The 273,543-nt window shown below is 45.2% G+C and overlaps 20 protein-coding genes across 24 annotated transcripts; 14 read left to right on the plus strand and 6 right to left on the minus strand.

Annotated features, from left to right (window-relative positions):
* The first annotated feature begins 5,136 nt into the window (after positions 1-5,136).
* On the plus strand, positions 5,137-12,488 carry RBP5 (retinol binding protein 5). Its single transcript, XM_030187671.1, has 5 exons — positions 5,137-5,227; positions 6,995-7,099; positions 7,290-7,468; positions 8,032-8,133; positions 12,343-12,488. Exons 2-5 carry the CDS (start codon positions 7,027-7,029, stop codon positions 12,394-12,396), a joined length of 408 nt encoding a protein of 135 aa, XP_030043531.1. The 5' UTR covers positions 5,137-5,227; positions 6,995-7,026; the 3' UTR covers positions 12,397-12,488.
* Positions 12,489-20,740: 8,252 nt separating this feature from the next.
* On the minus strand, positions 20,741-32,046 carry LOC115457795 (tumor necrosis factor receptor superfamily member 5-like). The gene is made up of 10 exons (XM_030187398.1): positions 31,930-32,046; positions 30,705-30,827; positions 29,469-29,624; positions 29,164-29,257; positions 28,843-28,913; positions 27,190-27,288; positions 24,439-24,479; positions 22,868-23,078; positions 21,982-22,167; positions 20,741-21,330 (listed from the first exon to the last, which is right to left on the minus strand). The coding sequence occupies exons 1-10, from the start codon at positions 32,003-32,005 to the stop codon at positions 21,089-21,091; spliced, it is 1,299 nt and encodes a 432-aa protein (XP_030043258.1). The 5' UTR covers positions 32,006-32,046; the 3' UTR covers positions 20,741-21,088.
* Positions 32,047-35,507: 3,461 nt separating this feature from the next.
* C1R (complement C1r) lies at positions 35,508-47,518 on the plus strand. The gene is made up of 11 exons (XM_030187216.1): positions 35,508-35,613; positions 36,163-36,385; positions 36,871-37,063; positions 37,622-37,768; positions 38,285-38,481; positions 41,828-41,975; positions 42,220-42,341; positions 42,741-42,819; positions 44,097-44,237; positions 45,073-45,147; positions 46,637-47,518. Coding segments are annotated over exons 1-11 (2,130 nt in total). The 5' UTR covers positions 35,508-35,611; the 3' UTR covers positions 47,440-47,518.
* A 9,504-nt stretch (positions 47,519-57,022) lies between these two features.
* Positions 57,023-69,989, minus strand: C1S (complement C1s). Its single transcript, XM_030187217.1, has 12 exons — positions 69,702-69,989; positions 69,499-69,580; positions 68,908-69,118; positions 68,509-68,686; positions 67,592-67,717; positions 67,036-67,232; positions 66,668-66,821; positions 65,703-65,818; positions 64,418-64,496; positions 62,468-62,605; positions 60,983-61,057; positions 57,023-59,198 (listed from the first exon to the last, which is right to left on the minus strand). Exons 2-12 carry the CDS (start codon positions 69,501-69,503, stop codon positions 58,426-58,428), a joined length of 2,052 nt encoding a protein of 683 aa, XP_030043077.1. The 5' UTR covers positions 69,504-69,580; positions 69,702-69,989; the 3' UTR covers positions 57,023-58,425.
* Positions 69,990-80,284: 10,295 nt separating this feature from the next.
* LPCAT3 (lysophosphatidylcholine acyltransferase 3) lies at positions 80,285-91,717 on the plus strand. The gene is made up of 13 exons (XM_030187060.1): positions 80,285-80,480; positions 83,254-83,361; positions 85,721-85,827; positions 86,133-86,226; positions 86,430-86,467; positions 86,835-87,013; positions 87,547-87,655; positions 88,094-88,180; positions 88,362-88,528; positions 89,935-90,082; positions 90,749-90,907; positions 91,106-91,234; positions 91,401-91,717. Exons 1-12 carry the CDS (start codon positions 80,378-80,380, stop codon positions 91,220-91,222), a joined length of 1,416 nt encoding a protein of 471 aa, XP_030042920.1. The 5' UTR covers positions 80,285-80,377; the 3' UTR covers positions 91,223-91,234; positions 91,401-91,717.
* A 1,528-nt stretch (positions 91,718-93,245) lies between these two features.
* On the minus strand, positions 93,246-97,139 carry EMG1 (EMG1 N1-specific pseudouridine methyltransferase). Its single transcript, XM_030187466.1, has 6 exons — positions 96,970-97,139; positions 94,610-94,711; positions 94,264-94,405; positions 93,858-93,916; positions 93,624-93,773; positions 93,246-93,484 (listed from the first exon to the last, which is right to left on the minus strand). Exons 1-6 carry the CDS (start codon positions 97,117-97,119, stop codon positions 93,371-93,373), a joined length of 717 nt encoding a protein of 238 aa, XP_030043326.1. The 5' UTR covers positions 97,120-97,139; the 3' UTR covers positions 93,246-93,370.
* Positions 97,140-97,249: 110 nt separating this feature from the next.
* PHB2 (prohibitin 2) lies at positions 97,250-105,775 on the plus strand. 2 transcript variants are annotated; one of them, XM_030187532.1, is made up of 11 exons: positions 97,250-97,319; positions 98,027-98,162; positions 99,896-99,980; positions 101,147-101,226; positions 101,464-101,648; positions 101,818-101,947; positions 102,168-102,271; positions 102,744-102,821; positions 103,382-103,458; positions 103,710-103,715; positions 105,325-105,775. In XM_030187532.1, exons 2-11 carry the CDS (start codon positions 98,036-98,038, stop codon positions 105,356-105,358), a joined length of 906 nt encoding a protein of 301 aa, XP_030043392.1. In that variant the 5' UTR covers positions 97,250-97,319; positions 98,027-98,035; the 3' UTR covers positions 105,359-105,775. The 2 variants fall into 2 exon arrangements, with proteins under 2 accessions (XP_030043392.1, XP_030043393.1); XM_030187533.1 differs by having other exon boundaries at positions 97,282-97,368.
* Positions 105,776-106,782: 1,007 nt separating this feature from the next.
* LOC115457867 (protein mono-ADP-ribosyltransferase TIPARP-like) lies at positions 106,783-114,074 on the minus strand. Its single transcript, XM_030187531.1, has 7 exons — positions 113,993-114,074; positions 111,742-111,778; positions 110,684-111,176; positions 109,791-109,962; positions 109,056-109,243; positions 108,176-108,358; positions 106,783-107,663 (listed from the first exon to the last, which is right to left on the minus strand). Exons 2-7 carry the CDS (start codon positions 111,767-111,769, stop codon positions 107,219-107,221), a joined length of 1,509 nt encoding a protein of 502 aa, XP_030043391.1. The 5' UTR covers positions 111,770-111,778; positions 113,993-114,074; the 3' UTR covers positions 106,783-107,218.
* Positions 114,075-117,602: 3,528 nt separating this feature from the next.
* Positions 117,603-118,541, plus strand: LOC115457448 (taste receptor type 2 member 134-like). Its single transcript, XM_030186862.1, has one exon. It carries the CDS (start codon positions 117,603-117,605, stop codon positions 118,539-118,541), a length of 939 nt encoding a protein of 312 aa, XP_030042722.1.
* An 8,273-nt stretch (positions 118,542-126,814) lies between these two features.
* LOC115457449 (adenosine receptor A2b-like) lies at positions 126,815-129,375 on the minus strand. Its single transcript, XM_030186863.1, has 3 exons — positions 129,341-129,375; positions 128,039-128,494; positions 126,815-127,445 (listed from the first exon to the last, which is right to left on the minus strand). Exons 1-3 carry the CDS (start codon positions 129,373-129,375, stop codon positions 126,815-126,817), a joined length of 1,122 nt encoding a protein of 373 aa, XP_030042723.1.
* Positions 129,376-133,060: 3,685 nt separating this feature from the next.
* Positions 133,061-134,583, plus strand: LOC115457450 (adenosine receptor A1-like). The gene is made up of 2 exons (XM_030186864.1): positions 133,061-133,428; positions 133,806-134,583. The coding sequence occupies exons 1-2, from the start codon at positions 133,061-133,063 to the stop codon at positions 134,581-134,583; spliced, it is 1,146 nt and encodes a 381-aa protein (XP_030042724.1).
* Positions 134,584-144,099: 9,516 nt separating this feature from the next.
* Positions 144,100-160,077, plus strand: LOC115457866 (lymphocyte activation gene 3 protein-like). The gene is made up of 8 exons (XM_030187530.1): positions 144,100-144,194; positions 147,490-147,622; positions 149,068-149,276; positions 152,617-152,874; positions 154,017-154,364; positions 154,933-155,229; positions 156,115-156,236; positions 159,789-160,077. The coding sequence occupies exons 1-8, from the start codon at positions 144,146-144,148 to the stop codon at positions 159,885-159,887; spliced, it is 1,515 nt and encodes a 504-aa protein (XP_030043390.1). The 5' UTR covers positions 144,100-144,145; the 3' UTR covers positions 159,888-160,077.
* A 6,085-nt stretch (positions 160,078-166,162) lies between these two features.
* Positions 166,163-193,137, plus strand: CD4 (CD4 molecule). Its single transcript, XM_030187434.1, has 10 exons — positions 166,163-166,189; positions 180,980-181,089; positions 182,077-182,259; positions 184,148-184,309; positions 184,915-185,163; positions 186,033-186,395; positions 187,322-187,570; positions 187,724-187,839; positions 189,166-189,233; positions 191,963-193,137. Exons 2-10 carry the CDS (start codon positions 181,014-181,016, stop codon positions 191,991-191,993), a joined length of 1,497 nt encoding a protein of 498 aa, XP_030043294.1. The 5' UTR covers positions 166,163-166,189; positions 180,980-181,013; the 3' UTR covers positions 191,994-193,137.
* Positions 193,138-197,371: 4,234 nt separating this feature from the next.
* Positions 197,372-211,315, plus strand: GPR162 (G protein-coupled receptor 162). The gene is made up of 5 exons (XM_030186865.1): positions 197,372-198,169; positions 199,621-199,810; positions 205,184-205,201; positions 205,590-205,744; positions 210,686-211,315. Exons 1-5 carry the CDS (start codon positions 197,372-197,374, stop codon positions 211,313-211,315), a joined length of 1,791 nt encoding a protein of 596 aa, XP_030042725.1.
* A 2,477-nt stretch (positions 211,316-213,792) lies between these two features.
* On the plus strand, positions 213,793-219,121 carry LOC115457718 (tumor protein p63-regulated gene 1-like protein). Its single transcript, XM_030187281.1, has 5 exons — positions 213,793-214,479; positions 215,684-215,775; positions 215,968-216,144; positions 217,337-217,490; positions 218,846-219,121. Exons 1-5 carry the CDS (start codon positions 214,243-214,245, stop codon positions 219,038-219,040), a joined length of 855 nt encoding a protein of 284 aa, XP_030043141.1. The 5' UTR covers positions 213,793-214,242; the 3' UTR covers positions 219,041-219,121.
* Positions 219,122-221,861: 2,740 nt separating this feature from the next.
* Positions 221,862-231,626, plus strand: P3H3 (prolyl 3-hydroxylase 3). Its single transcript, XM_030187781.1, has 14 exons — positions 221,862-222,305; positions 224,190-224,342; positions 224,694-224,877; positions 225,092-225,223; positions 225,516-225,649; positions 225,728-225,817; positions 225,934-225,986; positions 226,095-226,177; positions 226,385-226,605; positions 226,706-226,856; positions 227,030-227,147; positions 227,219-227,294; positions 230,056-230,196; positions 230,897-231,626. The coding sequence occupies exons 1-14, from the start codon at positions 221,880-221,882 to the stop codon at positions 231,062-231,064; spliced, it is 2,130 nt and encodes a 709-aa protein (XP_030043641.1). The 5' UTR covers positions 221,862-221,879; the 3' UTR covers positions 231,065-231,626.
* Positions 231,627-235,257: 3,631 nt separating this feature from the next.
* On the plus strand, positions 235,258-245,641 carry GNB3 (G protein subunit beta 3). Its single transcript, XM_030186314.1, has 10 exons — positions 235,258-235,444; positions 237,071-237,180; positions 241,968-242,006; positions 242,176-242,282; positions 242,567-242,630; positions 243,008-243,170; positions 243,529-243,595; positions 243,697-243,898; positions 244,535-244,751; positions 244,875-245,641. The coding sequence occupies exons 2-10, from the start codon at positions 237,124-237,126 to the stop codon at positions 244,937-244,939; spliced, it is 981 nt and encodes a 326-aa protein (XP_030042174.1). The 5' UTR covers positions 235,258-235,444; positions 237,071-237,123; the 3' UTR covers positions 244,940-245,641.
* Positions 245,642-245,723: 82 nt separating this feature from the next.
* Positions 245,724-249,794, minus strand: CDCA3 (cell division cycle associated 3). Of its 3 annotated transcripts, none has more exons than XM_030186315.1 (6): positions 249,662-249,794; positions 249,278-249,410; positions 248,034-248,169; positions 247,368-247,631; positions 247,045-247,175; positions 245,724-246,779 (listed from the first exon to the last, which is right to left on the minus strand). In XM_030186315.1, the coding sequence occupies exons 1-6, from the start codon at positions 249,676-249,678 to the stop codon at positions 246,639-246,641; spliced, it is 822 nt and encodes a 273-aa protein (XP_030042175.1). In that variant the 5' UTR covers positions 249,679-249,794; the 3' UTR covers positions 245,724-246,638. The 3 variants fall into 3 exon arrangements, with proteins under 3 accessions (XP_030042175.1, XP_030042176.1, XP_030042178.1); XM_030186316.1 differs by having other exon boundaries at positions 249,676-249,778; XM_030186318.1 differs by lacking the exon at positions 249,662-249,794 and adding an exon at positions 249,510-249,627.
* A 168-nt stretch (positions 249,795-249,962) lies between these two features.
* On the plus strand, positions 249,963-261,901 carry USP5 (ubiquitin specific peptidase 5). 2 transcript variants are annotated; one of them, XM_030186312.1, is made up of 20 exons: positions 249,963-250,204; positions 252,575-252,700; positions 252,870-252,930; positions 253,013-253,146; positions 253,262-253,407; positions 253,591-253,775; positions 253,865-253,959; positions 254,087-254,280; positions 255,449-255,520; positions 255,609-255,702; positions 255,794-255,919; positions 256,147-256,300; positions 256,594-256,768; positions 257,816-257,904; positions 258,025-258,219; positions 258,337-258,480; positions 259,381-259,526; positions 260,878-261,034; positions 261,161-261,245; positions 261,515-261,901. In XM_030186312.1, the coding sequence occupies exons 1-20, from the start codon at positions 250,097-250,099 to the stop codon at positions 261,606-261,608; spliced, it is 2,580 nt and encodes an 859-aa protein (XP_030042172.1). In that variant the 5' UTR covers positions 249,963-250,096; the 3' UTR covers positions 261,609-261,901. The 2 variants fall into 2 exon arrangements, with proteins under 2 accessions (XP_030042172.1, XP_030042173.1); XM_030186313.1 differs by having other exon boundaries at positions 258,025-258,150.
* Positions 261,902-265,342: 3,441 nt separating this feature from the next.
* On the plus strand, positions 265,343-269,419 carry TPI1 (triosephosphate isomerase 1). Its single transcript, XM_030187676.1, has 7 exons — positions 265,343-265,523; positions 266,938-267,061; positions 267,141-267,225; positions 267,317-267,449; positions 267,665-267,750; positions 267,930-268,017; positions 269,054-269,419. Exons 1-7 carry the CDS (start codon positions 265,412-265,414, stop codon positions 269,170-269,172), a joined length of 747 nt encoding a protein of 248 aa, XP_030043536.1. The 5' UTR covers positions 265,343-265,411; the 3' UTR covers positions 269,173-269,419.
* The last annotated feature ends 4,124 nt before the right edge of the window (positions 269,420-273,543 follow it).

A 273,543-nucleotide genomic window follows, 5' to 3' on the forward strand; every position in this document is an offset into this window, starting at 1 on the left:
GCAGGGGGGCTGGGGTGGGTGAAAGACAGAACTGCAGCAGGGGATGGAGGTCCTGCAACACAACAGAGAGAGAGAGAGAGAAAACACAAGCCAGATCCTACACAAAAACTGCATGCCAGCAAAATACTGCTACTCAGTCACACATACAGACCCTCACCCAATACAGAGTAAGAGATGGAGAATTAGAAATAGAAACAGCAGACAAAATCTGAGCTGGGAATCTGAAAAAGCTACAGAACTAGAAGCAGAAATGCATTTCCTCCTGTACCGTGTAAAATGCAAAGACCCAAAGAGCAGAAAATCAAAGAACCCCCAAAAAGAATGAGCAGGAAAAATTGTGTCTTATCTTGAGGAAAGAGGAGAAACAGCAGCTCAAGCAGCAAAATCAGAATTTGAGCAGAGACCATCAGAACCAGAACCCATCACTGTCTCTGGGATTTCTGTTCTACATTTTGTAATTCTTTCTGTTTAGTCATTTGGGAACACTATTTAAAAGCTAGGAATATCCAGACATTTGAAAAGTTACCCTTGGATACTGGGAATAAGTGTTGTCTATATACTTCACACGTAGAATTAAAAGAGAGGCATCTGTTGGTGATATTGGAGCTAAATAAACATACACCCAGCCACCAATTCTCAGACACAGGTGCATTTTTCCAGCTTGTAACTCCACCTGCAGCACGGGGACATTTGGGTTCTCCCCTAAGTTTTAGCAAATGGTCAGAGGTTGATAGATCTTTGAAATTTTGCTAAACGTTAGTTGGGTACAAAGTTCCATGTATTTTGCCACTTAGGCAACTTAATGCTTATGCTAATTTTTATTTGCTATGAAAATTACCTCTATGATATATGACATTTATGCTACAGGCTCCTAATCCCATGTTTTCAAAAACCAATGATAGGGAATCAAGTTGAAATACCATACACTATCCCTATCAAAGCAGTGCTACCGATTAGCATGTGCTGAATGTGAAGAAGCCCATGGGAATTGCATTCAGCGCATGATAATCGATAGCGTCGCTTTGTAAAAGGAGTCCATAGTGTTTTAATATAGTTGAATCCTCAGACGGCAAATAAGACTAATCGTTTTAGTCCACAAATTGCCCAATTCCACATTGATCCAAAGCAAGATGCTCTTCTTTAGAAATTTTTTCCTTTTATATCAAAAATACTCTCTCAATTCAATTCTTCTGTTAAGACATGAATTCATGTTTCATAAAAACTGTGTCAGGGTCAAGGGACTGAAATTAGAGCTTAACAGTAGAACAAGAATTCAAAATCATTTTATGTTAAAACACTGAGGGGCTCATTTTCAAAGCACTATGTAACTTTGAATTACTACTACAACTACTTATTTCTATCACGCTACTAAATGAACGCAGCACTGTACACTGAACATGTAAGCAAGATTCCGGAATTCCAAAGAGTAGCAAGATTCTGTGCAGAATCCCAAAGAGTAGCAAGATTCCGGAATTCCAAAGAGTAGCAAGATTCTGTGCAGAATCCCAAAGAGTAGCAAGATTCCGGAATTCCAAAGAGTAGCAAGATTCTGTGCAGAATCCCAAAGAGTAGCAAGATTCCAGAATTCCAAAGAGTATGAAGATTCTGTGCAGAATCCCAAAGAGTAGCAAGATTCTGTGCAGAATCCCAAAGAGCAGCAAGATTCCAGAATCTCAAAGACTACTACTACTACTACTACTACGTATCATTTCTATAGCACTACTAGACGTATGCAGCACTGTACACTTGAACATATAAGAGACAGTCCCTGCTCTACTACTACTCAGTGCATTTTGTCTACTACTACTACTACTACTACTACTACTATTTAGCATTTCTATAGCGCTACAAGGCATACTAGCAAAAAAGGTGCCGGTACTCAAATGCCAGGCCACCCTTCAGGGGTGGAGTGATTATTGAGGGACTCACCCCACAATAGCCAGGACCCCTGCAACCAGTCATAGAATCTATGTCAAGGCAGAATTTGTATGTAGAACCTGAGCTCTTTCATTAAAATACGAGAACCATGGGTCAAGTTTAGCAGACAGTGGAAAAGGTGCCGGTACTCAGTACCCCCAAGTACCCCCTCAAAAAAGCCCTGCTACTACTACTACTTATCATTTCTATAGTGCTACTAGACGTACGCAATGCTATACACTGAACATGTAAAAGACTGTCCCTGCTAGGCAGAGCTTGCAATCTAATCAGGACAGACAAACAAGGGAAAATAGAAAGTCTAAGTCTAAGTATTATTAGATTGTAAGCTCTTTGAGCAGGGACTGTCTTTCTTCTATGTTTGTGCAGCGCTGCGTATGCCTTGTAGCGCTATAGAAATGCTAAATAGTAGTAGTAAGTATCTTGAAAATACACCTTCACATTTGATAGTGGTGGTGTTTGGTATTTGTGATAGCGGGATATGTCAGGCCCCAAATATTTTCTAGTCTGACTCTGATATGAGATGGATACAGGTAGAAAAATAACTAAACAAAGTGACAAGAATGTGATTCAATCCAACATGTATATAGTGCTAGTCCCAGAAGTATCAATTCACAACATCATAAAAGGTAAAACGAACAAGAAATGGATTTAACCCCTCATTCCCTCCCCTATGTATTAACCTTAATCCCAATCGTCAGGGGTAAATCTACAATAATTAGCCCAATAGTATTCAAATATCCAATTTAGTGACTAATATGCTAATCTTAGCTTTTGTTTTATTTTTCCAATAGTAAATCTCAAATACTTTGTTCAATTATTCAATTTGTATTTTTCTCTATCATTTAACACAGTAATACAAAAAATACAAAGCATACAAAAAACACAAACACAAAATCAAAAACAAATGATGTCCAACATTGCCTCTGTCCCAGTTGAACATTTTATGTTGGATACAGACAAGGTTGGAATATACTAACAAACTTACTTTTTGTTATGGTATCCATAACGGGACAGAGGCAATGTTGGACATCATTTGTTTTTGATTTTGTGTTTGTATTTTTTTGTATTACTGTGTTAAATGATAGAGAAAAATACACATTGAATAATTGAACAAAGTATTTGAGATTTACTATGTATTAACCTGAGAATTTCAAGAATCTGCAGCAGCCCCTGTTCTTGATCCTCTGAAAACAAAGCACACACAGGCAGGGCACTGCTCATTCCCAATCAGTTTGATTTGTAAAGGATAATGCTATGAACATGCACCTGAATTTACACCCCCCTCCCCCATACATATAAACATGCAGAATACCAGTACTTATCTATGGAAGTGCCAGCGGGTCACCTAATGGTGCATGAAAGAGACATAGGGGCAGATTTATAAACATGGGCTACCGTTAAAATGTGTTATTTTACCACTAATGTGCTATTTTAGCACAGATCCCATTTTATGCAATGACACCTACTTACCAATAACTGGGGTTAACAGTAAAATAACCCGTCTTAACTGTAGCCCACATTGATAACTTCCCCCCTTAATTAAACAAAAATGAAATGTCTCTACAAATGAAAATCTCTGCTCTATGTAATAAAAGTGAGCCAAGTATAGGACGATCAAGTCATTGTAACATCACTGATGAAGTTGGCTCTAATTGGTGGAATGAAGCATTATGACATCACAATATTAGAAGTGAGCCGAGTATAAAGCAATCAAGTCATTGTGACATCACTGATGAAGTTGGCTTGTATTGGTGGAATGAAGCATTATGACATCACAATATCAGAAGTGAGCTGAGTATAGGGCAATTGTCATTGTGACATCACTGATGAGGTTGGCTCTAATTGGTGGAATGAAGCATTATGACATCACAATATTAGAAGTGAGCCGAGTATAAAGCAATCAAGTCATTGTGACATCACCGATGAGGTTGGCTCTTATTGGTGGAATGAGGCATTATGACATCACAATATTAGAAGTGAGCCGAGTATAAGGCAATCATTGTGACATCACTGATGAAGTTGGCTTGTATTGGTGGAATGAAGCATTATGACATCACAATATCAGAAGTGAGCTGAGTATAGGGCAATCGTCATTGTGACATCACCGACGAGGTTGGCTCTTATTGGTGGAATGAGGCATTATGACATCACAATATCAACTCTGGTTACCAGACACTGAAATTCTTCACACTAAGGGAGGAAGTTATGAACGTGGGCTGCTGTTAAGATGGGTTATTTTACCACTAACTCGTGCTATTGTAGCACAGATCCCATTTTATGCAGATAGACCTAGTTACTAATAACTAGGGTAACAGTAAAACAACCTGTTTTAAAGGTAGCTCACAATGATAACTTCCTGTCTTAGTGCATAAATGCATGAGTGGAACATAGGTGGGGGCTCCTAGTTACACATGTAATTTACAGACTACTGTATGTTATCTGCATCTCTTCTGCCCACAGCTATACCAGGTCTATAGCTGGAGTAACTGAGGGCACCTATATGTTAGACACACCAGAAAAGCTAGTAATTCTGAAATAAACCTGAGCATCAAGTGCCACTATAGAACAGGCTCTCACGATGCATCCTCAGGGCACCTAAATGGAGACACTCAGCAAGTGAGAGACCACAAGTAAGAACTGGTGTTTGAAAGGGGTTTACATTCAGCTTCCCTGAAGCAGCAGCAGGCAAAACATGGTCCATTTTGGGATCTGGAACCTGCCATTACATAAGTGGGTTTTTTTAAGTTATCTTCAAGCTAGTGCATTAATGGGACTTTAGGCATTGGATATCAATACTATTTAAATCACCTGTTGTTTTGTTTTTTTTTTACTTCTTAAAGGTTTTTTTGTTGTGCAGTGATTGAAAATTTATGAGGCTCCTATGGTCTGGACTCTTTGGATCCAAGTTGGTCTCCACATATATTTTCTGAGCACACAATTTTTTTTCTACACCAGGTACATCTAAAATGATATAATATAGTTACACTGTGGGTTTGTTTCAGTTTTGTGCCCAATATGTTTAAAGGCAGAAGTACTTTCCCTCAGGACAGATACTCGTGACAGGTTAAATCTTTCAGGGCAATGAGATTTGAAAAGAAGGATACTTAATAACGCTGAGAAAGTTTGAAGATCAGTGTTTCAATCTTCTTAAAAGAGAAGGTTCCCAGGGTAAATAATCCACCAGGAAGAAAACAAAAACTCAGGTCATACTGCAACCCTGCTGCCTCCTGCTCTGACCCTGACCTGCCCTTCTCCGGCTGTGATTCTGTATGCTGTGTAAAGGAGACTGGTAAGACTGAACTTCAGTGCCGGGGAAAACAGTGGAAACTATTATAAAGAATAAAATTATGGTTTAATGGGACAGAGTCAGCTTGGGTTCAGTCAAGGGAAGTCTTGCCTCAGCAATTTGCTTCATTTCTTTGAAGGTGTAAATAAACAGGTGGCTAAAGGTGAGCCGGTTGATGTAGTGTATCCGGATTGTCAGAAAGCTTTTGACAAAGTTCCTCATGAGAGACTCCTGAGAAAATTAAAAGTCATGGGATAGGAGGCAATGTTAGGAATTGGTTACTGGACAGAAAACTACTACTACTTAACATTTCTAGAGCGCTACTAGGGTTACGCAGTGCTGCAGTTTAACAAGAAGGACAGTCCCTGCTCAAAGGAGCTTACAATCTAAAGGACGAAATGTCAAGTTGGGGCAGTCTAGATTTCCTGAATAAAGGTATGGAGGTTAGGGTTAAATGTAGGGGTGAGCAAGTAACGTGTTAATAACACTATTAATGCATTAATAACATTTTAATGCCGGCTGATTTTTTTTTTAACATGGACCCGCCCCGTGCTTACCTCAACAGCTCAGGCTCTGGATTTTCCCTTCTTTCGCGCTGCCTCAAAGTCCTTTTTCTTCCCTGCATGGCCGGGCTCTGCAGCTACATAAGTTGTGCAGTGCAGGAAGTTGGGAAAGTCTTGAAGTTACTGTATCTGGGTTTAAAAAATGTTGAGACAAGTTTCTGGAGAAAAAGTCCATAGTCTGTTATTGAGATAGACATGGAAGAAGCCACTGCTTGCCCTGGGATTGGTAGCATGGAATGTTACTACTAATTGGGTTTCTGCCAGGTACTTGTGACCTGGATTGGCCACTGTTGGAAGCAGGATACTTGATGGTCTGACCCAGTATGGTATTCTTATGTTCACACTAGGATCCTATGTACTGTGTAAAGGAGACCTGCTTCCTGATCAGGCTGGGATTAGAACGCTAGATGGGAGCAATAACATGAGGTACTCTGAGCTCACAGGGAGTAAGGAGTGGAGGAATAGTCTAATGGTTAGAAAGTGGGCTGGGAATCTGGGTTCAAATCCCACTGCCTCCACCTCATGCAAATCCTTCTTATGAATATTCATTGTGGATATCCTGAAAGCCTGACTGGCTGGGGTGCTTCCAGGACCAGGTTTGGGAACCACTGCATTACGGCCTGAAATCCTGTGTTAGAGCGGTCATTGGACTCTCCCGGCTTTGGTTTCACATCTCCTAATCCCTAAATGTGCTGCCTAGGAGGTGTTTTTCACATTCCCAGCACAAGTTGATTTATCTCAATTGTTTCCAGACCTATTATTTTACAATCTGGCTTTTCTGCTTGGCTCTGAGTGTCTCATACACTCCAATTAAAGTATTTGCTCCCTCCCTCTGCTTGTTTCATTCCGTAACTGATATCAGAGCCCATGAGTGAGATCTCAGTGCACTCACAGTCCTCTGCCCCCTCTCCAGCAGAGGTCTATGCAGTGAAAAGGGAGGCAGAGACCCAACAGTGGTCTATCCAGTGGTCATATGAGACCTCAGCCCCTGACCAATATCTGGATTCTGACCCTTCCAGCCAAGAGCTTAGAGGTGGGAGAGGGTTTATAGGGAAAAAGGGAGAGAGAAGGAGCAATTCATAGGCAGAGGGAGGGGCTCTAGCAGACAGAGAGGGAGGGATTCTCTTTGGGTGGAAAGTTTACATGTGCTCTAGTTTCTCTCTCAATCTCCACACAGTGCTGACTCTCTCTTCCTCTCTCTGCCCAGTGCTCACTGTCTCTCTCTCACTCTCTCTTGCGATGCCTGTGGAGTTGAATGGGTTATACGACTTCATTTCCCATGAGAACCTTGATGCCTACCTTAAAGCACTGGGTGAGTACCAAGAAAGGGCTGCAGGTGGTTACATCACCCCCTCCCCCCCTAAAAAAAATCCCCTTCTGTCTGAAAAAGTTCAAACAGTCCCTCTGGTTTCCACATTTCACTGGGATGGGGACAGCCTGTGACCTGTAGTGAAAGCTGTGACCGTCAGTAACAGGGATCTGGCTGCACTCTCCCTCTGCAGATATTAATGTAGCCCTGCGAAAGATCATCTGTCTCCTGAAGCCCCAGAGAGAATTTATCCAGGATGGGAACCACATGATCATCAAAACTGTCTCAACTTTCAAGAACTACACTATGGATTTCCAACTAGGCGTTGAGTTTGAGGAGGACCTGGAAGCAATAGATGGGCATAAGTGTCAGGTGAGGCGGAGAGAGTGAGAAAGCAGAGGCAGGGAGGTTGTGAGGGAATGTTTTAAGGGGAGTAACTGGTATGCTTAGGAGGGTGATACCATTAATTCTATGGAGGTGAATGACTTGGCTAGGAGGGTGATACCATTGAGGTCTAATGGGGTGAATGACTTGGTTAGGAGGGTGATACCATTCAGGTCTAATGGGGTGAATGACTTGGTTAGGAGGGTGATACCATTAATTCTATGGAGGTGAATGACTTGGTTAGGAGGGTGATACCATTGAGGTCTAATGGGGTGAATGACTTGGTTAGGAGGGTGATACCATTAATTCTATGGAGGTGAATGACTTGGTTAGGAGGGTGATACCATTGAGATCTAATGGGGTGAATGATATGGTTAGGAGGGTGATACCATTGAAGTCTGTTGGGTTGAATGATGTGATTAACAGTGTGATACCTTTAAGTTTTTCTCTCACGTCTTTATATCAAATCATTTTTATAGAGCATTTCTTCCAGTTTGAACCCACTCTTCTTCTGGTCCCTCAATGATCTTAGTATTTTCTCTGTCCTACAGACTACTGTCACCTGGGAAGGGGATGTGCTGGTGTGTGTGCAGAAAGGTGAGATAAGGAACAGAGGCTGGAAACATTGGCTGGAGGGAGACCTGCTGTACATGGTGAGAAGAAACAAGATACATGCAGTATGGACACACACACATCTATCTCACTGATTTCTCTATGGACACTCTCTCCCTCCTTTTTTTCCTCCACCCTCTTACCTTAAGTACTCCTAAATTTAATTCAGGGGCTTGGGGCTGGAAATTTCCACTTCCTGGTGTTCTCTAATCTGGGCTGATGGGGCAAGGGTGAGAATGGGGAGGCTGCCTGTCCAGAGTAGGTATGCAACCACCACTGCAAGAAAGATGAAGAACAGAAACAGAGAGGGAGACTGAGAGAAAAGAGACAGAGAGGGAGAGGAAAAGGAGTGACAGAGAGGGAGAGGAAAAGGAAAGAGAGAGACAGAGAGAAAGAGGAAAAGGAAAGAGAGAGACAGAGAGAAAGAGGAAAAGGAAAGAGAGAGACAGAGAGAAAGAGGAAAAGGAGTGACAGAGAGGGAGAGGAAAAGGAAAGAGAGAGACAGAGAGGGAGATGAGGAGGAGGAGACACAGACAGGGAGAGATCTTTCTGGTTTGACAATTTGTATAAGAAAATTAACATATGGGGAGGGCAACTTTCAAAGTCAATTTTTATCCAGGTAAATTGAGTGTCTGGAAATTGCACTCCCTCAGTCCAGCTAACAGTTTGGATAGGGTTCCATGTTTGTACCTGTAGCTGCATTGGGGAGGGGGGGGATCATTCCCTGGGACACGTTTTGGGTGGGATTGGAAAATTATACATGTCTAAAGTACACATGATATTTTTCCTAAAATTTCCATCTGAACAAAATACAAGCACACTTGACAGGTCCTTTGTACCCTGGGCAGTATTTATAGGAAGGTACCCACAGGCTTTGCCCCCAGGTGGCTCTTTGAAATCAGTGAAATAGTAGGCCAGCCATCTTAGGAAGACACAGCCAGCTCACGTGTGTTCTTATGTACATCTCTGTTACACCTGGCCAGTGGCTCAGAACATTCTCCACACAGTGGTAAAAGAGAGAATTACAAAGTGCAGATCAGGAATCACACAGACACTTCTCGGTTTCTGCTGCTGAGCTGGATTTTCTCTGCTTACATTCCGGCTCTGGTCTGTGTTTAGGACCCCCCAGATTTTGCTGCTCCAGCTGTTGTTTCTCCTCTTTCCTCAGGATAAAGGGGATGGGACGACTTCCCTATGAGGAAAGGCTAAAGCGGCTAAGGCTCTTCAGCTTGGAGAAAAGGCGGCTGAGGGGAGATATAATAGAGGTCTATAAAATTATGAGTGGAATTGAACGGGTAGATGTGAAGCGTCTGTTTACACTTTCCAAAAATAATAGGACTAGGGGGCATGCGATGAAGCTACAATGTAGTAAATTTAAAACGAATCAGAGAAAATGTTTCTTCACTCAACGTGTAATTAAACTCTGGAATTCGTTGCCAGAGAATGTGGTAAAGGCGGTTAGCTTAGCGGAGTTTAAAAAAGGTTTGGATGGCTTCCTAAAGGAAAAGTCCATAGACCGTTATTAAATGGACTTGGGGAAAATCCACTATTTCTGGGATAAGCAGTATAAAATGTTTTGTAGTTTTTGGGGATCTTGCCAGGTATATTGTGACCCGGATTGGCCACTGTTGGAAACAGGATGCTGGGCTTGATTGGTCTGTCCCAGTATGGCAATACTTATGATTAGACACAGTTTTTCCTGCTCATTCTTTGATTTTCTCTCTCTGCTCTTTGGGAAATGTGCAGCTCTTCTATCTGAATTTTGCACAGGAGGAAATGCATTTCTGCTTCTAGTTCAGCAAGCAGTGTCTGGCTTCTTGTGGTTGCTAGTTCAGTTGTCTACAGATTTCTATTTCTGACTTGTGGTCCCTTATTCTGTATTTGGTTAAGGGTTTGTCCATGTTTTGCATTTGTGACCTGGGTGCAGTATTCTCTTAGTGTGTCGGGATCTGTACTGTAGTCTCCAGAACCCTCTAAATGAAAGACTGAAAAATTACTTGTAAGGTCTGAAGGATAAACAGGCAGCAGATAGGATGAGCCCAGTGTTGGAGTTACAGAGACAGGCCAAAGGAGTCTTGATATACTGATATGGACAAACAACACGAGAGCTTATGGAGTTAAGTGACTTTTAAGAATAAGAGAATAGTTTGTGTGCAGAAATTCACATCCTAATCACTGCTATGGAGCTAATTGATAAGGGAAGGAACATTTGAGTGCACAGTTTGGAAAGTGTATAGCTAGCTAACCATTATGGGTCAGAGATACTTAACAATTCCATCGTTATGAAGAGCGCAGATGATGGACCGGCCCAAGGGAATGAAACCAGATCCCAGGACAACTCAGACTGATGACAGATATGCTAGTTTTAGGAAACAATTGAAAGCATTTTTATTCATGAAAGCTTTGGGAAGTAATAATAAAGTGTATGAGATTTGATTTATTGATTTCTAGAAAAATGTATAGCCTGCACTATCTATGATTCTAGGCAGGGTGTATAAAACACAGATAATAAAATACCAAACAATAAAAAAACAAGGACAAGACCATCAAAGAATCAACATGAAACCTACCATCATCAATCAAATGTTCTCATCTTCTGTCGGCATCAGGAGTGTTAAACACATCCAAACACTTGCTGAAATAAATACGTTTTCAAACATTTTCTGAAAAGGCTTTTAATACTTCTCACATTGCACGGCACAGAGTTTCAAAGTTATGGGCCAGAAGTGTAAAAAATGGCCAATCTGTGTTCTTCTAAACGTACTGATCGAAAAGGAGGTTATGTCAAGAAGACCTTTAGAAGCGGAATCTCAAAGAACGTGAGGGCTGATATACATGGAGAGTGCCATGGATAGGTTGCAGCATTATAACACTCTGTCAGACTTGGAATTCTTATCTTGTACTAGTTTTATTTGTAATGTTTGATTTGATTTTGTTTTGTGTTTAGAATGATCTTTTGCACTTGTTTTACTTTGATTGCAATTAATATTTGTAATTATGTTATTGCTTTGGTATTTGTATTGGTGATTTGAGATGTGTTTTGGTTATGGTGTTATTATGAATGTTATGTTGCACTTTGCCTCGTGAAAGGCAAAATATAACTAATGATAAGAATAACAAACAATATGAATTTGAAGTTCTTTAAGGGCAGGTTTGTCTGAAGTACCTAACATATAATAATATTCAGTCTGACTGGGATACAAGAGACTGGACATTGGATTAAGAAAATGGACCAATTAGCAACCTCAGAAGAGCTGCCTTAACTCGCTTGAGTAACACTGATGGATCAAACTTTTCTGCCCTTAGCAGAAGAAGTGTCACTTCACTTTCTGTCATAAGGACCAGGCTAGTCCAGTCCTGCTTTCACTGTATTTCATGCAGTGACTTGTAAGTCTGATTGTCCCATTGAGTTTCCCCAAGAAACTCAATACTCTATGCAATAGGGTAAAAGCAGGCATGGATTTGACATGGAGTTAGGTGGCACCTCTAAGGAGACTGAGCACTGGGTTGTGGGGGATGGGGGAGAAGGCGAGGGGGCTAAAGGAATTTGACTGTCATCAAGTGCTTCATAGGCCATGAGGTCTCTAAGAGGGGGTTTGGGGTTGTGTTGGAGCTGTTTAGTGAAACTAAGTTCAGACTGAGGCAAAAGGACACGTTGAGATGGAAGACAGACTCAGAACAAAGATCCCATTGGAGGAAAATTTGCAGTGCCACTGGTTCTCTTCTCCCCCTGGGAGGTGTCTTGCTGTTCTAGGGCCAGTGTAATATTTGTTGTTGTTTGTCTGTGTGTATGTGTAAGGTTTTGTGTTGTATCACAGAACTCTTAGGAGTGGGCAGAATTTTAACAGACCCCAAAATTTGAATATTCTTTTTTTATATACAACATAGTACAAGGAAACCCCCTAATTCCCCTCTGCACCCGTTGTTGGGGGGGGGGGTTTCTCTCTCTCTCTCTCCCCCCCTCCACTCCTTGTTAGTCCAGGTTCAGGATATGTCAAACTATTAAATAAAGTCCCCAGATACCTCTATTTCACTGAATATTGTGAAAAGACAATGTCCCACTGTGAGGAGTGCAATGATGAGCGAGGAATGTGCTGCAGAATAAGAGAATTTACTCTAATGTAATAAAATCTGACACTGTACCTGGCATTTAGTCCTAAACTGATTCAGACTCAGGTCAGATTATTAAAAGTATTCTGAGGGACTAAAAATCTGCCCTCACCTCCCCTCTTTCTGTTTCCCCATGGCAGGAATTGACAGCGGAGGATGTGGTGAGCAGACAAATTTATCGAAAGGTGAAGTGAGTGAAGCCTCACGTCTTGTGAAATCCACCCCTACTGCCCCAGCAAGTGGAGAACATAGAAAACCCTCCCCACCCCGCCAGCAGGCATCTTACACTGTGTGACCCTTATAAAGTACATTTCAGATTTATATGTGAGACTTTGTGTTGTGGTTTATTGGGGGGGGGGGGGGAGAGGGGGACACAAGCTGAGTTCTGAATACATGAAAGACACCCGGAAGGTAACTCAGGGAGAGCAGCAATGCTGTTACTGAGTGAACGTCATTCTGTAAAGCGTCCCCCTGTCCATAACTAGCATGGGCAAGTCGACGTTTTAAAGGAACTCAATCCAGTCACAAGGATCAAGGCAGATATTTCTGTCAGCAGCAGGTCTATGATTTTCAGCCTAGATCTGCTCAGTTCTTTCGTTTGGTTCTTTTCTTTTTAGTTAACATAGATACTCAGTTGTTGTGGACAGAGAATGGACTCAGAGGCTCAGGATGGATTCTACATGGAGCTGCCGTCAGCAGACTGTAGTCTATAAAATGTTAACAGATCAAGAAACAAACTTATTGAACTTTTCAGTCTATTTTCTCTCTGAAGTAGCCTGAAACTAGTAAACAGAGCTGATCTGAACTGGGAGTCATGGAGCAGAGTCCTTCGCTTTTACCAGGTGATTTGGGATACTGTTAAACATCTCCTGCCTTTTGGTCTACCCTAGGACTCAGACTCTGTGCACCATGCATGGTATGTTGCTTGCTACTATTTGGGTTTCTGCCAGGTACTTATGAGCTGCTTAGGTCACTGCTGGAAGCAGGGTACTGGGCTAGACGGACCCTTGGTCTGGCCCAGTATGGCTACTCTTATCAGCAATTTTCATTTTTTTTACCAGTGAGGGTCACATCACCCTATGCATTTCCAACCGAGGCCTTCACTTCCCCTTCTCACCGGTTAGTGTCATGTTCACTCCAGTCTTTCAATGTTCCACTGCAGGATTGCTTTTGTCATTCAGGCCACAACGGGCTCTTCGAGTCCTGCGTTTTATCTCACAGTGACTCCGTTTTCTTAGAGTGACCAGAACCACAGTGTCCGGAAAAATAGGGACACCAACATTTTTCCAAATAACCCAAAAACATCCTACTGCAGCAGAAATGTCTGCCTGAAATTCAAGACATTTCTGGGTACTTAATTTTTCATCAGGATGGAGCTCCAGTACTTCGAGGGGGTCTTTTACAAAGATGCACTAGCGTTTCAAGCTTGCGGTAAAAATCAGCTGGTGGTAAACGCTGAGATGCCCATTATAATTCCAGCTGATTTCTACCATGGCTTAGTAAAAGACCCCCTGAGCTCACAAAACAGTTCAGCTCTTAATTAGAAAAAACTCATTGTCTCATCCTCTCATCCCAACACAGCACGGACATCCCCACAAGTATCAACACCCCAGATCACACCCTTCATATCTCAGACAGCTTGAAAATCCTCGGCGTTACAATGGACCGTAACTTAACACTAGAGAGTCAAGTGGCATCCACAACAAAGAAAATGTTCCACTCAATGTGGAAACTCAAACGCGTGAAGCAATTCTTCCGAGGGAAACATTTCGCAACCTGATACAATCAATGGTACTAAGCCACTTAGATTACTGCAATGGAATTTATGCAAGATGTAAAGAACAAACCTTAAAGAAACTTCAGACCACTCAAAACACGGCAGCTAGGCTTATATTTGGTAAAACGCAATTTGAAAGTGCAAAACACCTCCGCAAAAAACTACACTGGCTCCCAATCAAAGAACGCATTGCCTTCAAAACCTGCACCTTGTTTCACAAAATCATCTACGGAGAGGCCCCAAGTTACATGACAGACTTGATCGACTTACCAATTAGAAATACATACGAATCAACACGATCTTATCTAAATTTGCACTACCCAAGCAGCAAAGGACTTAAATATAACACAACTTACGCATCTAGTTTTTCCTACATAAGCACACAACTGTGGAACGCATTACCAAAAGCCATGAAAATGACGTACGACCACCTAAACGTCTGGAAATCACTAAAAACCAACCTGTTTAAAAAGGCATACCCTACCGATCCAACTTAAATGCCTAATCTCTGCAACACAACCAAACTAAAGCACGTAATGGACATAACACAACTTTTCCGTTCTCCGATTCCCTAATGTGGCTGTGCCACATGAACTTGGTCTTACCACATCATCACCCTGTATTTGTTCACACCGGAGCCTGCAAAGGCCTCTCCGGTACTATGTAAGCCACATTGAGCCTACAAATAGGTGGGAAAATGTGGGATACAAATGTAACAAATAAATTAATTAATTAATGAAACCCCAGAAATCATTGATCCAATAGCTCAATGGCATCTTAACACAAATTACGAAATAACTAAGAAAAGCAACTCATTAAACTAATGTATTTTCAAAGGACAAACTAAACATTTGAACAATTGCAAAGTATTTTGAAAATAGATAAGGGGGTCCTGCTTTTTCCAGACACCCTGTACATGCAATGAGGGCAAAGCCAGGAGCAGATCAGGAGTCTTGACTGTCTCGCATGACTGTGCTCTCCAGTCCCTGGAGACTGCTCTGGGTGTATTAAGATGAGGCCCTCTGTAGCTTGTAACTGGCATTGCAGTGGTTTGCACTGGGCTAGAAAGCTGGAGATGCATTCCTCATTAGCAGAGCTCCTGCAGTAAAATGAAATCCAGTGCAGTGGACTTTGATCCTGGGGAACTGAGTTTGATTCCCACTGCAGCTCCTCGTGACTCTGGGCAAGTCACTTAACCCTCCATTGCCCCTGGTACAAAATAAATACCTGAATATATGTAAACCGCTTTGAATGTAGTTGCAAAAACTTCAGAAAGGCGGTATATCAAGTCCCATTTCCCTTCCCTTGAAAAGACCATCTCTTGAAGAAATTTGACTGTTTGGAATTGCATTCTTATATTACACTCCGGGTCTCCTAAACAAGTGGATCACAAAACATGGTCACCTTGTTCTTATGGATTCCAATGTTAATTTTTTGAGATAAGTACAGCATTGATATATACATTATGTTTTTGATGTTGGATTTAGTGCAATGATTATATTGGGTTGAGTCTGATGCTGTTGCCTTGTGCAGTTTCTGGCAGTCTCTCAACGCAGTGCGAGAATTAATATTTAAACACTTAAGTTTTGTGTTGTAACTATGAAAATTAATGATTTATATTAACTGTAAGGCTTGATTAACATTTCATGTATTCCCTGCCTTCCAACATACAGTTTTCCTGCAATTTGTTTGTAGGCAAACACTATAAGGCATCACATGCCCCAGACATTAATCCCACAGCGCTCCGTGCTACACACAGTATAAGTAAAACATCACATGCCTGAGAGATTTAACCCCCCACGGCGCTAAGCATGGCCCACACACAGTCACAACAAGTAATACATATCACATCCAGTTCTGAAGAAGGGGCCTGTGGGATCTTATCATCACTATCACCTATACTCTTCAACACGATGATGATCCCACTGGCAAAGTCCCTATCCAACCGAGGCCTCAACCCATTCATCTATGCAGATGACGTCACTATCTACATCCCCTTCAGCCACAGAAATAACCAATGAAATCAATGATGGCCTGAACATCATGAACTCTTGGGCAAACTCATTCCAACTGAAAAAACACACTGCCTCATCCTCTCATCTCAACATAACAAGTACAAACCCACAACCATAAACACCCTAGAACACACCCTCCCTACCTCAGACAGCCTAAAAATACTCTGTGTCACAATTGACCCCAACCTTACTCTTGAAAGCCAAGTAAACTCCGTAATAAAGAAAATGTTCTACTTAATGTGGAAACTTAAACGAATAAAATCTTGCTTCCCGAGGGAAATCTTTCGAAACCTAATACAATCAATGGTCCTAAGTCATGCAGATTACTGCAACGCAATCTATGTGGGATGTAAAGAACAACTCGCAAAATGAACTCCAGACTGCTGTGAGCTGGTCACCCTTCCAGGACCCAACCAGGGCTGACCCTGCTTAGCTTCCTTCACACACAGTCACTGCTGGGCTCTACACTTCACAGTGATTCCACAGGACTCTGCCTCACACACAGGGGAGTTCTCTGCCTCCTCTTCTCCTTTCACAAATATTCATCAACACCAGGTTTCTTATAACCAAAGTACATAAGTACATAAGTACATAAGTAGTGCCATACTGGGAAAGACCAAAGGTCCATCTAGCCCAGCATCCTGTCACCGACAGTGGCCAATCCAGGTCAAGGGCACCTGGCACGCTCCCCAAACGTAAAAACAGGCTTTATTAGTTGCCATTTAACATAATCTTCCTGGCTTATTTCTTCTTTAACTCAAACATTTCTTCTTCAACTCAAACATAACAAACAGGCATTTACTCAGAGTCTTCTAATTAAACCCTTTTCAGACTTAAAGCAGTTCCTCAAACTTTCACAGTTTAAACAGCCAAACAAAAGCATTTACTTTTCCTGCTCAGAGGGTAATGCAGCTGTCACCTTCTCAGCAGAGAGCTTCCCCAGTGCTTCCATCTCCACCTTCCAGCTTTTCACCATTGTCTTAACAAAGCTGCCTGAAAACCTCTCACACCTGGTTCAATTTCCCAATCACCTCCTGGCTTCTCACTCTCCTGCCTAGAGTCCTTCCCCTGACTCTGCTTCCCTTCCTGCTGCCGTGCATTCTGGACTTTGTAGTTTCCTGCCTCCTCACACCGCCCAAAACACAGCTGCCAGGCTGATATTTGGTAAATCACAATTTGAAAGTGCTAAACCCCTTCGAGAAATGCTGCACTGGCTCCCAATCAAAGAACATATCATCTTCAAAATATGCACCTTTGTCCACAAAATTATCTACGGCGTAGTGCCAGGATACATGACAGAGCTCATAGATCTACCAACCAGAAACAGAATCAGATCATCACGATCATACCTAAACTTACATTACCCAAATTGTAAAGGACTTAAATACAAAACAACTTAGGCATCCTGCTTCTCCTACACAAGCGCACAACTATGGAATGGACTCCCGAAAGCTGTAAAAACAATCCATAACCACCTAAACTTCAGAAAATCACTAAAAACCAACCTCTTCAAAAAGGCTTACCTCACTGATCCAACGTAAATCCCCACGACCAGCAACACAGCTTAACCAATGATTGTACTGGACAATATACAATCTTCATTCCATACGACCTTCACGGTGCCTGACACACACCTACCTCATTTGTTTTTGTTACATTTGTACCCCACGCTTTCCCACTCATGGCAGGCTCAATGCGGCTTACATGGGGCAATGGAGGGTTAAGTGACTTGCCCAGAGTCACAAGGAGCTGCCTGTGCCTGAAGTGGGAATTGAACTCAGTTCCTCAGTTCCCCAGGACCAAAGTCCACCATCCTAACCACTAGGCTACTCCTCCAGTGGCGTAGCTACGTGGGGCCTGAGGGGGCCCGGGCCCCCGCAGATTCGCCCCTGGCCCCCTGCCGACGACCCCCCTCCCGCCACCAACCCTCCCCCACCATCGCCGCCAGCCCCGCTACCGCATGATTTACCTTGATTGCTGGCAGGGATGCCCAAACCCCGCCAGCCAAGAGTGTTCTTCAGCGCTGGAGTTAGTAAACTCCGGCACCTTCATTCAAGAAAGTTCGTCTGAAGGATCAGCTGGTTTTGACACCTTACGTCCTGCACCGTGCATGTAGCCCCGTGCAGGACGTAAATGCGTCAAAACCAGCTGATCCTTCAGACGAACTTCCTTGAATGAAGGCACCGGAGTTTACTAACTCCAGCGCTGAAGAATACTCTTGGCTGGCGGGGTTTGGGCAGCCCCGCCAGCAAACAAGGTACTTCATGGGGCGGGCGGCGACGGCGGCCGAGGGTTGGTAGCGGGAGGGGGGGGGAGTTTAAGAGTGTCGGCGCGATCGAGCGGGGGAAGGGGGGTTGCCGGAGGGGGGGAGGCGGCTTAACAGTGCCCCCCCATCTCGGGCTCTGGCCCCCCCTCCTGGCAAGGTCTGGCTACGCCCCTGCACTCCTCCACTCTATTTTATTTTTGTTACATTTGTACCCTGCGCTTTCCCACTCATGGCAGGCTCAATGCGGCTTACATGGGGCAATAGAGGGTTAAGTGACTTGCCCAGAGTCACAAGGAGCTGCCTGTGCCTGAAGTGGGAATCAAACTCAGTTCCTCAGTTCCCTAGGACCAAAGTTCACCACCCTAACCACTAGCCCACTCCTCCACTTTTGACCACAATACAACCTTGTATTTGTTATCAACCGACTGGTGAACGCCTTTACAGTACTATGTAAGCCACATTGAGCCTGCAAATAGGTGGGAAAATGTGGGGTACAAATGCAACAAATAAATAACTATTATGCATCAGAGTAATACCCTGAGGCTCAGCCTGCCTGTGGGAGAGATCATAAGAGTTCAAACAGGACTCTAGGTAGGGCAACATGAATTATGGTTCTTCCATCTGCTCACAGCATTAGAACCTGCTACATTATACAAACAGATGTTATTCTTTCACATGTGGCTTGTTCAGTGGGGAACAGGAAGAGAAATAATCTCTTGAGTTTACATACTCAGCTTTTCATTTTGAAAAAGATACGTTGGGTCTCACTGCAAAGCATCAGAAAGTTCAGGGTGGTGGGTTAATAAACCTGAGTGATTGAGACTCATTATTAAACTCCTTGTGACAGACTGTGCAGGATGACTGAGTGTTCCTTTCAACACACCCTATCATGAAATGCCAGAGATGGTGCAGGAGGGTCTGCTGTTAACTGTAAATGCAGGAACTGTGCATTAAGCCCTCCTGTGCTGGTGCTACCAGAGACCACAGCGGAAGGTCTGGGGGTTTCCAGCAGCGTCACTGCCTCCTGTTTTGATGGTTGGGTAAAAGGTTCCACCACACAAGAGCCGTTTTCAGTATAAGCTGCTGCTGGTCCCTCTGAGATAAAGTCTTAGACCACAAGTGTTCTGGAAGGGAATTGAGAATGCCCCCAGAGCTGCTGTGACCCCAGCCCTCTGCTCCATCCTCCTATACCTCTGCTGGCATTGTTGAAGACAGGATGCAGGATTCAAAGGACCTTGGTCTCACTCTGCATGCTTTTCTAATGTTCTAAAATAAGTGTGTGTGTGTGTGCGCTAATGTGTGTCTCATCTGTCTCATTTCTTCCCCCTTTGCTCTTCTTTCATTCTCTCTCTCTCTCTCCCTCTGCATACACCATCCCTTGAAGATTTTGAGAGCTACCCTAATGCTAGGGTCCACTTTGGGGGTCAGCACCCAAGAAAAAGTTCTAGGTGTCATTGTAGACAATACACTGAAATCTTCTGCTGTGTGCAGCGGCGACCAAAAAAAGCAAACAGGATGCTAGGAATTATTAGGGAAATGGATGCAAAATAAGACCAAGAATATTATAACGCCTCTGTATCGCTCCATGGTGCAACTTCACCTTGACTATTGCGTTCAGTTACGGTCGCCGTATCTCAACAAAATGTAACGGAATTAGAAAAGATTCAAAGAAGAGCGACCAAAATGATAAAGGGGATGGAACTCGTCTCGTATGAGGAAAGGCTAAAGAGGTTAGGGCTCTTCAGCTTAGGAAAGAGACGGATGAGGGGAGATATGATTGAGGTCTACAAAATCCTGAGTGGTGTAGAACGAGTAGAAATAAATCGATTTATTAGTTGTTCCAAAAGTACAAAGGCTAGGGGACATTCAAGGAAGATACATGGAAATACTTTTAAAATAAATAGGAGGAAATATTTTTTCACTCAAAAGAATAGTTAAGCTCTGGAATTTGCTGCCAGAGAATGTGGTAACAGTGGTTAGGGTATCTGGGTTTAAAAAAATGTTTGGACAAGTTCCTGGAGGAAAAGTCCAGAGTCTGTTATTGAGACAGACATGGGGAAGCCACTGCTTGCCCTGGGATTGATAGCATGGAATGATGCTGCTCTTTGGGTTTCTGCCAGGTACTTGTGACCTGGATTGGTCACTTTTGGAAGCAGGATACTGGGCTAGATGGGCCATTGGTCAGAACCAGTATGGCTATTCTTATGTTCTTCCTTAGTTTCTCTCCTTTGTCTCCCCACCTCACACACCTCTGTCCAGTTTTGACAGAGAGAAAACCAGAAAACACATCCCAGAACTACCTAGAGGATACATTTATGCAAGTAACACTGTGCAGTGTAAGCCTAAGGCTCCAGCCTCAATGATTTAAAAAAAACAAAACAAACAAAAAACATTTGGCTCAAAAAACCAGAATGTTCTGCGAGGCGAAGCCATACTCAGATCCAAAAATGTATCAAAATAAATCCACTACCTCGTCTGAGTGACAGGATCACTGCAATATTTACTATTTTTAGCTTATCACTGTACAGCAATAACCAAAATGTCTCTGCCAAAGAAGTTAAAATCTAAGTTAAATAACTTTTCTGAAGGTCAAACAGTGAGAGATGGTGGCAGCGGTAGGATTGGGAATTGGGTCTGCAGATGTCACAGCTCTGAATGAATCCATGCTGAAGGTCACACAGTGAGAGATGGTGGTAGAAGTGGAAATGGGAGCTGGGTGGTGGCAGAGCTCTGAGTCACATATACTCCTGCTCCTTTCCCCTCTGCCTGCAATCTTGTGCTTGGGTATTAAAGGATCAGCTCTGAGACACCAGTACTTGTAAGTAACCTCACTCCTTCCACTCATCCTCCTCTGGTTGTGAAGTCTCAGACCTCTCCCCAGTTTGTCTTTCCTGAACCTGGCTCCTCAGTTCACAGGGAGGAGCCCAGTTGCTGCAGGGGTTGACCTCAGTCTCTAGGCATGGCTGAACCATGCAGTAAGAGTCACATTTGAAGTTTTGAGATGCAGTCAGGGTCGGTAGGGACACAGGACAAGTGTCATCAAGAGTCCTTAATGGTGATTCTACCCCATCTGAAGAAAAAAGATCAAGGAGAAAGATTATTGGCACCATGCGACCCCTGTTGTTCTTTCAGATTCAGGTTAGCGAGCACATTTCAGCCACACTCTGCTTATCATACCGTGTACCAGACATAGAGGAGTGAACTAGAGGCCGACCAAAACATTTTTTTTTCCATTTCAGCTGAAACTGAACAAACAAAGGTAACGCCACTGCCCCCTCCCTCTCAAGAAAGGTAATGTTGCCTGCTGTCGCCCCTTCTCCTCCCCCCCCCCCCCCCCGAACAATGGTAGAGCCTCTAGTACAGGGAACATGTAAAAGATATTCCACATGGGTGGGTTATGAGGGAATGGAGAGTTTTCATTGGCTGAAGATTATTTATAAAATCTATAACAGCAGGAAAAAAAGACATGAAACGCTATGAGAAATGTTGTTACCGTGTTGCTTCAAACAAATGCACATCCCTGCTGAGCAGCGCCTGACGTCTGAACAGAGCAAAGGGATTGGGATTTTGGATTTAGCTCACACCTTCCCAGTACAGTAGTTGAAAGTGTTATATTTAGGTACAATACGTGGAAGTGAGTGACCCCATGAATGCTTCACCTTAGTGTATAATAATGCGTAGCACAGAGCGGAGGGCACTGAGTGGCTGAGACTGCACTTACCAATGCAAAATGAGCAGCAGGCATCGTCCTTTCCCCCCATCTCTGAACTGCAGCCTCTTGATCTCTCTGTGCTTTCAGACTGAGAAGCAGGACAAGGAAGATGAGCCATTTCTGCAGAAAAAGCACACTTGACTTTTATAGGTAGAACAGGAGGAAGGACTGAGGCAGTTGGAATCTTCGCAGAGCCTGAAAGGAAAAGAATAACATGTGGAGATTAACCAGTACACAGGGTGCTGGGATTCATGAGGGATGGCTGAGGCTGCTGGGATCCTGCATTATATATTCAGAACACTAGGATCAATATAAGCTGGGTTCTAGATATAGGGTTCTAGGATCCATGTAAGCTGGGTTCTAGACATAGGGTGCTAGGATCCATGTAGGGTGGGTTATACAGGGTGCTAGGATCCATGTAGGGTGGGTTATACAAGGTGCTAGGATCCATGTACACTGGCATCTATATACAGGGTTCTAGGATCCATGTAAGCTGGGTTCTAGATACAGTGTGCTATGATCTGCATAGGGTAGGTTCTAGATCCAGGGTTCTAGGATCCATGTAGGCTGGGTTCTAGATACAGTGTGCTAGGATCTGCGTAGGGTAGGTTCTAGATACAGGGTTCTAGGATCCATGTAGGGTGGGTTATACAATGTGCTAGAATCCATGTACACTGGCATCTATATACAGGGTTCTAGGATCCATGTAAGCTGGGTTCTAGATACAGTGTGCTAGGATCTGCGTAGGGTAGGTTCTAGATACAGGGTTCTAGGATCCATGTAAGCTGGGTTCTACATACAGTGTGCTAGGATCCATGAAAGGTGGGTGCTAGACACAGGGTGCTAAGATCCATGTAGGTGCTGGTTCCCACTCCTGCAGCCCTTCTGATCTTACATTTTTCCACATGTTTGCAGGGTGCTGGTGAGGATTGCAGAAGGGGACCACAGTAAGTATTGGACCTTATTTTTCGGAGGCTCTCTCCGTCCAGGACCTCGTTTGTGGGGAACAGTGATCTTGGAAAGGCTGGGTCTTCCTGTTGGCCATGGACTGGCATCTCCATGGTCTTCATCCCCTCTCTCACTGAGATGTATTTATCCAACCGGTGCTTAAAAGATAAAATGAATCTGTGTGAGGCTCATCTCAGGACCATAGAAAAGCCTAAAATATGTTGCAACCTGAGACTGACATATGCCTAATTGTGTTAACCTGAGTCTCTCTCTCTCTTTTCCTCAATTCATTTTTACATTAGTGCAGCAAGCAACCAGGGGCCCCATGGAATGGCCAGAAAAATCACGAACTCCTCTTGTTCTCAAGAGAAACTGCCAACGGCATTTAAAAGAGCAGTGGTGTATCTTCTGCTAAAGAACAACTTTGAGCAGGACATGCTCAAAACCTTACAGAACAAACCGTCTGCATTCAGCTCAGCGATTGGCTAGATGAGAGAAACTGCCTAGATCCACGTCAATCTGGATTCAGAGCCGGCCACGGAATGGAGATGGTCTTAAATCGAGACAGGAGATCCGTCTCTGTGTTACTCCTGCTGGATTTCTCAGCAGCTTTTGACACTATCATGCTAGCATGACTGGCAGAAACAGGGAGTCAGTGGCACAGTACCTGCTTGGTTAAGATCCTATCGATCACTGTCACTGTGGGGTACCACAAGGATCAATACAGTGTCACCTGTTTAGTTTAATATCTACCTCGAGCCACTAGCCAAGCGGATTCAGTTATCGGATACTCAGTTCTACGTGAGTGCAGCTACTCACACCCCCTGAACCAAACCTATTACCTGTTTAACATCAATTCACAAATGTTTGCTTGAACCCAAGGAAAACTGAGTTCCTGTGGGAGAGTTTCTGTGGATGCAGATTGTCTGCTTGCAGAACTGGAGGGTCAGGTTCCTATTGGGCTCATTTCCCGTTCTCTATCTTTTGGGTTAACGAGAGACCCAAGATTTCACTCCCATATAAGAGAGTTGGCTGAATGATGCTGTCAAATAATTTTAATTGCCCTTCTGCTGAAGGGCTCATAGAGCTTTTTCTTGTAGTCTTTGCAGCTGATTTAAAACTCCACAGTGAGGTCATGATCTGCTTTTTGGTCTCTCTCCCCTTTTCTCTATTAAATATAGTAAACAGAGCTGCATCGTAGGCTTAACCACTGACAGGAAGACCAGGTCTGCATACAGGGGAAGTGTGCATGGGTGGAGAAGCGGGAGAAGTGCAAGGCCTAGACCAAACGAAAGTTCACAGCTAACAGTGGGGAAAGAGGAGGCAAAGATCAAACAATGGAAACAGTCACACATCACAGACTTTATCAAACAACACAGCACCGTAAGGGCCCTGCAGCATCTCTGAATTTTCTCATGTACAGATTTTCCAGGCATTTGTAAACAGCAGCGCTCGGCACCCCAGGTCTGCACCAGTGTGGTAAATGGTTCATGCCAGCGAGGTGCTGCTCAGACTCACCTTACGTAAAGTCTCCAGGGAGCGTAGTCTCATGGTAGAACCTGAAGAATGAAAAAGCACAAATCAGGGTCAGAAAGCACTGGCTGAAGCACTCTTCAAAATCAGAAAACCTCCCTAAATTCCCTCTGTGTGTAGAGACTCATCTCTCCATGCCTTGGTTCTAATCCCCGGCTCTGTCACTGACGCTCTGCGTGCGATTCACTTTATCAACCTGTGCTCAGCTCTAATCCCCGCCTCTGTCAGTGACTTTTTGTGTAACCCTGGAAGAATCACTTTGTTAGAAAAGGCATGCAAAATAAGACCAAGAATACTATAATGCCTATATATCACTCCACGATGCAACTTTAACCTTGAGTATTGCGTTCAATTCTGGTCCAAGTATCTCATAGCAGACATAGAAAAGGTTCAAAGAAGAATGACCAAAATGATAATGGGGATGGAACTCCTCTCATATCAGGAAAGGCTAGAGCTCTTCAGCTTGGAAAAGAGACGGCTGAGGGGAGGATATGATTGAGTTGTATAAAATCCTGAGTGGTGTAGAATGGGTAAAAGTGAATCGAATTTTCACTCTTTCAAAAAGTGCAAAGACCAGGGGACACTCAATGAAATCACATGGAAATACTTTTAACACAAATAGGAGGAAATATTTTTTCACTCAAGAAATAGTTAAGCTCTGGAACTCGTTACCAGAAGATGTGGGAACAGCGTTTAGCATATCTGGGTTTTAAAAAGGTTTGGACAAGTTCCTGGAGGAAAAGTCCATAATCTTCTATTGGGGAAGCTACTGTTTGCCCTGGGATTAGTAGCATGGAATGCCTACTATTTGGGTTTCTGCCAGGTACTTGTGACCTGGATTGGACTCTATTGGAAACAGGATACTGGGCTAGATGGACCACTGGTCTGACCCAGTATGGCTATTCTTATGTTCTTATGCCTTGGCTCTAATCCCCACCTCTGTCACTGACTGTCTGTGCATGATTCTGGGGGAATCACTTTACCTCCCTGTGTCTGAGCTCTAAACTCCGACTCTGGCACTATCAGTGGGAACTGGAAAATCTCAGGTGATCACAGCATCTTCATCCTGATGCCTGGTGGTTTTCAGGTAACGTTATAGCATTTATACAGTCTCCAGATGAAGAAACATGGTACCTTCTTGTACTTTCCTGTACACAGGCCTTCAGACATCAGCATGTCATATCCAGCAATGAAATGTGTGACCATTTCCTGTTCAGGGCCTGCAAAATCGACACTTCCTCTCTCTGCTGCCTGTGATCCATCTTTCCCCGTCTTGTGTTGTTGTTATTATCAATCGCTATGCTTTCCTTTCTAAAGTAATTCTTTGTATTTCTGGCTTTACCCACTTGTTTTTCCTTGTTTGCTGGTCCAGTTCTTTCCCTTTTGTTTCTATATTCTGCTACTTCTTTCCCCTCCATGTGCTGGTGGACTCTCACTCCTTCTTTTTGCTTGTTGGAACACTCGTCCATGTTTAAGGATAGAGACCAACTATCTTTTCCTTTAATGCTTCAGATGGCTTTCTATTATACACCTAAAAACTGTATTTAAACCATGTACTGACTTTATCATAACCTCACTCTTTAAGCCACATTGAGCATGCAAAAAGGTGGAATAATCTGGGGTACAAATGCTATAAATAATAATAATAATTCTATAACCGAGCACCTCCTTTTAGGTACCCCAATGCCACACCTTGAAGAACTATTCTCTAACGTCATCTGGGCACCCAGATTTCATTATAGAGTATTAGCTTAGCCTGGCATATACAAGCCCACGGTTACTCCAGCCATAGACCTGGCATATCTGTAGGTCATTAGTGCCTCCGAGATTAAGGCTAAAATAAAGTGAAATAAATTTTAAGATTTCTCAGGGAATTTAATTCCACACAAAATAAGTGTGGTGACAGGGAGTCTCCCTGAAATATCCCTCACTGAATATTAATCTTAGGAATAACAAAATTGCCCAACTGTGGGATGCTTGTTCGGTTTTTCCTGCAGCTGATCATGATGGTTTTATTCAGCATCAACTGATTTTTGGTTCTTATGCTCTGCTTTTCTTTCCCTTTTCTTCTATTTGCCATGATGTTATTAGTCTACCTGCAAATATCACAGAGTGAACAGAGTGTGACTTTAGGGGCAGTCACTTTATCCTTCTGTACCTCAGCCCTAATCTCTGGCTTCCTCTTGGAGTTTATGTATGGCTCTGTGAGGGGAGTCAGTTTACAATACCTCCCTGCACCTCAGTTCTAATCCCCTGTTCTGTCACCATGTCTGTAAATTCAAGAGAGTGGTTTTATAACATAGGCAACCGAGACCCCTCGGGCCTGCCATTTTCTGAATTCACCACAATCACCCGATAAAGACACCACACACAGTATTTTCTTGAAGTGGCACAACTTGGCCGCAGCTTTATTTTATATACAGAACATCTCTAAACCCTGGGCATACCCAAGCCGCTCGTCTGCTTGCTCGGACGCCGGAAGAGGTCGTTCGGGCTCCCTTCTGGGGCCTTTAACCCTCCAGTCGCTCCTCCCATTTGCCAGCGGGGTGCCCTTGGACTACTGGATCCTGCACCCCGCGCCTCGCTCGCTCCCGTCAGGGCACGGCGCCATGTTATATTCGGCTCCGTGCACCCGCGGGGCACTGCGCCTTACTTTTCTCCTATGCCTGGGTTTTAATTTTTGCATCCAGGGAATGTCTGTATGTCCCTCTTGAGGGCAGTCTAAGCAGTACTCACGGTTCCTGCAGCGATATCTCCATAGCAGGATGATAAGGGTAAAACTGATGATCACCAGAGGCACAGACAGAGTCAGCAAGAGAAACCAGGAGGAAGCAGCTGGGAAAGAAACCAGCAGATAAAGAGCAGTCATTACACGGAGCACAGGTATATCTGTCCTAAAGTTTCCACATTTAGCAGTGGTATAGGATCCCTGGGAACAGACTCTGGGGCTAAAATACATACTTATTCTAAAGGAAAAAGAAAGAAGTTAGGAAAAAGACAAAGAAGGGGAGAGGCAGAGAAAAAGATGTAAAAACAGAAAGCAAGGTAGAGGGGGCTTGAGACAAGGAGAAAGAGACACAACAGGAAAAGGAAGATGGAGAAGCGAGACAGGGAGAAAGAGACACAACAGGAAAAGGAAAATGGAAATGTGAGACAGGGAGAAAAAGACACAACATGAAAAGGAAAATGGAAATGTGAGACAGGGAGAAAAAGACACAACATGAAAAGGAAGATGGAGAAGTGAGACAGGGAGAAAAAGACACAACATGAAAAGGAAAATGGAAATGTGAGATAGGGAGAAAAAGACACAACATGAAAAGGAAAATGGAGAAGCGAGACAGGGAGAAAGAAACACAACATGAAAAGGAAAATGGAGAAGTGAGACAGGGAGAAAGAAACACAACATGAAGAGGAAAATGGAAATGTGAGACAGGGAGAAAAAGACACAACATGAAAAGGAAAATGGAGAAGTGAGACAGGGAGAAAGAGACACAACATGAAAAGGAAAATGGAAATGTGAGACAGGGAGAAAGAGACACAACATGAAAAGGGAAATGGAAATGTGAGACAGGGAGAAAGAGACACAACATGAAAAGAGAAAGGGAAATGGGACTTGATATACTGCCTTTCTGAGGTTTTTGCAACTACATTCAAAGCGGTTTACATATATTCAGGTACTTATTTTGTACCAGGGGCAATGGAGGGTTAAGTGACTTGCCCAGAGTCACAAGGAGCTGCAGTGGGAATCGAACCCAGTTCCCCAGGATCAAAGTCTGCTGTAATAACCACTAGGCTACTCCTCCACTCATTCCACCAATAAGAGCCAACCTCATCAGTGATGTCACAATGGCTTGATTGCCCAATACAGTTCCCCAGGATCAAACTCCACTGCACTAACCACTAGGCTACTCCTCCACTCATTCCACCAATAAGAGCCGACCTCATCAGTGATGTCACAATGGCTTGATTGCCCGATACTTGGCTCACTTCTGATATTGTGATGTCATAAGGGAAAGGGGGAAAGGGAAACGGGACTTGATATACCACCTTTCTGAGGTTTTTGCAACTACATTCAAAGCGGTTTACATATATTCAGGGGGGCAATGGAGGGTTAAGTGACTTGCCCAGAGTCACAAGGAGCTGCAGTGGGAATTGAACCTAGTTCCCCAGGATCAGAGTCCACTGCACTAACCACTAGGCTACTCCTCCACTACGAAAAGGAAAATGGAGATGTGCGACAGGGAAAAAGACGCACAGGATGAAAAAGAAGATGGGGTGAGAGAAAGAAAGACAGAGGGAGAGAGAGAGATGAGAAGGGGAAGAGACAACATGAAAGAGGAAGAGGGACATGAAAAGGAGCAGACCATGCAGTGAGAAAGAGGTTCTTACACAATGTGGCTGAGGGTGTTGCACACACACTGTCTGTGGTATTTGTTCCATGAAACTTCAACACTGGGCATCTGGAAGAATATTAATCATACAACTTTCAAAGTCCACTTTCTGCCCTATGAATCCTCTAACACTTGTGTGTCAGCAGAATGCTGTGTTTTGTAAAGGTCTTGTGTTGATGAATCACTGTATCCTGTGAACTGTCTACCAAAGAAGGGGAAATGGAGGTGAAAGCAACGTACATCACTTTGGTAGAGACTTTGCCTGAAGGATTATTAAGTACATTTTTAAAAGTAAAATAGATATAGTATTTATACTAACTTTGTGTGATTCAGGCAGGGGGAGGAGGTGTCACTGACATTCGAGAAAGTCCCAGTTTGGCAGATTTGACAGACAGTGTCAACCCAGGAGGTTGCTAGAAAGCAAGGGGAAAATGTCACTTCCGATTCCATTAATATCCAGCTCTACCAATACCCCTCACTCCTGCCCTGCAGCACCCCCTGCTATTCCAGTACTCAGACCCTCACACATATAGCAAGGAACCACCTTGCCCCCAACACACAAGGCACCTCACTCTTGCCTCTGGAATTCTTGTAACTGCACCAGTAGTTCATAATTTCACTCACCCCTTTTTAGCACCCCAAACCCAACACCACAGGAAGACAGGTGATTGCACAATTCACAGGTACCCCTGCTTCTCAGGGAGCAGTAGAAGCCCTGGGAGCACTGGCACAGGGCATCATGTGTCTGATTGCAGTGAGAGGCTTCGCTGAAGTGAAAGCCTGCAAAATAAAAAAAAACAAACAGCAAAACAAGTGTAGTCGGCCACCCAGTAGAAGACAAGGAAACTGTGTTTATTGAAGGAGCCAACATGGCCGGTTTTCCAACTAAAAGCCTGTGTCAGGGATCAAAACCATTGTTTCCAGGACCAACCGTTAACAGCAACAATTCAACAATGTTCAAATCAAATACTACCTTGTTCATCACTAATATCCCCACCTTGAGGTTCAATGCTGTGTACAAAGTGGATGATGAAGTACAAAATTAGCTCAAATTACAAACATAACAAAAAAAACTGAAAGCCTCTCTCTCTCTGTCATCTAGCCTCTCCTTCCCTCTGTCTGTCTCTCTCTCTTTCTCTCATTTAGCTTCTCCTTCCCTCTGTTTGTCTGTCTGTCCGTCTCTCTCTCTCTCTCTAGCATCTCCTTTCCTCTGTCTGTCTGTCTCTCTCATTTAGCTTCTCCTTCCCTCTGTTTGTCTGTCTGTCCGTCTCTCTCTCTCTCTCTATTTAGCTTCTCCTTCCCTCTGTCTGTCTGTCTGTCCGTCTCTCTCTCTCTATTTAGCCTCTCCTTCCCTCTGTCTCTCTCATTTAGCTTCTCCTTCCCTCTGTTTGTCTGTCTGTCCGTCTCTCTCTCTATTTAGCTTCTCCTTCCCTCTGTTTGTCTGTCTGTCCGTCTCTCTCTCTCTATTTAGCCTCTCCTTCCCTCTGTCTCTCTCATTTACCTTCTCCTTCCCTCTGTTTGTCTGTCTGTCTGTCTCTCTCTCTCTGATTTAGCTTCTTCTTCCCTCTGTCTGTCTCTCTCTCTCTCTCATTTACCTTCTCCTTCCCTCGTCTGTCTCGCTCTCTCTCTCTCATTTAGCTTCTCCTTCCCTCTCTCTGTCTCTCTATATCTGTCTCTCTCTTCCTTTTGCCTGGAGCTCTCTGCCCCTTCTCAGCTGCTGTTACACACTTTGCCACCACTGCTATCACTTGGCTTAGCACCTTCTGCCTCTCTGCCCACAGCACTTACCCTGATTCCTGCCACTATGGCTCATATTCAGGGTAGAGAGTAGAGGAGGGCCTGGGGGCTTCAGCTACTGACCTTGACAGTGCGAGCAGGGCTGGCATTTGGAGAAAGAGTTCTCATGCTCCATGTATGTCCCATTCTCACAGGTTTCACACTGTGTATTTGCAGAGTCTGTGCAATCCTTCAGCTTGTGAGATCCTGAAATGAGAAACGCAGCACTGAGTTGCTGAGCACAAATCTGTTTCTCAGACACACAACTGACTGCATGGATATCCTCAGACACACATGTACATCCAGGCATATGTTATGAGACAGTGTGATCACACAGCTAGGCAGACAGATGTGTTACAACACCAAGCAGATTTGCAGCTGGATCTCGCCAGCTAAATCCACGGCCATGACAAATCTGCATTACTGTTTCCCTCTCCCCCTTCTCCCCCCAGAAGTGCAAATAAATATATGTTACAGCAGCCGTGCACCCAAAGCTCAGCTTCGACCCAACCCCAGATCTCAGCTTATGTGAGGGCCACAGATCAAGCCAGCAAAGGCACCAGCGTGTCCAGTCTGTCCAATTCTCTCTCTCTCTCCAGCATTTATTCTCGACTATAATCTGAAGTTGAACATACAAGATCTGAAAGACCCCCTCCCTTCACGTGCTGCCCCCAAACTTTATGTAAATATCTACCAGACCTAATGTGGCTGTTTCCCTGAACATCCGGACTCCGAGATCCTTGGGGCCTTTTGACCATTCCAGCCTGCTGCTCCCATCCAATTGGCTGCTGGAAAGTTAGACCCTGCTGGTACCAGTCTGGCCACCCCCAGCACCTGCAGTGTGACTGGGCTGTGCTTCCATTCAGACACAGACACATGTGCACAGAGAACATGTCCCTTCTCTGGGTTGTACTTCCCCCTTCTGCCTTCTTTGTCTTCCTCTCTCTCCTGCATCCACAAGTCTAACTGTGTACGTGCACCAGTGCATACCTGTGTGTGCGATAGTGTCTGTGAGTGTACTAGTGCATGTGTGTGTTCATGTTTTTGTGTGTATTAGTGTGTGTGTGTGTGTGTGTGTGTGTTACTGTGCATGTGCCTGTGTGTGTACTAGTGCATGTGTGTGTGCTTGAGTGTGTGTTCATGTTTTTGTGTGTATTAGTGTGTGTGTTCTAGTGCATGTGTGTGTTAGTGTGCGTGTGTGCTTGTGTGCGTGCATCTGTTTGTTTGTGTCTCTGTGGTGTTCGTATTCTATGTGAGTTTCCTGCACATCCTACACTGGCCACTGTAAGGCATTCGTTAGCCATCTTACCTGCAGGACACATCAAGCAGCACCTCCCATTGACCAGATACTCATTCCTGGAACAGGGTGACAGCTTTTTGGTCATTCTCCTGGCAGGGACTGAAGACTTCTGTATGTCTCAGGATCTCTGTACACAGCCCCTCCCACCCACACGTCTAAAAAAAAACATTTCCGACTACATCAAGTGCAAGACAGTAACACCCCCACCTAAGTAACCAGGCAGGAAGAGGGAGTGACAGTACCGGAGACTGAAGCCCACCACAGGGACAGAGGAGGGAGTGATATCTCTAGAGGCAGTTACCACATCTGGATTATAAAACACATTTAGACAATTTCCTGGAGCAAATGTCTATAAACCATTTAGCCCTGTAATTTCTCTGGGTATGAGCATTAAAGGGTGGAACTTCATTGTACTATACAAAGTGGGAGCATCAAATCTACATTATTATAAAAGTTCTAATATCTTTTCTACCAAGATGTTTCATTTGTGCTGTGCTGAAATGAGGTTTTTGTATCTATGTTATGTGAATGTTTCACTGGTACATGCTGGCATTGTATTATATCTATTTTATTTAAATGTTCTTTCCATGCTACCATAAAAACGAAGGAACAGCCATACTTGGTCAGACCAATGGTCCGTCTAGCCCAGTATCCTGCTTTCAACAGTGGCCAATCCAGGTCAAAAGTACCTGGAAGAAACCCAGTTAGCAGCAACATTCCATGTTACCAATCCCAGGGCAAGCAGTGGCTTTCCCTATGTCCATCTCAATAACAGGCTATGGACTTTTCCTCCAGGAACTTGCCCATACCTTTTTTTTAAACCCAGACATGCTAACTGCTGTTACCACATCCTCCAGGAAACAGTTCCAGAGCTTAACTATTAGTTAAGTGAAAAAATATTTCCTCCTATTTGTTTTAAAGTATTTCCATGTAACTTCCTCCAGTGTCCCCTAGTCTTTGTACTTTTTCTACTGATTCTACGCCACTCAGGATTTTGTAGACCTCAATCATATCTCCCCTCATCAGTCTCTTTTCCAAGCTAAAGAGCCCTAACCTCTTCAGCCTTTCCTCATATGAGAGTTGTTCCATCCCCTTTATCATATTAGTCGCTCTAATTCCGCTATATCTTTTCTGAAATAAGGTGCCCAGAACTGAACACAATACACCATGGAACGATACAGAGGCATTATAGTATTCTTTGTCTTATCTACCATCCCTTTCCTAATGATTCCTAGCATCCCGTTTGCTTTTTTGGCTGCTGCCACACAGTGGGCAGATTTCAGCGTATTGTCTGAAATGACACCTAGGTCTTTTTCTTGATTGCCGACTCCTAAGGTGGCCCCCAGCATCAGGTAACTATGATTCGGATTATTCTTCCCAATGTGCATCACTTTGCATTTGTCCACATTAAATTTCATCTGCTATTTGGATGCCCAGTCTTCCAGTTTCCTAAGGTCTTTCTGCAATTTTTCACGATCTGAATGCGTTTTTAATAATTTTGAAAAATTTTGTGTTACCTGCAAATTTAATCACCTCACTTATTGTTCCCATTTCCAGATCATTAATACATATGTTAAATAGCACAGGTCCTAGTGCAGATCCCTGTGGCACTCCACTATTCACCCTCCTCCGTTGAAAAAAATGGCTATTAAACCCTGCCCTCTGTTTTCTGTCCAATAACCAATTCCTAATCCACAACAGAACTTTGCCTCCTATCCCATGACTCTTTAATTTTCTCAGCAGTCTCATGAGGAAATTTCTCAAAAGCTTTCTGAAAATCTAGATACACCGGTCTATAATTTCCTGGATCTCCTCTGGAACCTTTTTTAAAAATCGGCATCACATTGGCCGCCCTCCAATCTTCAGGTACCACGCTCGATTTTAAGGATAAATTACATATTACTAACAATTGCTCCGCAAGCTCATTTTTCAGTTCTATCAGTACTCTGGGATGAATGCCATCCGGTCCAGGAGATTTGCTACTCTTCAGTTTGTAGAACTGCCCCATTGCATCCTCCAGGTTTACAGAGAATTCATTAAGTTTCTCCGACTCGTCAGCTTTGAATACCATTTCTGGCACCAGTATCCCACCCAAATCTTCCTCGGTGAAGACCGAAGCAAAGAATTCATTTAATCTGTCCACTACGGCTTTGTCTTCCCTGATCGTCCCTTTTACTCCTCAGTCATCTAGCGGTCCAACTGATTATTTTGCTGGCTTCCTGCTTTTAATATACCTAAAAAAATTTTTACTATGTGTTTTTGCCTCCAATGCAATCTTTTTTCGAAGTCTCTCTTATCCTTCCTCATCAGCGCTTTGCATTTGACTTGACATTCCTTATGCAGTTCCTTGTTATTTTCAGTCGGTTCCTTCTTCCATTTTCTGAATGATTTTCTTTTAGCTCTAATAGCGTCCTTCACCTCACTTTTTAACCACGCCGGCTGTCGTTTGGTCTTACGTCCTCCTTTTTTAATATGCGGAATATATTTGGCCTGGGCTTCCAGGATGGTGTTTTTGAACAGTATCCACGCCTGATGTAAATTTTTGACCCTTGCAGTCACTCCTTTAAGTTTTTTTTTCACCGTTCTTTCACACGTTTGTCTATGTGTTCCGTAATTTTATTCTTTATAATAGTTTCCACTATTTTGCCCGGCACTGACGTCAGGCTTACCGGTCTGTAATTTCCTGGATCACCCCTGGAACCCTTTTAAAAAATCGGCGGCAGATCAGCAATTTAAAGTTTGAGTTCTTTCAATACCCTGGGGTGTATACCATCTGGTCCAGGTGATTTATCACTCTTAACTTGTAAATTTGTCTCAGTACATCTTCCAAGTTCACCGAGATGTCTTTCAGTTCCTTTGGATCGTCACCCCTGAAAATCATTTCCGGTACAAGTAGATCTCTAACATCTTCTTCCGTAAAGTCTGAAGCAAAGGCTTCATTCAATCTCTCTACTGTGGCCTTGTCCTCCCTGAGTCCTCATTTTGCTCCTTCTTGATCTAATGATCCCACAGATTCCCTTGCAGGCTTCCTGCTTCTGATACATCTGAAAAAAGTATTACTATGAGTTTTTGTCTGGATTGGCCACTACTGGAAGCAGGATACTGGGCTAGATGGACCATTGATCTGACCTATTGTGGCTATTCTTATGTTCTTAATACAAGGAGTCCTTGTTGTGAAGAATGCAGTGTCCGCACTGGAGAATACTTGAATAGTTTCCTAGATAAATACACAGGATTTCCCTTGTTAAGGTTCCCAGTTTCATTTTGATTTCTAATCTTTGATCCCTTGCTCTGTATGTGGTGAATGTCTGTCTGTGTTTTGTGTGTAAAGAAGTCATTTAAAGGTGTTTTGTGTGTGGTAGGTAATAGCAGGTGGGGAGATTTGAGAAAGGGGGCACGTAGAAGAGGGGCTCAGGGGGGCCCCCGCTGAGAATTCTGAACTCCTTTTTCAGGGCAGAGAGATTCTGAAGCAGACAGCCAGGAGATGGCAGCACAGGCTAGAGGGAAAGCCAAGGAGTCCAGTCTTTTATTTTCAGAATAACACTTTTTCTGGGTTTCTTTTCTCTGTAGTTCTGGCCAGGCTCCCTCCCTCCTCCCCCTTGCATGGGGAATTATCAAGTTTGGCTGTTCTGAGTTTCATTTTGTTATTTGACTGTGGAGCAGACGCAACCGAGACAGCAATCAGGGAGATATGTGAGTCCAGTTTATAATGAGAGTGGGGTGAGGGTGGGTGGCTGAGATGGGTGAGGGGGTATTGACCAGGCGTTGTATGAGAACATGAGCTGTTACTTATGGTGCACTTTTCCATGGATCAGTAAAATCAGGGGTGGGGAGGAGGGCAGGAGCCACAGAGTTGGTACCAGCACAGGGACGGGACCCCTCTGCTGGCTCTCTTGTGATGTCCGATGGTCAACTCAGCCATAAAGGTGATGTCAGTCCCCCATCTCCCTGTCCACTTCACTCTTCCCCTCTTTCCCCATCTCTCTTCTTCTGACTCTCCTCCTCCTTCTCTTTCTCACTGCTCTTGTCTCTCTCTCTCTCTCTCTCCCCCTCTCCCCGTCCATCTCTTTCCTTCACACACTTTGTCTGTCTCACCATTATATTCTTTATCCAAAAGTCTCCTGCAGTCTTTAACTGGCCTCTTGTCCTCTCTCTCAGGCCAACATTCTGCTGTCTTGAAAATGTCCCACTACATCTAACCAATGTCTGTTTTCTCCCTGCCGGCCTCCCCGGCTCCAGCAGGTTTCAGGTTCTCTTCTGGATCTTCACATGCGGACTGGTCCATTCGGCCCCAACTCAGAGGCAGTATTATGGGCAAATTACATCTCCAAACTACCCCAATCCGTACCCCAATAACAATATCAGCGTGTGGAACATAGCTGTGCCCGAGGGCTTCCATGTCAAGCTGAACTTCTGGCAGTTCGACCTGGAGCCCTCCGAAGCCTGTAACTACGACTATGTGAAGGTGAGAGAAGGGGAAATGCAATCTATCTGTCTTTTGGAAAGCTAATATTCCCGAAAGTCCCTCTCACTGCCCCATGCTGATTCTATCCTAGTACCACAGACTGATGAGTCCAACTCACTGCCCCATGCTGAGTCCACCCCAGTACCACAGAGTCCCTCACTCACTGCTCCCAAGCTCAGCCGTATCCGGTAATACAATCTCCCACAATCATTGCTCCCATCCTGGGTCTTCTTTGGTACTTACAGGTTCACAGACCCAGGCTCAGTGTCCTACCCCAGCTTCATGCTTCTCTCAATCACTGCCCTTGAACTGAGTCCTCCCCAGTACTAAGGCCACAGAGGTCAAATACACACTACCCAAGCTACAGCCTTGTGGGTTCACGAGCACTGGTCTCACTGGGATACTCCTTCATTTGAGCCCTCCCCAGTACAGAAGTCTCAGGAGGTTCATCACATGAACTCACTGGGATACACTTTTTATCTTAGGTTTCAGCAGATAAGAAGGATTTGGGCAGATACTGTGGTCAGGTCGGTTCTAAAGTGGGTAACCACCCTAGTCAGCGAGAATTTCTATCCAGAGGAAACCGAATGAAGCTGCTTTTCAACTCCGACTTCTCCAATGAAGAAAATGGTGTCACGATCTTCTACAGAGGCTTCCTGGCCTTTTACCAAGCTGTGGGTATGTAGTTCATTCCTGGAAAAGAAAGGCAGGCCTGCAGCTCATACTCTGTCTTCCAGGAGGAAGGAAGGTGGGAGATCAGTCAAATTCATTTGGGCTCTGTGACTGTAACTAAGGAGGCCTGCCTTCAGCTCAAAGAGTGGGGGAGTTCTTGGTTGTCTCTCCAACCAGTAGGGTCCTCTCCTCTCCTCTGATGATGGAGTCCCTGGGACAATACCCGAAATACCTGGGTTCTCTGCCAGCCAGCAGTGTCTGTGGAACCTTAGATTGCCCCTTTCCTACCATGTCTCTTGTATCACGCTGCACGCTCTTATCCTGGCTTCTCTGCAGTGTCCAGCATTTTCAGCAGAAGAAACTTTGTAGTTCCCAGTGAAACATCCCGTCTGAAATACATCTCTGAAGGTGCTGGCATATAATAGCTAGGAAAGGGTAAGAGAACATAATCGGGTACAAAACTCACTAGAAAGCTACAGGCAATGGAAGGGTGAAGGTAGCAGATCTTGGGGTTTTAACTTTGATGACTCCTGTCTTGTTTCCTCCTCCCCACAAACACTCTAGACATGGATGAATGTGCTCCTGATGCTGATCAGACTAACCACGCTGAACAGCCCCTCTGCGATCACCATTGTCACAACTACATTGGAGGCTACTTCTGTTCCTGTCAACCAGGTTACCAGCTCCAGAGCGACCAAAGAACATGCAAAGGTAACTACGAGCAAAGACTGAGGAAAGGCTGCTCATCTCTGCTTTAGTGGTAATATAGTTATCTCAGATCATAGACCCCTGCTGTTCTTATCAAGATGTCTTGTGCAGCCACCACTTTTGCCAGGCTCTCACTCTTGCAGTGCTTGCTAGCTTTGATGAGGTTTTGCCAGGTCCTCATTTTGTCAGTCCATGCTAGCTTTGATGAGGTTCTGCCATTTTTGCAGTCCATGCTAGCTTTGATGAGGTTCTGCCAGGTCCTCATTTTGTCAGTCCATGCTAGTTTTGATAAGGTTCTGCTTGGGTCTTTGTCTTTCTTAAATATGGCAAACAGTTCACGTTTCAGTTATAGCTCCTTTCATCTGGGCCATTTTGAGAGGACACTGGAAGCAGAGTGAAAAGGGCAGAGAAAGGACAATGTGGTGTGTCAACATAATAATTTTCTCATATGCAAGAGGAGCTGCAAACCCTGTAATGCAAACAGCAGGATGTGATGTTATGCTGTCTCTGTGATTTCAGCTCAGTGCATGAATGAATTGTTTACGGAGGCAGAGGGATACATTTCCAGCCCGGAGTATCCAAGTCCATATCCTGCAGATCTCCGGTGTAACTACAGCATTCACCTGGAGAAGGGTTTAAGCATCACCCTGAAATTCTTGGATCCCTTTGAAATAGATGACCATCAGCAGGTCAAGTGTCCATACGACACTCTGCAGGTACCTTCATGCTAATCATTCATGTAGATGCTGATTGTCAAAGTTACATATTCAGTGGCTGCCCTGGCCATTCCCCACCTATCACGAATCATCCATAGGGCTCCATCTTTCATCTTTATGGATTGGATGGATATTTTTCAAAGAGATCGAGCAGGGGATCCACTGCAGAGACACTGTAAGCATGAGTGCACTCTCTGATCATGGTCTCAGTCAGCTGGAATGAAAAGAGGAGTCTGGGGTGATAGAAACTTTAGTAAAGGGCCCTTAAGATTGCAATAATCCAATTTTGAGAGCAATAGTGATTGTACTAACAATCTAAATTGCTCTAATTCAAAATACTTCCTAATTCACCTTAAGTTTCTCATCAGAAAAAAAGAACTTTTTATTAATGCATTCATTTGTGGTTCAAAAGACAATGTTTGATTTATGTATAACCTCAGAATCTGAATCACTGGAGCTAAAACATATTTAGTTTGATCACTTAAAAAATGATCATTCAATGAATCTGGTTTATTGTCAAACAAAAAAAAAAACCTGAATTTTGTCAGGAAGTATTTCTTCACTGAGAGGGCGGTAGGTACCTGGAATGTCCTTCCATGGAAAGAGGAGGAGATGAAAATGGTAAAGGAATTCAAAAGTGCGTGGGATAAACACAAAGGAATCCTGATTAGAAGGAATGGATCCAAAGAAGCTTAGCAGAAATTAGGTAGCAACACCTGTAATTGGGAAGCAAAGCCAGTGCTGGGCAAGACTTTTTAAGATCTGTTCCCTGATTGTGCCTTGGATGGGCTGCAGTGAGCTTTTCAGAGGCTTTGACAACTTCAGAAATTTAGAACAGGAACAGTGCCGGACAGACTCGTAAGGTCTGTGCCCTGAAAATGGAAGGACAAATCAAGAGCAAAGGACAATCCAACACAGAAGATGCTGCTTTAAAAGATGCTTTATTTGCTGCTTGGACACAAGGGACCCGACACGGTCCGTGTTTCAACGTCACAAAGCGCCTGTTTCAGGGGTCACATTATAATGTGACGACTCCCCTGAGCAGTGCTGTTGGTCAGCAGTGTTTCCCAAGCAGGGGCATAGCCAGACAACAGATTTTGGGTGGGCCTAGGCAAGAAGTGGGTGGGCACCAAGTGTTCTCCCCTTCACCCACCACCAAATAAAAATCTCAGCTGGCGGGAAAACGCTTCTTTCCACCTTAGCAGTCTGCAGCAGGCACGCGCTGAAAACTGAGCTTGCACAGGTGCTGGTATCCTGGAGAATGGCGTTTTCATCACCATCAGGGGGAAGTCTTCTGCTTGGAGAGCTTGGGATCCCCACCTGCTACCGCTAATACGTGTGCTGCTGTTGGGTGGGCCCCAGCCCACCCAGGCCCACCTGTGGCTACGCCACTGTTCCCAAGTGCAATGCTTTGCAGCTACCTTGGTTGCTCAGAGGCTTTTTCCAACCACTACTGTGATCCCCGAAGCAGGTGTTTTGTGACGCTGAAACACGGACCGTGTTGGGTCCTTTGTGTCCAAGCAGCAAATAAAGCATCTTTTAAAGCACCATCATCTGTGCTGCTTTATCCTTTAGCCTCCTTCGCGCTTGTACTTTTGACGTAGAGGTTGTTCTTGTTTGCTGTGCCTGATCCAAGGGCAAATCAAGATCAGGTATTGCCTATGAATTATCGCATCATACCATATGTAATGAGTTTATCTTGTTGGGCAGACTGGATGTACCGTACAGGTCTTTATGTGCCGTCATCTATTATGTTACTGTGTTCAATTTTAATTTATATTTCATCACCCAGGATCCTATCACAGTAGTGCATTTTTGGATAGCGTCAGTTATTTGCATCAAACTAAAAGAAAAACAAAACCTGGAATCATAATAACTGTGTCAACTGCATAAGTGTAAGTGCGGAGTCCTTCTGTATCCAATTCAAAGCCTGATTATGCAAAAAGACATTAAATAAAGCAGGTGACATGGGAGAGCCCTGAGGGACACCACAGGGGGTTCTGCCAGCTATCAGAAAGAACTCTGGTGGACAGGAAGCCTCTGAACCAGTTAAAACTGTATTAGTTATCACAATTTTAGTTAATTCGGTGAGCAGAATGTCACAGTCCACAGGAGAGATCAAATTGTCACATAAGTGCTTATGAGTTTCATTCAGTAGAGATCTCGCTTTATCAAGCAAAAAAACCTAGAACCATCTTAGTACTGTGACAGGGTCTAAACCCTGATTGGGATGAGTGCAAAATATTGTGCGTAAACATGGCGTATTTTCAAAGCACTTAGACTTACGAAGTTCCAAAGGTTTTAAGACTAAGTGCTTTGAAAATGAGCCTCCACATCATTCAACTGAGCACAGACCAAACCCTCCAAAAGCTTTCTAAATAATGGAATCGAGGCAACTGGCCTATAGTTTGAAACTAAATGAGTTAGTTCTTTTGAATCCTTATTTATTAGTTTAGTTTATTTATTAATTAGGATTTATTTACTGCCTTTTTGAAGGAATTCAGTCAAAGCGGTGTATAGTAAGAATTCAAACACAAGCAACAGACAATTACAGCAGTAAAAATATTCAGATAACAATATAAAGTATGGCATAGTTTACTACTTAGTCAACAGAATATGTAATAAAACATTTTAATAGACAGCGTAGGGTATAAGCAAAGATGGAACGTATAGATAGGTAAGAGAGTAAGCGGAGTTAGAAAATAAGGTGACTAATTTAAAGAAAGTTGATCATGAGGTCAGAGAGGTGATTAAATATTATCTTAGCTAAAATGTACCTAAGGAAAGCATCAACTGTGCCCATTCATAAAGAAGCGTCAACAACTGAGACAATACTAAGTCATCAAAGATGGCGGACATGAATCTAAAAAAACAGTAAGATTTAGAATATTTGGAAAACCATGAGTAAAATAAAGACCAAATCCTGTCACCAAGAATTTCTGACTGATCATTAATAGTATTATATTCAACCAAGCAGTCAGTTCTTTCAAATAATGCTCTCATTTTACTAACTTTAGTTTGAAACGAGATTGCCAGTTGAATGGCTGATGGATTCTCCTCTGTACCTGAGAATATTGTGCAGGATTTATAGACTATCAACTAATTCATCCATCCATTCATTGACTTTCCTTTCTTTATCAAAACCCCCAAACTGTTCCTCTGCTGCTTCTTATTGGTCCATTGGTTGAATCCCTGCCTCTATCTACCTCCCTGCTCCTATTCTTTGTCTCTCCCTTCATCCTGCAATGCATCGCTCCACTGATCACCCCATCTGGTCTTTGCCTGTGGATTGTTCATGACAAGCATGGGCTCACGATGAGAAACCTTCACTTTGTCCTTCCCACAGATCTATGCAAAAGGGAACAGGATTGGAAAATACTGCGGTAGGCAGAATCCAGGCATTATCGACACCCAGAGTCACAATGTGGACCTCCTCTTCTTAACTGATGACTCCGGAGACAGCCGAGGCTGGAAGATTCATTACACCTCAGAGCGTAAGGAGCTACTTCTTTCACACTGTCTCATGAGTCAGACTTCTGGGTCCAGTTCATGTAGGTGTCCTTGGGTTTGACTAGACTCTCTCTTTCCCTGAGCAGTGCCCTCCTGCATACGCTGCAGCAGTCTCATGTTGGCATAACATAGCAAACGACAGGATGTAAAGACCATGTGGACTATCCATGCCAGTTACAGAAGCCATGGCTCATGAACCTCATTAAGACGGGAATCTTTCTCTTGCAGGAGTTCGCTGTCCTGTGCCTGTTGTGCGGGATAAATTTAGCATCCTTAAACCGCAACAAGCAGAGTATCGCTTGCATGACTACATCCTTGTGAGCTGTAAGACAGGCTACAAGCTAATGGAGGTATTGTAGAGGTTGCCTAGGCCTGCTAGCATCTCCTCCACTCAGTGCTTCCACTCCTTCTCCCAGTTCAGTGTTCACCTTTTCTCCAGTTCCTACCTTTCTTTTTGTTTTTCTGTCCCCGGTTCTCCTTTTCTGATTTCAGTTTGGTGTCTGTCCTTCTCTTCCTCCTGTTTCAGTCCTTCTTTGTAATCTGCTCTTCTTGAGCACATATCTATACATGTAGAAAACTCAGCTCTGAACCTTTCCACATGTGCTCCTGAGCCAGGGACCCTCACCCCAGCAGCTTCCTCTCACAACTACCACCCCAGCAGCTTTCTCTCTTCTGCATCTTGCTGGAGTTTTGCATCCCTTCTCTTGAAGTGTTCGGCCATTGCTCCTCAAGTATCATGTTTCTTCTAGGATGATAAGGAGCTGAGGTCCTTCACCTCTGTCTGTCAACATGATGGCACCTGGCACAGAAAACTCCCACGCTGTGAAAGTAAGTGCACATGGTATGAAGCCTCCATACTGGCCTTGGTGGGAAGAATTGGTATTCACAGGCTCAATCATTCCCTCACACCTCTGTACAGAGGTTTCTTCTGTCATGAAAGTTTCTCCAATCTGTTCCACCGATGGACACCACCCATAACCCTACAGTACAGGAACTACAATCTCCTGTTTTTATTCCATCCTAATAAAGCTCTACACACTGTGGGTAACGCTGAACCCTACATTCATCCCTGGAAGGATTTCTGTTCCTGCAGTGAAAGGAATTTAGTGCCTGTATTTATTCTCCTCCACACAGTAGCCCACCACAGGAACTTCAGTGCTGCGATGAAAGCCTATCCCATGCCCCCCTCCCAATACACCCACACCCACACAAACACTGCTCCATCAGTGGAACCCAAGTCCTACTTTTACAGATCCAACATTCACATAAACACATTGCCGCATTGAACCTGCTTTGAGTGGGAAAGCGCGGGATATAAATGTAATAATAATAATAATAATAATAATACATAAACAATGTTTCACCAGTGTAACCCCAACCCTTCCTTGAAGGTTAACATACGGAAACACTGTTTCATCAATGGAACTCCAACCCTAACATAAACACAAGCATACAAATGTTGCCCCACTAGTGGAAACCCTACCCTACCCTGACATCTCACACACACGCATGCACGTACACATACAAAAATTCATATAACCACTGGCTTATCAATGGAAAACCAACCCAACCCTTGAGAGCCCACATACACACACATCCATACATAAACATACAATCGCTCATCTACCAATGGAAACCCAACCCAACCCTTGAGAGCCCACATACACACATGTATGCATGCATACACACACAAATTCATACAACCGCTCATCTATCAATAGAAACCCAACCCAACCCTTGAGAGCCCACATACACTCACATCCATACATAAACATACAATCGCTCATCTACCAATGGAAACCCAACCCAACCCTACTCTGACAGCTCACATAAGCATACACAAACACCATCAATGGCATCTCATCTCTTCTCAGGAGGGACTTTCTTAAACATTCACATTGTTGTAACATTCAGACTCCAACACTACCCTAGTGGGTGTCAATTCTTAGAGTTAGAGCCAAATTAATTCATATCTATATTCATTCAACCTTGAACTTTTCCATAAATCACATAACTGAGTTAAAATAAGGAACTGTGATTTGTATTTGAACTGTTGCCCTGTTTCTAAGTTATGACAGTGATATATTAATATTCGTCTTCCACAGTTGTGAGCTGCGGGAAGCCCAAGAAATTGGAAAATGGAAAGTACACTTATAAGAACTTGCCAAATGAGAACACATACCAGTCAGTTGTAAAGTATCAGTGTAACGAGCCTTATTACAGCATGGTAACAAAGAGCGACAATGGTGAGTCTTTGCAACTAAAATTGAGTTAATAGATAAACTACAGCCCATGCCACATATCTCCACCATGGGATTATAAAGTCTGATCTTCAATCACCCTCTCCGTGTTCTTCTTTTTATATATATTTCATTCCTCTTTGCATAATTACTTTATCTATAGGTCTATCTACACACAATGCATTTTCTTCCTCCCCTCCATACATCCATCATTTCCCCTTTTCAGCATAACTAGCCAATTTCCATCTTTCTCATTCTCCATTCAGACCTTCATCTGTCCTCTAGCCCTTCCACATCCATGTATCTCACTCTCTGCTCCTCTCCTGAAGCCCCCCAATTACAAGACCTTCTAAGATCAGACGTTCAGGGATCTCAGCCACAATGTAACCCGTTCCAGCTGGGCAATGCTCTGCCTCTCAATTCCTTTTATCGGTCTACTTAGGTCTGTCTCATGAAGAGGCTGGGGATCTGTTTTGGAAGCAGTGGAGAAGGATGAGAAGCGTGTTTGGACTCTGCTGGCATTTGTTTTATTAGTTGGGGTTGAGGTGGATAAGATTTGGTTTCTCTGCACCCTTCTCTGAGAGAAGAGAGAGTGTGGAAAACATTGTGGGGTTTACTGAGGGCAACAGCTGCGAGGATCAGGTTGCTGGGTTGGTTGAATGGATCAGGGGTTGTTGGTTATTAATTTTGTAGTAGGATTTTATTCATTTTTATTCAGATTATTCACATGTTACTTTTGAATTTTCCTATTCATTTTGGTTTGTTATAAAATGTTCTACGGCATTTTGATGTTTTTGATTCTAACACACTGAAAGAGAAATTCCGCTTGTCTCTTTTCTAGCCACGTACAGTTGCAGCGCTCAGCGCTTGTGGAAGGATTCAAAGGACCTTGAGGCCATTCCAGATTGTTTGCCAGGTGGGCAGGGCCCAGGGCTGAGGGAGACATTTTGGGGCAGAGTCCATTTGGGGTTTGTGTGCGAGTCTGTGTACATACTTGTATGCATTTATTTCATCATCTCTTTCTCATCTTAGCACAATAAGAGGTGAATTTATAAAGGGTGTCTAGACAAAGAAAGCACAAATGTTACATCTATATACCCTCGTAGAGTATTCCAGAGGAAGTAGATGCATCTGCCCTGAGGCACGTGTACCTGTCGGCTTATGAATGCATCTTGTAACATAGAGGAATGAGTGCCAAAATCCCATCCCTGTATCTACCCACATAACTATGTGGATTGAATGACTATGGAGCACATAAGATCATAAGAGTTGCAACTCTGGGTCAGACCATCAAGCCCAATATTCTGTTTCCGTTTACTAAATATTTGGTAACCTACCAATTCTGAAAACAGGCCTTAGTGGGTTACAATTAAAAAAAAAATCAATCATTTTGGAAAGGAACACCATAAAAAGACAAGACGGAGTAGACCAACCATCCTTACTAGGACTAAATCCCTTTTCCCTATCTGGACTGCTGAGGTAATGTAGGCCCACTGGGTTCAACCGCATCCAAATTTAACTGAATACCAAATGCCAGTTCAAAGAAATGTGCTTTTAGAAGGGACTTAAGTTTAGAGAAAGATAATCCAGACCTACAATACGGGGGCAAATTGTTCCAGAGAAAAGGTGATAGAAAGAAATAAGCCGAGCCAGGAGTAAGGCATAGAATCATAAACCAGCATCTGTAATGGACAGGCAGCCAGTGTAATTGAATGAGGAGGAATGGTCCCAACGCTTTGCCTTGTATAGGAAGCAAGCTGTAGAATTGAAAAATGTTTGAAGGCGAAGAAGAAGGTAGGAGGAAATACAACAGTAGACAGTGTTACAATAATCAATATGGGTGATAACAAAATCATGAATAAGGGTGTGGAGAGCATGGAAATCAAGAAACTGCTTAATTGGTCCAAGTATACCTGGCAGGAACCCCAAAATAGCAAGATTTCAAGTACTTAACCCCAGGGATTTCCCTGAATCTACCTTTATGGACATTTCCTCCAGGAACTTGTCCAAACCTCTTTTTTTAATCCAGCTACATTAACTGCTTTCACCACATCCTATGCCAGTGAGTTCCAGAGCTTAACTATGCTGAGTAAAACACAGTTTCTGCGACTTGTGTTAAATGTGCTGCTTAATAACTTCATGGCATGTCCCTAAGTCCCAGAACAAAGCAATTGATTCATGTTTATCCGTTCTACTCCAGTCAGGATTTTATGCAGTTTCTCTCCCAGCCCAGAGAAGAGTTTGGGTTTGGGGAGGAGACAGCGTGCAGAGAAAGAGGGTTAAATCAGGACATTGGATTTTTTAAATGGATTATTTTAACGTAGCAGCGTCTCTGTACTCTCCACTGTACAGTGTAACACTGTAGTACCTAGTGCTGACTTTGGCTTTGGTTGCTTTTTGTGTAGTGTGTGGGAAGCCTGACATGCCTGTGACGGGTATCGGAAGGATCATTGGAGGACATGAGGCAAAACACGGGACCTTCCCCTGGCAAGTGTATCTGCGGACATTTGGAGGTGGCTTGGGTGGTGGGGCGCTAATTGCCGATCGCTGGATCCTCACAGCTGCCCACGTGATACACCCCAAGGGCAATGCGAAACAAGACTTGCAGAGAATCATGGACAATACAGAGATCTATCTGGGGCACACCGAGGTTGAGGAACTGATTAAACTTGGCAATTACGCTGTGGAGAACATTTTTGTGCATCAGGACTACACAATGGATGAATACAATTACAATAACGACATTGCTCTCATCAAACTGTCAGGCAGTGTCACCATGAACAGGGATGCCATGCCGATCTGCCTTCCAGACAGCAGCCATAACACCCTCTACAGTGACAGGCAGCTGGGTTACGTGAGCGGCTTTGGAGTAACTGAGAACAAGATCGCAAAGAATCTTAGATACGTCTCACTCCCCATTGCGAGTGACCGTGAATGCAGAAATTATCTGGCAGGGAAAAATACTACTAATCACCCCTACATGTTTTCCGAGAATATGTTCTGTGCAGGTTTTCCTGAAACCGGTAAAATTCGCCAGGATTCTTGCCAGGGAGACAGTGGCGGAGTCTTCACTACGGAGGAGCTGAACACCAATCACTGGATTGCGATGGGCATCGTCTCTTGGGGAATCGGTTGCGGGAAAGGCTACGGTTTCTATACCAAACTGATCAACTATCGAGACTGGATGAGCGAGGTGATGAAGAACTAAAAAAAACCCTCATCGTCCTCATTAATGTTTGAAAAAAATAAGGACAGAACCTATGCAATAAATCCAAATTCTTTACAGAGCTCCCCGGTAAAATATTTCCTAAACACATAGAGGGTCATGCTGTAACAAGGTGTCTGGTAGGTACTTATATTCTATAAGGGAACATAGGGTCCACTTCCCTTTATAGAGTACTAGGGGTATCCCATTACATGTGTACATATTGCTTAGACATGAACACGCAAGCCAAACACAGTTACACACATAAGTGTGAGTCCCACCCATGCTCTGGCCAGCCGTTAGCCACATGCATGACCTCCCGTCAAATACACACTATGTAAGTTACACACATGTTTATAGGACAGTGGAAAATCAACACATATATATATATATATATATGTGCAAATATTCTAAACATTTATGCACATATCTGGCCAATGAATGTAACAGCCTGCTTCATGGAACTGTCGCTGCAGAGCCGAATATCCAGATAATGACTGCCATATCCAGATACGTGCGCTGACTGGAGCTATCGGGGGATAGCACTGCTGAAGGTCTTTCCAGACTGCCTCAGCACTATCCAGATACGAGCGTGAGCAGAAGAAGAATTTATCAGAGATTAGCAATATTCAACCCTCCATCTAGGTCAGAAAGCTACTTTTCTAATTCTATCTGGATAGTCCCAGCATGGTACGAACATGAGCAGAGGAAGAATTAGCAATATTCAACCCACTATCTGGGAAGGTCTCTGGCCATTGCCCCAGGTACAAAAAAAAAGTACCTGTATTTAATATGTAAACCGCTTTGATTGTAACCACAGAAAGGCGATATGAAGTCCCATAAAAAATAATGATTGTTTTACTGACAATTACTTTGCATAGGATGTGCCTGGTTTTACAACAGCTGCTCACTCATAAACGTATAGAAGGCAATTCTGTTACACAGCTCATACAATCAGGTGCCCGGGTGGAGCCCGATTCTATAAACAAAAATAGACAACTAGTTTCCTGTATAGAATATGATCCTAACCAGCATTAACACACCTAAGTCTTAGGAGCCGTCCCTTTGCCGGCCACAGTGTGCAAGTTATTACAGAAAGCACTTAGGTGACATATTGGCAAAAACATGTGAAACTTTGCACCTGCACATGTACTAAATCACGTAGCTCTAGTTCCTAGAATTGCACTGATAGCGTCTGCACCAGCAGACAGAAAATGCCCCATCTTCACACCCCAAAGAGCGTATTAGCCCAGTGGACCCAAGCTTGCTCCCCCCTCTCCCCCACAGGTCTAACCCCTCACATCCAGGATCTCTCTGAGCCATGGCCACACATCAAAGCACCCACCAAGAAGACCTTACCAGGGCCACTGAGAGACTGGGCCGGGCCCGGGGCAAGGCCGCCACTCCCCCCTCCACCCCTCTGAGGTCGCCACCGCTCCCCCTCCACCGCCCCCCCCCCCAGGTCGCCACAGCCACCGCTCCCCCCTCCACCCCCCCCCCAAGGTTGCCGCCGCTCTCCTCCCCTCCGTCCGCCACCGGGCCGGGCCCCCTGCAGTGAAATAGGAGCACCTCTCACCTCCGTGAAAGCAGCACTGCAGGCAGCAGAACGCCTCCCTTCAGCTCTCCTTGTGTCCCGCTCTCGCGGAAGTTACGTCAGATGAGGGTGGGACACAGGGAGGGAAGGAGACCCTAAGGGAGGCGATCTGCTGCCCTGCTGCCTGCAGTGCTGCTTTCACGGAGGTGAGAGGCACTGCGATTTCAATGCAGGGGGCAGACGGTCGATGACGGAGGGCGGGTGGGACTGTGGCGTCGGACCCCCCTTGGAGGCCCGGGCCTGGGGAATTGTGTCCCCCCTGCCCCCCCTCTCAGCGGCTATGGACCTTACCCTGTCCCATACAGTCAGACTCATGCCAATGGATGCAGCCCCCAGGCGGCCCTCCAGCAATGAAGGAATTACCCCAGCCCCAAGATCAATCCAGGCCCCTCCCCTCCCCACAGGAAGATCAGATCCTGTGCACTTCCAAATGAGGGAGCTGGACTGTGTAACAAGCATCATTTGAGACAGAAGATCCTCTGAAATGCTAACAAGGCTCAGGGGACAGCTGGGACTGGTGGGTCCTGCCTTCCTTGGGTGGTCAGGACATGCATCCTTTCATATAGTACGCACAAAACTCAGGCCCTTCCCCACCCTAATGCTTCTTTCTGTGGTATGTGCTCATTTCATCTCCCTGCAGCTCATGTTTCTTCCTGTGGTACCTGCCTCCTCCCTGGTACTGACTCCACATTCTGCCCTGAACACAGCATCCACAGGAAGCTCTAAGTGGTGCTGGATCTAGGAGACTTTGCAATGCACAACAGCAACTCTGCAGAAATACACATTTGCAGAATCCCTGAAACCACAGAATGATCACAAAGGACTCTCTAAACTCCTGTTAAATTGCAGGTCTGTAAACTGCCTTGCCTCAAAGCAATTAAAAGTTTGCAAAGCGCTCCTGATGAGAGGAGGTGCTCGCAGGGGCGAGTTTCCATTGATGGAGGAATAAGACACATCATTTATTTTCAGAGCTATTGTGCACTTTCCAGCAAAGTCTTAGGTGCAGGCGAGTGGAAGTGGCAAGTTTCATAGTGAAAGTTAAGCCTCCTGTTGCCTTTGAAAATTGGGGTAAAAAACAGGGCACCGTCTTTGCCCCAGTGTGATGCACTTAAAAATTGCTCTGAAGGGGTAAAAGCCACATCTCTGCAAATAGCAGTGTTTTATGCTTGCAAACTGTACACAAGTCTGCGTCTTTATACCTATTTACCATAACTGAGCAGAAGTGAATCCTGAGGTGGGGTTAGGGAGGGGTCGGCACAGATTTTATAATCTACATGCTTACAGTGAAGCCAGAAATTTGTGTGGTTAACAGAAGGGGTGAATGTAATCATGTAAGTTCCCCCACGGTCATTTTCAAAGTGAGAATCATCATCGGTGCCCACACAGGGAAAAGTATGTTTCTCTGTGTGCTCAGTTGTAAAATCACCCGCTTAATGCTGATAAGGATTATTAATTTCCAAAAGTCTCACCTTGTATTGGTAATAAACTTCCAGACTTAGAATGTAACAAAGATTTAGTAAAAATAAAAGAGAATTCATAAATTCAGACTCCTATTTTTCCAAGATCAGTCAAATAATTCTCTGTTGAGTGAGATTCCAACTCAGGGGACAGAAAAGGAGCTTCAAGCCCACCTGTCTACTGGGAAGAATGAGTGAGACTCCATTGTGGAGTGTGAGATGGGGGAATGAGTAAGACCCCATCATGGGGTGCACAAGGTCAGTGAAGGGAGAAATTACTCAGACTCCATCAGGTTACGTGAGGTCAGGAGTAGGGTCTGAGTGGGATTCTACTGCATCACATCTGCCCGCAACCTCGGAGTCATCTTTGATTCCTCCCTCTCCTTCTCTGCGCATATCCAACAGACTGCCAAGACCTGTCGCTTCTTCCTCTTTAACATCAGCAAAATTCGCCCTTTCCTATCTGAGCACACCACACGAACTCTCGTCCACGCTCTCATTACCTCTCGCCTTGACTACTGCAACTTACTCCTCACCGGCCTCCCACTTAGCCATCTATCCCCCCTTCAATCCGTTCAGAACGCTGCCGCACGTCTTATATTCCGCCAGAACCGATATACTCACATCACCCCTCTCCTCAAGTCACTCCACTGGCTTCCGATCAGATACCGCATACAATTCAAGATTCTCCTCCTTACCTACAAATGCACCCGGTCTGCGGCTCCTCACTACCTCTCTACTCTCATCTCCCCCTATGTTCCCGCCCATAACCTCCGCTCACAGGACAAATCACTCCTTTCAGTTCCGTTCTCCGCCACTGCCAACTCCAGGCTCCGCTCATTCTGCCTTGCCTCACCCTATGCCTGGAACAATCTTCCTCAACCCCTACGCCAAGCCCCCCTCCCTACCCATCTTCAAATCTCTGCTTAAAACTCACCTCTTCAATGCTGCTTTCGGCACCTAACCTTTCGTGAAATATAGTATGCCCTATCAGACGGACTCTACACTTGTCTTTAGATTGTTTAGATTGTCTTTAGATTGTACACCTGTCTTTTAGATTGTAAGCTCCTTGAGCAGGGACTGTCCTTCCATGTTAAATTGTACAGCGCTGCGTAACCCTAATTGTACAGCGCAGCGTAACCCTAGTAGAGCTTTAGAAATGTTAAGTAGTAGTAGTAGGGTAGAGGGTGAGTATGTGATGACAAGGATAGAGATTGTTTGAGACAGCACCTGGGACTAATGGTACCACCAGCCTGTGATAAAACCAAAGCAATCTAAGTTTTGCAGCTGGGGCACTGGAGAGTTAAGTGATTTGCCCAGGGTCACAAGGAGCTGCAGTGGGAATCAAACCCATTTCCCCAGCTTCTCATCCCATTAGGCTACTCCTCAGAGACCAGAATTGCACTTGGTTCATAGTCAGAGCCCTTGTGAACACACAGGATCAGTAAAGCACATGACTTCCAGCTACTGTCCTCAGCAATCGATCTTTTCCTAGTCTGAAGGTCCTTATCCTGTGTTTACCAGTTCATGGTGCCAAAGCCTCAGTAGAGTTTTAACCTCGTCTTTCTACTGTCCATTCGCCATGTGTTCTGGGCTCAAGTCCAATGTCCTCTCAATGCAAACAGCCCCAGATCGAGGCTGGAGACCTCCATATCCCACCCCTCTCTGTGTCTCAACTGCCAGCCTCAAGCCATTATGTGGCGAGTCTTTTTCCTTACCTCTAATTCCATCCCCCTCACACTCAGGGTCCTGCTGCCCAGCTGTAAAAGCCACTGCTGTCCTCAACACTAAACACTGACCCACTGGTTACACCTTTCAAGGGTAAATGCCACAGTGTCCATCTTAATATTGGCTTATGGACTTTTCTTTTAGGAAATTAGCCAAACCTTTTTAAAACCCTGCTAAGCTAAATGCTTTTACCACATTCTCTGGCAACGAATTCCCAAGCCTGTAAATTTTAGGGCAGTTCCATCATACATTGAAATGAGTGCCAGATACAACTCAGATACAATGAGGAGAACCTGGCATGGGATATGATATAGCCACTGTATAACAATTCTATTCTCTTGCAACATACCAAAAGCAGTCTTCCACTTGCATTCAGATGTAAACATTCACCTTTCTCAAGATGACTCCAAGATTCAGATGCAGGAGGTAGGTCCCTGCCCCAGAGCGCTTACATTGTAAGCTGTACCTAAGGCAGTGGAGGGTTAATTTGCTTGCTAAGGCCCATCTATGGGAGATGTAGGATTTAAAGATTTTGAACCCAGGATCCTCTGGTTTTCAGTCCACTACCTTCATCATCAGTCTACTTCTGCCCTCTCACTGACAATTAAAAGGGGGGTATTTTTAGGCCAATAGTTGAAATTTAGACTTTCCTGTTAAAGCAATGAAGTAACAGTTTAGGGAAGCTTAACATTACATATTACCTTCTCAACCTCAGAAGTCCTCAATATGACCACGAAACTCATCAGTGGTATAAGAGCCTATGAACACAGAACACTGAGTTTGCGTTTTCAGGCTGTTCAGAGCCCCGGGCAGCTATCACAGAGTTTTCATAGGCGCTGTCTGCAGCCAGCCTGGAGGAGGGACTTCTTAGGAGCCAGTATTAAGTCTGTGCTGCTCAGCAATTTTAAAACTGCAGCCGCTATGGGTAAAAAAAAAAATGCTGGATATTCAGTGCCAGAATCTGGATACTGGTCAACACTGAATAGCTGGGAATCCAGATCACTGGTGGTCTATTAAAGCTTACCTATTTGAACAATACTTTTCTTTTCGTTTTCTAGTTCTGTTTCAATTTGATTTGCTTTATTGTTTAAATGTTCTTGTGTTTGTTATTCTTCTTCTGGAGTATTCTCTGAAAGAATGTAAACTGCTTTGAATCCATATAACCCTTGACCCCTCTGAAGCGCCACCAATGGACCTGCCTGGCACAGTCCAGAGATTGCCAAGCTGGTCAGAGGGAATATTGTAACCACACTCCCTGGGCTCCCTGTTTCAAGTGGTCTAGTAATTTAAGGAAACAGGCTGCACAGCGGTGATGCATACTTGGCCTCCTCATTCACTACAACTTTCCTGCAATAAAATTATACGCTCTCAAGCTCTGCCATTCCTCAGAGCTCTCTGGGGACACTCGGTGAAATAAACCAGCCTTCATCTAACCATTTCCTCCACCAGCTGGGGGACCTTCTCAGTGCTGACCTGGCTAAGTCCTTTCACATTGGCTGGTTACTCGCTGCATGTATTCAGATCTGTGAGCTAATGCTTTCTTTCATAGATAGATATATTTCTCTGATATAGAGATTGTTATTGTCTATTCTTTCATAAACACATTTCCCCTGGCTTCCTGTGAATACAGCATCATTTACATTACATGAAAGTACTTGAATTCAGGAACAGCAACACTCAGAGGAACTAAAGAGAAAATAGTCTCGATCGAAGGAACAGGAACACAGGGAGGAACTAAACAGAAAAGAGTTCTGCTTGCCAAATAAAGCAGAAACGGGGAGAGAAGGAGACACAGAAATTAAAGCAGAAGGCAATAACTACAGATACAGGAACTGCTGAGGGGAGGGGGGGCAGGAGGAGAAAAGCAGGGACAATATTTATTTATTACGATTTTGCCCACACCTTTTTCAGTAACATAGTAGATGACAGCAGAGAAAGACCTGTACGGTCTATCCAGTCTGCCCAACAAGATAAACTCATATGTGCTACTTTATGTGTATACCTGACTTTGATTTGTATCTGCCATTTTCAGGGCACAGACCGTAGAGAAGTCTGCCCAGCACTAGCCCCGCCTCCCAACCACTAGCCCCACCTCCCAACCACTAGCCCCGCCTCCCAACCACCGGCTCTGCCACCCAATCTCCGCTAAACTTCTGAGGATCCATTCCTTCTGAACAGGATCCCTTTATGTTTATCCCACGCATTTTTGAACTCCGTTACCGTTTTCATCTCCACCACCTCCCGCAGGAGGGCATTCCAAGCATCCACCACTTTCTCCGTGAAAAAATACTTCCTGACATTTTTCTTGCGTCTGCCCCCCGTCAACCTCATTTCATGTCCTCTAGTTCTACTGCCTTCCCATCTACAGAAAAGGTTCGTTTGCGGATTAATACCTTTCAAATATTTGAACGTCTGTATCATATCACCCCTGTTTCTCCTTGCCTCCAGGGTATACATGTTCAGGTCAACAAGTCTCTCCTCATATGTCTTGTAACGCAAATCCCATACCATTCTCATAGCTTTTCTTTGCACCGCTCAAGGTAGTAGCTCAAGGTGAGTTACATTCAGGTACACTGGGTATTCCTGTGTCCCTGGAGGACTCACAATCTAAGTTTGTACCTGAAGCAATGGAGAGTTAAGTGATTTGCCAAAGGTCACAAGGAGCATTAGTGGCATTTGACGCAGTCTCTGGATGTCAAGACTGGTGCTCTAACCACTAGGCCAGAGATACAGGAACTGCTAAGAGGAGAGAGAGGGGAACCAGGAGGGAAAAATCAGGGACGATAAACAGAGACACAGGAACTGCTGTGGAGGGGGAGAGAGAAAGAGAGGGAGAGGCAGGGGGAATAACCAGAGATACAAGAATTGCTGAGGGGAGAAAGAGGCAGGAGAAAAGTAAAACTGTTGTGTCCAGTTTTAGAAGATTGGAATACTACTTATGCACAAATTTCAAAGCGTATGGATTTGATTGAATCTTGGGTTGGGCAACATAAAGCTAAAAATTAACAAAGAAAAGACACGGTATTTATGGCCTGGGACCTTTGGACCATCCTTTCTGCTACAATATGGTAATTGTAGGGTCAGATTGTTTTAGTTTTGGGACAGAGTCCAAATTATTGGGAGTGGTGATAGAAAGTACACTCAACTCAGTATGAAGACGCAAATTAATTTGGCTGTCAAGAAATTACATTGAACTCTACATCGAATATGAAATCCCAAATTGCTAAGCTGATTAGTACTGTCTTTTTCAAGTTAAAACTTATTGTAATGCTTTGTTCTTAGGGCTACCTAAAAACGCAGCAGTGCGCATTCTGCTTTGAGAATTTCACCCCTGCTGTGATTTCATTGCATTTTAGGATCTAGTATAAAATTTTACTGTTAGTCTTTGACTAATAAGATTTCTCCCGTTATTGCTTCTAGTCTGCATGTTCAACAACCTGTTCGATCTTTAAGATCAGCTTCTGGCAATGTGTTAGATGGTTCCTTCCTTTAAACTGATTTATTTAGATGAGTGTAGGACTCGGGCTTTTATGTTGCCTTCAGAGGAAAGGGCTTTGAAACGTTTGCCTGATTTTTAAGGCAGTTCTGAAAACTGTACTATTCCAGAGAGCTTTCCCTACTTCCTAGGGCTGGCTGATCCCTGTGGTTTTGAAAATGTGTCTGTTGTACATTTATGGCCTTTGTTAAAATTACGAACCCGCTCAGGATTGTAAATGATACATGCTATGAATTTTATAAATAAATAAAGAATATAAACATTCTTGGCAGCCTGCTGGGGGTAACCCAGGTATCGCCGATGTTCAGTTTCCCAGTTAACTCAGGACAGGCTCTTTGCTGTTCCGGGTATCACCGCTGAGTACTGGTTCTGCCTGGACACTGTCTGGATAGTGTCTTGGCAAGTCACAAAGCATCTTCTTCAGTCCTGTGGACCCGGTCAACAAGAGCTTCTCCAACCCAGTTAACTATGCGAATATCAACCCCGAGATAACTAAGAAGCTTCCATTTGTGCTAGGAGACAATCTGGGGAAGGTATGAATCCAGACAGAAGAGTGGGCTGCATGAAACCTATTTCTGATCTAGTCCCCTCTGCCCATTGCTCTTCTGGTTTAACCTCACTTTAGGTTTTCTATTGTATGAGGAAGCTGGTTTAGAAATGTTAATCAAAATGGCGAGTGTCATACTCACTCGCAAGTGCGCAGTAGAGACCCTCTTTGCCCCGCCCCCGCGTCAATACGTGATGATGGGGGCGGAACAGAGAAGGTCTCTACTGCGCAATGCATTTGCGAGGGACGAAACCGCCGTCACTAACACTCCCCCCACCCTCCACCCGGCCGGGCCCTCGCTCCGCTATTGAAACAGCGAGGGAACGTACGTAGCACACGGCTGTGCTCTGATGAGCTGCCGTCTTTCCTTCTTCTTCTCTGCCTGTGTCCCGCCCTCGACGACGTTACATCACACGAGGGCGGGACACAGGCAGAGAAGAAGAAGGAAAGACGGCAGCTCATCAGAGCACAGCCGTGTGCTACGTACGTTCCCTCGCTGTTTCAATAGCGGAGCGAGGGCCCGGGCCGGATGGAGGGGTGGCGAGCTCGGCGGCGGGGGGGGGGGGGGCCTTGCAGCGGCGACGGGAAGGGGCTTTCAACCCCCCCTTTCCTATACTAGCCCGTTTTTACGGGCTCAACGGCTAGTATATAAATAAATTAGATTGGTTGATGTTTGAGTAACTGGGTTTTTTAAAATTTCTTTAAAGTGTCATTAAATAAAAATTTAAAACACACACACACAAAAAAAAACCCAAACACCTGCGCACAGCAAGAAAGTGATGAAGTTTTATTATTATTGTTATATAGATCTGTTAGTGATCACAGGATTAAACGTCCACCCGCACAGGGCTGGAAATCTGGCTCCCAGTCTCACGGGTGGGGTCAGGTGAGTGTGGAAGGAAATGTAATGATCCCCAGGGCTCAGTTCCTCTTTTCTTTCCTAATTTTCCTTGTGGCTCTCCTGGTTGACAGTCAGCCTGCAGGCAATACACAGCACTTCACTGTTCCAAGTGAAATTGGTGACATTCATGAACTATTTAACTCACCACATGCTCCTCTTTGCTCGTTTATAGTGATTCATTTTTGAGGATTTGATTTGAAAACCACCAAACCACTTCTCAGCTGTTTTCTGAGGGACAAGCAACACCAGAAACTATTTCTTCCTGGAGAGAAGAAATGCATAAAGGGGTTTAAGAAAGCCTGAGGGGCGAACAGAGGCTCCCTGGTGAGGAAGAGGTAAAAGGGGATCAACTGGGGTCTGTGGCAGGGGTGAAGAGAGGTGGGGCTGAAAGGACCTTTTCATATACTATGACAGCAGTAGAAACAGGGTTCAGAAGTTACATTTTTCACTCCCTGAAGAGCAGGAGTAAGGGGAGAGGAGACAGGGACAGAGCAGAAGGGACAGAAAGAAGCACAACCTAATAACACTGCAGGCAACGTGCCAAGGACCCTTTTTACTAAAGTTTTAGTATGTTCTAAGTGTGTATGGCCGATAAGCATGAAATAGGACATGTGGCATTTAGCACACGCTAAGCTTTAGTGAAAGGGACCCTAAGTTAATAACAGCAGGTTATAATTCCCCAGAAAACAACTGTTTGGCAGCTGCCTGGACTATTCCAAAGCTTGGAGGTAAGAGATGAGTGGAAGGCGCAGTGAGTGGAGATAAGCACAGGGACTCATGTCCTGCCAGAAAAACACCCCTCGATCCCCGGATGGCAGAGAACACAAAGGACTTGGATAAGGAGTTTATATGGAAGGATGCATCACGGCTTGAGCAATGTGGTGGACCTGGACGAAATGAATGAGACAAAACCTGAAAATGGTGGACAACAGCCTCCTTCCATTGTACAAAGCTGCATTTAACCGTAATTAAGATGTGTAACTCCATTAGCAAACAATGATATAACCTCTAAAACACACAGCTGTAGACAGGGTTATAATGACAAAATAACCAGAGAGCAAAGGGTAAAAAGAGTGAAGGAAAGAAAAAGAGACTTCCAGAAAGAGGAAAGCGATAGAGAGCAGGTGAATTTCGCCAGTCCTCAGCCTTAAGACTCCCATCCGACAGCATCACACACACTCTGTGACTCAGTCTGTAAGATTTGTGCTCCATTGGTCCGACTCCGCAACCCCCCTCCCCCATCTGTCCCACTGCAGAGTCTGGCAGCTATTCATCCACGTCCTTCCGCACTGTCTCCTCGATCCAGTCCCAGTAGTTTCTCACGTTGGTGTATATCCCGAAGGTGCCACAGACAGGACCCCAAGACACAATGCCAGCTGCATAGTATCCTTTTTCCTCATAGGGGTCCTCCATGATAAATACGCCCCCACTGTCTCCCTGGCAGCTGTCGTTCCTGCCTCCGCCAGCACAGATCATGTTCTCAGAGAAGACGTAATTACTGGTGTCTCTGTTTGCCGCTTTCACACCTTTACACTTCTTCATGTTCACTACAGGAATCATGGCCATGTGTAACATGCGAACTCTGTCTCTGCTCTCCGTTCTCCCCCAGCCAGAGATGTACCCAAGGGTGTCCTCCTCCACGGTGTACTTGGGGTCTTTTCCAGGCAGGCAAATGGGCGAGATCAGTGGGCCCATTGTAACTTTATTTTCAAGTTTTATCAGTGCTATGTCATTGTCATAATTAGTTCGGGTGTCTGGATCTTCTTGTGTCCAGTTTGGATGAATGATGACTTTTGCTGGGTTGAGGCGATGGTCGAGGGTCCTTTTACCGATATCTGTTAGTCCTGCAAACATTGACGGTGAATCCGTGTCTTCCACAACATGGGCAGCTGTCATCACCCACTGATCCGAGATGAAGGCCCCGCCTCCTCGATATGGGCTCTCAAAAAACACTTGCCAGGGGAAATTACCCTCTTTAGCTCGTGTTCCCCCAAAAATTCGTCCTAGGCTAGGCAGTGCTTGACTGGGTATTCCACAGACTGTAAGAGAAGAGGACACAGATCACAGAGATTCAGATATAAATTAAGTATTTTCCTTAACAAGGCCTAGAGATTAGATCTAGCTCAGCTCAAGCAGCGGCCGAAGCAGAAAACTGCAGGGTTGTACATGCGCGTTAATGACTGAGCAATGCTCAGATGGCTTGAACGTGGATGTTAACTTACACAAAAGACACGGCTGCGGAGACTGAATTACAATATATGGTAATGAGGCCATTAAGTATTCTGTGGTAGGCAGAGAAGGGAGCAACACAGAAGGGGTTAGTGGAGAGGTTTAAGATTTGACTGCCAGTTTTGTCTTCTTCCACAGCCAGAAGAAATGGCTGCAAGTCGGTAACAAAACTTGTGTCTGTGTGTCAGAACAAAAATGAAAGTGTGAGAACACATTGAGGCATATTTTCAAAGCACTTAGCCTTCCAAAGTTCCATAGGTTTCTATGGAACTTTGGAAGGCTAAGTGCTTTGAAAATATGCCTCACTGGCACCTGCACATAAATCTCAGCCTTGCAAAATTTTTATGTGCTAGAGATATTTGCAAGCCTGATATTTTTATACAGCAGAGCAGGCACTTCTGTTTTTGCTCCGACATGCACAAGAAGTTAAGTTTACCGCAAAACCTTCGAGTGCATGTGTCCGGCAGGCTCTGCCAATAAAGTTTGCATAGACTTGGGTTTCACCATGTTCAAAAAGGCATACCTTCCAGACTCAACCTAATCCTAATTTTTCCTGTTTTCAGCAAAATCCATGGACCTTATTATCTTGTATTACCCTGTACTATCTTTTGTTATCTCTGTTGTTTTATACGATACCTATACACTTAATAACCTACTATTACATTATTCATTTATACTTTCTGAACTGTAGCCTACCCTACGGTTATGTGTAAGCCACATTGAGCCTACAACTAGTGGGAAAATGTGGGGTATAAATGTATTAAATAAAATAAATTTCTGCACACCATGGTACTAAGCTCAGGGTACAAGCTGACATCAGCGCACGGTCTACCCGCGGCTTTCTGCATTGGCCCCATAGAGAGATCTCTGATCTCTGAAGGTACTGGGAAGCTGCTCCTTAAGGAGGACTCGGAAGCTTTGCTTTGATGAAAGTAATCACTCTGCAAAAATGGTGTAGCCTGGAAATCCCACTGTACAGGACTAGAAGCTTCCAGTTTTCTCTGCTTACCTGGAAACCCTCCTTGTACAGGTTCCCTTGTCCCCACAAGAGGCGGAGTGCAAGAGACCACAATTTAAATTCAGATTACAGACCGTGGAGAAGGTGTTATTTCACCTTGATTTACAGCAGGATTAACCCTCTGGAGTGCCTTAGGCAAACAAGCACAGCAGGGATCCCGTTGTAATAAAAATACATCTAAAACTCATACAAACAGGGTCCTGCCTGATTCTGACAAAGCGGGAAAGCAGGTAAGATGTGCTGCTAGCCAACCAGAGGACAACACATAGGGCATACGAAGAGTATACAACCTCTGCAGACTGAATTGGGTCTACCTGACCCTCCCACCTCCATCCCCCAAAAATACACTCTTCTTTCTCTCAGTAACTGATTTACCAAGGCAAAACCACTTAGAGGTCTTCTGTGTTAGCTGGTATATGAAGTATAATAAACAAGGTGCCATGGGAGCCATTGAATTAGAAAGGGCCCCTCCTAAATGTCTGAGCCCTAGGCATAAACCTAGTTTGCCTGTGCTTTACTCCTGCCCTGCCTTGGTCATTTCACACCTCCTGTGCATTCTCTCCTCCCCGGGTTTACCTGGCATACAGGTGGGAACAACCAGTCCAGCAAGGTCGTTCTTCCAGGTTCCATCCTCAGAGCAGCGGTACAACCCTTCACAGGCCAGCCAGAAAGAGAGAAACAGACAAGGTGACTTCAGAAACAGAGTGTCAGGCACATCTAGCCGGCCCAGTTTCAGGACTGCTGCTTTCAGTCCTTACATGCACAGCTTCCCCGATACAAAACTGCCACTTTGTTACGTTCAAAACTTGGCCTGTCCACTCTGACAGCAAAGACAGTGAGACGACCTTACAAAGTCCCTCTCATTTTCAAATGCGTTATGCACAGAAATAAGCTTCTGTAAAATCAAGAGTCCGATATGTGCTTAAACTTATATTCATACAGCCCAGACTGCGCAGACTTATTCCAGGGGCAAGGTAAGGGACTGCATTTATAGGCGTACTTTTGAAAATATATGTCTATGTGTGTAAATTAAGTCATGATAAAGAGAAGGGTGGAAGTAACCATATATATATGTATTGATATGCACACACTTCCTGGTCTTCTGTACTGTTGTCAAATTACCCCCATTATATCAAAGAAAGGGACTGACACGTCACCAACATGCTAAGCTGTGAGATTTGATCTGGGTTAGCAGCTCGATTTTAATAAGAAATTTGCTACACATGCATAAGAGCTGCTTTTGCAAGAAATTCTGCACATACACCCGCTCACTGCTTTGCATGTTTATGGATTCCCACCACTCATTATTTATGAATTTAAATAAACTGCTCTGGGAACAGACTATGCATGAAAGTGCGCAGTAAAGACAGAATTTAAGGTCTATATTCTGCATTTCTAAGGTGAAAGAACCAATCAAAGTGGGTTACGATGCTCTACAATCAGATTCTACAGTTTCAGAAATACCCCGAATATACAAATACAAAAAAAGTCAAATAGAAAGCAAAAAATGAAACATCTTCACGAATCCCAAACCAGGCTTATATGGAAAATCCCTGCTCACAGAAGTGAATGCTACAATAATATGGTTTGCCCAAAGCATTCAGCTACAATGAAAACCTGGAACCCATCGCCTGTGTAGATGGACCCAAACTTGCTTTTCTTTCAAAGAAAGGGAAGGGAAAGGGAAATGGGACTTGATATACTGCCTTTCTATGGTTTTTGCAACTATATTCAAAGCGGTTTACATATATTCAGGTACTTATTTTGTACCAGGGGCAATGGAGGGTTAAGTGACTTCCCCAGAGTCACAAGGAGCTGCAGTGGGGGGTTTGTATGAAAAAAAATGGGAAATACTAACACGCTGGCATTCTGCATAATTTTTGCGCAAAGTAACAGCCCTTCTGCAAAAACAATATTGCAATTTAGTACCCGTCCCGCCTCCTTCTGCACAGTCCATGGTGTTGCTCTGCTTTCCCGTAGGCCTCACCCCTTTCTGCATGTGAGTTGGAATTTGGAGCCTATGGGGGTAAACAAGATGTTCTCCAAGTAACTCATACGTACCGTCTCCCTTGGATTTCATCTTATAATATTTCTCTATGCAGCTGTACTGTATTTCAGACCCATAGCTGTCACTCTCAGTCCCTGATACATAAGATATACGACCATTATCTACTTCCTCCGGCGGCCCACAATTCAGTGCTAGAAAACAAAAAATAGTAGCTCACTTTCTGGGTTAGGCCAGCTGAAGTCAGTAGGCAGAAAAACAACTACACGTCTTTTGTCTAGTTTTCAGAGTAAATACACCCTTCCTCAGGTCTGAAAACAGAATCATAAGATGCGCTTCAATATAGGCAATATTTCTTACTCAGTGCAGAAACTGGGAGATGTCGCACTGGCGACACAGTCCAGACGTAAAACAAATAACTTTCCAACACAAGATTCCACGCCACTGAGAACAGCAAGGTAACACCTCGATACAGCGGCATTATTTATGAGCAGATAATTCAAAGGGAAATTAAAATGATCAGATGCTTTGGAAATAATGAGAAAGGACTGAAAGACCTGATTAGCAGATGTAAAATTCTACTAACTGTCACTTGACGATCACTCTAACACATCAAACTCCTGCCTCCTCGCCCCTTCCACTCTCAGTGGACTGGTTTTATGATTCACTTCTGTTTTCTGCCAAGGTCAACTATCATCTCACACTGAGTATCAGATACTGCTTTAACAGTGGAAGCAAAGGTCTATTACAATGTGGGATCCAGAATCCCAGCACCGGTTCCCACAAAGCTAAAAGAAAGGAAGTGTGGGCTGCAATTGGAACAAAGGACACAAGGTTCTAATCCCAGTAAGGCCCTTTGTGACCTTGAGTAAGTCCCTTCATTGCCCACTTACACTGGACGCTCTTTAAGGAAGAGACTTGCTCTGCCAGAATTACTAATCACGTTGTAAACTGTCCTGAACATTATTTGGAAAGGCAGGTTGAAAATTCAAAAACTATTATTACTCATTTTCTTGCATCTATATTCCTTGTAAATCAATAAGGTGAAGAATCCAACTGTATTTTTCATGCATCAGTCAGCAACAGTAGTGTAAAGGGCCGACAGATGGACTAACGAAGTGGAACCAAACTTCAGAAGACTCAGATTGTATTGAAGGACCTGACACAGCCCATATTTCGGCTAAAACCTGTGTTTGGGGTCTGTACAAATCAAAATATATAAATCACATAGATAATTGCATACCAAATTAAAAATATAAAGATAAAATCATATATAAAAAATAACACAAAAATATGTATAAATAACATAAACATGACAATTGTATAAAACTCTCGTAACAGTCCCACAATCGCAAATGTCTGGTATCCATACACTATAAAGAAATAACAATCGTAATCAATATGTATAATACTGCTTTAACGACTTATTGACTACAATTGTTATTTCTCTGTAGTGTATGGATACCAGGCCATTGCGAATGTGGAACTATTATGAGAGTTTTATACCTGTCGTGTTTATGGTGTTTATACATGTTTATTTTTATATATGATTTTATCTTTATGTATTTTTTTAAATTTGGCATTCAATTATCTAAGTGATTTATGTATTTGTATATTTTGATATGTGCAGACCCCTGACACAGGCATTAGCCAAAACAGTGTCGTCTGAACATAAGAATAGTCATTCTGAGTCAGACCAATGGTCCATCCAGCCCAGTATCCTGTTTTCAACAGTGGCCAAGCCAGGTCACCAGTACCTGGATGAATCCCAGATAGTAGCAACGTTCCACACTAGCAATCCCAGGGCAAGCAGTGACTTCCCCGTGTCTATCTCAATAGCAGGCTCCGCTTCGTTACTTCATCTGTTGACCCTCTACACTATTGTTGCTGTTTGAGCTTCTGTGTTGCTGGTTCCCTCTGCTCTGCTTGTTCATGCATATGAGAATAACCTTTACAAGTCCTGTGAGAACTCTGCAGTCTACAAAAGGAAGAAATCACAAGCTTACGTTCACATCTGAGATGTGAGTTTCGCCACTGTCCATTCGCCTGGCAGTCAGAAACAAAGGAATACTGGCTACCTCCCACCTGGAATTAAATAGGACATCCATCAGTGGGGCATTTTCCCTACACTGCTTTACCCCCTCTACCTCCCACTCCCTATTATTTATTTCACTTGTATCCTACATTTTCCCACCTATTTGCAGGCTCAATGAGGCTTACAAAGCTTAGCCGAGATTGGGAGGCGGGGCTGGTGGTTGGGAGATGGGGATAGTGCTGGGCAGACTTATAAGGTCTGTGCCAGAGTCAGTGGTTGGGAGGCGGGGCTGGTGGTTGGGAGGCGGGGATAGTGCTGGGCAGACTTATACGGTCTGTGCCAGAGCCGGTGGTGGGAGGTGGGACTGGTGGTTGGGAGGCGGGGATAGTGCTGGGCAGACTTATACGGTCTGTGCCAGAGCCAGTGGTTGGGAGGCGGGGCTGGTGGTTGGGAGGCAGGGATAGTGCTGGGCAGACTTATAAGGTCTGTGCCAGAGCCGGTGGTGGGAGGTGGGGCTGGTGGTTGGGAGGTGGGGATAGTGCTGGGCAGACTTATACGGTCTGTGCCAGAACCGGTGGTGGGAGGAGGGGCTGGTGGTTGGGAGGTGGGGATAGTGCTGGGCAGACTTACACGGTCTGTGCCCTGAAAAGGACAGGTACAAATCAAGGTAAGGTATACACAAGAAGTACCACATATGAGTTTATCTTGTTGGGCAGACTAGATGGACCGTGCAGGCCTTTTTCTGCCGTCATCTACTATGTTACTATGTTACCTGTTGTGGCATTGCCATACAGGGTGAAGTATACATTTGGTGTTACAAAGAAGTCAAGGAAGACAAGAGGATTTGATCAATTAGTTGTAGAGAGATACATTCTGCCTAAAGTTGGAAAGGTGTTGTGTTATGGCTAGCTATGGGTTCTCGTGATAGACTTTGTCAAAGAGGTTAAGTCTTCAGCGATTTGCGGAAGTTAATTAGTTCGTTGATCGTTCTCAGGTGTGTTGGAAGTGCATTCCACAGCTGTGTGCCCATACAGGAAAAGCTGGTCGCGTGAGATAGTTTGTATTTTAGTCCTTTGCAACTGGGGAAGTGTAGGTTGAGAAAGGTGCGGGAAGATACAGAGCCCAAAAGAGTTCCGGAACCATCTGCTGACAACATCTCCCACAGCTGCTCCGTTCTTAATACCTCTAAATCTCTGCATAAAACAATTATAATCGAAGCAGAGATCGGGAAGTGAACAGTTTTCACACGGACTTACCGTCACAATCTCGTAGCCTGTCAGACACTGCGCTGTCACCACATCTTTAAAGACATATTTCTCCTGATAGGGAGTCAGCCTGGAGTTTGGTGTCACTTCCCTTGGGCAAGGAACAGCTTAGGAGAAAAGTTAAAAAGACAACAATGTCTCTGGTCCATCCTAGTACCATTGGCGACATTCTTCATGCCGTGCATCAATCTACTTCTCAATGAACCTATCTATCAGCTTAGGAGGACATTATCCATGACACTGACCAACTCAATCACCTTCTATTAGGGAACAATTATTTCATTAATCCATAACTCTTATTGTTTTGTGCCTTAGTTAATTGTTTTGTATATAATTTCTATTGAACTGGATGTACTGTGTGGTTCCTTTTGTTTTTATTAAACAAGTACGGCTGGTTTGTGAAACCGAGAAAGCTTCAAATTAAATTATATTAAATTAATTCATTCATCCTTCTATCATTCACTTATATTTATTACCCTCCCCACAAAAACATGTCATAAAAACATAAGAATAGCCATACTGGGTCAGACCAATGGTCCATCAAGCCCTGTATCCTGCTTCCAACAGTGGCCAATCCAGATCACAAGTACCTGGCAAAATCCCAAATTTAGCAATATTCCATGCTACCTTTCCCAGGAGCAAGCAGTGGCTTCCTCATGTCTTTCTCAATAGCAGACTACGGACTTTTCCTCCAGAAACTTGTACAAACCTTTTTTAAACCCAGATATGCCTATTCTTTCTCTGCTTCATCCCTTTCCTAATAGGTCCTTCCAGGGAGAGGCAGGAGCAGCTTCACTAGACAGCAAGCGAGTGAGTTCAATTCTAAGTCAAAGGTCACTCGGACTGAGATCCTGTGGAGGTGGCCAAGGACATGAGAGTTTGGGGGATTACTGAGGACCGTTGCAGTGCCCGTGACAGTAGACATGTCTCCCTGTTACACAGCAGAAGCTGCTCACCATCCTCAGAGTACTGAATTTTCCAACCCATGTTGATTCCTCCACTGTCCGTTTGGAAAATGATAGTAGCCTTGTTACTCTGCGTTTCAATTCGTGCTGGACTGGGAACTTGCTGACCACAGAAAGGACCAAACATGCGATCATTTGTCTTCACCTGAGAATACATGATGGAAAGTGTAGGGTGGGGGGAGAAAAAAAAAAGAGAAAGCGTTGGAAAAAGGAAGAGAGAAGGAGAGCAAGGGAAACCCCTAAGAATGAGCACAACCATCACTTTGGATCTCAAGAAAAAAAGCAACGACTGTTTTCAGAACTTTCCTGGAAAACCTTCACCAGCAACGCAAAATACGCATGTCCATGATCTTACACACCATCAAGCTGTCATATGTGCAGCTGCCATCCTTGTGTTCTATGTCAAAGTCCTCCGGCAGGAAGGTTACCACGACATTGTAGCCAGCCTCCAACTGGATGTGGTACTCGCAACGGGAGTTCTCAGGGTACGGACTGGGGTAGTTAGGACTCATGATTTCCCCCTTGAGGTCTGTGTACACAGTACCGCTGCAGTTCACTGATGGAAAGAGACAACACCGGTTCAGCCTGCCATCTGTAAACATCACAATCACTGCGAACGAAATTAAGCTTTGCTCTAGTTTTAACATCACTTGGGATTGGTTGAAAGGTGTCGCTAGTAGCCTGTGCCCCAAACCCTTCAAAACACTGAACAATTTTTTGTTACTAATCAAAAGTATAATAAAAGTGAAAAGCAGCTCCCCAGTGCAGCAAATAAACCCTATAATGCTCAAAGGCCAGGAAATTTAAGAGGCTTTGGTTCTCCTACACTTAGCTTCACCTTTTGTGTAAATAAAGCTGCCAACTAGCACAGGAATAAAGAGAATCAGCCTGATCAGGAAGGCAGGAGCAAACCACCTGCACAGGTTCTGTTGTCCTCTTCCAGAAAATACTCTGGCCGGCAGGAGCAGAAATACCCTCCAATGTAATTATTGCAGAAATGGCTGCAAGCTTCATTCTGCAGGTCTGCACATTCATTCACATCTGTATCAGGGAGTAAGAAGAAGCCACAGTAAAAAGAGATGAAAGGAACTTAAGAGAGAAGAATTTCACTACAGAATGTTACAGCACTGCAGGCAGGGCCGCTTTTAGACTCGGTGGGGCCCAGGGCAGAAATTAAGGAGGGGGCCCTGATCCCCCTCCCCCCCCTGCAATCGCCCCATCTGCAATGCTACTACGTGATCCGGGTATCTCTTCCCCTTCTCCCCACCACAGTCCGTCTCCTTCCCTTCCCCCCACCTTTCTTTAAAATTTTTATTTCCCTTCTCAGAGGGGCCCCAGTGCGGCAGCCACCCTCATGAGCTGCCTCCAACTGTCCTGAAGATTTCTCTGCCCTCTCTGCTGCGCTGCAGGAAATTGCATCAGAGGGGGGCGGATCGCGGTGCGGCAGAGAGGGAAAGCTTCCGGGCAGCCGCAGACAGCTTGTGAGAATGGCTGCCGTGCCGGGGCCCCTCTGAGAAGGGAAATAAAAATGTTACAGAAGACCACAAGATGAGGGAAGGGAGAGAGATGGACTGTGGTAGTGAGACCGTGGGGCCCCTGAAACTATGGGGCCCAGGGCAGCTGCCTTGTTTGCTCCCCCCCCCCCCTATAACGCAGGCCCTGACTGCAGGGGTGCTGGCAGGCAGTGCAGTGAGAGAGATCACATTGCTGGTGTCCCATTGATAGGGCACTGCAGTTGTAAAAGCTGACATGACTCTGCTTTGCTACAGTCCTGGCTGGCCTTCACCTTAAGCAGTTTCATAGATGCGCAGGGAAGAACTGAAGACTCGTACCCACGGCCATGTAATATGCAGCAAATCCTGTGTAGCGCTCCTGGTTGGAGAAATCAGACTGAAATGTGACAGTTAACATGTTGGATGGAAAGTAGTGTTCCTCAAGGATCGGGAAGCTGTTTTGTTTGCTTGTTCTTTGCCCACACAGGACAACATCAATGGTGTCCCCGATAATGATCTAGAAGCCAAAGACAGAAACTGATTAAGCATCGAACTAAAGCAGATACTGTCCAAGTCTATCCACAGACGATTCTGCAGGACTGAAGCAGACATTCAGAGTTTTTCCTTCCTCACTGCCTCTTCCCACTGGGATACTGGGCTAGATGGACCATTGGTCTGACCCAGTATGGCTACTCTTAGGTACTTCATCTCAGATGGCTGCATCTTTTGTAGCATTACCTGTACGGAGTCATACTCGCAGTTCTCCGAAGGTTCGATATTCAGGTGGGTAAAATAGATGCGTATTCCAAACCCCAGTGGAACTGTGATATTCCAGGTCTCCCGGGCGTTATCAGGATATCCTTGTGGGTAGTTGGGAGAAAGTATCTTCCCATACATGGCTGGCACTGCAGTACTGCCAGACACCAGAAAAGCGAGCAATATGAGCCACCTGACTCAGGGAACAGAGAGAGAGAGAGAGAGAGAGGAGTAAAAGACCTTTTCCAGTGGGTCCAGCCTCCTAGAACACTAAGAGGCATATTTTCAAAGCACTTTGGGAGGCTAAGTTCCATAGGTTTCTATGGAACTTTGGGAGGCTAAGTGCTTTGAAAATGAGCCTCTAAATAAAAGAGTCCCAACCGACCAGCTCAAACAACACAACGAAGCTTCTCTCTCCCCTTCAAGACCAGCTCAAACAACACAACGAAGCTTCTCTCTCCCCTTCCTGTCTGTCAGACACAAATATTACTAAAAAGTCAGAAAGTTATTACAAGGCATAATGCAAAAGTGCATTTGTGAGAACTGATCACCTTTCGCAGCACGAAAACTCACCTCATGTTGGTGGATCACTCAGTCCTAGGACCTGTGATTCCGGCAGAAATGGAGAATATACACCAGTGCTCTAAAGCTGTCACTGTGAGTAAGTGCAAACACAGAACATAGAAAGAAAATCAGTCAATAAACAAGGAAAGAAAAACATTTTGGGAAGCTTTCGTTTAGCGATGAACCATCAGGGCAGCAAAATCATTTCTCACCCCTCCAAAATGCAAGTTTCCAATCTGTTGTTCTCTTTCCTTTTTCGCTGCTTAGGAACTGTCACTTGGACGGTGGTGAACATCCAGGATGGGGAGTTTCTATGCTAAAGCCTTACAGTTCAACTGGACTGTGTTTTGCCTCCAGACAACTCCACTGCATCTCCCCTTGGAAACCAGAAGAGGTAGCTGTATACTGTGATTCTTGAGCGCCCCCTGCCTGTGACCTTGCACGTTGCTGCTTCACGTCCGTACAAGCAGGAGACGGTCCCGGGACAGGGGGGATGGAGAGAAGCAGGCTTTTCCAAAATTGTGCAATCATTTGCCAAATTAAAGTCCAAACCAGAGCCTGCACTTTCAGGGAAATCAGATGACTTTTCAGCAGGGAGACCGTGCCAAGACTCCGTTGGAGATTATCCACATGGAAACATCCCAGTTCATCTGTAAATACTTGGCCAGTGCACGGTTCTGTTCTTGGTATGGACTACAGTGGTGAATGGGGCACTTTTTGGAAGGCTTTTACTTTATGCTTTGTTTTTATAGTACATTTTAGTGTCTGTTGTTTTAGTTGATGTTTACTGTGTACGCTTTTACTTATTATCCACCAAGAATTGCAGGTACATTTTTTAAAGACATACACACTGTGGACTCAAAACACCTAACACAGAGGAAGGCCTGGAAAGTTTTTTTAATGCTCTTTAAAGCTGGAGCAGGAGACTGAAAAGCAGCACAGTGGCTGACAATGAATGTATAATTATTATTATTATTATTATTAACATTTGTATAGCGCTACCAGACGCACGCAGCAGCGTTGAACACCTGGCACAGATAGACAGTCCCTGCTCAATAGAGCTTACAATCTAAAAATACAGACAGACAAGACAATTAAGGGTGAGTGAAGTATTGGGTGAGAAGGAACAAGGAGAGGGTAATTGAGTAGTGGCTAGGAGCCAAAAGCAGTGGTGAAAAGTTGGGTTTTCAGCATAGATTTGAAAACAGGTAGAGATGGAGCTAGACGTACAGGCTCAGGAAGTCCATTCCAGGCATAAGGTGCCGCGAGAGAAAAGGAACGAAGTCTGGAGTTAGCAGTGGAGGAGAAGGGGGATGACAAGAGAGATTTGTCCAGTGAGCGGAGTTCAAGGGGAGGAATGTAGGGAGAGATGAGAGTGGAGAGGTAATTGGGGGCTGCAGAATGGATTTATTTATTACATTTGTACCCCACATTATCCCACCTATTTGCAGGCTCAATGTGGCATTTAAAGGTCAGTAAGAGAATGATGCATTTAGGGTTTGCCCAGCTCATTACCTCACTCATTAAAACATACACAGAGCTGCTGAGGTGGGCATTGGTCCCCCTATAGAAAAATGGAGAGGACATGACACACAGCATGAACAGGTCACTCACTGGTCATAATGTCAGCATAGACTACAAGCAAGATCTCAAAAATGTCTGCCCTCACTTCAAGTCAGAAATTGAACCTGGCTCTCAGGCCGCTGCACTAACCATTAGGCTACTCCTCCACGTCCCATCTGAGTTACAATGCTGCCCGTTTTTGTGATCTCGACATTTCTAGTCAGATTCTTCTCATACAGAAATGACACAGCAAAGCTTCTGATATCTCTAAAAATGGAAGATACTACATATAGCTGTCTGGATGAATATATGAATCAAGTCACAGAAAAAAATGTATAACTGCTAACATAGCAACCGTAGTACTGAATGTTTCAGGAACCTGTGCAATACTAAATAATTATCATGCTTTTCGATGAATGTTTTATCAGATGTACTGAAATGAAAATATGCTTTAAAGAGGAGGAGTGGCCTAGTGGTTAGGGTGGTGGACTCTGGTCCTGGGGAACTGAGTTCGATTCCCACTTCAGGCACAGGCAGCTCCTTGTGACTCTGGGCAAGTCACTTAACAAATAAGTACCTGTATATAATATGTAAGACGCATTGAACCTGCTATGAGTGGGAAAGTGCGGAGTACAAAGGAAATAAAATAAAAAAAACTTAACTGCTCCCCCAGACCTCTGCTCTGCCCCCCAGACCTGTAACAGCTGCTTTCCCCCCACCCATGGGTATTACCCGACTCCTGTCACAATTGTTTCCTCCACACTTCTATTACCCAGACCTCTGCCCTGCCCCCAGACCTGCTTTCCCCCCACCCATGGGTATTACTCGACTCCTGACACAGCTGTTTCCTCCTCACATAAATTACCTGAGTCCTGTAACAGCTGCTCCTCCCACATTTAACTACACTACACTTAACCATACTACACTTAACTTAACTACACTTAACTACAGAACTACCACTAGCAGTCACATTGGGCCGCTATGTAAAAGACGCCCTCTATTTCTTGAAAAGTCAGCTTCCTATATGACTTGACTTAACTTCAGTTAAGTTAAATGTGTTAAGTGTAGTTAATTAAAGTGGTTAAGCATAGTTAAATTAAGTAAAGTTAAGTTAAGTGGTGTAGTTATGTTAAGTGAACTTATTTTAGGTTAAGTGAAGTGTAGTGAAGTGTAGTTAAGTGAAGTCTTAAGTCATATAGGAAGATGACTTTTCAAGAAATAGAGGGCGTCTTTTAGAAAGCAGCCCAATTTGACCACTGCTGTTAGTTCTGTAGTTAAGTGAAGTTAAGTGAAGTGAAGTGTAGTGTAGTTAAGTGTAGTTAAGTGAATTTAAGTTAAATGTAGTTAAGTGAAGTTAAGTGTATTTAAGTTTAGTTAAGTTAAGTTAAGTGCAGCTAAGTGAAGTTAAGTGTAGTAAAGTGTTAAGTTTATTTAAGTGCAGTTAAGTGAAGTTAAGCGTAGTTAAGTGTAGTTAAGTGAAGTTAAGTGAAGATAAGGCAAGTGTAGTGAAGTTGAGTTTAGAGCTCTTAGGCTAAGTGCTCTTAAGCTAAGAGCTCTTAGGCTAAGTGCTCTTAGGCTAAGAGCTCTTAAGTTAAGTGCTCTTAAGTTAAGTGCTCTTTAAGTTAAGAGCTCTTAGGCTAAGTGCTCTTAAGTCAAGTACAGTTAGTCCAGAAGTCTCAAGTCAAGCTGACTTTTCAAGAAATAGAGGGCCACTTTTTTTACAAAGTGGCCCTCTATTTCTTGAAAAGTCAGCTTGACGAGACTAACTTAGCTTAAGAGCACTTAGCCTAAGAGCACTTAGCTTAAGAGCACTTAACTTAAGAGCTCTTAGCTTAAGAGCACTTAGCCTAAGAGCTCTTACCTTAAGAGCTCTTACCTTAAGAGCACTTAACTTAAGAGCTCTTAGCCTAAGAGCACTTAACTTAAGAGCTCTTAGCTTAAGAGCACTTAGCCTAACAGCTCTTAACTTAAGAGCACTTAACTTAAGAGCACTTAGCCTAAGAGCTCTTAACTTAAGAGCACTTAACTTAAGAGCACTTAGCCTAAGAGCTCTTAACTTAAGAGCACTTAACTTAAGAGCACTTAGCCTAAGAGCTCTTAACTTACAAGAGCTCTTAACCTGAGAGCACTTAATTTACTATGCTTAACAGTTATGTAGCGTAGTTAAGTGAAGAGTAGTTAAGTGTAGTTAAGATAAGTGAGGTTAAGTGTAGTTAAGTGCAGTAAAGTGAAGATAGTTAGTGAAGTTAAGTGTAGTAAAGATAAGTGAAGTTAAGAGTAGTGTAGTTAAGTGTAGTTAAGATAAGATACTTAAGTGAAGTTATGTGTAGTTGAGTTAAATGTAGTTAAGTGTAGTTAATTACAGTGGTGTAGTTAAGTAAAGTTAAGTGTAGAGTAGTTAAGTGTAGTTAAGATAAGTGAGGTTAAGTGTAGTTAAGAGCAGTAAAGTGTAGTGTAGTTAAGTGAAGTTAAGTGTAGTTAGGTGTAGTCTCAAGTCATATAGGAAGCTGACTTTCCAAGAAAAAGGATGTCTTTTACAAAGTGTCCCATTGTGACTGCTGGTTGTAGTTCTGTAGTTAAATGTTGTTAAGTGTAGTTAAGTTATTTAAGTGTAGTTAAGTTAAGTGAAGTTAGGAGTAGTGTAGTTAAGTGTACTTAAGTTAAGATACTTAAGTATAGCTAAGTTAAATGAAGTTAACTACACTACACTTAACTGCACTTAAGTGTAGATAAGTGAAGTTAAGTCAGGTTTAGTTAAGTGAAGTTAAGTGTAGTGTAGTTAAGTGCAGTTAAGTTTAGTTAAGTGCAGTAAAGTGTAGTTAAGTGCAGTTAGGTGTAGTCTCAAGTCATATAGGAAGCTGACTTTTCAAGAAATAGAGGGGGTCTTTTACAAAGTGGTCCAATGTAACCGCTGGTGGTAGTTCTGTAGTTAAGTAATTTAACTTAAGTACCTTAACTTAACTACACTTATCTACACTGCAGGCACAAGCAGCTCCTTGTGACTGGGCAAGTCACTTAACCCTCCATTGCCCCAGGTACAAATAAGTACCTGTATATAATATGTAAGCCTCATTGAACCTGCTATGAGTGGGAAAAGCGCGGGGTACAAATGTAACAAAAATTTAAAAAAATCCAAAATCTCTGATCCAGAGTCTTACACTTGAAGTAACAACATTGTTAGACTGAGGGGGGGGGGGGGGGGGGGGGAGGGGACCGTAATGAAGAGTGGAAGAACAGTGGGCTAAATTAAAAGGAGCAACAAGCAACTACAAATCTAATTCAGGAAAAGGAAGATGAGGCTGAGAAAGATTAACATTCGGAAGAATGAAAGAAAGAGAATGTGGGGAAAAATATCTGGAACAACTGAGTGAAGCAGAGAAGGCTGTCAGGAGAGCAGATAAGAGAGCAGAAGAAAAGATAGCTAAGGATGTCAATCAAGGTGACAGTTGGCAGGGGTAAAACATGAATCGTTTACTCTTTCAAATAGACTAAGAGGCATATTTTCAAAGCACTTTGGGAGGTTAAGTTCCATAGGTTTCTATGGAACTTTGGGAGGCTAAGTGCTTTGAAAATGAGCCTCTAAGGGAAACTCCATGAAGTTAAATGGCGATATTTTTAAAACAAATAGGAGGAAATATTTTTTTTCACTCAATGAATATTTAAGCTCTGGAAGTCGTTGCTGGAGGATGTGGTAATAGTGGTTAACATATCTGGGTTTAAAAAACGTTTGGACAAGTTCCTGGAGGAAAAGTCCATAGTCTGCTTGCTCTGGGATTGGTAGCATGGAATCCTACTATTCCTTAGGATTCTACCAGGAACTTGTAACCTAGATTAGCAACTGTAAGAGACAGGACACTGGGCTACATGAACCATTGGTATGACCCAATATGGCAATTCTTGTGTTCTTAGGGATACATACTACTACTAATCACTTCTTTATAGTGATACTAGATGTACACGGTGCTGTACACGTGACTTTCACTGTCCCTAGAGGGCTCACAATCTAAGTTTTTGTAGTTGTGGCAATGGAGGGTTAAGTGACTTGCCCAGAGTCACAAGGAGCTGCAGTGGGAATTGAACCCAGTTCCCCAGGATCAAAGTTCACTGCACCAACCATTAGGCTACTCCTCCACTCCATAAAATATGAAGTCAATCTCACTTCTTTTACAAAATAATAAATGGGGGGGGGGGGGGGAGATGGTTTGCATGGCACTAAGGTCAGATGCAATATACCTGAGGACATTGAGGGAATTCTAAGAGATTGTTGTACATCCACTGACAAAACTGGAGATGGACTGACACCATCCCTCTTCATAGAAGCACTGGAGGCCAGTAATTGGCCAATTAGCCAGACCTCAGTGATGGTTAAATTAATGGTCTCACTACTAGAAGAAAGAACTATGAAGCATCTTGAGCTCATTAGGCTGCAGAACCTGAAACAGCATAATTTTTAACCAGAGGAAGATCCTATTAAACAAATCTAGTCATTTCCTTTTTCAGGGTAACCAAAGATTTATACATAAACATTTGATTAACTGGGGCAATGTGCAGTCAAAGAATCCAGAAAATAGAAGTACACAAAGGAAAACCAGACAAGCATTGAAAAACCAAAGCCCTGCCCAGGGGAGTGTATTGGATGCGATGCATTTACAGGTTCTGATGCTGCTCCACACACAAGGCTGGTAATTAAGCTGAGGGACCAGTCCTGGAACAGATAAGTGAAGTTACAGAGCAGTTAGCAAATAATAGGAAGATTTGTCACTGAGTAGAAACTCCCGATGAACAGACAATACGAGGGTAGTAGCTGTTTGTGTGGGTGGATACAGGCTGGTTGGGGGGTGGGGGGGAGTTTTGGTGCTGGGTGTGAACCAAAGATCTTACGTGCACAGATCTCCATGAGGATTTTTTTTTTTGTTACATTTGTACCCCGCGCTTTCCCACTCATGGCAGGCTCAATGCGGCTTACATGGGGCGATGGAGGGTTAAGTGACTTGCCCAGAGTCACAAGGAGCTGCCTGTGCCTGAAGTGGGAATCGAACTCAGTTCCTCATGACCAGTCCACCACCCTAACCACTAGGCCACTCCTCCACTCACCTTTCCAAATAATGCTGAAGGCAGCTCACAGCCATTTTAGAATTCAGGTACAATAATATCAATTTGAATAGAATGGACAGAGCACAAAACAGTTCCTGCTTAATACAACACTTTCATACCACCCTATCTCCGTCAGGCTGCATTTCAAGCCTGCACCAAACCACTGCTGCACACGGACTCTGCACTTCAGCCCCACACTGCTCCTGGACTCTTACTAGGCGTTTTTTTAAACGATCCCCTAGGGGTGTTGTCCAAGTTTCTTATTACATTGTAAGTAGGGGTTATTTCTACATGTGTGCAAAGCCCTGCATATACCTTGTTGTAACGCTATATAATGTGGTGCTGTAAAAAGATGAACAGGTTCAGTTATTCAGCCTACAGGATATTTCTGAACTGCCGGCCATAGAACGTGACTCAGTGGTTAGAGGAGTCGGCTAACAACCTGTGAAAATGGAACACCTTATCACCTTGGGCAAAGCTGCTTTACCTCCTTAGGGGGTACTTTTGCTAAAAGTTAGCACAAGTTATCTACAGCGAGAATAAGATGAATTCTGTGGCAGATAAACATGCGTTAATCGTTAGTAAAAGACCCCATTAGATTGTAAACTGCAACTTTGGCGGTATATCAAGTTTAATAAGTGATAAACACTTTGCGGCACAGACCCCCCCCCCCCATATCAGATCAACATATGAAATCAGTGCTCACATCCTCCTTAGTATCTGATGCTCACAAGAGCGAATGCTTGGATTATTTTTTATGTTTGGATTTAACATATGACAAGTTATTATAAACAAAACAAAACAGGAAAATAAGGTGATACCTTTACATTGGACAAACATAATGCATTTTTTTTATTAGCTTCCAGAGGCCAAAACCTCCTTCCTCAGTCAGGTCAGGATAGTATGAACAAAAGATGACACTACCAGAATATATATGTCAATCCTGAAAGCATTGCAACGCACTTTTCGCACCTCTACTTTCCCCCTGTACATCGATAGGGAGTGGGGGGAAAGTGAAAACAGATGCCTGGGTGATCAGATGACAAAGCAGTAGAATTTTATGGTTTGCAATATGATGGAAACGCACCATCTTTGTTAATTTATTTTTACCTCTTTAGTTTTGAAGCATCTTAATTTGGGAACGTTTTAAAATTTCCTTAGTATTCTGACCATAAGGTACTCTGGTCCTGAAAGTGTCCCCCGTGGTCTGCTGGGTGGCATTTGATTAATTCAAGTCTTTAACATCCAGTCAATCTCCTTGTTCTTCCACCATTTTTTCACAATTTTTGCATTGGGTATTTAGTACTACATTAGAGGAGGAGGAGGAAGAGCCTCCTTACGTTCAAAGCTTTTCCCATGTGACTAAAGGTAGGGTCCTGTGATATGTGCTGGCTCAGTTTGCAGTTTGGTATACTGCAGGGCGTGTGCCAAGGGAAGAGGTAATCTTCTTACAGATTGTTCTGGAACTATATCCTTTTTGTTTGAAGGACTCAGTCAAGATTTTGAGGTATTTATCTCATAAGTACATAAGTATTGCCATACTGGGAAAGACCAAAGGTCCATCGAGCCCAGCATCCTGTCTCCAACAGTGGCCAATCCAGGTCACAAATACCTGGCAAGATCCCAAAAAAGTACAAAACATTTTATACTGCTTATCCCAGAAATGGTGGATTTTCCCCAAGTCCATTTAATAATGGTCTATGAACTTTTCCTTTAGGAAGCTGTCCAAACCTTTTTTAAACTCCGCTAAGCTGTTTCTTCCACGAGTAGCGGGGGGGGGGGGGGGGGGGGGGAGGGATGGGGAAGAGGGAGGTATTGGTAGTCTACGTATTCAGCGCATTAAGGCTTTACTATTCACTTTATTTGTAGGACCATTGAGGTGTCAGATGACATTATCTTAAGTATAACATGGTTTAGTAGGAGGACGAGGGGCTCTAAGAAGCAAAAGCCTCTTGTCAAGACTTTTTAGCTGGGCAGTTAAAAGCCTTTTACATACTGCGTGCCGTGTATAGTTTTATTGAAATTGCTGTTAGATGTACTGTACATGATAGTTTTGAAATGTGATTGTACAAGTTTTAGGTATTGTTATTTTAACAATTAGCCTTAACTGTTTTCACGTCGGAGGGGAGGGTAGATAGGGGAAGAGATAGGGTGGAAAAGAAAGTTAAACTGTTGATGATAGGAATACTATTTTGTTCTTACTTTGATGTTTTGATTTTGGAATATGTTGTCTTTGTGACCCGATGGTGCTTTATTTTGATGTATCATCAATATCACTGTTGAAACTAAAATGAGATGGAGGGTTGGGCTATAGGATTGGGTAGGGGGAGAAGGGGTTACTGTTCAAAAATCTTTGATGATGTAACCATTATCTTATTTGCACTCAGGTGGTTTTGTTACCAATGTTTTTGTTGTATATTGCATGTGGTAATTGTCCATTTTGCTGAATCAACAATAAAAATTGTTGAAATATAAACTCCGCTAAGCTAACCGCTTTACCACATTCTCTGGCAACAAATTCCAGAGTTTAATTAAACGTTGAGTGAAGAAAAATTTCCTCCGATTCGTTTTAAATTTACTACATTGTAGCTATTGTAGCTTATTTTTGGAAAGTGTAAACAGACGCTTCACATCTACCCGTTCCACTCCACTCATTATTTTATAGACCTGTATCATATCTCCCCTCAGCCGCCTTTTGAATATTACTAAGTCTGCCACCTCCGTTTGGGCAGCGGAAGCCATGGGCTTTCTACTATCCTGAAAAGGATTGCAGGCTCCCTCTAAATACATAATTACCCCAACCTTGTATCTTCTCATGACAGTTTTACACAGTCTGGGCAGTAGCAAACTACATAATTAGAAAGAAACTTAGATTTCAAAAGATATAGTAAGATAGTTTATTAGCATAAGCATCTCACCCAAAGGCAGTACAGGCAGTCAGGTATTCACATGGTAGAACAGCACTTCACGACAGATGACATGGGCCTTCACAGGTCACTGGCTTCTTCTCCGAGGCACTGCTTAGTTGGCAGACCTTTTATACTTTTTGTGATCCCACAGATCCCTATGAGCCACCTGCAATTTCATCCAATTATGACCAAGTTTCAACTTTCTTATCTCTCCAAGCTTCGCTCATCCTTAAATTTAACTTTTCTGCACCTGGCCCAATTATTTCTTATAGTTTCTCAGCATGTCCAGCTATACACAACCCTTGCCAACTTTGTAACTCTGCCACGCTTAATCAGGCTGTCACATTTCTTCAGTGAAGTATCAGGACTGCGAGATGCTATGATTTTACAGGCCTAGTATTCTTTAGGAAGCCTGAACCTGTTTTCACTGCATTCAATTTTTGACAATTATTTACACTTTTCTCCAAGCTGAAAAGCCCTAGCCTGGTCTTTCTTCATAAGATAGTCGTTCCATCCCCGCTATCATTTTCATCGCCCTTTGCTACACCTAAATTATACTTTCCAAGGTCAGCAATAATCCACCTTTGAGCTTAGTTATAAATAATTATTATTACTCATGCTTGTTTTTTTGTGCTATATTGGACTATACTGTTCTCACAAATGCAACACTTATGTAACTCATGCATTTCATGAATGTTATTCAAATTGTTAATATTTGAAACTACAATAAAATATATATATTTTAGTTTAAACCCCAGGGCGCATGCGTGCAGGAATTCCTTCGCCCCACAACAAAACATCGGAACTAGTACGACGACCGGCAGTAACCTCGCGAGCCCAGGCCCCGCCCCTTTCCGCTCGTTCCATTCCCTCCACCAGCCAATCACGCACCTCCAACAAGTTGCTGCAGCGTCGTACGGTGGCGTAAAAAACGCCTCTCTATTACTTACTAATTTATAGGAGGAGCACTGGGCGTGGCCAGCAAGGCACTTCGCTAACTTAAGCCACGCCCTCGTTCTTTTTTCCGCGTTCTACTCACCAGCCCTCCGTGACCTTTCCCCTGGTTTGAGTAAAGACCACAACGGTACCTGGGCTGACGCGCAGGCTCCTCCTCTCGCCTCCAGGCCCCTCAATGCCCTCCTCCAATCAACTGTAGGGACGTCAGACGCAGTTGCGCACGACGTGCGCTGGCGGCCTATGGGAGAGCATGGGGGTGTGGCGGAGTTGCGGGTGCTGAGTTTCGCACCGCCTCTTTCGCTCTCTGAGTGTCGCGCTCGCGGTTCTGGACGGTTCGTGGGGGTCGCGGCTTGTCCGCGCTGAAGATGGCAGTGACGGCCGGATCGGAACTGACGCTGTTGCAGGAGACGGCGGCGGCTGTGGGCTCTTCGGAAGCGGCTCTGCGACTCATTGTCTCTATCTTCATTGGTGACTACCCGACTTTTCTCCTGTACCTCTCTAGCCCTTCTTCAGTGGCACTGGGTTCCGCGCATGCTCACTGGACGTTGCCCAGGAGATTTCCGTTTCTCTCTGATTGGAAGTTAGCTTTGCAGGTGTCACACCTGAGTAGTGTCAGGTTAAAGGTCACACTGGAAGAGATGGTGGCAGAAGTGGGATTGGAACTTGGATCTGCAGGTGTCACACCTGAGTAGTGCCAGGTTAAAGGTCACACTGGGATAGATGGTGGTAAAAGTGGGATTGGAACTTAGGTCTGCAGGTGTCACACCTGAGTAGTGCCAGGTTAAAGGTCACACTGGAAGAGATGGTGGTAGCAGTGGGATTGGAACTTGGATCTGCAGGTGTCACGCCTGAGTAATGCCAAGTTAAAGGTCACACTGGAAGAGATGGTGGCAGAAGTGGGATTGGAACTTGGATCTGCAGGTGTCACGCCTGAGTAATGCCAAGGTAAAGGTCACACTGGAAGAGATGGTGGCAGAAGTGGGATTGGAACTTGGATCTGCAGGTGTCACGCCAGGTTAAAGGTCACACTAGGAGAGAGCGTGATAGAAGTGGGATTGGAACTTAGGTCTGCAGGTGTCAAGTTAAAGTCCACACTGCAAGACATGGTGGTAGCAGTGGGTTTGGAACTTGGATCTGCAGGTGTCACACCTGAGTAGTGCCAGGTTAAAGGTCACACTGGAAGAGATGGTGGCAGCAGTGGGATTGGAACTTGGATCTGCAGGTGTCACACCTGAGTAGTTTCAGGTTAAAGGTCACACTGGGAGAGATGGTGGCAGTAGTGGGATTAGAACTTAGCTCTGCAGTTGTCACGCCTGAGTAGTGCCAAGTTAAAGGTCACACTGGGATAGATGGTGGCAGGAGTGGGATTGGAACTTAGGCCTGCAGGTGTCGCGCCTGAGTAGCGCCAGGTTAAAGGTCACAGAGATAGGAATGATGGCAGCAGTGGGATTGAATCTGCAGGTGTCACAGTAAGATATGGTGCTAGTGTAAGTGGCATAGCTCTCACTGACTCTGAAGTCTTGGTGGGAGCAACAGGATTGGAAGCTGGGTCTCTAAATTTAAGATTTACCGTACACTTTTTTCAATAGTAACTCAAGGTGAGTTATATTCAGGTCCTGTAGATATTTCCCTGACAGGAGAGCTTACATCCCTGTTTACTCAGCCACGCAATAGGCACATTAGCGTTTTCTTTGCGTGCTAACGCTAGAGGCACCACGTATGAGTGTCTCTAGCGTGCGCTAAAAATGCTAGCATGCCTTATTAAACAAGGCCCTAAGTTTGTACCTGAGGGGAATGGAGGGTTAAGTGACTTCCAAGTTTATTGGCAAGCTTGATATACCACCTAGGAGAAAACTGTCAGAGTGGTGATTGCTGATTATTTACTTTGATATTTTGGTTAAGCAATTATATTGTTTGGTTGGGGTGTTTGTTTTTTTTTTAATGTTTTAAATATGTAAAGGAATGGTTCTTATAACTTTGTTATACTATTTCATATCTTGATATTTGTTTTATTACATATTTAAAACAATATTGTTTGGTTTTACTTGTTAGAATATTTGTTGTACTTATTACTCTCTTTTTATTGTAAATCGCTTTAAAACATAACTGTATTAAGCGGTATATTAAGTAATTAAATCAAATAATTAAAAATGAAAAGATGGAAAAGAACTCCATAAAGGAGAGGAACAGGTTCAGAAAAGAAAGGAGAAAAGAAAAATAAAAGCCAGGAGGGTCAGACAGGAGTGAGGATACCATTACATAGCAGCAATCCAGTCAGCAGGAAGTGAAGTGCGGCAAAAATCAAAGGTCATAGCAAACAGATGGGCCTTGAGCCGCTGGCCAAGGAGGTTTCTAGACAAAGGGGCAAAGGAGCAGCAGCGAGATTTGAACCGGTCCTCCCTGGTACACATCTCGATGTGATGGGAATTTTATTTAGTGAAGAAACCCAGGTCTGGGCTGATGGCAATCAGCTATGTTCTGTGGTCACCTCAATTAATGCATGAGAAAAGCGAAACCTAGTAAATGAGAACTCTTGTCAGTCACAAGTACTGGGAAATAAACAGACATTTCTGCTGATCTTAAGCAATAATTACAATCTTGCCCTCCTGTTTACAAAGCCACAGGGCAGTGCCGACACAGCCAAATGGGCTAGCATGGCTTTTGTAAATGGGAATTAGATTGTAAGCCCTCCAAGGACAGGGAAATAGCAACTGTACCTGATTATAAGTCACCTTCAGCACCTACTGAAAAGGTGTGAGCTACATTTAAAAAAAAGAAGAAGAAAACAACCCTTCTGAGATCTCATTCCTGGCTGCCTGATCTTCCCTCGAAAAGCATCCAGGTGTTCGTCTGTTGAGAGGATGCATGAACATTAGTTTGTGAAATCTTGGTGGGGTTTTTTTTTTCTGTCCGTTCCATTCACAGTTCAGTTTGTGTTTGCAGAACTGCATGAACTCAATTATTCCCTTTTATTCTGGATAAAGGCCTGGCTGATATCTAGTATGAAGGGATGTGTCACTGAACCATCACTTGGAGGCCCAGCTGAGGCTTTGCCATCATTGCTTGGTAATCTCTGATGTTGTATTGGTTCCCAAGTGCAGCTTTCTGCCGATTCCATGCAAGCTGATGCTGCAGACCCTCGACTTCTCATGCACAGAGTGTGGCAATGAGAACAGAACACGAGCTGTACCAGGAATAGGGCTCGATAGATGTGTAATTATTTTGTCTTTCATCCAACTAGGCTATCCTTTGGCCTTGTTCCAGCGATGGTACCTCTTTGGAAAGGAAGCACACCTCACTTATCTCTTCCATATCGTCACAGGCCTTCTGCTCAGCTACTTCAATTTTGGTAAGTGCACGAGAGGACCTTTGCAGCTGCCTGCTTTTGTATTCCTCCTAAGAGGTGTCCTTGCTGGACTGGCTAAGAAGCATTCTTTCTGACCTCCAGAGAGCGGAACCTGAATTAGGTTGGGACCTCTTTCTAAATTCTGGCACCAAAAGACTTCAAGATAAATGAGGTAACTTTCTGCCTTATTCCCAAATGATATCTGCTCTCATGATCTGTTAGCAGAGTCCACTCTGTATTGATGACGTAGTAGATCCTAGCTAAGCCTGTCCCCTCTGTGTCTGTCTCCGGCCCACAAGCTCTTTTTTTTGTTCCTGTTTCTGCCTGTTCCATCCTTGGTTCAGGGTCCCACCTGTGTTTATCTTGAAAAGCAACCACCAAAAGAGCACAGCAGTTTCAACTATCTGTCTGTCTATCTATAACAAAATGACAGCTCAGAACTAAACACAATCATGGTGAATAAATCTGTTGTGAATAATCATTGCTCTCAGAAAAATCCTTCAGTGCAGTATGTGAATATCCGTGCAAAAACTTTAAGGATTTTTACAAATTAATACTTTATAATCTTAACTTTTACCAGCATCTTCCCTATCAGAAGCGTGACAAATGCTCATGTTTCGCTAACGGGCTGCTCCAGGGATTCCAGATTACTGCAGTCAGTTCTTACTCTCCTTTCCTTTCTTCTTCATACAAGATTCTACCGTATGTCTGTTTCTTCCATTGTAATGTGTCTGCTGTGTATGTTTGTGTCTTCACATAAGAGTAGCCATACTGGGTCAGACCAATGGTCCATCTAGCCGAGTATCCTGCTTCCAAGAGTGGCCAATCCAGGTCACAAGTACCTGGCAGAAACCCAAATAGTAACAATATTCCATGCTACCAATCCCAGGGCGAGCAATGGCTTCCCCATGTCTGTCTCAATAGCAGACTATGGACTTTTCCTCCAGGAACTTGTCCAAACTTTTTTAAACCCAGATATGCTAACCGCTGTTACCAAAGAGTTCCTGAGCTTAACTATTCATTGACTGAAAAAATATTTCCTCCTATATGTTTTAAAAAGTATTTCATGTAAACTTCACTGAGTGTCCCCTAGTCTTTGGCCTTTTTGAAAGAGTAAAAAATGAATTCACTTTTACCCATTCTGTAGCACTCAGGATTTTATAGACCTCAGTCATATCCCTCCTCATCCGTCTCTTTTCCAAGCTGACAAGCCCAAAGTTCTTTAGCTTGTCCATCTGTCTCATTCATATCACTCTTGGGGCAGTGTTTCCAAATGGGTTAGTTTTGCACATTGTATGACAAGAATGAACCTCACTCTTAAACCAGGGTACGTAGAGTCTGATCTCAGTCTCTCAAATTTACTGCTAACGCTCGCCATAAAATTTGCAATGTGCCAAAGAGAGCTTCCCTCTCTGCTTGTGTGTCTCGCAGTGTCCCTAATTTTATTTCATTACTAAAATGACCGATCACGTATGATGAGAAAGCCTGCTAGGCTAGATGAGGTACAACATCCAAAATAAATGCAATATATAGAAAGTAAGCAAGGGGAAAAAAAAAAGAACAACAAATTAATTTGAATAAAAGTTTGTGAAAACAAATGTCTTATTTTTACTTTAAGAAGTTAGTCAAGTTACACAGGTTGGGGGGGGGGGGGGGGGGAGAATTACACTTCCTATCACCCACTAAATCAAAGGCTGTGAATACTGCCTGCCATGATTTTAAGGACTGGGTAGGATTATACAGGGTCAGATGGTTCTTTCCATATGCAGTCCCTACATCACAAAAATGGTAAAAACAGGACAAATTTAAACCTGCGCAACCGGGATACTCTGGGCAAATAAACTAGTTCCTTTTCTTAGTTTTGTGTATCACCTGTTGCATCGATGGGTGAGTTCACAAACAGAATAAAGCTCTGCTAAACGTAGAAATTATAGAAAAATTAAAAATAAACAGAAGTAAAAGGCCAGGTTTTACGTAGCTTCCTAAAAGACAGGTATGCTGATATCAGCCTCCCATCTCTGTCTGTCCGGATATTACCTGTGCTGTGGCATTCATTGGTTGCAAGCATTTGAAATATTTATTAAGAAGAGCGATGAAAAACAGGAGTAGAGTAGTTGAGCCTGGCTTAACCTTAACAGGGTTTTGGTCCAGAAAAGGCTGAAGCGGAGTGAGAGAGCAGAAGTAAGGAAAGTTGACCCTTTAGAGCAAATGAGAATGAGGAAAAGCACATAACGTTGCGATGGACTGTCACACCCACGTTACGAACCTCGCTGGAGATGAGCATAATGGAGCCTCCACAAAGAGGAAAAGTACCCAGAATATGTGCCCTCCCTGTGCCACTAACATCTGACTTTTTCTGCAGGATACCAGATGTGTCACTTCCTACTCTGTGTGGTGCTTCAGTTCCTCATCCTCCGCCTCATGGGCAGGACCGTCACAGCTGTCTTCACCAGTTTCTCCTTTCAGACGGTAAGAAATTATGCCAGCCCAAGTCATGGGGGGGGGGGGGGGGGGGGAAGAGTTAGATGTGGGAAGGGGACAGAGGCTCTTTATGAGCTACATTTGAGGAGAGGAGAGGGGTTCTTTTAACTCCTGGCTCTGTTCAGTTACGGGATGAAAATGTAAGAACTTTCCACTGGCCTTCTTTCACCTGAGCTCTACTCCTCGCTCTGTCGCTGACTCTCTGGGGGAATCATTTTATCCCCCTGTACCTTGGGTTGTCCTGCTGGGATTTAATAAGTGAGTAGTGTTTCGTGCTGGCTCCTGTTTTTCAGATCTATCTCTTGGCGGGGTATTACTACACTGCCACAGATGAATACGATATAAAATGGACAATGCCACAATGTGTACTTACACTGAAGATGATAGGTGAGGAACATTTCTCCATCTTTCTTCTCCTCCTCCTCTGTTTTGAGCCCTTCAGGCATGAGCTTGTCTGATTTATTCTCTCTCTGCATCCTGTCTACCGTCTGTCTATCTCTTCCTCTCTCGAGATGCTTGTGGACTTGTGTAAGACTCGGCCTTTCTTCCCTCTGATCTACTGGTAATACTGCCCCACCTCTTCCCTGCAGGTCTTGCCTTTGATTACTACGATGGTGGAAAGGCTCAGGTAAGGATGTCACTGCATTTGGGGTGGAAGGAAGGGCCGCAAGGAGGCAGTAATTTGGGATCCGTGGCGGCTCTCTTATTTCAGGAGTGCGGTGCTTCTTACCTCTGACCCTTCACCCAGAGTCATTGCGTCTTGTGCAAAAGAACCTAAGCCGAGATCAGGTGGTCCGATGCTATGCAGAGGTCATCCTAGGGCTAAATTGCCTTCTTCTAGATCTTATCAGAAAGCCATTGTACACTGTACCTTCTTTCCCATCCAAGTGTCATCAGGGAGTCGTCGGGTTCTGTACCTGCATGGGGTCCCTTCCTTCCTTCCTTCAGGGAGCCGGATTCTCCCCTCTCACTGATGTAATGCTCTATCTCCTCAGGACAAGCTAACGAAGGAGCAGCAGCAGCTTGCACTGTACAGAGTCCCCTCCTTCCTGCAGGTAGCCGGATTCTCCTATTTCTACGGTGGTTTATTAGTGGGTCCGCAGTTCTCCTTGAGATGCTATCAGAAGTTGGCCGAGGGAACCATGACGGACGTGGCAGGCCAAAGACCAAACAGGTGAGCTGGATACTGTCTTCCACTGTCAGATCAGACTGAAAAACCTTAACGTGTATCAGCTAGAGGAATGATAGTTTCAGGTAGCTGGAATGTCTTTATGCACAAGAAGCATACTCTTTTTTGGAGAAGGGTTGGTAACCCCTATTTATGAGCCACCCAGACTGCTCAGCGGAAACACCCCCGCTGGCCCAGCCATTACATATTCCCAACATTTGCTGCAGCTGGTTCCCCCCTCCCTAAGGCAATGTTGCCAGTTTTTGGGCATTTGGTCAAAAAGGTTGTGAGCCCTGGTCCTGACGTAAGGAGTAATGTTAGAAAATGGTGATGTGTGCCTGACCTGGCTTCCACAAGTGAAGAAAGCCCCTGATAAGGAGAGAGCAGTGGGGCATGAGAAGGAGAAACTGGGCCCTATGCTCCTTATCTGCCAGCTTATTCTCTCTTTTCTCGTTTAGGACATATTGTTGGGGGGGTATAGACAGAAGCCAGTCTGTTGTGTGACTTTTGCCCCCTCGTTCTTTTTCTGGGGGTTCCAGTATCATGCCAGCAGCAAGGCGCCTGGGTCTGGGTCTCTTCTACCTCACTGTGTATGCGATCATCGGACCCTACCTGCCCGACAGCTACCTCCTGACTGACCAGTTCCTGGTAAGTTCAGCATGGGAATCGCTTGCAGCCATCCCACTCTGTGCTTTTATCTTGTACTGCTCTGCCCTGTGCCAGCATCCCCCCCATATGCCAGATCTCCTGCAGCATCCAAGGCCTGCCCTATGCCAGGCCTCCTGTACAATCCAATTCCTGCCCTGTGCCAGACTTCCTCCAGCTTCTGCCCTCCACTGTCTTTCACAAGGCCTCCTGTACAATCCAATTCCTGTCCTGTGCCAGACTGCCTCCAGCTTCTGAGCTTTGCCCTCCACTGCCCTGCACCAGGCCTCCTGTACAATCCCAATTCCTGCCCTGCTCTGTACCACTCTGCCTCCAGCTTCTGAGCTTTGCCCTCTTCGAGGCCTCCTGTAGAATCCAATTCCTACCCTGCCCTGTGCCAGGCCTCCTGAAACATCTAATATCCTATTTTCTGTCTTACAGGACCAGCCCTTCTGGTACCGCTGTGTATATTTAACAATTTGGGGCAAGATCATGCTTTATAAATACCTCACCTGCTGGCTGGTCACGGTGAGTGGAGGAGGGATGTAGGCAGATTCTCTAACAGGTGTGTGTCTTGTGTCCTGGAGCTTCCCAGGCAGGTGATAAGGGTCAGTACGCAATGGGGGGAGGGGGGATCCTCTGTGTCCTGAAGGACCCCTGCATGTGATGAGGCTCAGCCCAGTATAACCTTCTGGCTCTGCTCCCACAGGAAGGTGTGTGCATCCTGACCGGTTTGGGGTACAATGGGATGGACGCCAGCGGCAGGCCAAAGTGGGATTCCTGTGCCAACGTAAAGGTCTGGCTCTTTGAAACAACACCTCTCTTCACTGGCACCATCGCATCTTTCAACATCAACACGAACGCATGGGTTGCAAGGTGAAGAGGCTTTAGAGGCAGCACTGGTGGGGAGGGAGGGGAAATTAAAGGACGAGCAGGGTTCCTGTCCCTGGGGAATACGATTGACGAAGACAAGCCACAAGTTCCTGATTCTGGTGTATTCAGTGCTTTGTTCTGGCCTGGGCACAGGATCCCCCAGATTGTTTTCTGCTATGGACCGTCTCTACCTGCCATCAAGCTTGTCTTGATCACACTAGACATTCTAGTTTGTGTGTTAGCCCCAACCTTCTGAGTCCACAGCCAAATACATTTATGTTTTTCCATAAAAACCTATTTTTTTTTTTTGCCTAGTCCTTTCCACAAATGTAATCTGTTTGATTCCTTTTTAACCATATCTTGCTCTCACTGGCAGCAGCTGATCGATGACCTTTGAATCATGCCCCTGAACTTACTGTACCTTCCTTTCCCATATTCTGTCTTTACTGTAATATTGTAACCTTCCATGGTCTCATGTCCGATCCGTGTCTTTTGTATGTGTTCCTCCCTTTCTCCCATTTTATTTTGTAAACTACTTCGATGGAAGTTTGGATTTGCGGTATATCAAATCCTGATCCCATAGATTTTTGCTGTGCTTTTCTCTTTCCCCAGGATTAGACCCAACTTTTCCTGCTCATTCTTTGATTTTTCTCTCATTGGAGTTTGTTCATTACAGGAGGGAATGCGTTTCCACTTCTAGTTCTGCTTGGTCTGGCTTCTGGGGTTTCCAGTTGTTTTTTCTGCATGTTTGTTTCAGATTTTGGTCCTTACTCTGTAGTTGAGGGTCTGTCCACGTTTCTGCATGTGTGACTGAACTGTAGGATTCTGCTAGCACACAGTCCCTGTGTAGGAACCCGTCTCAGTCCGTTTTCATTTTCCCCATGGGAGGTAGGTTGGTTTACTACATAGGGTTGTTGCTACATCAGTCCTATCAGTTAGTGCTGTTATATGGTAGGTTTGTGCTTTTGCGGGGGTTTCTGTCATGTCTAGTGTCTACTAGACAACTGTTTAGATGATCCCAGAATTTGAATATGTTTTGTTGAAAGTTTCTGGTTCTTCATGGTGCAGCTTGAAAGAGGTCTGGACAAGTTCTTGAAGGAAACATCCTTGGAATTACCCAGGTAGACTTGGGGAAAACTATCACTTAGACCTAGTTCTCGAACCTCATTTCTAGGGTTATGTTTTGGGATTTGCTAGGGGCTTGTGACTGGGACCAGCCGCCGGCCTTGCTAAATCTTGGCCTGACTCAGCACAGCTCTTGTGTTGCAGAACCGGAGGCTCAGGCTTTCTGTTGGGGGTTCTGTCCTGGATTAACTATGGATCTCCAGCCTTAACTCTCATATAAAAAGATCGGTTAAATGGTGTTATGAATAAATTTTAATGGGGTGGTGTGTCTGTTCCTGGAACAGGAATGTCTTTAAGCGGCTTCGTTTCTTGGGGAGTAAGATCATCTCCCAGGCCGCTGCACTTCTTTTCCTGGCTCTCTGGCATGGACTGCATTCGGGCTATCTGATCTGCTTCTCGCTGGAATTCCTGATCGTCATCGTGGAGAAACAGGTAAGTGTTAACCTCAGCGCTCTTAAAGACAGAGTCTCAATAGAGTTGAATTCTGACCTTCACATCATGTTATTGAGAGAGAAGAAAGTCCTCAAACCACAAGACAAAAATACCTTCATCTAACTTTTCTTTTGTCTCTAAAACTGTTTCAAGTTTCATTCATTGGTCTTAAAAATAACCAAGTATTGTTTATGATGTGATTCCAAAAGTGACATATACCACTTTAAAGTTTTTTTGCAGCTTTTGTGATCTATGCAAATCAATTTCCAATGTGTAAAAATCACTAATGCAACGTGAGTGGCTAAGGACTTATTTTATTCCAAACCCACTGAAGGCCACCGTTTCACCAAGCTTTCTGGCTTCCTTGGGGAAAAGTTATATGAAGGTCTCTTTTTCTCCTTTAATAAAATGATATGACTAAATTGACTCTGTCCTGCTTAGAGATTGTAGTTTGACCAATAGTGTGACTGAGATTGTCTGTCTGCAGCATCAGCCCCTCCTATGTTGCTCATGTTACCAACAGAAATCTGTTGCATCCTAAAAGCCTTTGCAGATTACACAAGGCAGCCTGGATGCTGCCACTGTATAGCACTGCCTTTCAGTTGGATCCCAGCATGTATGAGAAAGCTCTTCCCCTTCTGCTGACTCTCTTCCCCATCCCCACAGGCCATTGACCTGGTGCACGAGAGCCCACTGCTTACCCGGCTGACCACTCTACCTGCTCTGAAGTTACCACTCTACATAGCTCAGCAGAGTATCCACTGGCTGTGTTTGGGATATCCACTGGTGCCCTTCTGCCTCTTCACCTGGGACAAGTGGCTCAGGGTAAGCGGGGCAGGGTGAGAGCCGGAAGTATTGACAGAGGGGGGGGGGAGGGGATTAGTTGTGTTTGCTATATGGCCTTTCAGCCCAGCAGGAATGTTCTTTACAATAGTGAAAAAAAGGAGGGGGGGGGGGGGGAAGAGAAAGATAGGCAATGTCTCACAGAACTATAACTTTGCCTTTCTTCTCTGCCACTCCCAGGTCTACATGTCAATCTATTTCATTGGTCATGTCCTGTTTCTGTCACTGCTGCTCACACTGCCTTACTTACGCAAAGTGTTTGTGCCAAGAAAAGAGAAACTTAAGAAAGTGGAGTGAAACCTTGGGAAGGTATGTGCTGTTCAAGTTGGATCCAGTCACCTCATCCACTATTGCCTCTGCTGCCACTTTGCTTAGGGGAATAACTACAGTACCTGAAATGTAAAACTGAGAAACATTAGTAGAGGGGTGTGAGGCTGCTTCCTTCCTCCCTCTCATCCTGTCTTTGCTGTTGTAGATTACATGAGGAATCACAAGCATGTCACAGGTCCTGCTGAACCAGTCCCAGAGGACAGAGACATGGACTTTCACATCTGATTTCAGACTGATCGAGGAGCAGGTGAAATGAGTGCAGGGACTATGGCGACCTAGAACGTAAAACCCTTTTACCAGAGAAGTGGGGGTTTTGTTGATTTTTCTCTTTTTTGGAATAATGCCTTTTCCTTGGTGGAACTCAAAACGCCTTCTCCAAAAGTGACACTGAACGGATAATCCAATATCTAACTTCTTTTGTATGTTGTAATTCTGAATAACAAGTATGTCTGTCTTTTTTCAGCATGGTGGTGAGTGAATTTATTTACTGAAAGTGGGGGGAGGTAGTGGGTGCCTGTTGCTTCAGTTCTGCTCAGTCTATGGATCCTCATGCACTTGCCTGGGTCAACGCTGGTGGACAGTGTGCTGACTGTGCTGCTTGATAAGACCCCCCACCCATCCTAAATTCAGCAGTGCTGTCCTGCCACACAGCAATCCATAAGAAAGCTGAACTGAGTTTGGGGTAGCAGGAGCATTAACTAGGTGTAGTTCACCCCTGTCAACATTGCTAGAAGCTTCTAACCTGCAGTAGTACAGTGAACAACACTTACCTAGTGTTACTGCTCCCAGAGGTACAGGCTGGACTGGAGCTTAGTACAAGGTCTTGCTTACTTTGAGTGCTCAGAAAAGAAGCTGCACTCCTCCCAAAAGCAGCGGTTTGGACAGGGCTTTCAACCAACGCTGTACAGAAGCCAAGCCCTACTATTTATTCATGCTTGGGCCTCGAGAAGCTACAGTACCCAAAACCTTGACACTAGTTCAGGCCATGCAGGAAACTGATTGATGAGGAGGGACCTAGCAAAGCTCGAAGAACGGTCCACACTTTTTTCAGCATTAAATTCTAGCTACCAAAATGCAGGGTCATGCATTTGGACTACAAACAGTTTAGGGGGTGAAGAACGTTTGTGTTTGAAAAAGGAGCAGGACTGGTGTTCTATCGTACATGATAAACTTAAAGTGTCCAAACAGAAAAGGTGAGAGCAAAAGCTAGAAGGATTCTTGGGTGTATAGAATATTCTATATAAAGCTAGAGGAGTGTGGTAGCCGTGTTAGTCCACTCTTAAGGTTATCAATAGAAATCAAACAAAATAAAACATGGAAAAGAAAATAAGATGATACCTTTTTTATTGGACATAACTTAATATATTTCTTGTAGCTTTCGAAGATTGCCCTTCTTCGTCAGATCGAAACCTTCGAAAGCTACAAGAAATGTATTAAGTTATGTCCAATAAAAAAGGTATCATCTTATTTTCTTTTCCATGTTTGATTTCTATTGATAATCTATATAAAGCTAGAAACCCCACCTTCCAAAAGACATAAACAGGATGGAGTTGGGCCAATCATCAGTGGTCTTAATCATAAAGCATATGGAGACAAACAGTGATCTCAATCTGTATTCGTTGGAAGAAAAGAGAGATGATGGAGACATTTAAGTACCACTGTGGCATAAATACACAAGAGGCAAGTTCTCTTTCAATTGAAAGGGAGCTCTGGAATGAAAAGGGAGGGGGGAGGGGACAAACTCAGATGTAACCTGAAAAAGTATTGCTTCAGGGAATGGGGTGGTGAATTTATGGAACAGTGTCCTTGTGGACATAAAGACTATCTGAATTCAAGAAAGTTTGGAAGCTGTTAGGATGTCTAAGGGCAAGGAAGGGATAGTGGATGGGTAGACCAGATAGGCCACATGGTCCTCATATTGCAGCATTTTTTTATGAAAGAAAAAAATGGAAATGAACAGCCTAAAAACTCAGTTTAAACAAATATCCCAATTTTAATACAGCATCACGTTTAGCGGAAGGAGGCACCAGTTGCATGGCTGCTCCATGATGTACGCACAGCTATTTACAGGTATATACAGAGTTCCCACAGCACCTAACTGTAAGGCCCAAGGTCTCACACCACACCCCAGACCTCCTCAACGGCAGAGCAGAGCTTGGCACAGGTCAGTGCAGCTGACAGAGGATAGTTACTGATGGAAATCATCTTCTCTGTGTAATCCACATTCACCTGTCATATTAAAAGAGAAAATTAGGGCATCTCCTCAAAGACAGGCAAAGCAGCAATAAACGGTCTGAATTCATTTAAATCTTTAAGATTCCATACAACACTGGTAAAAACCACTCAACAAGAACATGTAGCTTCTCACCGAGCCATGAGCAAAGGCCCCCACTACAAAAACAATGGGGTCTGTGGCAGGGACCAGGTCTCGCACATCTGTCACACTCTCACAGGAAAAGGAGGTCCCAATCTTCATGCAGCCTACAGGCAAATGGTCTGTCACAGGGTTTTTAATCACCTAGGCACGAGCAGGAAAAAGGTTTGTCAGCAACAGCGCATCAAGAACTAGAACCACAGCACCACCTCACTTCACAGATGTTACCTTCAGGAGCTTCTGGGGTCCATCAGCAGCCCGTACACTAAGCTTGTGCAGGAGCTGGACTGTAACAAAGACAAAGGGAGGGGGATTTCACTTTACTGTATTACAGAATGGAAGGAATAAAGACCACCCTGTAACTCTCCCCCACCCCAGGTATTTCTATTCCAGTGGAGGGAATCAAGGTCTTTCCATAACTCTCACAATATCACATGGCATTCTATTATTTTTATCTCACTGTATTCTAAGATGCAAAGAATGAAGACCGACCACAGTTGTTTCCTTTTTCTTTCAGCACATCATATGGTAGAAAGACTAAGACTGTCCCCAGGCTTTTCTAACTCACTGTATTACACAGAATAAGGAATCGCCTCTATTGCTTCAGAGGTTAAGGCAGAGATGGTGATTTTACCCATAAGGCCACAGAAGCGGTCAAAGGTCCTGGGAATGCGAGTTTGGGGATTCACTTCAATCAGGACATTCTTCTGGGTGTGAATATAAACCTGCAGCAGGCCAGCACGATTCAGGGGGCTGTCCATGAGCATGAGCAAGCTCTAAGAAGGCAGGACAGAAAGATGTGATAAACAGCATGTTATTCTGGGGGGTAGCACTGACAAAACACTTAGCAAGTACTAATGCCCATTAGTTAAAAAGAGGGGGGGGGGGGGAACAAAAGAGAACCCTTATAGTCAGAGGAAGTTGAGGAGAGAGAAACTTCTGCAGTGGGAGACCTGGAGCACCCTCCTCTGCACCATTACCTGATGCGTTATGTCTGGCCTCACATCGCCTGGGTTCTGCCCGTGTTTCAGAAGGAGAGACTTGTGTTTGTCGCAGTTTAAGAGCTCATATGTTTTGCCAACCTACAAAAATGGTGGTGAAAAAAATAAAACCAAATTGTGACGGAACTAGATATATATTTGCTTTGCAGCAGGGGTTCACACCTAGCCAGTCATGATTTCAGGATACCCACAATGACTATGCATGAGCTAAATTGGCATGCACTGTCTCCATTATATACAAATTTATCTGAGTTGAGAACTCCTGCTTTACAGTAACCTGGTCTACCTAAAAACCCCCCAAAAATCATCCTTTGTGCCTTAATCACACGCAATACAAAGGACAGTGGTTCTCAACCCTGTCCTTGAGGCACACCCAGCCAGTTGGGTTTTCAGAATATCTACAATGAATACGCATAAAAGATTTGCACATCAAGGAGGCAGTGTATATAGTTGGATGCCCAGTCTTCCAGTGTATGAAATTGGAAGACTGGACATCCAAATGGCAGAAGAAATTTAATGTGGCTAAATACAGAGAGGTACACATCGAGAAGAATAATCGGAATCATAGCTACTTGATCCTTGGATCATACCTTAGGAGTCAGCACCCCCCCAAAAAAAATCTAGGTGGTGGTGTAGGACAATATGCTGAAATTGTCTGCCCAGTGTGCAGAGACGGCCAAAACAGAAACAGGATGCTAGGAAAGGGATGGTAAATAAGACCAGAGAATATTATGTCTCTATTGCTCCATGGTGTAACCTCGCTTTGAGTACTGCGTTCAGGTCTCGTTGCCATATCTCAAAAAAGATATAGCGGAATTAGAAAAGGTTCAAAGAAGAGCGATCAAAATAATAAAGGGGTTGGAACTCCTCTCATATGTAGAAAGGCTAAAGAGGTTTGGTCTCTTCAGCTTGGGAAAGAGATGGGTGAGGGGGTCTACAAAATCCTGACGTTTTTAGCCGCTTCCTGAAGCTAAGGTAGCTGTTTTCTGTTCTGATGGCAATAGGTAGAGTTCCATATTTTAACTGTGTGTACAGGGAATAGATTATGAACTGTCTTGGGAAAGGGAAATGAGTCTTAATATACAACCATGATGTGGTTTTTCCAGCTACATTCAAAGTGGTATATACAGGTACTTATTTGTACCTGGGGCAATGGAGGGTTAAGTGACTTCCCAATCACAAGAAATCAAACCCAGTTCACCAGGCTCGAAGTCCACTGCACTAACCACTAGGCTACTCCGCCAGGGTGACACTAGCATCAGTTCTTCTTTCTGCCTTATAATCACTGGAAATATTTGTGTTCAAATGTTCTTTGTTAAAGTTTTATAAGTAAGAATACAAAAGAATAAAACAGTATGTGGTACACACACACACAAAAAGTAGTACTGCTCCTACCTAGAAGGTATTTACACACATCAAAGCTTATGTTTACAATACAAGTCAACAGGTTTCCAAAATATTTGATAGGAAGTGAGGCAACCCTTTGCCTGAAAAGGATTTGGTAGTCCCAGCTTGCTCAGTGAGAGTCCAATTGTCTGGCTTATCTCCTGGGGTCCTTCTCTATCCCCAGTCCCAGGGGATCATCCTGGGGCCCCTCCCTATCCCCAGTCCCAGGAGATGATCCTGGGGCCCCTCCCTATCCCGTCCCAGGGGATCATCCTGGGGTCCCTCCCTATCCCCAGTCCCAGGGGATCATCCTGGGGTCCCTCCCTATCCCGAGGGGATCATCCTGGGGCCCCTCCCTATCCCCAGCCCCAGGGGATCATCCTGGGGCCCCTCCCTATCCCGTCCCAGGGGATCATCCTGGGGCTCCTCCCTATCCCATCCCAGGGGATCATCCTGGGGTCCCTCCCTATCCCCAGTCCCAGGAGATGATCCTGGGGTCCCTCCCTATTCCCAGTCCCAGGGGATCATCCTGGGGCCCCTCCCTATCCCCAGTCCCAGGGGATCATCCTGGGGCCCCTCCCTATCCCGTCCCAGGGGATCATCCTGGGGTCCCTCCCTATCCCCAGTCCCAGGGGATCATCCTGGGGCCCCTCCCTATCCCCAGCCCCAGGGGACCATCCTGGGGTCCCTCCCTATCCCCAGTCCCAGGAGATGATCCTGGGGCCCCTCCCTATCCCGTCCCAGGGGATCATCCTGGGGTCCCTCCCTATCCCCAGTCCCAGGGGATCATCCTGGGGTCCCTCCCTATCCCGAGGGGATCATCCTGGGGCCCCTCCCTATCCCCTCCCTATCCCCAGCCCCAGGGGATCATCCTGGGGCCCCTCCCTATCCCCAGTCCCAGGGGATCATCCTGGGGTCCCTCCCTATCCCCAGCCCCCTCTGTGGCCCTTTACCTTCACCGTCTCCAGACTGGCTCCCTCCAGTACCACCAGCAGCCTCCGGCCTTCGGACCGCTTCCTCCCCGGGACACCGTCCTGCTCCTCCCGCTCCAGGGACCTCTTCTTCCCGCTGGCCTGGCAGGTTGCACGCCAGGGCGCCGCCATCTTTTTCTGGGGCAGACTGAAAAATGTGGCACACACCGGAAGTGGTAACTGCTTCCGGCTGCTGAGACGCAGAGGACCGGAAGTGGGTGGAATCTAACTGGGGTTCTGGCGGTGATGATTGGATGAGGCCGGGTGGGCGGGGCTGAGGACCGCATTTCCTGTGTCCTTCTCTTGGCGTGCATGAGGCTGGGACTCTGCCGGTAACGGGGTGTCTCTGAAACGGGGTTTCCCCCCCTCCCCCTCCCCAGGGTATCCACGTGCTCAGAGACTCTTATAGACATAAGAGACTTTGGCGGGGGGGGCTCCCTTTTCCCTCCCCCACCCTACGGTGACCTCGTGTCTTTTCCCTCCCCCACCTCCCGTCCTGGACTCGGAGTTCCTTCCCCCTCCCCCTCTCTCCCATCCCCCACCCCTTCCCCATTGTACTTGGGATCATTCTCGTCCCGCCCCTTACTGCTGGGCATGGGATCACCCCCCCCTTCCCCCCCCCCCCCCAGCATCAGACATGGGTCACTTGCCTCCTCGTCAGTGCACTACATGGGGGGGGGGGCACTCATCGCTCACCCCTTCCCCTCACTGCTGCCTATGGACTTACTGCACCCCCTGCCCCTCCCCCCCTTCCATGTGGGCTCATCCCTCCTATCAATAACTTTATGGGCTTAATAATTTTATATGAATAGATCACGGTGTTGTGCAGTCTTAGGGCCTGAGGTTATGTGTATTGTTCACTTGTAACATTTAAGAATATCCCTCACATCTCTCCATTGTGGGAAATCAATTTAGGCTTAATAGTTTTCTATACTGGTGAAGTGTGAGGGCATAAAATTGTAGCTTGTCTTGCTTATATGGCTGCCATGCTTTCCTAAGTCTCTTTTTCTGTCTTCTACCCCCCCCCCCCCCATGTCAGGGACCAGTGATGGCGCAGAACTTGAAGGATTTTGCAGGGCGTCTCCCAGCAGGGCCACGGGGCATGGGTACAGCACTAAAGCTGCTACTGGGTGCAGGGGCTGTAGCATATGGCTTGAGAGAGTCTGTCTTTACTGGTAAGGAGGAGTGCGGGAGACGGGCATCACTAAACCAAACTTTGTGTGTTGAGCATTGCATAACTTCAAATGCTGGCCCCTTATAATAATCCAACTTAATGTTTGGTTATAAATTAAATGTGCTCAAATGCTATTGTTAAGGTTGGATTATTATTGTAATGCCAAATAGGTTTTACAGAATTTTCTTAATATGGAGGTGTATTTTCAAAGCAGTTAGACTTCTAAAGTTACATAGAGGGGCATTTTCGATATGTCATGTAAGTCGGACTTTGGATGTTTTGCACTAAACGTCCCAAATCCGAATAGGAAATATGACCATTTTCCAAATAGCAAAATGTCTTTTTTTTGGCCTTTGAAAATGGACACATGCAAGAAGATGTTTTTATGCTCCGTGCATTTATCTTTTGGGCCATTTTCGAGCCTTAGTAGTATATTATGGTTTACCATGTCGAATTGAAGAAGAAGTATGCTTTTACCTGTTGCTATTTCCTGCTTGAATTTGGCCAGGAGTGTAATGAGTACTGTTTCAGTACTATTACTACTACTTAACATTTCTAAAGCGCTACTGCAGATGAATTACATAGATAAACGTCTGCAAAATAGGTTTCAAAAATACCGATTTGGACGTTTTGAGAAGAAATTCATCCAAATGCTGCTTTTTGACCCTCTTTGGACATTTTTCTCTTTTAAAAATATGCCTCATAGTAACCTGTAGAACTTTGTAAGTCTTAAGTGCTTTGAAAATGATCCCCAACGTATAGCAGAACACTGATGGAATCAGAATGTCCACAATTTCCAATGACAAGTGATTATAAGCACAATTGTATAATTTATTTATCTTTATGCAAAAATGAACACGTATTTAGATTAATAAAACAAAGCAACTTAGAATTACAAAGTTATGGAACTTTTAAGTCTAAGTGCTTTGATTATACACCTCTGTACAACTTTGTAAATCTAAGTGTTTTGAAAATACGCCTCGTAACTAACTTGGAACCAACGAACAAAGCCTACTGGTAAAAATGTGCCCAATATGAGGTAACCAAAGGTACTGCATTGCCTTCAAGATTGTTTCAAATAATACCATGATTTATAGTAAGAAATTATCAAAGTGAAAATAAGCTATTGATGTAACGTTTTGAGTAAGACCATCCAATATTACCAAACAGGAGGTAAAGTTCACATTTAAAAATATAATGTCATGTTCAACAGTTTGTCAATTTTCCATTTTAACTGTATCCCGTACAGTTATTACTGTAATGCCAAATGTGTTTTCAATACCGCTAGGTTTGGTGGCTGATATGCAATATCAATTTTTTTTTAAACAAGGGAGTCCATGACACAGTGGCTCCCACGCCTAAGTTTAAGTGTCAGCTTGCTTGTAAGTTTCCCTGTGTAAGATGAACTGCTTCCATGCTCAGGAAAGTAAAGAACATAAAGATAAGAGCAGGGCTGCCACAACTTTGTATTAGTTAAATGGAATTTCATGAATAGGATTATTTTTCCTTTCTTACTCATCGTAGCTCCAGCTCCTGCTTACAAATAATACACAGCATTTTTTAGCAGAAGAGGTGTAAGATCATGATATGTGAGCGAGAGAAGTAACATTAGGAAGTGTTTCTGAATGAAAAGGAGATCTTCATTGGGGGTGTGTGTGGGGGGGGGGGGGGGGGTGGATATATCCTGACTTTGGCACATAAAATAGTTGTAACTGTCTCTTTCTGTCCCTGCAGTGGAAGGGGGTCACAGAGCCATTTTCTTCAACCGGATAGGTGGGGTCCAGAAAGATGCAATCCTCGCAGAAGGACTGCACTTCAGGTACATCGCACCACTAGACTCTTCCCTCCCCTCCCAATGTGTGTGTGATGGGAAAGGGATAAGGGACTGATTGGAGAACAAGGGCGTCTCTCTCCTTAATACTTACCTGTTCAAATCAAGATCCTTTCTTGACCTTACAGTCTGTCCACGTCAAAACTATACCTAGTGAGAAAAAGAAAATTACAAAGTGCAGAAGAGAAATCCCAGAAAAAAAATTCCCACTTTCTGCTCCTTGACCAGATTCTCTGCTCAAATTGTGGTTCTGATCTGGAGACAGGATCCCACTGATTTTGCTGATCAGCTGCTGTTTCTCCTCTTTCTCCAGGATTAGACAGTTTTTCCTGCTCATTCTTTTGTGGGAAGTCTTGGATTTTTTTTTCTCTGCTCTTTGGAAAATGCACATCTCTTCTCTGTTTGGATTTTGCACAGTACAGGAGGAAATGCAGTTCTGCTTCTGCATAGACTTTGGCTTCTGTTCAATGTTTTCTGTATGTTTTTATTTCTAATCTTTGTCCCTTCTTTCTTTGGTACGGTCTGTCTGTCTTCTCTAGTGTGCAGTTTCTGTGCTGGGATCTGTCTCAGTCTAGCTTGTTCTCTTTCCCAATAGAGGTACAAGATCTAGTAAATTAGTGTAACCGTCCATTTGAGTACTATAGTCGGCACAGGATGCAGACCAGTCTTTCACAGCTCTGTTCATGGATGGCTGCAATGCTAGAAGTAACTGAAGTCTGCCTTTTCCTATGCTGCATCAGCCTTATGGATATCATCCTGCTGAAATTCATCCTGAACCTCAGGCTTTGCACTACAAAAGCAGCTTAGCTCTTGGCATTTTGTTGCTAATCTTAGTTTGGTGTAATTCAGAACGATTTAGAGAAATCACACAGTTTATGGCATTTTTTAAAAATGTGTTATTGTATACGTAATAATTGTTTGCTGTTACGTTTGGGATAAATGTTTGTGTGAGGTTATGGTATGTGTGTGATGTTACAGGATGAGACTTGGATTGTATTTTGTAATTGCAGGTTTTACACACGTCCTTGTTGTATTTTTTTTGACTAATTCTGTTTTGCAGTTCTGCCATTCACGCATATTCATGTTCTCTCACATGCTTTTGCTTCCTCTTAACTTTCTCATTCAATTTGTACTTTTGTCTTTTTCATCTGCAGACTTCCTTGGTTTCAGTATCCAATAATTTACGATATTCGAGCAAAGCCCAGAAAGATTTCTTCTCCCACAGGCTCAAAAGGTGAGAAAGGAGGATACAGTGGAAGTCTGTCCACTGCAATGCAATTCATTTGTGCCCTGCTGCCTCCTCCTATTCTGGTACAGAGACCCTCTCCACCAATTCCTTTCCTACTTCACCTCCTCCTGGTCCAATAGAGACCATCCCCTCTCCCCTATTCCTGGCTTGCTGTACCCTCTGGCCTCGGCATCCTGCACAGAGCTCTGGATCTATACACTTTTGTTCTTATCCTCTGTTCAGACCTCCAGATGGTAAATATTTCTCTGCGTGTGCTGTCACGCCCTGTGGCCTCAGAACTGCCGTCGTTGTACCAGCGCTTGGGTTTGGATTACGAGGAGCGGGTGCTGCCCTCCATCGTTAACGAGGTCCTGAAGAGCGTGGTAGCCAAGTTCAACGCCTCTCAGCTGATCACGCAGAGAGCGCAGGTACCAAAGGAGGGGGGTCGGGAGAGGAAGGCAGCTGGGGCAGTGGTGTGTTGCAGCTGACAGGTGGGGAGGTAGCAAGATGGAGGCTTCTGATTGACAGATATGTGGGAAGTGAGTAGGGAGGCACAACCAATCACCAGTTGGGAAAGATGCTCCCTCTCCCCTACAGGTCTCTCTGCTGATCCGCCGGGAGCTGACGGAGAGGGCAAAGGATTTTAGCCTGATTCTGGATGACGTAGCTATCACTGAACTGAGCTTCAGCCGGGAATACACAGCTGCTGTGGAGTCCAAGCAAGTGGGTGAGTGTGGAGTTGGGGGGGGGGGGGGTTGGGGAGCCTCCGTCCCTGGTGTCGCTGCAGGGGGCAATCTCTGACAGTGTGTGTGTCTGAATCTGGCTCTCTCTAGTCCAGCGTGCTCAGTCCTCGACATGTATATGTTTATTTCTGTCCTCACAGAAGCTTCGCTCAGTTTGTTGTCTCATTTCGGGCAGAGTTTTTACATGTCTCTCTCTCTCTCTAGCCCAGCAGGAAGCCCAGCGTGCCCAGTTTCTGGTGGAGAAGGCGAAACAGGAGCAGAAGCAAAAGATTGTACAGGCAGAGGGTGAAGCTGCGGCAGCTAAGATGATATCCTGTGACATGTGATGTCTCTTGATGTCCGATTTTTGCCTTCCTTCCTTCTGTCACATCATGAAACTAAGTTGCATGTAATCTCTGCCATTGACCTTTGAGCCCTTTCATCAGGGTGGTAGTTCATAGTTTCAGGAGGCTCCTAAGCTTTGATGGTTGTTGAAAACTAGAACCTGCTGGAGGAATGAGCAAAGCTTTGGGCTCTTGTGTGTGGCTCCAAGAAAGCAAATGAACAAGAGATGAGAGTTGGGGACTGGGGTTTGTATTGAAATAGGGCTAAAAAAACAGCAGTACTGCTATGATACTACCACCACTGGAGAAGGGGGGGGGGGGAATAGGCCCTGCAGCTTTTTCCTTCCAAGTTTGGGCTCCCAGCTCAATCGGAACTTACCATACGTACAAGTGAGGGAGCTAGAAAGCTGCTGAACAGAATGATCCGTGTTTTTCCTTTACCCCTTCTGTTTTTCACATCGGTGACGCCCTCAGCAAAAACCCTGGATATCTGAAACTGCGCCGAATCCGTGCAGCGCAAAGCATCGCCAAAACTGTAAGGAATCTCTGCGTTTTCACTCATTGCATCTCAGATTTAGAAACTTTATTGACACAACTATTATGTAATAGATAAAGAGGATAAAAAATAAGAGTTTTGTAGTGTTTTCACAGATGAAATTTTTGCTGTGACATGAATATTTGTTATAGGTGCTGAGGATTCACTGAATGCTATCAAACAATTGAGTAGATGTGTTTGGTGATTTTCAGATTTTCTCTTTCCCCATTCCATCCGACTTCATGATTTTAAAGACTTTTATAATGTCCTTGCTCAGCTGTTTGTTGACACTGAAGAGCCCCAACCTGTCTTGTCTTTATTCGTAGGGTCATGTTCCTTCCCCTTTATCACTTTGTCTAGTTTGCTCTATCTTTTTTTCGAGAGAGTACAGAGAATACTTGAAGTACAGCTACACACCTTAGATCTTCATAGAAGCATTATGAAACTTAGGTTTATTTTTCATTCCAGTCTAGTTCGGCTTGTCTGTGTGCATGTTGTCTCTGTCTCTCTCTCTCTTTCTCTCCAGTGTTTCTAACAGTCTCCTGGGCCTCTCTCCTCAGCTCGCCACTTCTCAGAACCGTGTGTACCTGAATGCTGAAAGCCTTGTGCTAAACCTGCAGGATGAAACCTTCACAAGGTATGAGAGACGCTATCTCCCCTAGTGCTTTTTCTGCCTTGCCTGGCATAAGGGGTTGCCTCTGCCGCCCTGTCCAGGGCCCTGAGGGGTTCCTGCTATCGCATCACCTTTAGCTTCTGTTTTCTCTCATCTCCAGACAATCTTGTGTGTGCGAACTTTGACTCTTGTGTGAGCAGAGAAAGATTCAATGCTAACTCTTGTATTTTCTCTCTCTTCTCTCTCTCTCTGACATGTCTACGACAATCGTTCAGGGGCAGGTAAGACATGAACTTCATTCCTGGTATTTAATGATAATATATTGGTTTTTACTGTGTAAAATCACTGTGTGAGCAGATTTTTTGAATAATATCTCAGAGTCCGCAAATACTTCAGCACATTTCATTCAGCCATTGTTACAATAATCCAAAGATGAATTTGTGAGTGACTTTTCCAAGCCCACTGCGCCCTCCCCCACTCTTCAAGATGAACAGACTCTGTGCTAACTAGACCTGTCGACACGTGTAAGAGTTGTGTCTTTGTTTGTTGCTGTGCATGAATAGATAGAGCGAAGCTCTCCAGCAGTTTGTAAGTTAACCTTATACAGAACCTGTTCTTAACTTATGTCATTCGTATTCATGTATTGTACACTGTACACAGCTTAGTATATGCGATATACATATATAACTCTAATCCTTAAGATAGGAGGAATGGCTTCAAGTGAAGTGCTTTTCTCCTGCAGATCTGGTTTGTGTATCTAAAGAAAGGTGATGACTGAGAGAGACATATACCGTGTTTCCCCGAAAATAGGACCTACCCCGAAAATAAGACCTACCGGGGTTTTCCTGCAAATTTAAAATATAAGACATCCCCCCAAAAGTAAGATCTACCAAACTTTTTTTTAAGCAGGGCCGCTGAGAGCCACCCGAGGTGCCCCCCCCCCCCCCCCCCCCGTCGCTCCCGGAACTAACCTGAAGCTCCTTTCACCTTCGCAAGTTCGGATTCAAAGCAGCAGCGCAGCAGGGCAGACCTCTCCTTCCGTGTCCCGCCCTCGCCTGACTTGCGAAGGTGAAAGGAGCTTCAGGTTAGTTCCGGGAGCGACGGAGGGGGGGCCCGGCGACCTCGGGTGAGGGGGGGGCGACCGATGTTTCCCAGAAAATAAGACATCCCCCCCGAAAATAAGACCTAGCGCGTTTTGGGGAGGAAAAATAAATATAAGACAGTGTCTTATTTTCGGGGAAACACGGTATTATTGGCTTCCAGAGTGATTCTCCCTCAGCAAGGTTTAGCCAGGGCTGCGCTGTATTTCTTGTGTGGTACAGAGACCTACTAAACTGTGGTGAAAGGCACAGCAGCTTTCAGCAGAACAGTGTAATAAGGGTTGAGATGATTTTATCCCCCTCCACGTCTCATGTGCCTCTTAGCTGAGCGCCCCCTTCGGCTTTTGAGCGTAGTGGGCCGGCCAACAGCTGCCAACACAAACCATTAATTTTAGTGGGCAGATCATCCGGTGACGAGCAGTAGATTTTCATGTTCCTCAGTCTGTGCTGCTCACCAGGTTTTCAGTTACATTTTGCTCTGAAAGGAGGATAGGCCCTTCTGCCTATCCATGAGGGACCTGAAAGGGGGGTGGAGGTACCCCAGTGGGGGTTTCACTAGAAATGGCGAAGGATTAAGAAGTGGCTAGAGCTGAATTTTACTGTATCTGTATGTCTCGTACTAGAGAATAATCGTGCGCTGCTCGTTCTCAGCTGTGGGGATGGAGAGTAGCAGAGACAGCAGGGCTAAGAGTGTGCAGTGCAAGAGGCAGCCTCCAGTGTGATACAGAAAAGTGACACAGTTGAAAGAGTTGGTGCACGTTTTCCTAATGTTTCTCTCTTCTTTTTCCAGTGACAGTCTCATTCCCAAAGTGGTGAAGAAATGATGGAGTGTCCCCTGGGAGTTCTCACTTCCTCATTCACATTCAGTCCGAGTTTGTGGAAGAGAGAAAATGGGAAGAGTCTTTCGGGTTTTATAACAGAATTTTTTCACTTTTTTTTTTTCTTTTTGGATCTGACAAGGAATAGCACGATGCTTAATTATGGTAATTACAGACTTGGATTCTGGACTTGGGGTGGGGGGGATGGGTGCTGTCTCCCTTGGATCTGATCGTCTGGGTCGTACCAAAGACCTCCAGCGCAGTACAGTTGCGACCTTTCCTGAGGACTGTTGCCATTTGCAATTATGATGTCTGTCCATTAATCCTCCCCGTTTCTTTATAAACTTTGTAACCATAACAGAAGGTTAAACTGAAAATCAAACGTAGAAAAATGACTAAATAAAATCTTAGTTCTCAGCTGCTGCTCATGCGGTCATTTCATTGTGTAACAGAATGAGAGGCAGAAAACTCCCAACAGTGATCCACAGTATCTGTTGTATTTATTTTCTGTTTTAGAACCACAACCAGACTTTTTAACAGAAGAAAAAAAAACATTTTTCAAAACTTTACTATAACAAATAATAGTTTCCTAGGCATTGCTATGTAACGACCCATTTCCCCCTCCTCTGGAGAGAGAGTGGCAGCCCTTGCCTGACTGGGGTGAAAGAGAGAGCACCTCCTGCTGGTGGGGTGGTTCTTCTATTGTATTTGGTGGGAGAAGTGGGAGCCTATGCCAGAAAGGAGTAGGTAGTTTCTGAAGGAAATTCCTACCCACGAGCAAGGGTAAGAAGTAGGGCTTTAGTAATGAATGGTCTCTCGCATGCAGTGAAAACAATACATGACCACCTCTTCAAAAAAGCTTATCCCACTGATCCAACATAAATCCCCACACCCAGCAACACAAGATAAGCTATGATCGTACTGGACAATTTATTATCCTCGACCCCATGAGGCCTGAAACACTTCTACCTGTGACCATAACACAACCTTGTATTTGTTATCAATCGTAACGGCAATCGCCACTACGCAGTGCTATAGTGAGGGCGGCTGACACCCGGGACGGGTCGCCGCTGCGCCCCGCCCCCCCCCCCCCCCCCCCGGGTGCAGCATGGCGCCCCCCCCCCCCCCTCAGCGTGCACCCTCCCTCCCCCCTCCCGAGTGCATTCTTACATTGAATTAGGAAGCAAGGGGCGGGCGAGAGGGCCGATCCGCCCCCGAGTGCACGTCGCTGGGAGCTGCGTCAGCTCCGCTGGTTCCCTGCTCTCTCTGCCCCGGAACAGGAAGTAACCTGTTCCGGGGCAGAGGGCAGGGAACCAGCGAAGCCGACACCTCCCCAGCGACGTGCACCCGGGGCGGACCCCTCCCCCCCTTCCTACGTCACTGCCACTACGATACTTTTAAGCCACATTGAGCCTGCAAATAGGTGGGAAAATGTGGCGTATAAATGTAACAAATAAGAGGCAGCAGAGAGAAACCAGCCAACCTAGAGCAAATTCAAGGAAGTCACAGGCTGCACTTCTCTGAATCACAAACGAAAAGCATTTTAGAAACACGAAGCAGCCTGGTCACTTTACCCCACTGATCACACCAAAAACTGGAGGAAGATTATAGCTGACCTTCACTCAGTTCACCAAATGTATTGCTGTTAGTTGAGGATACTGCAAAACTCATCCAGCTGAGGAAAACCAAGCTGTTTGTCCTGTACTAGCCACTGTTTCAGCCTGGGAAGCTGGCAATGTCATCAGATCAACTTACTGAGGCAGGGAACGGAACGTCTGCTCAGCTATGTTGGCTCTGTAGGACCTTACTCTAATATTTAAAAGCTGAGCCAATTTCACAGGGGTAGAGATACCCCAGGGACCTTCACTACTCCACCATGACTGGATCAGACAGCATTTTGTAACAGATGAGAAAGCTGGGGTAACACTGACAGCTATCAAATACCACAAAGATCTCAGGCCATGAAAGACTGTCCACACACGAGTCATAGAGGGTACCTTTAAGGGAGTCCAGGACAGGAGGACGGCGATAAGAATGGTCGCCAGGTGCTGACTTACCCACCAGCACCTTGGCCAGGAGCATGTAGCGGTGGCCACCCTCCCCACAGCTGGTGTAATTGTGGGAGTAGCTGGCATTACGTGCAAAGTAGCTCCCCTGGCCGTAAAAGGCTCCGTGCGTTCCTGCCACACGGGGGTCAAAGTTCATCCGGCAGATGGCTTGCACACACTGCTGGTCTGTTCCATGGTAGAGTTGTTTTTCCAGCGCACGTTTCTCGGAGGTTGTCAGTCCCTGAGACATGAACTTCTTCTGACTAGGGGCAAGAGGGAAGAGGTTAGGCTAATTACAAGCAGGGTAAAAATGTTGTACTGTACAGCAGGCTCTGTTAGAGAACAGACAGCAATTCTATACCGTCCCTGCGCTCTCGAGGCAGGATGAGCCAGAGATATACATCCCCTACTTTCTCCTGGTACATTTATTATTAAGCTTCATCTTTGGTTCAAGCTTATTTTACAGGTTGTGGTCTTGACAGTAAAACTTTGAGGTGTTTAAAAAAAAAAAAAAAAAAAAGTGCTTTCTAATCTGCAACCCCAGGCTTCATGAAGCCTTCCCCTTTTAGTGGAGATTTTTCTCCCCTCTGCAGGAAGGAGAAGCAGCGCTGTATCACCCTTGTCACTGCCTCCAATTCTGTTTTCTCTCACAGTGTACTGATTCAATCTAATCTAACTTTAATAAACGCACTGAACCCTAATAAGGGGATTTTAGCGGGATATAAAACCTCAATAGAATTGGGGTGCTGTGTTTTCTGCAGTTCGGCCCCCTCACCTTCTGTACTTCTGCAGGAGCCATTTGTTCTGAATCCGGTAGATCGTGCACACGCTGTAAGTTTCTGTGGGGAGAGTCCGGTGGAAGTCACTGAAAATCCTAGCAAAAGCAGCCTCTGAACTGGCCACAGGAACTGCTCCTTGGGGGCAGATGCCATGGACACTCTCGCTGCAGGCTGGGCTACTGACGGGGAAGAGCAGAGGTGAAAAGGTGACTCCATTGCGAAAGTACATGTATTTATTTTAAATTGTTCATGGATCACACTTTTTTTTTAATGACCTTTTTAATGCAGTGTGTAATCTACCATCCATAAACCTCAAAACAGTAAATATTACTTCACTCAGTATGTAATTAAACTCTGGAATTCGTTGCCAGAGAATGTAGTAAAAGCAGTTAGCTTAGGGGGGGGGGGGGGTGTGGTTAAAAAAGGTTTGGATAGCTTCCTAAAAGAAAAGTCCATAAGCTATTTTTAAGATGGACTTGGGGAAAATCCACTGCTTATTTCTAGGATAACCAGCATAAAATGCACTATTTGGGGATCTTGCCAGGTATTTGTGACCTGGATTGGCCACTGTTGGAAACAGGATACTGGGCTTGATGGACCTTCGGTCTGTCCCAGTATGGCAACACTTTGTACTTACACAACGTGAACACAAATCAGTGTGCTGTTTGCCTTCCACATACTTCTTACCACATTAGTCAAAAGCCTTTGAGTTGCAGTCAGATTCTTGGGTAAGGTAAAAGTGAATTCCACGGCCAGTGTTCTGCCACAGAATGGCTTTGCTGACTTGAGCAAAGGTAATCTCAGGGGGACGGGGAGACCCTGCTGCTGCTCTTGTAACTGGCTGGAGAAGGAGTTGCCTAGTCAGCAGAGCCTCACCTGAGATAAGGTAGCAGCTGCGTGTGGGTTCTGAAGGTGGGTCGGTGCCGAAGACCTCGCTTGTACTTTGTCTTGATATTGGTCTGCGTGAATTCTTTGAGGTCAGCATTGTAAATTCTGTCCTCTATCTGGAAGGCGTGATTCCACATCCCCTTCTGAAATGCTCCTTCCAGCTCCAAGGAGGTGGCCTGCCGCAACAGAGCATAGGGTTGGTTGATTGTTTATTCATTTATAACCCGCCATTATCCAAGGTGGAAAACAAGGCAACACACAGTATAGACTTGATCAGTCCCAAAAGGAAAACCAGACCATGTACCAAAACATTTCAGCTTCCATTTCTCTCCACACCACTCCTATAAATACCCCCCTTCTCCCTCTTCCCTCCCCCCAACCACCTCCTGCCTTAGAGATTCTCCAGTCCTTACACGCAAGGCTCTCTCTGTAAATAATCCCTCTTTTTTTTCTCTTCATTCCCCCCCTCGGCCCTATCCATGTCTACTCTAGAGATTCCCTTCTCCTTTATAGTCTGTTTGTAAATAACACCCCATTCTCCTCCCACCCTCAGTTCGTCTCTGTCTCCCCTACAGCTGCCCCATCTTACAATCTGGGCTCTGTAAATACCCCCTTTTCCATTCTTCCTCAATCCTAGCTGTCTCTTAAGATTCCCCTCATCTTACACTCCTGGACCATCATTCTAGCTCAAGTTTATTGGGCCCAAATGTCTGTGTGACTAACCTCCTCATATTTTTCCCAGCAGTTTCCATTCTGCCAATAAACAGACCATTGCGTGGGGAAGTAAGGGTTAACTTCTGGATCGCTAGTATTGGACAGACGCCGGACCTTGTCATATATCCAGTCTGAAGTCAATTTGAGGGTGTCTAGGTTTAGCACACATGAAGATCCTTTACTGTCGGGGGGAAAAGCAATAAGGTAACCATAACGCAATTACCCCACATCCCTATCCAATCCATTCCTCTCCTGCCCTGTAACCTGCCAGCGCTCTACTGCACCCAAACCTGTCAAGCCAGTCCATTCCTGCACCCTCCAGCCAGTCCTCCACTGCACCCTAACACATAAACCTCCACTACTCTCCAGTGACCTAACCCTACAGCAATACTCCATGTAACCCCCTGGGAAGAACTGGTACTGGAGGGAGGTCTGGGGGGATTATGGAATTATATATGTGTCTCCTGGCCAGGGGCTAGGAGAAGTAATGGAAGTGGTTGTTGGCTGGTGGGAGGTGTAGACCTATCTGATTGACAGGTGGCCAGGGTAATGTCCTGGTACTGTAATGGACAAGGGTGCCCAGCTCATTACAGACTTAATTTTTGAACACCCTGGGCTGGGGGCTTTATCCAAAGAGCTTAGCTGGCATCCAGGACAGTCTGGAGGGAACCAGGGCTACATCCTCAACCACTGATCCTAACCAGCATCCCTTCTGCCCTTCTTCTCCCAGCCAAAGACCTCTTCCCACCCCAACCCAGCAGCCAGTGCCCTTCTGCTTTCTCTTACCATTCGGTTTCCCACATGCAGCACTCGTCCATCCTTCCCTACAGCTGAATCCCATAGCCAGCTCTCGACTCTGCCTGTGCAGTGCCCCCCCACCCAGTGTGAATGGAGGACTGTACCTGCTTTTCAGTGTGGCACGGTCTTTCATATTGCAGTATAGTCGCTCTAGCTGTTCTGCTGCACAGCCTTCTAGACTCGCCCACTGCCGCACTGCCTTCAGTCTCAGCTGCCAGAGGTATGGCTGGGGCGTGTGGTGGTATGAACATAAACTCCCATTCTCACATTTCCCAAGTAGGAAGTTGTCACAGATCAGGATGCCATCCTGCTGCTTCGTGTGGTAGACCGACTGGTGTGGACCGGGGCCCCCAGCCTCCCCGACTTGCTGAACATACTTTGGGCTCTCCTGCTGCTCAGGGTGGGCCTCCTGTGGTATGAGAGCCATGTTGTGATCTGGACAACTGGCTTTGCCTGCAGGAGCGCGTGCTATCTTTTTGCTAGGCAAAGGGTCTCTTGCCTGTGGGTCTTGGCCATGCTCATTGCTTGCCAACTGCCGCTTCACTGGCCGAGCCAAATGCTCTTGCTGTGTGATGTTGACCTTCTGCTTGGTCATAGCTGTAGGAGAAGAAAAACAGCAGACCAGAATTAGTGATCACGTCATCAGCGCTTTTCCTTTCCTCCTTGTGAAAGAGATGCCCCAGAGGCTCTTCAGGTAGGAACACAGCACAGGAACCAAAATCAAACACCGAATTAAAATACAAGGAGATCCCAAAACCTCCCCAACTCTTATTCCTCCAATGTCCCCTACCTCATCCTCCCCCATAGGCCAAGGGAAGGGGAGAAAGGGAATGGGACTTGATATACCACCTTTCTGTGGTTTTTGGTTTACATAGTATATACAGGTACTTGTTTGTACCTGGGGCAATGGAGGGTTAAGTGACTTGCCCAGAGGCACAAGGAGCTGCAATGGGAATCGAACTCAGTTCCCCAGGATCAAAGTCCACTGCACTAACCACTAGGCTACTCCTCCCCAAGCTACATGAAAAAGGGGCTGCCTGTCTGCTTGGCTACCATTTCAGAACAAGGAAGGCAGAAACTGTTCACCCCTGCTCCCTCACTGAAACCTGGCAGTAGGGAACCCCAACACTGCATCTGCTTTTATTCATTCAACACTACACACCTGCTGGAAATTCACTGCTAGTTCTCATGCTGAACACCTATTAATGAAGAAAAAAAGAGTTGAGTAGCCCTAGAAACTTTATGTAGGTATAACCCTCGCCACTAGCCAGCAATGTCTTACAGAAGCATCTAGAAAACCTCTCCACCCGCAACCAATGAGGGATCAGCTTTATAGGCACATGTAGAGCTCCTCCCCACCCTACACCAAAGAGAGTTCAGCTTTGAAAAATATGTAGGAACACATGCCCCCCCCCCCCCACCTTCCACCAATGAGAGATCAGCATTCTAGGCCCACGTAGAACACCTTCCACCCAGCTTTGAAAAAGCATGTAGGAACACCCTCCCAACTTCAACCAATGAGAGACCAGCATTACAGGAGCATGTAGAATAGTTCCCCACCCTCTCTACCAATGAGAGATCAGAATTCCCACCCTTGAAGGAGCCTGAAGAACCTCTCCCTGTAAGATATGAAATTTGGGATATCATTTTTCTCCCTAATCATATACATTTGCCCAGTGGTGTAGCTACGGGTGGGCCAGGGCCCACCCAACAGTACCACATGTTTAGCGGTTGCTGGTGGGGATCCCAAGCTCCGCCAGCTGAAGTCTTCCCCCTGATGGTATTGAAAACGCTACTCTCCATGATACTGGCATCTGTGCATGCTTAGTTTTCAGTGCATGCCTGCTGCAGACTGCCAAGATGGAAAGAAGTGTTTTCCCGCCAACTGAGATTTTTTTTTTTTGGGGGGGGGGGGGGGGAACACTTGGTGCCCACCCATTCCTTGCCTTGGCCCACCCGAAATCTGTTGTCTGACTACGCCCTTGCATTTGCCACATCTTAAAAATAAAATAGCAGAATTAGAAAAAGTACAGCGAAGGGTGACCAAAATGATTAAAGGGGAGAAGGACTTCTAAGAGGAAAGTCTAAAGAGGTTGGAGCTTTTGAGCTTGGGGGGGATATGATTGAAGTCTTTACAATCCTGAGTGGATTAGAATGGTTAAACACAAATCGATTGTTTAATCTTACAAAAAGTACAAAGACTAGAAGACACTCAATGAAGTTACTAAGTAGAACATTTAAAACTTTGGTACCAGAAGATGTGGTAAAAGCAGTTATAGAGTATCTGAGTTTTAAAAAGGTTTGACAAGTTCCTGGAGGAAAAGTCCATAAAACCTGGGATAAGCAGCATGGAATCTTGCTGCATTTTTGGTTTCTGGATGTTGGAAACAGGATACTGAGCTTAATGAACCTTTGCTCTGAGCCAGGATGGCAATTCTTATGTACTTATATGTTCTCTTTCACTTTTTATATCTATGTGCTAAAATTAATAAGTGAAACATTTACCCTCCTGTTTACAAAGCCGCATAGCACTGCCCGTTCAAAGTGAATGGACTGTGTCCGCATTACCTCCTGTTTACAAAGCCGCACGACACTGCCCGCTCAAAGTGAATGGACTGTGTCCGCATTACCGCATCGGCAGCCAATGGCGTGGCTTTGTAAACAGGGGCCTTAATTTTTAGAGCCAGAATTGCTGAACTTGCTGGTGATTGAGAAATATCTTTGCTGAAATGAAAAGTGATTTGCTTTAGTTGCTCCTAGTCATCGCTGTCAAGGAAGAAATTCCCATGTGGGCATGAAATACATTTGTTTCTAATATGGGGGCGGGGGAGGGAGATTAATGATGCTGGGTTAGTGGGTTATTTTCTGGATGGTTGTGTGTGAAATTCTATTTGTTGCATTTATTTTTGCTCTGAACCCATTGCCTGTAGAAGTAGTCGAAACCCCTTCAAGCTTATAATTGGTTTTAACCTAAACAATCAATTTAACTTAAAGAGCATTGATTGAATTATCACTGTATGCAAAAAGATACCGATATATGCAAATATGCCATAGAATTTCAGAACCGCTGTGCATAATTTTTTAAACTCCTGTTTTTTGAGCTGCAAGTAGTACCCACAGCCCGGAGCAGCATAGCCCTGAAAACATAAAAACCCACAGAGACACCCCAACCCCCCCCCCCACACACACACACACACACACAAAAGCGTTTATCCTGTAAACCACATAATATTCTCCAAAAAAAAAGGCCTTCCTATACCATCTGCAAGGCACAAGGGAAACTGCCCACACCACTAAACATACAAGACAAACTCCCAGAACAAGATATGGGAGAACAGAGCCCAGTTCTCCAAACGTGGGAGTGAAACCCTTGCAACTTACCACAAGATGGTCACAGTGTACTTCGAGCATACCTGGGAAGCTCCTGATACAAGAAATAGAAATCACAGCATACCTGGTACAGGACACCTCTCCTCATGTCCCTGAGAAGCTCCCAGTACAGGACATGGAAATTACAGCATACTTCTACAATACCTGCTTCCCCTGGGATTGGTAACATGGAATATTGCTACTACTAATTAGGTTTCTGTCAAGTACTTGTGTCCTGCATTGGCCACTGTTGAAAGCAGGATACTGGGCTAGATGAACCGTTAGTCTGACCCAGTATAGCTATTCTTAGTTCTTAAACTCCAGGTACAGGACACCCCTCCTAACATACCTGAGAATACTCTAGATACAGGACACAGAAGGATCACCAGACGCCTGAAATCTTAACACCCTAATACAAATCTTTGACAGGAGATCCCCTACTACCTAGGTCATCGGTAAGAATTCACTTTCACTTTCACTTTGGTTTCCTTTCATTTCATAAAGTTTCACTTTTGCTAGTGATTAATGGACAAGTCACTTAACCCTCCATTGCCCCAGATACAAATAAATACCTGTATATACTATGTAAACCGCTTTGAATGTAGTTGTAAAAACCACTGAAAGGCGGTATATCAAATCCCTTTCCCAGAGTTTCATCTGCTGCACTGGTTTCTGCATATTAGAGGTATTTTGATACTGTGTGAAGTTTTACCACAGACGGGTGACATATATAAAACATTCTCCTTGGATAGGATGTGATATGTGAAAATACATTTTGCTTTAATGAAATTGCTAAACTTTAGAGTCAGAGACTTATCAATGAGGGATACATACAGTGCTATTTTTTCCTGAGGTCCAGCTTACTTGCCTGCTCCCTTCTGTTCCTGCTCTGCTGGACGGGGGGGGGGGGGGGGGGGGGGGCAACCGATAGTCTGCAGGGGAGCACCAGAGACCCTAGGCACGGCCCTGGGCCTGGGCCCAAGATGGGTGAGCAGAAGAACTCCACCTTGTCACACAAGTGATTTGGTCTCTCCTCCCTCTCTCGCCTGTATACCATATGCTGTCTCAAACATCCCCCCCCCCCCCCCCCCCCCCCACACACACACATATCTTTTAAACAGCAGATTTTCACCGGCAGCGAGCAGCATCTAATACACACTGCTCATGTTGGCCCCACAGCATATATCAGTCGCTGCTCGCTGCAGGCAAAGATCTGCTATTTACAAGGTATGCAGGAGGGACAGTTTTGGGGAGTTTTCAGCTGGTGGGGCTTGGGAATCCCTGGGCCCACCCGGGCCCACCCTTGGCTACATCACTGTTGTGAGACATTGGGTACTGAGCAAGAGGACTGAGTGTCCCTGTGAGACATCCTGCCTTGAGACCCCAGGGACTGTGCAGGAGAACTAAGTGTCCCTGTGAGACACGCTGCCTTGAGACCACAGGGACTGTGCAGGAGAATTAAGTGTCCCTGTGAGACACCCTGTCTTGAGACCACAGGGACTGTGCAGGAGAACTAAGTGTCCCTGTGAGACACGCTGCCTTGAGACCACAGGGACTGTGTAGGAGAATTAAGTGTCCCTGTGAGACATCCTGCCATGAGACCACAAGGACTGTGCAGGAGAACTATCCAGCTTATAATCGAAAGAGAAAAACGCCTATATTTTGACCCAAATCGGGAGATGGGTGTTTTTCTCGCAAAGGCGTCCAAATTGGTATAATCGAAAATTGATTTTGGGCATTTCCAACTGCACTCTGTCGCGGAAACGAATAAAGTTGACGGGGCGTGTCGGAGGCGGGACTGGGGCGTGGTTATCAGCTGAGGAGAGATGGGTGTCTGTAGCTGATAATCGAAAAAAAAAAAAGGCGGTAAATAAATCCTCCTAAATAAATTTGTGTGAAATGCAGACAAGGCCAGGAAGCATGGATTAATGCATTTTTGGAATGCATTTCATCTTCAGGGGTTGTGGGCTCAGGGGATAGGAATGATTGAACGTGTTTTTGGGCTGTTGTGGCCTCTGTTATCGGCCAGTTGGGAAGTCCTGGAAGTGTGTGTGGGGGTGGGGGGGGGGGGGAACTCCCTTCTATGATGGATAAAAGAGGAGCGCTCCCACCCCATATAATTGCTGGTTAGTGAAAACGAACAACATGGCTTTATTAGAAGGATGGACTCAATGTCTTCACGAGAATCCAGTGGCAACTGCACCATGCACTATCGTGACGTACCTTTGCTAGTTAGGCTGAGGTGTAGGGGACCCCCCTCCCCATGAGGAGGAAGAGGAGGAAGAGAGCCTTCCCAGAGTCCTAGTGCAACATAAATGACAGTGAGTGATGGGGGGAGCGATGGATGGGGAGTATGGCTAGTTTGAATGGGAGATGGATGAAGGGGAGTTTATCAGGGGTAAGAAAGGCTTCATGAGCAGGTAGCCCAATCGCCATTCAGGGGAAGAGGAGGCATTTGAAGCAGCACCGAGGGTAGGGAGGTAGGCTGGCATGGCAGTACACTACCACGGGAACCCCTCAGGACCTGTGTCCATCCCCCGGGACTCCCATGATCCTGGAGGGGATCCCCGTGGTAGCTGCTGGTTTCCGCAAATGCCGTTCCCATGCAGCTCTCTGTTCCCTCTCCCACCTTACTTATTCCAGTTCCCTTGTCTTATACACATCCTTCCACTCCTCTGCCATCCATTTATTCTGCTGTTTCTGACACAGGCTGATGGCTTCTGATCCTTCTCTCATTTCCTAGAAGGGTCCATCTCCCTTGGCCCCTGGTATTTTGCAGCCCTTGTGGGATGGATGAGGGGACTGTGGGAATGGAAAGCAATTTACGGGGAGCTTGCTCTGATGATGAGGATGAAGAGATGAGAAGAGCCCAGGGGATGGAGAGATGGAGTGAAGGCGACCGTAAATGAGCACCAGCCTGGGGGACAGGGACCTGGGCTAGGGATAAGAAAAATCACACACACTGTCCTGTTCATCTGTCTGTCTCTCTCTTTCCCAGGGGTAGTCTGTTATCTGTCTCTTTCCCTATGACCTCAAGTGCATGTCTCTCTCAGCCCTGTTGTCTCCTTAGGTCTGTTCTTTGTGTTCTCTGTCGATCTCTCATTCCTCCTCCTCTCCCCCATCCCTGTATGTAGATACATGTCTATCTGTCTGTCTTAAGGTAACAAGAAGACTTCAGCTCATCAAGGACAGGCTGGTTTTATCCCTCCCCCCCCCCCCCATCCAGAAGTGCAAGCCCGTAGATGCAATGGGACAGACCCAGCATCCAGAAGTGTCACTCCCTGTGTCCATCTATCTATGTCTCATAAGGTGCTACATGAACCAGAGCCCAAAACCTTACATGATTCTGCATTCTGATTGGTCAGAGCCAGGGCCATGGAATGCTGCTCATTTGCATATCTGCTCAGTGCTTCCTAAGAAGAGGGCAGCCTGAAGGACCCCTGACAGGTGTCTTCTGATCCCTCCTCAGCTTGCCTCACATTTGCCTCTCCATCCTGTGCTTGGCCTCATTTTGCATGTGGATTTCCCTACACTTAAATGCAGACCTTTTTTTAATCACTTTCTCCCTTGAGCCTGAGTGGGAGAGGACGGAGCTCTTGCCTGAAGAAGGGTGCAGTGGATTCCCCACATTGATCCCAGCATGATCCTTTAATCATGACATTCTCTGCTGCTGCCATGTTGGGAGTCGCTGGAGCCATCCTTTTCCTCGCCTTGGTGGCCAACCTCTTTATCTTGTCAGTGCTGGGCAGGCCTTCCCATTCTCATGCCCCCACTGAGTTGATCCTTATTGCTTTGGCACTGGTCAATGCAGTGGCTGGACTCTCTAACTTCCTCTGGCTGGCTGTGTATCTGCTGGTACTGTGCCATCGCCTGGGCCCCTGGTCATACCAGACCCTGGACTTCCTCATCCTGTCCATGGCCAGCTGCAGCTTCTGGTTCACAGCTTGTCTCTCCACAGTCTACTGCTTGAAGGTCTCCAGCATCCACCTGCCACGGCTCATCTACCTCCAGCTTCGCTTGCCCCTCATCATACCCCGCCTGCTGCCTGTCATCTTCATGATGGGCTGCATCATTGCCTCACCCACGGTTGTCTTTGTGCAGCTCCAGGTGGCCAACGGGACAGAGCCCCACTGCGGTGACTACTATGAAGTGTCCAGGGGCTATGAGTTCTACCTGAGATTCTTCAGTGTCTTTAATTATATGATTCCTTGGACTGTGCAAGGAGTCTCCAGTGGTGGCCTTGTGTTTACCATCTGCCACCATCTTCGAGCCATCATGGCCCACAGAATGGCACGCCCAGCCACCACAGCACATCTGCGCGTGGTGAAGACAGCCTTGGCATTACTGGTGCTTTACACAATTTGTGTGGTCATGGTACAGGTGTCTGATTCGCTCTATATCACCACCAAGAAGGACGTGAACTGGTTTGTGGCATTCAGCTTCATCCTGCTGGCGTACGCAGTCGGGTGTCCAATTATCCTAATCCATGGCACCGTCAGACTCTGGCGTGAACTGCCATCTCTGCCCTGTGTCACCAAGGACTGCTACCACCACACAACTGAAACTGGTGCTCAGCCAGTGAATCTCGCATGACGGGAGAGGAGGAAGCTGTGGGCTGAACCCTGCTGGACGCGGCTTTTTCTCAATAATCAAGACCTCAGATCCGGAGCAGGAGGTGCCAAATGATCTAAGTGGTATGTGAGCCAGTCCTGGGTGTTACTCTCATTGTATGTACGAATTAGAGCCTTGGGCTTTCCTCAGAGACACTGAGACTACAAGTGCACAGACACCAAAACTGAGGTAACTCCCTTCTGGTAACTCCAGGTCTCCTGGGGGAGAGAAGTCTGGAGGATGTAGCTCTGAGATGTTCAGCCTCCCACACTCTCCTGCCCCCATATCAATGAGCACTTCCATGGCCTATCTGAAGGGGAGGGGCTGTGAAACACTCACATATAATTTGAGTTTGGATTTTAGATTTAATTACTCACCTTTTCCAGATCTGACCTCAAGTTTTTTTTTTTTTTTTCTCGTCCCCATCACTTGGAACAATCTTTTGGCAAAACTTAGAGCAGAACTGTCATTATGCAAATTTAAAACAGCCATTAAGACCTGTCTATTTAGGCAAGCCTTCAATAAATAGCAGGAAACGGATGTGAACACAGAATCTTTCTTCCTCTCTTTTTTTTTTTAACCTAACTTGTGTTGGTTGTTTGCTTTCCTGTCTGCATTATAGAGTCCTTTCTTGCTGTTATTAGTCTGTAAACTGCTTAGTTCTGTTCTCAGAAATAGCAATATGGTAAGTTTGAATAAAGAATAAAGGCAAGTTACATATACAGTATAGCTAAAGTTGGTAGGTTGCCACACAAGAAGGATCCGAGTTATAGCTGAGGCATTGGAGGGTGACGTGATGCCCAAGATCACAGGGCGACAGGTACAACCCCTGGCACAGAGAGGTATAACCTCCATAAAGCAACAGGTCCAATCCCCCCCAAAAGCAGAGAGAGGTGTAACCTAGATAAAGTGACAGGTACAATTCTCAAAAAAGGCAGATACAGGTGTAACCTTCATAGAATGACAGCTACAACCCCAAACAAGACAGAGAGAAGTGTAACCTGCATAAAAAAGCAGGTACAACCTCAAAAAAAGCAGAGACAGGTGTAGCCTGCATAGAACAACAGGTAGAACCCCCTAAAAAGGCAGAGAGAGGTATAACCTTCATAGAATGACAGAACCCCAAACAAGCCATAGAGAGGTGTAACCTGCATAAAGCGACAGGTACAGCCCCACCAAAAAAGGCAGGGAGAGGTGTAAACTGCACAGAGCTACAGGTACAACCCCAAATAAAGGACAGAGAGAGAGAGGTGTAACCTGCACACAATTGCAGCTACAACTCTATCCATACTGATCTTTACCCATTGTCATTTACTATGTTACCTTGTTACAAAGACTATCAGTGGGAGATTTGGGATTTGAACCCTGGCTTCTCTTGCTCTCAGTTGCTACCCTAATCACTAGATTACTCCTCCACACTGGATAATTCTTATAGTCCAATAAAAAGAATTACAGACTAGAATCTTGTTTGCACCAGGAGTTTATATCAGGTGCATTGGGAGAGTGGATATGAGGGGGGAGGGGTCCAGTACTGAAATAGGAGGAGGTGCTGCAGGGCAGGAGTGAGGTGCATTGACAGAGCTTAGGGGGGGGGGAGGCTCAGTACTGAAATAGCAGGGGGTGCCACAGAGCAGGAGCGAGGTGAGCTGGCAGAGCTGTGTGGTTCTGTGTGTGTGTTTCTCAGTATTGAAACAGCAGGGGGCACCCTGACATTTTTAGTTTTCCAATTCATGATTAAACATAGAAATATATTTACTTAGATCCTTGGTCTTCACTCGTAGTCCTAGACAGTTGTACACTGGTCGAGTTTTCAGGACACCCCACATGCATATGACTGGCAGAGATCTGTAGACAATGGAGACAGCAGGGCCTGCGCAACACTCATGCATATTCGTATGGGGGTATTCTGAAAACCTGTCCTGTGGGCAGCCCTCGGACTGGCTGTGACCAAGGACGTAATCATAACTTAAGCTCTGCTCTCTGCAGCAGTCAGAAATATCCTTCACTGGTCTTATTAAGTAATTTATTTGCATAAAATTCTTGTTCTGCCAGAACTGGAGCATTCAGGGCAAGATAGAAAATAAAACGAAAACAGAAAATCAGTAATGTGATTCAAATACAAACACACAGCAACAAACATGCACAACACCAAAGTAAAAAGTATAGTGACACAAGATTACCAAACACTCAAAAAATATCCATCAGGTTCTGAAAAGCAGACTGTTGCTGTTTCCTAAAGGCTCCGAGGTCTGTTGTGCAGTGAATTTCCACAATCTGGGACCTCTCCAGGAGACCCAGTCCTGTGTAGTGTGTACTGGTTGTAACTGGTCATGTGAAGTGCTCTGCGGGTTCGATGCCATGTTAGACCCACCCAAACAGAGCTTTCTAAAGCAGAGTGCAGGGATCTTTCGCTCCTGCGCTCCATCGTAGCAGAAAGATACATTCTAAAGTCTATACCCTCAAAAACAAACAAACAAAAAAAAAAGATACTGCAGGAAAAATGCCAGTCCAGGGCCAGAGTTGGTTCATGCAGGTTCAGACCTATCCTCCATGGCTGGAACTAGTCTATGATACTTCTGTCATGTGACACATATACTGGTTGCAACTGGTCCCTTCTTATTGTCATGTGCAGCGTATACGTATACTGTTTATAACTGGTCCATACTGGTTATGTCATGTGCAGCGTATACAGGTTGCAACTGGTCCATACTGGCTATGTCATGTGCAGCATTTACTGGTTGTAACTGGTCCATACTGGCTATGTCATGTGCAGCATATACTGGTTGCAACTGGTCCATACTGGCTATGTCATGTGCAGCGTATACAGGTTGCAACTGGTCCATACTGGCTATATCATGTGCAGCATTTACTGGTTGTAACTGGTCCATACTGGTTATGTCATGTGCAGCGTATACAGGTTGCAACTGGTCCATACTGGTTATGTCATGTGCAGTGCATGCAGGTTATAACTGGTCTGCTCAGATTATATCTGATCTTGTAACAAGATCATGAAATCTGTATTTTTTTTCTGGTTGTAAGTGGTCTGTGATATTTATAATTTGTCCATAATGCTTGTATCTGGTCTTTACTGGTTCTACTGGTTCACACTGGTTATACTTGAACTGTGCTTCTCTGTAAAGGTTCTTTCAGTTTTCTTGTTTTCCAGTTCCTCCAGCTGTAGCTCAGACTCTGGGCTTGTCCACAGTGGCCAGCACCCCAACCTTCCCAGGTCGCAAGGTACCACGCAGTCGCCTGCACACCTCCGCACTGCCAAAGAAGTACATGAAGGGGTTGGAGGCTGCACTGAAAATGGCCAGCAAGAGACTGGAGGGCACAAGCCATGAGGGCAGCTGGCAGCTGGGGCAGTAAAGCTGCACCATGGCCACAGCATTGAATGGGAGACGGCTCAGGCCGTAAATGGTTACCACAATCGCCAGCCTGCGTGTGACTCTGCTCTGACGCTGGTAGAACTGTTCAGCCCTTCCTGTCGGCCATGCCTGACTCTGGAATCTTCTGCACTGCTTCCGGAGAACACGAAAAACAAGTGCATAGAGCAGGCTGATGGAGAGGAAGGGAACTAGAACACAGCCATTAAAGATTACATACACCAGGTACTGCATATTTAGCACATTCTGATAAACACAAGGCACCGAGCAGCCCGGGACACTCAAACGGTCCACAGAGCCCCAGCCCATGGCCGGGATCCAGGAGACAAACCCACCAGCGCTCCAGCACAGAGAGATCTGCAGCATGACACAGGATGGGGAGAATGGGTCTCTGCATGGAAAGAGAGAGAGAGAGATGGAAGTTAATACCTGCGGCGGTGATGGTGGTGGGGGGGTTACAGGACAGAGAGACTTGGCTTGACTTTAAGGGCATTTCAGAGGATTTTTTTTTTCTTTTTCAGTCCGTTAAGCATAAAGAAAAATCTGCATCTTAAGGAAACATAGTTTTTACTTTCTCTTATTTTAATTATCTTAGATATGGGAGTTTTAGATTGGTTATAAAGACATTACAAGAAAAAGCCCCATCAGTCCTAGTTGCAGTAAAGGGACCCCTGGCCAGTTGCAGCTCCTTTGTAAAACTATTATTTAAATTATTTGATAGCATCATTCAACCAATCCTCTTATATAGGAATTAAGACACTAACACCAATATATACTGAAAAGGACCAAACCCCAATAGTAAGTGAATGGGAATGGGGGTTCTCTGTGATCAGCAGCATAAAAGTCACAAAGAAACCCTGAACCTCCAGCTCTGAAAACGCACATCCTGCCCCAACAGAGGCCAAAGAGCAGAACTAATACCCTTCACGGTACTACTGGTCATAGAAAAAAACAAGAATCTTCAAATTCGGAGGAACCTCAATAACTGCAACACTAACTCCTTCCTCTGTGCGACCCCTCACAAAACCCTGAAAAACACACTCGGCATCTACACAGGAAAACTACCTATTGCCATAACTGCCACAATTTACACAGCAACAACCCAGCCTATGAAAGGCAACAGTGCAAATATTACACCAGGCCCTAGAACATCGATGATACATTGAAACCCTCTGCTCAGTGTCCGGCAGTGACTAACAAAGCAAATAGAATGTTAGGTATTATTAGGAAAGGAATGAAAAACAAAAACGAGGACGTCATAATGCCCTTGTATCGCTCCATGGTGCAACCGCACCTCGAATTCTGTGTGCAATTCTGGTCACCATACCTCAAAAAAGATATAGTGGAATTAGAAAAGATACAGAGAAGGGCGATGAAAATGGTAAACAGGATGGGACGTCTTCACTATGAGGAAAGGCTAAAGTGGCTAGGGCTCTTCAGTTTGGAGAAAAGGCGGCTGAGGGGAGATATGATAGAGGTCTATAAAATAATGAGTGGAGTTGAACGTGTAGATGTGAAGCGTCTGTTCATGCTTTCCAAAAATACTATGACTAGGGGGCATGCGATGAAGCTACAATAGTAAATTTAAAACAAATTGGAGAGAATATTTATTCACTCAATGTGTAATTAAACTCTGGAATTTGTTGCCAGAGACTGTACTAAAAGCAGTTAGCTTAGCTGGGTTTAAAAAAGGTTTGGCTAGCTTCCTAAAAGAAAAGTCCATAAGTCATTATTAAAATGGACTTGGGAAAATCCACTGCTTATTTCTAGGATAAGCAGCATAAAATCTGTTTTACTCTTTTGGGATCTTACCAGGTACTTGTGACCTGGATTGGCCACTGTTGGAAACAGGATGCTGGGCTTGATGGGTCTCTGGTTTGTCCCAGTATGGCAATACTTATGTTTTTATGTAACACCAAGACCCCTTCTATTGGGGAAAGAGAACAAGCCAGACTGAGGCAGATCCCTACACAGAAACTGCACACTAACACAACCCTGCAACTCAGTGGCACAAACAGAACCCTAATAGACCTTCATCACAATGAGGAACCACAAATTAGAAAGAGAAACATGCAGACAAAACTGAGCTGAAAACCCCAAGAAGGCAGACCTAAAACAATAAATGCATTTCCTCCTGTGCAAAATGCAAAGAGAGATGAGAGAGAAAATCAAAGACTTCCCACAAAAGGACGAGCAGAAAAATCTGTGTCTAATCCTGGGGAAAGAGGAGAAACAGCACAGAGACAATCCAAACCAGCCCCAGAACTTATTAACTGTCTGAGATTTGTCTGTAATTCTTTCCTATAGTGTATTGCCCTCCCCCCCAAAACAATAACATGTCCATGAAATAGAACAACATGTGGAAATATAACACAGCAGTCAGATAAGAAGGGTCATATCTATCCCTTCCCCACCTCTCCTCTCACAAGGGGTCCATACAAGAATGTTCCGGTGTTATTCCTACCCATAACCGCGTGCTCTCCTTTCCCCCAAACAGACACTAGGGCCCAGAAAGTAGAGACATGGGGAGAGGTTGTGAGAGAGACAGGCAGAGAAGCATGGACAGTGAGAGCACAGACTTTTACCTGGTGGGAAAAGTCACCGAGATCCAGCGGTGTAGCGCAATCAGCACATGGTGGAAGGAGGAGATGATCGCCCAGCCCAAAGTGCCGCAGGTGAATGCCAGACACAGGGTGCAGGGTAGCACCATGCCTTGCTCTAGAAAGACTAGCATGGGCACAGAAGAGAGACAGAGGAGGCAGTCTGCTACCCCCATGGACACCATTGCCCTCACAGCTGCACCTTTCTTCTGCTGTGCCCTCTTACACAGCACAGCCAGCGTCAGGGAGTTACCCACCAACATGAGTCCCGCCAGCCCCAGACCGCTTGTAAGAATTAATGTCTGGTACAAGGGCTGAACTATTCCCAAACCTCCTGGAGTTACCCGTACACCCTCCACTGTCCCATTCGGAACAACCCCCTCACCTTCTGGAGTTACCCCTGTCCCATTCGGAACAACCCCCTCACCTTCTGGAGTTACCCCTACAACCTCCGGAGTTACCACTGTCCCATTCGGAACAACCCCCTCACCTTCCGGAGTTACCCCAGTCCCATTCGGAACAACCCCCTCACCTTCAAGAGTTACCCCCATTGTTTTATGTGCTCTACCTACATCTTCTAGAGTTGCCCCTGTCCCATCCGAGACTACCCCTGCACCTTCTGGAGTAACTTCTATCCCAGTAGTAATTACCCCTGCACCTGTGGGAGTTACCTCTCTCCCATCCTGGACTATCCTTGCATCATCCACAGTTACACGCAAACTATCCAGACCTGACCGTACTCTTTCTAAAGTTATCCTCACTCCATATGGAACTGTCTGTGTCATTTCTATACCTAACCTCAAATCTTCTAGAGTTACCTCTTCACCATCAGTAACTAGTCTTCCATTTTCTGGAGTTACTTCTTCACCATCAGGAACTAGTCTTCCATCTTCTGAATTTACTCCACCACGAAGATCTACTCTACAATCTTCTGGAATTAACCCTTCACCATCAGGATCTATTCTCCAATCTTCTGCAGTTACTCCTTCACTATCAAGAACTACTATTCCATCTTCTGAAGTTACCCCATATCTATCCAGACCTAATTCTGCAGCAGCCAGATCTTCTGTGCTTATATCTGTTTCATGCAAACTTTCCCCCACCCCATCTGAAGCTGTCTCGTGCCCAGCCAGAGTTATATCTGACCCATATGTAACTACCACCTCATCCAGTACTATCCCTGCACCCTCTGTAGCTACCCCTGTCCCCCACAGAGCTACAAGTGCTGCCATGGAAATCAAATGAGCCAGGATCAGCATTTCCAGAACACATTGCATAGTGCACATCGGAAGGCAGTGTGAGGGACAGAGAGAGGGAGGGAGGGGGAGAGAGAGCAAGAGGGAGGGAGGGAGGGAGGGGGAGAGCGAGAGAGAGCTCTTACATGTTATTTAAGCAGATGGAGTGATAACAGCTCTTTGTTCAAGTGGAGCAGGAGGTCTCAAGCTTCTCCAGCTGGAGCTCAAGGCAAAGCAGAGAGGCGGCACTGACAAATTCTGCATATATCTGTGGATTTTCAGATCCACAGATATTTGCACTGATACCCTGACTGGAGGTATCTTAGTCCTTGAAAGGAAAGCAGCTCAGTGTCCCATTATTCCACCCCAGCCCAAAAGAAGGATGTGCCTTTACAAAACCAGCTCCAGGTCATCTGGGGAGGTTGAACCAGACCTGGTTTCTCTCTATGATTACAGAAGGACACGTGTTTGGATTCATTAAAGGGTCTCATTGAACTATTATATGAATTATACATATAAATCTCAGGACATTATAGGTCCATGTGTCTAGTGGTTCTTGTGGTCTGCAAAGCTTGTGTGGGATAATCCTTAGGTTGTGTCATAGAACCTCTGAGATGCCACAGAGGCTGTTTTCTCCACTTAGCATTGCTGCTATAACTGTGTCCTTACAGCTTTTCATTTTCTTATAAGATAAGCAGATTTGGAATTAATGCAGGTCTGGATCAGCCATGGATTTACTCGGTCACCATTGCTGAATAATGGGTGTGCACCTGTAACGCTATGGATTTACAGCCTGTCTCATCAACACAGACTGCTCAATAACTACAGTGGATTGTTTTTGGATTTGTAACAAGTAAATGAAACCTTTATTAGAGGAGCTAAATTCTACAATGATTAAGGTATATACAATGATTAGCTATATACACACAATAATGAAAAACAATCATTACATCACTGGTCTCTACATCCAAGCAATGCAAAGAGTTATTAGACCAGGAAATGAAGCAATAATACACTATACATACAACATCACCCTAGGCTGCACCCACCCTGTTCCTGGCCCTGACCAGGCCAATTTGCAGCCTGATATTCCGGTCTCGCAGGATGTAGATGAAAGGATTACAGGCCACACTGAGAACAATGAAAATGGTGGCCACAGAGACAGCCCAGGATGGAACGGCACAGTAGGGGGCATACAGCTTGACCACATTGATGAGATAGAAGGGAAACCTGGACATGGCCACCAGCCCCACCTGTAAGACCATGGTGGTGGCCATGCTCTTCTGCTTTAAGTAGAAGGTCTCTCTGGGACCCAACAAGCCCCTTCTGGCACAACAGCTTTTTACCTTCTTAAAAAGTAGCACATAGAAGACCGAGACTAGCACAAGAGGAAGAAGGACACAACTGTAGAATAGGACATAGTTAATAAAGTCCAGGTTAAGCATGTTCTCCATGGAGCAGACCACCCAGCAGGCACTGATGGTAGCAGCAAGGCAAGAGTTGACTGTGGAGGAGGAGCCCACAATAGGAAGTGTAGAATTGTGGGCACGGAGTCCATGCAAGTTGTTGTATCCCAACAAGGGGATTAAGCCAATAGCCGTCCCAAAGGTCCAGCAGAACGCAAGTTGGAAACATATAGATCTTGGGCTGAAGATGGATTTGTATCTGCCGAAACAGAGAAAGGAAGGGGCAAGTAAGTAAGGTTGTTACTTCACCCAAGCCAAACCAAACAATCTGACCAAGTCATGACTTTTTCCCGTTGCATATATGAAAATATAGTCCTACTTAGGAAAATCATAATTACAGTTCCTTTCGAGCAGTGGGCAAAATCAGACCTATGTCTACCAATTTTGGTTGCCTTTGGTGAGGCATCAACCCTATAAGTGAGACAGAAGAAGAGCAGAAAGAAACTGTGTATACTAAAATGTATCCTTAGAACTAGAGGACGTTTCCTGCTGAGTAGGTGATGGAGGGAGGAAAGTATGGGATTCATGTTTGGATAGGGATACTAGGAAAAAAGAGACAGGGCTCCTGGTTGGATAGATGATGATCCGAGAGAAGAGATAAGATTCCAGGTTGGATAGATGAGGATTAGAGGGAAGAGACAAAGCTCCTGGTTAATGAGGTGATGATGCTTAGAGAGAAGAGACAAGGTTCCTGGTTGGATTGGTGACAGAGGGAAGAGACAAGATTCCTGGTTGGATAGGTGATGGAGGGAGGAGGAGGATGCAATTTCATAGTTTGGTTGATGACGGTACCTTGTTGGATAGGTGACAGCACACCAGCGATGAGCAGCAATGAACAAGTGGTGTGAGGATGAGACCAGTGACCAGGCTATAACTCCACACACAAGAACCAAACAAGAATAAGAAGGCATGGCCACTCTGAGACTGGTGAAGCTGAGAACAGGCATGGAAAAGAGACACTGAGCCAAGTCCGCAAATCCCATTGAGATCAGAGCTGTAGATGTAAAGGAATAGCATCTCCTGTTCCACAGCACCCTCAGCAGGAGAACATTCCCAGTGGTGATGAAGAGAATGAGTAGGATGGACATGGGGAAACTGAGAGCTCTGAAGATCTGGTGCACTACGCTTCCGCTGTCCTCTAAACTCCAGAAGGAGCCCTGACTGGCCGGTGTGGGAAGGTGCTTGAAGATTCTGAAGTCCATCAGGCTCTCTTCAACTCTCCATAGCTGATATGAGTCCCGAAGGCTCCTGTGAGAAAAAAAGTCAAAATCAGGCCCTGGAGTTGTGATAGTAAGTCTAGGGCTGGTGTGAGGGGTGGGTATCAGAAGCACAAGTGGGCTATGATTGAAGGCAGGGAAAGTGGTGTAAAGGTTTAACCCACAGCACTACAACCCAGGGCTGGTAAAGGAGGGGGGTGGGAAGGGGTGACACACTGTATCTTGAGACTGTGTTAGGGCCATGTAAGTAATAACTGGTAAACCCGCTTTATCTAGTCCCACCGACTAATAATTCCACTAGTGCTGCTTTACACTAAGTGAGTTGCACCATTTAAATCAGCGCTTCTTATTGCTACCACTGCTTGAGTTCTTTCTTCAGCTGCTACTGTTAACTATTCTTTCTACTAGTTCAGCAAACTAGTGTCCTCTGCTTAACTAGCCCTGGTGGAGGAGGATCATTTCAAGCTGAATCAGTCCTCAAGACTCACCTATTTAGAGAAGCTTTTGGTGAAGGGTTGGGTTGAGATACTTCCGCCAGGACAATAGTCTCTACCTATATAGTGCATTGGCCACATTTTTCTTGGCCTCTGGTTTTGTTTCTCTGCTTCTACTGATCTATCAATCTATGGCGTTCCTTTCCTCATTGTTTTGTCACATTGTAAACCACTTTCTTGTGTTTTCATGAAGAATGCTATATTAAATTCATAAACCATAAACCATCGACAAATAGCAGAACTTGCTTCTCCCCCAGTAGCTTTGCTGGTTTCCCTTCACATCTAATTGTTGCTGACCAGTGTGTGACCTTCCATCTCCCACCTTTCACTGGTCCAGCTCAGCTCACCTGTCCCTGTGACACTGTCCAGTAAGAAGTACTTACCTGGTAACTGCCTGTCCCAAAATGGAGATGCCCATCTCTCTTGCCTGAGCCCGCTGCCTTGAGGAGGATGCTGGGGCGCTGAAGTTAGCAAGTGGGAGTGTAGGAGACCAGGAGGGAAGGAAGAGAGCAATGACATTGTCAATATTAAAGAGGCAAGTGTGTGATGTGAGAGCCGGCACCCAGTGAAGGGGGGGGGGGGAGAGAAACATTTTTTGGTTGCTAAGTCACACAGGAAGGTCTCTGCACTCCGCTATGCTGAACTGAGGAAGGACCCCAGACCTACAGCTACTATCCCAGAGTCTCTATCAGTCATGGAGGAACCCCAAACCCCCAGCTACTGTCCCAGGGACTCCGTCCACCAGAGAGCGCCCTTAGATCCACAGTTACATCCAAAGGACCTTTATCAGGGCATATTTGATGACTAATTTTATGTGAGACTGGTTCCACCTGTTTACTGAGCCTCCATCCCCTACCCCTGGTGCTGGGATTGTTTCTTTGAGTGCTGTGTAAATACACACACATGTTTTTCCTTCTGATTGCTATTGTGCACCTGAGGGGGAAGCACCTGACTGCAAATTAGAGGGAGTTTTTTTTTCCGGTGTTCAGGGACAAAGCCTTACATTTGACCACACTTTCCACTTGGATGCCCTAGAAAGCTTTGATAGCAAGAGACAATTCAACCTGGCACTGATACAGGACCTAGCAGGAATATATAACCAGGAGTTTATCAGAGCTAGGGGAAACTACAGCACAGAGAACTGTGATGGAGAGAGGGGAGAGGATATTTATTTATTTTATTTATTTATTGCATTTGTATCCCATATTTTCCCACTTCTTTGCAGGCTCAATGTGGCTTACAATGTGTTGTTATTAGTAGATAGTAGATTAGGAGATAACAGTTAGTGTTACATGGAAAGTAGCATGATCGAGATTCAGACAAGTTAATATAAGTATAAAAATATTACTGATAATAGGTAAGGTGGAGATGTCATAGAAAATAGTGTGATCGAAATTCAGTCAAGTAGGTATAAGCAAGAACATTGTTGATAATAGGTAAGGTTGCTATGTATTACATTTCTAGTTTTTGCTCTTATTGGTATGCCTTGTTGAATAGGTGGGTCTTCAGGGCTTTGCGAAAGTTAGTTAGTTTATAAGTAGTTTTTAAGCTGTGCGGCAATGCATTCCACAACTGTGTACACAGGTAGGAGAAGTTAGAAACATGCGTTAATTTGTATTTTAGGCCTTTACAACTGGGGAAGTGCAGATTAAGGAACGTTCGAGATGACCTTTTAGCGTTCCTGGGCGGCAGGTCTACCAGATCTGACATGTATGCTGGGGCATTTCCGTGGATGATTTTATGAACTAGAGAACATATCTTGAACGTGATGCGTTCTTTAAGTGGAAGCCAGTGTAGTTTCTCCCTCAGGGGTTTAGCACTTTCATATTTTGTTTTTCCGTATATGAGTCTAGCTGCGGTGTTCTGGGTGGTTTGCAGTCTCTTGATGATTTGCTCTTTACAGCCGGCGTAAAGTGCGTTGCAGTAGTCTAAGTGACTAAGCACTAGTGATTGTACTAGGTTGCGAAAGATGGTCCTCGGGAAAAATAGTCTTATCCTTTTTAGTTTCCACATCGAATGGAACATCTTTTTAGTTGTATTTTTAGTTGTATTTTTCACATGATTGTCAACTGTAAGATGCCGGTCGAGGGTAACTCCAAGAATTTTCAATGTATCCGATACGGGAAGGGATAAATTTGGTGTGTTTATGGTGGTGAATTTGTTCGTGTTATGTTGTGAGGTAAGTATAAGGCATTGTGTTTTTTCTGCGTTAAGTTTCAGCTGAAATGCATCCGCCCATGAATGCATGATTTGGAAACCTTGGTTGATGTCGTTGGTAATTTCCATTAAATCTTGTTTAAACGGTATGTAGATCGTTACGTCATCTGCGTAGATGTATGGATTGAGGTTTTGATTGGATAATAATTTAGCCAAGGGTGTCATCATTAGGTTGAAGAGGGTCGGCGAGAGGGGGGATCCTTGTGGGACTCCGCATTCAGGTGTCCATGTGTCTGAGGTGGCAGAGTTAGATATTACTTGGTAAGATCGTGTGGTTAAGAAGCCTTTGAACCACTTGAGGACATTGCCTCTGATTCCAAAGTATTCAAGGATGTGTAGTAATATTCCGTGGTCAACCATATCGAAGGCGCTGGACATATTGAATTGTAGAAGTATGTTGTAGCCAGTTGCGATCAATTGATTAAACTTAGACATGAGAGTAACTAACACTGTTTCGGTGCTATGGTTAGACCGGAATCCTGATTGGGAGTTATGCAGTATGGAGAATTTATCTAGGTAGTCGGTGAGTTGATTGGTCACCAATCCTTCTGTTAATTTGGTTGTCAGCGGAATAGATGCTACTGGGCGGTAATTGGTTAAGTCGCTTGTGCTTTTTTTTGCATCTTTGGGTATGGGGATGAGTAAAATATTTCCTTGATCCTTTGGAAAGAGTCCGTTTTGTAGCATGTAGCTCAGAGTCTGAAGGAGAGCAGAAAGACAGAGGATGAAAATGATGAGAGAAAGAGAGAGTTAGAGAAGAGTCAAAGGAGAGAGAAGACAAGGAATGTGAGGGACATGAGGATAGAAGAGCAACTTGAGGGAGAGAGGAAGATATTAGAGACCATGATGGGAAAAGTAGGAGAGAGATTCTGATGGAAAGGGAAGGGAGAGGAATGTGATGAGGAGAGGAAAGAAGGAGACAGTGATAGAAAATGGAAGTGGAGTGACACATGAGGGAGAGCCACGATGGAGACAGACAAGCAGAGAAAAACAGAATAAAACAGGAAAGTCCCCATATTATATCTAGAGAGGAAGCAAGTGGTGCAATCTGGGCCTGCCTGGTGTGACTGAATGACTATTGTGAACCCCTCCCCCTCCGAAGTGAAAGAATTTATCTTTTAACCACAGTTCTTCTTCTGACCCCTCCACATGCAGAGCAGTTGGATGTCTCTAGTTCTCATTTGGGTGAGATGGAGAGGACATGATGAGGGGAGAGATTCAGAAAGATGGAAGGGTGATGTGAAAGATTCAGTGCACAAATGAGGCTGTTTCCTGTTGTTTAGAAGGGAATTTTTCCGTTGCTAATCTGTGGATACTGCAAGAGAACTCCAGGTCCTGACGTTCCCCATGCATTAACCTGTCAATGTGCTCATCTCATTCACATTTCTTGGTTATTAATGAAATTATAACTATGTGAGAAAACAGGGGAAGAGGGTGTGGAAGGGAAGCTCTTTGGCAAACAGAAATGAAGTAGTGAGGGTGGTGACAGAAGAAGTAGAGAGGGAGGGGAGATTATAAATTGGAGATTCAGAACATAGAAAAAAAGAAGGAAGAGAGAGAGAGAGAGAGAGAAAGAATAAAAGATACGAGGACTTAGAGGAGAAAGGAAAATAGGGGCTGCAATGGAGGGATTTTGAGAGAAATGAAGGGCATTTAGATGGTGGCAAAGGGAAAAGAAAGAGAGTGACAGAGAAAGGGGAGAGAAAGGAAGACAACGGTGAGAGGAGAAGGTTGAGAGGGCTGAGGCACAGCGACAGTGATAGTAAAACAGAGAGAGGGATGAGGGGATAGTCAGAAGACAAGTGAGGAGAGAGAGAGAGAGAGGAGAGAGCTGAGGGAGGGATAATAAGGAGAGAGAAAGAGGTAGTGATAGAGCTAGAAGGAGTATGGGAGAAGGAGGGCAGGAGAGAGTTGTAGCTGTGTTCTTTTACCGTGTTCTGCTGGGTGTGTCGTTGCCCATCTGCCTGACCCTGGCTCTGTTTATCATATTGGGGAATGTGTTCATCCTACGCCTGTTGCTGAGAAGGTCGGAGAAGGATGGCATCACCCTGGTGATGGTGTCACTGGTGATTTCGGACCTGGGCATCGGACTCTTCTGTTTCCCCATGGTCATGCTGTCCAATTCCCAAATTGTGCTGCCCTTTTATCCTTGTCTATGGTTGACTTGCACCAGCACCTGTTGGCTTCTGGTTTCTTCCCTGCACCACATGCTCATCGCCACGGACCGCTGGTACAAGGTCACCTGGCCAACCAGGTAATCTGATGCCTCTAGGAACTCACCTCTAGAATCAGACACTCGCACTCACCTGCACCTCTCCAGCTCTTACTTACACTCAGATGCACACCTGAGGCTGTCACTCACACTCACCTGCACCTCTTCACACTCATCTGCACCTCTCCAGTGCTTACTTAAATTCAGATGCACACCTGTGACTGTCACTATCTTTCCTCCTTTGCTCTTGTGTTGCTCTCTCTTTTCATTTTCACTGATTTTCAGAAGAATTTGATTTCTGTATGCTGAGTTCAAAAGGTCTAAAAAAAATACCAGGGAGAGAGTGCAGGGGCTGAAAATACTGTTGCTATGGATGGGGTGTTCTAATTTTACATTGTCTGTCTGTCTGTCTTCCCCAGGTATGCCTCATCAATGACTCGCTCTCGTGCTGCTGTTCACATTGCCACTTGCTGGGCTCTGGCCATCTCTTTTTCCTTCATTCCAGTCCTGGGATATAACAACTTTGACCTCTTGGTACTCTACGCCAACGGCAGTGGTCTTGCATGGCAGGAATCTGGGCACCCCCTAGAGGTGATCTGCCAGTACTTGGTGGTCCTGAACCTTAATTACCTTGTCTACATCCTCTTTTTCATCTGCACTCTCATCCCTGTCTTGGTCATCTCTCTGCTCTATCTCCTGATGTTCCTCAAACTAGGTCTTCCTTGCCAGTCCCAAGTGGCCTGTGAAGGGATCTTTCAACAGAAACAACGGCAGATCACTGTCAACATGGTTATAACTGTGCTGGTTTATGCACTGCTGAAGATCCCTTATTGCACCCTCAACTGTCTCTTCTTGTATTGCCCCAACTGCACGGTGCCCTACTGGACTGTACCTTTTGCCTCCACCCTCATTCTGTGCAGTGCCATCTTCAACCCCTTCATCATCTTCTTCAGTCAGAAGGAGGGCCGGTCATCTCTGGCACAGGGTGCCCGCAGGAGGAAAGATGCTGTGGTCGGCATGGTGGAAACAGCCTGTGGGGTTGGGCGGAGTGGGAGCAAAAATGGAAGAGGGCTGGTGAGGACAGAGAATGAGAGGAGGAATGAAGGATATAGAGAGGAAGAGGTCATTGATCCCACAATTATTAATAATGTAGTAGTGCCCGCAAGAGAAATATTACCATCTCTGCCGCAGTTCTGAGTTCCAACTCTAGAGGCAGGGCATAGCTGTTAGTCACCCCCTGACCTTTCTGAACTGCAGTTCTGACTTCTGGATACTAGAGTTAGAGTGTGACCACTGGTCACCCCCTGACCTTTCTGAACTGCAGTTCTGACCTCTGGGCAGTAAAGGTAGGGTGTGGAAACTAGGTATCCCCTGATCTTCTGAACTGCAGTTTTGACCTCTGGACACTAGAGGCAGGGTGTGGCCACTGGTCACTCCCTGACCTTTCTGAACTGCAGTTCTGACCTCTGGACACTAGAGGCATAATGTGGCCACTGGTACCCCCTGACCTTTCTGAACTGCAGTTCTGGCTTCTGGACACTAGAGGCAGAGTGTGGCCACTGGTCACCCCCTGACCTTTCTGAACTGCAGTTCTGACCTCTGGACACTAGAGGCAGAGTGTGGCCACCGGTCACCCTGTGAGCTTTCTGAACTGCAGTTCTGAACTGGACACTGGAGGCTTAATCAGATATGAGAGACTGAAGGTTAGGAATCCCTTTCTTATGCCGCCAGGTGTGGATGAACCGCAAACTCTGCAGAGAGTATAAATAGAATGAATTAACAGTAATGATATTTATTTATTTATTTGTCACATTTGTATCCCACATTTCCCCACCTATTTGTAGGCTCAATGTGGCTTACATATTAGCAGAGAGGCGTTTGGAGACTCCGGTGTAAACAAATACAAAGTGATGTTGTGGTAAGATAAAGTTCATGTGGCCCAGCCACATTAGGGAATCATACAACGGAAGAGTTGTGTTATGTCCATTACGTACTTTAGTTTTGTTGTGTTGCATAGATCAGGCATTTAAGTTGGATCGGTAGGGTATGCCTTTTTAAACAGGTTAGTTTTTAGTGTTTTCCGGAAGTTTAGGTGGGGTCGTTCGTAGTTTTCAAGGCTTTTGGTAATGCGTTCCACAGTTGTGTGCTTATGTAGGAAAAACTGGACGCGTATGTTGATTTGTATTTGAGTCCTTTGCAGCTTGGGTAGTACAGATTTAGGTACGTTTGTGTTGATTCGGATGTGTTTCTAGTTGGTAGGTCGATCAAGTCTGTCATATATCCCGGAGCTTCACTGTAGATAATTTTGTGAACCAGAGTGCAGATTTTGAAAGTAATGCGTTCTTTGGGAGCCAGTGTAGTTTTTCGCGAAGGGGTTTGGCACTTTCAAATCGCGTTTTTTTCGAAGATAAGCCTAGCTGCCATGTTTTGACAGATGCATCCTGCATAAATACCATTGCAGTAGTCTACATGGCTTAGTACCATTGATTGTATCAGGTTGCGAAATGTTTCCCTCGGGAAGATTTGTTTCACGCATTTGAGTTTCCACATTGAATGGAACATTTTCTTTGTTGTGGATGTCACTTGGCTCTCTAGTGTTAAGTTGCGGTCCATTGTAACGCCGAGGATTTTCAGGCTGTCTGAGATAGGGAGGGTGTAATCTGGGGTGTTGATAATTATGGGGTTATCCACACTGTGTAGGGATGAGAGGATGAGACAGTGTGTTTTTTCTTTGTTTAGTTTTAGTTGAAATGCATTTGCCCAAGAGTCCATGATATTCAAGCAGATCTTGATTTCGTTGGTGATTTCTGTCAGTTTAGATTTGTAAGGAATGAATATTGTGACATCGTCTGCATAGATGAAAGGGTTAAGGCCTTGGTTGGATATGGACTTGGCTAGTGGGGTCATCATTAGGTTAAAGAGAATTGGTGATAGCGGTGACTCCACAGTCTGCTTTCCACGGTGATGATATGTTTGAATTTGATTTTACTTTATATGTTCTTGTGGTTAGGAAACCCTTGATCCAGCTAAGAATGTTTTCACCAATCCCAAATTTATCTAGTAATCTTATTATGGTTTACCATGTCGAATTGGAAGAGGAGGATGTTTTTGCCTATTATTTCAAATCTGTTGCATCGGGTGCTGTGTGGGTGTTGTAGAGGGATAGAGAAGCAGATGCCCTCCCAGAACATGGGTGAAGGTGGAAATGCTGCTCTCTCTCCTCAGGGTGAAGGAAGTCTCTAAGAGACAGACCCTGTGTGTGTCTTTGCATATCTGGTAGTCTCAGTTCCCACGTAACACGTTCCCTGCCTTGCTGATTCTGGTGGAAAGATCTCAGTGTTTTTCTGTTTTCTTTTCTGGACAGCTTTAAGCTTTTATGCTGAAAATAGGAAAAAAAAGTCACATCTTTAACTGTGTAAACAATGCGTCTTTCTCTGTCTTGTGGCTTTTCACCCTGTGAGTTTCTGTGTGTTCAGGAAATCTGCGCTTTCTCATCAGTTGCTACATCTAATCTGGGCTCCCATCATTCTCCAGACCTGCCCTTTCTTTTCTTTCATCACTTCTCTGCCTCTTTTCAAAATGATCCACGAATTGTTGACAAACCCTTTAAAATATTGTTTATAAATTGAAAGAGAGAGACTCAGCCTGTATAGATCAGCATTTCCCAAACCATTACACAAGGAGGGAAGAGAGGTTTGAGGGTGGGTCACTGGGGCCATGTCCCCCAAATATTTTGCCCTACACAGCGTCAGCACCTCTTCCAGTGTAGATGCTGTTTCAGCCTTTGAACCTATGAATATGGGTTCAGTTTCTTTGCAGAATCGCACTGTTCTGTTCTCACCTGATCTTTGAGACTGAGTGATGCACTTTTGGTTAGATGATCCCCTGTGAAAGTGATCCCGAGTTGCTCCTTTTAACGTGTAAACTGAAAACATGGCTGTGATGTGTGACAGGAAGGCCTCTGTTTTTTTAATTAATGATGTTATTGTGATTTTGGTGATATGTTCTATATAAAAGCATTTTATTAAATTTCATGTGATCTCTTTGTTATACCTCACATTGGGCATTTCTTTTTTTTGAACACTGCAAATTGTAATAAATAACTAAATAAAAAATAGGCCTGTAGGAAGTTTGGGGGCAGCAGGGTGGAGCTTACCTAGTTTGCCCTCCCCCTCCACTGCCCCTGGTTGGCAGGGTTCAAGATGACAGTGGACAAGGCTCCAGCCTCCACTCAGTGCTGGATACTAAACCCCCCACAGGCGCTAAACTTAGGTTGAGTGAATTTGAAGCGTGACCCTGGCTGGATCTGGATGTGTTCCAGGGATTTGCTTTGATTAACTGTTACTTTTTATCCAGAACACTTAAAGGGTTGTTAGAGGGTCGATAAGGTTTAGTGCATCAAGATAAGGCGCAATGCCCCATCGGGTGCACGGAGCCGACAATAACATGGCGCCGTGCCCCGATGGGCCTGCGCGCCGATGCAAGCGGGGTGCGGGCGAGGCACAGAGGGCACGTTCCCGCCCCTCAGTAGCACCCCGCCGGAAAAGGAGGGACTACCATGGGGCTTAAAACCCCCAGAGCGGAGCCCGGACGTCCTCTTCTGGCGTCCGGGCATCAGCATGCATGGCCCTGAATGTCTTCCTTCCTTTGGGATCCCCAGTGAGAGGAGTCTGGAGCAGTCCTTAGCCCTCCTTTCAGTAAGTGAAGGGTGGAAATAGAGAAAGATTGATCCTAGCTGAGCACTGGTTCTGCTTCTCCTAAGAACATAAGAATAGCCATACTGGGTCAGACCAATGGTCCACCTAGCCCAGTATCCTGCTTCCAACAGTGGCCAATCCAGGTCACAAGTACCTGGCAGAAACCCAAAGAGTAGCAGCATTCCATGCTACCAATCCCAGGCCCAGCAATGGCTTCTCTCATGTCTATCTCAGTAACAGACTATGCACTTTTCCTCCAGGAGTTTGTCTAAACCTTTTTTAAACTCAGATACTCCTGCCACCTTCCAGCTCCCAAAACTCACCAGCCCACCCTGATTCACTGGCTCCGACCAGCTTTCAAAGAGATATGCTAATTCAGGCGCTGTGTGATATCCTGCAAGCATTACTGCATGCCATGGCATTACTTGTGAAATTTCACACTGGGCAGGATACTACAGGCTTCAATATTTTTCTAGATTGACATCCTTTACACCCACAGTCTGCATGTAATCTCTCATCCCTGTACTAATCCCTTGCACTCAAATTAAACCCAAAAGGAAGTGAATCTCAAACAGGGGAAACAAAACAAATATTCAGCAAAAATATCCCAGTGCTAGCTCAGAATTCAAATGCTTGGAAGTTGTAGCTCAAATAAATTTCAGCACTCATCCAAAGTGAATCTTAGAAACATCTTTAATGTCTTCTTTTATAGAAACTTTGATACTTCCATAGCAAAATTCACAATCTTCAAAGACTTAACCACCATACAGCAATTAATAGCAATCACGCAGACCCCACAAACATAGACCGTGTTTTATCTCTGCTTCAGGGTTGGTCGTTGGCATGTTATCTCTCTCAAGGTGGTGTCTACTGATATTTATTACAGATACAACTTCCAAGCATTTGAATTCTGAGATAGCGCCAGGATGCTAATCCCACACACTAGCATGTAATCTCTTATTCTTTGCACTAATGATCAGTGTGTAATCTCTTACCCCTTGCACTAGCAATCAGTGTTCAATCCCTTATGTCTTACACTAACAATCAGTGTGCAATCTCTTACCCCTTGCACTAACAATCAGTGTTCATTCCCTCATCCTAGGCACCAGTGACTTCTACATATGTCTAGAAACATTATCTGTGCTTAAATGAGCAGGTGGGTGATGCATCCTGCTTGTCCCATGAGAAATGTGAATGTCACAAGAAAAAAAAGGATACACCAACAGATATAGAGAGGGCCAGAAAATGAACAGATAAGGATTTAATCTCTTACTACTAAATACACAGAACAAAGATGGTCCCTGCTCCAAGGAGCTTACAGTCTAAAAAAAAAGGCAAGGGCAAAAAGAAATACTCCTACCCAGTTTCATTTCCCAAAGAGCAAAGAGAGAGAAAATCAAATACTTCCCACAAAAGAATGAGCAGGAAAAACTGTCTAATCCCGGGGGAAAGAGGAGAAACAGCAGCTGGAGCAGCAAAATCCGTGGGATCCTGAACCCAGGTTAGAAGCAGAAATGCATTTCCTCCTGCATTATACAAACTCCAGAGAGAGAGGAGATTCACATTTCCCAGAGTTAATCTCTGGAACTCATTGCCAGAGGATGTGGTAACAGCATATCTGGCTTTAAAACAGGTTTAGTCAAGTTCCTGGAGGAAAAGTCTATAGTCTGCTATTGAGCTCTCTATTCCCCGTACTTGTTATACCGCCTTTGTTATCTTGCAGATCAAAGCGTTTTACAAATTGACTAAAAATAACAAAAAAGAAGATGAAAAAAAAAACTAGAAAATCGGATAGGAAAAGAAAAACAGCCACTGACACTGAGGACCAGGAAGAGTCAAGGAAGGGAGAGTAAAAAGCATGAGAGTTCAGGAAAGGGAAGGGCAGGTCACCTACCCTAGACTAGACCACATCAAAAGTGATATGAAATAGCCATGTTTTCAAAGCCACCTTAAATTTAGGTAGTGACACTCAGCCCCGTATGGTTAGGAACAATGAGTTCCAATAAAACAAAACAGCAAAACAGACTGTGCAGTGTCTAAATGATTCCAGCAGGCTTGCTTTGGATCCTTTATCTTGTTGGGCAGACTGGATGGGCCGTACAGGTCTTTATCTGTTACTAAATGGTGATCATTTAAGGAGTGGAGTAAACGGGCTGATGAGTGTGGAATTGTAAGAGATGAGAGGTGACAGGTAGACCTATCCTAAAAGATAATACACTGCTCAGCTGGAAGCCAGTGGCATCTCTGGATACTGGGCTAGATGGACCATTGATCTGACCCAGTATGACTATTCTTATGTTATGTGCAAACAGCAGCGAAAATCAAAGAACGAGGAGAAACAACAGCTGGAATAGTAAAATCTGTGGGATCCTGGCTCTTGTGCCTTAAGAATCTACAATCCAGACCAGCTCCAGAACTCAAGAACAGGTCTCTGGGTTTTCACTTCTGCACTTTGTAATTTTAACCTGTTACCACTTTATGTCATTTTTAAAGACACACGAACAGATTTGCAGCATTAGAAAACGTATTTCATCTGAACCTGAATCAGAATGTGGACAGAGGCCATGAGCAACAGAGAGAGGGGGTGGGGGGGTACTAGAAATTGACAGTGCCTTTAAAGTGGGCTGAGAAACTTTCAGAGTTTCTTATATATTCAGATCACTGTGTGGAGGGGCTGAGTCACGGGAGAGTGGGATTCAGGGGGTCTGCATTGGATAAACAAGTGGAAACAATGATTCAAAGACACACAGAGAAGTACATGTCTGAGAGAGAAAAAAGATGGCAAAAGGGAGAGGAAAAGGAGAAGGAGAGTAACATAGTAACATAGTAAATGACGGCAGAAAAAGACCTGCACGGTCCATCCAGTCTGCCCAACAAGATAAACTCACATGTGCTACTTCTTGTGTATACCCTACTTTGATTTGTACCTGTCCTCTTCAGGGCACAGACCGTATAAGTCTGCCCAGCACTATCCCCACCTCCCAACCACCAGCCCCGCCTCCCACTACCGGCTCTGGCACAGACCATATAAGTCTGCCCAGCACTATCCCCTCCTCCCAACCACCAGCCCCGCCTCCCACCACCGGCTCTGGCACAGACCGTATAAGTCTGCCCAGCACTATCCCCACCTCCCAACCACTAGTCCCTGGCACAGACCGTACAAGTCTGCCCAGCACTATCCCCGCCTCCCAACCACCAGCCCCGCTTCCCAACACCAGTTCTGGCACAGACCGTATAAGTCTGCCCAGCACTATCCCCGCCTCCCGCCACCAGCTCTGCCACCCGATCTCGGCTAAGCTCCTTAGGATCCATTCCTTCTGAACAGGATTCCTTTATGTTTATCCCACGCATGTTTGAATTCTGTTACCGTTTTCATTTCCACCACCTCCCGCGGGAGGGCGTTCAAGCATCCACTACTCTCTCCGTGAAAAAGGAAACAGTGGAAGAGGAAGACAGGGAAGGAAGGAAAAAAGGAAAGATAGGAAGGGAGAGATTGAGAGAAAGAATGGGAAGGAGAGAGGTGGGGAGGGAGAAAAAGAAAGAAAAAGGGGAAGGAAGGAAGGAAATTAAGGGAAAGGACAAGGAGGGAGGGAAAGAAAATGGGGAGGGTAGAGAGGGTTGAAGGGAAGAAGAGACAAAGAAAGGAAGAGAGAGGAAGGCAAGAGAAGAGAAGAAGAGAGATTGAAAGGAAGGAAAAAAGTGGAAAGGAAGGTTTAAAATTCATTTTCTTAAGTTGTAATTTCTCCTTTTCCCATGAGATTTTTTTATTTTATTTGTACCCCGCACTTTTTTCCCCACTCATGGCAGGTTCAATGCGGCAGGCAATGGAGGGTTAAGTGACTTGCCCAAAGTCACAAGGAGGTGCCTGGGCCGGGAATTGAACTCAGTTCCTCAGGATCAAAGTCCACCACCCTAACCACTAGGCCACTCCTCCAAACAACAAAAAACAAGAATCAAACAACAAAAAAACAACAGCATTATGAACAGTTAAAACAGAACCATAAATACGACAGTGAGAAACATTATAGTAAAACATAAAGCAAAACTATGCAAAACAGACAAGATTCATAAAACATAAAGCAAAACTTCAGTGTCAAGTTCAAAAGCAAAATTTACAGTATAAATTAAAACAAAAATATAAAATCCTTCCTTGCTATTGACCAAGCTAATCAAGAACTGTATTGGTAGTCGAGTAAAAGGTGTCGCCCTATAATTTGGGGGAGAGGGGTTACAAATTTGTATTCATTCAAGTGGGCTCACATCCTTCTCCACATTCAGGCAATCTTGGCCTGACAAGTTGTACACAGGTTTGTAAAATAATTTATTTACTTATTACATGTATACACCTAAAAAAAAAAAATCCTCAGTACATCAGAGAATCAGAACAATCCCATCAAACTATCATCATTCTTTCCTGAGCACAGTTTGATTCTTTGGGAAAAGTGCAGCTCTTCTCTCTTTGCATTTTGCACAGTACAGGCGGAAATGCATTTCTGCTTCTAACCTGGGTTCAGGATCCCACAGATTTTGCTGCTCCAGCTGCTGTTTCTCCTCTTTCCCCAGGATTAGACACAGTTATTCCTGCTCATTCTTTGTTATTAAAGTCTTTGATTTTCTCTCTCTCTGCTCTTTGAAAAATGTGCATCTCTTCCCTTTCTAGATTTGTCTGCATGTTTCTATTTCTAATTTAGGTCCCTTATTCTCTACTTAGAACATAAGAATAGACATACTGGATCAGAACAATGGTCCATCTATATCCCAGGATTCTGTTTCCAACAGTGTCGAATCCAGCTCACAGGTACCTGGCAGAACCCCAAAGAGTAGCAACATTCATGCTCCCGATACCAGGGCAAGCAGTGGCTTCCCCATGTCTGTCTCATTAGCAGACTACGGACTTTTCCTCCAGGAACTTGGCCAAACCTGTCTGTTCTGCATGTGTGACTGAGTTGCAGTGTTCTGCTAGTGTGCATTTTGTGTAAGGATTTGTCTCAGGCAGCTTTGTTCACTTTTCCCCTTAGAGGTGTCTTGATGTACTAAAGGTGCTATAATATTTGCAGAGTTGACTTTCATAGACAAGGTTGTTGCTGTGTAAATCCTGGAAGTTAGTGCAGTTACAGTATACTTGGTTTCCTCTGTAGGTGCTGAGTGTGTTATGCAGGGTTTTGTGTTGGGTCGCAGAGTTCCTGCTGTGGAGGGAGTTAGTGTTATTTTGTTGTTGTTGTTGTTGTTGTTGTTGGTGGTGGTGGTATGATGTATGTGTAAACCCCCTAGTTTCTTCTCTATATTTACATATGCATTACACCAGTGGTCTGATACCTCACACTAACATTATCGGCTTTTGTCTCACTTAGAATGTAAATGGAAAGGGGATATTAGCGGTATACAAAAATTGATTTGATTTGTGTATGATAAAGAGCAGAATCCTAGTTCTCTTTTGCTCTTTTCTGGCTTTGCTGGGCCTCAGGTTTTCAGCGTTCGTTCTAATGGCTTTATCCCTTCTCTGCTCTTAAATGAAACTAAAGTGACTTGTTTCCATAACAAAGAGAAAGAGATAGATAAAGTTAAGAGGAGAAACCCAAAGAATGAGAATGTTGCAGCAAGAATAGATATGGAAGGAGAGATATTTTCTGAAAAGAGGCTCTGACAGATGCAGCAGTAGAGAAACAGAGGCAGACTCAGATTTGGGGGAGAGAACAATATTAGCCCCTTGTTTCATGCCTCATTGTTTCCAGCCCATCACACATGGGTTTACAGATCTCAGTAAAGAGAAGCTGCAAGGGACCTGTGAGATTTTCCACTGAGGACTGGTAAAGTCTCTCTGAATGTATCTGACAGCCTGAGCTCAGAGGCAGGAACAGGTCTCAGCACTTTCTGAAAGTGACATCAGTTCTCAGGCAGTGACGCTGCTACCAACACCCTCACCACTACCCCCACTTACAGAAAAGCAGCCACCGATCCCCAGAGAGAGAAAGAGAGAGGTGGCAGGAGCAAGGAAGAACCACGGGAGAGACAGACAGGCTTTCTGCCAGGACACATGCAGTAACTGACTCTGCTCCTTCAAGATGCACTTCCAGCTGCTGTGGTTTCTTTGGCTCAGTGTTCATGCACAAGGTAAGTCTGAAAGCCGGCAAAGAGACAGACAGACAGACACAGAGAAACGGACACATAGACAGAATATTTTATCCAAAATAGTCTGTAATAACACAAATACCTGGCAAGATCCCAAAAAAGTACAAAACATTTTATGCTGCTTATCCCAGAAATAAGCAGTGGATTTCCCCAAGTCCATTTTAATAATGTTCTATGGACTTTTCCTTTAGGAAGCTGGCCAAACCTTTTTTGAACCCCGCTAAGCTAACCGCTTTTACCACATTCTCTGGCAACGAATTAAAGAGTTTAATTACACGTTGAATGAAGAAACATTTTCTCCAATAAATTTTAAATTTACTACTTTATAGCTTCATTGAGTGCCCCCTAGTCCTAGTATTTTTGTAAAGAATAAACAGACGCTTCACATCTACCCTTTCCACATCTCACCTTCGAAGCACAAATTTCCCAATTGGTACAACTTGGTTTTCTGACACTCGTGGTCTTCGCTCTTGACACAGTCTCTTAGGTTTCTCTGCTATGCACACTCTCATATGGGCATTGTTAATTTCTCGATTGGACTACTGTAACTAGGTCTATGCAGATAATCTCAGACCCTTTCAAGCTTTACATAACGATGCTGCCCATTTCCAGTGTCGTGCTAAAAAAAATGAGCCTGTTACCCCTTTGCTATCCTCTACCAATTTTTGCACCCAACTGTAGATCTTATTTCTGGCTTTTAAGGCCTATCACTTGGGTACCTCTTTCTACTTGTGCAAGCACGGTTATTCCGTATACCCCAACACGCTCAGTACATTCTCTTGTTCTCTACATGGTCAACGTTTCACTCTTCCTGCACCAAAGAAAGTCCAGTATGAAACTACCAGAACATCTTCATTTCTTTTATTTAACTCCAAAACTATGGAATGATTTACCCATTGATATCAGATCAGAACACTCCTTTTTAAAATTTAAATCCCATTTGAAAACATATTATTTTGAACTAGCTTTTTTCTCTCCCCCACCACCACTTTGTTATGTCTGGAAGATTACAGAGCAATCTATTTCTTTTCCAATTTGAATGTGTCAACTTTCTTATCAATTGCAATGGCATTCCTTTCTACCGATTTTATACATTTTTATTATTGTAAACCACTTTGATCAAACTCTGATAAAGCGGTATATCAAATTTATGAATAAACATAAATATTTTATGTAGAAAGACCTAGGTACTAATAACTGGGGTTAACAGTAAAATAACCCGTCTTAACTGTAGCCCACGTTGATAACTTCCCCCCTTAATTAAACTAAAAAAGAAATGTCTCTACAAATGGAAATCTCTGCTATATGTAATAAAAGTGAGCCAAGTATAGGACAATCAATCCATTGTGACATCACTGATGAAGTTGGCTTTTATTGGTGGAATGAGGTATTATGACATCACAATATCAGAAATGAGCCAAGTATAGGGCAATGAAGTCATTGTACCATCACAGATGAGGTTGGTTCTTATTGGTTGAATGAGACATTATGACATCACAATATCAGCTCTGGTTACCAAGTTTCCAAGTTTATGTAGAACTTGCTTCCCCACCCATCAGTAATACCAACTAGGCGGCTTACAGGCTATACAAAGAAAGATGAGAAAACAGAGAAAGCAAAGACGGACAGATATTGGAGGGAAAGTGGGGAGAACTACAGTAATCATGAAAGGAAAGCGGGATGATATAGGAACACACATAAGGGAAGGGAATTACCCAGGGCTGTCAAAACTGCCGCAATCATCATAAGTATGCTGTTTGAAAGAGATGGGTCTTCAAGTCTATTTTGAATCAGTCAATGGATGACTGGATTCGTAACATCTCAGGAAGCTTTTTCCAAAGCTCAGGGCCCCGTACAAAGAAAATACAGCACCTTATTCCAGCTTGAGTGATTTCTTTATATGACGGGACGATCAGATGTTGTTGTGTCTGTGAACGGAGGGAGCAAGTAGGGTTTTTAGTAGACAGCAGATTTGCTAGAAAGATTGGTTCTCCTGTAATTTGGATTTTGAAGACCAGAACTAACATTTTGTAGGTGATGTGGTGAGGAAACAGCAGCCAGTGGGATGATTTCAAAAAGGGAGTTACATGTTCAAACTTCTGGGCACCATGAAGACCTTTGGTCTTTCCCAGTATGGCAATACTTCTGTACTTACGTATAAGTTTGACAGCTGTATTCTGGATAAGTTGAAAACAGTAGGTATCCTGAAACTCTTCACACTAAGAGGGGAAGTTATCAATTTGGGCTACCATTAAGACAGGTTGTTTACCACTAACTCAATCTATTTTACCATTGGTCCCATTTTATGCAATGAGTCCTAGTTATTAATAACCAGGGTTAACAGTAAAATAGCACATCTTAACAGTAACCCACACTGATAATGTCACCCCTTAATTAAAGTAAATAGAAATACCTTTAAAAATGGAAATAATTGCTATATGTAATAGAAGTGAGCCAAGTATAGGACAATCAAGCCGTTGTGACATCACTAATGATGTTGGTTCTTTTTGGTAAAATGAGGTATTATGACATCACAATATCAGAAGTGAGCCAAGTATAGGGCAATCAAGCCACTGTGACATCACTGATGAGGTTGGCTCTTATTAATGGAATGAGGCATTATAAGTACATAAGTAATGCCATACTGGGAAAAGACCAAAGGTCCATCGAGCCCAGCATCCTGTCCCCAACAGCGACCAATCCAGGTCAAGGGCACCTGGCGAGCTTCCCAAACGTACAAACATTCTATACATGTTATTCCCGAAATTGTGGATTTTTCCCAAGTCCATTTAGTAGCGATCTATGGACTTGTCCTTTAGGAAACTGTCCAACCCCTTTTTAAACTCTGCCAAGCCAACCGCCTTCACTACGTTCTCCGGCACAATATCAGCTGGTTACGAAACTCTTCACACTAAGGGGGGAAATTATCAACATGGGCTGCTGTTAAGATGAGTTATTTTACCACTAATGTGCTGTTTTAGCACAGATCCCGCTTTATGCAATGAGACCTGGGGTTAACAGTAAAATATCAATTTTCCCCCTTAATTTTGGCACAACAATACATTAATCAAATGGGGTGGTAAGTTCAAAAGTTAAGGTTTTTCTGGATAACTCCAGAAGTTACCTGGATAAATCTTTTGAGTAGTGACTGAACTGGTAAATATACAGAGAAACAAGGAGAAGGAGACAGTCAGAGTGACAGCCACGTACAGTGGTCAGTCTTCTCTTTTCCCTTTTTATGATCCCTCTGTGATGAGCTTGTACCTTTTCCCCACAGCTTGGGCTATGGCCCCCCTCACTCCCTTGGTGTTTGCACAAGAAGGGACATCCGTGACCCTCCCATGTAATGTGACTGACGAGAGACAGACCGGACATTGGAGAATAGCTGTGCGCTGGAGCAGAGAGAGGAGGTGAGAAGGTGGTGAGAGATCAGAGATACTGGGGTGCAGATGTAGATGAGAGCCCCCCCCCCCCCCTGCTAGTGATAGTGAGAGAGGGTTCTGGAGAAGATGACATGGTCACAAAGAGGGCCATTTTAGAAAGGATTTCCAAACGTGGACGTCCAAGTCAGAATGTCACAAATAAGATGTCCTTCTCACATGTATTTACAACAAGGATACAGCCTGTACTAAAATAAATGTGAGATGGACATCCATGTTCTGAAAACGTCCAGCATGAACATCTGTTTATGAACAGGAGGGAGCGAGGGGGACAAGGGACATGGCAGCATAGGAAAGTCCGTGTTATAAAATGGATACCCTTCAGTGGTTAATCAAATTAAATAAACCTGAACCAGCTACCCATGCAGAGCCGAGGGGTAGCCTAATGGTTACAGCAGTGGGCTGAGGCTCAGGGGACCCAGATTCAAATTCCACTTCAGCTGTTTATGATTTTATTTTTTTTTAATTATGAGCCCCCCCAGGAACAGAAAAATACCTACTTACCTGAATGTACACCACTTCGCTACCCTTCAGGCTTGCAGATGTATTATGTGCTCAGGTTCAGTAGGTATTTTTCTGTCCCTGGAGGGCTCATTATTTAAAAAAAAAAAAAAAAAAAAGCTGACATGGGATTTGAGCCTGGGTCACTTGGCTCTCAGTCTACTACAATAACCATTGGGCTACTGCTTTGTTAAGAATAGCTATAGTACCTGAAGCTGTCATAGACCCAGCCGGTTTCACATTCAGGGGAGAGGGACAGTAACCACTGGGGGATTAAGGAGGGGGTAGTGTCTTAATCCCACCAATGGACAGAGCACCTTTCTGTAACCTGAACATGACAAGTACCAGGTCTCAATAGGGACATCCATCTTTTTGACTTGGATGTCCCTCCCCTTCTGTGATTGGAGCTGGACATCCATGTTAGGCCCTCCCTAGTCATACCACACCCCCTTGCCATATGGATGTGCTGCCGTTTTAGATGTCCATATCCTGCGATTGTACAATTGGGATTTGGATGTTATATGGATATCTAATGCCAGTTTTCAGACATCGAAAATAAGCACCAAAGAGTAAGATGACAGATGATGTCCTGCCCAAATTTAATTCCTGTACAATATCAGAGACCCCAGAAATCCTCTGCCTTCACTTCTTCAAGCTAGAGAGCCTCTGTTTTTCCCCCCGGGCTTCCTTGAACAGATCATTCATTTGTGAGTGTTGGGACAGAGAGTCTGGGAAGAGGTCAGAAGTCAAATAAGGCTCATGTATGGGTGGGTGAGTAGATGGGTGTGTCCCTTTTTGAAGAAGATTCTGGGGCTATGCGGAGAGTATCCTGACTGGACCCAGTTTCCCCCTCTTTCTCTTTCTGCCTCTCCCCTCCCCCGCACTGACATGCCTTCTGCTCTTCTGTCCCTCAGGACCATGTTGCTGGTGGAGCAGAATGGGGTGGTGAAGAGGGGACATCACATGGTCCACCGAGCAACAATTAAAGAAAGTCTCTTCCAGAAAGGTGTCTTCTCTCTTCATATTGAGCCAGTCCAATATATGGATGCTGGGCTATATACAGGGTCCATAAAGTACGGAGAGCTCTCCCTGCATTGTCAGGTCCTGCTACATGTTACCAAAGGTAAAGAAATGCTAAAGTCTACTCAATACAGGGCAAAGCCTTCTCTGCAGTGGGTTGAGGAAGGAGTGGATGGCAAAAAATGAGAGAGAGAAGGAAAAGAGAAAGATGGAGGGAAGGAGGGAGGGTGTGACAGAGAGAATGAGAGAGAGGAAGGGAGGGATGGAGAAGCTCATTGTTAACTGCACCCACCAGAAAAAGGATGACTAAACTTCTCCGCCCATGGTTCCTTTATGCTGATGTTGATTGAACCCTGACCTCCTTCATCCAATCGAAGGTAAAGGAACTGCTTGAACCAGTGTTCTGTCTCCCAAAAATGTCCACTGTGATCTTCTCAATATCTTCCAACAGAGACATCTTAGAATGTAACTATGCCAGTCTGTGCTAGAGCGCCAATAATCAGGAAAGAATGATTGCACCAGAGCCAATAACCTCCCTGGCAAATTCCCTGCCACCTTCTCCACAACACCTTCCCTGTAATCCTCCATTCGTGAGCAGGGATCCATCCAGCACTCTCATCCCATTCCTCTCAGTGTGACAAAGGAGACTCTCTCAGAAAGCTGCTGTTACTAATATTAGCTTCATTTGGAAAGGTTTAGAGAAGTTCCCAGAGAACAGATCCATTAACAATTATTAGCCATTAGTATCTTCACCGCTTACTCCTGGGAGTGAGTAATGTAGAAAGATCTTTCCTACTACATCTGTTGATTTCATCAGGAGATATGAACTGGTCACTGTCAAAGAGAAGGTGCTGGTCTTCGTGGAGCTTTGGTCTAACCTAGCATGGCAAGGTTTCTGAGGCAGTAATCTCTCGACATCATTCTATTGGACTGTAAAAACAGTAATGTTGACCTCACTATCCCAGATTGCAAACACCACTCCAGTGGTAGCACAGTAGGTGGAGGAAGGTTCAATGGAAAGGGTGTAAAGGCTCCTTAGCCAGTGGGCAATGAACATGCTCAGACTGCTTACAGTCTCAGCCCTAAAAATATCTGAATTGAGCTCAGATCGTAAGAGAAAAAGGCTTAGCATTCAACAAATTGTACTACCTGAGGTGTAAGGCAAGCTGCAGAACAGATCTTCATTCTCAGTCACCTACCACAGTTCTTCATAAAATTTAGCAGGTAAACCATCAGTCCCGAGAGCTTTACCGCTAACAGCAACATTACCACCAAGTACGATACTTTGTAAGACACATTGAGCCTGCAAAAAGGTGGGAAAATGTGGGATACAAATGCAATAAATAAATAAATAAATAAAATAAACAAACATACAGTTCATCAAATACATGGGCCACTCCAGCCTCTCGGACCCTGTTCTGTGGGGATGGCACCTGTAGTAAGATTGTGTATTCTAACCTCCCGACCTCACACAGGTTTGAAATTTCAGTACCACAGAGAAGCCTTAAAAAGCCTTTCAAAAGGAAAAATAATTTGTAGTTGGAGCATCGAAATCTGCAGTTGTTACAAGTGGTGATCATTTGCTTTGCCATGAGATTTACACGTGGTTCTTAGACTATTTTGAGCGTCACACAGCCATTCCTCTGTTACATATTGGGTGCTGAACAGTTTTAATTTCTTGATTTACCTGGGTTAATCCTGCCCACCCTTAAGCCAGCCAGGGATTTCACTTTTAGCCGAGCTATGGGAAGGCATTCCAGGACTTGTTTTTTTGGCAGGGTTTGAAAAACAACACATGGATGTTGCATTTTCAAAATGTAGATGTGCAGTTTCTGAGCCACACTTGGCCAGCACAGAAAGCAGACTGTGTGCATTGGAAGTTTTCAAAGGGAAAGTCTGTGTGGATTTTCCCTTTGAAAATCACTTTGCACTCAGGTGACCTCTTTTGAAAATTGCCCCCTCTACCCATGTCTGTATAATTGCAGTTCAGTATGCCTTGGATCTCATCCTCTGGCTTTCCGTCCATTTTGCCATTGTTTGTAAGTTCTGGAGGTAGGTTATTCCAAAGCATTTCTAGAAAATGAACAAACTACAGGATCTCTTGATGTCTGATATACATGAAATGATTATAAAAGGTATGGAGAGTTCTATTCAATCCTGGTTCTTACACGTCACGTAATGTGGATGTCTTATCTGTATCCCAGTCCATCGCTGAACATTCACCTGCTCGACTTCCCCTCCTCCTGCTCTGTTGTTAGACTCTGTGTTTGGCTCTTGAGAACAAAACAAGCTTCCCTTTGCTGTTTCAGGCAGATGTTTGTGGCTCTCCTGATAGTTCTTTTGCTATGATTCATCTTATCTTGATTTGTATAATGTTCCATTTTCTGGTTGGGTCGTTCCGAGGTACATAAATGCATCGTTTTCTTTGAGCTGTGACCTGTTATCCTTGTATTCAAATCTCTCGTTTGCTTTCCTATTGCTCTGAGCTGTGCCCAGTGCAAGTCTGAATTTATGTATTTATCACCTTCCATCAGCAGACTTCAAAGCCAAGGCTAGAAAGGATGAGATCCGGGGTGGGGAGAGATTGAAAGGTAGAACCAGACATTGATGCTGTGCCAGTGTCACCCTGTGAGCAATATCAGGGTAGTGCCTTCACCAGCCACCTGACATTAGAGCCCAAGAAAACCTGTTCCTTGATTTGGACAATCATTTTCAGTGCAAGGGACCTTGCTTAGCCTGGTGTCCACTGGATGTAACCTGGAAAGGTTGTGAAACAGTGCGCGGTGATGTGCTGAAGATGCTGTAATCACCAAAGGCACCTTCATACTTCTGTTCATTTATGTTTAATGTTTGTGACATCCTTGAGATACCACCTTTCTCTGCCCCTAGTGGGCTGACAATTGAAGCTTTTGCACTGGGGGCAGTGGAGGAGTTGAGCGACTTGTCCAGGGTCAGAGGGAGCTGTGGAGAGAATTGAACCCACATCCCCTGTTTCTCACTCCTTTCCTCATGCTCTGCTATTACTGTCTGGCTTAGTAAAGAACTATCTCAGTGTTCAGTACAATCCCTCTACTGCCTGTATTTTTCCAGAGAAGCAATCTGCCAGTCTTGTGGTGTTTTCTCTTGGCTTGGCACTCTTTGGTATAAAGCCATCTTATCATAGTTTCTGAGAGAGTCTCCCTCTGCCAGGTCCACATTTTCCAATTTGGATAAAGGAGCAGCTCAGTTGGCTTTGGTCTCCTATGTCCTTCTTTTGGGGGGGGGGAGGGGGGGGAGGGAAGGTTATAGGTCAGGATGTTTTCATGCTTGTAAAACCTACTTTCTAAACCAGAAATACCACATGTCACAATTCTTCCCATTGTCTTAAAGAGAAGGAGAGATATGGTGAGAGAGAGAGAGTGAGAAAGAGACTGCCCTGCTGTTAACCCTCTCCTCTCTTACAGTCACTGCAGTACCCTCAGGCACTCTTCCAGAGACTGGCAGGGTCTCCCTCACCTGTGCCAGCAGCTATCCACAGAAGGAGAAGGAGGTGCGCTGGTACCACAATGAAGACAGGATCTCTGCTAAGACACACATCCTGCATGGGAAGGAGTTGACCATCAAGCAGCTGACCCCGCAGCACTCAGGAGACTGGCGCTGTGAGCTGCTGTATGAGAATGGGAGTCAGAAGGGGTCTGCCTCATACCACCTGCAGGTCCTAGGTATGGTCTTACCCTTCCTTCCTTACACCGCCACACATTTCCACACCCTAAGCTTTCCCCATTACCCCTCTGTCCATCCCCCTTTCCTCATTATCTCACTGCCTTTCCCTTTCCCCCCTTCCCCCTCTGCCCTCCCCTTCCTCCTTCTGTCTGGTTCCCTCTCTTCCAATCTGCTGCTTTTCCCTCTCTGACTCTTGTCTTGTCTAGCAATTGTAATTCAATTAAAATAAAAGTTAACAGAAGGACAGATTTTGAGAGCTTCTCATTCACTTTAAATATGTTTCTCTCTCAGCTTCTGATTCAGGAAACATTTTTGCCCTGACACTATTCTCATGTGTTATCAAACTAATATAAAGAGTAAATTACAGAGAAAAAAAGATGCAAAAGTAATAATAACAGTAAAATAAAATAAGAAAGTGCAGCAGTGAAAACCCAGAAACCTCTTCTTGCATTCTGGTGCTGATCCACATTGTCTCTGCTCATATTCTTCTTCCAAACTGGGTTCAGTGCATTTTGAACAGTACAGGATTTTCTGCTCCAGCTGCTGTTTCTGCTCTTTCCCCAGCATTAGACACAGGTTTTCCTGTTCATTCTTTTGTAGGAAGTCTTTGTTTTTCTCTCTCTCTGCTCTGTGGGAAATGCACTTCTCTTCTCTCTCTGCACATTACAGGAGGAAATGCATTTTGGAGAGAATCCAACATATTTTGTTGCTGCAGCTGCTGTTTCCCCTCTTTCTCCAGGATTAGACACAGTTTTCCTGCTCATTCTTTGTTATTAAAGTCTTTGATTTTCTCTCTCTGCTCTTTGGGAAATGTGAATCTCTTCTCTCTTTGCATTTCTGCTTCTAACCTGAGTTCAGGATCCCACAGATTTTGCTGCTCCAGCTCCTGTTTCTCCTCTTTCCCGAGTTTTTCCTGCTCATTCTTTTGTGGGAAGTCTTTGATTTTCTCTCTCTGCTCTTTGGGAAATGTGAATCTCTTCTCTCTTTTCATTTTGCATGGTACAGGAGGAAATGCATTTCTGTTGCTAGCTCTCTAGTGTATCTCTCCGCTTGTATGTCTGTGTCCATCTCTTTGCTTCTGTTCCCAGATCTCCCTTTCCTTTCTCACTCAGCCCCCTCTTATTTTTACCCCTCTGTCTAGGTTTTTCGTATGGCGATTTGAACCCCTCTTTCATCTATGCTATGGTGGGCTCCAGCATTGAGCTGCCCTGTCACCTGAGTGGAATCACGAAGAGCAGTACTGCAGGGTTATCTGTCAGCTGGAGTCAGATCCAGAGTGATGGTCATAAAAAGACTCTTCCCACCTCGGGCCTAGCCATTCTGGGATCAAAATCCTGGTCCAGTCATGGCTCCCTGCTGCAGTCTGTGAACCAAAACTTCCTTCTTCATATCTCAGAGGTGGGGGAAGGAGATGCAGGTCTCTACCAGTGTTCTTTCACCTACCACGGCCAGACGTTCACCAGGAAGCTGAGGCTGGTGACCATGAGAGGTAACATTTTGATGGGGGGGACATAAGATGAGGGACAGAGGAATTGAACAGAGGAAGAAAGAAAAAATGAGAGAGGAGATGGAGGGGAGGAGAATAGAGTGAGTAAGAAGACAGAGGGATGGGAGTTAAGGAGAAGGAGGAAGAGAAAAGATGCTCAAGAAGATGAGGAGGAGAGGGAGGAAGGAAATAATCAAGGAGAGGGAGGGAAAAAGGAGATGAGGAAGAGATGGATAGAATGAAAGGGAAAGTGGGAAAATAAGAAGAAGACAGAGAGGGAGGGAGGAGATAAGAGGATGAGAAGATGAGAAGGAGAGTGAGGGAGTAGATGAAAGAGAAGGACAGGGAGAGAGGGCATGATAGGGATAAAGAAGGAAGGACGAGATTAGGACAGAGGAAGGAAGGGAGGAGAGAGGAAGAGCAGGAAGAAGGGAGAGAGAGGGAGGGAGGAGGAGAAAGAGGAAAAGGAGAGAGAAAGAGGGAGGCGATAAGGGGAAGAGAGATAAAGAGAGGAAGGGAGGAGAGTAGGAGAGAGAGGAAGGGTATTAGTCACTGTCTCTCTGTATTTCAGTCTCCTCTAGTGAATCAGGACTGATCCAGGAGGGTTCCAGGCTCCAGCTGGCCTGTGAGCTGAGCGACCCGTCTGGGGTGGAACGATATGAGTGGTCAAAGGAGGAGCTACTGGTCAGGAATGACAGTGAAGATGAGGAAGATATCAGTGAGAGGAGCAGAATACCACACAAGTTGTATGATGGCAAGACACTGGAGCTGGCTCCAGTCTCTGTACAGGACGCTGGCATCTGGGTGTGCTCCGTCTATGCCCAGGAGAAGATTGTTGGGCAGGTGAAATACCACCTGGATGTCATAGGTATCTACAGCTCCTCCCTTCTCTAATTCAGATACAGAAACCTCCCCTGACCCGATCGTCTGTCCCTGTGTTGCCAAAGAGAATTAATGGAAAGAATTGCATAGTGCAGAGAAGAAATCCCAAACAACTCTTGGGTTCAGGTGCTGGTCCAGGATCATCTCTGCTCAGATTCTGTTTCTAACCTGGCACAGGATCCCTCAGATTTTGCTGTTCCTTCCAGCTGTTGTTGCTCCTCTTTCCCCAGAATTACACAGTAGCATTGTAAATGACGACCTATACAGACCATCCGGTCTGCCACTCAGGGCAACTTACACCTCTCTTTGCCCTGATTAGAGTGTGAAGGTCTTTTAATTTTCCTTTGATTCTGCGCTAGTTTTAAATAATGATCCTTTGTGTGTTGGATCTGGCCACAGTTACTGTCCTCAGCACCTCCAATGGAAGGACATTCCAGGCATCCATCAGCTCACCCTTTTTGTAAAAAAACTATTTCCCTATGTTTCTTCAAAATCTAATACCCTGCAACCTCAATTTATGTCCTCTAGTTCTACCACTTCCTGTCTTGGAAGAGGAAATCTTCACATATTACATAAGTACATAAGTAATGCCATACTGGGAAAAGACCAAGGGTCCATCGAGCCCAGCATCTTGTCCACGACAGCGGCCAATCCAGGCCAAGGGCACCTGGTGAGCTTCCCAAACGTACAAACATTCTATACATGTTATTCCTGGGATTTTGGATTTTTCCAAGTCCGTTTAGTAGCGGTTTATGGACTTGTCCTTTAGGAATACCTTTCAAGAATTTAAATATCCGTATCACATCTCCTCAGTCCTCTATACATTAGACACACTTTCTCCTTGTCATATTCTCTCTCTCTGCTGTTACAGGGGCACAGAATGGCTCTCCTAGCCCCATCTCCAGTGGTGAAATTTCCTTTGCCGTCGTATTCTTCTTCATTGTTCTCCTCATCCTGGTGGCCATCTTCCTGCTAGCATGGCGGAACCGAAGGGTGAGTTTTCTGTGCACAGCCAGGATTGGGTCATAACAGGAAGGATGGTGCCATGTCATCTCCAAAACAGCTTAGCAAATTCCAGACAGAGTTCTCTGTGTTGACTAGAAATTTTGCTGTCAAGCCCCAGGTTTTCTTCCCATCTCTGCTGCCAGTGCCAGAGCAGAACCTCTCTCTCCTCTACACGGTGCCCAGACCAGGATGCAGGAGCTGCTGCCCTGGCCTGGGGATCTCAAGTCTCACAAGAGCAGCCCTGAAGTTCCTGCAACCTGAGGCTCAAATTAGTGACAGCCATGAGGTGAAGAGGAGATGAGAGCTCCTGTTCTGAGACAGACTGCAGGTGAGGGGATGGGGGGAAGGGGAGAGGGGAGAGGGGACAGAGGTAGCAGTAGAGGACGCTGGGAGAAGGGGCTGACTAGCTGCAGGGGCAAAGGGGTAGCCAAAACACACAAAACAGAGTGTTAGGGGTGACAAACTTTTAAAGTCAAACACACCAATGAATGAATAAATCAACCTTTAATAACAGATATAAAAATGTTTAGCTTGTTTATATTTATGTTTATTATACATTTCTAAAACCACTTTTTCCGACTAATGGATCAAAGCAGTGTACAAAATACAATTTTTAAAAAAATGATACCATAAAAGGTCATAGAAAGGAACGCCATCATAAGGCAGTAAAGAAACGTCACACAGCAGACCAGCCAACCACGTAACACACACAGGCACACAAAAGAGATCTACCTGTACCAGAGCTGGTTTTCAAGGGTAACAATGCAGAGGAACTGAAAGAAATCTCCATGAGCCTGAAAGATGTACTGAGCCAAATCAACAAAAGAGTAGTAAATCACCTCCACCGGATGGTATGCAACCCTGGGGTACTGAAAGAAATGAAAACATGAAACTGCTGATCTGTAACCTATCATTAAAATCATGTGTAGTACCTGAAGAGTGGGCAATGTAACATCTATTTTTCAAAAAGGGATCCAGGGCTGATTTGGGAAACAACAGACCAGTAAGCCTGAAGTCAGTGCCAGCAAAATAATGGAAACTATTATAAAGAATAAAATCACTGAGCAAACATGGTTTTCATGGGACAGAGTCAACATGGATTCAGCCAAGGGAAGTCTTGCCTCACCAATTTGCTCCATTTCTTTTGAATGCATGAATAAATATCTGGATAAAGGTGAGTCGGTTGATGTAGTGTATCTAGATTTTCAGAAAGCATTTGACAAAGTCCCTCATGACAGACTCCTGAGAGTGATGGAGAGGGTTAAATGGCCATTTCTCTCAATGGAGGAGGGTGAATAATGGAGTGCCACAGGGATCAGTAGTGGGACCAGCGCTATTTAACATATTTATTAATGATCTGGAAATGGGAATGTCAAGTGAGGTGATTCAATTTGCAGATGACACAAAACTATTCAAAGCTGTTAAAATGCATACAGACTGTGAAATATTGCAGGAAGACCTTAGGAAGTTGGAAGACTAGGCATCCAAATGGTAGATGAAATTTAATGTAGACAAATGCAAAATAATGTGCGTTGGGAAGAATAATCCGAATCTTAGTTACCTGATGCTAGGGTCTACCTTGGGGGTCAGCACTCAAGAAAAAGATCTAGGTGTTATCCTAGATAATACACTGAAATCTTCTGCTTAGTGTGTGGCGGCGGCCAAAAAAGCAACATAATGTAGGAATTATTAGGAAAGGAATAGAAAATAAGATTAACAATATTATAATGCCTTCATATCACTCCATGGTGTGATCTCATCTTGAGTATTGCGTTCAATTCTGGTCGCCATATCTCAAAAAAGATATAGCAGAATTAGAAAAGGTTCAGAGAAGAGCAACCAAAATGATAAAGGGGTTGGAACTCCTCTCATATGAGGAAAGGTTAAAGAAGTTATGGCTCTTCAGCTTGAAAAAGAGATGGTTGAGGAGGGATATGACTGAGGTCTACAAAATCCTAACTGGTGTAGAACGGGTAGAAGTGAATTGATTTTTTACTCTTTCAAAAAGTACAAAGACCAGGGGATACTCAATGAAATTACATGGAAATGCTTTAAAAACAAAGAATAGTTAAGCTCTGGAACTCTTTGCCGGAGGATGAGGTAATGGTGGTTAGTGTATCTGGATTTAAAAAAGGTTTGGACAAGTTCCTGGAAGAAAAGTGCATAGTCTGTTATTGAGACAGACAAGGGGAAGCAACTGCTTACCCTGGGATTGGTAGCATGGAATGTTGCTGGTATTCGGGATTCTGCCAGGTGCTTGTGACCTGGATTGGCCACTGTTGGAAGCAGGATACTGGGCTAGATGGACCATTGGTCTGACCCAGTATGGCTATTCTTATGTTTTTAGGGACTTGCAATGAAGTTACAAATGCCATGCATTACTTTTAGATCCAATAGAAAATATTCCTTATCCTGCTAGACGAGTCTGGACCACGGGTTCTCAGCCCAGTCCTTGGGACACGCTCAGCCAGTCGGGTTTTTGGGATGTCCATGGATGATGTGCATGAGAGAGATTTGCATGCACTACTTCCATTGTATTCACATCTATCCTATGCATGTTCATTGTGGGTATCCTGAAGCTGGCTGGGTGTGTCCCCAGGACTGGGTTGAGAGCCACTGGTCTAGACCAATGGGTTGTAGCCTCCTACCAGAAGATAAAGGTAGAGATATGGAACTCTTCAAGTGGTGACATGGATATAAGGGCTGATGCAACCTGGAACCCTTCAGTATTTCTCTACCTCCAGCAGATGTAGGTTGAACTAGTGCAGCAAGTTTCCTTGTTATGGACCTGATTCCCCAGGGGTTGTCCTGAGGTTGTCACTTGTTCTTGTGGAGCATGATAGACTGACTATATAAGGAATGGTTAGGGAAGGTGGAAAAGATGACCTATGAAAACTTTCCTCTTTGAGAGGTTTCTAACCATTGATGGAGTGTGTTAGATTGTAACTGGCCATCAATGGTTTTATTGTTTAGTTCTTATTTGTATCTTATTTATACTACTCTGCTCTTGATATTTTGTTTATGGTATTGTAAACCTTGTCTGTTTTATTTATTGTAAGCCACATTGAACTCGAGTATGTTCGGGATAATGTGGGGTTTAAATGTCTAAAAAAATAAATAAATATAATGAGAAGCAAAACAAAATGAAAAGTTTGGGGCTGCCAATCCCTAAAATATATATTGTACACATGTAAAGTACCTGGCTTTGGAGTCGGTGTAAATTTGTGCATGTGAATTGGGTCAGAGTTTGAGCCAAGTTTATAAAGGCAGATAGATATATTATAAAATTACTCCCCACCCCCTTCCCACAACACCAGATTCTCATCTCTAACACTTTGCGCTTGTAGAATAACAGGCTGTGATTCGGCTGCCCCTTCTCTTCCCTTCTCAAACAGCAAAAGGAAAGAATTGCCAAGCGCAGAAGGTGAATCCCAGAGTTCTGGGGCTGATCCAAATCTTCTCAGCTTCTGGTCTAGTCTCTGTCTTATTTTCACACCATCCTGTTCTTTTTCTCAGATTTTCTGTCTCTTTTTTCTACAGCGGAGGTTGTCGCACTACCCAGCACTGGAGAATGTGGAGAGACTATCCCCAACCCCTGAGAAATGTCTCAAGACTGGAGCCAAGCAAGAGACAGCCTAAAAGAGTAAAGCTGGGACACTGGAAGAGACTCCTAGTAACCCCTTCTGCACAGGCACTTAATGGTCCTTTCTGTACCCTACTGGCCTGTTTCTTATCTATGTAACAAGGACAAGAGAGGAAGGACAGGAATTACCAATTCCTCTCTACAATCTTTACTGTATAGGAGTTTAATAATATATTTGTATAGAATATATATTGTTTAATTAAAATAAAAGCCTGAAATATTTATTATTTGCCTTTTCTTAATTTATTTAATGTTCCTTCATTTTTTTCTTCTGGGCTTCTTCTCTTTTTCTATCCTCTTTTCTCCTTCCTTCCTTCCTTCTTTCTTGCTTTGATTTCTCTGTTCCCCTTCCTTGCTTCCCTTTTCTCTTTCTAGCTTTCTTTTCTTTCCTGTTTTCCTTTCTCTCCCGTTTTCTCTCTTTTTTTTTTTGTTTTCCTTTCTCTCTCTCTCTCTCTCTCCTGCTTTTCTTTATCTGCTCTTTTGTTTTAACTCTTTCGTGCTTTCTTTTCTCTTTCTTTCTTGATTATCTTTTTCTTCTCTCTCTCTCACTCACTCACTCACCTTTAAGTTTCGAGTTTCAGCTTTGTTTGCCATTTGTTACCCTACCCATCTAATGATGTGGAGGAAAAGGAAAGTAACTGTTGCCAGCAGAGAGAAAGAACTACAACCTTTGATAGTGATGGAGAAAGGAGTGAAGGGACATAGCTGAGCATCCCATGGCCAACAGAGCCCATGAAGAAATGGGGGGGGGGGGGGGGGAATACTCCACTGGGGAAATAAGCAAAGAAGTGTCCCTCCTGCGACCACCCCTGGAGGGTACACAGCCCTAGAGATAGCAACAGAGCTTAGCCTGGGGTACCCCTTTCAGCCCTGAGATCTCTGTACTGCCCTCTGCTGATGGGATAGAGAGCAGGGCAGCAAAGGCACAGAGCCCAGCCCTAAGATGTGATGGGGAATAACAGCTCCAGGCTGCTGCTGACATCCCTGGCACTGACATAACAGTCAGGACTGCCAACAGGGATCAGCACAGCATCAACCAGATGTTTCCAGATGTGGTGAAAAATAGACAAAAATCTATCTATTAGCAAAAAGGAGAAATAAACATCTCAGCCTTACAACTATAATTAAGCTGCTTCAAAACTTTTATAAAACCTAACACTCACTAGCACAGAAAAAAAAACCTCATTCAAACCAAGTCTTGTTTCATATTAAATCAGGAGTCAAACTAGCAAACCTCAAACACCATCACATCCAGAAGAATCATATGCTGAAACGAAGTTTGTTTATTCCCTAATTCTGACCCTCTTAGATACCCACTTCCTCTATAATAAAAGAGTGATATTATTGTTTTAGTTTGTCATTCAAATGAACCATCTTCCCTGGAGTCACAAGAGATGGAAGTCAAGCTGTTGTCTCACAGGGTAAAAGCAACGAAAGATCCTGGGGCTTCGCTCTTTCAGCTCCTAGCACAGAGGTCCTTCCTGGTCCCAGTTGAAATCCAGACCAAAGACTGCAGCTCTCTAATCAGACCTGACTGCTCTCTCCCCCACTTCCAGTGCTAGATTTCCACTTCCCACAGGGATGCTTCTGGCTCCTCCCACTGGTGATAAACATTAGCTTGTGAGGGCTAAGGTCTGTAATGGGTCTTGAAAAAAGGAAATCCCAAAATAGGGAACCCAATACACTGTGGGTTATATAAACCTGGGGAGTCTGGAGAGAGACTCAACAAATTTCCCCTACCTTTGCCATTACCACCCACCACCCCATTCACCACTCCACCATAACCAAGCCATCTATGGTTCTGGTAGTCTTATTTTGTTACTCCCTGTCACATCCTGACTCATATTTGATTCTGATCCTCCTGTTTACTCACTCTCAGTCACACAGGCTCTTGTTATCTTGTTTCCTCACTCCTTGACTCCCTCTCACCTGTTCACGGTTCTGGTGAACTTCTTTCCCCACTCCTTGACTCCATGGTTCTGATCATCTTCTTTCCTCACTCCTTGACTCCCTCTCACCTGTTCATGGTTCTGGTCATCTTTTTTCCTCACTCCATGACTTCCTCTAACCTATTTATGGTTCTGTTCATCTTGTTTCCTCACTCCTTGACTCCTGTTCACGGTTCTGGTGAACTTCTTTCCCCACTCCTTGACTCCATGGATCTGATCATCTTCTTTCCTCACTCCTTGACTCCCTCTCACCTGTTCATGGTTCTGGTCATCTTTTTTCCTCACTCCATGATTTCCTCTAACCTATTTATGGTTCTGTTCATCTTGTTTCCTCACTCCTTGACTCCCTCTAACCTATTTATGGTCCTGGTCATCTTTTTTCCTCACTCCATGACTTCCTCTAACCTATTTATGGTTCTGTTCATCTTGTTTCCTCACTCCTTGACTCCTGTTCACGGTTCTGGTGAACTTCTTTCCCCACTCCTTGACTCCATGGATCTGATCATCTTCTTTCCTCACTCCTTGACTCCCTCTCACCTGTTCATCATTCTGATCTTCTTGTTTACTCCCCGTCACTCTTTCACTTGTTGGTGGTTCTGATCCTCCAGCATGCTCACTTCCTGACCCATTCCTGGTTCTAGTCCTTCATATTCCTCCTTTCTCACAGGTGTAATGTTTCTTGGTCTGTTTCCTGCATTCCTTTGACTCATAAAAAAAAAAACTGTTTTCTGCTGAGGGACAGATCAGGAAACCTCATAACCCAGAAACCTGCTGCAGGTGTGAGAACCAGTAAGAGAAACAGGAGGCTGTTTGACCTCAATATTTTCATGTCATGAGCAGTAAATGTTTCACAGTACCTCTCCCTTCTGTTCTAAAGCACCCTTGGTATATGTGGAATCTGAATGTATAACTGCCCAGTGCTTTCAGCTGATATCTGCATTCAAATGACTTATTTATCCAGGACAGATATCACATTTTGGGATTTGATATAGTCTAAAATAGTCAATGGGGTAGAGTCAGGAATAAAATAGAGACTCTCTGCCCATTCCCCTACCTAGAGCAACAAAAAATCTTCTTTTAGACCCCACAATTATTTTCCCCACCCCACTTAAGATCCTCTGTATCTCATGCCCTAATCAATGAGAATTCTCTGTGCCTGTCCCAGGCTTTACCCCTCAGTTCCCCACCCCTGAGGGTTCTCTGTGCCTTTTCCAGACTTTACCCCTCAATCCACCACCACTGAGGATCCTGTGCATATATGTATCTATATAACCTGCATGTATGTATGTGTCTATCGAATATGAAGTTTGATATCATGATTATTGGGGCAAGACCTGGAAAACTGCAACAGTCATTTAGATCTATTATTTGTCTTTTCCAAATCCGAGTCAAGGCAATCTAAATTGAATCTCTGTGTGCACATGTGTGTGTGTGTGTGTTGGCTGAAGCATGCATGTATGTCTGTCTGTCTCTCTGTGAGCTGTCTGAGGTTGATGTGGATGTGTCTGTCTCTCTGTGGGCTGTCTGAGGGAGATGTGGTTGTGTCTGTCTCTGTCACTTGTCTGAGAGGGATGTGGACGTGTCTCTATCTCTGTAGGTTATGTGAGGGGGATGTGTGTGTGTCTTTGTGGGTTGTCTGAGGGGGATGTATGTATGTTTTTCTCTGTGGGCTGTCTGAGGGGGAGATGTGGATGTGTCTGTCTCTGTTACTTGTCTGAGGGAGATGTGGATGTGTCTCTCTCTCTCAGGGCTGTCTGAGGGAGATGTGAATGTGTGTCTCTCTCTGAGGGCTGTCTGAGGGGGAGATGTGGATGCGTCTGTCTCTTTTACTTGTCTGAGGGAGATGTGGATGTGTCTCTATCTCTGTAGGCTATGTGAGGGGGATGTGGATGTGTCTGTCTCTCTGTGGGCTGTCTGAGGGATATATGGATGTGTGTCTCTCTCTGAGGGCTGTCTGAGAGGGAGATGTGGATGTGTCTGTCTCTTGTCTGAGGGAGATGTGGACATGTCTCTATCTCTGTAGGCTATGTGAGGGGGGTGTGGATGTGTGTGTGTCTTTGTGGGTTGTCTGAGGGGGTTGTGTGTATGTTTTTCTCTGAGGGCTGTCTGAGGGGGATGTGGATGTGTATCTCTCTCTCTATTGGCTGTCTGAGGGGGATATGTGGTATTAAATCTCTGCATTGGATGGGGTTTGTGGTTTTCTCGCTCTGATGAGGAGGCAGGTTTTGGACGGTGAGAGAAGAAGTGAGTGAGAGGGTGTGCAAACCCCACCAAGGGGAAGGGAAATCAGATAGAGGAAATTCAGACTTGAGGAAGCAGTCAGAGTTTCTTTTTGATGCTCTGGAGGTCGGAGCCCAGTAGTTGAACCTCAGATGTACGAACAGATATTGGGGCAGGGGGTTCATCTGTGATATGTCCAGCTCCCGAAGCCAAGGGGTAAGGAACATGGTCATGTTGTCTCTCTGTACTCCTAGAATTGCCTGGATTCATCTCTTTGATGATATTTCTTCAATATGTTCTAGAAGTCAAAACTGTGACTCAGATATAGAAAATCTACTAGTGACAGATTTATCTTTCTACTATATCATACTATAAAATATATTATATTCCACATTTTTCTGTTAGGATTCAATGTGGATTATAATTTCAAAAAAGACCTTTGACAAATGGAGTAAATTACACATCAAACTACGCCATGTCATTTACAGAAAATAAATACATTTAAAAATGTTTACGAAACTAGATCTTCTAGTTTGAATGGGGGAAACTATTGCAAATGTTTGTACTTAAGTATCTAAAAGAATGACCCAGATATTTTTTTCAATCCAACCTCTCTAAAACTTGGAAAAGTCATAGTAAAATTTAAAAATGTTAAGAGGTACGCAACAGTTTGCCAATCCATCCGAGTTTTGGCCTGTCAATGATTTAGAAACCATGCAAGTAATCTTTTTCATGGATGATTCGGGCAGCTGTATCATCAGTTTGGCTCATAGTGACAATGATTTTGCTTCGTCTACTGTCGCTCCTTTTTGAGTATGACCTGAAGAAGGAATGGGTGACAAGGCAAAGCTTATTCCATTTTGTTGCATTGCACCCTGGAGGTCATGTGTCTGTTGCTCTCTGCTTCAGCCTCAAAATATCACAGAAGGTCCGTATTGTTCAAAGTATTTTTTCAGCAATCTGAAGTTCTACACCACATAATGTCAATCTGTGTATAACTCTGAAGGACAGATTTCAGAAAGTTGGTGCTGATGAAGAAGTTTCTTTGAATCAACACAGAAGCCAAAAGGGGAAATGGCAAATGTTATAAATGACTCTCAGAAAGACACCAAGATGTGACATCGTTCAGCACAAACAGTTCATTAACCTTGGTTAAGGGTACGATTATACTAATAGCACAGGGGGTGTCCAGCCTCAGTCCTTGAGACCCGCAATCTAGTCGGGTTTTCAGGATTTCCCCAACGAATATGCATGAGATTATTTGCATGCACTGCCTCCATTTTATGCAAATAGATCTCATGCATTAATCATTGTAGAAATCCTGAAAACCTGATCTGGTGAGGGCCCGAGGTCGTTCACCCCTGGTTTAGCACATCTACTGAATCCCCTGCTATAAAAATCACCATACCCCACTGGAGACTGTGTTTCCTCCAGAAGCAGAGGGATTAGAGACAACATTTCCTCCAGAACATGGAGATTAGAGACAATGTTTCCTCCAGAAGCAGAAAGATTAGAGAGAATATTTCTTCTAGAAGCAGGGGGATTAGAAATGTTTCCCCAAAAGACAGGGGGACTAGAGACAGTTTCCTCCAAAAGATGGGGGTTTACAATGTTCCCCAAAAATAGGAGGATTAGGGACAATGTTTCCTGTAGAAAATGGGGGATTAGAGATAATGATTTCTCCAGAAGCGCGGGGGGGGGGGGGGGGGAATTGGGAAAATGTTTCCTTCCGAAGTAGAGGAATTAGAGGCAATGGATCTATAGGCTGTGTTCAATACAGTTGATCCTGTGATTTTTTTAATATATATATATAATGATTTTTGGATATGATGGTTGGAAAATCTAAGTGTACTGCAAACCCCCTTTGATTGGTTTAGATCATTTTTTGATATGATGAATGCTGCCAGTGAGAGAGCCAGTGGAGTGTGGGGTACGGCAAGGATCTTGATTGTCGCTGCTATTGTTTAATGTATATTTGCAACCGTTGGCAAATATGATAAGGAATTTGGGTTTATCCTATTACATGTATTTAATACATCTATATTTCAGGAAGCAGGTGAAAGCTTGGCTCTTCAACCAGACCTTTAACGGAAGAAGTAAATGACACCGGCTGCACATACTATATCAGGGTATGTTTATTTACCCCTACCCTAGCTAAGATAACGTTCGAGCACCTCTCTGACCCCATTTGCAACTTTCTTTAAACTAATTCTCTTATTTCCTGTCTTATCAATCTATATGTTCCATCTTTGCTTACACCCTATGCTGTCTATGAAAATGTTTTATTGGGTATCATGTTGGCGTTATAATGTAGCGTAGTATGCCATACTTTGTATTGTTGTTTGAATATTTTTACTGCAGTAATTGCCTTTTGCATGTGTTTGACTTATTCTTACTGTACACTGCCTTGAGTGAATTCCTTCAAAAAGGCGGTAAATCCTAATAAATAACTGTCCACATTTTTTTGGACATTGTCTCTGAGGATATGGAAAAGATTTGAGTCAGGTTAATCAGAAGTTGAGGAAAGATGAGAGTTGAAAGCTTAACCATTCAAAAACAGCTCCAGGCTTTTGACTACTTTGCCCAAAGTTAGGTTGGTGGATCAGAGTTTGAAACCTGTGGAGCAAATTAAATTATTGAGGGATAATTCTGACTATGGAGAAGCAAACTGCTGATTAAGAAGTGCTGGTATTGTTCATGATCTAGACTCCTATTTTGAGGTGGTAGACTTGTCCACATTAGTACATGCATAGATTATTACTCAGCTCAATTACTGCAACACTTTGTATATAGGGTTACCTAAATAATAGCCCGCAGAAATTGCAGTTAATTCAGAATACCACTGTGAGAGTGATGACAACTATGAAATTGCATACACTTATACATCCTGTTTTAAGGGAACTTCACTGGTTGCCTACAGAGTCAAGGATTGATTTAAAATGTTTATATTCTAGTTTTGAAGATTTTACCAGGGTTATCCCAGAGGCATTAGAAGTTTGTTCTAAGCGCTGTGTAGGCCATTCAGGGTTTCACGTTCATCTTAGAAGGGATTGTTGTAAAGACCAAGGTGTGTAATACTGAGTGAAACATGATAGTGTGGCTTTTCAGGTGTGAACCCTGCTTGGTGGAATAAACTTCCTGAAGAGTTCAAGGTTGTCACTGAAATCCTCCACATTCATAAACACTGTAAGGCCAGGTTATTTGGGTCAGTCTATGGGATATGATGACTGGTAAGGACTGGGCTTGGGTTGGGTTGGCGATGAATGGGGAATGATGACTGATCCCCCCACTATTCGTATCGAATTATGTTTGATTATAAGCCATGTTGTGGCTTATTGAAGAAACAGTATTACAAAAATAAATGAACAAATGTTTCTTCCAGAAGAAGGATGAGTCATGATGTCCCTGGAGGATTAAAGACATTCCCTCTGGTGTTGCTGTTTCCAGACATCCACCCAGGAACACTTGTCTAAATCTCCCTCTGGATTTTCAACTATCACCTCTTAATGTGCTGTGGGCTCCCAAAAGGAGGGAGGTTTCATTTCAGGGGACATTTTATGGTTTCTGCTATCTCAACCAGAATTATTTTGCAGACTTTTGTTGAACTAAGATGCCGCTAGTTTCTGGATGAAGTATAGATGGCGAAAATTAATAATGTCTTCTGTTGATGAACATCCCCTGCTTTCTAAAGGCAACAAGATGGCCCCTGCTCTGCACATGCTGATCGGTAGGGACCATAGAAATACACTGCAAGCAAAGAAAAGAATACCAAAAATTTGAAAAAAAAAAAAACCCTAGTCTAGCTGAAGATTTCCTGTTTCTCTTGTGGTGCTGAAGAGGAAAAGGCAATCTTCCCATATAGTATAGGTTTCTCGCTTCAGGTGGGTAAAGAGCAGATGCGCTTGAAGCTGAGAGGCGAGAAGGTAAGGGAGTCTTTCTCTAGAGACCTTTGTTTCTCTTCTTTATGTCAAGAGTTAGCTGCATGCTTTTATTTTGTATATTTCTTGATTTGTTACTAAACAGAGCTAATGCTATTACTACACAAGACAGCGATGTCCCGTTTGATTTGATCTGATTTACTTGGTAATGCCGCTTAACACACAAAATTTTAAACTGGTTTACAATAGGTTAAGACAATTTACAATAACTACTACTACTATTTGACATTTCTAAAGCGCTACTAGGGTTACGCAGCGCTGTACAATTTAACATAGAAGGACAGTCCCTGCTCAAAGAGCTTACAATCTAATGGACAAATGTACAAACAGTCAAGTAGGGGTCGTCAGATTGGGGCAGTCAGGATTTCCTGAGAGGTATAAAGGTTAGGTGCCGAAAGCAACATAATAAGCTTAAAAATACAACTTAACATATTATGCATCAATCTAAGCAAAAAGAAGAAAACGCATCTCGAAATTCTAGCCAGAGCTGAACATTACATCGTCTTTTAAACATTCATCTTCCACAAGGGCCGACCCTGGCGAAAACTGGTGGGGTGATCACAGAGAGAGAAGTACATGAAACAAGGCTTTAGCTTGGAAACTTATCTAGAAATGAATCTATCAGAGCACAAAGTTGGTCTCTTTATCGGAATCGAGAAAATTGTGTGATGCCCAAAGGGGACAAGGAGGGAAATGGGATGGAAAGACACCTGCTTGAAGAATTTAAGTAACGGCACCGGTCCAACTCTCTGGATCTGAATTATTCCTCTGGTATTGATACCGACTTCTGCTGATGGGAATAGGATCCCTACTTCCTTCTGTACCCAATTCCTCTTATGTTCAATTTACTTATCCGTTAGCCCCATTTATTTTGTGTTCACTGCAAACTGTATATTCTTCTTACAAATTGTAATTCTTTATATTGTTACTATGTAAGCCGTATTGAGCCTGCCATGTGTGGGAAAGCGCGGGATACAAATGTAATAATAATAATAATACTTGGCCGATACAATTAAGTCAATATTTTTTATCTCTCTGAGAAGAAACTTGGCCAATACAATTAAATCAATAATTTTTATCTCTCTGAGAAGAAAGATTTACTTTTGGAAATAAAAAGATGACAATTTTAACAATCAGATTATAACATCAATTTAAATGGATTATCTAGCTCTCCCTAGCTAAGAAGGGAGTAACCTCAAACTAGCTAACATCTCTCTTCCGTCCATCAAGGCTGCTCAAGGTGCCTCTGAAATCTCCACCATTATCGCCTCTGGCTTTCTCTCTGTGTTAGATCAGAAACTTAACTGATGTACACATTGAACATATGTTACCAAAGAAAGCCAAGACAGTGAATCACAAAGATAAGAAGTAAAAAATTATAATAACAATAAAATACAATTCCAGAGTACAGAAGACACATTCTGGGTTCTGCTGCTGGTCCACTATTGTCTCTTCTCAGATCCCACAGATTCCTCCAGCTGCTGTTTCTCCAGGATTAGATACAGTCTTTCCTCCTCATTCTTTGGTGGGAAGCCTTTGATTTTCTCTCTCTGCTGTTTGGGAAATATGCATCTCTTCTCTCTTTGGATTTTGCACAGTACAGAAGGAAATGCATTTCTGTTTCTAACATGGATTCAGGATCCCCCAGATTTTGCTGCTCCAGCTGCTGTTCCTCCTCTTCCCCCCCCCCCCCCCGGGGGGTTAGACACAGTTTTTCCTGCTCATTCTTTGGTGGAAAGCCTTTGATTTTCTCTCTCTGCTCTTTGAGAAATGTGCATCTTTTCTCTCTTTGCATTTTGCACGGTACAGGAGGAAATGCATTTCTGTTTCTAGTTCTGTGTGCAGAGTTTGGCTTCTTAGGGTTTCTAGTTCAATTTCTTTTTGTGTATATCTGGCAAGGGGTCTGTCCATGTTGTGTGTATGTGACTGAGTTGAGGTAGTTTCTCTGTAGGGATCAGTCTCATAGGAGATGTGTTGGTTTTGTAGGTCAATGCAATATTTGCAGGGTTGCCTTTTCCTAGGTAGGGGTTGCTGCTGTGGAGATTCCTGGCAGTTAGTGCTGTTGTGGTATGGTGGGCTTTCTCCTGAGTGTGTTTCTCACTCTGTCTGTCCGTATCTCTCTGTTTCTACCTTTTAACTCCGTTAGTCTTTTTCTCTGCCACCTGTTCTGTGCCCCAGTTCTTCTGAAAAGCAGGAAACACAGCTCTGAGTTCTATTATTTTTATGTGCTTTGCACACTGGGTGATGTTCATCCAGAAAGTCCTCCTGTGAACTTCACGATCAGAAATCTCCAATATGCCGCCATCCCTGAGGCGCAGAGCCTGGCAGTACATCTCTGCACAGGGAGAAAGAGAGAGTCTTCCAAGTGTGAGAAGATGTTTCTTCCACTGCAGAAGGGGGGTGGCTGGCCTTGGCTCTGTCCCTGGAGATTCACCTAAATAGAATTGCATAGCTTGGAGCAATGCAGCCAGTGTTACAGGGCAGGCATAAAGAGATAAGATACTGGACATGGCACAAACCGACTTCTCTCCTTCGCTTTCACCAATTAAAGTGGCACCAGATTTTGGAGTCCGAAGAGTCAGCCTGTGCTGTCACAGGACCAGCAGTTTCTCCTTCCTATCTCTCCCCCAGGGTTAGCGTTAGGGGGTCACAAACAGAGCAATTGCCCTGGGCCCCCATACCATAGGAGTCCACAAACCTGCCTCAAGCTCAAGGAGGTACAGGCTGAAGGCCAGCTTTTGGGCCTTCTCCTGGTTTCTGCTCTGGGTCTCTGAACATCTAATTACAGCCCTGCTCTCCACTAATTATAGAACACTCTGGAGAAGGAAAGAAACACGGTGTAGCTCAAAAGTAACTTTTCTTCCATGCTATCTCTTTGAAAATATCTTTATTGCACTAGGCCCCAGCTTCCTGTATGTGCTGCTCTCGCTCCCAGACTTCTACAGATAAGCAGGTGTCTTACACAGAGGAAGTAATGTGTTATACAGAGGGAATAGCGTGTTACACAGGAGTGGCGTGTCATACAGAGATTTCCAAGTTCATTATTATTAGGGATTTCTCAAAAGAAGAAAAGATTGGAGAATGGAAACAGGAAGCATCTCAGCTCTTTCCTTTGGATTTACACATTACATAAGTACATAAGTATTGCCATACTGGGAAAGACCAAAGGTCCATTGAGCCCAGCATCCTGTTTCCAACAGTGGCCAATCCAGGTCACAAATACCCGGCAAGATCCCAAAAATGTACAAAACATTTTATACTGCTTATCCCAGAAATAGTGGATTTTCCCCAAGTCCATTTAATAACGGTCTATGGACTTTTCCTTTAGGAAGCCGTCCAAACCAAACATAGACACAAACCACAAACCTATATATTTATTTATTTTATGAGAATGTATATCCCCAACAATCCACTAGGAAACTGGTGAGGAACTGGTGACATCACAGGATTTAAGATTGCTAACTGGTGGAATGATGTAGCATTTTCTTGACCTGTGACCCATTACCGCATGCAAACGGTAGACTGTGGGAAAATGTCCTGCTTAGAAGTCCTCAGCGATGCCTCACTGTCACTGTCTACCTCTCAGGTTGGGCCATCCCTGACACATCAACCCACACCTCCAACCCAGGCCCTCGGGGGCAGGGGCCTGCATACGCTTGTGGTTTAGTGAGAACAAGGAGGCTCCAGTCCGGCATGTTGCTTCCAGTGGGGTTTGTCAGTTTGCACTTTTCAGGTGCTCCTTTCACCATTAATAGCAGACAGGGACATGGTACTTCCACTTCAACTCAACAAACTTCCATTTGAAGGAAAGTCACACACCTGTTACCAGCATCTCCGACTGAGGAAGGAGACCATCCCCAAATGGAGGAACGGGAAGGTTTTACCCAACAACAAAGCTGCTGCTTCTCTCCAGAATAACCTCCAGGATTCAGCTCGCTTCCTTGGGTTTACTATGATTGGACTTTCATGAGAATCTCCCTCACTACAGAGGAATGATGTGGGGTCTGCATTTCATCTTACCCCTACCTCCCCCTTCCCTGGCTATCAGACTCTTCTTGTCTGTGGCCTTTCTCCCTCTTTAATCTACAACATCCTAAGGCTGAGGGCTTCAGTTCACATTTCTCAAACTGTTCACCACTCTTCTTTGCAGTAAAAATAAGTAACAAGTGAAGTTTCACAATCCAATAGTAAAAAAGGTCATAATAATATCAGCATAAATCTACAACACCTTCAGAGATAAAATCATAAAACAATGTTTTTGTCATGGTGAAAGAAAGGTCATCATTAAAGGCAGTTACAAGAGGCAAGTTCTGAGCCATTTTCGGCATGTGCGATGGCTGTCAGCTCGGTGAATTTCCTGCGGTGTGGGCTGTACGAGAAAAGGCGCTGTTCTGCATTTGCAGACTGTAGAAACCCAGCAGGCGCTTAGCACGTAAGCAGTGTCAGATACAGCAGGTCAGAATCTGAAACTGATGAACATCCAAGATCACTTCTTTAGTGTTGAGTGATCCGATGTGAATATCTCTTAGCCATGTTGCACAAGTGGTTTTAATGGTTGGGGTCCTCTTTGCTTGTGTCCCTGTATGAATCCCATTGTTCAGTGCTTTTATGATGTGGTAGGTTGATGCTTTTGCAGGGTTTTATTTGGGTCTCACAGTGTCTGGTAGAGAAAGGAGTTTGCGCAGCTGTTACTGAGGTGCAGTTACCAAAAGTCTCTTTGGGCTCAAACCTCAACTAAGCCTGTCTAAATGTAAGATGATGTAGCTCTCTAAAAGGTTCCCGAGCCTCTCCATGGCACCATGTGTTTTAGGAACCCAAAGGACATGGCTAGAGTCCTGGGGATTAACATGGATTCAGGCTTATCTTTTCTTACCCACATTTCTTTGGGGATCAGGACATCTTTATGCAGTGCATTTTCTCTAGCAGAAAAGGTGCCGGTACTCAAATGCCAGGCCACCCTTCAGGGGTGATCATTGAGGGACCCACCTCACAATAGCCGGGCCACTTGTGACCAGTCACAGAATCTATGACAAGGCAGAATCGGTGTGTAGAGCCTGAGTTCCTTCATTAAAACTTGTGGACCATGGCCCAATTTTAGCAGACAATGGAAAAGGTGCTGGTACTCAGTACCCCCTCAAAAAAAGCCCTGTCTTTATGCATGCTTAGAAGACTTTGATCCATTAGGTCTTTTCTGAACGTGCAGAAATTGAAAGTCATCACCCAAACATTAGTGATCAGCCACTTAGACTATTTCAATGCCTTCTCGATGGGGAAATGTCTCTAAACAGGTTAGTTTTGTGCATATAAAAAAAAATAACTGTAAAACCCAACACAAAACTTTGCCATCAACATCAGAGGAGGTTACAAAAAACACCAATAGTTAATTATCCACATTAACGATAACTGGATGGTCTTAAGGACAAGTTGGCTAACCCATTTTTCACATCTATTGCAATATGAAGGGGGGGGGGTTCTTTAATTTTTCCAAAACTGTTGATGATTCAAAGAAATTTGGATGATAACTTACCTTAGTTAAGGTATATAAATAACCCATATGTCAAGAGTAGAAAGGGAGATCCGAGTTAACACTCAACCAGAAAGAATCTCGAACACGTTGTACAATATCTCTTTCATTGGTCCAAAAAAACTCCTCAATTCAGCCACTTATACTTAAAGCTTCTAATGTTCAGAAAGCATTTTTAAGTATCTTAATCATATTCTTATTCGGAATATTCAGTTAAAAACTGTATAAAAAATACGCAACTCTCAACACCCAGTGGAGGCCTTTGTTTCACAAACTATGTTGAGTCAGGGGCACTGTGAATCCTTCACTATTCCCAGTGTATCAAGGAAGCTGCTTCCTTTCCTTTCCTATTTCTCCTCTGATGCATCATAAAACCCAACATGGCAGAAGTGATTTAGTACAAAGCAGATCATGAATGTTGCATTTACACTCAGAAGTGCTAATGCTCTTTCATCTTGGTGCACAAATGATGCTCACATTTAAGCGCTATATTTGGGGGAATTAAAAGAGGGGATAATGCATTAGCCATCTTTCATTTTAAAAATAACATCAGCAAGAATGATCAAATGAGATAAACAACAGATTGTATTTAAGCTTCTGCAGTTTATGTCATTCTTTGCCCCTGTAAGAAATTATATATTGGGGAAACGTCTGAAGACTTTAAGATTTGAGGAAACAGAAGTGTCTTTGCTGATACACTGCTTACAGTTTTGGCAGGAATTGCTGATTTGCAATGCTGGACTCTTCATAGGATCTAAGAGTTGGGGTGGGGTGGGGGGGGGGGAAGTGTTACTCCAGTTAGAACTGAAATGGATATACATACTGCACATTGTGGAGTCATAGAGAATGACAGAGCCCGCGGGGATGGGACGGGGCAGGGACAGAGCCCGCAGGGATGGGTTAGGGACAGAGCCCGCGGGGATGGGACGGGGCAGGGACAGAGCCCGCAGGGATGGGGACAAAATCATTTTCTACTTTGAAGCCTGTTAAAGAACTGGACTGTTGTTTATGTTTGAGTGATGCAGACGACGATATTTTCATTTTTGGAAAAACAAGCAAACATGTTGGCCACAACTAGCAAAATTTGCATGGGGGATCCTGTACATTCCTGCTACCTGCACATCTTCTGAGAAGACATTTTCTATTGCAGGAAGGACTATGGAGGACAGGAAAGCTAGACTGAATCCTGAGATTCTATTTGTGATTTATAAACAAAAGTTGCGCAGCACATTGTTTCTTTTTATACTTTAATAAAAAGATTTAAATATAAAATTATAAGTGTTCGAGGCTTCTGCAGATGAGAACAGAGCCCACGAGGACGGGGACGAAGACAGAACCCATGAGGAGGGACGGAGGAGCAGGGACAAACTTTGTCCCTGTGTTATTCTGTAGTCAGACAGACTTAATGCATTTCAGCACTGAAAAGTATTTTTCAGCAGTCGATTACTGGTGACGTTTCCTGCTTGGCTGTTGGGTTTGGAATATGTGAACTGGTTGATCTACTTTGGGCATTTGTTACTAACCAGCTCATTTTCGAAGGAGATCGACGGCCATCTTCCGACACAAATCGGGAGATGGCCGGCAATCTCCTGAACCTGGCCAAATCGGTATAATCGAAAGCCGATTTTGGCCGGTGCCAATTGCTTTCCGTCGCGGAGCCGGCCAAACTTCAAGAGGGCGTGTCGGTAGAGTAGCGAAGGTGGGATGGGGGCGTGGTTTGAGATGGCCGGCTTCGCCCGATAATGGAAAAAAGAAAGCCGGCCTTGACGAGCACTTCGCCGACTTCACTTGGTCCCTTTTTTTACGACCAAGCTTCAAAAAGGTGCCCCAACTGACCAAATGACCACCGGAAGGAATCGGGGATGACCTCCCCTTACTCCCCCAGTGGTCACCAACCCCCTCCCACCCAAAAAAAAATATATATATATATTTTTTTGCCAGCCTCAAATGTCATATCCAGCTCCCTGACAGCAGTATGTAGGTCCCTGGAGCAGTATTTAGTGGGTGCAGTGCACTTCAGGCAGCTGGACCCAGGCCCATCCCCCCTACCTGTTACATTTGTGGTGGTAAATGTTAAGCCCTCCAAAACCCCCCAAAACCCACTGTACCCACATGTAGGTGCCCCCCTTCATCCCTAAGGGCTATGGTAGTGGTGTAGAGTTGTGGGGAGTCGGTTTTGGGGAGGATTTGGGGGGCTCAGCACCCAAGGTAAGGGAGCTATGCACCTGGGAGCTATTTTTGAAGTCCACTGCAGTGCCCCCTAGGGTGCCTGGTTGGTGTCCTGGCATATCAGGGGGACCAGTGCACTACAAATGCTGGCTCCTCCCATGACCAAATGCCTTGGATTTGGCCGGGTTTGAGATTGCCGGCATTAGTTTCCATTATCGGCGAAAACCGATGCCGGCGATCTGTGACATTTGGCCAGCCCCAACCGTATTATCGAAATGAACGATGGCCAGCCATCTTTTTCGATAATATGGTTTGTGACTGCTCTTTGTGGCGCCGGCCAAATAGATGGCCGGCGCCGTTCGATTATGCCCCTCTAAATCACTTCTGCCATCTTGGGTTTTATGAAGCACAAGAGAAGAAATAAGAAAAGAAAGGAAAGGAAGCAGCTTCGAAGGATTGCAACAGTGCCCCTGATGCAGAACAGTTTGTGAAACAAAGGCCTCCATTGGGTGTTGAGAGCTACGTATTTTTATACAGTTTTTAACTGAATGTTAAGAATAAGAGTATGGTTAAGACATTTTTTTTAAATGCTCTCTGGACATTAGAAGCTTTAAGTGGTTGAATTGAGGAGTATTTTGGACCAATGAAAGAGACATTGTACAAACCGTTCAAGATTCTTTCTGATTGGGTATTAATTTGCAGGTCCTTTTCTCGTCTTGACAATGAGATCATTGTGGTTAATGTGGATAATGAGTTATTGGGGTTCTTTTTACATTTCCTCTTATGCTAATAGTAGAGTTTGCTTGTTCCCTTCAGGATGAATTCAGACTATGAATATTGATCTCCCCTACCCTACACACAGGGCCTCCTGCTTATTAGCAGCCTGGCTGAGTCCATGTGCATCTCTCAGTTGAATTTCCTACATGGAAAGTACCTGTATTCAGCCTTCACACGCTTAGATATTCGTCCCACCAATTTAAGATCTGAACTATCTAAAATCAGAACTGAAGACATGGCTTTATGTTCAGGCCTTTGTCTGACCGCTGGAGTGAATGGCTAGCTGGCCTAGGGGCAGACATTGAATATATGTATATGTATATCTATATATATATATATATATATATATATATATATATGAGAGAGAGACAGAGGGAGGGAGGGTGCGTGAATCCTACCTATCTGTTTTTATCTGTATATTTGCACCACTTTGCTGAAATTTCTCAAATCTGCAAATAAACTAAAAAGGGCTCATTCCCAGCACGTAAAATGAGTTTATCTTGTTGGGCAGACGGGATGGAACGTAAAGGTCTTTATCTGTCGTCACTTACTATATATGTTACTATGTTGAATATTGCCTGTTTGCAGAAAGGCCATAAATCTGGAGCCCAGAGGAAAAAAGAATAGTGAAAGAGTGATTGTAGCTTTGTGGGAAGTGGGGGGGACGAGGGGTCCCCTGTTGTATTTTTGCCTAGGGTCCAATCTAGAGTTCTGTCCCATTCTGTACAGTTCTGGCTTTGTGTGTCTCTCTCGCCTCCGCCTCGTGCTGTGGTAGGATGTGGGCTGCCTCTTAACGCTGAACCTCTGAGAGATGTCGATAACCGGAAATCTTTGTGTTGGAAAACTTCAAGTCTTTTGCTCTGACTTGAGGCCCTGAGAATGGCTGTGTCCACGATGTAGGCTCTCTTCACTCATTTCCCCTTCAACGGGTCACATCAGGATGGGGCTTCCTGATGTCTGTTGACCCCCATCACCCCTTTACTCCCCCCTCCACCACCACACACACACACAGACACTGCCAAAAATGGCAGTAAACCATTGGTGGGGAGGGGATGATTAAAATAGCTTTTTTCATAGAAACCAGGAACTGTGTGGGAGTGGGCAAGAGGAAAACATGAGAGAGGAAGGAAGGAAGGGGGAGAGGAAGAGAGAGAGAGAAAGACAGACAGAGACCGAGAGAAAGATAGGCACAGAGAGAGAGAGAGAGAGACAGAGAGAGAGAGAAAGGCTTCAAAGAAGCTAGAGGGTGAATCAATCCACATGAAACACGTTATGCATGCTCCGTGACAAGCCATGGCTCGCTCATCTGTCTCTCTTCCTCTGCTAAAGTAGCCTTCAGGGTCTCTCTCTCTCTCTCTCTCTCTCTGCATGTCTCTGTTTATAGCTCTTGAAGTGTCTCTGTATAGACATATCACTTGATCATACCCCATTCTCTCAACATCACCTCTATCTCTGACACCTTTCCTGCATTCTTCTCCACCCAACATCCTATCATCCAAATCACTCCTCACAAGAATCACCCTGCTATACACATCCTGTCACCCAAATCAATACACACACACTCACCAGAATCACTCACTCACTCACTCACACACACACACACACCAGAATCATCTCACACACAGACACACACACCAGAATCTTCCCTCACACAGACACACACACTCACACACCAGAATCATCCCTCACATTTGCACGCACGCACACACACACACACACACACACACACACACACACACTCACCAGAATCATCAATCACTCACACACACACCAGAATCATCCCTCACATTTGCACGCACACACACACACTCACCAGAATCATCAATCACTCAGGGTTCCATTCTTTTCCCTTTATTATTCAACTTATTTCTGAGCCCTCTCGCTGTCCTCATCCTGTCTTTTGGTATCCTTCTTTTTTACCTGACCTACCCTTCTTAACCTTCCACCCCCCCCCCCCCCCATTACCCCCAGTGCAGACTTGTTTAGAAGATCATTGATTAGTGCTTAATGCCGATGATTATCTGCTGGTTCACTCTATCTCCAGCTGCATTTCCTATCCCCCTATTTGGGATCCAGGTCACGCTGCCCTATCCTTTCAGCCATAAATCGCTCAGTTATCCGTCCTGTTTCGTCAACTACGTGCTATTCATCATTTTTTCAATCAGAATACTTTTCACGAACTGATTCTTTCCCTTTGCACATCACGACTCAACTATTGCAATATTGTTTCTGCTGGTTTACCCTGATCATCTTTGAACAAACCTCAAACTCTTCAGAACAACGCTATTTGTCTTCTTAGGCTAGGATAGGGGAGGGCAGACTTATACGGGGTCTGTGCCAGAGCCGGTGATGGGAGGCGGGACTGGTGGTTGGGAGGCGGGAAATACTGCTGGACAGACTTATACGGTCTGTGCCCTGAAAAAGACAGGTACAAATCAAGGTAAGGTATACACATATGAGTTTATCGTGGGCAGACTAGATGGACCGTGCAGGTCTTTTTCTGCCGTCATCTACTATGTTACTATGTTGTATCGCTCCATGGTGCGACCGCACCTTGAGTATTGTGTTCAATTCTGGTCGCCGCATCTCAAGAAAGATATAGTAGAATTGGAAAAGGTGCAGCGAAGGGCGACTAAAATGATAGCGGGGATGGGACGACTTCCCTATGAAGAAAGACTAAGGAGGCTAGGGCTTTTCAGCTTGGAGAAGAGACGGCTGAGGGGAGACATGATAGAGGTATATAAAATAATGAGTGGAGTGGAACAGGTGGATGTGAAGCGTCTGTTCACGCTTTCCAAAAATACTAGGACTAGGGGGCATGCGATGAAACTACAGTGTAGTAAATTTAAAACAAATCGGAGAAAATTTTTCTTCACCCAACGTGTAATTAAACTCTGGAATTCGTTGCCGGAGAAAGTGGTGAAGGCGGTTAGCTTAGCAGAGTTTAAAAATGGGTTGGACGGTTTCCTAAAGGACAAGTCCATAAACCGCTACTAAATGGACTTGGAAAACTCCAAAATTCCAGGAATAACATGTATAGAATGTTTGTACGTTTGGGAAGCTTGCCAGGTGCCCTTGGCCTGGATTGGCCGCTGTCGTGGACAGGATGCTGGGCTCGATGGACCCTTGGTCTTTTCCCAGTATGGCATTACTTATGTACTTATATGTTTCTTTCAATCACTCCATTCCACTTCTTAAACATCACCACTGTACCTGTGGAGTATGGTATAATTTACAAAGTAGCCCGTCAAACTTTTAAGGCCCTTCGGGTAGGCCTACCAGACTATCTTGCTCGCTCTACTATCCCTTAGTTCTTATCTGTTGATGACCACAGGCTTGTTTTCCCTGTCCCTAAGCTTGTCCACTATGAATCTAAGTTGCACCTTTTTCTTTTTGTCTCCCCACACTCGGAATAATCTTTCCCGCCCCCTCGGTTCAGAATCCTCTCAAGATTTTCAAAGCTGAGCTAAAAGCATGGTTGTTTAGACAGGCGTTTGAAGTGTCTGATTGAGTGGTTTCTCACCAACTGGAGGTCCTCTACCTTTTCTTTCTTTGCTATCTCTCTCTGGTTTCCTACTGAGTGTTTCCTCCTTCCTTTTCTTTGTAAGGATGTTTATCTTTCCTATCATTAATGGCCTTCCTTCCTTCCTACTGCTTATTTTATTAGCCTCTACACCGCTTAGCTCTGCCATGGCAGCTTGAAAAGTCTAGAAAGTTCGAATAAACCATAACTATAACCACACACACACAGAAACACACACACACACACACACACACACACACACACACACACACACACACACACACACACACACACACACACACACACACACACATATACTCTTCACTAGAAGCATCCCTCTACACACACGTGATAACCCACATCATGCCCTCATTGTTTTGAATTCTACAAGCTAATATCAAACAGCAGAAATCATTCCACAGATGTATTTCCATCCCCTCTTTGCTCTGAGCAGTGGCGTAACCACAGGTGGGCCTGGGTAGGCCAGGGCCCACCCAATTAGGGCTCAAGTCCACCCAACAGCAGCACACCCTTAGCAGTAGCTGGTGGGGATCCCAAGCTCTACCAGCTGAAGACCTCCCTCTGTTGGGGCCAAAAATGCTGCTCTCCACTTCAGCAGTTTGAACTTCCTAAGCTGCACATGCTCAGTTTTCAGTGTATGCCTGCTGCAGACTGCTGAGGTGGAGAGCTGAGATTTTTTTTTTTAAGATAATGGGGGGGGGGGGGGGGGGACACTTGGTGCCCACCCACTTCTTGTCTAGGCCCATCCAAGATCCACTATCTGGCTACGCCCCTGGCTCTGAATCTTTTCTGGATTCTTCTGACATTATCTATCCAGGCCACTTTTATTTTACTATTTTGTGGGGTGGGCTAATTCCATAGTGTACAAAGAGCTGGACTGGGTGACCCCTTAATCTGAGAATATAAGTAGGGAGGGAGGAGCATTAGCTAGGTTCTGAAAGTTCCTCAAGCTTTGTTTGGCTCTTAGAGAACAGTCCTTGGCCTTGGAAGGAAGAAACTGGATGGACAAGATGCAGTCGCTGGAAGGCGGAAGCACATCACGGTCTGCTGTCAGCTGTCTCCTGGGCCTACTGATCTGTGAGTGCAGCATTGCATGTCTCTCTCTTACTCTGCTTACTATAAAACAAACAAGAAATATGGATTTTGATTTTGGATTTCATTGCTTGTTTTTCCAAATACAAACACAAGCGAACAAATTACAAATCAGCCACAGTCTCTGCCAGAAGATTTAATGTAATCTAAGCTGGTACCTGCAGCACCATTGGCAGCAGAATGGAGTGGGTCACTGTGGCCACAGCCCTACCAATATTTTACCTAATCCAGCAAAAGAATTAGAGAGCTTGAGGGTGGGGCCTGCAGGGCAAAGTGACTCACTGAAGGTCAGAAGGAGGATCAGTGGGAGCCACATTGTGATGTCACTGGATATTGTCAGCCTCAGAGCTCTATTGTGATGTCATTGGTTATTGTCACAGCTTCAGAGATGTATTGTGATGTCACTGGTTATTGTCACAGCCTCAGAGCTGTATTGTGATGTCACTGGTTATTGTCACAGCCTCAGAGCTCTATTGTGATATCATCAGGTACTGTTAGGCTCAGAATAGATTATGGTGATGCCATTGGCCATTGTGAACACTGTCTTTTGATTTCTTGGTACCAGCAGTGAGATTTGCTTGCTCTGAGCTTATGACCAAATGAGTTTGTATATGTATTTATTTATTACAATTTATTTACTATATTTTTAAAGAAATTCGCCCAATGCAGTGTAGAGCAAGAATACACTGAACATAGGCAATAGGCAATAGGCAATTACAGCAGTAAAAGTATTCAAATAAGAGCACACATTGTATGCTAGGTACAATCTCAACACAATATACAATAAAACATCTTAATAGGCAGCATAAGGTGTAAGAGACAGATAAGATAGAGAATAAGGGGACCAACTTAAGGAAAGGTGCAAGAGAAGACAGAAAGGTGTATGAACATGATCACAACTAGAGCAGGAGTGGATAAGCAAGTTAGGAGAAGCTCTGACATGGTCTCTTTCTTTTTGGGTTGGGGGTACAGTTGCTGCTGCTATGTTGTCGGCGGTTTTCGGAGGAAAGGTGGTGCTTGGAAAGGAAGGCCATAACATCTTCTTACCCTGCCTACAAAATGGAAACGTGAAGGTGACGGACCTGAAATGGGTTAAAATTGGAAACTCCCAAGACACTCACTTCCTGACTTGGGATGGGAATCAAATTTTGAGAGGTGAGGACAGGACTATAGCCCACCTGAGGGACAGCTTTGAATAGCAGGCAAAATGTCCACCCCACCCCCCAAACCTACAGATGTCCATCTAGTGTAAGCCATCAGGTGTACATTTTGCTCAGAATGAAAATTTGCACCCTACTTTGATTACACACTTTGGGAAGCCTATAAGTCTAGTCACACTTCAAAAAAAAAAAATCACGACCAGGAGAGAAGGCATAAAAAGCAACAGGGAGCATCACACCATCCTTCAATAGATGGACTCAATCGAATCATCCTTCTTCACACTCTCCTGATGCTGTGAGGACCTTTCTGGTGGGGATCTGCTGTTTGCTCACCTTTTCACTTATGGCCCATAGTCAAAAGGAGGTTTGCACATCTGCCGTGTCTACTGCATGAGAACGGTAAATTCATGACACACATGGGAGACTTGGGGACAGTAGAGCTGTCAACCATTGTGATTAAGGGAGGTCATTGCTAATAGAAGTAATCTGCAGACAGTCTGCATCCATAACAGCAGATATGCTCTGTACTCATTCCCCCCCCCCTTTCCTTACTTCCTGCCTCTTCTCCCTCCTCTCCTTCTTCCACAGACCTTCACTCCCGCCTCAGCCTCTTCTTCCCCACCTCAGCTTCATTCAGGGTTGCATCCCGGGTTTCTATCCTCTTCACCTCTCCTAACTTATCCTTGAGTGGCCCAATAGCCAACAGCAGTAACCTTCAAGCAGTACCCTCCACCACCGCCAACTCCAGGCTCCGCCCTTTCTGCCTCGCCTCACCCTATGCTTGGAATAAACTCCCTGAGCCATACGCCAAGCCCCCTCCCTGCCCATCTTCAAATCCTTGCTCAAAGCCCACCTCTTCAATGTCGCCTTCAGCTCCTAACCACTTTACCTCTATTCCTAACCACTTTACCTCTATTCTGGAAATCTAGACTGCCCCAACTTGACATTTCGTCCTTTAGATTGTAAGCTCCTTTGAGCAGGGACTGTCCTTCTTTGTTAAACTGTACAGCGCTGCGTAACCCTAGTAGCGCTTTAGAAATGTCCTGGAGGCCCAGCCACTCAGGTTCTTAGGACATCCACAATGCCTCCACTGCATACACATCTCTCTTATGAACATTCATTATGGATATCCTGAAAACCTGACTGGCTGGGGGGCCTCCAGGAAAGGTGAAGTTAGCTGAAGAGGGTAGTAACCTGGGATGCAACTCTGAATGAAGGCCTCCAGGAGACAGGGGTGTTTTGCTTCCTGGTTATTTGGCTATATCTCTGCCAGACATACACTATAGAGGCGATCAAAAGTTATTACATACACTTTATTTAAGTAAATCATAAATTATACATCACCGCTTGAGTTGCAGACAACATCTTCGCCAGCAACTGGGAGGTCCCTCCTGTGGAACAGACGTGTTTCCCAGGCCCATTGTACCCGCTGAGACTCTCTACCCAACTGCACCGGGTATGATTTATGATTTTCTTAAATAAAGTGTATGTAATAACTTTTGATCACCTCTATAGTGTATGTCTGACAGAGATATATCCAAAGATCCAGGAAGCAAAACAAGAGGACAGGGATCAAGTGAATGTGGCTCTGTGGGGGAGGGGCGAGAAGAAGAGGGAATAAGGGCTCACAAATGGACTTTTGCCTGGGGTTTAACAGTGTTAACCCAGCCCTGCCTCTCCCACTTCTTCTGAAAGGGCACAGGTCCTGCCTGACCAGAAAGAGAGAGGTTTTAACCCTGTTCTGATCTGGGATGAAAACATTCTATGGCCTGGGAGAAATCTAGACATATGCACTGCTGGATGTGCCTGAGACTGGGAGGGGGAAGCCCTGCATTATTTCACTCTCCACCACTGAATGATACTTCTTTTCTCTTTATATTCAGGAGCTAAAGTAGTCAGTGATCCCCGATTCACCCTGGAATCCCGGAATGCGAATAATGGAAATTTCTCTATGATTATGAATTCACTGAGTACGTCGGATGCTGGTGACTACAAATGCACATTCTCAAACCAAGCACAAATAGTTCATCTCTACGTTTTCCAGTGTAAGTGGGGAAGGAGTGAGAGATTCTGAGTTTGTCTCTGACTCCCTGTGTTTTACTTCAGGGGAGTCACATTATCTCCCTTTGTCTCAGCTCTAATCCCCAGCTTGCCACTGTCTCTCTGTGTGTGTGACTGGGGGGATGACTTTATCTCCCTGTGTCCCAGTTCTAATCCCCAGCTCTCACTGACTCTCTGTGTGTGACCCTGGGGGAGTCACTTTATCTCCCTGTATCTCAGCTCTAATCCCCGGCTCTGTCACTGACCTTGGAGGAGTCACATTATCTCCCTGTGTCTCAGCTGTAATCCCCAGCTCTGCCACTGACTCTCTGTGGGGTCACTTTATGTCCCTCTGCCTGAGCTCTATTCCCCAGGTCTGTCACTGATGCTCTACCTGTGACCTTGAACAAGGCACTTTATCTCCTTTGGCCAGAGTTCTAATCCCCAGATGTACTAATTTCTTCCCCACTGAATCTATTTTGCACTTTAGTCTGATATGCCTTGCAGCCAAGTGTCTGAAAGCCCTCACTATCCAGCACCTTCTAGTCCATGTGACAACACATTTTCATTCTCCGTACTGAAATATTTGGGGGGTCTATGTATTTTGCAGTGCACGCCAGTCCTGGGAACCCTCTTCTTTTCTCCGAGAGCCTGAACCTCACACTGAAGACCCACCCCTCAGAGAACTCAAACCTGAAAGTGACATGGAAGGGCCCCAAAAACCAAACCTTCAATAACGTGAGCCAGACCCTCCAGATAGTGAATCTGAGTGACGAGCACAAGGAGGAGTGGAGATGCCGGATCCACCATGACCAGAGTACTCAGGACCTGGAGATCATGCACACAGTGCAGAAAATAGGTACCAGCGTCTCTCTCATATTCTGAATCTTCCCGGACTTCAGTGGAGAGAAAGGGGTTACACAGCTGGACAGGGGCTGCCACACAACAGTTATAGCCTCCGACACCATCGGCACAGCTACATACAAATTGGGCAAGGTCTATGAGTCGCACAGTGCATGCAGACACTCTCCTTTTTCACTGTCCCCTCCATCAAGGATGAATGAGTGTATGGGAAGACAGCATGCACTGGGCGAGACCTGCCATGACCTCTTTAACCTCTGACCTACACATACTGCACTAGATTCAAGAAATGTTCGGCACAAAAAAATTGAGCAGTAAGCAAGCCTTTTAGAATGACAAAGCTGGAGGCTGCTAGTGCAAATCGGTATTTAACTTTATTTTATTTATCGATTGGGATTTATTAACCGCCTTTATGAAGAGATTCATTTACGCCATGTCATGCTCGCGCCTAACTGAAAAGTGTTATATAAACTTGTTGTGTCAGTGCCTGACCCGTCCAGGCCCCTCCCATGCTAGTGCGCTGTAGATTTATGCAATTAGCACTGAAGTGCCATTACATGCATCACTGCTAATTAGCACCAATTAACACCAATTAATGGTCATTATTGGCAAAGTCAATTAGTGCCGACATAAACAATTAAGTTAGGCACTATTCTGTAACTTATGCACGCAATTTGGCGCTAATTGCAAACTTGTGACATTTCTAGAATTAGGGGGATTATAAATTTCCAGTCAGGTTCCACCCATGAGAGGAAAAGCACATGAGCTGTGTAAATTTCTACTAACTTTTGCTCCTTTTTCTTCAAGGCCTAAAATCGATCTCTGAATCCTTTCTTCATTCTGCCCAATTTTCTTCCATGAATGTAGGTTTTCCAGTTAATTCTTTCTCCAGAAAGTTCTCTAAGATCAATGAGACCGTGGTGATCCCCTGCAAGCTCTCCTTTGAAATCAAAAGTAAGATTGAAAATATCCAGGTTCAGGCTGCTGGAGTTTATAAATCTAGCAAGCAAGAAGACGTAGGTTTAAAACAACAAATCAAGTATGTCAACATCAGTGATAATGGGAGCTGCTGGCAAGAAGAATGTGGACATAAGTCATCTCTTCTCCATATGAAAGACTTCTCTGTCACCCTGACCAGTGTCCAGTTCAGTGACGCTGGTTGGTACACATGCCTGGTGGAATTCAACCGTGGAAACATCCAGACGGAGTTCCAGCTGCTCATAGTAAGAGGTAAGAGGGACCCCACAGCCACCGCTGGGCTGAATAGACTGGATCCTGGCACATCTCACTAACAGGGCAATCCCCCAACCCTTGTAGTGATACGGGAGTGATGCTGACGGTAGTGAAGGTGGTGGCATGTCGTATATATAATCACATATAAGGAAATGATGGCAGAAAAAGACCAGACTGGCTCATCCATTTGGCCCAGTTGCATTATTCCACTATGTGATAGATGAGCATCTGAATTCTCATATGCCAACCACCACCTGATCCCCTCCATATCCCTCTGACAGTGATGAGGGCAGAGTGGACTCTGAGAATGGCAAGGCGTGCACTGTTGCTGATGAGGTTGGTGCTGAGGGTGGTGATGTTGATCATGGTACTGAGGGCAGAGTGAATTCTGGGGATGGTGAGGTTTTCACTAATAGTGGTGAAGTTGGTGCTGAGGGAGGAGTGAATTCTGAGGATGGTGAGGTTTTCACTAATAGTGGTGAAGTTGGTGCTGAGGGCAGAGTGAATTCTGGGGATGGTGAGGTTTTCACTAATAGTGAAGGTGATGAGGGCAGAGTGAATTCTGGGGATAGTGAGGTTTTCATTAATAATAGTGGTGAAGTTGGAGCTGAGTATGGAGTGAATTATGAGGATGTGAGGTTTTCACTAATAGTGGTGGTTGGTGCTGAAGGCAGTAAATTCTGGGGATAGTGAGGTTTTCAGTAATAGTGGTGAAGTTGGTGCTGAGGGCAGAGTGATTTCTGAGGATAGTGAGGTTTTCACTAATAATTGTGAGGTTGGTGCTGAGCTGGTGACGATGGTGGTGAAGCTGATGTGTCTGGTGTTTCTGAGGCTGGTGGGGAAGCTGGTGATGTTGCTGCTGAGGGTGGTAATGTAATGCCATTTAATAATCATGTACTAACTTCCTCTCTCTGTCTCCTAAGTCTCTGCCAAGCCTCAAGCTCTCATCACTATAAACAGTCCAGTGAACCTCACATGTGAGGTATCTGCCAGCCTCCACAACTCAGTTGTGAGATGGACACATGTCAATGGGTCCAGTGCAAACTCCAAGGAGGGTAAAAACACCACACTCCTGACCTTGACCCTGAGGGTTAATGCCAGTCACTTTGGACTGTGGAGGTGCAGCATTTCTGTGGATGGTCAAGTGTTGTTCAGCATGGATCAGGAATTAGGTATGTGGACACTTCTTCCCCTCTGTTTGGTGCCCTCTTATTTTCTAAGGAAGTCCTATTAATTATATCATGTACACTCACATCCCCAGCAGGACTGATTTTTCTTTCTATTAAGACAATGAGAATCATCAATTCTTTGCTCTTGCTCTGCAGAAGAGATACCAGACCATGTGAACTTGTGGTTTTGGGCTGCTGTTGGAGCTGGGACCTTCGCCATTCTCATTCTCACCATCTGTACAGTGATCTGCATAGCAAGAGATCGCCGGAGGGTTAGTCCACAGTCTCACACTTACAAAACACTTCCCCAGCCTAACACACAGACATCCCTCTTCCGTAACACAGACATGGAAGGGGGTTAGGGCTCATCACCAAAAAAACATACACATGCAAACAAAACTCAGACACACAAACATGTAAACATAAAACAGGCACACACAAACACATGCAAACAAAATTCACACACATAAAACAAAACACAGGCACACATAAACAATGCAAACACATACACACATACAAAGAAAACACAGACACACAAATACACACACAGAGATAGACACACAAACAAAACAGACACAAAAAGAACACTGATAAACACATGCACACAAATACAAAAAAAAACCAGACACACAAATACACAAAAAACACAGACACAAAATGAACACAGACACACAAATACAGACACATAGACACACAAACAAAACATTGACACAAAAAGAACACAAACACATGCACACACATACAAACAAAACACAGACATACAAATATACACACATACAAACAAAATACAGACACACACACACACACACACTCAAGATATAGACACACACATACATACATACAAACAAACAAAAAACATGTGCAAACACACACACACACGACACAGATACACATATGCACGTGGATTGGAAATAATTCTTTGAGGATGCAATGCATATGCTCCTCACCAAGTCTCCACCCACTGCTGCCACACCACTAACCCTGTTGGGCTGATTCCTAGTGATTCATTTTCTTTGCTGTAAATTTTACTGTGAATCCTAGTATTGATTGCTAAGTATAGTGACACCCAGTGGCTGAACCATGTAGTTTGCTATTGATGTCTATGTGTATTGCCACCTAGTAATGGAAAGCACACTAATACCTATGGGGGGGGGACCCTGTGGTTAAAAACTGTAAAGTTTATCCTTTGAAATCTGTTGACAGTGACATCTAATGCTTAGATATATTATCACACTTTATTTAATTGTATTGTTCTTTCCAAATTAACAAAATGTTTGGATACCACTCTGGTCAAACCATCTAACCCCCTCCCCTCCAAGTCAGAAACCATGCAAACACACACACAAGCACAGATACAAACATACTTGTACAAAGGCAACACGAATTGGGAGTTTGAAGGAATCACCTGAGCCTTGCTCTGCATGCTTTCCCCACTTCTTATTATTGCAGGGATCTGTGCATTGAGTCATGAGCTTAGCTTCACCAGCTTATCACACTGAGCGTTTTCTGGAGGGTAGCACCTTTGAATCATGTTTCTCAGCTCCATATTATACCCAAAACATGTCTAATTTTATCTCCCCAATCCCTTTCCATTGCAGCGTCGGGCACAGAGAATGGTTAGGTTGAGGAAACAGCTGTATGAGCAGAAAACATGTCAATGCAAGATGTAAGTCATGGATATTTATTTATTTATTTGTTACATTTATAGCCCACATTTTCCCACCTATTTGTAGGCTATCTTATACATTGGCAGTGAAGTCATTTAGCTCAATCTGTTGCATCTCTTTCCAAAAGACAGTATCGATGTCTAGGTGTCTGTGTACTAGAGTTTTGGGGGGAGACTGTTTTATAAAGTGAAACGTGCGTATTTTAGAACTGCACCCCAGATCTGTCCAGCCTCCATCCCCACATGCATCAGCACCTATTCCTGTGGGTAAAACAAAAAGTCATGCAATTATCATAATAAGGACAACTCCTCAGCACAGTACAGCTTACGGAGAAAGCAACAATACTGTCATCTCAAGACACCAGGCGACTTATCCACCGAACTCTGGGTAGGAGATGTGAAACAAGATATGATTGTAGCTACCTTTTGACAAGTTTTTGGAACTAGGCAGGCAGGAAGGATGGTGCTATGATGTGTAGTAATGAGTGTCTGGTTTGTTGCTGAAAGTGATCCACCTCCAGCATAAGGCACAGCGTCATTGACTTACTGCTAAAAATATTTAAAATGTTTGTTATTATTTGAGTAAATGGGTTTAATTTTAAATTAAGATAGTCAATCACAAATCTATAATCATTAGGATAACTCGGGATTAGTACTTTGTATTCAATTTTAACTGCCAGACCCCTGACCATTCTTCTAATGTTTGGAGTTCACCTTCTCATGGTTTCTACTCCCTCCAGGGCATCCACTCTGTTGGCTATCTTCGTGTCATTTGCAAAAAGCAAACTTTTCCTTCAGCAATGTCTCGCACAAATATATTAACCAGAATTGGCCCCAGCACAAGCCCATGAGGCAACTCCACTACTCACCTTCCTTTCCTACAAGTGGATTCCATTTACTACCACCCTCTGCCGCCTGTCAGTCAATCAGTTTCCAATCCAGTTCACCACTTTGGGTCCTAAGTTCAGTCCTCTCAGCTTATTCATGAGTCTTCTGTGAGGGATCATATCAAAGGGTTTGCTGAACTCCAAGTAGATTACGTCCTTCATCCCTTCTCATGGTTTCTCTTCCATGCTGGGACACTGGGACACCATTCTGGGACACTGGATCAGTACTGGTTCAAAGGGAAGAGTGTCATCTAACACCATGCTGGGACACAGGGTCAGTACTGGCTCAGAGAGGAGAGTGTCCCCTGACACCATGCTGGGACCAGTAGCGTACCAAGGGCAGGGCAGTGGGGACGGTCTGCCCCGGGTGCAGGCAGCAAGGGGGTGCATGGAGGAGGTACGTGGCTTGTCAGCTCTGCCAGTCCCCTGCCCCACTAACAATACTTCTTCTTCCGGGGCAGGGGACCAGCAGAACCGACAGCCTGCTCTGCACACCCCCTTGCTGGGAGGAAAGGTCGGGAGGTGACACACTGGGAGATGTGATGCGCTTTGGGGGAGTGACACACCAGGGGTGCAGCAGTGACCCACTCAGGGTGGCGAACAACATAGGTGCCGACTCCGTGGGTGCTCGAGCACCCCCAATATTTTACGCACCGGAAGTTCCCTTCCAGCCCAGCCAGAATTTTAAAAGTCCCTCTCTCCCTCCGAGTTCCAAGGCCGGCCCTCCGAGTTCCAGGGCCCGCCCTCCGTCCGTCCGAATTTTAAAAGCCCTCTTCTTACCTCGTCAGTGAAAAACGTGCACTGCAGGCTAGGCGCTTCAGCCTTCCCTTCTGTCTTTCGGCTCTGGTCCCACCCATGCGGAAACAGGAAATGAGGGCAGGACCAGAGCTGAGAGACAGAAGGGAAGACTGAAGTGCCGAGCCTGCAGTGCATGCTTTTCACTGACGAGGTAAGAAGAGGGCTTTTAAAATTCTGACAGATGGATGGAGGGGGGCCTTGGAACTCGAAGGGAGGGAGGGGGGCCTTGAAGGGGGGCCTTGGAACTCAAAGGAAGGGAGGGGGCCTTGGAACTCGAAGGGAGGGAGGGAAAGGAGAGAGAGGGAGGGAGGGGGGCCTTGGAACTCGAAGGGAAGGAGGGAAAGGAGAGAGAAGGAGGGAGGGTGGGCCTGGAACTGGGGGGGAGGGCGGGCCTGGAGGGCGAGAAGGAGGGGGGGCCTTGGAACTCGGACAGAGAGAGGGAAGGAGGGACGGAGAGGGAGGGAGGGGGCTTTGGAACTCGAAGGGAGGGAGGGAGGGAAAGGAGAGAGGGGAGGGAGGCCTGGAACTGGGAGAGAGGGAGGGCAGGACTGGAACTCGGAGGGCGGGACTGGAACTCTGAGGGAGGTGAGGGGGGAGAGGGGGCGGAGGGGAGGGGGAGAGGAGCGGAGGGGGGAGAGGGAGGGGAGGGGAGGGGGTGGGGAATGCATCATTTTGAAAAGTTGGCTTCTATGCCGAACAGGCTGGGAGTGCCACTGGCTGGGACACTGAGGCAATACTGGCTCAGAGGGGAGAGTGTCCCTTGACACCATTCTTGGACATTGAGTTAGGGGACACTCCTCCCCTCTGATCTGGTACTAACACCATGTTGGGACCCTGGGTCAGTACTGGATAAGAGGGAAGAGTGTCCCATTCTGCTGTATTGGTTCTGGAAGTTCTCTCATCCGGGCCTGATCTAGCTCTTGATATCTTCTAGACTCAGGCAGTAGGTCTGGATGTAATGATCATGGGGTTGGGTGCAGGATAAGATTTCTTAGGTGTCTGAAACAAGGTGAGACCCTGAAACCATCTTGTCTGTCTTTACAGGCGGCTTCACACAGCATATTACCAGTCCTGAGCCACAGAAAGGATCCTCCTGCCCTCTCTCCACTCATGAGATCTCAGCTGACAGCTTAGATATCAGAGAATGAGATACCAACTGCTGAAGATAGCGATGCTTCTGCTGTTTGATTGACTTGAATCTAGAACACATCCTGAGCCTCTCATTCCATTCTCCCTCTGCAGGAACTGAATGTATAAAAGCTTGGGGAGGGGGAAACATGCTGCACCAGCAGTCAGTCACCGGAGTTTGCCTTGCTTCTGGTGATTCCTCAGCCATAAACTGGAAACAAGGCAGCTGTAAATACTTTTAGTGTCCCTCAGAGTTTGCTTCTAATTTTGTCTTTGTTTTAAATAAAGAAATACAATGTAAAATTCTTGCTCTCACCCATAAAGTCCGCCACACCAGTGTCCCTTCTTCCCTTTCTTCTGTAGTGACTCCTTGCCGTTGATGTGTCCCTTCTGTCCTTACTGTGTGACTTAATAGTTCCTGTACATAAGAACATAAGAATTGTCATACTGGGTCAGACCAATGGTCTATTTACCCTAGTATCCTGGCAGAATCCCAAAGAAAAGCAAGGTTCCATGAAGAGTCCCAATGAGTAGGAAGATTCCAGGCAGAATTTCCTTGCAGAATCCCAAAGAGTAGCAAAATTCCATGCTCTACCCTAGCGTTCTATAATGGCTTCAGTGCACTTAGATGACCTAATAGAAATGGCACTTAGTTTCCACCATTCTGGCTCCGAAATTTAGATGACAAGTCCCTTATCCGGATCATGTGTCTAGACATCCTTAAAGACTCCCTCTATACTATCTGGATAGTATCTCTGAATATCCTTCCAGACCTCCTCTGTACTATCCGGATAGAGCCTCTGAATATCCTCACAGACCTTCTCTACGCTATCCGGATAGTACTAAGGAGAAATCAGTGCAGTTTCAGAACTTTCTAGATAGTGGCAGTATCGAGAATGCTGTGCTAAGTGATCCAGATTGGGTATCTGGATGGCAGACTGAATATTTCCACTGTCCAGATAAGTTCGGAAACTGACCACATTTTCTGGATATTCAGTTCTAGTACCATCTGAATTGGCTCTTAATATCTCAATATGCCATGGTAACATCAAGACTGGATTACTGCAATGCACTATATACAATGGTCTGACTACAAAGGGCCTGCACCAGCTCCAGTTGATTCAGAATGCAGCACAAGACTCATAGAAGGTTGCAAGCGACGTGACCACATCAGACCATTTTTGCAAAAACTTCATTGGCTACCAGTACAATACAGGGCTAAATTTAAAACTCTATGTCTGATCTTCAAGGCCCTGAAAGGAAATGGCCCCGAGTATCTGAAGAATAGGATGATCCTCCACACACCACCAAGGACACTAAGGTCCTCCCAAGGACATTCACTAACTACACCCTCTCCAAAAGACATTACATGATGTGATACCCGCAAGCGAGCCATCTCCGAAGTAGCCCCCACACTCTGGAATGTATTGCCTGAAAGGCTCCGCTTAACACAAGACTATCTGTACTTCAGGAGGCAGGTGAAAGCTTGGCTCTTCAACCAAGCCTTTAACGGAAGAAGTAACTAACTTGTTAGTCTCATTCACACACACAAGGATTGACTCAGGCTGCACATACTGCAGCGGGACATGTTTATCCACTCCTACCCTAGCTGAGATAATATTTAACCATCTCTCTGACCTCACGTGCAACTTTCTTTAAATCAATCACCTTACTTTCTAATTCTTCCTACTTTCTTACTCATCTATATGTTACAACTTTGCTTTAACCTTCACTACCAATTATAATGTTCTATTACGTATTGTGTTGTCATTGCAAGTAGTATACAATGCCATACTTTGTATTGTTGTTTGAATGTTTTTACTGCTCTAATTGCCTCCTGCTCATGTTTGATCTATTCTTACTGTACACCGCCTTGAGTGAATTCCTTAAAAAAGGCGGTAAATAAATCCTAATAAATAAATAAATATATATATATTTTTAGCACTGCAGTTGGCTGAGCACGTTGACTTAATATTGACCCATTGGTTATTTTAGGGGTGAATCAGGAGCCCTGTGAGGAACACAGAGCTTAGGAGGGGTCCAGTCATTTTCTTGTTATCAATGGAGCTACAGGTGGTATCTGTAGCCTGGTATTCATTTTGGTGACCTGGGTATCATTAGTCACTTCTCCATCACTATTCAGATGGGTCACCATAACTCTCCCTGTATCAGACTTTGTCCCAAAAGATATCAGAAGGCTCTGAACACTGTGACATGATTATTAACCAGGACGAGAACCAGCGGGCGTCTTCCTCCTGACCTGCACTCTCAAAGGAGTTCCTCACCTGCTCCTGCAGAAACACTACAAACTTTCCAGCTGTCCTGGGACATCCCACAGGCTCTTTCCTCTGCCAGCTTTCTCTGTTCTCACTGTGGAGCAGTTGGCTGGGAGGTGAACTGATGCAGACCGGGCTTCCCTCCTGCTCTGGACTATTACGTCTAAGAACGGTAAATTGGTCCTTGCTCTGTGCTTTGATGCTGTTTGTCACATGGAAAAGGGATTCTTCCCTGCCTTTAATATCATAATCCAGCTATTGAGCATAGGGGGAGAGATCGTTCTGCAGTAACTCACTGCAGCTCTGACCCTTACAAGTACTGAGACTGAGAGGGGTTAAACGGTGTGCTGATTTTATGGAACCCCAGCTGAGCCCACCTGAGGACACAGGTGTGTGTGTGTGTGTGTGTGTGTGTGTCTGCATGCATGTCTGCTTGTGCCTCCATGTGTCTGTGTGCATGGTATTACATCTTTCGCTCCCTCCCATCACTCCCTCCAGGGGTGTATGCACAGGGAGGAGACTGATCTCATCCTCCTTCCACTCCCCCCCCCCCCCCCCCATCCTCTAGGCCAGAGGGAGAGGCAGGAGGAGAGACCGCGAGAGGGAGAGAAGCAGAGGGAGCAGTGCGCAGAGAGAGATGCTCTGGTCTCCATGGCAGCTGTAACCAGGAGGAAGGTACCTCTCCCTCTCTCTTCACCTCTCATCATCTCTCTCATCCCTTGCATGAATCCTTAAATCTTTTCTGCCTATCTCTCTCCATTCTTCCATTTTTCTCTCAGCTTTTGTCCACCATTAAATCCCCGCCCCCTCTCTCTCCCCATAAAAAGCCAGGTCTCAGCATCCATCCTGTCATCCTCCTCCGTCCTGCTTCCCCCTTATGTCCCTGTAAGGAAAGGGTGGAACTGGGCCTCTTTCTTCTGTCTCTGCCTGAAGGGCCATTAACCGGGGAGGGCTGGGTGGAGGCAGGGAAAAAGGGATGGGGAAAGGGGTGAGGAGGGACAGGTGGAGGAGGTGCAGGGAGTAAGCGGTGAGGGAGAGTAAGATAGAGAGAAGGTGGGTGGGTGAGAGTCGAGAGAGGAAGGGAACGATGGACGGTGAGTAGGGACAAGTGAGCACCAGAGGGTAGGAAGGTGGGGATGAAGAGTGAAATGACTAGAATGGGTGGAGGGAGGGAGGCAGAAGAGTGGGGAAAGAGACATATGTTGAGAGACAAGGAAAAGCGTAAGTGATAGGAGAAGAAGGATTAGGTGGGAAAAAGGGAGGGAGGGAGTGGTAGGGATGGGGAAAGTCATACAGATAGAGGGGAGGGGGCTGGAGGAGTAGCTAGGGAGGAATTAAAGAACGGGAAGAGCAGTAGGCAGAGAGTAAGAGTGAAGGTAGAGAGTGAGGATTGGTGGTGGTGGTAGAGAGGGAGGGGGAGAGTGATCAGTATAAAACAGAAGTAATGGGAAGGACTGTGGGTGTAGGAAGGAGAGAGAGGTAAGGATAGAAATAGGGTAGGGGGAGTAATGAAAGAAGGGGTGAGAGGGGATCAGAGAGGAATGAGGAGGAGATAGTGAGCTTGAGAGGACAGATGAAGTAGATAACGGTGAGAGAAGATGAAGGCAGTGTGGGAGTAAGGGAGAGAGAATAATGAACAAAGATGGCTGTAGTAATGGAGTGAGGGGAGGTGGTGGGGAGTGGTAGGAGTGAAAGATGGGAGAATGCTAATGAGGGAGGAGAATGATGGGGGAAATGGTAGGGGATAGGGACCCCAAAGTCTGGGATTTGATAAAACATTTCTATGGACCTCATCTAGGTTTCTGTTGCTGCCTACAGGGGACAGTAAACCTGTTGCTCTTTGCAGGAGAGTCACAGCTCCCCCCCCCCCCCCACCCACCCCACCCAAAAAAAAAAACTCCTTTACTCTGGCTTTCCTTCCTTCATCTGCAGAACAGCCTGTGCACTTTCAGCACCTCCTGTCTGAAGATTTATGTACTGCAATGATTATGTCAGAAACCAGTACTATGAGAGACCTCTGCCCCCTCACCCCACATCAATCCCTGACTGTCCCCATCACTTTCTTACTCCCTCTCTATCTCTCTTTCCCTCTCCATCTCTGTCTCTCCCTCTCTGCCCATCCCCATCACTGCCTCCATTGCTCCCACTCAGTCTTTCTGCCCCTCCCCATCACCCCCTCTCTGCCTCTCTCTCTCTCTCTCTCTCTTTATGCCGCCTATCACTCCCTCTCTGCCTACCCCCTCCCCATTACTTGTTCTCTGTCTCTCTGCTGCCTCCCATCAATACTTCTCTGCCTTTCCCTATCTCTCCCCATCCCTCCCTCTCTTTCCCCCTCCTATTGTTTTTTGTTTCTGTCTCTCTTTCTCTGCCTATCCCATGCTGTCTCTCAGACAGACAGACTGGGATGAGAGACATCTCCTGATATAATGATGCTCCTCTTTCTGGATGTCCCTTTTTTATAGGGAGGTGATGTCTCTTCATTGAGAGCTCCCAGAGGGACAGATGTGACTTCCCATGCTCAGGATCCGTGTATTTCTTCCTGCACCCTATCTGAAACAGTTCATCCCATCCTTCAAGAGGTCTGCAGAAGTTCCTCCAGAGCAGACAGAGACTGCAGAGGGTCCTCCTGAGGCAACCCTCAGCTGCAGTCACTTCCTACGCCTCCTGGATCCTGCCCCCCAGTCACGACCTCCTCAAACACCTCCACCATCCTACCCCAGCCATCGCCTCTTCTGACACCTCTCCCATCCTGTCCTCACCTTCAGTCACCTTCTCCTGATCAATCCTCATGCTCCTTATGGTGTCCATCCTGGAAATCCTAGCATGGAGGACAGAAGACTTGAAGCAGTCATGAAGTCTGTGCCTCCCCAACTATGATGCTACTCACAGGACTCCAGAGCCTTTCTAGTGGCTTCAGCCGGGGGGTAGACAAGCCCAGGACGGCAGGTGTAGGAGTGGGCCAGTGCCGGGAGTTGCCCCAGTGCCCCTGCTTGGTCTAGTGATCCCTGCAGTGGTAGGTCACCACCCCTAATCCTTGGCCCTGGGTAAAATGCAGCAGAGTAACCTAGAGAACACCTTTCACAATAACTCCCTCTCCTGGCTGGCCTGTGGGGCCCTCTCTCTCCTGGCCAACGCCTGGATCATTCTCAGCATCTGCGCCAAGCAGCAGAAGCGCAAACCCCTGGAACTCCTTCTCTGCTTCCTCTCGGGCACCCACATCCTCATGGCCGCCATTCCCCTCACCATGTTTTCAGTAATTCAGCTGCGGAAGGAGGCCTCAGACTATGACTGGAATGAAGGTATCTGCAAGGTCTTCGTGTCCACTTACTACACCCTGGCCCTGGCCACCTGCTTCACGGTGGCCTCCCTTTCCTACCACCGCATGTGGATGGTCCGTTGGCCTGTGAACTACCGCCTGAGCAACACCAAAAAGCAGGCTTTGCACGCCATCATGGGCATTTGGATGGTGTCCTTCATCCTGTCCACGCTGCCCTCCATCGGTTGGCATGACAACAGTGAGCGCTATTATGCCCGTGGCTGCCAGTTCATTGTCAGTAAGATTGGACTGGGTTTCGGAGTTTGCTTCAGTCTCCTGCTGCTGGGTGGTATCGTCATGGGCATGTTCTGTATGACCATCACCTTCTACCATGCCCTCTGTGCCCGGGGCAGGGGCCGGCGAGCCACCCACAACGCCTTCACTGTGCCCACCATCGTGGTGGAGGATGCCTATGGCAAGAGAAGGTCATCACTCGACGGCTCCGAGTCTCTCAAGATGTCCATGCAGACGACGAACCTCATCGGGGCAATTGTCTTCCTCTATGACACCCTGACAGGGCTCCCCATCTTGGTGAGTACCCTCTCTCTCTCTCTCTTAATTGATCTCTGACTGCATCTCTCCTGCTGTCTCTTCCTGTCACTCGTTCTCTGTTTCTACACCTGTGACACGCCTCTCAGTCTCTTCAAGTTTCCCTGTTCATCTCTGTCTCTCTATCATGTTCTAGTTTTCAATATCTCTCTCTGTCTATCAGATAACTTTATTGACATGACAATTTTACATGTCCTGCCCAAAATATTTACTGGTAGATACAGAGAACTAAACCAAAGGAGATAATGTTCAAAGTACAGTAATAGAAACAATGGTAAGATAAAGATATGTACAGAGAGGTCAGTAACAAGAACAATTCCCAGTTTCAGGTACTGGTCCAGCTTCTCTCTGCTCAGATTCTGGTCCTGGCCTGAGGGCAGGATCCCACAGATTTTGCTGCTCCAGCCACTGTTTGTCCTCTTTCTCCAGGCTTAGACACAGTTTTTCCTGCTTATTCTTTTGTGGGAAGTCTTTGATTTTCTGTCTTTGCTTTTTCTCTGTTTAGGCAGTTTGAAAATCACTCTCCAGAACTGGAGGGCTCAGGGGATGGACACAGATATAGAACCTGTCACCTCTAGCACTGGAGAGATCAGGGATGGGCAGAGGGATGCAGAGCCTATCATCTCTAGAACTGGAGGATTCTGGGGATGGACACAGGGATATAGAGCTTGTCACCTCTAGGACTGGAGGATTCAGGGGACTGACACAGGGATACAGAGCTTGTCACCTTTAGGACTGGAGGACTCAGGGGATGGACACAGGGATATAGAACCTGTTACCTCTAGGACTGGAGGATTCAGGGGATGGAAACGGGGATACAAAGCATGTGACCTCTAGCACTGGAGGGCTCAGGGGATGGACACAGGGATACAGAGTCTGTCACCTCTTGGACTGTGCGTATCCAGTCAGACCTTTTTCAAGACTAGATAGATTAGGACTCTTCAGTTTGGAGAAAATACAAACAAGTGAGTTTATGAAAGAGGTTTACAAAATCGTAAGTGACGAGGAATAGGAAAATAGGGAATAGCTATTTATGCTTTCAAGCTATATCAGGGCTAGAGGGACACTGTGTGAAATTGACAAGTAGCAGATTTATAGCAAATGGAAGGAAGTCATGTTTTTTTCCCTCAGTGAACAATCAAGCTGTGCAATGTGTTGCCAAAAGACGTGGTAAAAGCCTCTAACACAGCTGGTTTTAAAACACAAATTCCTAGAGGAGAAATATATCAATAATTCCTAGCTAGGTAAACCTTGGAAAGTTATTGCTCATCCCTGGGAGGGGCCACAAGGAAAGGATCTGCCTTTTGGATTCTGCCAGATACTTGTGAGCTGGACTGGCCTCCCTCAGAGATGTCTGGACCTTCATGTGCCCCCCCCCCACCCCCCCCGGCATGGCTTTTCTAATGTCCCTGTGTTGTCCTTCTTGGTCTCAGGTGGTAAGTTTTGTTAGCCTCAAGTACAACAGCGCCCCCACCTGGATGGTTCTCTCCGTTCTCTGGTGCTCCATGGTGCAGACCCTGCTACTACCATCGTTTATCTGGTCCTGTGAGAGGTACCGAGCCGACGTACGGACCGTGTGGGAGCAGTGCGTGGCTATCCTATCCGAGGAAGACGCAGATGAAGGTGAGGGGAGAAGTCTCTATAAAGCACTGGGGGGATCAGTTTGTTGCAAAGGTGTTTTGTGTCTGTCCATTGGGTGTGTGTCGATGTCTAGATAAGTGCTGGGCTTGTGTTCATATAAACAGTATGGGGGGGGGGGGGGGGGGGTTATATTTACTTTACATATATATTTATTTACATTTATAAGTTACTTCATTGAAGAATTACACTCCAGGCAATGCTCAATGTAAACGCAACATTATAAAAAATAAATATCAAATTATCTATCACACAAAGAAAACGATAAAGTAAGACAGCATGACAAATGGAGTGGGGGCGGTGGATTTTATAGCAGGGCAACAATGTGAGGCATTGAAAAGGCAGCTTTCCAGCTTAATTAAACCGGTCTCAGAACCAGCCCCAGCACTGTACAAATGTCCAATTCACTTACCTAGGAACCAAATGGTGGAACTCCTTCCCACCCAAAATAAGAAATCTACAGGAATCTACTAGATTCCGCAAAATCCTCAAATCGTTCCTATTTTAACAAACCCTCACAAAGAATAACCATATCTCAAACAACTAATTATTACCTGAATTGGTTATTACTCTATTTACCATTAACTTTCTCTTTGCTTCATGTACAATTTCTCATTCATAATAGATCTTCTAAATGTTAAACATCCATAGTTATCCCAGTATGTTTATGATACTGTATTGTAAAATTGGATTCTTATAACAAATTACATTCTTATGTATTATTCTTTGTTATGTATCCTATACTGTTTATTCTAAGCCACATTGAACTCAAACTTGTTTGGGATAATGTGGGATATAAATGTCACAAATAAATAAATTCCAGCATGTCGGGCCAAAGCAGAATAAGACATTTCTCGTTACCACATGCTTTTCTCTCTGAAGCAGACGGAAAGCACAGACGATAATCTTGTGAAGATCTTAATACTCCATTTGGAATATATCAGACCAATCTGTCCTTTACACACTAAGATCCTTCCTTAAATGGTGTCTTAAAATTAATGCGAGCACTTTGAATTTTATGCTGCACACTGCTGACAGCCAATGGATCTTATCCAAACAGAAAAAATATGATCCCAAAGCTTTAGCCAGAATGATCCGCCAAGGGCGGAGAACTCGAACTTCCCACAGAAAACACAAGTTATGGGAAAAAGTGGGATGTTTGACCACGGAAACCAAAGACTGGAGAAATAAATTCTTCTAAAAGCAAACGTTTATTAGGTAAAAAGACTCAACACGAACGCTGCGTTTCGGCCGCTAGGCCTGCATCAGGAGTCTCAATGAACCAAGAGCATCTGATGCGCAGATGTTGAAGAAAAAGAACTGGTGATGCCAATGAAGTCGGTCTTTAAAAAGACCTTTGGGTGAAAATAGAGACTTGATTGTCAATGGGATAAGTTTCTTCAACATCTGCGCATCAGATGCTCTTCGTTCATTGAGACTCCTGATGCAGGCCTAGCGGCCGAAACGCAGCGTTCGTGTCGAGTCTTTTTATCTAATAAACGTTTGGTTTTAGTAGTAGTAGTAGTAATTTCTCCAGGCTTTGGTTTCCGTGGTCAAACATCCCACTTTTTCCCATAACCCAAAGTTTTAGCCCCATCAAAATCGACATTTCCTCTACCACCTGCATGTCTATACTGAGGATGGGACAGCAATTTCATGGTTTCAATTGTGAGGGGTGGGCAAGTTCTGCAGGACCCCCAGGGGACCTTTCTGGTCCAACCCCCAAATTGCTGCACCACCTCCAATGGTAGAAACACAGGTGGCAAAGTCCTGTGCCCTGCAGAAGGAATGTAGATGGAAATCCAGGCAGCAGTGTTATAAGTACATAAGTGTTGTCACACTGGACAGACCAAAGGTCCATCAAGCCCAGCATCCTGTTTCCAACAGTGGCCAATCCAGGTCACAAATACCTGGCAAGATCCCCAAAAAGTTCAAAACATTTTACGCTGCTTATCCCAGAAATAAGCAGTGGATTTTCCCCAAGTTCATTTTAATAATGGTCTATGGACTTTTCCTTTAGGAAGCTGTCCAAACCTTTTCTAAACCCTGCTAAGCTAACTGCCTTTACCACATTCTCTGGCAATGAATTCCAGAGTTTAATTACACGTTGAGTGAAGAAAGATTTTTGGCTCTATTGAATATTGTAAAATCTTTAATGTTTGTACATAATCCTATGTTCAGCCTCTCAGAGAAGTCCGGTCTATCAAATATCACAATGTGAATAACCATCACCAGGTTTTCTCTTGATAGCTGTGGCCATCTGAATAAATCTCACTGGAGATTTATCGGCAATCGCCGGCCTTCAGAAATCATAACTAAGTCTGCAAAGTTCACTCTGAGGGGCATAATCGAACCGGGCACCCAAGTTTTCCTGAGGATGTCCTCACAGGACATCCTCGTGAAGGGGCGGGGAAACCCGTATTATATAAACAAGATGGGCGTCCATCTTTTATTTCGAGAATACGGTCAGGGACACCCAAATCTCAACATTTAGGTCAACCTTAGAGATGGTCGCCCTTAGAGATGGTCGTCCCCGAGAAACCGAGGACGCCCATCTCAGAAACAACCAAATCCAAGCCATTTGGTCATGGGAGGAGCCAGCATTCGTAGTGCACTGGTCCCCCTCACATGCCAGGACACCAACTGGGCACCCTAGGGGGCACTGCAGTGGACTTTAGAAAAAGCTCCTAGGTGCATAGCTCCCTTACCTTGTGTTCTGAGCCCCCCAACCCCCCCCAAACCCACTCCCCACAACTGTACACCACTACCATAGCCCTTGGGGATGAAGGGGGGCACCTAGATGTGGGTACAGTGGGTTTGTGGGTTTTGGAGGGCTCACATTTACCACCACAAGTGTAACAGGTGGGGGGGTTGGGCCTGGGTCCGCCTGCCTAAAGTGCATTGCACCCACTAGAACTGCTCTAGGGGTCTGCATACTGCTGTCATGGAGCTGGGTATGATATTTGAGGCTGGCATAAAATATTTTAAAAACATTTTTTTAGGGTGGGAGGGGGTTAGTGACCACTAGGGGAGTAAGGGGAGGTCATCCCTGATTCCCTCCAGTGGTCATTTAGGGCACATTTTTGTGGCTTGGTCGTAAAAAAAAAAAGGACCAAGTAAAGTCGTCCAAGTGTTCGTCAGGGGCGCCCTTCTTTTTTCCATTATCGGCCGAGGACGCCCATGTGTTAAGCATGCCCCAGTCCCGCTTTCGCTATGCTTCCGACACGCCCCCGTGAACTTTGGTCGTCCCCGCGACAGAAAGCAGTTGAGGACGCCCAAAATCGGCTTTCGATTATGCCAATTTGGGCGACCCTGTGAGAAGGATGCCCATCTTCCGATTTGTGTCGAAAGATGGGCGCCCTTCTCTTTCAAAAATAAGCCTGTCTGTTTCCCAACCAAAATAACATCTCTTTCCAGAGTTTAGCAACATTTCGTTTACCAAACATCCAACTTGACCACCTGCCTAAAATTAACCCCCAGTTCTAAATAAACCTCAGTGTCAAAACACATAACGGAGACATCTAACCCTTCCCTCCTGGCCGTGGTCCCCAAAGGAAGGTGCAGATGGTCAGTCTTTGTTTAGACAGGGCCAGAAGTTGAATCCTCTTTATTACCATGTTTTTGGTTTTATGTATGACATTGTTATTTTATGTGTGTTTTATTTTTCAGGCTCTTTGGTTGATCATTTTCTTTAATGTATGGTTTTCATAATATGTGCTTACATTAGAATTTATTAACTGCCTTTATGAAGAGATTCACCCAAGGCAGTGTACAACAGGTCTGAATCAACATAAACAAGTCAACACTGTGCTAACAACATAACAACAGTAAAATGAACAAGTGTAAGCATAAAATACAATCAATGAGGTAAACTTAGTGACAGGCAAATTAAATCCTAGTAATAGCAATGAAACAGTAACAGTACAACATTCATAGAACATAGATATACAATGTCAGCAAAATACAAATGAAACACTATAATGGGCAGCTCAGTAGAACAAAACCTTTTAAAGGGGTATCAGAGGGAACAACTGTAGACAAAAATGATGAGTAAGACAAGGCAAATAAAAGTTGGAACTAGACTGAGGGTAAATTATATGTACAGTTGAATAAGCTGTGTGGATAGATAGTCCAGGTGCAGAGTGAGCGGAGAATCAGTTTGGGAGAAGGGTCAGGCTTTCACCTGCTTCCTGAAGTACAGACCTCTTGCAGCCCCCACCTCTCTGCAGGTTCGGGCCTTGTCCTTGGATAATGTGGGTAGTGGGGGGAGGGGGATTGGGGAGCAGGGAATACAGCTTCCTCCTGTCATTCAGCAACAGGCTTCATAAGTACATAAGTAATGCCACACTGGGAAAAGACCAAGGGTCCATCGAGCCCAGCATCCTGTCCACGACAGCGGCCAATCGATATTCAGAGACTTAGCCACTGCATAAGATCAGTGAATGAAATCTCCGTTTACCTTTCTGCCCAACACTCATTGGCTCTCGTCATTCTAGAAAGATCACTACATGTGCCTCCTAATCTGATACAGATAACTCATCTATTAAATATAATATATACACCCATGAATGCATTTAATCAGATAGTGCAGATTGTTACTATTGGGATAAATTTTGACCCCTCATTCTTTCATGGACACAATAGCCCCCCCCCCCCCCATAAAAAGCCTCTGGCTCAATGAGTCTCAACCCAGCCCCCAGGACACACCTTGCTGGTCAAGTTTTCAGGATAGCCACAAAGAATATACATGAGATATTTGCATACAACAGAGCTAATGCATTCAAACTTTATCTCATGCATATTTCTTGTAGCTATCCTGAAAACCCAACTGGCTGAGTGTGTTCTGAGGACTGGGTTCAGAACCACTGGTCTAAGAGCATGAGGGGCTAGAGCAGGGCTACTCAAGCCAGTCCTCGGGGGACACCCCCAACCAGTCGGGCTTTCAGGATATCCACTTTTGCATAGCAAGAAGGCAGTGCATGCAAGTCACTGTGGATATCCTGAAAACCAACCCGCTGAGTGTGTACCGAGGGCTGGGTTGAGATGGAAAATTTTGCCACTCTTCTCCCCCTCCCCTTTGTAAAGCTTCTGGTCCTCATTCTCTTACATGAATAAATTTTGGCCATCTGACCAAATTTCTATATTTGGTAAGCCCAAACATTTTAAATAAAGGATTCCTGCAGTCAGCAGCTGATCCACATAGAGGGAACTGAATAGGAAAAATACTTCAAGCTGTGTGTGTGCCTTGCCTTGCAGATTGTGTGGGTGTGGAGGTGTGGAGGGAGAGGGATTGTGTGTATTTATGACTATACAGTATATGTTATTAGTATTGTTTGTGTATGGTGGGGTGCCTGGCAGATTGTGGGGGGTGCGTAGGTGTGGGGGGAGGGGGTTGTGTGTATTTATAACTATACAGTATATGTTATTAGTATTGTTTGTGTATGGGGGGTGCCTGGCTGATTGTGAGGGGTGCGTATTTGTGGGGGAGGGGTTGTGTGTATTTATGACTATACGGTATATGTTATTAGTATTGTTTATGTATGGGGGGAGCCTGGCAGATTGGGGGGGGGGTGCGTAGGTGTCTGGGGGAAGGGGGTTTCTATTTATCTATAACTATATAAGTTTGTTAGTACTGTTTGTGTAGTATGGGGGGGTGATCTCGGTGAAGCTCTTTGGTATATATTTATTGATTTATTAATCAGTATTTGATCAGTACCTCTCTTCTTTTGTCTTCTCTCCCCTCTGTCAGAGGTGGTCCCTGGAGATTATACCGAACGCCGGCTCTGTGAGATACGCTTTGACTCCAATGGAACAACCAGCGGAAACCGAATCCCATCATTCACTGATGGCCATGACAGCAAGTTCTTGCTGCCCCTGAAGGGCCCGATGGTGCCGGGAGAGCGGGGCCACTACCTACAAGTTCAACGACACCAAGTGAGTCCCCCCCTCCTCAAAACACTCTTATCTAAATTAATTTCTCATTGCTACATTGCAGGACACAGATGTAGGTTCACTAGAGTACTGGTGCCCTCAAGTGGGAAAGTGACAGGGTTACAGGATCCTCTGCAGGTTGAGACTTTTACTTAATCAACAAACAAATCCAGAGATTTCCAAAGGGAGATTTCCAGGGAACACCAAGACCTTCTTCCCACAACGTGTGGTGTCAGCTTTCCAGGGCACACAGGTCCCTTTTTCAGATGATGTTGAGTGGGAATGTTACAGTGGACACATGACCCCAGACAATGTTGGATGGCTATTTTCCAGGCCCTATAATGCCCTTCTCCAGATTATGTTTATTTATGTTTTGTGTTATTGATTTACCACCATTCAAACAAAACAGTTGGCATCATAGTAACATAGTAAATGATGGCAGATAAAGACCTGTACGGTCCATCCAGTCTGCCCAACAAGATTAACTCATTTTACATGGTATGTGATACTTTATATCCGAATTTGATTTGTCCTTGCCTTTCTCAGGGCATAGACCGTAGAAGTCTGCCCAGTACTGTTCTTGTACTAAGTTCTGAAGCTAACGTCGAAGCCCCTTAAATTTACACTCTACTACTACTTATCATTTCTATAGCGCTACCGGACGTACGCAGCGCTTCATACTTGAACATGGAGAGACAGTCCCTGCTCAATAGAGCTTACAATCTAATTATGACAGACAGACAGGACAAGTAAGGGATAAGGGTTAGGACAGACAGGAAATATCAGGGATAGGGAACAGTTGAAGGTTTAGGTTTAGGAGTTAAAAGCAGCATCGAAGAGGTGGGTTTTTAGCCTAGATTTGAAGATGGCCAGAGATGAGGCTTGGCGTACCAGCTCAGGAAGTTTATTCCAGGCATATGGTGCAGCAAGATAGAAGGAACGGAGTCTGGAGTTAGTGGTGGAGGAGAACAGTGCAGATAAGAGAGATTTGCCCAGTGAGCGGAGTTCCCGGGGAGGAGTGTAGGGAGAGATGAGAGTGGAGAGGTACTGAGGAGTTGCAGAGTGAATGCATTTGTAAGTCAGTAAGAGGAGTTTGAACTGAATGTGGAAACGGATAGGGAGTCAATGAAGTGACTTGAGGAGAGGGCTAATATGAGCATAACGACACTGGCGGAATATTAGTTGTGCCGCAGAATTTTGAACAGATTGAAGAAGAGCGAGATGGCTCAGTGGGAGACCTGTGAGAAGCAAGTTGCAGTAGTCTAAGCGGGAGGTGATAAGAGTGTGGATGAGGGTTCTGGTTGCATACTCAGAAAGGAATGGGCGAATTTCGGTGATGTTATAGAGGAAGAAACGACAGGTTTTAGCAGTCTGTTGAATATGTGAAGCGAAGGAGAGGGAGGAGTCGAAGATGACCTCAAGGTTATGTGCTGATGAGATGGGAAGGATGAGCGTATTATCCACAGAAATAGAGAAAGGGGGGAGAGGAGAGGTCGGTCCAGCCCTTCCCTATCTATTCAGTCACAATTAGGGCGTAGACCATAGAAGTCTGCCCAGCTCCCGTTTTGTTTCCAATTACCGGCGTCACCACCCAATCTCCACTAAGATTCCAGGAACCATTCCTTCTAAACAGGATTCCTTTGTGTTTATCCCACGCATGTTTGAATTCCATTACCGTTTTTATCTCCACCACCTCCCGCGGGAGGGCATTCCACATATCCACCACCCTCTTCGTGAAAAAATACTTCCTGTCATTAGTCCTGAGTCTGCCCCCCTTCAACCTCAATTCATGTCCTCTAGTTCTACCGCCTTCCAGTCTCCGGAAAAAGTTCGTTTGCGGATTAATACCTTTCAAATATTTGAATGTCTGTATCATATCACCCCTGTTTCTCCTTTCTTCCAAGGTATACATGTTCAGGTCAGCAAGTCTCTCCTCGTATGGTTTGCAACGCAAATCCCATACCATTTTTGTAGCTTTTCTTTGCACCACTTCCAGTCTTTTTACATCTTTAGCAAGATATGGCCTCCAAAACTGAACACAGTACTCCAAGTGGGGCCTCACCTCCTTTCTTCTGCTGGTTATGCCCCTCTCTACGCAGCCTAGCATCCTTCTGGCCACGGCCGTCGCCTTGTCGCATTGTTTCTTCACCTTCAGATCCTCCGACACCAACACCCCAAGGTCTCTCTCCTGAGTCGAGCTTACTAATCTCTGCCCTCCTATCCGGTATCTCTCTTTTGGGTTTCCGCACCCCAAGTGCATCACTCTACACATTTTGGCATTAAATTTTAACTGCCAGACCCTCGACCATTCTTCTAATGATCGGAGATCCCTTCTCATCATTTCTACTCCCTCCAGGGTATCCACTCTATTGGCTATTTTCGTGTCATCCGCAAAAAGGCAAACCTTTCCTTCCAACCCTTCAGCAATATCTCCCACAAATATATTAAACAGAATAGGCCCCAGCACCGACCTCTGAGGAACTCCACTGCTCACTTTCCTTTCCTCCGAGCGGATTCCATTTACCACCACCCTCTGCCATATGTCGGTCAACCAGTTTCTTATCCAGTTCACCACTTTCGGTCCTAAGTTCAACTCTTTCAGCTTATTCACGAGTCTTCTGTGGGGGACCGTATCAAAGGCTTTGCTGAAGTCCAAGTAGATTACATCTACCGTACGTCCTTCATCCAGTTCTTTGGTCACCCAATCAAAGAAGTCAATAAGATTTGTTTGGCAGGATTTTCCTTCAGTAATGCCATGTTAGCTTGGTTCCTGTAATCCATTAGCTTCTAGATAGTTAACTATCCTGTCTTTTAGCAGTGAATCCATTATTTTTCCTACCACTGATGTGAGACTTACCGGTCTGTAGTTTCCCACTTCTTCTCTGTCTCCACTTTTGTGAAGAGGGACCACATCCGCTCGTCTCCAATCTCGCAGAACCTCTCCCGTCTCTAAAGATCTATTATATAAATCTTTAAGAGGTCCTGCCAGGAGCTCTTGGAGCTCCTTCAGTAACCTGGGATGTATCTCATCTGGCCCCATAGCTTTGTTCACCTTCAGATTCTCAAGCTGTTTATAAACTCTTTCTTCCGTAAATAGCGCAGTATCCACTCCATTCCCAGACGTTCCTTTGGCAGCCAACCACAGTCCTTCTCCAGGATTTTCCTCTGTGAACACCGAAGAGAAATAATTGTTTAGCATGTTCACTTTATCTTCATCACTCTCCAAATAGCCATTCTCATTATCTTTCAATCTTGCAATTCCATTCCTATCTCTTCTCCTTTATTATTTATTTTATTTATTTATTTAGATTTTGCTCACACCTTTTTCAGTAGTAGCTCAAGGTGAGTTACATTCAGGTACCCTGGATATTTCTCTGTCCCAGGAGGGCTCAGAATCTAAGCTTGTACCTGAGGCAATGGAGGGTTAAGTGACTTGCCCAAGATCACAAGAAGCAGCAGCGGGATTTGAACTGGCCACCTCTGGATTGCAAGACCGGTGCTCTAACCACTAGGCCACTCCTCCACTCTTTTCTCCAATATATCTGAAAAAAGTCTTGTCACCTCTCTTCACATCTTTAGCCATTTTTTTTTCTTCCGCTTGCGCTTTCGCTAGCCGTATTTCCCTCTTCGCTTCTTTCAGTTTAATCTGATAATCTTTTCCGTGATCCTCTCGTTGCGTTCTTTTGTATTTCTTGAACAAAGCCTCTTTTGCTCTTATTTTTTCAGCTACTTGTTTGGAGAACCATATATAGGCTTCCTGTTTCTCTTGTTTTTGTTTACTTTCCTCACAAAAAGATCAGTCGTCATATTTATAGCAGCCTTTAGCAGTTTACATGCCAAAATTGAGCCTAAGGGTCACATGGATCTTTCCAGGTCACCCAAGGACCTTCTTCAGATGTCAGAATGTAGGTCTTTGACTTTTCTGATAGCAGAGGGCAATATAGCCACTACACCAAACATTCCAGCTACTATTTATTGCTACACTTTTCATTTTAGTTGCATTTATGTCTCACTCACAGCAATTTCAAGAAAATACAGCATATAACGAAAACAGCAGTACCATTAAAATAATTTTAAAAATATCCACACAAACCATATTTAGAAAGAAGTATACAGTTATATACCATCCAGCCAAAGATACCTTCAAATCCCCCAACCACCAAAATAAAAATGCCAAATTCACCTTTCTGAGTTGCTCCTTTGGTGGAAACTCACCATCCTTGAGAGGTCAACTTATGTCACCAGAGCAGACCATAATACCAAAGGGATTCTGATGGTACCTTCCACCTGCACCTGGTGCTGTACAGAAGCAGTACAAGACAGTCCCTGTTCTGGGGACCTTACTTTCCAGTCCAAGGTTTCAGACATGCATTTATTGCAATGAATAGGGGTAACGTTGAGAAGGCTGAGATCAGGGAGTCGCAGGGTTTGCGTTTGCCCTGAGTCAGTCTTCAGGTACTTTTTCCATCGAAAGTAATGGATATAGAAGTGAAAATACAATATATGGGCAAAGGTTTCCGTAGCTGACCTAAATGCATGCTGGGGCTGCCTTCTTGCATGTGTGGAATCACATTGAGTCTGAGCAAGTTTCAGAAGGCCAATTTACACAGGCAAAATGTTGAAGCACATTTACATCTCTTTAACTTCCTGGTCATCTCCTGTCTGTTTCTCTTAGCCCTCCTGTCTTTTGTCCTGTCCTGTACCCCTCCAGACTTGGATCTTCCCTGGAAATCTCTCAGCTGCTTTCTCTCTCAAAGGGTATTACAGGGTCCCAACTCAACCTGTCATGCACTGTCCCTCTGTGTCCATTTTCAGATGTCATTTTCCATTTCTCTCCCCCCCCCCCACCACTTCTAAGAGTGTGACAGGAATCCCATCCTACCCCAGCCCCAATCCATCTTTCTTATAATTACTTCCATTGGGTTTCAGGTACCACTGTCTCGTCGGATGTCCCACGATGAGAGTGACATGTTCTCCTCCAATCGGACTTTTCCCTTCATCCAGAAGTGGCCCTCATCAGATGACATCCGGAGGGGAAGTCTCCACCGGAACCCTGGCTCCACGATGGACCTCCTGGACTTGCAACGACCACGTCGACACAAGGCAGACGACAGCATCACAAGTCTGCGCCAGTTCTTAGAGGCAGGACTTCGAGGAAACCCAGGGGACGCCTTCTTCTTTCGGGATGAGATCACCACCTTCATTGATGAGACCCCACTGCCCAGTCCTGTGGGAAGCCCACGCCGGTCCCGGCCCCAGCCTGTGCCTCATGACGAGCGCCGGATGTCACTAAGCACTGGGATGGAGAAAGATCACAGCGCTCTACGACGCTGCTCACTCACAGATGCTGTCACAGAATTCCAGGGCCCTAGAAAATCCCATGAAGCGTCCCCCGCCAGGACCCGACCCCAATACAGACATCCCCACGGACCATCCTACCGGGGGCCCAGAGCAGACTCCCGGGATATCTCCCCCAGAAGGACTCGCCGGGACAGTGAGAACCCTGTGAGCCTGCAAGAAACCTCAAGGATCCAAATTATTAACCTCCATGAAATTTGATTGAGTTACTGGGGGGACTGCAGGTCTTGCAGGGCAGGGCATGGCCCGCGAGCAAACTGAAGTGGGGGGTCATATTCTCAGGCAGCAGCAAAATCTGGGAAGAATGCACCCAGAGATGAAGCTCTCAATAACCCCCCTCAAACTCATGCACAGAATCCTGTCCATAACCCCATAAAATTTCAGAAAGAGCAAAGATGGTAATGTGTGAATAAAATCTGAGTAAGGACAGTGCATCTGAGATCCTGTAATATCCATCAGTGTCTTGATAAAGTTATTGTGCTGAAAATATCAGCTGACAGAGAAGCAGAATACCAGACATGGTGTAAGATAACCCGAAAAAAGAGCCCCTGCGCTCTCTGAATTTTGCCAGAGTTTACCAGGTATTTCCAGCCCCTGCGTTCTCTGCATTTACCAGAGTCTCCACAGGAATTTTCAACTTTTAAGCTCTCTGCATTTTGCCAGTCTCCCCTGGTATTTTCAACCCTCCCCCCCCCCCCCCCCCCCGCACTCTCTGCATTTTACTAGAGTTTTCTCTGATATTTTCAGCCCCTGCATATTCTGCATTTTACCAGAGTCTTCACAGGTATTTTCAGCCCTTGCGCTCTGCATTTTATCAGAGGTTCCCCAGGTATTTTCAGCCCCTGCACTCTGTACATTTTGCTGGAGTCTCTCCTGGTATTTTCAGCCCCTGCACTCTCTACATTTTGCTAGAGTCTCTCCTGGTATTTTCAGCCCCTGCACTCTCTACATTTTGCTGGAGTCTCTCCTGGTATTTTCAGCCCTGCACTCTCTACATTTTGCTGGAGTCTCTCCTGGTATTTTCAGCCCCTGCACTCTCTACATTTTGCTGGAGTCTCTCCTGGTATTTTCAGCCCCTGCACTCTTTACATTTTGCTGGAGTCTCTCCTGGTATTTTCAGCCCCTGCACTCTTTACATTTTGCTGGAGTCTCTCCTGGTATTTTCAGCCCTGCACTCTCTACATTTTGCTGGAGTCTCTCCTGGTATTTTCCGCCCCTGCACTCTCTACATTTTGCTGGAGTCTCTCCTGGTATTTTCAGCCCCTGCACTCTCTACATTTTGCTGGAGTCTCTCCTGGTATTTTCAGCCCCTGCACTCTCTACATTTTGCTGGAGTCTCTCCTGGTATTTTCAGCCCCTGCACTCTTTACATTTTGCTGGAGTCTCTCCTGGTATTTTCAGCCCCTGCACTCTCTACATTTTGCTGGAGTCTCTCCTGGTATTTTCAGCCCCTGCACTCTTTACATTTTGCTGGAGTCTCTCCTGGTATTTTCAGCCCCTGCACTCTTTACATTTTGCTGGAGTCTCTCCTGGTATTTTCAGCCCTGCACTCTCTACATTTTGCTGGAGTCTCTCCTGGTATTTTCAGCCCCTGCACTCTCTACATTTTGCTGGAGTCTCTCCTGGTATTTTCAGCCCCTGCACTCTTTACATTTTGCTGGAGTCTCTCCTGGTATTTTCAGCCCCTGCACTCTTTACATTTTGCTGGAGTCTCTCCTGGTATTTTCAGCCCTGCACTCTCTACATTTTGCTGGAGTCTCTCCTGGTATTTTCAGCCCCTGCACTCTCTACATTTTGCTGGAGTCTCTCCTGGTATTTTCAGCCCCTGCACTCTCTACATTTTGCTGGAGTCTCTCCTGGTATTTTCAGCCCCTGCACTCTTTACATTTTGCTGGAGTCTCTCCTGGTATTTTCAGCCCCTGCACTCTTTACATTTTGCTGGAGTCTCTCCTGGTATTTTCAGCCCCTGCACTCTGTACATTTTGCTGGAGTCTCTCCTGGTATTTTCAGCCCCGGCACTCTCTACATTTTGCTGGAGTCTCTCCTGGTATTTTCAGCCCCTGCACTCTCTACATTTTGCTGGAGTCTCTCCTGGTATTTTCAGCCCCTGCACTCTTTACATTTTGCTGGAGTCTCTCCTGGTATTTTCAGCCCTGCACTCTCTACATTTTGCTGGAGTCTCTCCTGGTATTTTCAGCCCCTGCACTCTTTACATTTTGCTGGAGTCTCTCCTGGTATTTTCAGCCCTGCACTCTCTGCATTTGACTGGAGTCTGGACAACAAAGAGAAGTGGGTAAAAAACCAGGAATCCCAGAGACTGGATTTCAGTAAAAATGAAGTAAAGTTTATTGAACAATATATTGACTCTATATATTGTTCAATAAACTTTACTTCATTTTTACTGAAATCCAGTCTCTGGGATTCCTGGTTTTTTACCCACTTCTCTTTGTTGTCTATAACTATCTGTGGGACTTCTTCGAGTTCTCCACATCTGTGGATTCTCAACTGGTTTGACTGGAGTCTTACAGTCCCTTTATCCTCCTGTTTGCATTTCTGCTGTAGTCTCTTTAGACTCAGCTTCCAGAGCAACCTGTAAATCTCTGGGGTGTCATCTGCAGAGGAAGGTGGGGCAGGGCTCTGAGAACCTTTAGCTTCTTCCGTGTTCCTGTAAGGCCAGATATAGTTTTGGTTTCTGTGCTGGAGGAAGCCAGAGAAACTAAAACAGAAAAATCAAGGCAGGGCGAACATGCAAGAGATAGCAAGATAGCAAAGGTGAGAAAGATTGAGACAATATAGAGAACAAGAAATAGAAGAGGGAGCTGAGGGAGCTGACATATAGTGAAGAGAAAGAGAGAGACAGAAGACAGACACAAGAAGGAGAGGAGACAAAGAGAAAGGGGGACAGGGAAGAGACAGACAGACACAGAAGGAGAGAAGAATATACAAAAACAGGAACGGAGAAAAGACAAACACAGGAGGGAGAGAGGGAAACACAGAGACCAGAGGAGGAGGCAAGAGACAGTCAGGCACGGGAAAGATAAAGAAGAATAAACGGAAACAGAAGACGTGACAGACACAAAGATAGCAAGAGCTAGAGAGACATACAAAGGGAGGGTGAGACAGGAGCTATGCAGGAGATCCGGACTGTGTGTGGGGAGATGCAGACCCTGCCTCAGTACAAAGAAGAAGAGGGTGAGCCCCGGTCCCCCCTTCAGGCCACCAATACAAGCAAGGAGAATCCAAGACCAGCAGACATGTCTCACCTTTACCCCAAGGAACCCAGGCTGGGGTACAGCCCAACCTGTCTACCACTGAGTCACAGCCAAGAGAATATACCTGGCAAGGAGAAATATTTTATCCTCAGGGTAAGAGACTGCATGGAAAATATTCATTTCCTAGGGTAAGAGAAACTGAGGTAAGAGACAGCCTTAGGGTTAGTACTCACTCACTGGGGTAAGAGACAGGGTTGAGTTAGTATTCTAGCCTCAAGTATGGGGCAGGACTCATAGTTAGTACTTAATCACTAGGGTAAGAGACAGGTCTCAAGTTTGGGTTAGTAGTCTGTCCTCAGGGTAAAAGACAAGCTTTAAGGTTAGTACTCGATCATCGGGGTAAGAGACAGGTGTCAGGATTGTTGGATGTGTTGGGTTAGTATTCTGTCCTTGGGGTATGAGACAGGCCTCAAGATAAGTAAATAATCGGGGTAAGAGATAGGGTTGTAGGATGGGTTGTGTTAGCACTCTGACCTGAGGCCTCAGGTTTAATACTTGATCATCAGGTAAGAGACAGGTCTCAGGATTGTTGGACTTGCTGGGTTACTACTATGTCCTCAGGCTTCAGGATTAGTACTTGATCATTTGGGTAAGAGACAGGTCTCAGGGTTCTTGGTGTGTTGGGTTAGTACTCTGTCCTCAGGACTCAGGATTAGTACTCGATCATTGGGGTAATAGACAGGTGTCAGGATTGTTGGATGTGTTGGGTTAGTATTCTGTCCTTGGGGCATGAGACAGGCCTCTAGATAAGTACTCAATTATCTGGGTAAGAGATAGGTTGCAAGGTTGTAGGATGGGTTGTGTTAGCACTCTGACCTGAGGCTTCAGGTTTAGTACTTGATCATCACGGTAGGAGACAGGTCTCAGGGTTGGGTTAGTACTCTGTCCTTGGTGTATGAGACAGGCCTCACAGTTAGTATTCAGTCATTAGGGTAAGAGACAGGTCTCAGTATTGTTGATATGTTGGGTTAGTGCTCTGTTCTGAGGTCTCAGGTTTGGTACTTGATCATTAGGAAAAGAGACAGGTCTCAAGGTTATCAATGTGCCAGGTGAGTACTCTGTCCAGAGTCAGGTCTAAGGGTTGTTGATAGGTTAGTACTTTGTCCTCATGCCTCAGGATGAGTACTCGATCATTTGGGTAAGAGACTGTCTCAGTTTGTTGGTGTGTTGGGTTAGTACTCCTTCCTCAGGCCTCAGGGTTAGTACTTAATCATTCGGGTAAGAGTCAGCTCTCAGGGTTGTTAGTGACTTTGTACTCTATCCTCAGGTCTCAGGGTTAGCACACTTTCTCTTGCAGAATGGGACTCTGGAACAAGCCATTGCAGATATTACATCCATGCTGTCACCAGCTGAGGATGGAGAGGTTCAGAGCACTTGGATATTCACTGAGTGAGTAGAACCCCACCAAAGTTGGGGAAGAAAGCCTAGGGTACCAGACAGTTGGAGAAGACTGGAAAAGTCATTTCCCAGTGCTATCTGTAGCTCCTAGCCATCCTTCTCAAACCAGCTCTCCACTGTCCGTTTACCTCTTGTTCAACAGCCTGTTTAGTCACTGCTGCTCATCTCCCCACCTCTCTCCAGGGTGGATCACTGGAATAATGACCAGGAGCGCCTGGTTTTCCTCACTCACCACTCTCTTCTGCTCTGCCGCTATGATTTTGTGGGTCTCTGCAATTCGCATCTCTTCCGCATTCCTCTGAACTTCATTGATACTCTGTACTGTGGAGAACTCCACTACCCGAACACATCCCTCAACAAGTGAGTCACAGCTGGGGCCAAAGAAGTGGTATGAGGTGGGGGGGGGGGGGGGGAGGAAGTAGACAGGCCAGAGGATTCACCAGAAGAAGCATGTACATAAAATCCAGGAACCGTCTTATTTCTTAGGCTGTGAGTTCAAACGGTTCAGGATGCCAAAAAGGACCTGGCTGAAACTGGCCTGGTAAGCAATGGGGGTGGGGTGGGGGATAAAATCTGATGGCGTGCCTGAGGGGATGAGCACAGCCAAAGGTGGCTGTGGGAGAGGGGGTTAAAGGAATGCCTAGGAGGATGGAGTGGCTGGAGGAGTGGCTGGGGGGGTGGATGACTCAGGATGGCTGAGGGGGTTGGAGGAGTACCTGGAAGTGGTTGGGGAGCTGGAAAAGTGCCTAGGAGGGGTTTGAGGAGTGCCTGGGAGTATCTGAGTGTGGCTGAGGGGGGCTGGAGGAGTAGCTTGGGGAGTTGGAGGTGTGCCTGCGAGTGGCTAGGGGAGTTGAAGGAGTACCAGGGAGTGGCTGGGGGAACTGGAGAAGTGGATGGGAGTGTCTGAGAGGGTTGAAGGAGTGCCTCAGAGTGGCTGGGGGAATTGGAGTGCCTGGTAGTGGTTGAGAGGGGTCAGAGGAGTGCCAGGGAGTGGCTGGGGGGAATGTATGAATACCTGGAAGTGGCTGGGCAGCTGGAGAAGTGCCTTGGAGGGGTTTGAGGAGTGCCTGGGAGTACCTGAGTGTGGCTAAGGGGGGCTGGAGGAGTAGCTGGGGTTGGATGTGTGCCTGCGAGTGGCTGGGGGGGGGGGGGGGTTGGACGAGTACCAGGGAGTGGCTGGGGGAATTGGAGGAGTGGCTGGGAGGGGCTGGAGGAGTGCCTGTGTCGGTGTCTCTTTTTCTCTCACTGTCCAATCTTAAGAACATAAGACATTCCATGTTGGGTCAGACCAAAGGTCTATTGAGTCCAGTGTCCTGCCAGACAGTCCATGTCACAAGTACCTAATAGCCGGGATCTCACAGAGAAAATCCATTCCTCATTGCTCACACCCAGAGATAAGTAGTGGCTTTCCCAAGTCTACCTAGCTACAAATGGTTTACAGACTTTTCCTCCAGGAACTTGTCTATACCCTTTTTAAATCCAGCTTCCAACTGCCTTGACCACATCCCACCCTTCTGCTCTCTTTTCCCACCCTCCTTCTCTCATTCTGCAGGAAACAGGGGCAAGCTTTGCGTATCTGCTGGGATAAGCTTCGGCCCCCCTCCTTCCTGGCCCGCTGGAACCCCTGGTCCTCTGAACTACCCTATGTCACACTGATGCAGCATCCTGTGGCTGGGATGGAGGAGACAGTCTCACACATGTGCCAGGTAATCATGTGTGTCTCAGCACTGACTGTGCCAAGAGACCCCCCCCCCCCCACCCATAACTACTGTACCTCTAATTCTGAACCCATAGCCCCTCAATACCATACTGGATGCAGACTTAACTCTCTCTCATGCAGGGGATCAGGGAGGCTCCATCTGCACTGACACGGGGGGGGGGGGGGGGGAGGTGATGTGTTAAAGACTCTCAGCCAGATGCACTAACTCCAGGGAAAGAGCCCTTCCCTTAGCAAATCGGTAAAAAACGGGCATGCATGAAGGAAATCGCATGCAAATGAGCTGCTCACTGTTAGCTCATTTGCACTCGATTTCCTTCCTAAGGAGGAGAAGCCAGTCATCCAGCTGAGCATGCGCAGAGCAGCCAAGCGTTATGCTGGCTGCTCTGCGCATGCCAAAGACGGCTTCATACACGCAGACAAGCTGCGTGTATAATAGCAGTCAATAAATTGCTGGGCGTTTTGTGCAGCAGAGGGAGAGAGCGGGAAAGAGAATCAGGGATCGGGACGTGTGAAGACGCCCAAATCAAAACTATTTGAACGTCCCTTTCCATTATGCTCTTCCAGGTCTCTCTCAGCCAATCACAGCACGTTTAGCTGACACCAGTGACACCAGTGACAACTAAACGTACTGTGATTGGCTGAGAGAGACCTGGAAGAGCATAATGGAAAGGGACGTTCAAATAGTTTTGATTTAGACGTCCAGATCCCCGATTCTCTCCGGCGGTGGTCATTTCGGTTCAGGCACCTTAGTCATAAGAAAAACACGTCCAAGAGAAGGACGCCCATCACAAAATCTGAAGAAAAAAAATGGCCGTGTTCGCCATGGACATCCTTTTTTTTGAGTGAAGGACATCCAAGTGTCCGCCCCGGGTGCATTTTTACCTGCTGGGGGGGATGCCGCGCACCTGTCGGCTTTGCTTGTTCCATGCTCCCTCGGCCCCGGAACAGGAAGTAACCTGTTCCATGGCAGAGAGAGCACGGAACAAGCGGAGCAGACAGGCACGCGGCACCCCACCCCCCCCAGCGGCGTGCACCCGGGGCGGACCTCCCCCCCCTTGGTACACCACTGGAACTGGTTTAAAAACCACGTTGCTGGGTCGTTTTTAGTGCGTCTGGCCCTCTATGAGAGAATTAACAGGGGAAGGAAGGGTTCCTGCAGCCAGGCTGTGAATGAAATAAAGTGCATTGAGTGAGTGTAACAGAAGGGGGTATAGTCCATACAAGCAAGCTGGCATTGAAGTAACAGGGTGCACAGATCCATGCAGCCAGGCTGGGGGGTGCACTGACAGTGGAATCTTTTCTGCTTTCCATTGCCCATAATTCTCTTTCTCTTCTCCACAGCTGAAAACGTTTAAGGAGCAGTTGGTGGAGTGTGTAAGGGTGGCCCACATGCAGAAGCCCCTGCCAGGAAGAGCCAACGGGCCTTTGATACTGGAAAAGCCCATCCCGATGGAGACATACTTGGGACTCATGTCTTTCCTGAGCAGCAAATCTGAGATGGGCTATGCCAAGTCCCGGGGGATCTTTGGATTCTGAGCCATCACCCAGGAAATAAGGAGTTCAGTGCTTCTGTGACGCCAGCGTTGTTAAAGCCCTAATAAAGAATAATTATTCTGCTTCTTCTGGCTTGTTTGAAATTCCCTTTCACCCTAGGCATGTGTAATGTGAGACCAGACCTGTATGCAGCATTGAAGGTGTGGGCACCCCATGGATTTGCATCATGGCTGAATGACATTTTTCTATTTGTTTGTCAATTCTTTACTAATAATTCCTGCTCTCAGGTCGACGTTCCCTGATGATCCCATGATCTCATAAGTTAAGTATTGCCATACTGGGACAGACCGAAGATCCATCAAGCCCAGTATCCTGTCTCCAACAGTGGCCAATCCATGTCACAAGTACCTGGTAAGATCCCAAAAGAGTAAAACAGATTTTATGCTGCTTATCCCATGAGTAAGCAGTGGATTTTCCCAAGTCCAGCTTAATAATAGTCTATGGACTTTACTTGTGGAAACTTGTCCAAACCTTTTTTAAACCCTACTAAGCTAACTGCTTTTACCACATTCTCTGGTAATAAATTCCAGAGCTTAGCTACAAATTGAGTGAAGAAATATTCACAAATCTCTTCACCGAGGGGTAACTTTATGAGGAGGTGGTACCTCTTCACTGAACCCAGCCCAGTGTTCTGAAATCACTTTGCTGCTCTTCAGTTGCCAGTTTTCCTTTAGATTAGCTGAATCCTGTTCCATTTGTCCCTTCTCCAAATCATTTATGACAGTATTGAGCAGCCCTGGTCCCAGTGCAGATCCTTTGGGGACCCCACTGCTCGCCTTTCTCCATGCTGCAGATGGACCAGTTAATTCTCACCTTTATTTATGATCTTTCAGACATGTAAGGACATTTCGTCCTTTAGATTGTAAGCTCCTTTGAGCAGGGACTGTCCTTCTTTGTTAAACTGTACAGCGCTGCGTAACCCTAGTAGCGCTCTAGAAATGTTAAGTAGTAGTAGTAGTAGTAAGGATTTTCCCTCATAACCTCTGACAGTCCTTTTCTAGGACCTGTTCACAGGGACACAGCTCTGAGAATTCAGGCTTAAAGAGTCTTAGCTGGGGGATGGGTGGTATTAAAATCTTGTGAAGTATCTAAGTTCATTATATCAGTTCATCCCTTCCCAATACACCCTCAAAGATCTCCAGCACCAAGGGGCATCCATTTATCAGCAAAGTAATACATATAAATTAGTCACCTCATTTTCAAAATCCTCTTATTCTACTACTACTACTATTAAACATTTCTATAGCGCTACTAGACTTACGCAGCGCTGTACAAATCAGCATGAAAAAGACAGTCCCTGCTCAACAGAGCTTACAATCTAAATTGGACAGACGAACAGACAGCTAGGGATGGGGAAATTGCAGTGGTAGAGGTGATAAGTGAGGGTGTTGAGTAAGAGAGTCATGGTTAGGAGTCGAAAGCAGTAGCAAAGAGGTGGGCTTTAAGCCTAGACTTGAAGACAGCCAGAGACTGAGCCTGACGTACCGGCTCAGGGAGTCTATTCCAGGCATAGGGAGCAGCGAGATAGAAGGAACGGAGCCGGGAGTTAGCAGTGGGGGAGAAGGGGGACGACAGGAGACATTTACCCAGCGAACGGAGTTCACGGGGAGGAGTGTAGGGAGAGATGAGAGCGGAAAGGTACTGAGGAGCTGCAGAGTGGATGCACTTGTAGGTCAAAAGGAGAAGTTTGAACCGTATGCGGAAGCGGATAGGGAGCCAGTGAAGCGACTTGAGGAGAGGGCTAACGTGAGTGTAGCGACTCTGGCGGAATATAAGACGCGCAGCAGAGTTTTGGACAGATTGAAGAGGAGATAGATGGCTGAGCGGGAGACCAGCGAGAAGCAAATTGCAGTAGTCTAGGCGAGAGGTGATAAGGGTGTGGGTAAGGGTTTTGGTAGCGTCCTCGGAGAGGAAAGGGCGAATTTTGTTAATATTATAGAGAAAGAAAGGACAGGTTTTGGCAATCTGCTGAATATTCTCTTACCTGTCTATATGTTAATCATCTCTCTGACCTCATGTGCACCTTTCTTTAAATTAGTCACCTTACTTTCTTACTTATCTGTGTTCCATCTTTGCTTATACCCTACGCTGTCTGTTCCATTACGTATTGTGTTGACATTGTAAGTAGTAACTATGTCATACTTTGTACTGTTATTTGAATATTTTTATTGCTGTAATTGTCTATTGCTTATGCCTGATTTATTCTTACTGTACACCGCCTTGAGTGAATTCATTCAAAAAGGTGGTAAACAAATCCTAATAAATACATAAATAAAGGGGAAACATTTTAATAAAAGGTCAGACAGCAGACGCAAATACGTTCCATCAATCCACTGGCATAACTGCAGACCAAGCTTTTCTAAAACTACCCCAAACATTTAAATAGTGCAGAAAAGAAATCCCAGAGAAACTTCCTGGGTTCTGGTGCTGATCCAAATTGTCTGTTCAGATTCCGCTTCTAACCTGGGTTCAGGATCCCATAGATTTGCTGTTCCAGCAGCTGTTTCTCTTCTTTCCCCAGGATTAGACACAGTTTTTCCTGCTCATTCTTGCTGGGAAGTCTCTCTTCTCTGCTCTTTGGGAAATATGCAGCTCTTCTCTCTTTGCATTTTGTACAGTACGGGAGAAAGTGCATTTCTGCTTCTCATCTTGTGTGCCTGGTCTGGCTGGCTCCTTGGGAATTCTAGCTGTTCTGGCTCTAATTCGGGCTGTGTCTGTTTCTCACTCCACCAGACCCCTCTCCTCCCCAGATCCATCCCCTTCCTTCTCCTCCCCTTACACTCCTCCTCCGCTTTCCCTGCTCCCTCCTCTTTCTTTGGTCATGGCTTCTCTGCCTCGTTGGCTCTTGTTACTTTTGCCTTTGCTCCTTTGCTATGTCCCCTGTTGCAGCTCGGCTATGCAGAGCTGGCTGCAGCCCTTTGACCTGTTGTATACTGCAGGGGTGCAGGCATTCTTCCAGGGAGACTGGTCCCAGAGCCGGGATTACCTACAGAGGGCCCTGCTTAGCTACACCCTGCTGAGGCAGGTGAAGGTATCCTGCCAGGCTCAGTGCCAGCGGGAAGCCCCTCTTCACGTCTGGCTGAAGGATCTGAGCTTCATGGATGCAGTGCTGCAGAGGTCTGAGTGTCTGGAGCACTGTGAGAGGCTACAACTAGGGCCCCCGACCCGACACAAAGTCTCCAGTGCAGTCCACAAGGAATTCAAGCGCAGGGAGCCATATAACTTCCTGCAGGCAGCGTATTTCAAGGTGAGAGGGAAAGGGTGGGTGGGGGCACAGAAGGGGGAGACTATGGGGTACAGAGTGTCAGGATATGCGGGAGGTACCAGGGTATCAGGTTCAGACATCAGAAAAGGCTGGGAAAGGGGTGCAAGGGTATAACTGGGAGATGTACAGAAGCAGTAGAGGGACAGGGTGGCTGCTACCGATTTATTAAAAAAATGGTGCAAACTATGATCACAAGGAAAAGGGCCGAGGTGTCTGCAAAACTGTCAGAGTGAGAAGAAGAGCCAAAGACAATCTCAGCCATCCTGAGAAAGAATATGCAGGAGACAGATTTGCATAAAATGGAGTTAGTGTATGCAAATCTAGCTCATCCGTATTCATTGTGGGTGTCCTGAAAAGCTGACTGGCTGGGTGTATCCGAGGACTGGAGCAAGAACCCTTGACCTAGAGGAAAGGCTTCGTACCAGTCACCCCTGTTAGATCCCTTAGCTACTGCAATGGACCATCTCCTGTAATGTATCATTTATATTCTGCTATCACCCAAAATGGATCAAGGCAGACGAGAAGTAGCTCTATCCCTTACTAAGCACCTCTAAGAAATACTAAATATTTCCTTTGAAACCCGTAGAGTTTACCTATAATTGCCATAAACGTAAACCACCCTAATGTAATCCAGACATAAAGCATCCCTCAACTCAAATAATAATAGCTTAGTTCCATTATCCAATGGGTAATCAGTCAAAAAAGTTTTAAATGATGATTGAAATTCTTATAAAAACAATCTGATGTCAAACAGATGCCTCCTTTTCCAAACAGATAAAGACCCTTCCTATCCAGTCCAATCTTAGTTCATATATAGTATTCAATATCCCACAACCTTCAGATCTTCAATATACTAATACAGATTCCCCATGAACCTCAGTGATGTGCAGTCACCAGCAATTTCTCAATCTGGCGATAATGGCAAACATCAACCTCTTCATTGGTTCGTTAAAATATTTTTAACTTATTCATTCTATTTATTCAAGCCCATAATTTAAATTGAACTTATCTTCTTTAATTTTATCAGACCCAGGGGTTAGGCTGCCCGACATGCACGTTTCGCTCCGAAATGAGCTGTCTCAAGGACATCCCCTATAATACAAAAAACATTTCATTTTTAACTGCACTTCATATCCAAGCAGTTAGCCTATATCTAGACAGCATCATTATTTAAAACCAAACCCCCAAAACTCACCCCATGATCTTACTAGCGTCAGCTCAGCAAAAGTTATTCAGTAGCCAAGATGGCACCAGCGTTTTTTCAAATCAATTAAATATCAGCTGTTCTATGACGTATCAACAATTAAAGCCCCGCCCCCCATGGCGTTCCACTGATAGCCTTCCTCCCTTCAATGCCTTCCAAACAAACATCTGTCAATTATAGCAGACAAGACGACTCCATCAACCTGAGATTTGAACTCCACAGCACAAAAGTCCACTCAATCTGTTTCAAAAAAATATTCAAAATAGCGTTGTTGTTATTTCCATTATATTTTGTACATGAGAGATAATCACAGATTCCAATAATGCCCGCTGGAATTAATCCGCATTCAATTATCAGAGAATCCTATCTGCAGTCTTCATGCTCCAGTCCATATGATTGCAATAGCCACCTGTTTCGTTTTCTCTTCATCAGGAGACCTAACGTCTGATATAATTGGCAGACATTTGTTTTCTATATGAAATAGTTTTATAACAATTTGGATCATCATTTAAAAAGCTTTTTGACTGATCACCCATTGGCTTACGTTGGCTCCTCACCCCTGTGAATGATGAATTCAGCCTCTGTCATGCGTTAGTGAGTTCAGAAGGACAGTTTTGTCTGTATCCCCCAGTCATACAGACTTGCCCCCTTCATTTCCACAGCTGGGACAGATGGATGCAGCACTAGCGGCTGCTCACACCTTCTTCGTGGCAAATCCACAACATGCACAGATCCGTGAGGACCTAGGAAAGTATCGTAACCTACAGGGGGTCCACTGGGACAGCGTGCGGGACCTGGAGGCCCTGCCTTACTGGGTGAGCCTAAGATCCATCCTTCTCATGGAGGGAGGGGTAAGAGACCAGGGGCCTTACTGATCAGGACTTATGACCGATGGTTGTGACACTAATGAGTGGCTGCAGGTGTGTCAGTGAGTGGAAAGGAGTGTCTTTCATAAAGTTGCAGATGGCTTGTGACTGGCAGGGGGGGGGGGTGTCTCTCATAGGATAGATGTGCATTGCGGACAGGGTGTGACAGAGGTGTGTGTCTTTCGTAGAATGGATGTGTATTGCAGACAGGGTGTGACTGGCAGGGGGGTGTCATAGACGGGTGTGGATGAGTTAGTTGCATAAGTAAAGCGTTGCATTTTAACAAATATTATATTACAGAAAGCGTATGAAGAGGGAATGCATCATTACAATGTCCAAAACTACACACAGTCAATCCTGAGGCTGGAGACCTCGCTGAAGGAAGTATTTATGAGTTTGGATGAGTGCCGGGCACTGTGCGAGGGGACACAGGAGGAAGAGACACACACAGAGACACAACAGAAAGTCTACGAAATCATAGCAGGTAGGCGGTGTCCAAGGGACTCGATTATTGTCCTTAATTGCCAGGAAATGCTCTGTCTCCCAGAAGCTCAGCGTGGCATTAGGGTTGCTGAGCTGCTCAAGGCTCGTCCCTTCATACTGAGGACAACAGAAGGTCATTAGTTCATGTGCCCTCTGTATACAAGTCAATTTGCTCTCATATATTTCCCCTTTCTTTCCTCGTCTGTCTCTCTCAGGCTGGTATGTGCAGCTTCTGAAGTGCAAACAGGCCTGTGTGAAAGAAATTGCCACAAAGCCAGGGCAGAAGTATCCTATCCATGATTTCATCCCATCTCACTTCCACTTGCTGCATTCTGCCTACGCAGCGGGTAAGATTGGTGGGGCTGGACTCTGCCATCTGGAGACAGGGCCAGGACTGTATTAGGAGGTAAGGGAAGGTCTGAGATTGACCAGATGGAAAAAGGGCAGGGAGTCTCCAGGAAACTTGATATTAGAAGACAGGGTGGGACTGAGTCTGAAACCCAGTGTTGACGGCAGAGCGATTAGAACCCAGAATTAGGGGCTGTGCAGGGACCCCTGTCAGAAGGTAAATTGAAGTGGGGGTCCAGGGCTGGGACTGGGACCCTGGTGTTGGAAATCAGTTTTGCTTGTTTTGTGCAGTCAATGATGGAGCGGCTGCTGTTGAGAACATTCTCACATACCTGCTCTTCTACCCCCGGGATGACTCTGCACAAGAGAAACTTCAACAGTACAGAGAACGCTTCGGAGAGAAAGAGGGGGTTCGAGCCCGAGAGGTACCATTTTTTCCCATCTGTCTCTTCCTGCTACTTGCTGGGTGGTGCAGTCTCCTGACACCGATGTCTCTTTCACAGAATGTGCGTGCTTACATTCAGCAGTCCCTTGGAGAGAAGAGACTGATTTTTTATGCAATGGAGAGCTTAGACGTCAGCTTTGAGGATCCTGTAAGTGTCTTAGTTCCCCCCACTCCTACTGAATGTCCCTGGGGTCACTCCCTGTCTCACAGGATTCCTGACCCCAAACTGCAGGCCTTTCATTGCCTCTCTTTCTATATGTTTAGGATGCCTGGACCCCTGAGGAGAACATCTCAGAGGCTGTGAAGGACAAGTTGAGGTAGGATGTGGGGACAACATGAGAAGGTTGGAGACAGGGAAACCACAGCAGTCTGAACGTCTGCTGACTTTAGGATGAACAGTCAGGCCCCTTTTAATCCTTTCCCAGGGCAGAGAAGCAGAAGAGGAGGGAAGAGGAGCAGGAAGAGGAGAGGGTGGAAGAGGAGAGGGCGGCAGAAGAAGAACAGAGAGGTGAGCTGAGGTGGTCTCCCGTGACGGCCAACTCTAATATATCCCATCTTTCCTCTTGAGTCAATCTTTACCCCAGTTATCAAAACATAAGTGTGTTTTAAAGTATCTTGGGCACAGAAACTCAAGTGTGTGAAACCTTTCTAGGTAATTTCTGTATTCAAGTGTTTTTTTTGGTTCTTTAAAAATGTTTCAATCTGTTCCCTAAAGGACCTTTACCCTTTGAGGGCCCCAGAGTGACCCTGGATTCCCGCCAGCTTAATGGGAGTCACCGGGTGGTCCTCGATGGAGTCCTGACGTGGCCAGAGTGCCAGGAAATTTTGCGCCTTGCCAGAACCCCAGCAGGCTCAGGGGACGGTCACCAAGAGAGGCGATCCCCCCACACGCCCCACGAGCACTACAAGAGTCTCTCAGTGCTGAAAGCTGTTAAGGTACAGTATACTGAACACTACACCTGCGGGGTGGCAGCCACACCGTTTCCCGGTTCAGCAGATCTCTCACCTGCCAGCATTTTCCTGTCGTTTGGTGCAGTTAGCAGGAGAAGGGGCTGTGGCAACTCCTGGAATACGCCTCTTTCTGGATGCAGGCGAGAGATCCCGCAGGATTGTGGAGTCATACTTCCGCACAGAGACCTCCCTGTTCGTCTCCTACACGCAGCTAGTGTGTCGCACAGCCCTGGAAGGTACAACTGAGACCACAGCTCCATCTTTTCTTCTTTCTCTTCTTGCACCCCATACATGTTTCCCTGTATCCCTCGCCCGGATGGGTGCATATGTTCTCTCTCCCTTTCCTCTTCACCACCCCAGCTGTACGTTTGCATGAATCTGTTTGCTGTCTGTGGGGTTTCCCCTGTAGGAAAGCAGGACGGTCGTGTGGACCTGAGTCACCCTGTTCATGCAGACAACTGCGTCCTAGACCCCGAGGGACGAGAGTGCTGGAAAGAACCCCCTGCCTACATTCACCGAGACTACAGGTAAGAGCTAGGGGAGAGGCAGTCACTTGAGACTACAAATCTGCAATGGCTTTCTCTCGCTCTTTCCACAGTGCAGTTTTATTCCTAAATGATGACTTTGAGGGTGGTGACCTGTTCTTCACGGACCTGGATGCCATCACGACGACTGTAAGTGTGTGACATTATTTCTTTCTTCAAGGGGGGAGTGTTTGAGGGGGGCTTTGGGTACATGGATATCACATTCCGTCTGGCAAGTGTTTCCCTGAATGATATGGGTGCGAAACAGAGATATCATTCAGAATGTCAGAGCAGCAATTAAACTGTTCTGGTATATACGTTATCATTGTTTTCTGCATGAAATGAGACACAGTTCCATATAGAAAAAGAAGAAATAAACTGAGAGCCCTGGACATGGGCCCTAAAGTGACTTACTGGGTCAGGAACTGGTTGAGTGGAAGGTGACAGAGGCTAGTGGTAAATGGAGCTCACTCTGAGGAAAAGGATGTTACCAGGGGTGTGACGCAAGGTTCGGTTCATTTAACATTTTCATAACAATATTGCTGATGGGCTGTCTGGTAAAATTTGCTTCTTTGTGGATGATACCAAAACCTGCAATAAAATAGAATGGTGTGGACAACATGAGGAAGGACTTAGCGAAGCTAGAAGAATGGTCTGGAATTTGGCACTTAGGTTTAATGCTAAAAATGCAGGGTCATGCATTTCGGCTGCAAAACCCCGAGGGAACGGTACAGTTTAGAGGGTGAAGAACTTTTGCGCATGAAAGAGGAGCGGGACTTGGGTGTGATCTTATGTGATGAGCTTAAGGTGGCTAAACAGGTAGAAAAGGCGAGAGTGAAAGCTAGAAGGATGCTTGGGTGCATAGGGACAGGAATGGCCAGTAGAAAAAAAAGGAGGTGATGATGCCCCTGTATAAGACTCTGGTGAGACCTCATTTAGAATATTGTGTACAATCCTGGAGACCCCACCTTCAAAAGATATAAACAGGATGGAGTCGATCCAGAAGGTGGCTACTAAAATGGTCAGTGGTCTTCGTCTTAAAGCTTACGGGGACAGACTTAAAGATCTCAGTATGGGGCTCATTTTCAAAGCACTTAGACTTACAGTTCCCTAGGTTACTACGTAACTTTGTGCTTTGAAAATACACCTCTATATATACTTTGGAAGAAAAGCGGGAGAGGGGAGATATGATAGAGACATTTAAATACCTATGTGGCATAAATGCACAAGAGGTGAGTCTCTTTTAATTGAAAGGAAGCTCTGGAACAAGGGGGCATAGGATGAAGGTGAAAGGGATAGACTTAGAAGTAACCTGAGGAAATACTTCTTCATGGAAAAGGTGGTGAATTCATGGAATGGCCTCCCAGTGGCAGTGGTGGAGATGAAAATAGAATCTGAATTCAAGAGATTTTGGGACAAGTACATAGGATCTGTAAGGGAGTGACAGGGAGACTGGATGGTATGGATGGGCAAACTGGATAGGCCATATGGTCTTTATCTCTTACATAAATAAATAAATAGATACATAAGTAAGTGAATATAAGAGCATAAGAATTGCCATACTGGGTCAGAACAAATGTTCAGTTAGTTTTCTTTTTAAATTTCCCAGTGGCAAAAGGATATATTTTGTCCATATAAGTTGATACATGATCAACAATTATCCATTTAAATTGAGTAGGGGGGACCAGGCGCATTCTGGAGCAGGGCCAAAATATATGTGGGTAGCGAAAATATTCAGCCTCTGTCTGGATAGCTCATTCATATAAGTAGGCCAAGATGGGGTGGTAAGAAATTTGAGACTGCACCAAAATCTCCAGCCTGGAACTAGGTAACTTGGCATCTCTGGGTAAAGAAAATGACTAGATGCATTTCTGTAATCCATTAATTATCAACTGTCAAAAACTATACTGATTTGACCAGTGGTGCAGGGGGTGGGGAGGGGGTGTATACACATTCTGATACAACCAAAAAGGAAATAAAACATGTGAGATAGTGAACAGTGCCACGATTGAGACTCGGATTCTCAGTAAACATCAAACACCTCTCTGTATCATAGATGCTTAATACACTTATTTCTCTGACATCATTTCCTGTTGCAGTAATTCAGGTAGTGCTCTGTGATAGGATAGAAGGCTTTCTGTGACATCACTTCCTGCACATCTACTACATGCTCATTTATGGGCATGGGCCATTCACTCATTGAACAGACTAGAGTTGATTTATTAAACAAGAAGTTTATAGTTAACATCAAAACTTGCAACAAGAAGCTGGATGATCCCCTGCTATACGTCCATGCTCGTTCCCCACAGCACCACCTAGTGGTGTCTCAATGCATAGCACATATCCATGTATAAGCCTACTTTATCATAACATCGATTCCTGCTCCCTGGGCACCTCGCTGGGTTGGTATTCAGGGGATAGTGAAGTACATTCAGATTCAGAAGCCATAAATGCAAATGTCAGTGAAATTGTAGCAGCACGTAGGGGAGGGAATACTCTCTCCTACCAGGACCTCTCTGTTCCCCTCCCCATATGTTGCACTCCCTCATCTCTACTCTATACTCTGCATCCCTTCCCCATCTCCTATACCTTCCTGATCTTTTTGTCTCCTTATCTCTCCCATCCTCTCCCCCTCCCTTCCCCCTTGCTATGACCATCTATTCTACTCCCTCACTCCCCTCTCCATCTCTTTCCATCTGTGCCCCAGAAGCAGAAAATCCTAAAGTTTACAATGCTGAAGGTCCGGCTGGGCCATGGTTGTTTACATTACTCTCTGTTATATACATTAAGAACACTAATACATATATGTTTATAAGTACCTTATCAGGAGACACGTTATGTGCGTGTTGTGAAGTGTATTGTACATATTGTCATACACATGCCTCTCTCTCTCACCCCGATACTGTTGTAGGCAGAGGTTCGTCCCACATGTGGGCGACTAGCAGCCTTCAGTTCAGGTGGAGAGAACCCTCATGGAGTCCGTGCCGTAACAAGTGGCAGACGCTGCGTCATCGCTCTGTGGTTTACACACTCTTCAGAACATGCCGAAAAGGTAAGGTGATTAAGGGTGACCAGAGCTGTGAAAGTCCTGACCCACCAACAGAAGCCCCATAACACTTCCCAGCAGCAGTTCTGGTCACTGGACAATAGAGGCTGGACACAGCTAATAGGACCCTTCTCAAACACCAGAGGCAACGTGTGACCAGTGGGAGCCATAAGACTTTCTGACCTCAGGATACCAAAGGCAGAATGTGTCCAGTTGAACAAGTAAAAAATCAATTTACTTCTACTCGGTCATGTTAGACTTTCATTATTCTATTAGATATGTTTTACTGCACATTTATGATATTTGTATATTGTATAGAACTGCGGATAGTGCAGTATATAAATATTTTTACATAATTAAATATCTACTCTGCCATAAGAATATAAGATTAGCCATACTGGGTCAGACCAATGGTCCATCTAGTCCAGTATCCTGTTTCCAGCAGCGGCCAACCCAGGTCACAAGTACCTGGTGGAAACCTGGTCTTATATTTTTGTGCTAGTTTGTATATTTAATGTTTTTATAAATTTGTACTTAATGTTGATGTAGTACTTCTGAGAGCTTTGGGGAATGTGGGGAGTCTAACAAATGGAAATAAATCAGTGGCCCTTCTCAGTCCACTGGAAACCAGAGGCAGGGCATAGCCAGTAAGAACCACACAGTCCTTCTCACACATTCATGTGATATTTTCAATCCCACTTCTCAGGAGAGGAAGGAGGCTGAGCAGCTCTTGACACAGACGGAAATTTCATCTCCTCAAGAAGGCAGCACATCTCAGAGATCTTCAGCACCACATGAAACTAAGAATGCTCAGGGGAGGAAGCAGAGAGTGTCACCCACGGAGCGTGTCCGATTAACAAGAGAAGAGCTCTGAGGGACTTCATTGCATTTAATGGCCCCAGAGGAAGGACCAAGACTCTACGGATAGTATGCAAGAGAGAATCTCCTACTGATTCTCTAAGAACTGGGAGATATGCAAGGGAGATCTCCCACCTCTGACACCTTAAAATCCTGGGAGACCATGCTCAAGAGAGACCCTCTCCTCTGGTATTATAAAGACTTTAGAGATCATACCCAAGGAAGATTCATCTCTTCTGACACTATAAAGGCTTCAGAGACCCCTCCCTTTAGACCCTCAGCAATCCCTCTCTTCTGACACTAGAAGGACCTCATAGACTCCTCTCCTCAGAGATGCCACACCTCTGATGCTATAAGGGCCTTAAACACACCTTTGACACTATAGGTACTCAAGAGACCCTCCCTCGTCCGATGCTATAAGAACCTCAAAGACTGTGGACACCTGAACAGTTTGGATTTATTGGAGTCCACTGCAGGCTTGATTGGGTGGCTGAGAGGAAGAGAGAGATCCTCAGAGCTGCATTTGCTTTTGTGTAATTTGTTAATAAAATGTACACTTCTGACCTCCTCCTGTGCGTATTTTATAACCAAATCACCAGTGTGAGCTCTCCTCTCACTCACATATTCACCCCTCCTCCTTTCTCTCTCTCTCTCTCTCTCTCTCTCTCTCTCTCTGGCAATAATGTGATCTGTCTTGGAGAGATGGTGTTGGTCTTATGTCTGCCTAGGGGAAGGGATCTCCAGCACCTATGGGGTGGGAGGAAAGGATCCCCAACTCTTCGTGCTGGTTAGACTGGAAAGAAGGACATCTTTCAGTCAGTCCCTTTCCATACAGCAGCTTAAAGAGTCTCTCACAGTTGTGAACTTCTGAGAAATAGATTCAGAAAACGTCTCTGAACTAAGACAGTAACTCTGTGACAAAGACACTAACACCCCAAACATTTCTGTGCTTTATCGTTTATTCAGACTTAATATACCACCCAGTATGCGGTTTACAATGTATAAAATAAATTTAAAAGAATGAAAGGAACTCCGTAAAGATTGTAAATTACACAAGAGCACAGCGATCGGTTCAGACGCTCTCATTTTATGCTCTGGGACAAAGATCCTGGGCTCAGCCAGTCAACAACATGTCTAACCACTTTAGCCATTCTTCTGAATTAATTGGGAAATGATAGTTGAAATAAAATGGGTTTTTAAAGCTGATCTAAATCATCTATAAGAGGAATCAGAAAGTATGGAAAGTGGCAAGGCATTCCGTAATGACGGAGCTAAGAAAGAGAAAGCACTGCGTCTACTGGACTCCCAACAAGCTCAAGAGGGGCCAGGTGGTACCCGTCTAAAATCACTTATAGAACAAAGAAAGCAGGGGATGGTGAGGGATGATAGAGAGGTGGGGATACTGGTATGTAGAGCTATGTATGTTAGTGATAATATTTTAAATTTCATTCTGAATTCAATAGGTAACCAAGTAATGGTGAAATGTGATCTCTGCATTTGGCGTGGCATAATATATGTGCCCACCATGTTTTGCAGAGTCTGCAGTCTCTTCAGGTCCCTCTTAAGAAGTTCAGCATAGATAGAATTACAGTAGTTGAGGCATGAAAGTGTAGAGAACCATTGTCCAAGAAACTGTGAACTGGTCGCAGCTGACGTAGGGCAAAAAAACCTGCATGTAAAACAGATGAAACTTGTTGTGAAAAGGATAGTTTAGAATCAAGAATTATATACTCAAGTAGCAGAAAATCAACTGGAGTTATGGGTAAATCGAAAACAGTGCGAATGAGATCTGGTAGAGGTGAATGTCCTGTCAACCAGCAAGCAGTCGTCATATTGGGATTTAAGGCAAGATGATGATTGTGAAGCCAGGCAGCAACGTCCTTCAAGCAAGACTGAAAGTGGGAGAAGATTGGGGGAGTCAGAGGTGGTATTTATTTATTTATTTATTTTTTATTTATTGTTGTTACATTTGTATCCCACATTTTCCCACCCATTTGTATACAGTAAAATAGATCAGATGTCGACTGTCCCGAGCAGCATGCCAAGGGTAGGATCTTGCGGCGAGGGGTAATATATTGTTCGTTTCCTATTTTCGATCCTTTCATTTTTTGATGACTATGTCGGTTCTGTGGGGTATGCCTTTCTGAATAGATGTGTCTTTAGTTTTTTTCGTAAGTTAAGGAGATTGTTCGTGGTTTTCAAGTCTTTTGGTAATGCGTTCCAGAGCTGCGTGCATATATAAGCGAAACTGGATGCGTATGTTGATTTATATTTCATACTTTTGCATCTCGGGAAATGAAGGTTTAGGTATGTCCTTGCTGATTCAGTTGTGTTTCTGGTAGGTAGATCGATCAGTTCTGTCGTGTAACCCGGTGCTAGGCCGTAAATTTTTTTATGCACCATGCTACAAATCTTGAAGGATATGCATTCTTTTATAGGTAGCCAGTGTAGTTTTTCGCGAAGGGGTCTTACGCTTTCAAATCATGTTTTCCCATAGATGACTCCGGCTGCCGTGTTCTGAGCAGTCTGGAGTTTTCTTAGGATTTGTTCTTTGCATCCTGAGTATATTCCGTTGCAGTAATTGACGTGGGATAGTACCATTGTTTGAATCATGGTCCGAAATGTTTCCCTCGGGAAGAATTGTTTTACAATAGTGAAGAAGAAGGATGTCGTTGGTGTAATAATACACACTGATTACTCTGACACTGTGTGTTTTGTATGAGTGAGGCCAGGGGACTGAGAAAGAAGTTAGAGTTGGAGAGAAGACAGAACCCTGGGGTGACCTGCAGGTCAGTGAGTTTACTTTAGGGAATACAGAAGACGTAGAAACGTGGAAGGAGCGATTGTGCAAAGAAGAGGTGAACCAATCTAAAGCGGAACCTGCAATGTGTATAGAAGGGGCTTAGGACCCATCGTGTTCCTGCCTCCCTCTGTAGCAGAGACAGAATGGGGCTTAGGACCCATCGTGTTCCTGCCTTCCTCTGTAGCAGAGAGACAGAAGGGGCTTAGGACCCATCGTGTTCCTGCCTCCCTCTGTAGCAGAGACAGAAGGGGCTTAGGACCCATCATGTTCCTGCCTCCCCCAGTAGCAGAGAGACAGAAGGGGATTAGGACCCATCGTGTTCCTGCCTCCCTCTGTAGCAGAGAGACAGAAGGGGCTTAGGACCCATCGTGTTCCTGCCTCCCTCTGTAGCAGAGAGACAGAAGGGGATTAGGATCCATTGTTCCTGCCTCCCCCAATAGCAGAGAGACAGAAGGAGCTTAGGACCCATCGTGTTCCTGCCTCCCTCTGTAGCACAGAGACAGAAAGGGCTTAGGACTCATCGTGTTCCTGCCTCCCTCTATGGCAGACAGAAGGGGATTAGGACCCATTGTGTTCCTGCCTCCCTCTGTAGCAGAGACAGAAGGGGCTTAGGACCCATCATATGTTCCTGCCTCCCCCAGTAGCAGAGACAGAAGGAGCTTAGGACCCATCGTGTTCCTGCCTCCCTCTGTAGCAGAGACAGAAGGGGCTTAGGACCCATCGTGTTCCTGCCTCCCTCTGTAGCAGAGAGACAGAAGGGGCTTAGGACCCATTGTCTCCTTTCATCCCCCTGTAGCACAGAAATGGAAGGCATTTAGGATGAATTGAGTCCTTTTCTGCCTCATAATTCAGAACACATTAGGGGCTTAGGACCCATTGTGCCCCTCTTTCCCCCTGTAGCAGAGAGAAAGAAGGAGCTTAGGACCCATTGTGACCCTTCCTCCCCCTGTGGCACAGAAATGGAAGGTGTTTAGGGTTATAAATTGAGTCCTTTTCTGCCTCATAACTTAGAGCACAGAAGGGACTTAGGACCCACTGTGTAGCTCCCTTCCCTGTTAACACAGAGACAGAAAGGACTTAGAACCCACTATGTCCCTCCCGGTAATGCATTTCTTTACAGATGGATACAGGTACATGTGAGTTACACTGCACAGGGTTTCCAGCAGTCTCACTGTAAGTTCTCCTCTTAAGGTAAGGTATGAAGCCACTTTGAATTATGGCTCACCTTCTCACATCCAGGTCCAAGAAATTTTCACACAGGTGAATTCAAATTCAGGAATCATGTGTCATCTATCCACTGTTTATGACTGTTTCATCTTTCCTCCCTCCCTTTTCTCTAAATCCTCCCCCCCCCCCCATCCCATCCAAGCCCTGCCCTCCAATCCTCTCCCTTCAACCTCCTTTGCATCTATGTCAATCTGTTTTATCCCTTCCAGTCTCACTGCCTTTCTGACTGCTCCAGCTGTCCGATTTGATTTGTTCTATGCAAGGGCCAGGGAAGAAGTCTGTACAGGAAAGAGACAGTCATTAGGAGAAGAGAGACAGACGGGAAAGTACAGAAGAAAGAGAAGGGGATACCAAGTGCAGCTCACGGTAAGACAGGTTTTGACCAAGGTTGCCCTGTGGTCTCTCTGGGTCTGGCAGTCATTATAAGGAATGGGTCAGGTCTGGAGAGGAGGGAAGTCTCATTTATGAATGAACAGAGAGAACTTATTCATTAATACAGTTTTGTTTCTTTGTTCAAAGGTAAGTACAATTTATCCAAATAACATAATAAAATCATGACATATCAAATTGAATAATAGTAAAACATCTCTTTTATTACTTCCTTTGTTTCCTGCCCTAAGGGATCACCCTTCCACAGTGCCATTCTGTCCTCATTGTCTCAGGTCAGGAACCAAAAAACAAGAAGAGGAAGAAAAATAATTTAGATTGTGAACCTACTAAGGACAGCAAAAGTACCTGTATGTAATACGTAAACCACTTTGATTGTACTACAGAAAAGCAGTATATCAAATCCCTTCCCCTTCTTGTGCCTTTGTAACACTGAGCCAGGATAACAGGAGGTTGCAGGAAGAGAGCTCGGGAGATCATCCAGAGTAACAAAACGATTGGGTTCAGAAGGATCTTAAGAAGTCACCTAGAGTCACTAAAAGATGGGATTAGGAGGGACCTCTGGAGGTCACCTACAATCAGAGAAAGTGAGGCTGGGAGAGACCTCAGGAGGTCATCTAAAGTTACAGAAAGATGGAGATGGAAGACACCTCAGGAGGTTTCCTAGAACTGGTAAAAGATGGGGCTGAGAGATATCTCTGAAGGTCACCTAAAGATGGAGCTAGAAAGGGCCTCAAGAGGTCACCTAGTTCAGAGAAAGATGAAAGCTAGAGAAATTTGAGACTGGAAGGATCTCAGGTCACCTGGAATCATTGAAAGATAGCGCTGAGAAGGATCTCAGGAGGTCACCTAGAGTCAGAGAAAGATGGGGTTCAGACGGATCTCAGGAGGTGACTTAGCATTACAGAAAGACGAGGATGAGAGGGATCTCAGGAGGTCTCCTACAGTCAGAGAAAGATAGAGCAGGGAGGAATCTCAAGAGTGGAGTGGAGGAGTGGCCTAGTGGTTAGGGTGGTGGACTTTGGTCCTGGGGAACTGAGTTTGATTCCCACTTCAGGCACAAGCAGCTCCTTGTGACTCTGGGCAAGTCACTTAACCCTCCATTGCCCCAGGTACAAATAAGTACCTGTAAGCCGCATTGAGCCTGCCGTGAGTGGGAAAGCGCGGGGTACAAATGTAACAAAAATAAAAATAAGAGGTCACAGAAAAAGGAGCCTACGAAGGACCTCAGGATGTCACCTAGAGTAAGAAAAAGATGAAACTGGGAAGGATCTCAGGAGGTCACCTAGAATCATAGAGATGAGTCTCAGAGAGATCTTAGGAGGTCACTTAGAGTAAGAGAAAGATCAGGCTCAGAGGGTCTCAAAAGATTACCTACAGTCAGAGAAAGGTGAGACTGGGAGGGATCTCAGGAGGTCACCTAGAGTCAGACAAATATAGGGCTGTGAAGAATCTCAAGAGGTCACCTAGTCAGTGAAAGATGGAACAAAACAAATTTCTTGTCCTGTGATTTTGGGTGGAGTTTTGAGAAGTATATGGAATTCAAATGATCTAATGGCCTCTTAACACTTCTCTCTCTCTCTCTCTCCCCTCTCTATAATCCAGCCCAGAAATTGTAAGGACTCTCAAGTTTGGCAGCCCTTCACCACGCAGCTTGGATGGGGGAAATGGAGCAGCTGAGACAGGAGGCAGAGCAGCTGAAAAAGCAGATCATGGTAAGTACAATTACAGGTCCACAGGGAAGGAGATTCCCCCGTCACTCCTGCAAGACTGAAAGCATCTTGCTATTATTTTTGAGATACTAAGGTGCATATTTTAAAGCACATAGACTCACAAAGGAGGGACTGGAGATATGATGCAGACGTTTAAATTCTTGAAAGGTATTAGTGAACAAACAAACTTCTCTCAAAGACGGAAATGTTGTACAATTAAAAGATATGAAATGAAGTTGCAAGGAGGGAAACTTAAAAGAAACACCTTGAAATACTTTTCACATGGAAAGGATGGTGAATGTCTTGGAGGTGGTGAGGACAAAAACAGTAACAGAATTCAAAATGGCATAGGTTAAACATAAAGGATCCTTACATGGCATGAAGATGAAATGTGGGGTACAAATGCAATAAATAAATAAATAAATAAAAGTATTGAGCATTTCTACTCAAAACAAAATTTAAATGAATTTCACTCTTTAAATAAAAGAATAGAGGGGGTAACCTACACGGTGCAGCAGGTACAACCCTAGAGAAAGGCATCGAGGGGTGTAATCTACAAAGATCTGCAGGTACAACTCTAGAGAAAGGCATCGAGGGGTGTAATCTACAACGAGCTGCAGGTACAACTCTAGAGAAAGGCATCGAGGGGTGTAATCTACAACGAGCTGCAGGTACAACTCTAGAGAAAGGCATCGAGGGGTGTAATCTACAAAGAGCTGCAGGTACAACTCTAGAGAAAGGCATCGAGGGGTGTAATCTACAACGAGCTGCAGGTACAACTCTAGAGAAAGGCATCGAGGGGTGTAATCTACAAAGAGCTGCAGGTACAACCCTAGAGAAAGGCATCGAGGGGTGTAATCTACAAAGATCTGCAGGTACAACTCTAGAGAAAGGCATCGAGGGGTGTAATCTACAAAGAGCTGCAGGTACAACTCTAGAGAAAGGCATCGAGGGGTGTAATCTACAAAGATCTGCAGGTACAACTCTAGAGAAAGGCATCGAGGGGTGTAATCTACAAAGAGCTGCAGGTACAACTCTAGAGAAAGGCATCGAGGGGTGTAATCTACAACGAGCTGCAGGTACAACTCTAGAGAAAGGCATCGAGGGGTGTAATCTACAACGAGCTGCAGGTACAACTCTAGAGAAAGGCATCGAGGGGTGTAATCTACAAAGAGCTGCAGGTACAACTCTAGAGAAAGGCATCGAGGGGTGTAATCTACAAAGAGCTGCAGGTACAACTCTAGAGAAAGGCATCGAGGGGTGTAATCTACAAAGAGCTGCAGGTACAACTCTAGAGAAAGGCATCGAGGGGTGTAATCTACAACGAGCTGCAGGTACAACTCTAGAGAAAGGCATCGAGGGGTGTAATCTACAAAGATCTGCAGGTACAACTCTAGAGAAAGGCATCGAGGGGTGTAATCTACAAAGAGCTGCAGGTACAACTCTAGAGAAAGGCATCGAGGGGTGTAATCTACAAAGATCTGCAGGTACAACTCTAGAGAAAGGCATCGAGGGGTGTAATCTACAAAGATCTGCAGGTACAACTCTAGAGAAAGGCATCGAGGGGTGTAATCTACAAAGAGCTGCAGGTACAACTCTAGAGAAAGGCATCGAGGGGTGTAATCTACAAAGAGCTGCAGGTACAACTCTAGAGAAAGGCATCGAGGGGTGTAATCTACAAAGATCTGCAGGTACAACTCTAGAGAAAGGCATCGAGGGGTGTAATCTACAAAGAGCTGCAGGTACAACTCTAGAGAAAGGCATCAAGGGGTGTAATCTACAAAGAGCTGCAGGTACAACTCTAGAGAAAGGCATCAAGGGGTGTAATCTACACAGATCAGCAGGTACAACTCTAGAGAAAGGCATCGAGGGGTGTAATCTACAAAGATCTGCAGGTACAACTCTAGAGAAGGCATCGAGGGTGTAATCTACAAAGAGCTGCAGGTACAACTCTAGAGAAAGGCATCGAGGGGTGTAATCTACAACGAGCTGCAGGTACAACTCTAGAGAAAGGCATCGAGGGGTGTAATCTACAAAGAGCTGCAGGTACAACTCTAGAGAAAGGCATCGAGGGGTGTAATCTACAAAGATCTGCAGGTACAACTCTAGAGAAAGGCATCGAGGGGTGTAATCTACACGATCTGCAGGTACAACTCTAGAGAAAGGCATCGAGGGGTGTAATCTACAAAGAGCTGCAGGTACAACTCTAGAGAAAGGCATCAAGGGGTGTAATCTACAAAGAGCTGCAGGTACAACTCTAGAGAAAGGCATCAAGGGGTGTAATCTACACAGATCAGCAGGTACAACTCTAGAGAAAGGCATCGAGGGGTGTAATCTACAAAGATCTGCAGGTACAACTCTAGAGAAAGGCATCGAGGGGTGTAATCTACAAAGAGCTGCAGGTACAACTCTAGAGAAAGGCATCGAGGGGTGTAATCTACAACGAGCTGCAGGTACAACTCTAGAGAAAGGCATCGAGGGGTGTAATCTACAAAGAGCAGCAGGTACAACTCTAGAGAAAGGCATCGAGGGGTGTAATCTACAAAGATCTGCAGGTACAACTCTAGAGAAAGGCATCGAGGGGTGTAATCTACAAAGAGCTGCAGGTACAACTCTAGAGAAAGGCATCGAGGGGTGTAATCTACAAAGAGCTGCAGGTACAACTCTAGAGAAAGCATCGAGGGGTGTAATCTACAAAGATCTGCAGGTACAACTCTAGAGAAAGGCATCGAGGGGTGTAATCTACAAAGAGCTGCAGGTACAACTCTAGAGAAAGGCATCAAGGGGTGTAATCTACAAAGAGCTGCAGGTACAACTCTAGAGAAAGGCATCAAGGGGTGTAATCTACAAAGAGCTGCAGGTACAACTCTAGAGAAAGGCATCAAGGGGTGTATCTACACAGATCAGCAGGTACAACTCTAGAGAAAGGCATCGAGGGGTGTAATCTACAAAGATCTGCAGGTACAACTCTAGAGAAAGGCATCGAGGGGTGTAATCTACAAAGAGCTGCAGGTACAACTCTAGAGAAAGGCATCGAGGGGTGTAATCTACAACGAGCTGCAGGTACAACTCTAGAGAAAGCATCGAGGGGTTGTAATCTACAAAGAGCTGCAGGTACAACTCTAGAGAAAGGCATCGAGGGGTGTAATCTACAAAGATCTGCAGGTACAACTCTAGAGAAAGGCATCGAGGGGTGTAATCTACAAAAGAGCTGCAGGTACAACTCTAGAGAAAGGCATCGAGGGGTGTAATCTACAAAGAGCTGCAGGTACAACTCTAGAGAAAGGCATCGAGGGGTGTAATCTACAAAGATCTGCAGGTACAACTCTAGAGAAAGGCATCGAGGGGTGTAATCTACAAAGAGCTGCAGGTACAACTCTAGAGAAAGGCATCAAGGGGTGTAATCTACAAAGAGCTGCAGGTACAACTCTAGAGAAAGGCATCGAGGGGTGTAATCTACAAAGATCAGCAGGTACAACTCTAGAGAAAGGCATCGAGGGGTGTAATCTACAAAGATCTGCAGGTACAACTCTAGAGAAAGGCATCGAGGGGTGTAATCTACAAAGAGCTGCAGGTACAACTCTAGAGAAAGGCATCGAGGGGTGTAATCTACAAAGATCTGCAGGTACAACCTAGAGAAAGGCATCGAGGGGTGTAATCTACAAAGAGCTGCAGGTACAACTCTAGAGAAAGGCATCGAGGGGTGTAATCTACAAAGATCTGCAGGTACAACTCTAGAGAAAGGCATCGAGGGGTGTAATCTACAACGAGCTGCAGGTACAACTCTAGAGAAAGGCATCGAGGGGTGTAATCTACAACGAGCTGCAGGTACAACTCTAGAGAAAGGCATCAAGGGGTGTAATCTACACAGATCAGCAGGTACAACTGTAGAGGGGTGTAATCCATACAGAAAGGCATAGAGGGGTGTAATCTACACAGATCAGCAGGTACAACTCTAGAGGGGTGTATTCAAGCAACACTCAAGAAAAGCAAAGAGTAGTGCAGCCTGCATGAAGCAGCAATTACCACCCCTGTGCCTTTGTTTAGGGTTGTAATTCCCATGAAGTAGCAGGTACAACTGGGCACCTAATTGGGTAGACAGGACACACCACAGTGGTCTTCATCTGCTTTCATTTACTATGAGATACCTGGATCCCTCTCTTCTCATGCCCTGAGATATTCAGATATCTTCTTCCTGCCCTACAGTTACCAGTTGGCTCTAGATTGTCCAACACAGGGTTGATCCTGTTCTGAGCTTATCCCACTGCATACAGGGACTTTCCCTGGCTCTTGAGGTGTGCAGACCTCTCTCCCCACACTGCTGAAATGGTTATAGCTGTCTCTCCTGAGCAGAGTCACCACTTCATCTAGGTCAACGCTCAGGTGCAGGATGGGGAGACGTAGTTCTGATTGTTCTTTAAAAAAAACATAAAAGAAAGAAAGACTACATTTGCCAGCATGCAATGGAGTTAAACCAAGCCTAGATCAACCTCTTTAGATTCATTGGTGAGTATGTGGTCCTGTTAGAAAAGAAGTTTTCAACTCAGTCCTCAGGACACACCCAGCCAGTCAGGTTTTCAAGATACTCACAATGACTACGAATGACATAATTTTGCATGTGCTACCTCCACTTTATGCAAATCTATCTCATGCATATTCATTGTGAGTATCCTGAGGACCAGGCTGAGAACCCCTATGTTAGAGAGATACTGAGAGCTCTTGCCAATATCCTTTGTGATCCTTGTTCGCTGCCGGAGGCTTCCCTCATTTGTCATATCTCTTGTTTGCAGGACGCTCGTAAGCTGTGTGCCGATACCACCATGGAACAAGTAAGAGAGCATAGCAGACTGGGATGGAGGAAGGGATTGGGGAGGGGGGAGCTCTTCTAGTGACCACGATTAGACTGTGGTTCTAATCAATTATAGCGAGGAGGGGTGGGATCAAGGGGTTTTGAATTTCCCACAGAGTGTCCCTGTAATATCTCTACCATGTCTGCAGGTGACCTCAGAGAAGGAAGTGATTGGACGGATCCAAATGCGAACGAGACGCACACTCAGGGGCCACTTGGCCAAGATCTATGCTATGCAGTGGTCCACAGAGTCCAGGTGAAGCCATGGGAAAAGGGTCACATGTTGAAACTGAGAGACAGAGTGCTGGGAGGACAGAGTCTCCCCCAGATCCATGCTCCAGTCACTGCAGTCTGACCTCTCTAGCATGTATCACAATGTTATTGCTCTCCAAAAAGTTAGAACAAATGTAGAGTCAAACTGAACAGCAAATGTGCCAGGAGCCTGGCGACAGTCACACCAACAGCACAGGCTGTGAAAGTGAGGAGCTGAGTGTGAACTGACTTTCATTCTTGTTTTCCTCCCTCCCACCCCCAACACAGACTCCTGGTTAGTGCATCGCAGGATGGAAAACTGATTGTCTGGGATACCTACAGCACAAATAAGGTAAGATAGTAACATAGTAGATGACGGCAGAAAAAGACCTGCACGGTCCATCCAGTCTGCCCAACAAGACAACTCATGTGTGCTACTTTTGTGTATACCCTACTTTGATTTGTACCTGTGCTCTTCAGGGCACAGACCGTATAAGTCTGCCCAGCACTATCCCTGCCTCCCAACCACCGGCTCTGGCACAGACCGTATAAGTCTGCCCCGCACTATCCCCGCCTCCCAACCTCCAGCCCCGCCTCCCACTACCGGGTGTATATCTAAGAAGGTAGGGTATTAGTACCTTCTTAGATATACAGCAGCTGATACTATTAACACCTTCACCACCTCCTGCTGGGGGAAACATGTGATCAATACTTTTTGCTGTATTTCAGGTCCATGCAATCCCATTGCGCTCGTCCTGGGTTATGACCTGCTCCTATGCCCCCTCGGGTAACTTTGTGGCATGTGGGGGGCTGGATAACATGTGTTCCATCTATAACCTGAAGACACGAGAGGGGAATGTGCGAGTGAGTCGTGAGCTTGCTGCACACACAGGTAAGACCCCACCCGACAACATCCACACTGACAAATGTACCGTGACCACCACCCCCCTCCCAGACATATTTCCTGTGCTAGCTGTTGGACCATCCTGCTGATTAATAATGCTTGTTGGTTTCCTTTGCTGTGGTATTATTATTATTAATTATATTTGTACCCCGCGCTTTCCCACACATAGCAGGTTCAATGCGGCTTACATAGTAAATAGAATTACAAAGTCTTGAAGGAGAATGTTAGGATGAGATTGATGTTATTGTATTGATTAGTAGTCTGTACTGTTGAATTTTCATTATTATGTAAGTTGTGTTCGTTACCTGCCTTGAAATAAAAAAAGATAAACATCTCCTCCCTCCAGGCTACCTGTCCTGCTGCCGGTTCCTGGATGATAACCAGATCGTGACCAGCTCCGGTGACACTACCTGGTAAGTATTAAGGAGGGATGGTCATAGTGCTGAGGTAGTGACACAGGATGAACCTCAGTGTACCGTCATCCCCTGAAAACCTTTTCTCTGTCTCCTCCTAGCGCTCTCTGGGACATTGAGACGGGCCAGCAGAAAACGATATTTGCAGGACACATAGGTGACTGCATGACCCTGGCAGTGGCACCTGACTTCCGGTTCTTTGTCTCTGGCGCTTGCGACGCCAGCGCCAAGGTCTGGGACATCCGCGAGGGGACCTGCCGGCAAACCTTCACCGGACATGACTCCGACGTTAACGCCATCTGTGTACGTATGTCTGGGAACACCTGGGGTAAGACCAAGAACGGGGTACAGGGTGAAGAATGAAGGGCAGCATATGCTTAAGCTTCCGCAGCTGGCATCATGATTGCTACAGTTGTCTGGGTCTTGACGCATCTCAGTCAGTGGAACTGATGTTTCAGTCATCGTACTGTAGCTTTCTTTGGGGTGTGCCTTGAGGGCTGCGGTTTGTCTTTATATAGGGGGTTCTCAAACCAGCTTGTCCTTGACTCGTCCTTTTTGTGCTAAACTTGAAGAGTTGGTTTTCAGGATTTACGCAATGAATATGCATGAGATCTATTTACATACAATGGAGGTAGTGCATGCAAATAGATCTCATGCATATTCATTAGGGAAATCCTGATGCTGTGCTATGTTTAAGAGAAGCCCTTGGTCTCCACTGAGTTCATGTGAAGGCAGCGATTCCCTATCCATTTCCCCAGCTGGTGTGCAGGAGAGATGGAGTCTACTTTGTTACTGTGAGATTCCCAGCTCCATTCTCTCCCATGCTGCTGCTATGGATTTGCATACATTTGCACACAGTGGTTACCTGGACTTAGTCCCTGTCATGCACAATATTGCCTTCATCCTTGTCCTCTGTCATATGCTTCTGCCACACCACAGTTCTTTCCAAACGGTAATGCAATCTGCACTGGCTCCGACGATGCCAGCTGCCGCCTGTTTGACCTGCGTGCAGACCAAGAACTGACTGCCTACGCCCACGACAGTGTCATCTGTGGTATCACTTCCGTGGGGTTCTCCAGTAGCGGCCGCCTGATGCTTGCCGGCTACGACGACTTCAACTGCAACATTTGGGATGCGCTGAAGGCCGAGCGTGTTGGTGAGTGTCCCTCCCTCTTTGCAAGTACCAGTCCTGAATCACTGCTGGTCACATGATGAGAGATGGTGGGAGAAGTGGGATTAGAGAATGACTGGCAAGCGTCTGTGTCTTCTTCCCCTCTAGGTGTGCTGTCTGGACATGATAACCGAGTGAGCTGCCTGGGGTTACCACGGACGGCATGGCTGTAGCCACAGGCTCCTGGGACAGCTTCCTGAAGATCTGGAACTAAAGACAAAAGGGGAAAAGCGATGGGAAAGACATATCTTCCAGAGGATGGCACCTTTTTGCTGGTCACGATCCTTTCTTAAGCAGGAGAGATCCTAAGCCAGGACTTTAGGAGAGGAGGTATCGGCTATGATCCCTCTTCATCCCCTCTCCCCCCCCCCCCCCAACTACTCCTTGCTCCAGTAGGGATGTTTTAGGCCAGTCCTGCTTTTGAACTTATAGCACCCGATTCACGTTTCATCACCACTTGATGCACTGCTGATTGGTGAGCCACCTTAGCTGTTTACAGTGATTCAATAAGTAGAAAAATAATAATTTCTCCCTTACTTCTCTATCCTAAGAGTAGTTCATTATATATTATTTTAATCTTATGATACAGTTTATCAGTCTTGGTGCTCTCTCCAATGTCACAGGTTCTGCTTAGGAAGCCACAGTGGGGTGTTTGATAGCCCAAATGCATCTTGAAATAAGGTCTGAGTCATTTCCAGGCTTTACTCGAAAGGGCACATAATGCACCAGGACTGGCCTGACATCTCTGCCTAAAGAGGGCAATTCAGCTCCTCTGCACTCACAGCAGAGAATATTAGCAGTAAATCTGAGAGATTGAGATCATAACTCCACAGACCCCAGCTTAGGCGTGACATTTGTTACTGTCATGGTACGTGCAAAAAAAACTTTAGCCTTTGGAAAGATGGGTTCTGAGCCCAGCTTTCCTGATGCAAAGTCATTGAGGGGTGGGTGTAAGACAGATTTACCTATAAAGAAGGCAGTACATGCGAATTTCTCATAGGCACAGTTTTTGTAGATACCCTAAAATCATCATGACTGGCTTGGTGTGTGTGTGTGTGTGTGTCAAGAGAGGGTTGAGAACGCCTTACTAAAAGGCTTGTCTCCTTCTCTTCATGAGGGGGTTTCTCCTCCTTACCACAGCTTTTCTGCAAATACAGCTTTAAATAGATAGGAAACAAAAATAGGCAGAGATGTATTATTAAAAATGAAAATAAAGGAAGTGTGGAGAGAAGTGGCAGTGTGTTCTGTTTACAAGGCAGAAAAAGGTGCCCCTGTGGGTGGGATCCAGTCCCCCAGCTGAGGCTTGCAAGCAGTTTGTATAACCCCAGCCAGCTTAGTTACAAACTGAACGCAGGCAGTCTTCAAACCAACACAAGTTTTACACCAGCTTAAACTGACTTTATTATAATTACTTCAGTAAATACCCAAATCAGGGCACCTCAGCAATCAGACAAAAAGCAGAAAATGTTCTCTCTCCTATGCCGATTCTTACAACATCAAAAAATAAACACAGTAGACAGAGAGAGGCAGACAATGCAAGACAAAGAAATGAAGAATGGAGTAGACCAGGGCACATTTTCTAGCCAAACAAAAACAAGCAGAGAATTAAAATCCAGGACTAAGGAAGTCACCAGTCTGAGGTCAGAGGAAGACCAAGGTGCAAAGTTCCTGGGCCTGGTGGCTCCCTCAGGCAGAAGGCCCTGTGCCCCAAGCAAAAGGGAGGGATGTCAGAAGATCAAGATCCATAAACTGCATTTTGGAGACAGGGGCCACAGAGTCCTTCCTCTGAATGGGCTGGCAGACCTGTTGGCACTAACTCGTCAAGCTGCTCCTGCTGCCATGAGGCAGGGTAGATCTGGATCACCTCCTCCTTCAGGTCACCAACTGGTAATTTTCTGTGTTCTCCTTGTCATAGCCATAATCACAGACCTTGGGGGATTGTAGGACAGGTCCTCCTGTCAGCAAACCCCTGGGTTCACTCCAACCATCTGATACCAGCAGGGGGTGTTTCACCTAGCAAGAAGAGAGGATTCAATAGAATGTCTCAAGCAGCATCCACTGCCCCCATCCCAAGGCCAAGCCCTCTGTGCAGTCTTGCTTGATTATCTTCCTTCCCCTCCCCCCCCCAATCTGAGCTCATCTTTTTCCTGCAGCCTGAAGAACAGATTCAGATGTGCATAAGCACAGGGTCCTAGATGGTACAGGTGGGTGAGTGATGGCTTATGTGACATTTTCCTCACTTTTCACATCCCTCCCCTTATTGACCTGGGACACACACCTGTCTGTGGCAAATGGTGTTTGGGGAATCATCCCGCAGGGTCTTCAAAGGCGAGCGTCCATGTCCAACTGAGGTCACCAGCCCTTTACCTCCTGTTTTCCGGGATTTCTGCCTGGCAGACCTGCCACCGCCTGCAGGGAGCACCAAAAAATAAAGGGGGGGGGGAGAAGACAAACAAAACAGAGGGCGGAGGTGTCAAGACAGAGGCATAGCTCTCAGACCATCTCATTCTATGAATTATCTAACCCACTTCACACTAGAGAGACTGCTAGAAAAAAAAAAAAAAAAAAAGCAAGCCCCCTGCCCCCATCACTTTCACTCACTGGATGATATGGCAGCTGGAGACAGATTTGACCTCTGCATCTTCTCTTCAAATCTCAAGCCCTTAAGAGCAGTCTGCACCTTTTCTGGTACTTTTTTCAGCACCTTTTCCTCCGATCTGGACACAGGCTCCTCTCCATGTGCCTCCCCCTGCCCATTGCCTTCCTGAGCACCCGCTTCTTCTAGGCTTGGCTCGGCAGGCAGCACATCCACCTCTTCGCTAACAAAAGTCTCACTTAACTGCACAGCCAGGCAGGCTAAGGTCTCTGAAGGAGAAGACAAAGGTTAGGTACTTTTTAAGTGAAGTGGAGAACCCAGAACTCTCCCCTCACTCCATGTACAGCAGTCACTCCATAACCTCCCTAATACACAAAGGTCAGAGGGAGAATTTCTATATGCCGCAGTCAAAGGGCAGCATGGAAGGAACAGTATTCCGAAAAAGCTTTTAGGCATCAGAGGAGAGGGTGATTTTTATTTTTCATTCTAATTTTAGAGGTTTGTTGTTTGCTTATTTTATCCTTGGAGATTCTTCATTTCACCCCCTCCCCCCCCACATGAACATAAACTTTTCCTAAACCACTAACCATCGCATACCATTGCCATAGCTCTTCCACAGTCAGGTCTCAGATTTTAGCCACCTGTGCTAGAAAGAGATAGACTAAGCTCACCAGTATCTGTAGGCTTCAGCGGGGTCCTTGTGACACCATGAGTTGGTGATCGAGGGTCTGCAACACAGACTGTATCTTGCACCATGTTTCCCTGTAGTTCAGAGACCACTGGACTATTCCGCGGAGGACCCACAACCTATAAGACAGGCAGCAAGCAAAAGAGCACTGGGGCTTAGTCCAAGATCATACACTGAAGAAAAGAATGATTTTCTCACTAAAAGCCCCGAATAAAGCATTCCTTCAGGTGATATTTGTTCAGGCAGATGTGGTATTCTCCTGAGACCTGCTGCTTGTAAATCTTTCTTCAGATACTGTAGCATGGCATTTCTGCATCTGTGATTTGGGTATATGTTGTTTTTTTTGGGGGGGGGGGGGTTTGGGGGGGGGGGGGGGATTAACCTGTGGTTGAAATTGCCACTTGTATCACTTACTATTACTAAGTCTTTCTATAGCATTACCAGATGTACACAGCACCATACACAAACACTTGCAGAGATTTTAAACTCCGTCAAGCAGGGACTCTTTATTCAAGGCAGACAAACTGGACAAATGCGATTAGGATTTAAAGGCACCCTCCTTTAGTCTGCATTTAACTAGACCAGAAAAAGCAGGACATAACTAAAGAACGTAATGGACATAACACAACTCTTCCGTTGTACGATTCCCTAGTGTGGCTGTGCCACATGAACTTTATCTTACCACAACATCATTTGTTTACACCGGAGTCTGTAACGCCTCTCCGGTACTATGTAAGCCACATTGAGCCTACAAACAGGTGGGAAAATGTGGGATATAAATGTAACAAATAAATATCAACTCAAGAAATCTACCATGCTGTGCACCTGGAAAAGAACAGAGCCTGGAGTTAACGGTGAAGAGAACATCCCAAGAGTGACTTACCTGATGAATGGAGTTCCCAGGAAGAGATAAGAGTGGAGAAAGAGATACGGATGAGCTGCAGAATAAATGGATAGCAGTGAAGGATCCACCAGAACATAGACTATTTCCAATGGGAAAGATAAGAAGAGCTTTGAGTATTTTTGTTCTTAAATATTTTGGGAACCTTACTGCCTACCACCAGCTGGAAACATAAGATAATTTCTTTCTCACACCAATATTAGCTGATAGTCCCTGGAAGCCAATAACAATGACATTATGATGACCCACTGAGGACAGGGTTCATGCTTCAGTGGGATCCTGTATGAGCAATGCTGGTATTCCTCCTGACTTTATTACTACCTTACCTCAATGGGGGTGCGGAGGATACCAACACTGGGTGAGCGTGGATCCAGAACGTGGGCCAGCTGTCGGTGGCGTAGGGGCTTTGCAGGCGTACCCAGTGGTTTACTGTCCCCTATACCCATAGTCTTCCTACACCTAGAAAACCAAGCAAGAGTTGTAAACAGTCAATAGCTGTGAAAGTTCATCATGTAGCACCCAAGGAACAGACTACACAAAGTAACATGACATCATCACCCAGCAAATGACGTAGCACACGGCAGACGAGTACAAACAACTTGCTCATGACACCATCACAAAGTGCCCAGACCAGACATGTGCAAACAGAGTTACAAAACATCCACTTCACACCACTGCATCTCTGGATCAATACCATCCAGAACACTAACCCAGCAGAACCGACCATTCAAAGAAGCCAGCTGTGCCTGACCGACCGAGGAGGAGGACCAAAGGTCAGTGCCACCAGCCAGACGCTGCTGCGTGCGCAGTACAAGTGCACCATCACCCTCTCTAGCGGTTTTCAAACCTCCCGCCACGGCCAATCCGCACCGCCCGCCTTCCTCATTGGCCAATACTTCTGCATCCGTATCCAATCGTATCCCCTGGAAAGTGTGGTCACAAGGACTAATCAATCAGCGCTGGCCCCGCCTCCATCCCTCTTTATGCAGCGCAGGCGTTAGGGCGCATGCCTAGAGAACCACCCCGCCTGCTCGCGCGTACGTCTGTTTGTTGTGCCGGGCGTGCAGTACACGCGCACGTCTACTTGTCGCCGGAGTTGGGGTGACTGGCGCTTTCGCCGGTCTCCTGCTCCTCCCGCTTGAGACATGGCGGAGCTGAGCGAGGCGCTGCTGTCCGTGTTATCCACGATCCGCGTGCCCAAGGCCGGGGACCGCGTACATAAGGATGAGTGTGCCTTCTCCTTCCACACCCCGGTAAGGAGGCGGAGAAAGCCGCCGTATTATCCGACCGGGGACCGTGCGGACTCTGTTTCCCGGCATGCCTTGTGCTCTGACGCCGGGTGCGCGCAAGGCACGCCGGGACTTACAGTTCTCTCGTCCTGTTACGTTAGCCGCTAGTTCTTCTTTGGGTTCTGAAGCCACGCGGACTTCGTTTCCCAAGATGCCCTGGCCGCTACCTGGGTGGAGTTGAACGGAGACGCGCGCGGGGAACGCTGGGTCTTGTAGTTCTCTGAGTGCCTGGTGGCAGGCGTTGGCCGGTGATGAGGACGAGTCTATCGGGCTGTGGCCTTTAACTACCCGGCACTTGGGCGTCACAGCAGCCGGTCTGGCTCAGTGACCGGTCCCGGGGGAGGTCATGTGCTGCCTCCCGGTTATTGCTGTTTATTAAGTGCACCCATGCAGTGGTGCAGCCTTCTCTTGCATGGTCTGTGTCAATGTGGCTAGTCTGGCAGGCTGATTGTGTTTGGGGAGTTGGTTTGACAGCCAGTGGATTAAGTCGGGGGGCAACATTTAGGATGGACAAGTGGGGTAGTGGCAGGGACTCCAATCCAGGCCTAGTGCGAGAGAGAGAGAGAATAGGCAAAGTGGCAGAACAGCTCCTCCACAGTCTTTCTGACTGTCCACATGTGGTAAGAGCATAACTCAAACTAGGCCAGAGTTTTTACTGCTGCTTCTGGCCTGGACCACCACTACTGCCTCCAGGTATACCAGGCACCTCTCTATGGCAGTGCAAGTTGGGGGGGAAGAGGGAAGAGGGCAGCGGAGGGGGTACTGCCCTCACTAAAGCCAGCTCTAGTGCAGGCAATAAAGCTGTGTTTATTTAACAGAAGCTTCTGTTTAATCCAAACACAGGCTTTACCCCCCCCCCACTAGATAAAATAAAACAAACTGACAAAAAAAAACAAACGCTTATATAACATCAAATCAATAACAACCTCCTAGCATTATACTTCAGACTGATATTCAGTTAAGACGTACAATAGAAATGTTACATCTTCAAAAGCTGCATTTTGTCTACGGAAAAAGAAACCTAAATGGTTCCTTTCCATATGCTGACACTTGTCATGAACGCTGGCAGAGGGTACATGACTTCTATATTACAGGAAATGAATGGAGAAGTATATAAGTATTGCCATACTGGGAAAGACCAAAGGTCGATCAAGCTCAACATCCTGTTTCCAACAGTGGCCAATCCCAGAAATGGTGGATTTTCCCCAAGTCCATTTAGTAATGGTCTATGGACTTTTCCTTTAAGGAAGCTGTCCAAACTTTTTTAAAACTCTGCTAAGCTAACCACCTTTACCACATTCTCTGGCAACAAATTCCAGAGAACAAGGTTAACAAAAGCATACTCTTTATTGGATTAACTATATTTATTTATTTATAGAGCATTCCCTTCATATACCTAAGAAGCTAACAGCAAAACATACATGGTCATAAAACACACATGTACATTACAATTGACTTCAAAATCCTACTCTATCCCCCAAGGATAATAAATAGCTGCTGAACCTGACTACATTATACTAAAAAGTCTGACCAAAGAAATGGGCTTTGCTTAATGTCCTGCATTTGTACAGAAGCACAATAGCCAGGCAAAGCGTTCCACAGGACTGGGCCTGCCACTGAAAAGGCCACCACCCTCATAAGATCATAATGGGTAGTCAGTAACAAATCAGTTGCCAATGTTTTAATAGAATCAGATCTCAGACCCCTAGCAGAAACAATTTAACTACAGAAGAAAAATACTATGGGAGCCTTCCCATAAATAGTCCTGTGAAGCAAGTATAAAACCATAAACTGAATCCTATAGTCTATATTTCTTGACTTTTGGAAACTAGTACCCCCTTCCTTAGGTCAGAACAGAAGACCTTTCCATAGTTCATTTGTGTTTTTGGGTAAGCTTAGTTTGAAGGGGAAGGATGGGTGATCAGAAGATGACAGGCAGATGGATTACTGGAGAAGACAAAGCTGCTGAGCAAGTATGAAAAATTCACATGCCAGTAACCAGTAAGAGCTGAAGACCAGAAAAGCCAGTTCTGCCATTTGATTGAGCGAAAGAGCCCAACTTGTTCCCTGTCATAGAGGAAAGTGTAACCAATAGATTTAAGCAAGACCCACTGCAGGCACAAGCCTGCAAAAGACTCCTGAGCTGCTGCACAGGAACAGTGCTGACAAAAAAAAGGAGGGGAAGGGGGGGGGGACTTTTCTTCCCAGTACTGAACACTGTGCAGCAAATGTAGAAATAGCAAGCCTGGGGAGGGGTGGAGGTGCAATTTTACATTCTCCAGCCATGTCCCTTAATTCCTCTTGCATCCATGTCACTGTCTTCTCCATGCACAGGAATCAGATGGTGGCCTGTACATCTGCATGAACACATTCCTTGGCTTCGGGAAACAGTATGTTGAAAGGCACTTTCAAAAGACCGGTCAACGTGTCTACCTGCACCTGAAGAGGACACGCAGATTGGTGAGGGGTAAAAACTCTGAGAAGGGTGAAAACGTAGGGGGTGCTGTGGGGCAGGAACAAGGTGCATCAGCAAGGGGGGAGGGTCTCAGTACTGGAGTAGGAGCAGGAGTGAGGTTCAAGGGCTTCTAACTTGCTACTTCTGCTTCGTCTGAATCCTTTCTTTGAATAGGTGGAGGACAATTCAGCCACTGGAGACCCCCCAAGAAAGAAGCCCACACGGCTCGCTATTGGTAAGTACCATTTCGGAATATCACGGAGCGGGTCTCCCTTCTCTCTCGCCTGCATTGTCTCCTCTTTGTCTCCCAACTTCAGGGGTGGAGGGTGGCTTTGATGTCACTGAGGAGAAGTTTGAGTATGACGAGGAGGTGAAGCTGGTGTTACTGCCAGAGCATCTGCAGATTCCCCGCGATGGGCTGCCAGAGCTACCGGATGTAGTGCGGGACAGGGTATGTGGTCTTGTGCAAGGGTAAAATATTCCTGTGTTTTTCTTTTCATTTCGTGCACAGATGGTTTCAGTGATATGGCTGTGTGTTTGGCTTCATCACAGTTCTCTGATTCTAGGTGACTGGTGCCATTACTGCAATTCTAGCTGCGGACTCAGCCTCCCGGAAGCAGGAAGTGCAGGCCTGGGATGGGGAAGTACGGCAGGTGTCCAAGCACGCTTTTTCTCTGAAACAGCTGGAGCCTGCCACTCGCATCCCGCCCTGGTGAGGCTCTGGTGCACTGGGCACCTCTCAAGTTTCAAGCCCCCTATCTTCTCTCTGTCACCCCCCCCCCCCCCCCCCAGCTTACCCCTTGTCTTCTTTCATGCCCCTCCTCTCCAGCACACACCCACTCTCTGGTGATCCCACAGTCTGACCTCGCTCTTGTTCACTTCTGATATCTGGCAGTGGCTGGAAATGTTCCAGGTGTGAGCTGAAGGAGAATCTCTGGCTGAACCTCACAGATGGAGCCATCCTTTGTGGCCGACGCTATTTTGACGGCAGTGGTGGGAATAATCACGCCGTACAGCATTACAAGGAGACAGGTTACCCCCTGGCTGTGAAACTTGGCACGATCACTCCTGATGGAGCAGGTAAGGGACATGCACAGCTGTACCTCAAAGACAGCTCCTTGTAGGGAGCTGTCTTTGAGGTTACAGGCTCTTATCTGTCTGTCTTCCAGATGTGTATTCCTATGATGAGGATGACATGGTGCTGGATCCCAAGTTGGCCGAACACCTGTCTCACTTTGGTATAGACATGATGAAAATGCAGAAGGTAAGACGTACATTAACCCCTCATTCGAGTGTCCTGCCTAAGTTGTCTCAGAAGCACCTCTAAGGGTTGTTGTGATTCTTTGTCCTCCTTTATGTCTGTGGCTCTGTATTCTGCTCTCTCCCCACAGACTGACAAAACCATGACTGAGCTGGAGATCGATATGAACCAGCGGATTGGGGAGTGGGAGCTGATCCAAGAATCTGCAGTGCAGCTGAAGCCTCTCTTTGGCCCAGGATATACCGGCATGTGCAACCTGGGCAACAGCTGCTACCTCAACTCTGTTATGCAGATCCTTTTTAGCATCCCGGACTTCCAGAGAAAGTGAGAGCGCCCCCCCTGTGGCCAGATGAGTCACACAGTCTATCTGCTCTGTCTCACTTCCCCATCTCCTGCATCCATTACCACAGAATCATTCCCTACCACATGTGACTACGAGCTCTTCCTGCTTACCAAGAAAAAGTGTGGGTGGGAGCAGTGTGGTAGCCCCCAGCTCTGCAGTCATTTGCCGCAGAGTCAGAAGATTCTTCCTACTTTAACTCGGTTAAAACAGATTTAAGGACTTAACTTTTTTTGAACTGAGGATGCGTGGAACAGCGGTAGTTGTGCTCTCCAGTTTTTCCTCCCCCCTTCTTTCTTTCCTAGCAATGCTATAGTTCTTCCCCTGCACCTTTTCTGCCAGTATGTCCTGAGAGTCTAATTTGAGTGTGTTTTTCATTTTTTTTTTCTTCCCCATATTAGTTTGTTACTGCCTAAACACATTGTTGATGGGTGGGATAGAAAATCTTTTAATAAATTTGAAACTGGATAAAGCAGGAAGGGAAAAATTCTGGCCCTAAGTTTTTGTCGTGAAAAAGAGAAGTGGACGCAAGAACCAGGATTTACAAAGACTGGACCACAGTAAAAGACGAAGCAGAAGTTTATTGAACAATAAATGACTCGACACAACGTTGTGTTTCGGCCAGAAGGCCTACATCAGGAGTCTCTTTATTTTCAAATAAAAAATGATGGAGGGTCTTGAAATAGTAATTCTTGGTAATGTTCTATATGTTTATTGAAAGTAATACTGTTAGAGATTGTCTATCTCGAGACTCAACACAGATGTTCCAAAACGGTCTTTTTAAAGACCACCATAATCCATCAATCTTGGATTCTCATCATACTTTGAATAAACATACAGAACATGAATTACTATTTCAAGACCCTCCATCATTTTTTATTTGAAAATAAAGAGACTCCTGATGTAGGCCTTCTGGCCGAAACACAACGTTGTGTCGAGTCATTTATTGTTCAATAAACGTCTGCTTCGTCTTCATCATTACTGTGGTCCGATCTTTGTAAATCCTGGTTCTCCCACTTCTCTTTCACTTGAGTTTTTCCATGGGACTTCTTGAGTTCTCCACGTTTGTGGATTCTCCTAAGTTTTTGTCTCAGTATGTTCCCACTTCTGCCCCTGCTGCTGTCCTCTGAGAAGGTTCGTCTCTCTCTGCAGGTATGTGGACAAGATAGACACCATCTTCGGGAAGTCTCCATCGGATCCCACGCAGGACTTCAATGTTCAGGTGTAAGTGATACTGAGTAGCAGCTCTGCCAATCCCAACCCCCTTTTGTTGTTTTTTTTAATCCCGTCCTTGCTGAATCTCTCCCACCAGGGCCAAGCTGGGCAATGGCCTCCAGTCCGGGGAGTACTCAATGCCTCCACCGAGCTCCAGCAATGGGGAGCAAAGCCAAAGCCTGCAGCAGAAGGTGAGGCAGGCCGTCTCTTCTACCACCTCATATCTGGTACCACTGCTGAGGTCCACAGCCCACTCAGGCAGTCTCGCTCTCTCTGTTCTAGGGTCAGCAGGATGGCATCGCTCCTCGCATGTTCAAATCTCTTATCGGTAAGGGCCACCCTGAATTCTCTACCAACCGCCAGCAGGATGCTCAGGAATTCTTTCTACATTTCATCAACATGGTGGAGGTGAGAGAAGCCCGACGCCCAGTTCTTCTTTCACCTCATTTAACTTTGTGATGCACAGGGATAGATGGTGGGGTGGGGGTGTGATAGGGGCTGAGCAGGGCTCTCTGGGAACCATTCTGCTTTGTAATGATCTGTTAATGCAGGTGAAAGTGTCACATGAACTCAGCTTGATCTTCATTTCTTCCTGCTCCCTTTATTTCTTCTTGGGCCTTCTGCTGGTTCCACAGAGGAACTGCCGCAGCTCATCAAACCCCAGCCAGGTTTTTCGCTTTCTAGTGGAGGAGAAGATTAAGTGTTTGGCCACAGAGAAGGTGAAGTACACGCAGAGGGTGGATTACATTCTACAGTTGCCTGTTCCTATGGATGCTGCACTCAACAAAGGTCAGGGGACAGAGAGGCTTCGGGCCAATTCAGTCTCCCTGAAAATGCCATAGGTGTTAAACCCTCCCCCAAGGATCCTCTGTGTCTGTCTCAGGCTTTTCCCCTCATTCTCCCACTGCTGAGGCTCCTCTGTGTCCCAGGATTTACCCCTCACTCCCCAACCGCTGAGGCTCCTCTGTGTCTGTCCATGCTTTATCGCATTCTTATACCTCCCCTAGGCGACTGTCTTATGCCTGTTCCTTTATTACTGATGTCATCATTTCAAGCCTCGTGGTGCATTCTCTCTTCCACAGAGGATCTTATGGAGTATGAGGTGCAGAAGCAGCAGGCGGAGGAAGAGAAGTTACCGTTGCCAGAGTTGGTTCGTGCACAGATACCGTTCAGTGCCTGTTTAGAGGCTTTTAGTGCCCCCGAGCAGGTGGAAGACTTCTGGAGTACTGCCTTGCAGGCCAAGTCCCTGGCTGTCAAGTGAGTAACGTGGGGTACAGGAGAGGGGAGGAGCAGTGCAGCAGGAGGGTGTCCCTGGTCATTAGCTGAGTAATGTAATGGGCCCCTCTGCCGTCAGTGTTTTGCGGATTGTAAAAGGCACAAAAATGTATATTGGCAGTCTTGGACCTCAGTTGACCCACCTGTACTTTGACACTGGCGCAGTTTGGTACATACTTTGGTAACACGGGAGGCGAAGGAGGTGAAGGGACCTTATAAACGTAAAGCTAGATCTTTGAAGCCCATATTTGGACTCCTTGCCCCCCCCCAGGGGTAGAAGTTGTTAGGTCATTCTCCGTACTATGGCCTTAGCCCTCTTGAGAGCCCCTATTTTGTCTGGTTGATTATACTGGGGAGAGGGAGATAAGGGATTTAGGGACTGCTCTGCTGAACTACATGTTCTGCTTCCCGGGGGGGGGGGGGAGTTATAAGAATACAGACCCCCCCCTGGGGGTGTGGCTGGAAGAGATATACAATATAGGTTTAAGGGGGATGGGGGATAGATTTTTGTATTAGATGCAGGATAACAATGGGAGGTGGGCTGGCGGGGAGAGGAAACAGATGGACTGGATTTTCATAACGTTTCGCTTTTGTTACACTCCCACTTCCCACTGACAAAAAGCGTTTGTTATAAAAGGGGAGAGGGGAAAACGGCAAATAATTTAATGACAGACTTTATTCAATTGATTTACGTATAAGGTCTGATAATTTGGACTTTTGTAGATTAAGATTTATAGTTGTATCTGTTTTGCACAAGATCAATAAAAATGTTGAACATAACTGAGTATCGCGCGGGGTACAGGAGAGGGCAGTTGGCACTGCCTGGTCACGGAGGAAGCCGAAGGTTTTAAACTAGTCCCTACTCTTTCTTGGAGTTGAGGGTAAATGTTTTAGGCTGGTTATTGACTTTCTTCATCTCTGTGTGGGTGCTTTCGATTTCCAGCCTTTGTTTTGTTTTCGTTTTTCTCATCAGTGATTACTGGTTTGTGATATGATGTGTTGATCTCTGTTCTTCTTTTCTCTTCTCAGAACAACAAGGTTTGCCTCTTTCCCGGATTACCTGGTGATACAAATTAAAAAGTTCACCTTTGGCCTTGACTGGGTCCCCAAAAAACTTGGTAAGGGTCTGTGTGGGCGGTGGATGGTAGGGTAGCAGTGTGGAAACTTAACGCTGTTCCTCACTTGAAAAGTGCGGAAGGACCTATTTGCAGAGTCTGGGATGTTCTCTGTCTTCACAGATGTCTCCATAGAAATGCCGGATGAGCTGGACATTGGGCAGCTGCGGGCCATGGGGTTGCAGCCTGGTGAGGAGGAGCTGCCCGACATCGCCCCCCCACCCCTGCTCACTCCGGACGAGCCCAAAGGTAGCCTTGGTTTCTGTAGCAACGATGAGGACGACTCCTTCTGCTCCCCTCACCTCTCCTCTCCAACATGTTAGTGTCTCTTTTCCCTTCCCCGTCTGCGGCTTTGTGTGTGTGTGTCTGATTCTGTGTGCGGAGAGGGGTCTCCCGTGGCTTTCCAGCTCTGATCTGCTTTCCTGCTCTCTACAGCCCCCATTCTGGATGAGGCCGTGATTATCCAGCTGGTGGAGATGGGTTTCCCCATGGAGGCGTGTCGGAAAGCTGTGTATTACACTGGAAACAGTGGTGTGGAGGCCGCCATGAACTGGGTGATGTCACACATGGATGACCCTGGTAAGATCCCTCTCTACCTTCATTTCGGACTGTGCTTACACAATCCATCGTCACTGGGCACCAGCTTAAACAATTTTATTGAATACCAGTCACCATAATAATAAAAACATTTCAAATAATTTTCTTTGATTCCCCAACACAAAAACACATAACACCCCATCCCAGCCCCATAGTCACATAACTGAGAAAACACTGGCCATTGGACATAGCCTATCCCACCCCCCCCCCCCCCCTGCAACGTGCACGCAGAGGATAGCCGAAGAGTACATACCAAAACTAGGAAGACGACAAAGTGGCGGGTATCATGATCCTCTTTCCCTCTCCTCCCTTATTTACTCCTGTGCTTGACAATCCTGTAACGGAGGTTTGGACTCATAACCTCCTACGATAATTATCTCATGCCTGTCATTCAACCCATCCCTCAAGCTCTCCATATAAAGGTGCCATGAGAAAGGATTACATATCGGTCATTTAGGATCTTACTCTGTTTACAAACAGCCACATTTTAATCAACTTATGATTATGTGGAGGCCCATTAATATCAAGATCAGAACCAGTCTAGACCAGTGTTTCCAGGCCTGGTCCTGGAGGTCAGGTTTTCAGGATATCCACAATGAATATGCATGAACTTGATTTTACACACTACCTCCGTTATATGCAAATCTTTTTCATTCATATTCATTGTGGATATCCTGAAACCCTGACTGGCAAGGGGGTACTCCAGGACCGGGATTGAAAAGAGTGGCCTGCTTAGGGTGTCTCAGAATTGGTGGTAGAAATGGGCTGATAACAATTTGTGTGAAAATGCCGGCTGTTGTAGTCTGATGCTGCAGTGGGAATCCCGGCTGTCCTCGGCAGCTGATCTCATGATGTACTCTGCTTTGCCCTTCTTTTCTACAGACTTTGGCAGCCCGCTGGTTCTGCCCGGCTCCAGTGGCCCTGGTAGCACCATTGCTCCAGCCGATCCTCCTTCGGAAGATGGCGTCGCCACCATTGTGTCCATGGGCTTCTCTCGGGAGCAAGCACTGAAAGCTCTGAAAGTCACGGTAAACCACTACCACCTTTTGTAAGATTTCATCCATAGGTCGTCTTCCCTGGCTCCTGCAAGATTTTTGTGCCCTGTGTCTGCCTTGTCACATTGTGTACACACTCCACCACTAAGTGTGCATTTAAGGGCTCCTTCCCTTGTGTGTCTCATTCCCCCCCCCCCCCTCCCCAACCATGTGCTCATGTCTCCCACCAAATTGTCTGCACCACACCCCTCCCCAAACCATGTGAGGGCTCCTCTCCTCATGTCTTACCCCCACCACCATGTGTACACGTGTGTCTCACCTCGTCTACATGTGAGGGCTGCTAAAATACTAGGATTAGGGAGCACATAATGAAGTTACTGAGTAGTAAATTTAAAATAAACCAGAGAAAGTATTTCTTCATTCAGTGTAATTAAACTCTGGAATTCATTGCCAGACAATGTAGTAAAAGCAGTTAACTTAGCAGGCTAAAGGAAAAGTCCATAGACCATTATTAAAATGGACTTGAGGAAAACTCCACTGCTTATTTCTAGGATAAGCAGCATAAAATCTGTTTTCCTGTTTTGGGATCTTGCCAGGTACTTGTGATCTGGATTTGCCACTGTTGTAAACAGGATACTGGGCTTGATGGACCTTCGGTCTGTCCCAGTATGGTGACTCTTACATTCTTAGTTTGTGGACAATGAAGTTCTTTGACCCCCCCCCCCCCCCCCCCCCAAAGTTGCTTATAGAGAGAATTGCAGTAATCTGATTGTGTGATAACTAGAGAGTGAATCAGTATGTTAAGTGAGGAGGGAAAATTCAGAGACTGAATCGAGCAAATCAACCAAAGTTTGTAAAAAGATGGCCAAACTACCTGAGAGATTTGGAACAGTGAGTCTCGAGTCTAAAAGGACTTCTAGGATACAAATAGTCTCACCTGGGCCACTGTTGTATTGGCGAGAACAGGTGTAGGTAGAGTAAGAGTCTCCCTAGCAGTGCATAATATAAATTTTGATTTTGGCGGGGTGAGGGGGGGGTGTTAGGGTCCAGTTTATGTTCATAGAGCCAGTTTGTAATCTGAGATAACTTTTGATTGAAAGTGGAAGTCTTGAAAGAACAACAAAGAACCAGGGTGAGTTCAAGAGACTGGGCAGGAGGTGAGAGAATTGACCCTTGAGGGACTCTGGAGCCCAGGGTTAAATGGGATAGAAGAGGATTTACTGAAGGTAACCGTATAAACGCGATTTGCTTGGTAAGAGGAAAGCTAGTTCAATACTGTTCTGAAGGCCAATAGTATGAAGATGGTGGAGGCATATAGAGGGCGTGGATGGGGCTGTTCACATGGGAGGTTCATGGGTTTCTGTGTTTCTTCTTCCCCCTGTAGGCTAATAGCCTGGAGCGAGCTGTGGACTGGATCTTCAGCCACATCGATGACCTGGACGCTGAAGCTGCTATGGATATCTCGGAAGGCGGTCGTTCTGCAGCAGATTCTGTCTCTGAGTCTGTTCCGATTGGACCCAAAGTCCGGGACGGGCCAGGAAGTAAGTAGGACAGGGTATAGAAGGAGAGGGTTGCAGGTTTTTCTTAATATCTTTGTGGGCTATGTGGTTTACAGGTCATAAAGCAGCCTCTTCCCTTCCCCCCCCCCTCTCTCTCTCTCTCCTCAGAGTACCATCTCTTTGCCTTCATCAGTCACATGGGAACCTCCACCATGTGCGGTCACTACGTTTGTCACATCAAGAAGGAGGGCAGGTAAGGATAAGACCAGAGCTCAGATCGGTGTAGCTCGTTCCTGCTGTCACACTTCCACTCCTACCCTGACCAGATCAGAAGAGAGAGGATCTATGTACCCCATTCCTGTTCTCTCGCCTTCTGAAGGGTATAAAATCCATGTACCCTATTCCTGCCCTTGCTGCTTCGTTCACACACCTCCCCTTCTCTCTTACCCTAACCAGGCTTGAGGGGATAGAATTTATGTACCTCATTCCCCCTCTCTCACTGCTCCCTGTGTTTGCTTTCAGGTGGGTGATTTATAATGATCAGAAGGTTTGTGCTTCTGAGAAGCCTCCTAAGGACCTGGGTTACATCTATTTCTACCAGCGTGTGGACAGCTAGAAGATTGCTCCCCGGTGCAGTGTCTGACGTTTGAAGGGAAAATGGGGGCTTGCTCGTTGCTCGGGCCCTGTCTGACAGGGAAGGGGCTGTGTACACGTAATCAGAATGCTTTGCTCCCTGTCTTAAGAGTGGTGCAGACTCCTTCACTCCTCCCCGGGCTTTGTGCATTAATGTGGTGAGTGGACGCTGTCAACCCCCTCCTCTGACTGCACAGCACCAACATTGTCTACAACACAGTATGTTGGAGCATGGGAGGTGGATGTCCCCCCTCCCCCCCCCCCCTTGATACTAAAAGAACAAAATGGAGAGTTTACTCTAACTGGCCTTGTGTCTGGTTTTTTGTTTTGCATCTGTGTCTGCTTGAGCTGCTTGTAGTAGTTCTGCACTCCTGTACTGGGGTCATGGATGTGTGCTTCCCCCATCCCTCCTTTGTTTGGGATGTGGACGTGTGTATGTGAGCTGACTGATGCTTCCTCCAATACACAGAGGGCCAGAGCCTTGGTTCAGTTACTAAAAAAAAGTACAGGAGCAAGGAGGATGGTAAAGGGTGAGGGCTGCATAAATCAAGGAAGCTAATGCCATCTCCTTTCTGGTACCTGGTGGGCTGACCTTGCTGCCATATTGGTAAGTCCAAAACAATAGCAAACATGAGGTTTATATTGTTAAACCTCCTAGGTTTTGCATGCTTTTTTTTTTTTTTTTTTTTGGGGGGGGGGGGGGGGGGGGAATGTAAGGGTAGTTGGATGCCACCCTGTGCTGGATGTGAAGCATGCGGAGCCTGGGGAAAAGGGTGTAGCTATACCTGCAGCGCTTTCTTTTCAGGACAGCTGACGGTCATGTTTGGCATATGTAAAGTTTTAAGTGTCTCTGTTCCATAATGTCCATCCAGAGTGGCACAGTGGGGTTATGCATTCTGACCAGTAGATGGAGACAGAACTAAAAATTCTTCAGAACGCCAATAACTGTATTGAGCAGATGCCTTCTGAGAGTCAATACTTCTCAGTCTCGAGCAGATGGTTGTGCTTAGCCTGTATAGTCCCAGTTTGCTGTTTGAGAGAGTTCATTTTGAGTCCTTGGTTAAAAAAAAAAATGTTGGTTCCCTCTTAGCACTGCTAGGGCTGAGCGTATGCAAAGTTTGATTTCTTTATTCTTCTCTCAATACCCTGCATCCCCTCTAGTGCTCGTTTACACCTATCTGACTCCTGTCTCCTTGCACCTCTGAGCCCCCTCCACCCAGTATCTGTTCCTTTGCTTCATACATAGCCACCTGGTCTTCCAGACAAGATCCTGTTGCGTTTTCTCACCAGCCCATGGCTCATAGCCTCCTGCTCTTGTGCTGCCAACAGCTTCTCCCTGGAGCCTCCAAATCAGAATTGTGGAAAGATAGCACCCAAAATCACCAGCACTAGGGTGGACCACATTCTGCTTAGCTCTGTCCCCAAGGAGCCTTGACTCCACCAGCACCACTGACTGCTGCCTTCTACCATCCTACTGCCACCAGCCCTAAGCTGATAGTTCCTTTGTATGCTGACCTAAAATAACAATGAACAATGCCAATGTGCCTACAGCAGCTTCAGCCTCCCTGCTTTGTTTTAGAAGTACTAATATGGTGGCTGCATATGTTGACGGCTTCAGCTGCTTGATGTCATGCTGTCTTCTGTCATTAAGCCGCCTTGGAATAAATTCATGAACCAAGAAAGTGAGAAGGTCATAACTGAAGCCAGCTGCTTGCAGAGGACCTTAGGTGGGAAACCAGAGATGGAATCTTTCTGCTCAGGCCCTCACTTATACATTCACAATAGAGATCCAGAACACCAGCTGCTGGATGTGCCTTGAAGACTGTGTTGAAAACCTTGTCTTAGTGGCAAAAGGATGGGTAAGGCAACCATGCATCAGTAAGGATCGTACCAGTTTGTATGTGGCCACCTAATGGTAGGGCTACCCTATGGCTCCAGAAAAAGGACACTGATCCAGTCCAGGTTTTGCTTGCAATGGAAGTAAAACCTGGACTGACTCAATCTGTTCTCCTTTTTCTGGAGCCATATGGTAACTCTACTTAATGGTAACTACCACTACTACACATGGGGGTCGGAGATGAGAGCTGCTGCGTTACTGGTTCCAGGAGGGAGACTTTGGCCAGATCTGGTTTTAAACTTTCATCTCAAAGCAGTGATGATGTTGATAACAGTCTGTCACCATATTTGGGGTCACTGTTGATTCAGACCTCTCATTCCCCAAATTGCTGCTTTAGTTAAATGGGGGGGGGGGGGGGGGGGGGGGGGGTTGAAACTTTGCATTATCTTGTTTCATTAACTCTCTCTTACAGCCGCCTGCTGTTAATGTTCTGGTCCATGCATTGGTAATTAGCAACTTGACTACTGTAACCCTCGCTCTAAAGGACTTCATTTTTAGGACCTTTGCTGTTTATAGCTAGTGCAAAATAGTGCTATTCAAGTCATTACTGGCCACAGAAGGTTTGATCATATCACCTGCTCTTAAAAGTAGGTCATTTGCGTCCCTTGACTTATCATATCACTAGTACTACTATTTATCATTTCTATAGTGGTACAAGGCAATGCAGCGCAGAACACCATACACAAAAAAGACAGTCCCTGCTCAAAGAGCTTATAATCTAAATAAGACAGACAGACAGACAAGTATTGCTCCTGGTCTATAAGACCCTCTCTGATATGCCTCCTTATTTATCCCATTTTCTTACTCCTTATTGACTGCCCCCCCCCCCCCCCCCCCCCCCCACAAACAAAACAACCAGCTCCTAGTCCCATCTTCTTGGGGAAATCTACCATGACACTACCCACTGCTCTCTTTTTTTTTTCTTCAGTTCAAGCCTCTGAACTTGGGACTAAACTACCAGCTCCCTTCTGTCTTTCCAACGTCAAAGCTGAGTTGAAAACTTTCTTATTCTATGTGGCTTATGCCTAGAACAGACCCTACCTATGCTTAAAGTTGGCAGGAGCAAAGAAGATTGGCAATGCCTTTCTCTTTTTAGCACTCCCCCAGTGTCCAGACTGCCTAATGTGCCAGAGGGTGGGGTCAGAAATGCAGGACTGTCTGACACTCCTGGAACTGGGTAACTTGAGCCTCTTTGACAATGTTCCTTATTATGCCACTCCTGTGTACAACTGATTTCTGTGGGTCATGCAATTTAATTTGCAAATATGGGGGGGGGGGAGAAGAGTACAAATAGACTGACAGAACATTTTGTTGCTGGTGTGTGTCCCTGCTACCTTGCTGGTAGCATTATGCAACTGAAGCATTTCTATGTCTCATAACAGTGCAAAGCCTAGCTTGTGCCAGGAGGGAGACTTTTTTGGCCAGTCCTGGTTTTAAACTTAACATCCCAAAGCAGTGTGGGCTTTGTAGTCCCATTGAAATCAGTTCTGTGGGTCCCATAGTGCTCCATAATGAGGTTGGTAGAAACCCAGGACTGGTCTAATGACTTCTTCCTGGAACTGGATTGCTTAGAAGCGCTGCGTAATGCCACAAAGAGAATAAAAGAACGTGCGAAGCGGCCGGATCTGTTGCCCCTATTAAAAATGGCCTCCCTGACGTCAGGGCTGATTTGCATAGCGACCATGGCGCAGCGCCGCCTCCGCCGCCAAGGGATGAATTGAAGGGGCGGAGCGAGTGGAAGGCGCTATCAGTATGATTGGAGGGCCGGAGGCAGGGTGGGCGTGGTCTGCCAGCTCGGGTCCCTTTAAATGAAGCCTGAGGCGGCGGGGTGGCCGGGGCGTGTGTGACCTTCAGACAGAGTCGGCTGCAGTTTCCCCATCGCAGGCATCATGGCTCCCAGGAAATTCTTCGTTGGGGGGAACTGGAAGATGAATGGAGACAAGAAAAGCGTCGGGGAGCTGGTCGGTATTCTGAATGCGGGTAAACTGAGCGCCGATACGGGTAAGAACGGGTGGGGTCCTTCCACGATGGCTCCCAGTGCGAATCCCACCACTTCTGCTCTGACAACTGCATAGGTGATATTATCGTCCTCCTTAGAAGCTTATTGTAATGAATATGGAAGAAATGGTGAGAGCCAACAAGGGGAGGGAGATGTTGAAATTAGCCTTCTTTCCCCCCCCCCCCCCCCCCCCCCCCCCGAGAGCCGCTTCCTTCCGCACTGTTGGGAAGCTGACGGTCAGCAGCCTCCTGTGCGCTGGTCTTTGTCTCTGCCGCAGTTTTAGAGGGGGATCGGGGATGAGACCCTCCTGTCACGCCTCCCACAGGCTGCTGTCTTCGTGCTCCAGTGCACGTCTTTTCCCCCAGCTGCAGCTGAGATTGCCAACTGGGCACCTTGGCACTTCCGCTAGGTATGGATGGTGCTCGGGGGTTGCCTCGAGGGGTTTAATGGACGCCCGCTGGATATCACCGGAGTCCGATCTCATCGAGGGGAAGGGGCAGTTTGGGGAGGTGCAGTCACAGGGGCTGATGTGTTGTCTGGGCTGTCAAGAGAGAGGGAGCACACTATAGGCACAGGAAGGGGCAGAGAGATTTGATGCCACCACCCAGCCTTGTAGTAATGGGTCTTTGGGTTCTGACCTTTAACTTGAGACCAGACACAGTCATTTATTTATTCTTAGTATTTGTAAACCTTCTAGAGAAATTGCGGTATTGCAACTCTAAAATCAAATGTGATGGGTTCTGAGCGATAAAAGGGGAAGGGAAACTCAATCTGGCTGTTGTACCAAAGGCTTCAGTGACTAGGAAAGTTTCAAGTAGACTTAACCCTAGGCTATAAAGGTGTGAAGTGGGGTATCTGCTTTTCCACTTAATAATTTTTACTGTCATTAAAAGCATGTAGTGTCTGCTTTTCTACCTGGGCAGGGGAACAGAAGGCATTAGCCAGGTAGTTACTGTATTTGAGAGGTTGCTCCCTTAGCTGGGGTGTGGGAAGGGACTGAATCTTTCAATTGGCCGCTGCTGTACAGTATTAGGGGCTGTTTCTATATCTAGACCCTGTCACTCTCCCTTTACAGTCTTACCTTACAGTGTAAAGAGCAGAGGTAATGACCTTTGCTGGGTCAGGGTGGGTTGAGGAGTCAGACTGGATGAAGTGGCCTTTGCAACAGGAAGATGGAAACAGCTGCCGAGACTAGGGGGTGTGTGTGTTTGAATATATATAGTAAGTATAAATGCCTGGTGGCTGGCCTGGCTCTTAAAGGTCAGCCTTGAGTCTGGGAGGAGAATCTGAGCCCCTCTGTCTTATTCCTTCCCACTTTTACCATCTGTGGGAGTGGTTGTGGGGGGGGAGGTGCAGGGCCCAGACCATTTCTGTTGCTGGCGTGACATGACTCTGCCTCTGTCTCCCCCCCCCCAGAGGTAGTCTGCGGCATACCTGCCATCTACATCGATCTTGCTCGGCAGAAACTAGATGCAAAGATTGGAGTGGCAGCACAGAACTGCTACAAGGTGGCAAAGGGAGCATTCACTGGTGAGATCAGGTGAGTGACAGCAGTGCTGGCTCGATCCTGTGCATGCTGCTGAGCTGTCTTTGAGCTGTCATTTCTTGTCTCACCACAGCCCAGCCATGATCAAAGACTGCGGTGCACACTGGGTGATCCTGGGACACTCTGAGAGACGTCATGTCTTTGGGGAGTCCGATGAGGTGAGGCTTTCCACAGAGACTACAGGCGGGCTCCTAATGGGAGGGGTGGTCGGTGACATTCCTCTAATCCTGCCACCTTTAATCTTCCCAGCTGATTGGTCAGAAGGTGGCACACGCCTTGGCAGAGGGGCTGGGGGTCATTGCTTGCATCGGGGAGAAGCTTGATGAGCGGGAGGCTGGGATAACGGAGAAGGTGGTGTTTGAGCAGACAAAGGTGATTGCAGGTGAGTGTCAGCCAGTACTACTGTTACTATCATTTCAGCGAGCTCACAGTCTTAAGTTTGGTGTTTGTGGCGCTGTTTTTGTTTGGACGTGGGGCAAGGGAGGGTTAAGTGACCACTAACCCTTGGCCCACCCCACGGGACGTCTCCTAGGCTCACTTCTAGTAGGCCACTGTGCTGACATATGTTCTCGGTTCTGCTCACTTTGTTTTCCACAGACAATGTGAAGGACTGGAGTAAGGTAGTCTTGGCTTATGAACCTGTCTGGGCAATTGGAACTGGTAAAACAGCAACTCCACAGCAGGTAAGTTCCTCTTCCTTCCTGTCCAGCAAGGAAGGGTGGGCATTGTCTTCCTGTTGAGAAGCCCCTCTTCTGCACTGCTTATTAAGAGGCTCAGAGCAGTCTTCCCCCTCCCGCATGTTGCTGCCCTGTGCTGAGGCAGAGCGGATAAGAAGTAAAATGTCCACCTTTTACCTTGGCAGGCTCAGGAGGTGCACCACAAGCTGAGGGGCTGGTTAAAGAGCCATGTGTCTGAGGCAGTGGCAAACTCAACACGTATCATCTATGGAGGTAAATAACCAGCTGCCACATTAGCTGCTTTAAGTCATTACAGCCTGTACTTTCCCCTACAGTATTTTAAAAATAGAAATGTTTCACTGACCTGCAGTGCTCAACACTTTCAATAAGAAAGAACAGTTCTAGAAGATCAGTGTCAACAGGATCTTCATCACATCCATCTGCATCATTTGTCAAAGTAAACCCCCATTAAGGTGTCACAAAGGACCGTTGGGCCTACTGTCAGCTAAACCAAACCTGTCTGAGGACCAGAATTCTGATGTTTCTGTTCGATGTAGTAAAGGTCTAATGCTGTACTTTAAGCTTTGAGCTTTATTACTCTGCCACCGTTTAGGCTCAGCCTGATTCCATCCTTAATTCAGAGTTAAAAGCTCACAATTCACAAATATCGAAGCTTGTGGGCAAAGGAAGTAACTTCTGTTACTGAGCATTAGCAATGCACTTTAGCCCTGCTCTGTAACCTCCAACTAATCATTTCATTTATGAGGCCTGCTAGAGTGGGGAAAGGGTACAGGGTAGTTGCATCTGTCTTAACCATGACCTCCCAATGGCTGTAGGTCTAGTTCTGGAAGCTGCCGTAGGCCCAATCCCCAGTTGCTTTTGCATTCTTCGTAGCAGGGGTAGGAAGAGAGGTACTCTACATTTGCTGTAGGCTGTAAAGGGCCCTATTCTTTGTCCTGGCCATGGGGCTGCTGTTGTGTCGGTACGAGGGGGCAGTAGCAGGCCTGGCCCCCTTATCTTTGAAGATGTGATGTATATCACCTTAGAGCCCTGTATGGAGGTCTCCTAGCAGCTTGAAAGGAGCATTACTGTTTCCCCCTAGGGTCTACCCAGGAGCTAGCAGAGCTGTGTGAAGCTTTTCTGTTAGGTTCAGAAGAGACCTGTGCACTGTCCTGTTTACTCTTAGTTTAGTGATGTCCTGATCTTCAGGCCCCTGTTAAGCAGTAGACGGTGGTTTTCTGTAGTACTGGAGACTAGTTGTTTCATTCTTGCCATCTTCTATGCTGTTCCTCTCTCTCCTAATATCCAGGCTCAGTGACTGGCGGCACCTGCAAGGAATTAGCTTCCCAGGCGGACGTGGATGGATTCCTAGTGGGCGGAGCCTCCCTGAAGCCAGAGTTCATTGACATAGTCAATGCTAAACACTGAACCTGTTCCACCATCTTCTGTACTGTCCCTAACCACTTCAATAGCAGCTGTTCTACACTCTGGCTCTTTAGCTGATGCCAATGGTGACCTGATGGTGTCTGTGAATTTGCAATTTGGGAGAAGGGTGGTAGAACTTATTCTTCTCCTACATCATTGTCTAAAAGCTGACTAAGCACAGCCTTGTGTTTCTTTGTCTGCATTGTCACCACCACCCCCATCCTACAGAAATAAAATTGAACAGTACTGGTTTGCGTGTGAATGTGTAGTGAACTGACAAAATGCAGGACCCTGATATCTTGCCCTATAACCCTGGTACAGGGGCGGGAATGTTGGAGCCTGTGCAGCCCTCTGTATCACCTCTAGCACAGGTCTTGACGCAAGAGCGGGTGGAATGCACAGCTGCTTGGTTGTAACAAAGAAAGCAAGTGCATTGGAAAGGATATGTTATATCAACAGGCAATGCTTTACCTAGAAAAGGCTGCTTCATAAATTAAAAACAAAAATCAAACTAAAAAAAAAAAAAAAACTGTACACAACTTGACACAAGAAAACATCTAAATCCTATCTGTTAAAAAAAAAAAAATGGCAAAAACTCTGAATAAAATTGCACAGCAATGAAATAACCTGATAAAATTAGATTAATAACAGTGGACTATCAAAGACCACATGGCAACCACCAAGAGACTTATCTTAAGAAACATTCTAACAAATTACATTACTACCAGTAAGACCAATGAAATAAAATTAAGTGCAGTGAGAGAAAATACTTGTTTAATGGTCTAAATACATGATGGAAACAAGCATGATGGGATGTTAGAAGTAGATCGGTGATCAGTAAGATTAAAAGGCACCCTTCCCCTCCCCCACCACCCCTCACCCATGTAAAAGCAAGGATGCTGGCAACCTACAATTTTGTAATAGTCAAGAACAAGCAGAACTACTCCCCTATGACGAAAGGCTAAAGAGGTTAGGGTGCTTCAGTTTGGAAAAGAGATGGGAGATGGCTGGGGGGGGGTGGGCATATGATTGAGTGGTGTAGAATGAGTTGAAGTGAATTAGTAACAGTAGTTAGAGTACCTGAGTTTAAAAAAAAAAAAAGATTTGGACAAGTTTGTGGAGGAAAAGTCCATTATTGAGATGGACATGGGGGAAGCCAGTGTTTGCCCTGGAATTGGTAGCATGGAATGTTGCTACTAATTGGGTTTCTGCCAGGTACTTGTGACCTGGATAGATGGACCATTGGTCTGACCCAATATGGCTATTCTTGTGTTCTTAGTTTAATATCAAGATAGAAAGCTAAAGGCAGGACTTACAGCCATGGTCCTCCCTTCTCAAAGAGTAGGTTAGTATGCTGACCTGAGCTGATGTACTTTTCACAAAGGTTTAAGGTGTTTCTCTCTAAAATCTGAAGTTAAAACTTATAAAATGCCTAGTTTCAAGCAATACTTCAAAATAAAATTTCAGCATAATATCTTGCAAAAGTTAATGTATTGCTACTGCAGGAAGCATAAAGGCTGTGGTGTTTTGAGAACAAAAACCTGTTTATAAAAACATGTCACAAAGCAAAAAAAAAAAAGCCTATCATTTGACAGAGGAAGATGAGCCACTGCAGCTTGGTGCTAAGTTAAAGAGAAACCAACACACTGGTTACTGAGAGGGAATCCCTTAGCCTTACAAAGGGTAGGGTTGAGAAGTACTGGGCCCCTGTCTTACCCTCCTTTAGTGGCAGCAAGTGGGTGGGCTCTGTAAGCAGGATATAAAATTAGTTCTAAATCTAGGCAGGTCACTTCACATTGGTATTATCACAAGAGGCAGCAATGAACTGTGACTCCTTCTTCATGCCAGTCTGGAGTCTTATCTGCTCTTCCCACAATAAATATCTCTATTACAGAACAGGGAGGTGTACAATACTTTGGGCTGGAAACATACTGGACTTATGGAGGTAAATTAATATTTTTCATGTGTAAAATCCTGTTTATGCAGTTTAAAAGAGCTCAGGTGTGATGTGAACAGGTCACATACATTCTGTGAGCTGTGTGCAAGGCATGTTCTAGGGCATAGTTCATTCACATATATGCATATGCTACATGCTAACACTTCTGCTCCCTAGTGGGTATAAACATTGTGCCTTCAATCTAACTGCGACTCTGTCACTATTTTATTCTATACAGACCCATAGGCACCTATCTACCTATATAAACTAGTCACTTTTGTGCCCTCTCAATCTAGGCCATATGTTACAAAATTATACTACTAGTATTTTCTCCATTTTAAGACTTTGGACAAAGTTTTGCTACTACTGCCTCTAGTGTTTTTCTCTTAGGTGGTTTCAGAAATCTGATTTCCAAAGCTTTTGGAATTTGAAATTGTGGAGAGAAATCACCCTGTATTTAGTTTTCTATGGCTCCAGCCCCTGCTGGGAAGGCTGAATGAGTGCTGTCTGTAAGGTAGAGACTGGAGCCTGCCCTCAGTATAGTTGCACTTGCTAATTTGATAAGAACCATGAAGGTGCCCTCGTGGTACAGGAGATGCTTCTTCAGAGGAAGGCTTTGCACACATCAGTGATCCGTCCTCCCAGGGGGATGGAGATAGACTTCAGCAGAGAACAAATGAAAGGGGATGTCACCTTCACATCATCAATGCTCTCTCTGCTCCACTAATCTCAACTGTTTTCCATAGATTACTTTCTGTATAATCAGGGACTGGCTTCTCGTACTTCCTCCTCTCCATTCTCAGTCTCCTTTCCTTACACTGCCAGTACTGTAAATATTTCACTAACCCCCCCCCCCCCCCCCCCCGTGTCCATCTGTCCTTCACACCCTCTCTGGCCTGAACACTCTCCTATCTACAGTTTCCCTGACCCAAGCACTCTCCTTTCCATCCTTTGCAATAAAACAAAGAAGAAGACAAAATACAATTTAGCAATGTATTTATTGCTTTTATACTAAATTGTATTTTGTGTTATTCTTTGTTTTATTCCTAGGTATGTGAGTTTGTATTCCACCTATCACTGAGGTGCTATGAAGATTCAGAACCATGGACAGTTCAATGGCATTTTGCATCCCTCAACTAGGGTTGGGATGATTCTTCCCAATGTGCTTCACTTTGCATTTGTCTACATAAAATTTCATCTGCCATTTGGATAGCCAGTCTTTCCATTTCCCATGGTCTTCCTGCAATTTTTCACAATTTGCATGCATTTTGACAACTTTGAATAATTTTGTGTCTGCGAATTTAATCGCCTCACTCATCGTTCTGATTTCCAGATCATTTATAAATATGCCCGGCTCTATGTCTTTTACTGCATTCAGATCACCAGATTCAGTCACCCTTTCTTTCACTACTTGAAGGTGCCCCAACTGCTTCTGGTGTCCATACGGTCAGCATTTTCTATTAGTCTGGCCTGGCGTGCTACTACTACTTATCATTTCTATAGTGCTACTAGACGTACACAACGCTGTACGTCTAATGGAGTGATAACAGATTCTATTCCATCAGCATAAACACCAATGTTCTGGCAAATTATAGAGACCTAGAACATTCTGCTAGATTCTTATTCTTCTACAGGTCCCACCTTGTCTTCTTTGGGTACACAAACTTTCATCTCTGTAGCACTAATCTTCCTCTCCCTCTACAGACACATACAGAGACTGGTGCAAAATGCAGCAGGATTCAGTAACCCCAGCATGGAAGTTCATATTGCAGCCAGCCAGTTCTGTCCTTGCTTCTGTTCATCTTTTTTTTTCCTGGCCATGATATTAATCTGCATCAATGTTTTCCAGAAGGAATCACCTTGGAATTTAATTTGCACTGTCATTGCCACCTTTTTATCCTCCTACAAATTCTCTGATCCTCATCTTTGGAAATGCCAAGCTGAAGGTGGCTGCAAGGATTCTGCATGCTACGCAGTAAAGGGTATCCTACTGCTGTTACTATCAGCAGATTGTCCCAAAGGCCACTCAATAGGTGGAATTTAATTGAAGACATGGGATGCCTTGCCTAACGCTTTATTCTAAGCCCAAACTGGGAAGGTAGTGTAGTCATACATCTGCAGCAGCCTGTGGATTTGATAAAACTCCTGCCAGAAATTCACCAATGGAAACCTTGCTATGACCTTTAGTTCCCAGTCAAGTTTGATCGTCTTCTTGGCGCTCCACTAGGGCCAATCCATGGACCTCACTAAACCATCCAATCAGTAGTGGTGCTTTGATGGCAACTCCAGTACTTGGGAAGTAAGGCCAGTGCTGGGCAGATTTTTATGGCCTGTGTCCCAAAAATGGCAGATCAGAATCAAGTATGCATATTTTATATCACATTCATACCATGTACTCTGAGTGCAGGTGCTATGTAAGTCAGTGGGGAAGGAGAAGA

This window comes from Microcaecilia unicolor, chromosome 14, assembly GCF_901765095.1.
Source record: "Microcaecilia unicolor chromosome 14, aMicUni1.1, whole genome shotgun sequence".
Classification (NCBI taxonomy): Eukaryota; Metazoa; Chordata; class Amphibia; order Gymnophiona; family Siphonopidae; genus Microcaecilia; species Microcaecilia unicolor.

What these genes read in the sequence shown, in the direction of transcription:
- GPR162 (XM_030186865.1), top strand. Translation starts at nt 197,372, where the DNA reads ATGCAGCAGAGTAACCTAGAGAACACCTTTCACAATAACTCCCTCTCC. An exon ending in TGACAGGGCTCCCCATCTTG is followed by an intron (nt 198,170 to 199,620) that starts GTGAGTACCCTC and finishes TCTTGGTCTCAG; the next exon opens with GTGGTAAGTTTTGTTAGCCT. An exon ending in AGCGGGGCCACTACCTACAA is followed by an intron (nt 205,745 to 210,685) that starts GTTCAACGACAC and finishes ATTGGGTTTCAG; the next exon opens with GTACCACTGTCTCGTCGGAT.
- LOC115457449 (XM_030186863.1), bottom strand. Translation starts at nt 129,375, where the DNA reads ATGGGCATCTCCATTTTGGGACAGGCAGTTACCAG. An exon ending in TTGGGACAGGCAGTTACCAG is followed by an intron (nt 128,495 to 129,340) that starts GTAAGTACTTCT and finishes TTTTTCTCACAG; the next exon opens with GAGCCTTCGGGACTCATATC. An exon ending in GCTGTCACCTATCCAACAAG is followed by an intron (nt 127,446 to 128,038) that starts GTACCGTCATCA and finishes CTGTTTCGGCAG; the next exon opens with ATACAAATCCATCTTCAGCC.
- RBP5 (XM_030187671.1), top strand. Translation starts at nt 7,027, where the DNA reads ATGCCTGTGGAGTTGAATGGGTTATACGACTTCATTTCCCATGAGAAC. An exon ending in TGCCTACCTTAAAGCACTGG is followed by an intron (nt 7,100 to 7,289) that starts GTGAGTACCAAG and finishes CTCCCTCTGCAG; the next exon opens with ATATTAATGTAGCCCTGCGA. An exon ending in TAGATGGGCATAAGTGTCAG is followed by an intron (nt 7,469 to 8,031) that starts GTGAGGCGGAGA and finishes TCTGTCCTACAG; the next exon opens with ACTACTGTCACCTGGGAAGG.
- C1R (XM_030187216.1), top strand. An exon ending in GATTCATTACACCTCAGAGC is followed by an intron (nt 41,976 to 42,219) that starts GTAAGGAGCTAC and finishes TTTCTCTTGCAG; the next exon opens with GAGTTCGCTGTCCTGTGCCT. An exon ending in GGTAACAAAGAGCGACAATG is followed by an intron (nt 44,238 to 45,072) that starts GTGAGTCTTTGC and finishes TCTCTTTTCTAG; the next exon opens with CCACGTACAGTTGCAGCGCT.
- LOC115457718 (XM_030187281.1), top strand. Translation starts at nt 214,243, where the DNA reads ATGCAGGAGATCCGGACTGTGTGTGGGGAGATGCAGACCCTGCCTCAG. An exon ending in AGCACTTGGATATTCACTGA is followed by an intron (nt 215,776 to 215,967) that starts GTGAGTAGAACC and finishes ACCTCTCTCCAG; the next exon opens with GGTGGATCACTGGAATAATG. An exon ending in CAGTCTCACACATGTGCCAG is followed by an intron (nt 217,491 to 218,845) that starts GTAATCATGTGT and finishes TCTTCTCCACAG; the next exon opens with CTGAAAACGTTTAAGGAGCA.
- LOC115457450 (XM_030186864.1), top strand. Translation starts at nt 133,061, where the DNA reads ATGGGAGAAGGAGGGCAGGAGAGAGTTGTAGCTGTGTTCTTTTACCGT. An exon ending in AAGGTCACCTGGCCAACCAG is followed by an intron (nt 133,429 to 133,805) that starts GTAATCTGATGC and finishes TGTCTTCCCCAG; the next exon opens with GTATGCCTCATCAATGACTC.
- TPI1 (XM_030187676.1), top strand. Translation starts at nt 265,412, where the DNA reads ATGGCTCCCAGGAAATTCTTCGTTGGGGGGAACTGGAAGATGAATGGA. An exon ending in TCTTTGGGGAGTCCGATGAG is followed by an intron (nt 267,226 to 267,316) that starts GTGAGGCTTTCC and finishes TAATCTTCCCAG; the next exon opens with CTGATTGGTCAGAAGGTGGC. An exon ending in GCAGACAAAGGTGATTGCAG is followed by an intron (nt 267,450 to 267,664) that starts GTGAGTGTCAGC and finishes TGTTTTCCACAG; the next exon opens with ACAATGTGAAGGACTGGAGT.
- LPCAT3 (XM_030187060.1), top strand. Translation starts at nt 80,378, where the DNA reads ATGGCAGTGACGGCCGGATCGGAACTGACGCTGTTGCAGGAGACGGCG. An exon ending in ACGAACGCATGGGTTGCAAG is followed by an intron (nt 88,529 to 89,934) that starts GTGAAGAGGCTT and finishes TTCCTGGAACAG; the next exon opens with GAATGTCTTTAAGCGGCTTC. An exon ending in TCGTCATCGTGGAGAAACAG is followed by an intron (nt 90,083 to 90,748) that starts GTAAGTGTTAAC and finishes CCATCCCCACAG; the next exon opens with GCCATTGACCTGGTGCACGA.
- LOC115457867 (XM_030187531.1), bottom strand. Translation starts at nt 111,769, where the DNA reads ATGAGAACTAGCAGTGAATTTCCAGCAG. An exon ending in GCTGGGAAAAATATGAGGAG is followed by an intron (nt 109,244 to 109,790) that starts GTTAGTCACACA and finishes CTGTTGCGGCAG; the next exon opens with GCCACCTCCTTGGAGCTGGA. An exon ending in CAGCTGCTACCTTATCTCAG is followed by an intron (nt 108,359 to 109,055) that starts GTGAGGCTCTGC and finishes CTTCCCCGTCAG; the next exon opens with TAGCCCAGCCTGCAGCGAGA.
- CDCA3 (XM_030186315.1), bottom strand. An exon ending in GCTGAAGCCTACAGATACTG is followed by an intron (nt 247,632 to 248,033) that starts GTGAGCTTAGTC and finishes CTTCTCCTTCAG; the next exon opens with AGACCTTAGCCTGCCTGGCT. An exon ending in TCCAGCTGCCATATCATCCA is followed by an intron (nt 247,176 to 247,367) that starts GTGAGTGAAAGT and finishes TGCTCCCTGCAG; the next exon opens with GCGGTGGCAGGTCTGCCAGG.
- USP5 (XM_030186312.1), top strand. Translation starts at nt 250,097, where the DNA reads ATGGCGGAGCTGAGCGAGGCGCTGCTGTCCGTGTTATCCACGATCCGC. An exon ending in GTCACACATGGATGACCCTG is followed by an intron (nt 258,481 to 259,380) that starts GTAAGATCCCTC and finishes TCTTTTCTACAG; the next exon opens with ACTTTGGCAGCCCGCTGGTT. An exon ending in CACATCAAGAAGGAGGGCAG is followed by an intron (nt 261,246 to 261,514) that starts GTAAGGATAAGA and finishes GTTTGCTTTCAG; the next exon opens with GTGGGTGATTTATAATGATC.
- PHB2 (XM_030187532.1), top strand. Translation starts at nt 98,036, where the DNA reads ATGGCGCAGAACTTGAAGGATTTTGCAGGGCGTCTCCCAGCAGGGCCA. An exon ending in GAGAGAGTCTGTCTTTACTG is followed by an intron (nt 98,163 to 99,895) that starts GTAAGGAGGAGT and finishes CTGTCCCTGCAG; the next exon opens with TGGAAGGGGGTCACAGAGCC. An exon ending in TTCTCCCACAGGCTCAAAAG is followed by an intron (nt 101,227 to 101,463) that starts GTGAGAAAGGAG and finishes TCCTCTGTTCAG; the next exon opens with ACCTCCAGATGGTAAATATT.
- LOC115457448 (XM_030186862.1), top strand. Translation starts at nt 117,603, where the DNA reads ATGACATTCTCTGCTGCTGCCATGTTGGGAGTCGCTGGAGCCATCCTT.
- GNB3 (XM_030186314.1), top strand. Translation starts at nt 237,124, where the DNA reads ATGGGGGAAATGGAGCAGCTGAGACAGGAGGCAGAGCAGCTGAAAAAG. An exon ending in CAGTGGTCCACAGAGTCCAG is followed by an intron (nt 242,283 to 242,566) that starts GTGAAGCCATGG and finishes CCCCCAACACAG; the next exon opens with ACTCCTGGTTAGTGCATCGC. An exon ending in TGAGCTTGCTGCACACACAG is followed by an intron (nt 243,171 to 243,528) that starts GTAAGACCCCAC and finishes TCCTCCCTCCAG; the next exon opens with GCTACCTGTCCTGCTGCCGG.
- EMG1 (XM_030187466.1), bottom strand. Translation starts at nt 97,119, where the DNA reads ATGGCGGCGCCCTGGCGTGCAACCTGCCAGGCCAGCGGGAAGAAGAGG. An exon ending in GGCCAGACATAACGCATCAG is followed by an intron (nt 94,406 to 94,609) that starts GTAATGGTGCAG and finishes CTGCCTTCTTAG; the next exon opens with AGCTTGCTCATGCTCATGGA. An exon ending in GGGCCTTTGCTCATGGCTCG is followed by an intron (nt 93,485 to 93,623) that starts GTGAGAAGCTAC and finishes TTAATATGACAG; the next exon opens with GTGAATGTGGATTACACAGA.
- C1S (XM_030187217.1), bottom strand. An exon ending in CAGGCTACGAGATTGTGACG is followed by an intron (nt 64,497 to 65,702) that starts GTAAGTCCGTGT and finishes ATTTAATTCCAG; the next exon opens with GTGGGAGGTAGCCAGTATTC. An exon ending in TGTTCCCACCTGTATGCCAG is followed by an intron (nt 59,199 to 60,982) that starts GTAAACCCGGGG and finishes CTTCTCTTACAG; the next exon opens with TCTGTGGAATACCCAGTCAA.
- P3H3 (XM_030187781.1), top strand. Translation starts at nt 221,880, where the DNA reads ATGGCTTCTCTGCCTCGTTGGCTCTTGTTACTTTTGCCTTTGCTCCTT. An exon ending in TACATTCACCGAGACTACAG is followed by an intron (nt 227,148 to 227,218) that starts GTAAGAGCTAGG and finishes CTCTTTCCACAG; the next exon opens with TGCAGTTTTATTCCTAAATG. An exon ending in TGGATGCCATCACGACGACT is followed by an intron (nt 227,295 to 230,055) that starts GTAAGTGTGTGA and finishes ATACTGTTGTAG; the next exon opens with GCAGAGGTTCGTCCCACATG.
- LOC115457795 (XM_030187398.1), bottom strand. Translation starts at nt 32,005, where the DNA reads ATGACCAAAAAGCTGTCACCCTGTTCCAGGAATGAGTATCTGGTCAAT. An exon ending in GCCCTGCTCGCACTGTCAAG is followed by an intron (nt 29,625 to 30,704) that starts GTCAGTAGCTGA and finishes TTTATTTTGCAG; the next exon opens with GCTTTCACTTCAGCGAAGCC. An exon ending in AACACCCTCAGCCACATTGT is followed by an intron (nt 27,289 to 28,842) that starts GTAAGAACCTCT and finishes TTTCTTTCCCAG; the next exon opens with CTGCTTCCTCCTGGTTTCTC.
- CD4 (XM_030187434.1), top strand. Translation starts at nt 181,014, where the DNA reads ATGGACAAGATGCAGTCGCTGGAAGGCGGAAGCACATCACGGTCTGCT. An exon ending in TCTCCTGGGCCTACTGATCT is followed by an intron (nt 181,090 to 182,076) that starts GTGAGTGCAGCA and finishes TTGGGGGTACAG; the next exon opens with TTGCTGCTGCTATGTTGTCG. An exon ending in CAGCATGGATCAGGAATTAG is followed by an intron (nt 187,571 to 187,723) that starts GTATGTGGACAC and finishes CTTGCTCTGCAG; the next exon opens with AAGAGATACCAGACCATGTG.
- LOC115457866 (XM_030187530.1), top strand. Translation starts at nt 144,146, where the DNA reads ATGCACTTCCAGCTGCTGTGGTTTCTTTGGCTCAGTGTTCATGCACAA. An exon ending in CCTGCTACATGTTACCAAAG is followed by an intron (nt 149,277 to 152,616) that starts GTAAAGAAATGC and finishes CCTCTCTTACAG; the next exon opens with TCACTGCAGTACCCTCAGGC. An exon ending in TAGCATGGCGGAACCGAAGG is followed by an intron (nt 156,237 to 159,788) that starts GTGAGTTTTCTG and finishes TTTTTTCTACAG; the next exon opens with CGGAGGTTGTCGCACTACCC.